This window comes from Gavia stellata, chromosome 2 (genome assembly GCF_030936135.1).
Source record: "Gavia stellata isolate bGavSte3 chromosome 2, bGavSte3.hap2, whole genome shotgun sequence".
In the NCBI taxonomy this organism is placed as follows: Eukaryota; Metazoa; Chordata; class Aves; order Gaviiformes; family Gaviidae; genus Gavia; species Gavia stellata.
This window is the reverse complement of record NC_082595.1, coordinates 98,883,167-99,171,524: the sequence shown is the minus strand read 5'-3', so window position 1 is coordinate 99,171,524 and position 288,358 is coordinate 98,883,167. Positions and strand designations below refer to the sequence as shown.

General features: G+C 38.4%; 1 protein-coding gene across 1 annotated transcript; it reads right to left on the bottom strand.

Annotated features, from left to right (window-relative positions):
• Positions 1 to 201,872: 201,872 nt before the first annotated feature.
• Positions 201,873 to 202,727, bottom strand: LRATD1 (LRAT domain containing 1). Its single transcript, XM_009816078.2, has one exon. It carries the CDS (start codon positions 202,725 to 202,727, stop codon positions 201,873 to 201,875), a length of 855 nt encoding a protein of 284 aa, XP_009814380.2.
• Positions 202,728 to 288,358: the final 85,631 nt, after the last annotated feature.

The following is a 288,358-nucleotide window of genomic DNA, read 5'->3' as shown; positions in this document are numbered from 1 at the left end:
ACGCTGGAGCAGGTGGATGCCCGAAGGAGGCTGTGATCCTGTGGGAAGCCCACGCTGGAGCAGGCTCCTGGCAGGACCTGTGGACCCATGGAGAGAGGAGCCCACGCTGGAGCAGGTTTGCTGGCAGGGCTTGTGACCCCGCAGGGGACCCACGCTGGAGCAGTCTGTTCCTGAAGGACTGCACCCTGTGGAAAGGACCCATGCTGGAGCAGTTCATGAAGAACTGTAGCCCGTGGGAAGGACTCACGTTGGAGAAGTTCATGGAGGACTGTCTCCCATGGGAGGGACCCCACGCTGGAGCAGGGGAAGAGTGTGAGGAGGAAGGATCAGCAGAAACAATGTGTGGTGAACTGACCGCAACCCCCATTCCCCGTCCCCCTGTGCCGCTCAGGGGAAAGAGGTAGAAAAAATCGGGAGTGAAGTTGAGCCCGGGAAGAAGGGAGGGGTGGGGGGAAGGTGTTGGTTTTTTAAGATTTGGTTTTACTTCTCATTATCCTACTCTGATTTTGATTGGTAATAAAATAAACTAATTTCCCCAAGTCAAGTCTGTTTTGCCCATGATGGTAGTTGGTGAGTGATCTCCCTATGTCCTTATCTCGACCTACGAGCCTTTTCCTCATATTTTCTCTCTCCTGTCCAGCTGAGGAAGGGGAGTGAGTGAGCGGCTGTGTGGTGATTAGTTCGGCTGGGCTTAAACCATGACAGTCATATATTATTATTTCAAAAAGAATTTAGTCATGGTTTGATTTAATAATAAAATAATTTTATGAAGCATTGTGTTTCTAGTTGCAGAATGATTTTCAGCCAGTTGGGATGCTCTAAGTATATTCTTTAAAGTTTATCATCGTGACTGATTGACAAACCTTACATCATGCACAGTTCTACTCCTTTTAATAGCAGTCTTTAAAATTCTAGGAATGAAGAAAAGAGTGTAACTGTTGAAGAACTATAAAAAGTACATTATTCAGAAAAAAAAATCATGTGTAAATATTTGAATAAACATAGAATAAAATAATCTGGGGAGCTTCAGCCAGATGGCCGCAAGCATGAGGACAGCAGAGCTATTTTACTTTTCTCCAGAACAAGGGAATATTTACTCTGTCACATCCATTACAATAATTTACATCCATTAGCATGAGACACTTAAAAAATTCAGACACTGCTGTCCATAGAATAATGCCCTTAGGAATACTTTTTAGGGATTAATATCCCCAAACTTTATTGTTTGTATGTCATGTTGGGAGTGAAAGGTTCTGGATATAAATAAAAAATATGTTTTATCACAGATTAATCACAGCTAAACTAATCAGGCCTTGGGAATAACAGTTCAGGCTTCTGAGTGGTGGTGTTTAATGTCTCATGAGAGTAAAATTTAAAAGACAACTTGAAACTTAGGAACATCCATTTTGAAGACTGCAGACCACTTGGAAAGAAACCAGAGAACAATATGAATATTCAAAGCTCTAGGAGACGTGACCTATTACAACTGTGTTACCTAGGGAAGACAGGCATGAATGAGTAATGGTAATGGGCTTCAAGTGCAGAAAAGTTGGCTGCAGACAGAAAGAGAATGAAGTGGTCTTCATAATTACCAAGCACAGTACAAGAAGTAATGAGATCATATTTCAACAAAGGAGAATTAGTTTAAAAAACCTTTCTAGTTGCAGAAATAGGCAAGCAGTAGAACAGACTCCTGGGGCAGATTGTAGGGTCCCCATCACTGGAAGGTGTTACGAACAGCCTAAGAAAACATATCACTATTTAGGTCACTACAGGTAATCTTCCAGGGCAGAAGGGAGGGAACTGATGTCATGCTGCCTGTTTTTCCTTGGTTCTATGATATAGTTCAGATATATATCAAGAGTCCGGATGGTGTTTAGAGCATTATTGTCTAGCAGACTGCAGCAGGAACAGGAAAGCAGCATATCCTGCATGAAACACCAATAGCAGTGTCCTCCACCCTTCCACCCTGTGAATATTTTGCCATGAACAAGAAGATAGTAAAGAAGACTCTCGGATTCTTTAAATTCTCAAGGACTGTCTCAGAACAAAACTTTGTGTTGTGAACTGATTTAAAAAGAGTGGATTCTGGCAACAATTGATGGCTGAAGAGGTAACACAGCAAAGGGTCTGTATAGCAGAAGAAGATAGGGTTCCTTTACAGTTGATATGTATAACCAGTTTGTCACTTTTCGCATACAAATAAGACAAACCATTACCCAGACTGAAAAAGCAACCCTCATGTAAAACTTGTCCCTGTGGGTTTTTAGCAAAGGTGGGGGAAATAGCCTGTGAATGTTTGTATTGAATTGGTCAAGTTCAGCTTTGTTGACTTTTTACACTAAATAGTAATCCATTTAAATTGGGTAACTTGGTTTCTTTATTCAGCTAATAAATATAACTTGACTGGAGACACCGGGCACAACCCATTCAAAATAACAACAACAATAAGAAATGAACTGGTTTAAAAATATGGAGCCTTATTCTCCAGTAACATGTGATAAAATCTTGCAGCCTACATCTGTAGATAATTGTTCAAGGAACGTGTGGATGAGGCATTGTGGGAGATGGTTTAATGGGCATGGTGGTGTTAGTTGATGGTTGGACTTGATGATCTTACAGGTCTTTTCCAACCTTAATGATTCTGTGATTCTGATAATCTCCTCAAACCTGCTCCTTTGTGGAAGGACTTACAAGCCTGGTAATATGATTTGAAAATCAGCTGTGTCAATTACCCAAGCTACATACACCTCTCAACAGATTTGGATGTGAGCTTTTATGACTGCTGGCTATCTCCAATGACAGAAAATGTATGTTGCCTTGTCTCTGGCAATCTACGAAATGGCTCTTGTTTTTTTAACTGCCAGTTTAGCGGTGACATTTGCTTTTCACTGCAAGTTACGAAAAATATTCTGAGTCTTTTTGTTGTAACTTGATAAAGATGTTCTATAAATAATGATAACCGTATACCACCTTCTGTGGAGATAAACTAATACTGAGGTCCTGTTTTACAATATATTTCTGAAAAACAGCAGGTTCTATTGGATAAAGAAATATTATTATAAGCCTCCACCATAAAAGAGAGGAGGTTCTTTGGAAAGAAAATGACTGTAGTGGTAATCTGTGTGCAAGAGAGTAGGGTACTGATTGATACTATATCCAGCATACTCCATGGTCAATATAAGGAAATAAAAAAGAAGTAGGAAAGAGAAAAAGAGACCAAAAAGTTGGATTACAACCAAGCTTTATTATATTGGCTGCAGAACAGAGAAATTAAGCTGCTATTAAAAAAAAAAAAAAAAAGCCCAGTGGCTTCTCTCTTCTCTTCAGGTAAAACATAACTTCATAGCTAATGTTTATAAATCGCTTACAGCGTGATGCAAAGTGTACAAAAGTTTCTGAAGCCTGACCATTCCTGCATGCCCAGGAGCACTGAAGTCTTTCAATATGTGAGAAATGCTCTATAGATCTGACGTAAATGAAAGGCTCGCAGTGTCCTGTTCACTGTCTTGGTTAAAACCTACTTTTCAGTGAAAAGGCTTTGGTGATTTGTCAAAAAAAGTGAAGCTTTCCATGGGAATACGCCAGTTTCCTTGAAACTTTCTCTGTGGATCCACACTCCTCAGTGGCAGAGTGAAGCCAGAGGAAAAGGAGCCGGGCAGAGGAACAGGCAGCCTTGCCCTGAGGGATCTGGAATGAGATTTAAATTTCTGGCCTGGATCACGGAGATTAGGGAACTGCATGTATGCCTTCCAGCTTCCTCAACCACTGACCTATCTGTCCACTTGGAAAGAGGATTTTTTCCTGCACTATTTTGTTTTGCTTTTAAAAATATATGTTTGTCTTAGTTTTTGGCATGGTTAGGCAGTGATGCAGGCTGAAGGTTTGCAAGTATTTGGATGTCTATTTGGATGCCTATTCAACATCATCCTTATAACCAAGCCTTTTTATCCCAGAATCATGTTTCTGTGGTAAAATTAAAACAGAATCAGGGCATGATATCAGTCGCTAAGAGCATGCATATTTAAATATGCATGCATGGAGGCACACACTCTTGAGCAAATTGAATTGCTCTCTGCAGTTCGAAACAGATGAATATATTCTTCTGTTTTTTAATTTCTTTCCAGGATTTGTGGAGAAATTTATAAAACAAGGCCTTTGGGAGAAGGATAATTACAGACTTGAAAGCTAAATAATTAGATGTTAACAACATCTTTTTTTTCTCAGACTCAGTCTCTTTCTAGAGGCTGTATTTATGGGTCCCAAAGTATCTCTCTTCTATTTAGTATGGGTTGTCTTGCATTTACTGCCTGAAGCAATCAGTAGCTGTTGGACACTGCTTGCCATTTCTTGTGAAGTCAGAAAACTGAAAAAAATTAGCTCAAAGTTTGACTTTTTTTATCCTGGACTACCTAGTCTGAAGAAATACATTGTTACAATACACAATCTGAACAAGACTTCAGAAATTGTTAAAATGAGACTTCTATGGGAAAACTCAGGTCACCTAAATTGAGGTTTGAGGTACATAAATTTCAGTGATCGGGTGGTCTGTTCTCAAGTGGCAATGCTTCTGAAGGCACTGAAAAGAGAGAAAGAGCTAACATATCATTGTGGAACCCAAGTTCCATCTTGCCGAGAAGTGTTTATTGTGACGTGCTGACTTTGCCAGGTAGTTAATAACGGATAGGATGTCTGAACACAGGTAAATACTGCAGTCGAAAGGTGAGTGAGTGGCAAAATCCAAATGAGCACCCAACATTTTAAATCTCAGGTGGAAAGAAGTGATTATTGTGAAACATTGAGTCGGACATGGCCTGGTGCCCACACATGGGATGAATCTAGGATGCTCCTCGATTGGTGTCCAGGCATGTTAATTTCCTTACTCCCATATACAGGTGAAAGGGAGCACTCGGCCTTCAGGAGTTTTCAGAGACATATAACTCCCTCCATAGACCATGCATGGGCCTCAAACTTGTATAGTCTAATTTGTACTTTGAGTGACAGGCACCTCATTTTTAATCAGGTTTAGAAGAAATTTGGGAGACTTCAGAGAAATTTGAGTGTTTCCCTTGCTTTCTTATTAGATATCAATAACTGGCTGATTTTCAAAAAAAGACGAATGTTGCACCACCATTCCCTTCCTCCCCACCATACCAGCATTATCTAAGTCTTTGGTGCTTTTAACTTTTGAGCTACTTATTGATATGAACTCAATATGAACTTCAAGTCACCAGCTTTCTGAAATCTTGGCTTGACTCAGCATAACACATTTTTCCTTCAAGCCATTAAGTAAGTACAGTTTAAACAGTGCTTGAATGCCCATGATGAGATTAACACAATGGTCTGATCATGCCAAATAGCAATTTTTGATAGAGATTTGTGAGTCCTTCACTATGATTTTGCTTCAGTAAAGAGGCAAGAGCTGGAAATTATTGTTACCCGAACACAGGGTAAAGAAAGCACCAGAGTCAGAAAAGCTTTTGCATACCTAAAGCAGGATTCAGGCATCTAAGTTCAACATGCCATTTTACCTGTTGCCTTACCTTGAAAAAGACTATTTCAGAAATTTACCTTTTTTATCCGACTCACTTCAACATACTCCTCTAAATGTACCTAGAGCTGTGCAAAATTTTACATGCTCCACCAGTTAAAGCTTAGTTTCCTGTAGCTCTCTCCTGTTTGATTTCTCCTGTGCATAATTAGATAACTTCTTTCACATTTCAGCCTTAGCCACAGGGAAGATGGAGACCAATAATTTGTATTTATCTTTTTTTAATCAGTTGCCCATTTTCAGGCAGTGGTTATGACTTAGGCCTCCAGGCATCTCTCTCAGGTTTGGCTAAAATTAGCTAGTAGGTTCAAAAATTACTATGGTTGGCTAGGAAAAAAGCCTGACAGAGGAGAAGGCAGGCAGACAGACAGACCACCACACCTGCAGATGGGCGTGGCAGCCACACAGTCCTTGTCAGCAGCCAACTAGAGGAATGAGTTATAGCTGAGGAGGTTCAATCTGATTTAATTGAATTAAACCCATTAATGACAGGTTTGCACTCTCTGTTCAGACAAATGAAAGTCATAACTATGGTTACAGTCATAGGGGGTTTTTTTGTGCTGGTTTTTTTGCTTTGCTTTTCTTTTTTGACTTTGGAAATGGGAGCTAAGAATTCCTAATTGTCCAGTTAACCATTCTGTGCCATGAAATATACTAATAATGTGTCCATGGGGAAAAAAAAAATCTATGAAAGAAAGAAATTTGTATGATCATGCTATTTCTGTTCACATTAGTGTGTACATAGATACTGTAGGAGGAATTCTAATGAAAAAGATGTCCAGCTTCTTTCAAAATTAAACAAGTGGGTCCTGGAAGTTGAGCTATTGTAGAAGGATGGACCACCATCTTAGGGTATGCACATAATGAAAAAGTCCTTCAGCAAATAGGCTTACAGTATGTTATTGATAAACATATGAGCATTGATAAACATATGAACTATAATAAAAGGTTACATGCTTTTGTTTCTATTTTTTTATACTGTTAATAAAATGACAATAATCTTTTTGCACAGTTCTAGTTCAATTAAATATTTTTTTCTATTTCCTCCTTAACAAAGATTTGAGCTAGAAAATAGCTAAAACCAATTCTAGCATTAATGTAGACCTTAGTTATCAGTATCAAGATCTCAAAATGTTCTCAAGAATGACAGTTCGCTTTTCAATCATTCTCAGTAGCAATTGGGTGGAATTATCATCCTTGAAAATTAAGTTGTCTTCCAAGGATCTCAACAGAAGTTATATACCCATTTTTGCATATGATGATACTTAAAAAAATATGCAAAGTGAAAAGGGTGAAAAGATTACAAAGGCAAAAATGACAAGAAGTTTAGAAAATGTGACTGCATAAGAAAGCAGTGAAGGACTGGCACTTGCTTAGTCTAGGAAAGAGAAGAGAAAGATGTATTAAATATCTTACATTAAAAGCTTTACTTCTTGTCTGTTGCAACAGAGCAATGAAGAAAGTTTAATTTGCCTCAGAGAAGATTTGGTCTGAATGCCGTGAAAAGCTTTCTCATTACACAGGTAGTGAAACATTAGAGCAGAGCAGGGAGACTATGCAATCCCTTCACTGGAAATTCTTACTACTAGGTGAACTAGTCTGTCTAGGTGAAGAAATGTTCCAACTATATTCAATCCTGCTTCAATGCAGATAACTGGGGTACATTGTCTCCTGCAGTTCCTCCCAGGTCTTCATTTTTATACTCTTGTGTATGATTCTTTATTCCCTATGACTTTTGCACTACATTCTCTTTGAACTTCAAAATATTATTTTACTCTTATTTCAAAAATAGTGTTTGTGAGAGGAGAGGTTCTTTTCCTAGGGAAGTTTTGGCCGTACAGAAATCACTCTTCTTTACTTGATTCTCCATTGTTTAATTTGACACTTATATTGCAATGTTAGCAGAACAAAATTGGTGATCAGAAAATTAACTTTACAGTTTTCAAACTGTTCTTCCATAGTTGCGGAATGGACAACAGACTTTTTTTCCTCCCAGCTCACTGGAGATGCAAGAAAAATATAGCACTGCAGCAAGAAGAAAAAATCTTTGCAAGTATTCCCAATCTTTCCCTGTTCTACTGCTTCTCAAGAAGGCCAGCTGAGTTAGAACAGTCTTGTGGTATGCTCAAAAGTGAGATTTGGGGAATATCCAACAATTAACATTTCCCACAGACCATAAGAGAAAGTGACAAAATGGTCTCAAGAATGATAGTAGAGCCACGAGCCGTTGCTGAAAAGCAGGTGGCCTAACTTCTTAAGATTTGGCTTGAAATTTGTTTGGCCTGGAGCCATTTAAGAAGTCAGATCACACCAGCAGCCTCAAGTTATGACATGTAAGCCTGATGCAGTTTCCTGTGCACATTCTTGAGGCTAAACCTGAAATATGAATATTTTGGTGGTTGCACATTAACAACAAAGGGTAAATGAGGTTAATGGACTAGGGTTAATTTAAATGAAAAATGTACTCATTTGCAACATTGTTTATAATTTTAGAACATTGTGAAGGGGCTTTACTATGAAAGAAAAACAGACAACCACATGACTTGTGGAGTGTTGTTATTATTTTAAAAGGTCTTATATCACCCACCATTGTTTCTTAAGCTATTTTCTTTATTTCACTATCCCCTTTCTTTGTACTTGAACCCTCTGGTTACAAATAGATTCTACTATCTTTTATGTGGGTGTGAATCTAAATTGTCACTGGAATCATTGTTTAAAAGCTTGGTCTACTAAATTTTGTAAGGCAATCAGTTAGGTTGTGGGGAGTTGCTGCTGCACCTGCAAATGGACGAGGTCTGTTACCTCTCCAGAGAAATTCAGCACATCGTAGAATGAGGTCTTTGTATGTGCACAAAATCTGACCTATTAAGGTTTAGATTTTGGGGTTTTTTTTTAGTCAAAAAATAGTGTGTGTATTTGACATATTATTAAAACCACAATTTAATTTTGATTTGTACAGCTGGGACAGCTATGATAGGATGACCTTCAAGAAACTGATTTATCCTATATGTAGTGAGTATATTTTATTTCTATTAAACTGAAACTATATGACAGATTATTATGTGCTGTGAAGTATTTCCTAGTGAGTGACTAGCTATGAGTTCTAGCCTCTGATTTCTATTCAGCAGCCCCAGTGGTTACAAGATAAATATTTTCAGATGGGAAGATCAGCAGACTTCAGATTTAAGCTCTGGAAAGGATAACTTCCTTTCCTGTGTTTTCTCCTTTTTATACTTCTTAAAGAAAATCTAGAAATGTGTTGGTAAAACTTTTGGGAGAGTCCTAATATAGCACAAATATGTAGCTAAAGCTGAAACAGGTTTTGACATTTACTACTTTTTTGTTGTTGTTTGGACTGATAAACCATGCACTCACAACTTTGTTTACTCATTCCATTTATAGATGGAATAAAGTATGTGATAGAAAACTTATATCTAGCCTCCTACATAAACAGAATCAAAAATAGTAAGTTTGAGTTGCTGAATCCCTATACTTAGTGGTCTGTTAGTGTCGTGGTTTAAGCCCAGCCGGACTAATCACCACATAGCTGCTCACTCACTCCCCTTCCTCAGCTGGACAGGAGAGAGAAAATATGAGGAAAAGGCTCGTAGGTCGAGATAAGGACATAGGGAGATCACTCACCAACTACCATCATGGGCAAAACAGACTTGACTTGGGGAAATTAGTTTAATTTATTACCAATCAAAACCAGAGTAGGATAATGAGACGTAAAACCAAATCTTAAAAAAAACCAACACCTTCCCCCCACCCCTCCCTTCTTCCCGGGCTCAACTTCACTCCCGATTTTCTACCTCTCCCCCCGAGCGGCACAGGGGGATGGGGAATGGGGGTTGCGGTCAGTTCATTACACGTTGTTTCTGCCGCTCCTTCCTCCTCACACTCTTCCCCTGCTCCAGCGTGGGGTCCCTCCCGTGGGAGACAGTTCTCCACGAACTTCTCCAACGTGGGTTCTTCCCACGGGCTGCAGTTCTTCATGAACTGCTCCAGCATGGGTCCGTTCCACGGGGTGCAGTCCTTCAGGAACAGACTGCTCCAGCGTGGGTCCCCCACAGGATTGCAAGTCCTGCCAGCAAACCTGCTCCAGCGTGGGCTCCTCTCTCCACGGGTCCACAGGTCCTGCCAGGAGCCTGCTCCAGCATGGGCTTCCCACAGGATCACAGCCTCCTTTGGGCATCCACCTGCTCCAGCGTGGGGTCCTCCACGGGCTACAGGTGGATATCTGCTCCACCGTGGACCTCCATGGGCTGCAGGGGGACAACCTGCTTCACCATGGTCTTCACCACGGGCTGCAGGGGAATCTCTGCTCCGGCGCCTGGAGCCTCTCCACCCCCTCCTTCTTCACTGACCTTGGTGTCTGCAGAGTTGTTTCTCTCACATATTCTCACTCCTCTCTTCTCCGGCTGCCGCTTCCCGGTTTTTCCCCCCTTCTTAAATATGTTATCACAGAGGCACTACCACTGTTGCTGATTAGCTCAGCCTTAGCCAGTGGCAGATCCGTCTTGAAGTCTGCTGGCATTGGCTCTATCAGACATAGGAGAAGCTTCTAGCAGCTTCTCACAGAAGCCACCCCTGTAGCCCCCCCTGCTACCAAAGCACTGCCACGCAAACCCAATACAGTTAGCCATACAAAATCCTTTAGGTTTTCAGACATTCTATCTCACCTGAAGGGCTTCTGATTAAGAATTAACACACTTCCTTGTTAATTGTTACATGCTTGATATGGAAATAGTTGTGATCTTTGGTATTAAATGAAGCTTTTTTTTAGAAGCAATTTTCAGTATATAACAGCAGTGTAAAAGGAACCAGAACAAAAGCATATTTACATTTGCGTGTAACTTTGGAAATAAAATATTTAAATAGTTGAATGCATTCATTATCCTCTATTCAAGTGCCATCCATCCTTAACAGTTGATGTTGTGACCATTTCATGTTTTTACTTGATCACCAAGGATTTGGGTAATCATCTCACTAATCTTAACATCTAAAACATAGAGTTAGTGTAACACACCTGACACATTTGTCAGACCTTTCTAGTCTGTGGAAGGAGATGAACACAGTCTCCATCTAGCACTGTGGAAGGATAGATACAAATCAAGTTTATTATTCTAGCATGAGTACTTAATGTATGTTGGATGAAATGACCCTTGGAAGTGTTCGTGTGTCCTAGATGATGACTTGAGAGAGAAGTGATAACTCCCAGTTTAGATAAATCTGACTTATGTTGCTAAATATTGTTTTATGTGTTCTTTATAAGTCTTTTGTCTCCTTCACACATTCCTTAAATGCTTTTGTATATAAACTCTTGGCAAAGTATTGACTCTTTAAGATTTCATGTCGATTACTCTCAATCTTAAAAGTTCATTTGCTTTCTCATTTTGTCCCTGCCTTGAAATTAGACAGGTTTCTCAAAGGACTTGCATAAGCAAATAACTTCCACCTCCTTTTCTAGAACGAAAGACGTCTATTAGAGAGAAAGACACAGCTATTAACCTGTCTTCCCTCTTTCTTCCAAACTTTCAGACAATTGGGAGACAAACAAGCTTCAGCAAATAATTTGGAGCTATAATATGCCTTCTCACGGAAGTCAGGCTGGGATAACTAAAATGACATTCCAAATAAATTGAAAATGCTTTCATGTATAATCAAAAGAAGAGCTTTTAAGTGGTGAGATAAAGAAAGTGGAAGGTTGGTATGCAATTGAGAGGATTCTTGGAGATTAGATACACTGCACATCAGAAATCTGCAAAATTCTAACACCAGTCTTTTTAGGCCTGTGGTGAATATGACATCTCCACGGATTCCTATTATTATTTCTAATCCCAGCTGATTTCACCTACAAATCGTATTTTAAGACAATATGATTTGATTGTATTTCACAGTTATATTGGTCTCATTTTACCAATATGTCTATAAATGCACAGGTGTAAAGCTCAGCCTAGAATGTTTCATTTCACTTAGTCCAAATATAATCCATTTAAAATACTTTATATTACATCTAATCGGAGAAGTCCCTACTGTCTGAGTTCAGGTAATATTAATTGCATGTTATGCAAAAGCAAATTATCTAAACTTGTCAACTCAGCAAAGATGTCTTCAAAAGGACTTGTATAAGCCCTTGTAACAGAAAATTCTACTCCAAGTTGCATTTACTTCATAGGTTTTGCTGCTTCCTTCAGGAATGTTCATCTTGTAATATTACTTTTGCAGCTTTGTTTATTTTTGCCAGATAAGGGAATTTCAGCCATCAAGCTTATCAACTGAGTGTTCAGTCACTGAATGAAACACTAAGCATCCCAAAAATTGTCCCAGAAAATATTCTAAGAGAAAGAAAATGGACTGCACAGGGCGTGTAGAAGGTTGACATCCCTTTGTCTTCATCTCACATTATTCAAATGTTTACACTTTCCATGCTGCTTTAAGCTGTATTCCTTCTACCTTCAAAAGTGCAGTGGTGACTGGGAGAGAAGCTCAATGGCTATGGCTATACCAATACAGTATTGGTATGCCAAATGATGCCAGGATCCAAGGCTGAACACTGGAGCTTGATGATCTATATTGTTAAATTGTTATGATGACTTGCTCTTGGCTTTTGTCAATCAAATTTTAGGTGTGGTTTTGAAGCCAGACTGGATGAGGGCACGTTGCCAACAGCAGCCTGCATGTAGTCACCCTCTTTTAATAGCCAGGCCAGGTATTGTCAGGGTATTCAGCTCCCTGAGCTGGAAGACAAGGATGGAGAGCAAAATGAACTTCCCATGATCCAGAAGGAAGCAGTTAACGACCTGCTACGCCACCTGGACACTCACAAGTCTATGGGGCCTGATGGCATCCACCCAAGGGTGCTGAGGGAGCTGGCGGAGGAGCTTGCCAAGGCACTCTCCATCATTTATCAACAGTCCTGGTTAACAGGGGAGGTCTCAGATGACTGGAGGCTTGCCAACGTGATGCCCATCTACAAGAAGGGCCGGAAGGAGGATCCAAGGACCTACAGGCCTGTCAGCCTGACCTCGGTGCCGGGGAAGATTATGGAGAGGCTCATCTTGAGGGCGCTCATAGGGCACGTGCAGGACAACCAAGGGATCAGGCCCAGCCAGCACGGGTTCATGAAAGGCAGGTCCTGCTTGACCAACCTGATCTCCTTCTATGACCAGGTGACCCGCCTAGTGGGTGGGGGAAAGGCTGTGGATGTTGTCTGCCTGGACTTTAGTAAAGCCTTCGACACTGTCTCCCACAGTATTCTCCTGGAGAAGGTGGCGACTCGTGGCTTAGACAGGTGCACTCTTCGCTGGGTAAAAAACTGGCTGGACGGCCAAGCCCAGAGAGTTGTGGTGAACGGAGTTAAATCCAGGTGGTGACCGGTCACAAGCGGAGTCCCCCAGGGCTCAGTTTTGGAGCTGGTCTTGTTTAATATATTTATTGGTGATCTGGATGAGGGGATTGAGTGCTCCCTCAGCAAGTTTGCAGATGACACCAAGTTGGGTGGGAGTGTTGGTCTGCTTGAGGGTCGGAAGGCTCTGCAGAGGGATCTGGACAGGCTGGATCGATGGGCCGAGGCCAATTGGATGAGGTTCAACAAGGCCAAGTGCCGGGTCCTGCACTTGGGTCACAACAACCCCAGGCAACGCTACAGGCTTGGGGACGAGTGGCTGGAAAGCTGCCCCGCAGAAAAGGACCTGGGGGTGCTGGTTGACAGCCAGCTGTAGATGAGCCGGCAGTGTGCCCAGGTGGCCAAGAAGGCCAACGCCATCCTGGCCTGTATCAGAAAGAGTGTGGCCAGCAGGAGTAGGGAGGTGATCGTGCCCCTGTACTCGGCTCTGGTGAGGCCGCACCTCAAATCCTGTGTTCAGTTTTGGGCACCTCACTACAAGAAGGACATTGAGGTGCTGGAGCGTGTCCAGAGAAGGGCGACGAATCTGGTGAGGGGTCTGGAGCACAAGTCTGATGAGGAGCAGCTGAGGGAGCCGGGGTTGTTCAGCCTGGAGAAGAGGAGGCTGAGGGGAGACCTTATCGCTCTCTACAACTACCTGAAAGGAGGTTGCAGAGAGGTGGGTGTTGGTCTCTTCTCCCAAGTGACTAGTGACAAGCTCTTTGCTGAGAGAATGGTGAAGCATTGGAACAGGCTGCCCAGGGAGGTGGTGGAGTCACCCTCCCTGGAGGTGTTCAAGGAATGTGTGGCCAGAGTTCAAGTGTCCTCTAATGTCAAGGCCAGGCTAAGGTCTGCATTCCCAGTGCGTCACACACACACACAATGATTTTCACAAATTCAGAGTCTTCTTTGATAGAAAAAAAAATACAGGCACAGGAATGTGCTATCATACATATTTGGTTATAAGGTATCCTAAAAATAGTTGCTGGTATAACAGGATATCTGCTATGAACAAAGAATCATACATTTAGTCAGTCCTTATTAATTTAGAAACTCTCAATTTCATTAAACAGGGACTATATCCCTGTAAGTCCTTTGACAAAGGAGTTCTCCAGAATCTGGAAGATTATTCAGTGTCAAATTAAGGAAATTTACAGCAGGGATGACTGACTAAAGATAGAAGTCTCTGAAAGCATTAGGAAAAGCAAAAGGAAGACTGTGAGAGAGTGTGGGTGGGAGAGCAAGTGCTTCACTTTCTCTTATGAATAAAGTGAGGACACTTGTACTTGTCCTTAAGTTTCGTGGTGAGTGGAGTCAAGGTCCCTCGTGTTGGGTTTGGACCTGTGTGCTTTCCTTCATTTCTTCTTTTCTTTCTCTCTCTGTTGTTCACTCCCCTTTTGCTATGTGCACACCTCATGTTTATTTGAAAGCGTTACACTGAGTCTTCCCGAGTCTTTTTAGACTTACTAGTGTTAACAAAAAAAGGGTTCTAAAGTTAAAAAACCCTGGGGCAGTGCTAGCAGTGAATAACAGATTGCTGTTAATCCTGGGAGTTGGGGATGGTAGATGGCTGCTTCTGGTACCCAAAGGGAGTTTCTAGGCAGCCATTACCTTGGAAATCCTACCCAGGGCAGGATCATAGAATCACAGAATCACTAAGGTTGGAAAAGACCTGTAAGATCATCAAGTCCAACCTAAAAAAAAAAAACAAACCCCCAAAAACCCCCACAAATCATCAAGAGCTACAGAGTCCTTCCTCTCTCTCTCTCCCTAGGTATGGGGGTGCATTCCCTTCCCATGCCTTTCAGAGGCACTGCAGTCCCTGAGCTTCAGCGTTGCATTGGTTCAGAAGGTTTTGAGATTAACTGCTAATCAAGCCCATTTACTCATCTTCATTGCAAACAGCTCCTGCCCAACTCACCCTTAGGCATGGTTGGGCCAACCTTGCTGTTTAACTCTTTCAGCTTTGGATCTGACCTTCTGCTTCAGCCAGCATGTCTGTGAATCAGTGGATTGCCTGGGATCTGGGAGCTCTCTGTTACAATGTACAAAACCTTTATGTCAATAAATACATGCTTTCTTCTTTCCTCCCTGATTATACTAAGGCCTAGCAAAAATTATCCTTTAGCCTTGTATTTCTTGAAAAGGAGGTTTTCATTTTTATTTTCTTTCTTTTTCTTTTTTTCCTCCTGCTGGTACTATATTATTAGTTTAGAAAATCTCAATATCCTAAATCTGGCATGAAGGCTCTCACTGTTACACTGTAATACTTCCAGGTTTATGAATGCAGCAGATGTTTCCTCATAGTCCCTCAAATCAGCCCAGAGTGGTGGAAATCCTTGTAGGTGGGTACACAAGAAATTGCCAAAGAAAATGCCATTTGCTGCATACTGACTTTCAGCTTGTGCCTTAGGAAGACGACCTTCACTGTTCCCTTTTTGCTCAGGTGAGGCACTTAAATTTTAGATACCTAAATTAGTTACTTTAGAATACAGTCTGAATAGTTATACATGATTTTTTCAGTCAGAACCTGTGTCATTAAGTTGTCCATTAATTTCTTATTTTCTAAATATTTAGGAATGTCTTGGTGGTTATTTCTGTATATGGATCCTAAAGAAGCTTTGATGGGATATGTTTTGCACTTTCTTTCTATGGGAATATTCAAGGGTGAAAGTGAGGTTTTGTGGAGTTTAAATTACTTCTAAGTTTAAGTACTGCTGTGAATCAAGATGTATGACTCTGCTTACTGTTGTATCTGTATGTACTTACAACAGCCAATTTCAAAAGACAGTTGCTATTTCCGTCTCCGGGTTTTAAATATTTTATTCTACTTTCATTTCTGGCAAGTGAAGTGGAATCCCAAAAAATGGTCAAGAAAATTTCTTAGGTTTTCTTTTTCTTAGTTGTTGTTAAGAGCATAAAGTTTCTGCAATGTCCAGAGAATAACAAAATTCAGATGCCCAGGATTTGGTTTCTAACTTTAATTTGGTACACTTTTGAAAGCATGTATTCTGACCTGAATAACATGGATCATAGAATTTAACAAGCAAGTGAGGTATTAAATCCATTGCTACTTCTTCTGGGCCTGCTACTTTTGTGATTCTGTACTTTTATCAACACAGAATGCCCAGCTTCAACACTATGATCGAGCAGATCACTTAAAGACACAGTTATTCTTTCTTTAAAGATTTCAGAACTATTTTTTTCAGAATGATACATACTGGATTTTTATAAAAATTTCAGTAATAGCCCTAAGTCCTATTTAATAAAATTAGGTGGCGAAGTAAAGAAGTCCCTTTAAGACTCTTTTTGCTGTTGATGATAATAATAAAAAACAGAATTAGAAATAAATTCTCAGCTGAGAAGAATACAGTTTTTCATTACCTGCGTTTATATCTCCCTGGCCTTTCAACCTAAATTTAGGTTGTTTATTCCCAGCATAGATTACATGCACCTTATTTTAAATGAGGCCATTCAGCTGAATGATACTACATTTTAATATCACAATAGATTCAAAAAATAAATGCTTGTGAAAGAAAAGGCAATTCATCCTGACAAAGAGTGGAACTCTCTGTAGTATACCTCTTCTCATCAATCATTAGCAAACAAATGCTCATATGCTTTGTTATGATTCTATCATGTCTGTGTTTCTAATTACTTATACAACCTAGATCTGGCTCTCCTTCAGATAGCTGAGATGTGGAAAGCATAACTCTGCGCTGGGAATTACACGTTGTTACCTCCATTGACAGTCAGTAGGGATTCTTAACTATGATAAATTCTGAAACAGGTATTTTACTGTTGGTTAAAGAAAAAAAGGCAGAAGCTATGAGATGTGGATATGAACTTTGATTATACTCAGCTAATTACACGTGGGATTGAGTTTTCAAAATCACACAGAGCTTATATTTTTAAAGATATCTTAGCTATCTATTTTTGGCACTGTACTATCTAATTGATGCAGGGGACTAACTGTTTTAGTGTACATTTTAATACACAGAGCTAATGAGTCCATCTTCCTGTGATTCCAGGATCTGTGAAAACTATTTGGCACTGAACGATACCATCTACATATACCATTAAGGACTTTGAAGAGATGCATGTCTGCAAAAGCCCCACTTATCTGTGGCTGGCTCAGTCTGAAGCTCTGTATTTCCATGGATTTCTGCTATCTTGCTGTGGTAGAGAATTGTTACCAACATATACTAAGTTTCTAAACATACCAGCAAATTAAAACTCACCATGTAATTATTGTCTTTTTTCCTCTATGTTGATTTCCACTTACGACCCGTTAGAAATGAATAACAGTTCATTCATATAGTTCATATCTATTAGAAAACTGGCAGTAAAATTATCATTTAAACGTAATAAAGCAAAGACTTTATTTGGAAGGTTGCAAATATTTTTGCTTCTCTCTTACACATGTAGGTGCATTCAGGGGGACACTTTCTCTGTCCTATATACACATAAAGTTATGACAGACCAGCTAATGCTCTTCTTCATGGACACTCTCTTGGCTTTGCGTCTTTCTGCAGTACCTCTTTCAATGCATTAAGATTTGTTTGCAAGTTTTTTTTCCTGTGATATCTTCTGGTTTTAGGATCATTGAGTTCGGAGAACAGATGTGAACCATATTCAAAATGATATTTGGAGTATCTTTTTTTTTTTTTCCCACTAAAATTCAACACAGAACAATTTTCCTTTGTGCCATACTGTCACTTATTCAGTCAGTTAAGTCAGCGTGAACACTGACTTTTCATACAGTATCTGTTGCTGATGCTTTACTTCTGTAACATAACAAAAGGATCTTCTTTAGCAGACTCATTATCCTCAGGATTGTTTAATGTGCATGCAGTTTGGATCTACCATTACAAAGGCATTCAAGCCTAAAAAGCGATTCCAGACTTAATGATATACAGCAAAAAACCCAACACTTTTTTGATCGCCTAGATTGAAATCTGGACAATGCTCTTTATGGAGCATACTTTATTTATTCTCTTGACTAATAAATTAATTAGGGTTTCATTATAAAATCATTCTTATGAATCATATTCATCTATAATGCCACTGCTCTCTGAAAGTCTGTGAAAATTAGTGCATATGGTATGTAAAAACAACTGACAATAGTACTTACGTTATCATCAAACCGCACTTAATCATAGCTCATAATGAATAGAATTTTAGTGTTCTATCACTTGTTAGCTGTTCTTTTTCTGAGTGGTGAGAAATGTTGGCTTTTCAAAAATTACTTTTTAATCCTACCTATATTATTTCTCTGACTTCACATTTAAAAAGAAGTCTGTTGTCTCCATTGCTCATGACGGTAAGGTATTATTAAAAGACTGTTTTGATGATGATCTCTGAGAAATAAATTGTGTTTCGGCCATGTCATAAGTGCAGCTGTTCACAACTTCACATTGCCATTACAATTAACAATCCCTCTGCCGTATGTAAAAGAAAGGTTCTCAAACATTACAATAACAAGTAATGAATCTCATAAGCTAGAGCTGCATGGACATGAAGACTGAATTGCATTTTAGGCCCTAAAATAAATCTCTCCATTATTAGAATGAGTCATCTTGGTGAATCAAAGTGGAGAACTATATTGTTACAACGCTAGTGTTGTATTTTGTTCTGTAACGATTAAAAAGGTCTTTCTCCGTTCTTGTTCATTTCTAGCACTTTACATAAATTTCAAGTTCATTTAACAAAGACTAAAAACTCCATGACTCTTGTTAATAGCCACTTTATTCTATAGTTAATAGAAGAGTGGCTCCTCCTCCAACTCTGCTCTGAAATGGCCTGAAGCACCGCTGTAACAACATGCATTTTTCTGCTCAGATGATAGATACAATATGAACCATCTGTGAAAAGTTTTTTTCTGGCTAGAAAGGTTCTGGTTTTGAGTGTGTTGTGATTTTACCCTAGAGGCTATTTGTATTATTTCAGCTTTAAGAATATCTATAGTCCTTTCTGAGGTGGGCTTTTTTCAGTGGTGCCCAGTGACAGGACCAGAGGCAACGGGCACAAAATGAAACACAGGGGGGTCTGTCTGAACATCAGGAAACACTTTTTCACTGTGAGGGTGACTAAGTGCTGCCACAGGTTGCCCAGGGAGGTTGTGGAATCTCCATCCTTGGAGATATTCAAAGGCCATCTGGACATGATCCTGGACATCTGGCTCTAAGTGGCCCTGCTTTAGCAGGGGTTTGGGCAAGATGACCTCCAAAGGTCCTTTCCAACCTCAGCCATTCTGTGATCCATAGGAATTAACGTGTTATGTAGTCTTCTAAGCGGTAAGACATTTTATAAACAATAATTTAATCCTAGCTCCTAATTTTTTTCTTTTTTCTTTAACATGCTTGCATAAATATTCATTATTCCTTACAAATTGGGGAAATTTGTAATTTGCTGAACATAATTCTCAGTTAATTTGGTATATGCCAGCTAACTGGTTTACAACATATAATATTGTCCCTCTCAGATTTCCGTGTTCAAAGATGAATGCTATCTTATTTATTTATAATAAATATTTATTTATAATAAATAAATAATGGCTTACCTCCTCTAAAACCATTTAGACTGTAGAATACCTGAAATTTTCAAGACCACAGTAATGAGTAATATTTTAAAACTAAGATGTACTGCTTCTGCTATTATCTTGATCTTCTGTCATTTTCACTCCTTTATCATTTGTTTTCTAGAGCCACAGTCTTGGACCAGGAAAGATCTGGGACAGATAGTATCCTATGTTATGCTAATACTTCATAATACAGAGTAATAATTTTTATAGTGTTTGGAAATTACTATCACAACTAGCAATTAATAATGTAATAATTAATATATATTTTATATAGTGAACTTATTTGTATTTTATTTAGAAGAAATCTCTCTAATCATTTCAACTTTGCAAAACTAAGTTATTCCTGACTTTGTTTTTAAAACCCATGTATATAGCAGTGTTCTGTGCTTTCTCAACTGCTACTTATGTAAGTGTTTTTATCCATAATGTTCCAGATGCTTAGGTGTGTCATAATGGTGATCATTATACTCTGAAGAAGACTTTTAAATAGTTTTCTGCTACCTTTCTAGCCTGTGACCTGATTGTTGCAGCAGCTTCTGAGCTGTTTAAATTTCTGCCTACAGAAGTATCAGTGTTTCTGTCCAGTTTCACATTATACTTACTCTCCATCATGACCCTGAGCACTACAGCAGAGCCAAGGATGGGTATCAATGTTAAGGCAAACCCCTAGAGATGTTTAGACCAATGATCAGTGTTACACAAAGACTGGAAAGGATGTGGCCCATGGCCTAGAACTTTACATTCTTTGAACATCTGTTTGGGATGGTCCCCTCTTGATATTGGGGACCTTTACCATTAAAAATTCATGCTGTAAAAGTGGCTTGCATGGCCTCAGGCAGAAACAAACCCACATTCTTTGTGAATTAGGTTTAGACTATTAGCATACTCTGGTAGTATCCAGGTAATCACTGTGAGGTAATGGAAAGTTTCTGTCCTAGGGGAACTTAAAAAAAAAAATCTCATTCCAATAGAACAGAGCAATATTGTGGATCAATGTATTTAGTTAAACTGTAGGTAGCCTAAGAGTTACTCAATATTTCTAAACAGTGAAAGAAAATACCAGGATGCTGATTACAAAGTGAAATTTATAGGTAGGAAAGTGAGTTTTCATCCTATAGAACTGGTAAAGTTAGATCCAAAAAACCAGTTTAATAGGTTTTATATTGAGTTTATTACCAGAAGATAACTTTGCAGTCATAATCCATGTTTGGTTTATTATGATTTTTGTTTCAGGGGTTTGTTTTGGGGGGGTGGTTTGGTTTTTTTTTTTTGTTGTTTCTTTGTTGATTGGGTTTTTTTCCTAAAAAGAAAGTGGTTTAACATATAATTTGCTGAGCATGAACATTTTCGATCCACGGAATAAAAACTGACGGTAGCTCAAACCTTCTGCATGTCAGTTAGCTCAGATCTGAATGATTAAGAGAATGACAGCATTGCTGTAAAATGAGTTTTTCTTTCATTAAGTGAATGCATTGTACTGTACACTGGAGTTTACATCCCTTTGGAAGAGTGAAGAATTCACTGTGTGAGAATAATTTTCAGCAAGATCCTACTTGGTGGTACTAAATGTGTTTTACTGCTGGACTATTGTGGATTTAATGGGCCTTTCTATCTGTTGGCAGGAGATATTAATACCATAATGATAATGGGATCTACTAACCCATATCTTTTTGTGGGAGGGATTGAACATAAGATTTTGGGGTTTTTTTCCAATTTTGCTGCATCCGAGTTACACTTACAAGAAATTTAAACACCTGAGACTGAACAATTCAACTCTATAGTACTTGCAGACTATTTATTTGGACAAAATTGGGATTTCCTAGAAAGTTTCATTACTGCAAAGGTTAGAGATTAAAATTTCTTAAGTATCTACTAATTCTACCTAAAGATATGGCAGTGGGAAAATAGGTTATATTTACAGTTAATGACTAATTACTTGCTTTACCCACTTCAACAGTTTGAAAGACTTGTAGGTATAAGACAAGAGTTCTTTTCTGATTCCTTGTCTACTTAGACCACTTCATACAGCCATTTCTGAATGAATTCATCAAATACAGTGCATAAAGGACATAGCAGATGGATTAACTAAGCAAGCTTTAATAATAATTGAAATTAAATGAATAATATTATGTCATTTAGATTAGATTTAGTCTGTATGAAATATTTCCTACTGATGAGGATTGCCAACTTGAGAGTATTATATATTCAGTGTAAATTAAAAATTGGCAGTAAAGGTTTATTGACAAAATAAATTCCAATTATCAAGTACTAATATCTTCCCCTAACTAGAAAAGGGTAAGGTTGTTAGAGATGAATTTTGAGAAGGTTTATACAAGGCTGTTATGCTTATTGTACATCATTTATCTTGTTTACAAGGCAGTTCATACAAAGGTAGCTAACAGAAAAGTTTGGTCATGCAACAGTCTATCTGAAATGAACATGTCCAATTATTACAGAAATGACCCGGCTTCAATATTTTTCTGTTTCCTTTCTCTTCAACATTCCTCATGAGGGCTCATTTTCTTCTGGTGGATCTCCCTTGAGTTACAGAATAATCAATACCTTATGGGAAGATGCGCTGGTTTTGGCTGGGGTAGAGTTAATTTTCTTCCTAGTAGTTCGTATGGGGTTGTGTTTTGGATTTGTGCTGAAAACAGTGTTGATAGACAGGGATGTTTTAGTTACTTTTGCAGTGCTTACACAGAGTCAAGGCCTTTTCTGCTTCTCACACCACCCCGCCAGTGAGTAGTCTGGGGGTGCACAAGAAGTTGGAAGGGGACACAGCCGAGACAGCTGACCCCAACTGACCAAAGGGATATTCCATACCATATGATGTCATGCTCGGTATATAAACTAGGGGGAAAGCTGGCCGGGGGACTGCTGCTTGGGCTGGGCATTGGTCGGACGGTGGTGAGCAATTGTGTTCATTTGCATCACTTGCCTTTCTTGTTTGTTGTTGTTGTTGTTGTTGTTATTTTCCTTTTAATTACAATTTTTATTATTATTATCATTATTATTATTATTTTATTTTATTTCATTTAACTTATTAAACTGTTCTTATCTCAATCCATGAGCCTTCTCACTTTTACTTTTCCGATTCTCTCCCCCATCCTGCTGGGGCGGGGGGTCAGTGAGTGAGCAGCTGTGTGGTGCTTAGTTGCCATCTGGGCTTAAAGCACAACAGAAGAATATCTGATTATTATTTTTCTTCCTTTTGTGGAAAGCTTACAAAGTTGAGATACTGTGAAAATGTGGTTTTGGTAAGGTATATGTGACTTTTCTCCTTTACTACCTCACCTTCCTTCCCAAGCATATTTTTCATCTAAGCCAGATTTTCCAGTCACAGCCTATTCAGCAAAAAAGAGAAAGAGTCCCATCTACAGCTGCAGCTCTCAAATATAGACCCCCAAGGTCTATAGGTAGCTGTCATGTTTGCTCCCATTACTAAACCAGGAAGAACCCTTCTTTTCAGATGGTAAGTAAAGAAAGCAGAAGAAAGTTCCAGAGGGCCTTCAAAATGAATGAAAACAAGCAAAGAAGATACAAGTTTTGGGTTTTTTTTTTAACCCTCTAACAGCATGAGGAGAAAAAGGCTAGGACTCAGTACACAGTACTGAGTTGAAGAATCAAACAAGTAGTTCCAAGGAAAACAGAGGGCTCAACCTCAGTTCTCAGTTAATCTCTGTCAGGCTTTAGTACCTACAAGTGCATGATGTCTTTGGGGGATCTTAGGAAAATGCCAGGTTAAGGATCAGGATGTCAGGATGAAGAAACTGCTTTTCCTTTTCCTCAGAAGTGTATGCAGCCCTATTCCCAGCTACAACCTCGTAGTGCTAAGTACCTTCCTGCTGCAGTTTGTTGTAGGGCTCCACAAACTTTAAGTCACTAGACTGATGTCAGGACTATATTCTTCTGGGGAAGCTGTTACTTATCTGAATTTCCATCCGTCAGTGCGATTCACTGATGGAACTCTCTTGCAACTCTGGAGGCTGCTATTGCTCATGCATGTGTTTATAGACTCCCAGGACTCCAGTTGGTTCAGGTGGGTCATACTGAGTTTCCCTATGTAGTTTCCCATGCAAATAATTTTTTATTGTAAGTATAAATTTTGTTCCCTGGTATGGAAGCATCATCTATTTTTTTTTTTTTTAATTTATTACAGGGTTTATTGTGGAAGTTGTATATAAAATTCCAAGAAAGCCAGGTTTAGTTCTCAATATTAGCTTAAATCAAGGATAGTTTACTTGTCCAGAATAAAATAAATGGGTGAAAAGTATGTCAGCTCATTTTCCACAGATGTAAATATGATAAATAATTTCCATATTTTAATTCTATAGGCAAAAATCTAAGGAACTTTCTGAAAAAAATTAATTAAGTCTGGTTTATAAATAACTACCATTCTCATCTTCATGAGACAGAAATTTAGGAAATCTTAGTCTGAGTTTCTGTCTTGTGTAATTCCTTGTGAGAATTACATAGTTCCAGTTTACTTAGACAAGCCACTTGGGCTGGATTAATTCTCCACATCTTTAGGCATCCAACTGAAACATCTCTCTCCATGGAAGGAGAAAAGAATGCAAAAGCATCTTCAATAAGTAATGAAAAACCCAGGGTACTCAGAGAAAGCATCTCAAGTTCAGTTAACACAGTACTCGCCTTGAGTACTGTGTGCAGTTCTGGGCCCCACAATTTCAGAAGGTCCTTGAATGCATCCAGAGGAGGGCAACAAAGCTGGTGAAAGGGCTGGAAGGAATGTCCTATGAGGAGTGGCTAAGGACTTTGGGCTTGCATTGTTTGGAGAAAAGGGGGCTGAGGGGCAACCTCATTGCTCTGTACAGCTTCCTGAGGAGGGGAAGTGGAGAGGGAGGTGCTGATCTCTTCTCCCTGGTATCCAGTGATAGGACACGTGGGAGTGGTTCAAAGCTGTACCAGGCAAGGTTCAGACTTGACATTAGGAAGCACTTCTTTACTGAGAGGGTGGTCAAACACCAGAACAGGCTTCCTAGAGAGGTGGTCAATGCCCCAAACCTGTCAGTGTTTAAGAGGCATTTGGACAATGCCCTTAATAATGTGCTTTAACTTTTGGTCAGCCCTGGAGGGGGCAGGCAGTTGGACTAGATGATCTGGACTGTAGGTCCCTTCTAACTGAAATATTCTATTCTATTCTATTCTATTCTATTCTATTCTATTAACTTGCATCTGAAATTTAAATATCTAAAGTAGGATTCTTTTCACCAGCGAAATGACAAAATAACTACTGGTTCAGGATGAATCATCCTCTAGAAGTCTGTTTGTCTCCACCAACTACAAAAAAAGGAAACAAAACCAAAAATCATGACTTAGAGTAAGTAAGTAACTTAACTTTTAAATAGATAAAGATTGACAAGATGGAGCCTCTCACTGGTGAACCAGCCTTAAATCAGTGCCTAAGCTATCTATACAGTCAGTGGAAATAAATAAGGCTATGCCTCCAAGAAAGATTCTCTCTCTCCAACTACTGATAGTAATAAAGAAATGATGCACTTATTTTATGTCGTGCCTAAAATGGAGTCTCAAGTAACATGTTTCTATAGGTAGACTAGATCCTTGCTCAGGAATCTCTTGTTAAGTGTTGGCATAATTGTGTTTTAGGTAGTATGATGGGATTAGTATTAGCAGGTTTCTTCAAATCTGTGAAATTTATGAGAGCCAGGAAGGAGGGAACACTGCTTGGAGTGTTATATATGAGAAAGAGTTCCTGATATAGAGCCATTGGGGTGGATTTCATCTCACCTAAACTCACATGTCTTCAGTGCAAATATCTCAATCAAGGTGAACCTAGATGTCTTCATAGTCAACAGAGAAAAATAAGCCCTAGAACGCTAATTTTTACACAGATAAAGTTAAAAGAGGTGAATGTCATCACTACACTTCACCTTTATTGTCAGTGGAGAAAGGGAGACACCCTAAGGAGATATACCTTATCTTAAAATATGTGTCTAAAATAATTGCACCTAATTACCTTTTATAGGTGGTCCTCTCTTCCTCTCTTCGTTGACTACATAAGTAATCCAAAGAATTCTTTTGGAGGTAAACTTTCAGACTCCTAGAGTTAAAAGAGATGTGTCCCACTGACTTAACAGGTTAACATTTATTGCACTGTAATAACTGATACTAGTCTCTACAAGGCACAGAATTCACTTATTCATAAAGTGCTGATTGCCACCAAGACCACTGTTTCTGGAACAATACCTTTCTTGCATCCTTTTATCAGTTACCTATCAGTCTGTTTATCAGACTGATTGCATCTCAGTAGATCCAGGGCTTGGACTTTTCCTTACAAATCAAACAAAACCAATACTTCCCCCAGAAAAAGCAATAAAACTATTTTGAACATCTGGCTAATTTACACTTTAAATGAGCACAATATTAAAGAAAATGCCTGGCTGATAAAAGGAAAACTCCTTTAGTCCTTCAGTTCAGCTTCTTTCAACTCTATCTCTGTAGCAGTACTCTGTCTGTGGGCGAAAGGATAATTCATGAGCCATACTGTTCAGACATTGTTGTCTTATTGATTTCACCAACTGTGCTGCCAAACATTTAAAATCTGTGTAAAGTGGAAATATAAAACATTCATTAAATAACAGTTCTCTTATCTAGGAGTATTCCACATTAAAATACAGTTTTACAATGATCTTTTCATGGAATTGACATACCATGTTATAATACTGTATGTAGCTGTTTATCCGACCCCAGAATGATGTGTGTGAAAGGTTTTAATATGATACAAGTGGTAAATATGACAAAGCAGTGAACTTTCTGAGGCCAGTAAATTGTTAGGAATAGCATTTTAAAGAACTCTGCCTGGGAGAGGTACCATTTGTTACTTCCTGGAGTTAATGATCTCATGTCACAGATAAACAAGTTTATAATCTGTTCCTATGACTCAAGAGAAATATCTAAGAAAATACAAATAAATCATGACCACTGTCAGGTCATTTGCTAGAGCATTCCTTGAGAGCTAAGTTTAAAACAATCTTAAGGCATTTTCTGCTACACTGCAAAGCGCTATCCCTTTTTGAGCATGCAATTCTAGTTTTTGTCTTTGTGACGCTGTTTTGATTCCTAACTGTACTTGGGTAACAATAGTGCCCTGACTCCTCCTAAAAGGAATTGCTTGCTTTATCAAAAGAATTCTTTCTAAGTAACTTCATTCGACTGCTTAATTGTACATTAAAATAAAAACCTCTCTTGTACATACTTTGTGGCTAATCTGCATCCATGAGCTTCTTAATACTTTCAGAAGTGTGTGACAGAGAAATAATAGTTGCTTTGAACAGCTTTGGGAATGTAGTCCTCAGTTCTGCCACCTTTCGCAACAGTAAGAATTCCTCCCAACAAACAAAGCCTATATATAAATAACCATACTATACCATGCTAATAGTATAAAAGCATGTATTATTACATAGATATATACATAGATATAAAGCATAGATGATTACAGGTTTCGGGCTAATATGTCAAAAAGGTTTGTAAGGCCAAGATAGTGGATTGTTTTATTACTGACTTTAATGGGAGCAGGAGTGCACCAGCCACTCATTCCTTACACAGAGTCAAATCACCTCAGTTTCTTTGGAAAAGAAAGAACTGAAGATAATCAGCACTTCGTACCAAGAGGTTTGCAGGAGTCTGTGTAAACACCATAGTTCAGAGAAGCACCTCAGTTCAAGGTAACACTTAAACACCTGTACCAGCTCAGGCACTGATGGGGCTTAAGCTTCTGTTTAATGCTTTGCTAAATGCAGATGTCTAAGTATAAATGGCTAAAGGCAAGTTCCGTAATAGATAGGGCTTGGTGACTGAACAGCTCAGTTCAGCTGCCAGTCTGGTTTCCAAAGACCTTCCTGCACAGTGCAAGTCAGGGTTGAAAACTCTTTCAGGCAGTGCATGAATAGATCAACTCCAATTTCCCTTTTGCTTGTTCGGTTTTATTTGGTGGAGAAATTGGGTGGCTACCATCAGACCAACAGCATGGATTAAGCAGTTGTATTTAAAATACAGTTGTTGTTGATGTTGCTAACCAGAAAGAGTGGATTGGAAGGATTAAGAGGGAACAAAGTGAAGGAAAAAAGGAGAGGAGCTGAAACATGGGAGTGGGTATTCAGTCTGGGCACATAGCCAAAATCTGGGCACCAAATTGTGTAACTACAGTTGTGACTGTCACTTAAAGGTATACCCCTACCATTACTGTTTTCCTGCTTATACCCTGGAGGATACAGTTTACCATAATTTCAGGTAAAGTTTACTGTTCTCTATACTAGCATTATAAAAACATTTAGACTTACCAAAATAAGTCATTATTTTTTTCCCCAAAAAGTAATTTTTATCCAGACAAAAATTAATAAATCCATGCTACTTTTAAGGCTCTTCTTTAAAAATAAAATTTCCTTCCTTGGCTACAATTTGCAATTCCTTCTTTTTACTTTTATTTCCGTCTTTTCTAAACAGTGGAAAAATGTGAGCACATAGCTCCAGTCATGATTGCCCTTCCACAATTTTTTTATTATTCTTTCATTATCAAATTTCATATTCCCTTAGTTTAAGTTACTATCTTTCACTGTCTGCAGCTGTTCTGTCTTCTGCTCCATAGCTGATATTATCAGCCAAATTAAAAACTGACGCACATCAGTCACTTGTTTAGTAGGTCATACCTATACTATTTTAAATTATGACTCCATTCTCACTTCTTAGTATCTGCTTCTACTTGCTTTGTTCTCTTTTGAACTTTTTAGTGAATAAACTTTTCCTATTGTTTTTGATTTATATTATAAGCTCTGAATTAGGTTGAGTTTTGACACCTATTTTATTTTATTCTCATATTTTTTTATTTTTTAGAAAGAAATTATTTTTCCTGTTGAATCCCCAGTTCTTTGACTTCTTGGTTTTCTGTTTATTCTCTGTATTATTTCTGGAATACTAGACAGACAGTCTGAAGTCCTTTTATGCAGTGTTTCCCCTTGTAATTGTAGAAGTTCCACAGCACTTTAAAGGAAGTTCCAAACTTTCACTGTGTTTTTGTCCTTTACTTTTCCATTACACTGAATTTAATAAATAGCTCAAAGTCATCCTTCTTGAAACAGAGTGCCTTAATTACAGACTATTTAATTTAAATTTGTGATTACTGCTTCCAAGGTTATTTTTTCCAACTAGCTTTTCTGAAATTTCTTTCCTTGTAACCAAAGCCAAGTCTAAGATAGCATTAACTCCTAGAATGTTAGGATGCAATTTATTTTAATTGTAGCAGCCATCTGAAATATCTACTTTACAATGCTATGGATTGTGTTCTAGAAATGACCATTATTCAACGGTGGCTGTCAAGGGAGTGTAGAATAACTAGCATAGATGTCGGCAATTTATGGTGTCATTTAGTCAAATGAGTCCTTCTCTTACTGCTTATCCCAAAATCCAGTGAACTTTGCTATCATCAGAAAGAATTCACCAATCGGTTCTCCTTTGTATTTTGCGTGTACAGCCTCACTTAATACGAGATCTCACAGCATCCTTTCTCACAAAGCACATAAAAAGGAATTCAATGTATAGTAATAGGCTTTCAAGTGTGATATGCACACACGCTTTCTTCCTAGGAGCCTTACTACGCAGTGCATCCTACTGAATATCTCAAAGAGTCAACAAAGCCCATGCTTAACTGCTGAGAGCGGTAGGCATCCAAAGAGGCTTCTAAGGCAAAGGGATTAGGACCTTGTCAGACTGTGTGCACAACAGAGATTGTTTATGTCTGTGGGAAGTGAGAATGGGCAGTGTCACAGAGAATGTTTGATTTGTATCATAAATGTGTCATGAGCATTTTTATCCAAAGAACTGCAGGCCTTTCTGTCTATTCTTTATGCAGGGTTCTTCAACAGTCCAAAGACACCCCTTCCTCCCTGTTCCCTTCAGAACTGTTTCAAATCCCACTCTGTCTGCTTCCTCAAGATTTGCAAAGACAAATTAAGTTTGATAGAAAAGATAAGATGCTGCTGCAGAAAAATAGCAAATAGTTTATACTTCAGGTTGTGTAGGGCTAAGTATGCTTTGGATTTATTTCTCACCTTGCAGACTCTACCAAAGAAAGTGGCTTTGGGTCAGGAAGGTAGAAGCATTGTGAAAAACATGCCTGCATTCTACATACAACAGAAATGCCAGAATAACTACGTGAAGACAAACAGTGCCCGGTGTCTGTATCTGCAGCTGTAAATGCTCTGGAAGAAAGAATCTGTCATAGCCAAGTTGAGGTAAGTGATGTTTTGAGGGGATGAATGCATAGAAGTTTCCAAGCATTTCTGTCACCTTGTGAGACAAAGATCTGTTTATGCTATTTTTTGTGTGCTTCACTCATAGATATCTATGGGCAACTTGGCACCGTAGGACAGAGTTCCCAGGTTGCTGTTAAATGAGCCTGAAATAGGAAGTCATTAGCTTGGGTGCAGAACTGTTATTTTTAATTCAGACTGTTTTTCAGACCTAAGCCACTGTCCATACAGTGCTTATCATTCTGTCTTAAACAGATCTTCTCTCATGCTCCCCTGCACAGTATACACACATCTGGTCTCATCCATACATGCTATAGGGAGACTGGGATCCAAGAGATACAAGGGTATGTATGACTAGACGACTTTCTTTTTTTAGTTCCTTCAAGCCTGAATTCAATCCAATGATAAATTCAAAGGAGAGGATAGGAGGGATTAGTAAAGGAGGAATAGAAGGTAGTACTTCTTGTGGAGAGTCATAGATAGAAATAGGTGGCCTTGATGAGGACACATAAGCACTCAGCAGATGTGAAATTGAGATGAAGACTTTGTACCCTAAAAAGGTGGGGAGGGATGAGAATGATTAAGGACTGGGATGGAGAGGGAGGAGAGGTAAAAAAGAGGCCTCCACATCCAAACTTCTGCAGAAAGACCTTATTGAGACCTTCCAGACCTATTCCTTTTCAAATGTACTCATCCAGTCAAGCATCTTAGTCTGCAGACTGTCTTATTCCACAGAATCACAGAATCACAGAATCGCTAAGGTTGGAAAAGACCTGTAAAATCATCAAGTTCAACCATAAAAAAAACCAAAAAACAAAAAACCAACCCACAAAACAAAAAAACCCAAAACCAAAAAAACCAAAAACAAACAAAAAAAATCAAAAAGAAAACAAAACAAAAAAACCAAACCCCACAACCACCCCACACACCACCAGATTCCTTGTCCTTATGCATTTAATGCCACTGAATATTAAATCAATAAAGCCCTTCTGAAGAGCCCTTTCAATAGCCTTCATACGTCCTCCACATCCTGGCATCTTACTTATCCTTTGTAGCTCAGTGCTATTGACCTTGCAGTCTTTTCATTCCCTTGACCCCAAATCAACATTGCTACAGCTGCAAAATTCAGCTGCTTTTTTGAGGAAACTCTAGGTTAGGCACAGTGGCAAGACATCTGTGAAGTTTGTGCTGTCTGAATCACATCTAAAATATTCTACAAATTCATAACAACTCCTCAGTCTCCCAAACAACTCAATCACCTCTGCCTTTCTTCCCAGATCAAAAGATTGAGATGAAAATATTTAAAAGAAATACATACCCTTTTTCTGCTTATAGAAACTGTATACCTCAAGAAGCTTTAAAAAAAGAGAATTTTTTTAACATCCAGAAAGTAACTAGAGGGAATTATTATTCTGGCTTTAAATGAGAGATTCATATTGCTCTCTGGTTTTCTTAGCTCTCTTACAATGGATAAAGACTCCATTTCCAAGCTCATTTTTCATATTAGAAACCTTGAACTTAAAAAAATCAGTGCAGTTTAAAATTCAAAGTATGCTTTAAATAAGGTTTTTCAAATAACTGTTAAAACCAGGTGTTTTCAAATGAATTCAAAATCAATCATTTGAATTTTCAAATCAAAATTTGAATTTTCCATTTTGGTGACATCGAATCTAAGGGCAAACATTGAAAGACTTGTTCCTACACAGTACACTGTATTCTACTTCAAAAATCATGTACAAAACCAGTCACTTTACTCTAATTATAGATCTTTTCAGATTCTCATCTTCATTTTTCATTCACGGTGACTATGTAAGAAACATTTTTGCAGGGCTGTTAGCTGAACATATATTGAGGTGAAAATAATTATTATAGTATCCTGTCATAGAATTGACAAGTCATTTTCACAAGAATGTCGTACATAAGCTACAGTGAAATATTTTGATTCAAATTAATTTCCAACTTGTATTTCAGGAAGCCTTACTGAAGTACATATTTTTCAAGGTACAAGAAACATAGAATGCATTTTTCATTATTTATCATCCTCTTGTATGTTTATTGCTTGAATAAATTAATATACAAAGTGAAAAGGAAAGATTACATACAATTTTACATGTAATGTTTCATTCCCTAAGTATTAGTTAAGTATGCACATGCCTTATCAATTAGTCTGAAAGCAGGAAACCTTAACTTGTTGGCATGTTCAATAGTGAAGCATGCTGTTCACTTCACAGAATCACAGAATCACAGAATCGCTAAGGTTGGAAAAGACCTGTAAGATCATCAAGTCCAACCATTACAAAAAAAACAACCAACCAACCAACCAACCAAACAAACAAAAAAACCCACACAACACCCACACACAAAAAAACACCCACACCACACAACACCATGCCCATCAAGTCACGTCCCACAATGCCACGTCCACATGGTCCTTGAATACCTCCAGGGAGGGTGACTCCACCACCTCCCTGGGCAGTCTATTCCAGTGTGTTACTTGTTAAACAGAGCTCACAGGATAGTCTGTTATTTTGCTTTGATTTTGTTAAATATATAGAAAATTTGCTTGTTTTCAGGATTCTTTTCTGGCGTAATAGTGGCTTAAGTTTCTGCTCTCTCCACTTCTGTCCCTTCCTTGTCCAGTTGCTGAGTGCCTCTGTGTATCATCACATCACTTCTGTCACAGAATCACAGAATCACTAAGGTTGGAAAAGACCTGTAAGATCATCAAGTCCAACCATCAACTAACACCACCATGCCCACTAAACCATGTCCCGCAATGCCTCGTCCACATGTTCCTTGAATGCCTCCAGTGATGGTGACTCCACCACCTCCCTGGGCAGCCTGTTCCAATGCTTCACCACTCTCTCAGTAAATAAATTTTTCTTAATATCCAGCCTAAACCTCCCCTGATGAAACTTGAGGCCATTTCCTCTTGTCCTGTCACTTGTCACTTGGGAGAAGAGACCAACACCCACCTCTCTGCAACCTCCTTTCAGGGGTCATAGGGAAATCAGTTCAGAGAAAGACTGCAACTTGCCTAAAGGTCCATTCAGCAAGAAAATCCACAATGAATCCTCCTGGCAGAACTAAGAGGTGTCATGGGGTGGATGATTACACACAGCGGCAGTGCCATTATAAAAATGTCTATGAACATATGAGATGTGTCTAGCAATGTCTGGCATTTCTGGAGGACATCAGGCCACAAGCTGAATTTCATATCTACCAGTCCCAGGCAGCCTGGATGCCATAGGAGGTCTCAAATAGTAAGAGACACCAATGAGTGGGCAGAGAATCTAAAACCTGCTGTGAGAACATAAAATTTTAGGATCAGAATTCAGTTTAAGAATACAAAATTTAAATGTACATCTGCAGCACGGGCCTCCACATACAAGGTAGCTGTCTTAGCTCCCATTTAGGCAATGCATGGTAGCTGTCTAGGCTCCTATGTAGCCACTGGAGGGCTAGTCAACAAGTAGAGTTGGACACCAATGTAGTTCACCCTAAGGTAGGCTCCTAGAGTTCACCTCATTTGCCTAAACATAGGTATCCAATGGATATAGATGCCTTAGGGTATATCTTCTGGCTGAAGTCAACTGAATCACATGTGCATGTATTGACTTTCTCTCCATTAAGTGCCCTAGAGTTTATACACCTAGTACCCATGTAGATACATACATGAAGATACATACATACATACTCAGTTCAGAAGTTTTGATCTCAGCCCTACTGTAGACATATTTAAGAATATTTAAGAAATCTACCCCTGGACTGTACATAATACTTTGATTTATGGAGTGAAGCCATCCTGAGAAATTCTCCAACTCCACACCACAATTCTCTACCTCCCCCGTTATGCTGAGGCAACTGTTTATGAGTCTATAGTAGAAAAAGATGACAACAATGGCCTAGATTAAAAATAGTCTTTTGTTTCAGAGGGCTACTTTTATTCTAGGTTGTTTTAGTTTTCTGGTTCACCATCACAGCCAGACAAACTTCTGCGTTAGCACAACTGAAGAGGTGGTAAATCACATCAGTGGTACAGGAATGATAAGACGGGGAAATGAAGGTGGTTGAAATTTTTCAAAGTTATTTTGCTGCTGAAGTCAGAATAACTATTCCTTCAGGAAGTGGAAGCTTTGTGTAAAAAAAGTGTTCCCACTTTGGTAAGCACATCCCAGGATACTTAAAAAATTTAAATCCTTGAAGAGAAAAGTAAGTGCTGGTGAAATGTTAACAATAGATTTCGTTTCAATTTCACTTTCACTTGTGCAGAACAGTTTTCTAGTACAATTGTATGCTGCAGATCTTACGTTGATATGACAGTTGGTATTCAGAGACCTACACACGCTCGAAGGCCCCCTCTTGGGGAGGGGGGTAGGAAAGGAATCTTTCAGGTGAGATCACAAATGACTAAATCAGTTTCAGGTAGTCTGAAACTGCTCTTGAAAGAGGGAGTTACCACTTCTTACCTCTTCCTTTACCCCAGTCTCACTTTCCTCCTACTTATTCTGGGGCTCATTTGAGCTCGTATGGAAATATTTAATTTTGTTTTTTTTTACTCCTCTTGGGTTTAGTAAGTGAATTTACATCACAGAGGTGCTGAGAAGCACCAGAGGAGTTTGAGGAGTTACACCACGTGGATCACAGTGAGAGGGGACAACGGAAAAATAAACCCTGTCTTTTGGTGGTAAAGGACAGTCAGTTTTACTTACCACATCCACAGCACTTGTGCAAGGCAGAGGCTGAGAACATGCAGCCAGGTAGAAGTGCATATGCATAAGCTGAAGTTTCCTGATCATTTCAGGCCAATATAACTGCAGGTCACTGCTGATGGGATGGCACTTTTCTTGCTCTTAACTGCAGCCGCACATTCACACCTTTAATATTGGTACTACATGGAGTACAGCTGAACTGAAACTGTGAAAAGGTTTCACCTGGAAAGGTATAATGTATTTTCCCAAAATATATTTTCATATGGAGGAGTTCACCGAACTGACTCATCACATGATTATATAAGCATAATGCTAGCACTTGGGAAGGGGTAAGGATATGTACTTGGTGGCAGAACATCAGACTGGATTGGTGTTTCTCATTCAGGAACACCGAGTTCCCAAGTGGGAAAAATTATTTAAGTTGCAAGTCCACGCTCATCATCTTGGCTTTTTACTTGTCTGACAGCACTTTGGGTCTGCTTTTCTACTCACTTTACTCGCTTTATAACATTTGCTCTCTGCCATGATTTCCTGTTCGGCCACTCAAAGCATGAGGCCCTATGACCATACATTACAAGAAGGTACCATGCCCTATGACTGCCCACAGCTGCTGCAGACATGGACATTCTCTCTCTGTTAGCCTTCATCTATTCCTGCTCACTCTATCTGTTCCTCCTCATCAAGTATTGAAGGAGATCTGTCACACAAGATGGATCTGGGTAAGTCTTTACTTTGGGAAGGTAGGGAAGGGAATTGTGTTTTCCTGGAGCAACCAGTAGGATGGGGAGACAGCACCTACTTACAACCTTCCTATGTTTCACCAAGGCAGTTGAGGGCTACATAAATACCAATTTCAGTAAATTCTACTAGTGAAAGCACAACTGATTTCCAGTGGAATAGATAGAACTTCAGCCACTTTAGTTAGTTTGTTACAACTAATGTTTTTCCTTTGCCAAGAGTGAGAATATGTACTTTGATAAAATAGTAGCTAATTCCATTAAGACTAAATATGAAGTAGCAGCTGAATCCGTTAAGACTACATCTTAATGTATACTTTCAACCCCAAGAAAAGAAAGAGAAAACAGAAAATCCTTTTTAAATCCTAGTCAACATGTCCTGTTGACGTCAGTAAAAACTGGATGGAGATCCGAATGATTCTGTTAAGCTTTCAAAGGAAAACTCTATTCTTAAATAATTTCTGGCAATCCGAATTGAGAGAAATATCTAAAGGAGAAAGTCCAGTTGTGTGAATTTTAGATTGTAACTTTAGAACAGTAGTGAGAAGTTGTTGAAGATGGCAAGATAGACATTGACTATGCTTTTCTGAAAACTTATCTTATTATTTATATCATATGGTTTTAACTCAATGTATGACCTGAATGTATGCAGTAAAAATAATTTGCATTTGTTTTAAAATTGTTACTTAGAAACTATTCTGAAAACAAGAAGCAGATGAAACTAAAACTATCATCTGATTAAAGTTATGTAGGTAGAATCCATAGAGTTGAGTCAACATTAATAGCTTTGAGGGCAAAAACTGCCCTTTGGATAAAAGATATAAAAACGCCTTCTAGAGAGATAAGGTGGGAAGGTTGCTAAGAGATGAATAAGCTACATGACTCTGCTATTCATGGAAATCCTGCATTCACCGCTACAACAAAAAGGCTTCTTTTGCCACGTTAATATTTCAACTACAGTACTGTTTATTTAAATTATGAACTAATGGCCTGCATAATTTCATTCATTAAAAACCCCTACATTTCTTTTACAGATTATGACACTGAAAAGGAACAGTTGTCAAGGCTCCAACACTGCAGACTTGGTTTGAAGTTCAGAGTTCTGGAGAATGATGAAGCTGAGGGCAATGCCTTAGACTTGGGTAACTAATTGTCTTTACCACAGTGGCCTTACTTCTCAGTCACAAAACCAAGGGGTAGCAAGCCAAAAATTTAGAATTATCTTTTATTCTATGTCTACTTTATTTTAAAAACTGTTTAAAGGAAGAAAACTTTATAGCCCATAATAGAAACTTACTTAACTAGGAAAAAGATAATTAAACATGTATTCGAAGTGAACTATCTAGTTTTAATCAAGATCTGTGTGCATTAAGTTAATGGTAAACTTAACACAGTACATGTATTAAAAGCCTATGGAAGAAGGATAAACCTTTCTGCTTGAGCATTGATTTCTTCATCTTGTTATGAAGATTAAAAATTAATATTTTTACTATTACTTTGAAGATATAGCACCAAAAGAGTTCCAGATTTTAGACTACTCAGAAAAATGCATTTCTTATGTAAATAGGTAGTATAGAAATAGCCATTTTATTTGGCTACAGTAATTTCTGTACTTGGTCTTGAATTCATAGAGCTATGCAAACACCCTCTAATGTCCAATCTACCGATACACAGTTTATTTTAACCACTGCTGCTTGATAAATGGGAGGTAAAACTTAGACCAGTACATTTCTCCATAATCTAAAATCCTGTCTGCTAGCTCTTATGTGCTGGACTATGTAACAGGCTCAAGCATATTAAAAGACATGGGCATATTCCCCAAATGTGGTAGCTGGAGAATAGGGCTTCAATTTCCTTTTAGTGTTGGACTGTCAAAGTGTTGCATTGCCTAAGTGCAGTACAGTTTTCTATCATCTCCCTGACACCAGAAGTCGTATGGGTCTTGGAGTGGGAGAGAGGTCATGTTATGGCCTAAAATGTAAGATGCCATCTCACATTTCAAAGAATGATCTGTGAGATACATAGACCACTTAAAGGCAGGGTGAAACTGCACCAAAAATAATATAGTTGCATTAAAAATAGTGGCTACAATGGAACTAAACCACTTATCCTGGTGAATCTGAATGATATCAGTGTCCCAGATGAATGCCTGGGGTATCTCCAGTGATATAGTTTTAATTGTATCAGTTTTAATTAAGTCTGGCACATGTGTGTTCAGATTCTGCTTAGCTGTTTTCCACTGTACTGATGCTGTGTTCCTGCAGGATGTTTCTGCAGGATGACCATGCATGCGCTGAACAGCGTATTATGACAGAGGTTGTCCTTTGACAGAGGTTGTCCTTTCTAATCATCGTTACTGAGACTTTCTACAAGCCTAGTGGCTTCATGACACGCTCCTGCCTTTGGCAAACTGTAGTGGATGGTTGAACTGCATGATTTGATTTCACAGGTGAATGTGTAAATACTGTCTATTGCATCCCGTAGGGAGGAAGGCTGCTGGTTTGCCTATCTTGGCTCCTGTGATCAGGGCCAGGGAAAGCCGTTGGGAGGGAGCCAGAAACTGTGCCTTCCTGACAAGTAACTGGACACACTAAGCTGGGAAATATGGGCAAGAAATAGGAGAAACACAGGAAACAGTGAACCATCAGCACTGCTAGAAACTGGGAGATACCTTGCTGAGGAAAAGTGCTGACATCCAGAAACAGAGCTACAGAATGTCTTAGAGTTGACTAAAACACAGAGAATTCGTAGGAAACTAACAAGAGTTTCTTGGGGTTTATATAAACCCAGGAAGCCACTGAAGTCTGCTAGAAAGGCAGACTTGTGGAGGATACCTCCTTTGAAAAGGTGCAGGTGGAAGGAGCAAGATCTTTGTTAATCCTTTGTTTAGGATTACCCCACAGTCGAACCTCATAGTCCCGTTTTCTCTACTTGAAGGGTTCGGCTGTTCCAGTGTGTGATCTGTGTTGCGACAAAATATTGTGCCTGGTGGTACAGACATATGGTATGTTGCTGAGATACAAAGCCTGCTGATGTACTCACTTTAAAGAAATATGGATGGTTTCCTAGCTCTGTCTGGTTTGGGGTCTTGGCATTCATTACTGTTCCCAAATTTCTGGTGTGGTTTGTAGAGTATGCATAGTGATATTTGATTCATTTAACGAAGGAATCCTTATTCAGGACATTGAGTAGGAAAGCTTTCTTCTGATTAAAGCAGCAACCTAAATCAGAAGAATGCATATAGCTAGCTTCTTTGTATTTGGGCAATCCCTGGTCATTACATTCCTGATTCATTTTGCTCCTGGTCCTTAATCTTTATATTTGCTTGTATTTTACGAAGAGGGAGTTTGTTCACATAACTACTTCCCCCCCAGCTATTTTTATAAGAAGTAAATTAATTTTAGTAAGTCTTTAGGTAGCTCTATAGATTCCAGCTGAACTGGAATTGTGCCTCTGTACCTTTTACTGTTGCTATTAGTGGTTATGTGGAAGCCTCAGTTTCTACTTCACTTTCCGGATCCTAGTGTGTTGTTTTACTGGAAGACATATTTCTTTCTAGTGATTTCACTTTCACACACAAAGTTCTAATTCCATATTGCCTTTTCTGAAAGAATTGCTCACAAATATTACCTTTTTGCCCTAAAAATATCTTATTTTGTATATTTTGCTTCATGTGAGAAACAACTTACATAGTATCTGCACCATTCTGAGCCAAAAAAGGGTCCTTAAGTATGTTAACTGCATCTCTACACCTAAGTGTTACTAATAGTCTCAAATTCCTGTCTTAACTTCGGTATTTCTCTATCAGAATTTTAAAAAAAAAATTATACGCATCAGATCAGTCTTACTTTCTGTTATTGATTTGCTGAACCCAAGGGGCTTGTTTCTCAGCTTTCACTTGTGCAAATTTTCAACCAGTAATAGCACATGTTTTAGGAAATTGCTTTCCAGCATGGCCTGAATCTGTTTCCTATTCCATGGGGTTTCTTAACAATCTTTTTATTATCTTAAAGGCATTTTACATCAATCTATTCAGCTTGAAGGTTTCTGGATTTGCATACATTTGGCTGAATTGTGGGCATTCCTCAAACACCACAGTGGGTTCTGTATGTGGTGATCATTCAATTCTATTCACTATGGCATGTTGGCTCTCTAATACCAGGATGATGTGAATAATAATTGTGTATTAAAAAAGCAATCTTTGCTGTTATATGCAAATGTATTCCTATTGGTGACCATGAGTTCCGTATATAATAGACATAAGATTATGTAACTTTTAGTTTTCTCAGTTTTATGGTCCTTTTTGACCAATATAGTACATTTTGAAAGTCCTTCTGCATTTTTCTGTATCAATATGTCTATTAAGTCTCTGAAGTGTGTCATTACCTTTGGTTCCACTATCCTCTGACTCCTAAGTGGTATACCATCAGTTACAGACAGTTCTGATCAGCTCTGTGGATAACACAGACATGGGTACTTGCCAATTTATTCCCAAGCTGCCTCCAAGCAATAGCTGTTAATGATTTTTTTTAATGTTTCACCTGTGTGAAACTGTACCTCTTAAAAACAAAGTGGAACATATTTTCAGGTTCACTCTTCTTATGTGATGTTTAAAGAGACAGTCTACAATCCACACTGTTCTAGTACAACATTTACAATCATCCTTGAGCTGTGTTTCTGTGTTTTTTTACTGCCTCTTCAGTGAACTCTGCACAATTTTCCTCTTCCCTGAAGACTCTGTACCATAGATGACAGGGATATGCTGGTGAACAATTTGCTCTGTGGTGTCTGAATGACAAGCTATAGGACTTACTACTGCAATTTGAGAAAATAGAGGACTACAGTCAAGAGTGAAATGGCCAAGATGCTTAGCTCTTAAAGACCTTCTTCTTTGGTAAGGCATATATGATTTTTGTAGTCTTTTTCTCTAAACTTTTCTGATGTTCAGGAAATTTTGCTAGTTCAAACAGACCACTGTCTTCCAAAGTCTGCGTTTGGTTTACTGTTACTTCTCTTACTTTTTTTCAATGGTTCCTAGGCACATCTCAGATTTCTAGCTCACAGTGAGGGAAATCCTGTGCTCTGATCTTGCAGAATCACAAAACAGAAGAGATGATGTCATAGCTCAGCACTGCGAGTGAATGAAATGCAGGCCTATGTATGGGGGAAACAATGTGATATACCAGCTGTCTGAAGTTCACTCTCCTTATGCAAGACTTGACAAATCTCTGTAGTTGTGCTCTGCAGCATTTTGATGCTCCAGCAAGGAAATCAACAGTGGCTGTCATTCTGAGAGGGGTGGGGGCGGAAACTTGGTCATTTGCAATTAGTTGCAGGTTCCTAAGGCTATGACAGAGCTGACTGGGAGAGTCCAGCATTATGTTTGCTATTTACATGCTTCAGTGTCCACAAGACATGGCAATTAAAGTGTTTTATTTCTTAGAGGTTCTGTAACTAATTTTGTACTGTTCCCTTCTATTGTCTTGTTTGTGGTATTAATGAAATTGCTAATGCAGACTTACTGTAATAACAGTCTTATGCTAAGTGCTAACATAAACACAAATTTACCTGAGTGATATGGTGTAATTATTTTCTTTGGTTATCTACAGGCTAATGTGTAAAGTAAATGGGAAGCTATTACTTCCTGCTTTGATGGAAAACATTTTAATTATTAAAAAAGTTTTGAAATTAGGAGCTGCATGTCATATTTTTAATGACTCCACCCTTGCAACTCACTCACCTTACGAATGGACCTCTTAGCAGGATGCTGTGTACCAATACGTTCTACATGTACTTCGTGAAATGCAGGCTGAATCTGGCTGCTTCTGCAAAGTATCAGCAGTTGAAAGCAGCATCAACAAATAGAGATTTTTTTTCTTTCCTATTATTATTTATCGGTTTTCTATTTTACAGTTGCTACTACTGTAGTAGTATTTAACAGCTAGGTCTATTTAACAGGTTTTTTTCCTTTTCTTTTCTTTGCTTCTGACAGTTTACTCTTCTGTTGCCATTTGAGTGATGTAACAGAAACTTAAAAAAGGAGGCAGTAGAGCACTCTAAAAGCTGTCAGATTTTAGATGATTGTCAAATTTCTTCTGGCAGATCATTCCACAGTTGAGCAAACTTGAGTATGAACACTTTATCTTTCCTATTTTGTTCATGATTAAAAAGGTTTATGCATAACTTTGAACGATGTCAGTAGTCCAATTGACTTTTGGGGACAGCAGACATGTCTCAGGTTATATGTGTTTAAATTCCCTCTCTGAATTGGAGCTTTGGTTCAATGTTTGGGCATCTGTTATATCCCAAAGGAAAAAAGTTCTCTTACTGTGTCATAGGAGTATGAGAGCGTGGTTGCTGAGATACCTGGATTTTCCAAACACAAATAGTTGAAAACCAGACTGAAGTCTTCAGGTGGTAATAGAAGAAGATTAAAAGGAGCAATGTTGTTATGGTTCATTGTGCTGAGAAGGGTGGTAATGTGCTCCACATTTGCTAAAGACTTTTCTTGAGATCCATCATTAGCTTCAGGCATAATGCGCTGAACAAAAATGCTGCTGAATGACAGCAGTTTTAACAGTATGACCTGACTTCTGCTTGTTTTGACAGATAAAGGTGTCTGTGTGCCACAGCTACTTTGTAAGGGAAGATGAGCCAGGAGACAAGAGCCATGGCGTGGCAGGCAGGGCAGGAGCCTCATGGTCACAGAGAGGGCACAGTCCCACAGTACCTGAACAAGAAAAGCAGAGTCCATCTGGTGAGAGTAACTGGGGTCATCCAAGAGCCCAGATCATTAGGCACATCCACAGTGACGAAGTGCAAGACAAGATCAAGCCGGGAAGTCAAGGCAGAGGGTTGAGGTCCAGTCCAGGTCAGTGAGGTACACAGCCAGGCATGGCCATGACAGCAGGAGCAAAGGCAAGGGCTGGAGCTTAAGTGCAGCTCCTGCTGCGGGAGAGAGGCCCTTGCTTGCCAGAGCATTTTCTCACACAGCTCTTTCTACACAGCTCTCTGATTCAAGGCTGCACAGCTGCAACATTGAGGCTGAGCCGGTGCCCAGGCAGTCAAACTCCTGGGTGCTCAGGGCCCAGGCATAGAGAACTGTAATGGAAAAGTTACTTAATGAGTATTCTAGTTAGGTGTCTGTTCTTCCTGGTATTTGTATAGTGTAATTTTAGTCTTGTTTGAATTCATATGGATAGTCTGTACACTTTTATTTCTAGGATGAGATTCAGGTTGCCTGTTAAGACAGTCAATAGTCACTTTGACAGGGCAATCTATATGTACTGAAATAGGGAGGCTTTTTGTCCAGTTGATAGTGAGAAATATGCTTTCCAAAGGTGATTTAGAAAGCTAGCATGCTGTACAGAAATATTGCTATAGCCAGCCATTACCTTTGGATGCAGGAATCTGTCAGAGATCTGGCTCCACTCTGAATAACAGGGCAAGTTAAATACTGCCATTCACTCAGGAGCCAAAGAGTAAAGGTCTCTTCTGGGAATAGGTATCAAATTAAGTTTGGTGCCTTTTTCTATGATAGCAGGTGCTGATGGTGTTATCTACCCTTTTGGACCTAGCCTGGTTGTTGGAGAGCTAGCCTGGGGGAACAGAGTTGTAGGCTGTCCTCACCTGGGAAATGCATCCAGGTGGAGACTGACCCCTGAGCTTTTATTTCTCGGGACCATGTTAGAACTATAGGGTCTTTTACTATAGCGCCTTTTACTATAGCTCTTCCTACTGAGTTGGCACAACTTTGCAACAAAGTCACTGTTTGCTTGCAGTGTATTTACATAGAACAGTTATTGAACAAATAAATAATACATCAGCAAAGAGTTTTACAGGGATGACTCAAAATCACAGGAGCCCTCTGCCAGTAATTAGTGGCATCAGCAACAATGGTTCAGCAAAAGAACCCTCCTGAAGGAGGGTTCAGCAAAAGAGCCTTTTTTTGAAGTGCATAAAACTGCAGCTTGAGCCCCCCCTTCCACTCCTTCCTCAAACTCATATCTATTCTCTTCCTTTTATCTCAGTATATCAGCATAAAGAGTCTTTAGTTGAAAGTGGTTCTTACCTTCTTGCAAGCCTTCAGGAGTCCTTGGAGATAAAGAACAACAAGTACTTGCTATTTGAAGGGAAAAGAAAAGCAGCCAAAGGGGAAAGGGAGTCAATATGTTCAATAATATGAACAAAACTCACTCAGGTTTTTGCTGAATGCTTTCATCATCACAGTTCTATCAATTGTCCATCTTGTTAAAAACAAGATTTGTTAGATACAGACGAGTCCTCACCTATCTAAAATCTCATTCCCAGATCACTCAGTATTTATGTCTGCATTGCTAGAGGCAATGTCCTCAAAATTACCCCCAGATACAAAGTGTCTTGCACTCAGGTTGCTCAGCACCAGCCCCTTCTAGGCAGAAAAGCCATGACTACTCAGCATGGAAGATAGATGACTATAGTTGCTATTTTGGGCTTCATGTGACAGTGGTTCTCAGAGAAAAAAAAAAAAAGGAAAAAGAGAAATAGGTTTCTCCAGTTCAGAGGAGTGAAATAACATGAGGCTGTGTCACAGTTCTCCAAGGTAGTACTTTTATACCACTTCTTGTTGAGTTCCCTGGAAAGGCATGACAAGTTTTTGGGGGTAAAGGTTGCGGTGCGGTGTGTTGTTGACAATGTAGAATGAGAACGTGCGTATCTTCTGCTCTTGTCAATGTCACCTTTAGGCAGTGGTGCATGGAGTAAGCTATTTCCAGTATTGTGGTTTCATCTGAGAGTAAATGAATATATTAGCAGTGAGAATATTCCAGGGACCAGGATTCAAGGGAAAACTGGGGATTTAAATAATTTGATTATATAGATGTACCCTGTCTAGGTACAAACAGCTAGGTCATGGCATGCTATCAGTTCTGTCAGCTATTGTCTTGGTTATGGTTCACAAAGTCCCTCTTGAGAGGTCACCAGAAAGCGGAGTTTGAACCATGCATTCAGCCTGTTCTAGGCTCACAAAATTACTTCAAAAAAGACTTCAAAAAAGACAGAAGCTTGAGGTGGGAAACCCAAAGCAAATACAAAACTATGATGAAGCTCCTTCTTCCTAGGAAAACAATTCCTAGTCCTCAGGAGAACTGTTTGTATTTTCTCGATTTCTGTTATATCTCAACTCCACACCCAGAGAAAATCTTTTATCACTTAATCCTGAGTCTATGTTGCATACTTGAAACTCTCTATGAATATAATTATATTAACAATTATGATATAAGCAAGATCAAGGAACAGGATTGCATATGGAACTTCGAACATCCAGCATCATAATTTGTGAAACTGGACCTGGTGAGAACTGACTTTTTCTTAATATTTCTAATAGATACTGAACTGGGAATGGCCAGTGCAACTCTTTTAGCTTTGAACTTGCATTATGTGCTGGTTGAAATACGCTGACTTCCGATACTAAAAAAAATGAATATTTAATAGTATCCTTCTGGAAGATTTATATTTGTAAATATTACACATGAGCAATATATTTAAATTACATGTTTCTTTTCTCTGAAAACTAATACAACATTTAAATAATAATAATGTCATTTCAAATTACTGTCTTGAGCAAATAAATAACCTGAAGGTTTAAATTGGATTTTGTATCTTCTTTCTTTTGGCTGTAATTCATGTCTTTTATTATTTCTGTTTATGGCTCTCATGGCTTTTTAAGATGCCTGTTCAAATACTAGGCTTTTCTGAGTACAGAACACTAAAATCTTTGTAGTATCAGTGTTACATAGTCTCAGAGCTAGTCATTTGGAAGCACTGTACCTCATAATGTGTTATGCTTTTAAGTTTCATAGATTTGTTGTTTCTTTTTGTTTCTCAGGGCTAATTTTGCATGACAGGAAGTGCTGGAATAAGTGGCCAAAATACAGCTTCATATGGCAATAAAAGTGTTCCTGCAAACCATTATGAACCATTCTGCCACACTAGCTCTCTTTTCCCTCTGTTGAACCTACTTCTAATTCAGTCACAGATGTTATGTTATCTTTCTGCTTTTCACAAATTATAATAAAAAACAAGGAGCTAAACTGTTGACTTATACTACTGCCAGTAGGACTGTGACATTACTTCCACAGGAGGAGGTAGTGATTACGAAGGGCTCCTGATGCTCCTCAGTGCTTTCAACAAAGGCAGACTACAATTATATTTTATTATGGAAAGGGATAGCTTAAATGTTATGGTTCATTTTCATGTTTCATATCACATTTTGTAAACAGTGGGGCTACATATTCTTTAACTGACCTAAACATCAGAAAGGTTTTGCTAGGAGTAAGTTAAATGTTTTGGAATAAGAAAGACACAGAACTCATACTGAACTTAAGGACTTACATCTCTTCTTCTTTTCAAGAAAAATGAGAAAATATGTGATTTTTAAAATTTGGTTTTAATATTAAGATTTTAACTTCTGGGATATAAGTAATGAACCTTACCAAGTGAATCTGGAAAAATAAACCTTTATTCCAAAAATATAGCACAAGCATTCAGACTGCAGCTACAGCTGCAATTGTTTCTTAGAGGTAGAGACTTGTAACTCCAAAGGGGTTTGGTGAGGCAGTCCCAGGTAGTATGCTTTGTTATGATTATTATTCAGAACTCTCTTTATGAAGTATTAGATCCATCTCCTGTTTTACCTTTGCTACAGGTTCACTGTGTTAAAGTCTCACCTACATTGTAACTGTTAATGAAATAGATCTAAAAGACTGTCTAGGTCTATGAAATCCTCAACTTCAGCATAGCTAGACTATAAAAAAGAAAAAGATGCAAAACTATTCTGAAAAGACAAGAGAGCATCAAGGAGTTAAGATCCAGTTTTGCTTCCACAAGTTTATGAACCTTCCATGTAAACACCAGCTTTAAGTTTCAAGCAGAACAAGGTAGCATTTTCATAGTCCTTAGAAATGGGAAGGTATCTCACTCAAGGAAAACATATTCTTAAGTACAGACTGTTGGAAGGACCTGGAATTCCCTAATAACTGGTGGAAGTTAAGTAAATATTAAAAAAAATATTTCAGATGTTTTTCATTGAATTCAGCTTTGTTTTTGTTATATCCATAAAGGATTAGTTGGCTCAATTTGCATGGAGTTTCTTCTGTTCCTTATATGTGTAGACAAAATCAAAGGGTTCCAGTGAGCAGGAATTATTTTTTTGCCTAGGAAAACTGAAAGCAGATTATTTGATAAAGCCAAGAAATATTGAAGTGGCATTTGTTGCATTAGAAGCTATGCATTTGCCAGTGTTGAAGTAGTATTACTGACAAACCTTGTTTTAAATGTGCCAATAATCAGCAGTTACTGGTATTCTAGTAGCAGTGCAAAAAAAAAAAAAAAAGTTAATATAAAGTGTGTTTCCCTAACTTTTGTTGCTATTACTTTAAATTCTGCTTTATAAGTCACTGAAAATTCAAAGGCACATAAACTGATAAAAGTCTGTTGTATGCATTTTGCTAAAGATTTGAGTTTCTTCTGTTGTCAGCGTACTCTTGTAAAACGAAGTTCTGAATCTGTTATAGGTATAGGAAAGGGATGTTCCTAGGTAGGTGCAGCTGTGAGGACCTATGGCTTTTAAATATGCCTAAAATTTTTTGCTTGCTAATGAAGTTTCTATCATGGACAAGTGCTATGACCAGCTTCTGATCACTTTAGTATCTCTAAAGTCACACTTTGGAACTCTTTGTTCAGACCCTGTGCTCCCCACCTCACCATGTCTTTGTGTGGAACCTATCAGTGTTTTTATATGTAAAGCAGAGGATTCATCTAAACAAATATGGACAACAAAAACTTTAAATTCAAATATTCATCTGACTCTCAATCAGAAATTTAAAATATGGTAAATGAACCCTGAATAAATGAGCTGCTTTCCACTGACTTTAAAAGGAATCTAGGCAATCAGTTCAAATTTAGACTTCTGTATAGTGGACAATGAAATTTAGTTGAAATGAATCTAATTAAAAGTGGTGCTACACAATTTTAAAACTTGTGTATTTTTAGAAGATCAGTCATCTCAGAAGAAGACAAAACAATGAATCCATCATGGGGAACAGTTCATATTTATTCCACAGTATATTCTATCTTGAATTTTGACTCAGAAATGGCAACAGTGCTTATAGATACTTAGTTCCCCCAGCACGTCGGAAAGCGGCACACCATACTTTGTGCTCCAGAGTTACTGATATTCACAGTGAAAGGATGAAGATTATGGGCCTTTAGGTGTTACACCAATGAGACGGTGAATATGTGGGTAGATAGATTCTTTTTCATCTCTTCTGTTACAAGTGTACCCTATGAAATTTGCAGCTTTCATATAACTTAAATACTAGAACAGGTAAAACAATCAGAAGACTTCTTTTTTATTAACTAGGAAAGAAACATTTCATATGTCAATGCCAATCTCAGAACTTGTACTGTTCATTCCACGCAAACCATAACAGCACATCAACAAGACGACTTACATTCCCAAATTGAAAGGTGATCTGTTAATTAGTATCAACTGAGCTGGGTGACTACCTCTCATTTCTTTTAGCCAAGGGCTATTGTTTCCTAATAAGAAGGTTGATTCTAGGTGCTCTAAATACAACTGATTAGTGGTTGAGGTATGGAGCAAACACTTTATGTTGTGGTAACTGAGATGAGTCTTAAATGGAAAGGTTATGATTCGGAAGTGCCTCATCCACGCAGTTCTGGATCTGAAGTGACAATGTTATGTGATTCATCTAGAGAAGCATTGTTACTTTCTCACATTTTTTCACATATAAAGTGAACTTGAGAACAAGGTATACTAATTATCCTTGGGCTATTCTGGGCTATCCTGATCAGCTAGAAGCAGTTTAGCTCTCAGTTTAAACTTTGTATTACAGTAAAGGAAAGTAGCAAATTCCATTTGGGTTACTTTAATTATTTCTACCTCTCCTTTTGGCACCTTCCATTGTCTCATCTATGACCACTGTGTTCACAACCTTTCTGTCATTCTTAAGTGTCCAAGATATTGACATACTAATCCAGTCATCAGAAAAGTTGACAATTTCTTTGTACATGAGTGAACTGTGCTTTGACACTATAATGTTAAGTGGATATGATCAGATCCTCTTTGTGAATGAACTGCAGGTTTCTTTAGCATGTTTTTAAATACCAGTCTCCCTGTTAAGCTACAGGACGTGGAGTATCATGGGGCTAGTGTTGAGATCTACATGACTCCTTCGTGTTTCAAGTATTCAAGATAAAAAATGCTGCCAATAATGATTTTCTTACGAGGGAAACTATGGTGATTCAAAATTTCATAAGCTGTGAAAACTTTCATGCAGTTGACCAAATGTTTCAAACTTCTCTGACTCAAACAAGACAGAGATTTCAGAAAACTACTACAGAGATTGTTTCTAATGATGTGCCCTTCTTCACTTGAGGGTATAAAATTTATCTTTATACTAAGTGTCTTGGACCTACCTGGAAAAAAAAAAGAAAAAAGCTTTAGTCATTTAGGACTTGGCATAATGGTGGATATGGCTGGCTTAAACACTTTGTTCTGTTTGATAGCCTGCCTGTGTGGACTTGAGCTACTCATTTAAGCCCAGATCATCAAATAAATGTATTTAGCTGTATAAACTCTGGTGCTTAAATACTATATGAAGTTTCATTTTTTATCTGTTTTACCTTATTTACTTGTCTCTTAAATGGTAGTGGAAGCACTTCCTCACTGCACAAGAGCTGCATTGGAACATACTGTGAAGCTCTTGTTTGCTGTTGCAGAGGGTGAACAGGTACTGTGAGTTGATAATGGAATGCAAGAGTTGTAACCAGGCAATTGATAGATGTTTTCTGGCCTAAGAAAGAACTTCTGTGTTCCTAAGGCAGAAATTGCCAATTTATCTAAGTCCAGTGGGCAGTGATCCATTTAAAAAACAAAATCCCTTTACAACTAGCAACCTCCTGAGAAGACTTAGAAAAGAGAACTTGGACTAAGTACCTTATCATCAGTGGCCTTTCCAGGGAAGCTGGGATACCTTGATAAAATCTTTTACTGCTCCAGCTTGCTCAAATCCTGTAAACATACAAATGGGACTTCCAAGGCTGTCAATCTGCTGTCTTCCCGAGCACTAAAATATCATAAAAAGAAGCAGGTGTTGCTGAGCAAGAGAAATAAAAGAAATTGCATGGTGAGCTTTGTTAGAGCAGTTAAAACCCCACAAACTCCATTCACAGAAGGTAAAAAGGAATGAAGAAAATAAGCCAGATACCAGAATAAAGCAATAATTGTAAAGTGAAATGAGAACACTAAATTCAGAAGGTGATAATAGTTTTTAGCTTTAAAAAAATAGAAAATGAATAGAAATAAATCTGTAATCAGCACAGAGGGAAGAAAGGAAATCAGACTCTGTAGAAGTATGATCAGCAAGTTTTTAGGAGCCTAATTAGGCATAATAATACTTGGCATTATACAGTGGGTGTTAAACAGTCCTTGCTTTTAAATATTCTAAGATGTGCTTTGAATCTGTCAGCAAGTTATCTCCCATATCTTTTTTTTTTCCTTGTGGTGGTAACTACAGACTTACATAGAGCTAATTAGAAATTGAAGTTGAATTTTTTGAATTTTAGGGGATTATTTTCCTTAAAAATGTCATAACTCCTGTTACACTTGGAAATGGACACTGAAGAGCAGAGAACAATGCTGTTCTGAGTTTAGTGAGCAAACTAATCTGTTATTTAGGTATATAGTTGCTGTTTTAAACATTAATTCATAGTCTGCTAAATTCTGTAGTTCTTCTACTTTGGAAAGGAACTGTAAAGATCTGCAAGAGTTTCTGACATTGATTAATTCCATTCTGAAAACAATTAATCAGGATATACAGCGTCTGCTTTTATTTCCACAGCAGAGGGAGAAAAAGCAGTAAGATATAGTGTGTCCATGCAAAACCAGCGAAAGAGTTAAACTGCCAAGTGGGTGATCATGAGAAATGGGAGCCAAATTTAGTGCAGCGTGTGTCGCATGTATAAACACCAAAAGGAAATTTTTAAAAGGAAAGCTGGCCAAATGAGAAAACTTGGCCATGTGAAATATGTATGTTACTGAAATATAGCTGAAAGAAAAGAATCAATGGTACATTGTGATCTAGCCATAAAGTATTCCTAAGAGAAAGGATGTGAGTAATAAAGATGGACATGTGGAACTAAACCTTCAGGAGAGCATAGAAAATGTAATAGATTTGTGCTGTTGACCTCATAATCAGAGCAAATGGAGAATAACGTGTTGGGAGACGTTTAAAAGAGTTAAACCTAATAGAGCAGTAATAATGAATGATTTCAATGGTACACACACAAATTGATCAAATATCACAATAAATGTTTGGAGAAGTAGTTTCCTAACGATTTTAAACAATTACCTTTTAGAACAATTATTTCTCATGTGTAGAAGGTAAGAAATGCCCCTCAGCCTGTTCTCTTGCCATTTACAGAAAATAATGGAAGGTTTTAATAATACTGACCATGACAGAAAAAAATAGAAAAAAAAAAGTTCTATCTGGAAAAAAAAGAGATAACAGAATGCAATCAAATGACATTCGTCTTCAGAAGATATGATTAAAACCCGGCCCTCAACACACATACTCCTCTATAAAAACAAAACCACAAAAACCACCTGGTCTCTTAGAATCTAAATGTTTCATGATAATGTGTTGTCTGTGAAAACTTCTGTATTCTGAGTTGTTGCCTCCCACAGTTGTTCAGCTTCCAGATACTATGACCCCTACTATAGCTTAGTAAGAGGACTAACTCTGTAGGTAGTTGCTCCCTCATGTAGCCTGATTTTCCAGGCAGTTGGTTCCCTTGTGGGCTGGGCAGCTGAAGAAGAAGAACCCTATTTCATTCTCTGAATATGGAGTTTTCCATAATTTGTCTTTCATTGAAAAATTTAAACTCCTCTATTTTTTGTCTCAGTTTAGCATATCAATGCTTTCCAAATACATAATAGAGCGGAATTTCACTCTTTGGGAAGCCCTGGTTAAAATGTCAGTATATGGAGGCTTTCTAAGCCCATCATTAAAAAGTCATGGAGACTCAGAAGCCACTAGATAAAAGAGAATAGAAAATTGATGTAATAAGCCCACAAATGTTTGAAAGTAAAATATACATTGAAAATTTGGAGTTGTGAAGGAATCTGATCTGCAAACAGTCAAAAAACATAATCTGAGGCTCATTTAATCTGTTTTATCTGATGAGCTCCACTGGGGTAGGGATTGGAATAGAAATTACTTTGCAGAAACTTGTTTGCATATCCTGAAACTCACCCTTTCTGAAATCTGGTCCAGTCTCAGAAATGATTCATAGCATTATATCCTTCTTAAACATGAATTAGGAATAACCTCAAGGGGTCAGTATACTTATTTCTATACCATATTTAGAAGCTGTGTAACAGCATGTCTAGACAGTTTTTCTATAATTCCCTTTTGTTCTTATGACAGTTGATACCAGGATCCTTCTAGGAAAGTCCATCTGGATATGCTAAATGCTTACAAAGCCAGATGGCATATGAGATAGAGTCACACGATGACTTAATATGACCAAATGCACAACTAATTGCAGCATGAATTAAGTTTTCTCTCCAAAATTGTATTGAGTCTTTCATAGAATCATAGAATTGTAGAATCATTTAGGTTGGAAAGGACCTTTAAGATCATCAAGTCCAACTGCTAACTTAACACTGCCAAGTCCACTACTAAACCATGTCCCTAAGCATCTCATCCACATGTCTTTTAAAAACCTCCAGGGATGGTGACTCAAACACCTCCCTCAGCAGCCTGTTCCAATGCCTGACAGCCCTTTCAGTGAAGAAGTTTTTTCTAATATCCAGCCTGATCCTCTCCTGGCACAACTTGAGGCCATTTCGTCTTGTCCCGCCGCTAGTCACTTGGGAGAAGAGACCAACACCAACCTCACCGCAACCCCCTTTCAGGTAGTTGTAGAGAGCGATGAGGCCTCCCCTCAGCCTCCTCTTCGCAGACTGAACAACCCCAGCTCCCTCAGCCGCTCCTCATCAGACTTGTGCTCCAGACCCCTCACCAGCTTCGTCGCCCTTCTCTGGACACGCTCCAGCACCTCAATGTCCTTCTTGTAGTGAGGGGCCCAAAACTGAACACAGTATTCGAGGTGCGGCCTCACCAGCGCCGAGTACAGGGGCACGATCACCTCCCTACTCCTGCTGGCCACACTCTTTCTGATACAGGCCAGGATGCCGTTGGCCTTCTTGGCCACCTGGGCACACTGCTGGCTCATCTTCAGCTGGCTGTCGACCAACACCCCCAGGTCCTTTTCTGTGGGACAGCTTTCCAGCCACTCGTCCCCAAGCCTGCAGTGTGGCATGGGGTTGTGGTGACCCAAGAGCAGGACCTGGCACTTGGCCTTGTTGAATCTCATACAGTGTTGAATCTCACTTTGTTTTAGTGTGAATATGCTTACAGTAAGTAGGACACAAAGTAAGTTTTCACATGAGAAAAGATCCAAGACAGTACTTAAAATGCCCAGTAGACATAGTCATTATCAATGCACAACTGCTGGGTTCCACACTTCAGCGCTTTTTTCGTGTGTCCTCTCAGCCCTAACACAATGCCATACTCAATGCTGAGCATTCAGTTCTCTTCCACAGAGATTCCACTGTATGCCAGGTGGCACAGGAAAGATATACACCAGTACATGGAAGACACATCTCAACCTGCTCAGAGATAAACTACTGCCTTTGAGGAAGGAGTAGCTGAACTCTGAAAGCTGTAGTAGCGAAACTGGAAGATCTCTGAGTAGCAGCAAGTTTGATCAAAGATACCTTCAAGGTATGACTAATCATTTCCACCTCTGATATAGCAGCCCCAGTGGTACAGAGAAGAAGGAATCTCTTATGACATCAACTCAGTTTGGATATGTTCATGATTGTTGGTCATGATTCACGGGGGTACTAGTCACAAAGGGAAGGAAAGGAGATGATTGATTCTGTTGGAAGAACTAAGGCAAATGAAGAAGCGTCCTGGCAGTGATCTCTGAAATGTTCCCAGGATCATACACAGGGCCACCATATAACATGGATAAATGTCAAATCACCTAGTGCTAGTCACTAGTGGTTTTTTTAAACAGATTGAGAATCAATACAAATAATAGTAAATGGATCATTAAAAAAAAAAAGAAGAAAAAAACCCAAACAAACCCACAGTTAAATGGTTAGCTAAATCCTAGAAAGAACAAAAAAAAAAAAAAATCCTTGCCATGATCTAACACTAAGGCAAAAGAGATTTTTAAAGCTAAAAAGCAATCTTAAGAAAGCTGAAGTTGTATTCAATAAGGAAAATTTAAAAAAACTAAAAAATTTAAATCTATCCGATTAAATGCAATAGAAGTCTTAGCAAGGCAGTCAAAACAGACATGTAGAAAACCATACAGAAGGCATAAAACTAATAATAATAAAAAAGATTTTTCAAACACATTGGGATTAGGCAAAGCCAGAGAGTCTTTAGGGCCAAAAAAGATTCATGTATAAAAAGGGTGTTTTGAAAAGATAAAGCCTTGGCAAAAAACCTAATTTTTACACCTGTGTTCAGCGGGGAGGAGAGGGGGAAGAGCATATGATGGAGCTTTTTTCATGCAAAGTGAATTTTGAGATTTGTGTAACGTGGAAGTTTCAGTAAAAGACGCTATACTACAAATGAAAACAACAAACAATAACAGCTTGAAAGATCCAAAGAGCTGTACTGGAACTAAAGTATGAACTAGATGAATTATTGATCATGGCTATGCATAAATTACTCTTGCTTAAGTTTACCTCAGTACCAGTGATTTAGAAGGTGGCAGATATGATGCCAATTTCCAAAAATGTTAGCAGAGAGAATTCAAACTACTGTAGACAGGGAAATCTGTATGAGATAAATTAGACAGAACACTGTTATGGGGCACATGGATAAAGGAAAAGAGTTAATACCAATTTTCTAACAGGAAGTCATCTATTATGAATCTATTGGACTTCTTTGAATGAATGAATAAGCATAACTAAGGGATACGCAGATTATATGCTCAGGTTTATAAAAGGCATCACCATTACCACAGTCTCTTGATAAGGTTGATGTAAGAAAAGTAAAATGGTCTTTCCATTGGTAATATAAGATAGGAAGCAAAATGTGGGTATATTCAGCCTCTACTGTGAAGGGAAGGCACTTCTGGCATTTTATGGGGATCTATGGTGTGTTGATAATATTAGCTGCCTGTAATCAATTATTCTGATTGTCAAGTTGTTTAGAAATGCAGAAGCTGACAGTGAAGAACTGGAGAAGAACCTCTTGACGCTGAGTGATAAAGTGTCAGATAAATGGGTCAGAAAGTGAGACATGGGGAAGCAACCTATCTTTATTTGCATAGAGGTGAGCTTTGAACTGACCATCCATTTTCAACTACTACAATAGAGGAATAAGATTCTGGTTTTGTAATAGTAAAATGCCAGCTCAATGCTCAGTAATTAAAAAAATATTACAAATTATTAAGAGAACAAAACAAGGAAGAAAACCAAAATATAATGCACTACTGGTGTACATCCTGAATGGTACATGCTGTTTGGGTCCTCTATGTCTAAAAGGTAGAACTGGAAAGTGTACAGAGAAGGTTGTCAAGGTGATCAAAAGTATGGTATGAATATTCCTTATGAAGGATTTCATGCAAGAAAAGAGAAGACTGGTTCTGGATGGATGTACTGCAGAAATCTATAGAATCAGGAGTGGCATGGAGAAAGTGAATAAGAAACAACAGTTATCTCATTGAAACAAACAAAAGAAGGAATTGCTTTGCGCAATTATGTAGTCAAGATGAGATGCTTGCCAGAGGATACTTTGGATGGTAAAAGCTAACCAAGAAGAGAAAAACATGGAATGATGTGTTATAAAAGTTGAAATTAGGTTTGGGAAGTTCATGAGCTGTTAACTGCTAGACTGGTTCCCTTTCATTGGCCTTGTCTCACTGAAGACTAGCCTAAAGGGGTCTTCGGTTTTTCTTCTATAAACTTTCTTATGCTCTCATATGTCCTACAGATGGTTGGTAGTTTCCTGGATGCTCTGAGTCAAGCCCAAAGAACTCTTTCCTTACCTGTAAGATTGAAACTGTAGTATATCAATGGTTGCACTCCATTGGGTAAAGGGGAATAGAGGACATTGTCTCTGTATAATAGCACCATCTAATTTAATGTTTTGTGTTCTTTGGATTCTAATTGTTCCAATTATGAAGTGTTAATTAAGGTTGTGGATGCAGGTTTACCTTCAGACTCAGCCTGCTAGCTTTTACCTGTGCCATGTGCTGTACATAGCAAACTTACTGACATGCACATGACTTATTCATGCTTATTCTTCTTGACATATTTCTCAGCTTCACCTAGAGGTTAAGACTAAAATCAAGAGAATCTTAAATGAGAGGTGCTTCTGAGAATAGATTTGTAGCATAGCTGGAGAGGGTCCATATAACCAAGAAATAAATTGAATTGTCCAGGTCACACCTATGTAGAGAAATACTTTTCTGTAAATAGTTTTAATTTATCTTAAAAAAAAAATTAATTAAGACCTATGCAGTAGACAGTTGTCCATTAGGAACTATTTCCTAGATTTTTGTAATTCAGGCATGACTTAATTGTCTTTAAGTTGCTTAAAAAACCAGAAGAAAATGAGAGTCTTTTCTTCTTCTTCTGTTGATTTGAAAACGTACAAAGAAGAAAAGCAGCAAAATACTTTGTGTAGGGATCTGAAATACTGGATAAATGTATTGCAGAAGGGTACTACTGAAAATGGTTTCTGTAAACATCAAGAAATAGCTCAGCCTATTGCCATAGTATTATATTTGCATTTTGAGACAGGAAAAAATAGTCGCAATCTATCCTTGCTGTTAACGGAATTATATTGTTGCAATTACTCCTCTTAAAAGAAAGACATTTTTCTTTAGAACTGTTTCCGTATCTAGATGACTTTCCTAGATGTTTTCCTTTACACATTTAAAATTTTGTAAAAATAATATCAGAATGATATTTTTAAACAATTCTACCATTCAAAATAAGTACACCATTTCAGAAGACAACAAATTTTCAAAGCCATATTTTTTCCAAGTGCAAAGCATACATTTCAGTGGACTGTTGAAAGATTCTATCATAATATGTGGTTTTCCATGTTTAACATTTAAAACCAAATTATGTTGAATAAACATTGAATCAATATCTCATCAACATGACAAAATGGTGATTCTAATCGGAAATAAGTGTCTTACAGAGCAACACAGAAAAGGTTAATCTTAAAAAAGAAAAGTAATTAGTAATTTGTGTTTAACTCTAAATGCTAGTTTCTTGTCCAATTAAGATTCATCTGCTCATTGCCTTTTTTGCACATATCAAACATGATGTTCAAACAAAAAAAATTTCAAAAGTCTTCATGCAGAGAGGAAATAACATTCTCATTAATGAGAATTGTGCATCATTCCTATTATTCTGACACAAAAAATATAGTAATCTAATGAGTTATCTGTGCTTGTTGTAAGCTGACTTGAAGATTAATCTTTGTTAACTACCTGTTTAATGTTACAGTTAATAATTAGTTGCCTTGTAGCCCTATATCATCCATCACTTTGCTGAACTGAATCAATTCTTTTTTAACTTGTAAGAGGTTGTTTGTCTTTGCTTAAGGCTACTTTGGACAAAAAGATATCTGAAAGGTTATAGAGTGCTGATTCTGTGAGAGTTTATTCTGCATGCAAACCACAAATTGTTTTTTGTAAGTGTCCATGTTTATTGCTTTCCACAATTCAAAAGAACCTTTTATGGCCATTTTCTTCAACATAAATGTTGACCACATAACTTTATATCATGTTGAGTCATAAATATTTTCATACATTCTTCAGTGGAAATGGGACTTTCCCACAATCCAAGGGGAAATGGTTAGTGACCTGCTACACCACTTACACACCCACAAGTCTATGGGACCGATGAGATCCACCCAAGAGTGCTGAGGGAGCTAGCAGAAATGCTCACCAAGCCACTTTCTATCATCTACCAGCAGTCCTGGCTAACCGGGGAGGTCCCAGAGGAGTGGAGGTTAGCAAATGTGATGCCCATCTACAAGAAGGGCCAGAAGGAGGATCTGGGGAAGTACAGGCCTGTCAGTATGACCTTGGTGCCAGGGAAAGTTATGGAGCAGACCATGTTGAGTGCCGTCATGTGGTATGTACAGAACAACCAGGCGATCAGGCCCAGTCAGCATGGGTTTATGAAAGGCAGGTCCTGCCTGACTAACCTGATCTCCTTCTATGACAAGGTGAAACGTTTAGTGGACAAGGGAAAGGCTGTGGATATTGTCTGCCTGGACTTTAGTAAAGCCTTTGACACTGTCTCCCACAATATTCTCCTGGAGAAACTGGCTGCTCGTGGCTTAGACAGGTGTACTCTTTGCTGGGTAAAAAACTGGCTGGACGGCCGAGCCCAGAGAGTCGTGGTGAATGGAGCGTAATCCACTTGGCAACCAGCTGCAAGCGGTGTCCCCTCCGCGGCTCAGTTTTGGGGTGGGTCTTGTTTAATATTGTTATCGATGATCTGGATGAGGGGATTGAGTGCACCCTCAGCAAGTTTGCAGACGACACCAAGTTGGGCAGGAGTCTTGATCTGCTTGAGGGTAGGAAGGCTCTGCAGAGGGATCTGGACAGGCTGCATCAATGGGCCAAGGCCAATTGTATGAGATTCAACAAGGCCAAGTGCCGGGTAATGCACTTGGGTCACAACAACCCCAGGCAACGCTACAGGCTTGGGGACGAGTGGCTGGAAAGCTGCCCCGCAGAAAAGGACCTGGGGGTGTTGGTTGACAGCCGGCTGAATATGAGCCAGCAGTGTGCCCAGGTGGCCAAGAAGGCCAACGGCATCCTGGCCTGTATCAGAAAGAGTGTGGCCAGCAGGAGTAGGGAGGTGATCGTGCCCCTGTACTTGGCACTGGTGAGGCCGCACCTCGAATACTGTGTTCAGTTTTGGGCCCCTCACTACAAGAAAGACATTGAGGTGCTGGAGCGTGTCCAGAGAAGGGCGACGAAGCTGGTGAGGGGTCTGGAGCACAAGTCTGATGAGGAGTGGCTGAGGGAACTGGGGTTGTTCAGTCTGGAGAAGAGGAGGCTCAGGGGAGACCTTATTGCTCCCTGCAACTACCTGAGAGCGGGTTGCAGAGAGGTGGGTGTTGGTCTCTTCTCCCAAGTGACTAGCGGCAGGATGAGAGGAAATGGCCTCAAGTTGTGCCAGGAGAAGTTCAGGCTGGATATTAGGAAAAATTTCTTCACTGAAAGGGTTGTCAGACACTGGAACAGGCTGCTGAGGGAGGTGTTTGAGTCACCATCCCTGGAGGTTTTTAAGACATGTGTGGATGAGGCGCTTGGGGACATGGTTTAGTGGTGGACTTAGCAGGTGTAAGTTTACAGTTGGACTTGATCTTAAAGGTGGTTTCCAACCTAAATGATTCCATGACTCTATGATTCTATGACTTAGATGAATTAGCATAATCTATTGTGCACTACAAATATTTTCTGAAATCTGTAAAGATTAAATTCTAATTGCTTTGATTTTGGCAGAGAATTTCCCCAACTTTTCCTGTTTTAGAGACTAATAACAATTTAGAAACAAAACATTTAATACCACTGGTCTTTAAGTATTAAATTTTGCTGCTGGTAGGACCTTGACTTGAAGAGGGCTATATGACTTTGGCTTTTCTGCCTAGAGCTGTATTCCAGTATGTGACATGTTGCTGATTTATAAATATTGTAAAAATAGTTTTTACATGAAAGAAATTTCTCTCAACAGCTGGTGATGAAGAGTGTGATCAGTAGACAATTTTTTTCCCAGTAAAGTAGAAATAATTGTATTAAAACTAAAAAAGTAAAATAATAAATACATAAATAAATACATTAAAATAATGCAAGGGTTATCCTTTATTTTCACCCAAATCAGCAAATTAAAATTTACAGTTCCCACTGTGATGATATCTTAATCCCCTGGCACATATGTTGCATTCTGTGTTGCAGCACATGATATTAGTTTTAATGCTTTAATATATTTATACAAAGGAGCTGAGTTAAAATTGCTTGGGGGACTGTAATTTTAAATATGTTGTCTTTTGTGTGCATAACACCACAGCCATAATGATCCATTAATGTATTTTTCCCCATTTAATTATGTAAAGAATTTATTATACACCTTCTGGTGCCCTGCATACTGCACTATAGAATGATTAGCTGGATATTCAGCTAGTGAGAAAGGTATAATTCAGGTGAAATCTTGAAGCTACAATCATTTGCAGCAGCTGATACTCTGTTCTGGTATGTTTAGCAAGGAAGGGATCCAGCACATTAACATCAAAACATTGCAAGCTCTTTACTTGCCTTGTAATAGATTTTCCCTGAAATTGGAATGTTAATTCTACTCTCTTGGGAATAAACAGCTGCCTGATCTGCTCCATTACATGTGTGTAAATCAGAAAGAACTCTCTGAAGTCAGTGAAGTTATTCAAGTATGAAAAGCAGTGTTATACCCTCATCAGGCCTGAAAGATATTCTGTAAGGTGACCTGAAATAAGGTTGTAGTGGGATAAAAGAAGTGCCTATAATCTACTTTTACTTGGTTTATCAGTAAAGAAAAATTTTAGACCAGAAGTCTTTACGTTCCCATCAGAGACATTCTTGGTGCAGTAAGAACTGACAAGGTGCATTTTTTGTTCTTCTTGACTTATAAATCAGAGGCTGATTAGAGGAACTTTGGAGGTGATGTGGAAGACAGACTTTTTAATGGTAAATATGTATTGAGCTATTTATTCTTTGGTTTAGTACCTTCTTTAACATACACCACCTACGCAATGTAAAAATGAATTAATGCCAGCTGAAATAAAATGCATCTCAGGATTTTCAGGTATAAAATGTTGCTGTTTGGTTTTCAAGATATTGCACTACAGGGCAATTTTGCAAAGTGGGAAGAATTGCTCCAGAAAGGCACTCTGATTTCTGCTTCTTTATTGCATATTGGTGGAGTCTTCACTGGCCTGGACCATAGGCAGAGATGGTGAGAGGGTGTTGCCAGTTGTGGGAAATTTGGCTAGCCAAATTTGTTATCGTCACTGCTGCTCTAGGAAAGGAAGCTATTAATTCACAATAGTGAAATGACCAGGTTGTGGGAATGGCTGTCAAGAGAATGAAAGGGGCATTTGGTAACCAAACATCCAGCTATACCTGTGAACCTGAGCCATTTCTCTGATCTCAAATGGTTTGTGCAGCAAACCGTGGTGAATGGTGTGAATGGTGTGCAGCAAACTGTGTGCCGCATCTGTGGTGAATGGAGTGAAATCCAGTTGGCGGATGGTCACAAGCGGAGTCCCCCAGGGCTCAGTTTTGGGAGCGGTCTTGTTTAATGTCTTTATTGATGATCTGGATGAGGGGATCGACTGCACCCTCAGCAAGTTTGCAGACGACACCAAGTTGGGCGGGAGTCTTGATCTGCTTGAGGGTCGGAAGGCTCTGCAGAGGGATCTGGACAGGCTGGATCAATGGGCTGAGGCCAACCGGATGAAGTTCAATAAGGCCAAGTGCCGGGTTCTACACTTTGGCCACAACAACCCCAGGCAACGCTACAGGCTTGGGGATGAGTGGCTGGAAAGCTGCCTCGCAGAAAAGGACCTGGGGGTGTTGATTGACAGCCGGCTGAATATGAGCCAGCAGTGTGCCCAGGTGGCCAAGAAGGCCAATGCCATCCTGGCCTGTATCAGAAAGAGTGTGGCCAGCAGGAGTAGGGAGGTGATCATGCCTCTGTACTCGGCTCTGGTGAGGCCGCACCTCGAATACTGTGTTCAGTTTTGGGCCCCTCACTACAAGAAAGACATTGAGGTGCTGGAGCGTGTCCAGAGAAGGGCGACGAAGCTGGTGAGGGGTCTGGAGCACAAGTCTTATGAGGAGCGGCTGAGGGAACTGGGGTTGTTTAGCCTGGAGAAGAGGAGGCTCAGGGGAGACCTTATCGCTCTCTACAACTACCTGAGAGGGGGTTGCAGAGAGGTGGGTGTTGGTCTCTTCTCCCAAGTGACTAGTGACAGGACAAGAGGAAATGGCCTCAAGTTGCGCCAGGGGAGGTTCAGGCTGGATATTAGGAAAAAGTTCTTTACTGAGAGAGTGGTGAAACACTGGAACAGGCTGCCCAGGGAGGTGGTAGAGTCACCCTCCCTGGAGGTATTCAAGGAGCGTGTGGATGTGGCATTGTGGGATGTAGCTTGATGGGCATGGTGCTGTGTGGTGTTGGGTGGGTTGGTTTTTGGTGTGTTGTGGTTTGTTGTTGGTTTTTTTTTTGGGTTTTTTTTTTTTTTTTTTAAGGTTGGACTTGATGATCTTACAGGTCTTTTCCAACCTTAGTGATTCTGTGATTCTGTGAAAGATAAAAAAAAAAGTTGACTTAATACCATTATTTAGATAATGTACCTTGAGTGCGTAATATTTTACCGAAGCCAGATTTTGCCCTTTACTTTATAATACATTTTTTTTTGCTTAACAAATAACTAATACTTTCTAGAATGTAAAGCTTTATTAAATTTAAAAAAAAATTTCAAACATTATGCTGTGTGTCTTTCTGATGAACCATAGTATCACACAATTACTACTTCAATATAAACCATAAATGATCATTGTCTGGTAAGGACAGAACATAACTCCATAATGCCATCAATCAGTAAGAAAACACCAGATTTAAAATTTTTCTTGCATAAAAGGTTTTACAGTCTTTAATAAAGGACAGATTGATTCTTTCCCTCTTACATAGTAATTCCTCACTGTTACTGGGAAGTCTGGCAAATGTTTTGTCCACAAGAAAGTCAGGTAATATCCAGTGATATCCAAGGTAGTGTTGCTTCATTTTACTCATACTGGAATCATATTTCTCACCAAGATTATTCTTTTAGGTTAACAGAAGTCTACATTTGAATGCATCAGTGTGTGTTAACTGAAAGATTATTTGATTTATAAGGGCAAATTTTTGTGTAAAAATACAGAAATTCCCCCCCCCCCCCAATGTTTTATGCATGATGTAAGTTTGATGGGATCATGTTCAGATTTAAAAATGCCCTTGAAAATGTTGACACTGACAAGATCCCCTTGATTCCCACTTTGGTGAATTTCTATTGATAATTTGCACAGGTAGTCAGCTACCATGTTTTCCATCTTTAAAAACCACAGAAATTATAGTAAATATTGTCACCTACTTCTCTAAGAATGGGTATGTGAGAATAGAAGTGATGTACCCAGATGATGCAACAAGGGCAGATTAGTCAGCGAGTGAGGTCAGCAGCGACTGAGTCTCTGTTCCATGACCACTCCAGCATCTGTGATGGCAGGAAGACAGTTTCAATGCCAGCATGAATTTTGGCTTGCAGGTACGATGTGTCTTTCATTAATTCCTATGCATGTTTATGCTTCTTGTACAGACAGGCTTCATCCATCAGAACTGTTTTCTCTTTAGAGACATATTAAAACGTACTGCTTTAAGTATCCCAGGGGAAATCTACACTCCTATATGCAAGGAAATCATGGCACTCCTGCCTTTTCCTCATATATGCTCTGTCTCTGCATATGGAGATGGGCAGCACAGCAAAGGCATGTTCCACAGCATAGCCTTCACAGAAAGCACCTGGTTTTCATCGGTCACATGAGCCTCTGAAAGTTACCACTACTGTAAAGCCCAATAGTTTCTATCTGAGAAAACTAAATTAATTCTAAGATGCTGTCAATAACTTAACTTTTCACCTGCTTACAACTTGCCAAGACTGGATGAGGAGGACACTGTGCAACTTGGCACTGCATGTTATTTCCAAATGAACAGACTTCACTGTAGTGACTTGAGATTAGGTGCATTTGCTTAAATTATCAATTTATCGATTATCAGTCAGAGAGATAAATGCCAGTTTCTCATTGAAAAGGGTAATAAGGCACAGTACCAAAAAGATTAGGAGAATATTTCACTTAACTGAAACCTTTGGCTATAATTTGGCCCCTCACATCTGAGATGAACTGAGAGATACAAAATTATTTACCTCCTGGAATGGAGAAGTGCAGCTGTCTCATGCTCTGTTATCAACAGTGAATATAATATTTGCATTATGGTATGAAATTTTGGTATGAAAATAAGGGAGGAATAGGCTCTTTATAGACTGGCTTAATTATGTGGCTGTTGACAATGATCTTCATAATTGTCTGACTACTGGGTTACCTCATTGTGGAGGTTCTTAATTAACAATGTAAGCATGGGAAACCAGGAGGGACTAAAAGTCACCAGCCACTTAGGTGTTTTGAGTAGAGATTGAGCACCTGGTCCATAAAATAGAATTGATTGTTTCAGTTCTCTAGATACTTTTTTGAGAGAGAAAAAAAGTTTCATTTTAACAGACTGTTAAAAATTTGTCATTCACTTAGATCTTGTCAGACTCTCTCCTCTACTCTGTAACCAAGTCATCAGGTGTGGGAATTATTCTGAAGTAATTTCATGCACTTAAAAATCAGTTTGAACCATTCAGTTCAGCCCCTTATATTACCATGGAGGTAATTCCGAAGGCAGTATGTTCCCCACCTATCTTTTTGTTTGATATTTAAACTCTATTTTTTATTTTTTTTTTATTTTTTTTTTTCTTTTCTTAAACTCTAGTGGCTAATCATTCCTTTGGATAAAGGGCTCTGTTTGTGAGTTAGTACATCTGTACCCACAAACAACTCTGCAATTTCCAGTAAGAAAATAAAATCAAAATTACCAAACTGGACTTTTTTTTTTATTTCAAAGGAAAATAAGAATAAGTTTTTTATTATTATTTATTTTGAGAGTCTGTGAATGTAGGAGCTACCTGACTCAAAGGATATTATTTTCTAAAAGCAACATTTTTTTGTAGTCTTATGAACAGAGTACTAATAAATAAAAACTTTCAACAAAACCGCACAGTGTAGTCATAAGCCAAGCTGGTACCTCTACAGAGCCTCGAGTGAACAGATTTGGGAAAGGGTAGGATTAGATGGGTTTCATTTGTGATAAACTATGTTTGAGATATGTGATAAACTATGTTTGCAAATAGCTTAATTTAGTTCTCTGTTCAGGATTATGTGACAAATCAGTGTGTGAGTAAGGAGTAGATAACAGGGTCCAGATTTTTTTATATATGTGACTTGTGGCTGCTTTATTATGTGAAGCTCAGGTTAGCAACTCTGTAGGGCTTGATATACACTGACTGAAATTCTTGGGCGATATCTTTGGGTGATATGAAATTCCTTATGTCTCCTGTTGTCCTGATGTTGGAAAAGCTAATCAGGGTTGTGGGTTGCCTGTGATACAACGATTATAAGAAGATTATTACTTTCCTTATTCCTTATTGCCTCTCTCTCTCTCTTTTTTCTTTTTTCTTATTTTCTTTTCACTGTGTAGTGAATAGGAACATTGGAGGCTTTTTTAGATTGTCATTTCTGTTTAAATTTTCCTCCCTTCCCCTCTGCACCCCCTCAGTGATTATAAACCCATTGCAACAACTGAACTGAGGTGCAATGGTGCAGCAGAGGTGTACGAGTACGTTTTGAGTGATAAGTGACTGCTGAAATGCCATTACAAACGAGCACTGCTATTATGCTTACTTCACTATGTCTTGAAATTTTTTTTTATTTTTTTTTATCTAATCACTCAGAATTCACCTACTTCAAAGGGGGAACATGTTGCATATTAAAAGATGCCTTTTTTCATTTCTCTTCTCACCTTTCATGCTCAGAATCTCATAAATTCATAAGCTGGAAGGGAGATAGGCTATGTGTTGTATTTGCTGTCCTTGAGCAGTCATGATTTCTGCTAAAAAAATCTGCTCTGATCTTTACACCAGCAAATGGACCGTGCAGTTTCTCAGTTTAATTAGATTAATTGGATGACATTTCATACCTGTTTAGGGCATTAGAAATCTCAGAACACTTTTTTGTTTGTTTGTTTCAAAATGAAATGATCTAATTTTACATCTATCTCCCTTCATTCCTTTTCTTCATTTCCCCTCTTTCATTACTATCTCCTCTCCTTGTATTCATTACTAACTTCATATCCCTGTTTTGTCTAGTATCCATCCTTTCACGACAACACTTCAACAGTTTAAATCCATTTATTTATCTTCCTTGAAGTTAATTTGTGTGTCCAGTTTCAAATGGATTGATTCCCTACAGTTTATATGCCTCACCTTTTAGATAGTTATTCATCGAAAAGACCAGTTGTTTGTATTTGACTTTTCACTGCCCAGGACACCATGCTTATCAATGTACTTACCAAACATCAAACAACGGTCCATGCAAACCTCATGAGGTCCATGAAAACCTCATGAAGTTCAACAAGGCCAAGTGCAAGGTCCTGCACCTGGGTTGGGGCAATCTCCAGTATCAATACAGATGGGGGGATGAATGGATTGAGAGCAGCCCTGTGGAGAAGGACTTGGGGATACTGGTGGATGAAAAATTGGATATGAGCTGGCAATGTGCGCTCGTAGCCCAGAAAACCAATCGTGTCCTGGGCTGCATCAAAAGAACTGTAGACAGCAGGATGAGGGAGGTGATTCTGCCCCTCTGCTCTGCTCTCGTGAGACCCCACCCAAAGTACTGCGTCTAGCTCTGGTATCCCCGGTACAAGAAAGACATGGACCTGTTGGAGTGAGTCCAGAGGAGGTCAACAAAAGTGGTCAGACAGCTGGAACTCCTCTCCTATGAGGAAAGGCTGAGAAAGTTGAGGTTGTTCAACCTGAAGAGGAGAATGCTCCAGGGAGACCTTATTGCAGCCTTTCAGTATATAAAGTGGGCTTATAAGAAAGACGGGGAGACACTTTTTACCAGGATCTGTAATGAAAGGACAAAGGGCAATGGTTTTAAACTGCAAGAGGGTAGATTTAGATTGGATATGAGGAAGAAATTTTTTACGATGAGAGTGGTGAGGCACTGGAACAGGTTGCCCAGAGAAGTTGTGGATGCCCCATCCCTAGAAGTGTTAGGCTGGACAGGGCTTTGAGCAGCCTGATCTAGTGAAGGATGTCTGCGCCCATGGCAGAGGTGTTGGAACTAGATGACCTTTAAAGGTCCCTTCCAACCCAAGAAATTCTATGATTCTATGGAGGCAACAAACTCAGAGCTACAGAAGACAACTGATACTTGAGGAATTTAGCGTGACATTCTAGATGTTTTAAGTATGTACCATTGTTTGGTATAAAGATATTTATTTTCTTTCCACTTGCTAATTTTTATTAATGATATTGTTGCAATATTTACATACCTGTTCTTTCAATATCTGTTTTTCCTTCCTACTGACTCAATTTCTCCCACTTTAGTGGTTTATACCATTGTTACTTCTTTTCTTCTTCTATGGTATGACCCAGTGCTGTACTTTGCTGTACAATCAGACAGAAATTCCAGCTTGCCTTTCATCTTTTACCATGTTCCTCTCCTGTCACTCTCACAGCTCAGCTGTCCAAGAGAATTATTCATAGAACACAAAAGTAAAAGGTGCAACTTGTCACATCTGTACGTTCTTAGTGCAACTATTATTGTGAATTATACAGTTACATAATCATTAATTACTCTTAAAAAAATCATAAAAGTCATATAGTTGATCCCCTGTATCCAGGCAGAATCAACCACAGCTAAGCTCTTCCTATCAGATGTTTCTCTAACCTACTTCAAAAAAAGAAAAAAAAGAAAAAACCCAAACCTTTTTAATGAAGATGTTGCTATCTGCTACATTGACAGTCTACTCCTTGCACAGGTATCATTACCCCTGAAATGGTTGCTCTAAATCCCTTTTATTGCAGTAAAGCTCATAATTTTGGGTGAAATCAGTGAAATAAACTACACATTTATGTGCATTTAACATGCATGGGTATTTGCACTATTTTGAGCCTTTCTAAAATCCAGACAGAATCACACAGTGTGTAACTTTCATCTGCAGGAAGATTTACAGTATTTTATTCATTTTATGAATAAAGGAACCAGCGATAGGATCGCCCTCAATTTCTGATCCACAACTTACTGGATATTACTGCTACCTTAGCATCTGAAGTTGTCTAATTCTTCCCTGTCGTGAGACCTCTGATTACTGTTAATTGTACCTTCCTAGACTGCACAAAATAGTTCCTCTCCATTTGTGACTCATCTTATAATTGTGGAAGTCTCCTAGCCAAAGTATACATATTTAGTCCCTTGATCTTAATTTCAGTTTCCTAAGCAATGTTGTTGATGTTCTCCAAGAACTTCTTCAGCTAACAGTAAGTGACAAAGTTCAGCCTCCAAAAATATTTGCAAGTTATTTTTTCCCAAAAATATTATACCATTCCAGATTAAGAATTTCAGAGACTAAGGGCTACTGATCAGCTGAAAAGATGGCTTGGAGGGTAATACTACAAAATTTCCAAAATTATGTGATATTCTTTTGCCCCAGCTGAAGGTTCTCTCTACCTCTCTAAAAAGGAAATATGTTTCAGTTTCATGGCTTACCACACTCCAGGTGTTGTTAATGTGTCTTGGATATTATTTGTATGACTTAGCAAGTAGAAAATGAAAAATGTTTGGGAAACACTAAATATTGTTGTCGCTACCAAGGTAAAACATCTTGAAGTCATCGTGGATCTCTTATGATTTTTAACCCCCCTTCTAAAAAATGAGAAGCTCAAAAGCACATTTCACATCCCCTTGAGTACCATTCATTTCTGTCAGTCTAAGCTTTTGCTAAAAATTTAGTTCATACTGTTACAGAGTTGAAAGAGTAGTTTTTTTTCCTAGTATTAGTTTTTGCCCAGAGGCTAAACAGATCCTGTGTGGATTTCAAAATGTTTCTCAGATCTGTGAGTTGACATTATTTTTAAAATCTTGTTTTTCTTTCTTTTGCTCTTTTCTTTCTTTTACAATCTTCTACATTATAGGCAGAGTTATTAAGTCTATCTATTATTAAGGTTGACTGACATTTTCTATTATAACACCTTGTTTTCAAAGGCCTGTAATTTTGACAAAACATAACCATAGGGACTAAAATTTTACTTGCCAAATGACTGCAAAAGGTTGATTTCCTGCTTTCTTGCTTCAACAAAATCAATTCTTCCATTTCTTAAAAATAGGACACAGAGAAATATTGTTTTCATATATTTTAAAAATTATTGCAAACATTTTTAAAGAAGGTCTAGCATCTTCTTTTGTAGAAAGAAGAAATTGAAATTTATTGAAGGAGTTACTTTTTTGTGGAAAAAAAAAAGTGATTTATAATTCTTATGAATATCCTTTAAGTGGGATCAAGTCTACAAAACCTGATGAAAAAGAGACAAATCTCTTCTCTTTTTGTGCTCAGTAACGATTTTTTTTTTTTTTTAAATTGTAGCTAAGTTGGCAACTCAGATCCACCTAAACTGAACCATCCAGTCAGAGTAAAGAAAATGTTGGAGCAGTGCACACTGTGAGTTGGATGAACACTCAGCTAACATAAGTACTCCATGCCTTTGCTAACCTCTGTTTCAGAGGTCCACTCATTAGATCACCTAACATTATGAGAGATTTTTTAAAAGCATGATTTCTGAAAATTCAGATCATTGACTAAAATGCTAATACAGAACCAGCTTTCTAAAAAAAAAATTACTTTTTTTCCCCCCTCTTTCTCCCCTCCCTTCAATGAGAGAGGAATTTTGCTGTCTGGGGACTCACAGTTTCTCAGAAAACTGTAAAGGAAAAATCATGTACCTTCTGCTTCAGCTAATTTTTTTTGGAAAGAGGTCTGTGAAGCTCCCCCTGCTCAGCGAATACCATCCACCTTCTACACTGGTTCCTGTGTTTGCTCCCACCCACCTTACAAGGAGTCCTAGAGCTCCCTGTTCCTCCACTGATCACAAATCAGAAAAGGAATCCAGCTCTAGGTTCTTGAAACCTGTTTTTTCTGTGTTACACGGGGGCTGGTTATGGAGAGAAAAGTAAAGCAGAGCGGTGAAATGAAGGTTTGTGGTGAGCTTTGTTTCTGTCCTATGAATCTTTGTTGATCTACAACTGAATGGAGAATGAGCAATAATGAGGTTTAGTGCAGTTCACTGGCAGTAAGAGAACTTCACCCTGAGATGGGAGATCAAACCAGGTAGCTACATCTACACTTTTAAAATAAACAGTCAGAGCATAGGCTTGAACATATTGTTTTATAATAGTCCTAGCTGATAAATTGTTAGCCTGTTCTCTAGTATGGGTTTTGAGTTAGCAAGCACTCCCTGGACAATTGCCAGGCATGGGGAATTACCATTGGCCACTGAACTTCCCTGTGTGCAATATGGATGTAACCACCCCATTTTAGCGACCAAGGGAGTTTAGCTATGTGGATGCAAGATGCACCATGTCATCTTGCCTAAGAACTAGAAAGTGTTTCCCAGACTGTATTATTTTCTAGTATAGATGTAGCCTTTATATCACACTTAACACAATGTCCTGATCAGAGAGAGTTTGGAAATATTTAATTTTTAATAAGATTTGAATGTGAAATAAGATTATAGCTTCCTACAATGTGAGAATACAGATGCCTGGTGTATGTGCCAAGTTCTCAAGGCTGAGGCTAGGGTGGGATATTAAGAACAGCCAGGCTTATAAACCACTGACAAAGATGAGCACAGCCTTGGCCAACATTGTAGAAAATGCTATATTCAATGACAAAGCCAATTCGAAAATTCCTGCCCTCCTTTCCTGTGCCACTTGTTCTGCCCCTATTCTTCAATTTAGTGTCCCCTCCACTGTACCTATAGAGCTGTCTGCGAATTCATGTTGTAAACTGTTTCATTGAGCCAATCTGGGTCAAATGTGAGAGGATTTAGTCTAGGGGATTATTTTCAACAGAGGTCCTTCTTTGCCACTCAGTTTTGGACAGATGATAGTGCTCAGCCCTGACTTTCAGTTGTATTAAACTTCCCTATGTTTTGAGTTAAATGAGGTATTCCTTTGCAATGCAGCATGACTATAGGTTACTGAGGAGTGTCATGGCAAAGTGACTGCATCTCAGTGGCAGATATGATTTGTGATGTCCTTGGGTATCTCAATGGTGAATATTAAATGTTAATAGGTGTTATTGACAAAGACAATGATGAGAATGTTCTCTTTTTCTAAAAAATGGTGAATTAAATTAAGACACTAAATCAAAGATAAAAACACTTGAAGATCAGCAGAGATTCAATTTATAATTAGTAGATGGATATTATTTCCATGATTATGGTCTATTCTCTTCTCTCCTTGAAGTTACGCTAAACTGACATGGAATTTAGAAGTCCAAAGATATAGACAGGGCACTTACAGGTATTTTAAAAGTTCTGCATCTTTGAAAAATAATTTAATATATGATACACTTGCATTGCACACTCCTACCACATAACAAATATGGGACAGTTTACAGCTCTTTCATGTGCAAATTACCTCAAATATATTATAGAGAAAGAACACGGGCTTGGGTCTTATCACAAACTAACAGAACAAGAAAATGGCAATCATAAATACTGAAGTCAAGTATTACTCTTCTAGTCCCCAAAGGGAGCTAGCAAATGATATATTAACCAGCCACCAGTGGAATATCCGATGTTGTTTTCAGCCAAACCAGCCAAACCCTATGCTGCACTATCTTTTAACACTTCCTAAACACATTGTCTATAGCGCTTTGCCCTATACAAGGAAATTCTCCAAACTGTGCTGGGCAAGAAATTTTTATGAGCAGCAGGACAGGATCAGCTTGCTCCTAGAAAGACATCAGCACAACATGGTGTGAACAGCAGGGGCCTGGAAATTCTTATTTACACAACTCTATCCATTCAGTCCTTTTGAGTAAATGGCGATTTGTTGTAAAAGCTTGTGTCACAGCCTCACCAAGTTCTCTGCTGTGTGTCAACTCATCTATGGAGCCAGAATAAAAGAATGCAAATATAATAACAATAATTATAAAATCTCTTAGAAATAAAATGTGGAATGGCTGTACTATGTAGACACAGATTACTGAAAAGGTCAGTGTAATTCACTACTTTCCTCTGGTGCAATGAATATACTCTGCATCCTATGAACTGACAAAGCAAACTACTGTTTCTTGAATAGATATCACAGTCTGAGAAACACAAATTATTCTGGCATTAGAATATTTTGGTTTTGTGACCCAAAAGTTACCCCTTGACATTTTTTGCCAGTGCTACATTTCAGCACTATGTTGTTTTTCTCTGTACACAGATCTATGACATGTAATGATGCTGTTGCAATTTCTACATTCTTTAAAAATATATTATTAGAAGAAATTATTAGATAAATGGCTTGAACATAAGGCAATATGACATACCACTTTTTTTTAGCTGAAATATGGTCCTAGTGCAATTAACCACCTCAGACACTATTTTGGTATATCATTCTAGTATTTTTCCAATCAAGAATTGCTGAAAAAACCCAACCAGATATCAAAATATTTTTTTGGGTAAACCACTTTACTCATCAGCTCTATCGTCTCTACTTCATAAAAGGAAATTTAGGTAAATAGTTGCCTCATAAAATGTTGTGCATAGAGTAATATTTTGGAAGAGACTTTTATGTAACAGTAAGTAAATGCAAACTTATCTCCTGACATTCACCAGATGATACATACTCTGGCAGTAAATCAGCTGTTCTGACACAATGTTTGTGATGACACAGAACTCAGACGTGTGGCAGTAACAGACAACACTACACTGAAGTTCAACATTTACTCAGCTGAAGAAAGAGAGCATAAACGATGAATAAAATATGCTTTTTTTTAATTCTCTATTTTTATAAATATCTTTCAAGGAATGTAATTTTTTTTTTCTTTCTCTTTTATGAGTGTTGCTTCACTTACACTTCCTGCTTGAACTAGTGGACATCGTAAGGTTAGCCCTGGACAAGTAACGTGCATCTTTCAACACAACTGGTCAAGAGTGCTGCCTCACACAATGGACTCAGCTGTATGGGAGGAATAGCATTAACCTGGTTTGCTGCCTCCTCTCAGGTATATCTCTGATGGGCAAGAGTTTCTCTTTTCAGGGAGCATTCCCTAGTGCTATTCTGCAAGAAACAATTCTTGTCAACTGCACTGAATGTGTGTGTCTAAAAAACCCAGAAGAGATTGTGTGGTTTTACACTCTGCTGCCAAATACCTGACCTGATGTTAACATATAGGAGATGTGAATACCCAGTGATCTCAGAGTCCATATAAGAGAATTGTAAGCCCCATTGGCAGAAAAAGAAAAATGCTCATCAAACTGCTGGCTTCACTGTTGTCTCTGAGTGCTTGTTTAAGAGAGGGCCAGCAAGCCTAGAAAGGTGATGAGGTCTGCAGATGTATTATTATTAATATCAGATTTTCAGAACAAAATGAAGGTGGTGCTTCCTTGCCATAGCCTTTCCACTGATGTTTTAGAAAACTGATACTGTAAGTTTTCTCAGTATAATCTGAAATACATTAAGGACATGTTAATTTTTGTATATCATGCTTTTGACATACATTTACCTCAATACCTGGTATAGTATTGCAAAGTTCAGTGTAAAACATAGTAAGGCAAAAGGTATAAATCTTCCAAGAACCAAAGGTAAATTATCCTCCTAATGGCAGGCAGTTTACTGTCTGTCTCCACCCTGAGGTGTGAAACTTCTTATTTCTCATTATAGATCCCATTCCATGTAGTAGCAGATGATCACAATCAAACCTGTCGAAACAGAGTCATACAGTATTACTGTGATACCTATATTCAGCCTCAGGATTGAAGAGGGTATTACTCTAGACAGAAGTAACATGCAGTCATACTCAAGGTTACTCAAGAAAAAGAAGTAATTGCTACACACTATGGAAAAAAACCCTATTTGTAACAAATCTGTGTATAAAATGAAATAATTCATTAAAACAGATGTATAGATATTGTCCAAAGTGGCTTCTTAAACTGGGGCCCTTCTATTTAAGAGACAGGCTTCTGTGATCTAGATTTAATTTCATAGACTCGCAGAATGGTTGAGGCTGGCAGGAACCTGTGGAGACTTGTCTACTCCAAATACCTGCTCAAAGCAGGGTCAGCCAGACCAGGTTGCTCAGGGCTGTGTCAAGTCAAATTTTTACTATCTCCAAGGACAGAGATTCCACAACTCCTCTGGGTAACCTGTTGCAGTGTTTGATCATCACAGTAAAAACTGGGTTTTTTTCCTCATACATTTAAATGGAATTTCGTGTATTTCTGCTTGTGTCCCTTGTCTCTTGTCCTTTCTTTGGGTGCTACTGAGAGGAGTCTGGCTCTGTCCTCTTTTCACCCTCCCTTCAGGTATTTATATACATTAATTATGTCCCCCCAGAGTCTTCTATTCTCCAGGCTAAACAGTCCTGGTTCACTCCACCTTTCCTCATATGTGAGGTGCTCCAGTCCCTTAATCAGCCTTGTGGCCCTTCTTTGAACTCTCTTCAGTATGTCTTGTACTGAGGAGCCTGGAACTGGACACAGTACTCCACGTGTGGCCTCACTAGTGCTGAGTAAAGGGGAAGAATCACCTCCCTTGACCTGCTGGCAATGTTTTTCCTCATGCAGTCCATGATGCTGTTGGCCTCCTTTGCTTCCAAGGTGCATTGCTGGCTCATGGTCAGCTGTTGGCAGCTTTCAAAGCCAAAACCAGTTAATTGTATGGAAGTGTTTGGAATTAAATATCTTCTGAATGAACCACTTGAACCTGGTTTTCCTTCATGTTTCCTTAGGCAGACATCCCAGATGTGTCCCAAATTAACAGTTATTTATAGAAGGTGTAGTGGCTTCACAAGGAGAATTTGAGATTTGTTCCAGAATACTATGTAGCTTATTAGTCTGTGATCTGGCATTAGGGCATACTGAATCATGTAAATTAGATATTAGAAAGCAAATTGCCTAAGTTAGAAATAAATTTGTTGACTTGTAATGCCATAAAAAATTATTGTCTCTTTTTTTCCTAATTGGAAGAGTTTGGTCTTCAAATATCTTTTTAATGAAGATGTATTCTGAAGCTGTGTTTTGATAAAGCCTGTCTCTTTGGGAGCTAAGGAGCTCAATGAAATTAAGAATTTGACAGTTACACACATGCATATAAAGAAGAAATAGGTGGCATAACTGTTTGCTGAAAACTAAATGTCTAGAGCTTTTAGAAATATGAAGGGTCAAAGAGCAACCATGGGAAAATTTGGTATCCTTTCACTACCTAAAACTGAGCCACTTTGTGGTAGCACTCTAAAACTGAACAAATAAAAAAAAGACCTGTAAAAAATAAGGATTATGTAAAAAATAAGGATTACGTAAAAAAACAATTTATTTGATCAAATTCTTTATGATTTAATTCTGCTGGTGGTGATTCCTTCCCTGTTGTTTGAACTAAAGTGTGTTTGTATTGATTCTAAGAGGAAACTGAGGTGTTCAAGCACAGGCAGGTGTGTGTTGGTGATTTATTTCATACTACCTCTGCTCTTTGGATTTGAAACAAGTAATAATGAACTCCTTCCAATTCCGTTGTAAACTTACGCCAGGGCTTTGCTGTTCTACAGCCCACTCGTCACGCATAATGATATGGGGTGATTATATGATATAGCTTGCTACCCATAAGGAGCAACAGGGACAATATTCACATTTTATTTTTGATTCTCAGGCTGAATTTAAATTGTATATAAGGAAAGTTCCTCCTGGTCTGATTCTTAATGAGCATAATAGTTTCTGGAATTCATGCCAAAGTACTTAAAGGTGGTAAATTTGATTACATTATAAATATCTTCCCAGCATGTTCATTGCCCCTGCTACTTAAATATGCTTCTATTTTCACAGAAAACAATGCTTGTGGTTAGCACTCTGCAGTACTCCTGAGTTGTGTTCCATCACTATCTTTCAGTGATGTGCTTGCGTAGCAGACAAAGTGGTGTTAAAAATTCAAATGAATAAGCCAAGGTTGATGATCTATAGTGTATGAAGTTGGGGTTTTTTTGCTACTTGGTATTGTGGCAGGGCTTTAAGAACAGAAGAGTAGGAAGGCATTTGTAGTCTTCACATTGCTAATACAGACATCCTTGGAAGGTGCTCTTCCTAAGCAAGACTCACTATGAAACAGCCCTGTGAATTCTTATGCTTCCTGTCTCTTAATTTGCCTATAGGGAAGCCATGTTCTGTCCATAATGTGCAGAGGTAAGTGGCAGGTTAGGGATGTTAGGTTCTGATACAACTTCTTCAGTCCATGTTCCTTGAATGCTGTTTTCCTTCCACCTAGGTCTGTCTGTGATACAACTTGGTATTTGAAAAGGGACAACTGGCCAGGGTTAAATTCTCTGTGTCTTTCTCCATTGTGTCCTCAGGAACTGTCTATATGTGTACCAAATTGCAAACCAAGCCTGCTCCCCCAGGCTTGTACAGTCTAAATCCTTCTCAAAATCTTTTGCTCACTTTGTCTTTCCAGTGATTCCTTGGCTAATTGACTCCATTTTACTAATCTTAATGTTAGTTTTAATCTAGATAGCTTCTCCCTTAGAGGAGATACTGAGTAATCCAAGCAGCAGCAGATGTTCTTCATCACTCAAGAGCTAGAAGGGACCTCAGTGTTTTTGGACTTTCATGCCACTCATTGGCAAGGGAGCGTAGGAGAGAAAGAGTATGACTGGAATCAAAGATGCTCCAGAAGTCTAGTAAATTATGAGTCAATTTGCCAAATGCTTTTTTTACTGGATTTACAGAAAAGTAGTGTTTTTAAGATGTGTATTATAAGCAGGCCCAGAATCATGCTCAAAATAATTCAGAGCTTTTTTGACCCTATGTTTCTTAAAGACCTTATGTTTCTATGAAAACCCTTATAGACTCTTTCCATTGCTTCCAGAAGGTTGTCTTTGTACCAATGCATGTGTAGCCTGAGTATTTGTAGTCTAGTTCAGGCACAAATGGATGGGCAAGTCTTGAAGAGAGTTGGCAGGGGGACTGTTAAAAACAGTCATGTCAAGAAAACATCCCCAATAAAGAAATATATTTTTATTCTGAGGCATTTTTTCAATCATTCTAGACATGCTTATTATTTGTCACAACATTTCAAGCTTGCTAAGAAGGGAGTAAAATTCACAGCAGTGCCAACACTCCTGTCTGTTTGACTAAGACTGATTTCTATTTCAGTTTCTGAATAGCATTTTCTTTAGCTGTCAGATAAAGGGTCAAACCTCGTGTGTGTGTCAGCTGCATGGAATGTGGTCCTCCATATTTTTATACAACGACTGTATGCATGTTACAGCTGGATGGAGCATGAGATGGAATTTGATCAAAACATTTTAGATACAAAGGGACACTACAAAAGACCTACTAAGTTGCAAAAGCAGTTGAAGGAGATTTCATGGGGACTTGACAGATTAAAAGCTGATGGCACTACTGTCACAGTCTCAGTGGAAACCCAGTTTGATCTCATTAAGAACAAAGAGCTAAGAACAGTAATGAAAACAAATTATTCAGAATGCAATGGAAACTATTATTTAGATGCCAGGGCTGCTCCTGTACGCACAGGCCACAGACAAACCCAGAACAGGAGAAAAAGCTATTATAATGTAAAGGATGAATGAGCTAATGTAACTCAGAGTTTAGCCTTTTTTTGAAGTGTTTAAGAAACAGATTTCTGCAGTAATTCTATATCTACAAGGGAATTTGTGTCATAATAAATTGTATCAAAATCATGAGAAATTGCAAGAAGAAAATCCCAGAAGACAAGATGGTTGAATTTAAAATCTTTTCAATTTTTAAAATATTTTCACTCCTGTTTGTCCAGCTCAGACTCAAAGTGAATGCATTTTTTAGCTTCTCTGTGTGGTGTAGGTGAGATGATAACTTCTTAATAAGCCAACTAATAAAAAACCCCACAAATATATGGCAAAAGAATACAATCTTTCAAATACTCATTCATGATGTAAGACTGTAAATCCTAACCACTTAATATGAAACCAACTCTGTAAGTCTGTGCTAAAGCTTTACATTTTAATTTGGTAAGTACCTTTTGATGTTTTAGGAAGAAAATTTTACTAACGAGTAATTAAAATTTCTGTGTTTGGGGGTTTTTTTTGTGTGTAATATACCTGTGTTTAGGTTTTTTTCCCCCTGAAAACATAGTTGTGATTATTAGGTTTTATTTAATTTTGAAATGAAATTTTATAGGACAAATGAGATTTTGCAGGACAAATTAAAAATCGGTATCTGCTAAACATTATTTGATATATGCGTCTCTAAAGATTGTGCCTAATTGTCTCATTTTGTCACTAAGAAAAAGAAACTGTAAAATGATCCCAAGTAAAAGAATTTCATGTAAAATTTTGAAATTGAAAGCTGAACTAGGTATCAAGGTGGCTTTTAGTGTTATTTTACTGCAAATTGTCCTCCTTTTGTGGTGCTTTAAGATGTCATGTGGTTTTCCACCATTACCTTATAAAGCTGTAATATAAGCTTTAAATAATAGCAATAGTAGGTTTTATTCTTTTCATAAAAGGAAATTTCTGATGTTCCTAGAGTGACTCATTAAGCCTCTTAACTGATCTTTTTATTTTCCATGAATTTTTAAAAAATGCTTCACAGCTATACAGCTCCTAATGCAATAAGATCATTGCCTCTCATCCCAATCAGTCCTGTCTTACTGTTGCTTTAATGCTCACCATCCAGCATGTGTTTCATTAGACTATAACTTCGTGAATAAGACCTTTTTTGTTCTTGTGTTTGTACTCTATGTACTGGGCACTCCTATTCTCCAAAGAAAAAATATGAGAAACCTATATTGATAGCTCTTCCTTGTGCAACTGATGGTGAGGCAGGCTTTTCCAGTCATACACCTCTTGACTTCTATGGCTCAATTTGTTTGCCTAAATAAAGGTGTGTAAGTGCCATCTGGGACCCTTAAGAGTATCTGTCTGGCATATTCCAATGGGTTTAGTAGTAATGGAAAAAGACCTAAGAAAGATCCATTGAGTGGACACGAAAAATACATTAAGGCATGTGAAACTGTAGTAGATGTCAACTTTTAGGCAACTGGACAGCATTAGGACTCTGAATTGCTAGTGTCTTAAACAGAACATGGTATTTTTCAACAGTGTGCCCAAGATAGCTGAATTGTTATATTCATTCCTCTAATTCTAATGTATTAAAATTATTTATAATTAGAATAAATGATAGATTTCTTTTTCCATCAATGGACATTGTGGACGAGGCATTGTGGGATATCGTTTAATGGGCATGGTGGTGTTTATTGGTTGATGGTTGGACTTGATGATCTTACAGGTCTTTTCCAACCTTAGTGATTCTGTGATTCTGTGGTTCTGTGACATCAGCTTCTGTGGTTCAAAGTGCCAGTCTCTATTGTTTCAGGGGTTACTATTTCACAGCTCCTGGGCTGTATATATCACATGGATATATACAGACAATGAAGGATGACATGTATTTTTTTTTACTCAAGCACTGAATTCATAGCAAGATGTCTGGGGAGTGTGCACCCAGGGAATGACCTGGACCTCTGAGGAAAAGGCTGCATGCTCTGAGAATCACAGTGGCCTTTGTATAAAGTCAAGTCTGTGCCATTACTCTCTGACTGTCAGACATTATACCACAACCAGTTTGATATTGCTTGTGAAATTTTAAGTTAAAAACTTCAATACTTACCTCTGTGGCCACAGACCAAAGTCTCAAAAGAAAGTGTCACCTTACTGGGAACCTAATACTTCTATTGGATGCAGATTCCCATCTGCACATTTGAGCCAAGTGAGAGATCTGATTTATTTATTTGTTTGCTTGTTTATTCATTAATTCATTTCTGTGACCTTTACGGAAGCCATCTTTCTGGTCCCAAGGAATTTTTAAACATATTTTTTAAATTTCAAAGAAAAATGAGAAAGCTGCTCTATAGTCTGCCACAAAAGTGTATTATATCATTACAACAGGGGTACATGATGTGTTCTGCAGAGCATGTCATGGTGGAGGCATGGTTGTCATGTATGCATGCAAAGTCTGATAGACCAGTGCTGAAAAACAGCACTTGTTAGAAGAAGATAAATTTCATATTACCCTCTCTACACTATCTGTAGAAGTTAGCCTCTAAAGTAATCTACTTCATCAGCTGCTCTTAAGGTTTCTTTTTGGAAGGAAATGGTGTCTCCCAAAAGAAACCTAGATATTGACTCATTGAGTGTAACTGTAAATAGATAGTGAACAGGGGGTGAAACTGTTAACAGGTCTATGTTTCTTAGCCTATGCAAACGAGCAACATCAGGTCCCCATTCAGGTGTTGTGACATTTAAAACTAGAGCGAGAAAAAGACTAGAAAAAAAGATATCTATAATAAGAACAATGACATAAAGTAGCACAAGATGAGCAAGTATCTGAAAATCTTTACTGAATGTCAAAGCTATTCAGTAGCATCACCTATAGGGCAAAAATACAAGAAGGCATGCTCTTTATCTCCGTGGCTAAAATTTCCATAATGCTCAGAAGACTTTAGGTCAATTCTAAAAATAAAATGTATCATCAGTAGTTAGCCAGGATTCAAGTTTAATTCAGTTCAAATAGCAGTTGCAGGGGTTGAAGAGATTGGATGGCTATGACCTCCCATGGATCAGAATCAGGACCACCGAAAGCATTGGTTGAGCTAGCGACAGCAGTGAGATGGGGTCAGCTCACTAAGAATCTTTAGTTCAAGTTATAAAGAAAAGTTTCAAAGTACCTCTTAGCAAGAATTGGCAAATCTTTTATACGCTGACCCCAGCAATATACACCAACATGTAAGACAATTATGCATTAATTAATCTCTGGTGGTATATTGTCAAGAATTAACAATGTGTGATAGCTACTGTACCATAAGCCACCTTGTTTTTAATGCTGTTGGTTAGTCTGATGTAATTGCTAGTCCTATCGTGTATTTTCTGAGTTATTGCTGCTGTATTGCAGAAATGTCGTTGTGGGTAGATATGAGAAGGGAGCTGAATTTACAGCATGTATTAAGGATTAGTACTCAGCTTTACAAGTTTCCCTTATTCTGCATTAGCAGTGATACATATGACTGTGTTGCTGTCATAATTTAAAAGTCCATTTTAAAGTAGTCTGCATTTTTTTTTATTTTCACTTACTTACTGAATGAAAATGTTAAGGGTCGCTAACCTGCTAGTTTGCCTCTTACTGCAACACAGTGGAATTTGCAATGCAAATATAACAGGCAATCATAAAACGGGAAAATCTTTGTGTTAAAGTGGAACATTGAAAAATGTCCATATCCTCCTTATGGACATATATTTTTTTAAACTTAGAATAAGTATGAAGATAGATTGAGAAATATTCATAGATTCTCACTGTCCATGAAGTTAAAAAGACACCAGCTCTTGTTAGATATCATTAGATACTGAATTTCTACTTAATTTTGGAGAATTTTTTCCTTTTTAAAATGCTTCAAGTTATATTTTTAATGAATGTGTTGTGTTTTTCTATTTGATAATCATAACAGAATATTAAAATGATTTATTGTATGAATAAACAACTTTACCACCAGGGTTTGGCATGCTTTTCAATGTTCTGTAGATAAGATTTACCCTTTTGGCATGTGGGAGTGACCCACTTTACATTGAAGGCCATTACTAGGAAAGATTCCACATGGAATTGGTGGAATTCCAGTCTCTCTTAGGACACCTTAAGTTCAAGGTTGAAGTTAAATGAGGGTACCAGCAGTCTGTGTCAGCTTCCTAGTCAGCAACACAAAATTGTGGATACAGACTTATTAGACCAAAGTTTGCTTCCAGCCTTCATGAGCCATACACTCATAATTTTGCAGTTGCAGTTTTGCAGACACAACTTACAGTACATGTGGGTACAATTTCCTGTCCTTCAGGTTTTTGAAAGTCTGCCTGCTCTTATACATTTATTTGTTAGGTCTCATCTAAAGGCAAAGTTTCAGAGCTTTAACCTGAGATGCTAACTCCCATGGATTTCAGTGATCCAGAATACATCACTTCCAGTTAAATTTATGGTTCCTAATTTTGACTAGATTACAAAAGGCATGGAGTGAGCTGAAAAAAATGCAATCCAAAATCAAATAGGATGAATGAAATAAATTACAAGAATATTGCTTTTAGGTCAGTTTAAGAGTCAAAGATCCTATAAACACTTAATCCTATGTTGAATTGACTTCCATATAATTGCTCATAAGCTTGAAGCTGAGCATCCCCTCAAGTGTCTTCAGAGTCAAGAACTAAGTGTTCTGAATCCAGCCCATAAAATCAAAGTCAAGGCTAGAGCCCAGAGCTTGAAAAGTTATCTCATCTAGCAGTAATAGAAATATATGTGCTTCATGCTTGTTTGTTTGCCTTCCTTATGTATGTGTGTATGAAGTTCTCCCTTGTTACTAATTATTTCACAGTATGAAGTGTTTTTAATTTGTCACAATAATAAAAAATATAAATCAGAAGTACTGCAGGCTGTGAAAAGGGTTTGGGGAGTGGGAAAAGTCAAGAAAAGAACAATCAATATTTCATCATCATATCTCCGGAGCATTCTAAAGCACCATTTACAAAATAGGAGACATTTTAAGACAGAAAAATGTTGCATATAAAGGGTATTAAAAAGTGAGCGTTTGCCAATTTTTATTAAGATAAAGCATAGCATATATTTTCTGCTAAGTAGCTGTATGTTTTAATAACTTATTACACCCTCAGCACGCAAAAATAGTGGCTACTTTTTCTATTTTTTTCCTTTGCATGGAGAAAAGAAACATGAAAAAAAAAATATCCCTGGAAGACTCAGTGGACTACGTGATATCAAATGGTGGTAGCACTTTGCTGCCCGTAGAAGTCAGGAGACAGAGCGTACAGATCTACTCATCCCAAAAAGCTTGACTGAACTGCCTTGGTTATTTTTCCAGAAGGAAAGCTGTAGTAAGTGGATGGCTCAATGTAGGGTGAAGCTGAGAAGATGATGGGTAGAGTAAGATGGACTGTGGTGCACTGATGCTACTATGACAAGTTTATTTTATACATAGCACATATGGATGGGTGCACATGCGCATTTTGGGTAACTGAAGCATGACTTCTGTATATTCATGGGTGGATGCTGTCAGTGCTGTCCTCTGTGTGGTTATAAGAGTGTGTGAATAATGCAGAAACACATGATCTCATTTTTTCTTGCATTTAACTAGCTAGCTGTAAATTGCTTCTTCATTAGGGGGATCTGTAGCTTACTAATTGTGGCATCTTCTGGCTACATTTTTCAAAGTAAAAATTGTGCCAGAGTCTGTTCTCTGCCTTTTATGCCAGCTAGCACAGTCTAGCCAAATCCATACTAATAAAATATTTTAGACCTCAGGACAGGGGAAGCACATCCAAACTGCTTATTGGGAATGGTATTTGTCCTATGCTAACTATTAAATCACGGCCAGAAATAGTTTGGGATATTTGGCCTTGCCTGCAATTCTAAAGACCTAAGAGTGCAGGTAATTATATTCCTGTTACCGCAAGTACATCTGTGCATTGCTTAATGTTTTGGTGCACATGCAACTGTAGAAGGTAATTCCTCTCATCAGTTTTAGGAGTGAGATTCAGCTGTAGATTAGAAAGTCTAAATTAAGGTGTTAGTGTATAAACATCTACATGAATGCTGGTTGTCTACACTCCAATTTTGGACAGGAAAAATCAAGTTGATAGAGTTATTGGAGCCTATTCATCTTTTGGTGAAGAGTCATTTGTAGTCATTGACCACAGACTGAGGGCAGTCAGTGCATTTTTTGAATCATCATAGTGTATATAAGACATCCACACAGGTTTGGCAAATATGAAAGGAGCCCATGGGATGCTCATGCCTTTCCAGAACAGCAGCTGGAGGCCAGATGGGATACAGTGGGGTATTCCAAACAGCACTAGATGCCTTTTTTAGGCAGCTGAATCTAGCTTGGTCACTTCCAGAATGCAGTTCATACAATCTGTTTTATATTCTTGTTTAAGGATGGGATAAATCAGCCTCTGGAAACTCTTAATTCTTTCCATAATTATAAAGGGAATCTGGCATGGTCTTACCATTACTACCTGCTGGGTGACTTCAGCTGAAAGAATCTACAAGTAGATAAGATCAAGTATCTGCCCATATATTTGAACCTCACTACTGCATTGAAAACAAGTATGCACTTTATTAATTTTGCTGGTAAGAAATGAAAGATTCTTTGTAATGATTCTGCTTTCATTCTAAGTAAAGGAGATAAGCTGTGATATGCAGGAGATGATGGAAAAACCAGACCTGGCCATGTACAAAGGTAAGAATTAATTTCTGACTTTTTTACAATAGGATCAGCTATACAGTGTTACTTGCAAAGATCTCCTATGTTACCATCTAAGGAAGATCTGAGCTTCTCTTATCACCATTTACGAGAACATGAAAGGAAGACTTCTGAGCAGTATGGGAATGACTGCCTAGCTGATTAAATTCTGTTCTCATTATGTCTTTTGGACAGATTCACTGCTGAATTCAAATTTTAGAGGGACTATTTGGATCCAAATGATATATTAGTGGGTTGGGTTTTTTTTTCCTGTTTCATTTGGCTTCTGTATTGCATATAGGTGTCAAGATGTTGACAGTGGTGGGGCTGCAGGGGCTACCCCATGCTAGATACAGCTGGTTCCATCTGATTCCAGCCAACTCTGCAATGGACCCACCATAGGACACAGCTGAACCCATCAGCAAAGCTGGTGGCACCTCTGTGAAAATGTATTTAAGAGGGAAAAAGTGACTGACAAGACAGAAGAGGAAGGAAACAAAAATAGTGGGAAACAGCAGAGGGAACACCCAAGTCAGAGGAGGAGGAGGAGTAGGAGGGGGAGGAGGTGGTTCATGGTGCTCCATGGAGCGGATATCCACTGCAGCCTATGGAGGAGCCATACCAAAGAAGATGAATATTTCCTGAAGGAACAGCAGCCTTTGGAGAACTCATGCTGAAGCAGAGGTTTTTTTGAACAGGACTGCAGCCCATGAGAAAGCCGGTGCTGAAGCAGGAGAAAGTGTGAAAGCAGTGTCAGAGAGGAACCATTATGTACTGACCTTAATCCCTCATCCCACTTCCCCCCTGCACAGCTCGGTGCAGCGGGTACAGGAGTTGGGAGTGAAAGAGTGAAGTTGAGCCTGGAAAAGGGGGAAGGGAAGGTGCTGTTTTAATGTTTGTATTTATTTATGTATGTATGTATTTTTTAATTGAGTATACAATAATTTTCTGTTTTGCCTGCAACAGTAATTGGTAAGCAATCTCCCTGTCTTTACCTCGCCCCATGAGCTTTCTCATCCTATTTTCTTCCCCTGCTCCTTTGAGGAGGAGGAGTGAGTGAGCATATGGTTGGACTTTTGGCTGTTTGCCAAGGCTAGACCACCGCCATTTCAAACACAGTTGAGGTTAGCATGGAATATAATGTAATACGTACCCTTTACTAATGATTTCTAAGAAAGCATCCCTGAAAACATTACATAGGTACTGAGTTTCTTCATGATATCATGACTAACTTTTTTAATGTACATTGATTACATTGCCTAAATTGGGGCTAAAGCACAGGAGCAGCCACTATAGGTTTGACCCACTTGTCCATACATAGGCATCTTACACCATATGAAGTACTCTGGGGGGCATCTGGTACTTCAGAAGGGCATCAGTTTCCTGCAGGTTTTATGTCTTGTCTGACAGTTGCATGCACACAGGTTTCATATCTCACAATATCGGAAATGACACCAGATGCTGACAACAGGTAAACTAAATATCTCTTTAGACTCTGCTAACTGAACTGACTACATTTCTTTGCACTAACCTAACAAAACTTCAAACAACTAAGCATGAACACTTGCATTTAGGTAACAATATAAAATTCAGTGTTACCCTCCCTATCCAATCCTTTGTGTTCTGGGGTTGTTTTTCTGTCTGCTTTTCTAATGAGGTTACTCATTGAAGATGTGAAAGATGAGGTCAGTACCTTCTTTAGCTTCACAGTTAAATTTTTCATCTCCAAATTCACAAGTGGTGTTTCCAATCTGAGTTCCATTTATTGAAACAACTGAGGAAATATAGTTACAATTTGGATGAATCTGTGTTGATTGTACATCCCAGAAAACTTATTTTCTACATTTAAATACATTCTGGCAAATTCACTCAGCCTTAGGAAGAATATTATGTACACGGATGCCCTTTGTAGTTTAAAAGTTTGGGAAATACGCTTTAAGTAAGTTAAAACTAATCATCTTTAATTTAGGCTAAAGGTCTTTTCAGCATGACTCATACCCTCATCATTATCTTACCCTTACAGCATTACTAAAATGCTAGTGTAATTAAGATGAGTATCTTACAAGATTTTTCCTGAGGAAATTTATTACAGAAAAAGAATACTTTCCCATTTTTGACAGCATGACACATAACTCCTTTATTTTCATAAAATTGACAATATATGACTCCACTACATGGTAAAGAAGTCTTCTATATGATTAATGTCTTTAAATACAATGCTAGTAATTGCAGAATACCAAATGGGTAAAACTACTGTACTACTGTATTATGAATAATGTGATTTCACAGTCAGAATTAAAATGCTTAATAGAGTTGCTCCAGTGTCAAGCTCTATTTTCAGTCATTTCAAGTATACATTTTTATCAAGGAATGTAAATTGAGCCAATATTTTAAAAGACATTAAAGGCAGATAGCAAGATAGAGAAGTAAGCATGCACACACACACATATTTAACAGTCTTTCCCCACAGTTTTACAGAAGTATTTAATATTGGTATCGAACACTAAGCAAATCAGGTAGATGTATGACGCCACACACCCCTGAGACCTTTCTTTAATTTAAACTACATTTAAAATAATAATAATAAAAAATCTTAATGTCCACAATCAGCTCAGGGGGAAAAGTAAGCATTTTCATCCAACTGCATAAAAAGTGCTTAGCTTCATTCTGTTAAACGAAGTTTTAAATCAACAATGGTGGTTAGCTGCATAATCAACTGTATGACCAGTTCATTTTATCAGCTCAAGGAGAGCAGAATTTTTAAATTAAGGACTTCACTGTTAGAAGTTTTGTGGCCATTTTGCACTTTGTCTACTTAGTAAAGGTAATTTTGTCTACCATCATAAAGAATGAGATACATGCATTTTTTCCTACACTCTCTGTCTCAATGTATACATGCAAACATCTCCATTACATACACAAACACAAAATCTGAGGTTTTCCTATGACCTCTGTTATTTTGTCAGTTTGTTTTGCAAACAGATATTGATGTAAGTGAATATGATTAGGTGATAAAAATGAAGAGTGACCGATGGTATTCCAGTGTAATAGTTAATCCCTTAAATTTCTATTGATGTTTGTGTTTTCATACCTATTCTACAATGCAGTGCACAAGGTGACAAAGCAGGAACTGCTAGAAAAATTAGAGAGGAAGAAATTAATAAAGCTAACAGTTCAGTAGAAATTTTGGTTTTGGAAATCCTCATGAGTTAGTATTAGAGATACTCCTGACACTGGCTTTTGACAAATTTGTATTAGAAACATAACACCTTGACATCAGCGGTCTAAAATACAGCAGCTAGTTTTGCTTCCCCAAATTTTATTTTCATATTACAAAACTTGATAGATAATTTTGTCTTACAAGTGGGATCTAGAACTTAGTACACAGCTATTCTTGTGACATTAAGCACTTTTTTGGCCTATCCTGACACAAATGCCAAAGCAAGGAAGAAAACTTAAAAGATGTGTCTGCCCTATAAAGACATATACAGTGTTTAGGTGGACTTTTAATTGCCTTTAAATAAGCTAACTTCAGTTCTTGAAATAACCTAGCAACAGGGAAAGGGATCGTTGTGGGTTTCTTCACTTCAGATTTGCTGTCCTGATTTCAAAGAGATCCCAAGGAATAAATACATGAGAATATTATATGAATGGACCAATTCAGGAATTCAAGGCTGGGTGTTTTTTTCCCCACATAGAAAAGCAGAAAAACAGTCTCTTAACAGTTTCCTTATAGAATATTGGAGGAGAAGGAATGCTCCTAACCCTAAAGATGTACCTGAAAAAAAGCCTTCCATTATCCCTTTCAAAATGTGATTGAAATACTGTACCAATATATCTGCATTGAAGACAAATAACAAAATGAAACTGAATATAGCAAATTTACCAACTTCACCATTTGGGGAGAGGACCTTGCTCTGTTCATCATTTCTTTATGCAGTCTTAACCTTATGAAAGTTTTAAATCATTTAGCTCAGCTGGTCAGTGTGATAGTAGATTATAGAGGCAGCACTTCAAAGCTTCAAGAGCATGATCCATTTTCACTTTCTTTTGAAGAGACACGTTAGAGTTATTCCAGCCAGTTCAAACGGCAAAGAAACTGAGAAATCAAAGTGGTAATAGAAAGTACAAACAAAGCCTAATGTCTGCTGGGCCTGATTCCCATACTTCAGCCCTTCCAAGCACAGAAGGTTGACACTTCTTGTCCTTTACATTTAAAGGCCAGTTTTTCCTCCCCTGTAGATAAGAGACAAAGGAGTCAGTAGCATATAAAGGTCTGCTCTTTCTTCTTCCCTGGGTTGCTCCTACCTTTGTCTTCTAATAGGTATCACTTACTTTCGTGTCCTCTATCACACTTTTTTTTTTTAAAAACCCTACATATATTATCTGAGGCCTTTTTCCAAAATAGACCCTGACCCTTCTGGCTGCTATTCCTTTTCTAATCGGGCTGCAGCCTTCTATGTCAGCTGCTGCTAATTGGTCCCTTAGTTACAGCTAGAGAAAATTGGTTTATATTGGCCTCTTTGAGCTGTGATAAGGTCATTACATCTTATCTTATTCACAGTACTGCTGAATACCGATCATGCTGAAGGATTCAGATCAGAGCTTTAAAAATTCTAATACATTTGTTATTAAAAAATAGTCCTCAGAGTGTTTCTCTGGATTTGAGTAAGGCTGCCAGTCTAAACTTGTATATTCTGCGGTGATTATAGGTGGAGATTGTGCGCAGAATTGTTCAAGTGTGTTCAGCAATCAAAGGATCTGCCGCTGTCTGACCTAGCAGAATGCAGTCAACTGGTTTCCCCATAGAAATATGTACAACCTTCACTGAAATCCTGCCAAATGAGGTAACATTCATCTTTATAGTGGGCTGTGACCATACCAAGTGAATACTTAAAGGTCACAGTCAAAGCTCTGAAAAAAGACACCGATAGATTATGATTCAGAGAGGTGACAGGACGTATTGTTTGTGGAAAAAAAAACTTGTGGCAACATGCCTGCTTCCCCAAGTCTGGAGCACAGCCAGTTATGTTGATATTATGACACAAATGAGTTTGTAAAGTATATTTAATGGTGTATCAACTTGTTTCATTTACCTGATAGCAGCTTTTTATCATTCTTAAGAGTCTGCAATTTATTCTGTTTGCTTTTCATTTTTCTGTGTAGTGCATAAGCATCCAAAATTTTTTGGCATGAATTTCAATGATGTTTACATTACTAGACCAGCAAATGTATGAAGATATTGCACTTTATGGGATCATTTTGATTTGTTGTTTGTTCAGCTTCTCTTTTTATCTGTGTCCAGCAATAGTGTTCTGTAATTGTCCCATTTATTTTGTTGAAATAGTAATCAACCATGCATCTGAAGTAATCAGCTTTAGGAAAACGAATATTTTTTGATGAGTTTCACCTATATACTTTCATTGCAACTTGCAAGGTGTGACTTTAATGATGTTTTGTGCATTTTTTGGCATACTTCCATTAAATTTTGTGAAGCCATTTTAAAACAGGAAATATTTTAGCAAAAAGAAGGATGGGAATTCAAAACAAGTGGGTGATTTTCTGAGCTCTCTTCCAGCTCTCTCTGGGCACATATATTTACACAGAGAACAATGCAAATATACCTTCTGATATCGAAGCAGTCTGTCCATGTTCAGCTCTCTGCATTGCACCTGAACTATTAAGGCCAGCAGTGAATTTGACTTCTGGATTCAGGTTGCCTCTTCTAGATTCAACCTGAGTACAGGCCATGGCTTCCAACTACTTTGGATTCTGTGTTTAGCTGGGGCAAAGTCACGCTGGACTCATGTGTCAGTACTTCTCATGCAACTTTAAACTCTCTGTATTCTTAACTTTTGAAATGTGGAGCAGAGGGAATGATGGTGGCTGGGGCGCCAGCTTCAGCATAGAGCTGGTCTAGCTCCTCTGCTGATGAGTTGTTGCAACCTCTTGTTGTAGCTTATGGCACGAGCATGTCCTCTCTCTCCCTCAAGAAGCACTGTTTTGCTCAACCCACAGTTGTTGAGAAAGGCTATGTCCAATATTACCTACCTCCTCTGATAAATCTACTCCTGCAATAGGCTTTGGCTCTAACTCTTAATCAAGCAGGGACTATATGGATGTAACATATATTGCTTGTACCATTCTGACAAACCTGCGAGACTGCAGAAGGACAAAGTAGAATAGCACAATATTACCTCATTTGGGTGAATTAATAGTTAACTGACTACTTTCAAAGGATATTTTAAAAAAGTAAAATAAATAGGTCATATCTTGTTTATTCTTAGTTTAAAAAATATATATATACACCTATTACTACTATTTTAATATAGCTTGACAGAACCCAATAGAATTTGGCATTATTTCTCAACTTTGTAGTAAAGCACAAGCATCCAAACAGTAGGGTAGCTGGATTATTAAAGGGAGAACTTTATAATGAGATTTCCCAGAGGAGAACTTCATGAAAAGCCATATTAGCTATTGAGGGGTACAACAAACTGTAATGAGATTTAAAGACTTGTCTACCTATTCTTTCACAGCTACAGAAAGATCATGTCCTTGGAGAATTTAGTACAAACCCAGGAATGGTACAACTAATTTAATAGTACAAGTGTATAAAAAGGGGTATTTGTACCCTCTGTTAAGATTAAGTTCCCTCCTATTTTTGAAGTATAAGGACTTTAGGATTCACTGCCATGTTATATATTAATATTTTATCCTTGCCTTGAGGATATTGATCTTAAATGTAAATTGCAGCATCTGCACTATTCAGAACCTAAGTTATCAACAAGTGAGATTGATCTGCACTTATTATAGAGGTTATTGTGAAGCTTACTTCAATTGATTCATTTTATTCAGCAAATGAGTTGGAAAAGGACAGAATTTTAGATTTTGTGACCTGAAACTATAAGTACTGAATTCTAAGCTCTCTATGGTTGATTGAAATATATTTTAAAGTGGATTTTATTTGTTTGGGTTTTGTCTGTCTGTTGTGCACAACTCCATTCTGTTAAATTACAAAACAATAATTACAGAGACCCTAAAGGAGAAGTTGGAGACATTAGTACAAGAACACTCTTTCAAGATGTCTTTAATTCAGTGTAGCAGAACAACATAGTCAATAGGCAAAGCAACCACCCTGAGCTGAAGTGAAAGCCGAGAACTCCCATGCAACAAATTAAATTAACCATTTAACACATAATGCAACAAACTTGAATAAAGATGGATCCAAAACACAAAAGAGATTGCAAACACACAGATTGTATCTGTACTATTGCTCTATTATGAATGGAATTAAAAAATACATTATGTTGAAAAGAGCTGCTACTGAAGAGACTGAAGTATTTAAGATGTTGATTCCATGTAACTTAAGGTGAGGAAAACGAAAGTTTAACAAGCAAAAAATGTTCCCAGAGAGAAAATGTTTCAACATTCATGCACACATCCTTTCATGCTCTTTGAACTGAATTTCAGAAGGGAAACAAGCTGTCCTATATCTTTAAAGCCACCTGGACAATTTAATTCACTGTCTTCAGTGCTGAGACATATTTAAATCAGTTTGTCTTTAACTTAGGGAAGGGTTGCAGGGTTCTTTTGTCCCCAACAGTACTATGATCTAGGTCATCCTAGGATGTGTCATCCCGGGGGTGTGAGCACAGCTGGGTGGAAGACAAACATTTTAGGATTGCAATGGATCTTGTGCTTGTGGGGTGGTCGTGTTAGGTGGAGACAAAGGAATTTGACTAAGAATTTCTTAACTGTAGATATAACTCAAATAGATACAATTAGCATTGAAATAACATGTAATTAGTTTTTTAGCATATATGGAATAATACAGTGACATTCTTTTTTTAGGTTGTTATTAATGGCTTAATTATTCTCCTATGTGATCTTAGCAATAATAAGGAATGATGTTTAGCCAAAGTCTCTAATAGCAGAAATGGAGAATATAATCAATTATTTATTTCAATATTTTTACCTTCAGGTTATGCATAGCGCTTTTTTTTTTTGTAGCAAGATCTCTATGTCTCCTAAAGTAATTAGTAGCGCATTACAAGATTTGACACTGTATTAGTTAAACATACTTATTTTTAGAATGCGAGAAGGAATTACAAATTTCTGTAGTTCAAAACACAAGCTGATTAATTTAAAATTATATCTAGCAAGAACAATGTCTTTCTCAAACCAGTCTTTTCTGTAGGTGGTGTTATGTAATTCGTGCCATATATTAGAGGATTAATTTGAAACATTTTTGCTCCCTGAGGTAAGCTCAGAAAATCATCTACTGATGACTTGTTTTGATGAAACAATTTTTCTAAGTTTGGTTCCTGAGTACGTTCTCACTTAATGCACTGCTGGAAAACGTAAAAAGAATTTTGAGAATATTTTCCTCAAGATGTTCTCTTACTTTTATTTTTCTTTTTTATTTCCCCAGTATGAATCATTGCAGACACGTTAATTTAATTTAAAATATATGAAAGGACAGAAATCTCAGTAGATTGATTAATCTTTCTTTTTTTTTTTCTTTTTTTTTTTTCCTATCTGGGTTTGGAAATAAGAACCATTTCTACCATTTTTCCATCATTTTATGCTGAAATCAAAGGAGATGAGCTGTTCATACAAGATCTTAATTGCAAACAAACTCAGAGCATAATATATGTCCATTTTGGATTAGTATTTGGCTCATAATTTTAATTTTGGGTGAAGTTCTTCCTGAATCTTACTCTTCTGTTTTGTCATACTTTTGGGAGATTCAGCAAACTACACTGATTTGCATAAGTTGAAGATCCAGTATTGAGGACGTTGACCCACAGATGCTATGTGCAGACAGGGAATACACTTAAGAAAAACTTGAAGAGGAAAATCACTTCTTTCAAAATGATGGTAAGAATGTAAACAAACAACTTGAATAGATCTTGAGTTAATGAAACCACTGATAAAGTAATTCCAGACCCTTGAAACTAGTTTTTCTCCCCACATGCATGTGAGAACAGGAAACTCAAGGAGGTAGTAGTGAAACACAGAGAGAGTAGATGGGAATTCAAAGTTTCTCCTTTTCTTTTGTCACCTGAGCTGCCTGGTTCTATTCTAGCTTGGGTATTTCTGCGTGGTGCAGCAATTTGTCTTTAAATAAACCCTTAAGTCACTTTGTGCCTGATATTTGATGCTCTTCTGTACAATTACATAGTTTTCAGAGAAGCCTATTGGATTTTTTCTTTATATCCTTGAAAGTAACTTTTATTGGGAAATGGAAATGCACAACCCAACTGATATTTTGATTGCCATGGTTTAAGAAGAATAAGAAACAGAGAGATCAAACCTTATAAAAAGTTTTAACTTGATTTTAATTTTTCTGATGGGTGAATATTGACTGACTGGTTAGGAGAACTCTCAGAATTTAAATAACTCATATATTCCTTACAAAATAATTAACTAAAATATATTTGGCATAAAAAAGATTGTCTTGAAATTTCTGATAAGAAAAACTGTCATCCTTCTAATCAACAGAATTATGTTAAAATCTAATATAACTCAATTTTTCAGAGCATCTTATAAAAATTCTACAAAAAATCTGCAAAGGATACTTTTAACTCAGTTTTGTGGTTATTGATTATATCTACAGGGTAGGAATTCTTTACCAGACTATAGGTGTCTACAGTGTAAATCTCTGTCTTTATGGTAGTTTCTTTAAACTATGTTTTCAATTTGGTGAAAGAATAAGGTATTTCTATTACATGGGCCACCTGTCCTGCTTTAAATACTGTGGACAAGCAGAGAGCAGCATCAGATAAGAAATTTCTTAAACTGCCTTTGCCAAAGGACACAATTTTGGGCAATTCCAGGTTGAGTAAGTCTGATAAAACATTCAGAAAATAGAGAGCACTTTGGGCCTTTAACACTGTCACAAAATACACACGAAATACTGGAAAGGCAACACAAATATTCACCTAAATTATACAGGACAAAATTTCGTTTGGCTTCATTTTTTGTGTCTGATCATCTTATGGAAATCAAATGGAAAGTCTCCCACTTACTTCACTGAATTTTAAACCCTAATGTGTTTCAAAAATCAAGCATGAAGTGTGCATGTGCAAATGTCCTTCTTTTTGTGCAAAACTGGCAACTAAAGAGATTTTTCATGAATACAATAAGAGAAGCAGCTGAAAAAGTTGGCACATAGCGCTTGGTTTGAGATTTTTTCTATACAGTTGACATGAAGTCACTTTTTCCTGATATTTGTATTCTGAGGAAAACAAAAAAAAAAAAAAAAGAAAAAAAAGGAAGATGTTATGAAGAAAAAAGCATTTAGAAGAAAATGAAAAATAGAAAAAACCCTACTTTTCTACAATGCTGTTCATTAATGTCAATATTGTCTTTGTTGAAAGGTCAGTTTTGGAAAATAAAATACTATGTTTTAAATAACTGTTTTTGGTTTTACTCTTACTGAACTGTGTTTGGCTATTATTTTGCTTCATTACTGGTCATTAAAAAGGAAAAGAAAACACTGACATTTATGTTTGCTGTCTTATTTGCACACTCTTATTGTTGGTTTTTTGTTTGCTCCAACTATTTTTCTGTTTTCTCATGCAAAGCTCATTTGTTTTAACTGCTGTGTAGATTACAGATTATTTAGGATAGAAACAGTGCCTTGTTGTACTGATTATGGCTGGTATAGAGTTAATTTTCTTCACAGTACCTTGTATGCTGCTATGTTTTCGATTTATGACCAAAACAGTGTTGATAACACACCTAAGTTTTAACTATTGCTGAACAGTGTTTACACAGCATGGAGGTGTTCTCTGTTTCTCACACCACCCCACCAGTGGGGAGACTGGGGGTGCACAAGAAGCTGTGAGGGGACACAGTTGGGACGGTTGACCCCAACTCACCAAAGGGATATTCCATACCATATGTTGTCAATGCTCAGCAATAGAAGCTGCAGGAAGAAGGATGAAGGGGGGGCGTTTGGAATTACGGCATTTGTCTTCCCAAGTAACCATTACTTATGATGGAGCCCTGCTTTCCTGGATATGTCTGAGCATCTGCGTGCTGATGGGAAGTAGAGGATGAATTCCTTATTTTGCTTTGCTTGTGCAGGTAGTTTTTTGCTTTACCTACTAAAATGCCTTTATCTCAACCCATGAGATTTCTCACTTTTACCCTTCCAATTCTCTCCCCATCCCACTGGAGGGAAGGTAGTGAGTGGCTGTGTGGGGCTGAGCTGCCTACTGGGGTTAACCCACAACACTTGTGTATTTTAATAGTCTTATCAGGTAGTTGAAACAATACACTTTGATTTGTCAACTAAATTAAAATTATTACTAATATCTCCAAGGGGAAGATACTGGCTCTGTGTGTACGTACGCTATCTTCTGGTAGGTACCTGTGTTTATTAACGCATTTCAAAGGATGTGATGAATTTTGGCTGTTTTACGCATTTATAGGTTGTAGATCCTGGAGAAAACTAGAATGATCATACTGTGATCCCTGTGAGGATCCCCTTGAGATCTCTTTTTTAGACAGGATTTACACACTGGCACAGTGATAATTTATAATGTTCAATGAAAATTGGGCAATCTTGGGCTTTTTTCCCAGGTGCTAAACAACTTCTTCTTGGTACTCCTGATAAGTCATGTACTTGAGAATAATTTTTACTTTTGACACCCTAGTTGCAACTTCTTTTGTGCTTTGGCCTACATACTTGGCCACACTGCCATATAAAGGGATAGTGTTCAGCTGACTATCACCGTCATTCTTGATTTTTTTCAGGATCATTTGTCAGTGCCACTGCATTTCCCACCCTGCAAATATTTTTAACCCAGATATCAATCTTCATTTTTGGCCATACCTTTGTACTTCAATATAATTTAGACGATTTCATAATTATAATTTCAGTGTACAAAAATATTATCATTAGTATATAAGTGTTTTGTATCTACTTATTTCATCATTTAATGATATGTTTTAGATACTGAAGGTCCATGCAAATAAGTCTACTATAAATAGATAAACTTCAAATATATAAGATGAACAAAAAGAGAGGTTGTCTAAAAATGTTACAATGCAAAAAATAGTGTTTCATATGACTTTTTTATTATCTTGTGAGAGACAATGTTAACTTTTATGGCTGTTTCAGTAATAGAACTAAAATTATTGGTAAAATTTCAACACTGGGAAAAAAATTACAAGTATTGTTATTTTATTGCCTAATGTTTGAATCTTGTAAATATTTAGACTCATTTATCCCTCGATACAGGATTACTCCTATGGATTGAAATCAAACTAAATATTGACAAACATAAACAGAAAGGAATTAGGGAGCATTAAGAATCGAAGCAATCTCTATCTGGAAGTCTGGCTTTTGTTTCAAATGCTTCTAACTCAACTTCTGCTGATTGCATATATATAAAGTAGGATACATACGAGAAATTCCTGCTACGGGTTTCTCAGTGTGGTGTAAAATGTGTTTAGAAAGAGTCTGATTCTCAGAACAACTCTCTAGTTTTCTAAAGTAATTGTTATAGAATTTAAAAACATTTCTATAGATCTAATTTGTTTCACTCCTACTAAATTATGAAGCATACAGAAAATTTGTCCAGTACAAGGAAAATGGCATAGATTGTTTACTTCCTGCAAAAGAGGTACAAATATAAGTTACATGAGCAATATGCAGTCAGTTCTGTAGCTCACTGAGAACTTTGCTTCCCTCTGTTTTATGAATGCGTAATTTGAAAAGGACAAATTACATTCTGAAAGCCTTACTCTGTTGAGATGATTACATATGCATAAACTCCATTACAGATGAAGGGATTGAATACAGAGGTGAGTAAGCAGGACAGTTTTCCAAATAACAGGTTTTGAATGGTCATATTTAAATTTACATAAGCTAGCTCTGAAAGTTGCCCAGTGTAGTGAGAAATTGGAGGGGCCCATAGCTGCTTCTGGCTGGCTACCTATTTCATTCTACTTATGCTACTCGTTTTTCAACACCAGCATAGAATATTCTCCATCTCATTTTCTTGAGAAGACAGAATAGAGGAATCCAACTTTTATCACAAATTCCTTCTACTGCCAGAAGAATTTCTGACATAACACATATTTTTTACCAGAATTTAACTCCTGAATTTCCTTAGTCTTCATGTGTTTCTTTTAACAATTCACTTGCAAGTCCAGATTTCAAAGAAACAAACTAAATACAAGAAATAGAGTTATAACTTCATTCGCAAGAGTACCCAGTTTATGATTGGGGATTGCCTTGGAAATAATGAAATGACAGTCCTAAACGAGTCTCATTTATCAGAGGTCTTAGAGAACAGGTTAGTTAAATATCTGTGAAGAACATTGTAAGCACAGCTGGTCTTGTCTTCAAGAAGATGAACTAGATAATCTCTTGAAATTCCTTCCAGAGCCACCCTCTGTGAACATTTCTTCTAATGTTACACTACCTCTAAATTTTTACCAGATCATCTTTAACTTACCTGCACCTAGGGGATACTGTAGGATAAATCTGCAGTGGTCCCAGAGTTGCTGTAAAAAAAAATGAATCATGTGAAAAAAGTTGAAAAGGTTTCTCTGTTATCCATGTCATGATGATGAATTTCAATCTTGTGCATAGATATCTTATAAAGGAAAAAAAGGGGGGGGGAAGAGAAAAAAAGGAAAGCAGATGCTTAGTGGGAAGTTCTATTGCAAATCTTGTAGATTTGGGGAAAATAATTGTTTCACTTTTTATTTAAGATGACTACTTGTTGCTTAGAAGTCAGAATGACTGTACATTGTGAATCTGATGTAGTTTAGTCCATGTATACAGGATTTAATTTACATACATTTATCCAATAAGGCATTTGGTGATCTCATTTGTCCATATTTCAAATACTAAGGCACTTCTTCACAACTGGAAGCGACTTTTAAGACCTTACCACCCTTTGCATAGATGATACTCCCTCTCAAATGCAAATGATCATAATTTCAACTGAAATGATGTAATTAATCATAGTTTCTTAAAGTATGGTAATATGAGTCATTTTCAACCATGCAAATTGAATAGGGTGCAATATTTTCCATATTGTAAATATTATTTTTGTAACAACAGTAATTGCCATTAGAAATCAGAGGCTACATCAGTTTTGATATTTTCCCAATAAAAGGACTCCTGCTGTTAATGTAATATTAAAAGACAAAGACAGCATTTATCTGAACCGAAGAGGTTCAAATGAAGTAGGTGAATCAGTTCTGTTTTCTGATTATAATAACACATTTGGGTAGTCCTTTTTAACGTTAATCAATGATTCACCTCCTTCCTATTTCCTACAAATGCTAAAAATGCAGATTTTTCTATACACCGGGGTTTCAAGTTTGCATTTAATTACAAAGGGAAAGCTGATTAAAGAGAAGAAAAAAACTCCCACATTATTTTTTTATATGTGTTTTTTGCAAATAATTTCTTCTGAGCTATGTACTGGTACTTATTTTAAACTTTTCTGGATAATTATCAGGTATTTATTAAAGTTTCATAAATGTTGAAAGATTGATGAATTTAAGATCAATGGTTATTTTTCCAAAACATATATTAGAACTATTTGATTGTCAATATTCTTTTCTCTGGGAAAACTGAATAATGAAACCTCACAGAAGAAGTAACACACTTAGAGAATATAGAAGAATGGGAAAGCAATATACGCCATAGAAATTATTATGGAATATATTTTATAAATTCTCCAAACTAACTGCAGTTGCAGGAAAAAGGATTCTAGAAAATTCCTTAGTGCTGGATGGCAAGCTTCTAGAGGGAATCCTACTGAAAATGAATGAAAACCTGCTAAACAGCAGGGGCTTGGTTCAGTTTTTAATTCAAGCATTGAGTGCCATTTGGTGTATTGTAGGATGTGCTTCCTGATATCCTGCTGTTGTTGAAAAGGTCAGGCGTCTCCCACTGCTTTTGTGTCATATTTGCCAGCCTCATATGGATTTTTTTGGGATCTCATGATATTGCAAAGGACCCACTGAATTGAGCGGTAGTTAGCTACATGCAAATGTTTACAGAAATGTTGGATAACTGAGGGTCCACGGTGGGCAATAGAGATCTAGAAGCTTAAAATCAGCTTAAAGTTGACATCTAACACACAGTTAATTGTCCCTACGTAGACATCTAGCACCATTTAAGGTAAAATATTTTATAGAGCTTTTAACTGCAGATCCACAAGGACTTATGTCTCCTATGACAGTTACATCGTATGTACTAGGTCTGTGCAAACCTCTTGCACACTCAAGGGTAACAGGTCTCTATGACTTAAATGACAATAGATACTTATTTGCTGGCAACTGAAAAAGCCCCTAATTTTCAATATTTTATTCCTAAATTGAATCCCAACTCTACCACATAAATACAGTCCAGTTTCAACTGAGATGAGGATCAGATTCAATTCCTCTAGTTCCTAAATCAATCTTTTTTGTCTTTTCTGCTATTGTAGGCCTGCTACATTTTTCACTTCTTCAACCCTCAGCCTTCCATCTCTGTTTTCCCAAGTTTGAAATCCCATTTTATTCAGAACACATTACCGCAGTATAAGATGTAGAAATACATTCTCTAAGTTCTCTGAAGTAGTAGTTTAGCTCTGTGCTTTCTAAGCTGTTTTCATAATGCCTCACCATTCTTAATAAAGTATTTTCTGGTCTCCAACTTTTGTTTAACCTTAAGTAATTGGATATTAACTTCACTTAATTAATTTCATTACTGACTATGGTTTCCAGTAACTTAGACCTAGAACATTATGTACCATACAGGTGAACTCAGATTTTGAAATAAGGTCATTTCTTTAAAATTAAAAATACGAAAAGGAAAAAATGGATTCTAAACTAATGAAGCTCAACTTGAAATGCATAGTCTGCTTTATTTTCCTCATTATATAGGAAAGGTAATTCAGAAGTCTTCCAGCTGACACTCTTCTAATGATAGTGAACCAGATTTTGCTATCCTTACTTGTACATGAGTAGAATTCTCTGCTATGAGTAGTCTCAACGATTTATGAAGATGGCCACCACTGGAAGTTCATGTGGATGACATAAGTGGCATACCTCAAATGTTTTCATATGGAAAGAGACAAATTGGTGGAAAATTAACATGTTAAGAATAGGGTGAATGCAGAAAAACTAAACTGAGATAAATAAAAGTTCCTGCATTTTTAGCCAAGTACATTAGCAAGTTGGAGTGTTTTTAGACAATTAGCTCTCTCTGGGATCATGCCTTGGCATTGTGGTGGCCAACACACGGTGTTGATTTAGAGTAGGGATGAAATCTCTGTGTTTGAACTACAAGAGGCAAAGGGCCAGGAGATATGACTTTCCTCTTCTGAGCTGAAATTATATATTGTTGGCAGAGTAAGCTTTGTTGTATATGGCAAAAACCAGAAAATTAACAAACCTACAAATAGTAGGTACAGTTATTCTATTAAGTAATTATTAATAATAGATCACTGAAGTGCATGAAAAGTATTTTGGGCATCCTGTTAGTTCCAAACCCCAATAACAGTTCTTTAATGTAAACACCTGTGAAATCAATTGTACATCTCTCTATAAACAGCATGAGGGCAAGAGAAAGCTATCTTGGAAAACAGGGCATTTTAGAAAGAGAATGTTGACTATATATTAATGATCTCATTTTGTTCTTTCAGATCATTCAAGGCAAAGTGATACTATTGTGAGACTTACAGGAAAGATATTTTTACTTAAAGGTGCCAAAAATGGTTTTGTAATTTAATTATTTGGTATTCAAGTCTACATTAGGCTGGATTTTTCTAGACATTTAAAAGAACTAAAGGGACAAAAAACTATTTTACAGATGCTTTCTTGAATAAGAGATGTATATCTCCTTGACAACCAGTGTTATCCAACAATTTATAGCAGCACATCAGAAAGCCACTTAATTTCCACACCAGTTAAAAATAAGACAGAGATTTTTCATTTTGCTAGCACTATCTTATAAATTGGAATGAATATTTTTAGTGACATACCAAGAAATACATGAAATAATATACTAATTTTCTTGTTTAATATTCTCAAATATATATTTATGTGTATATTTAGATCATATATATGTCACATGATCTATCTAATGCACAGTTTTTGTAATTTTTAAGGACAAAAAATGTTTGATGATGCAATTATTATAAATTAATTACTATAAACCAGGTGGAACTGCCAATGGGCTTCCACTAGTTTGATAAAGTTCTGTGAATGAAATGTGTACTAGGCTTTCTCTTGACAGTAACCCTCATGCATTCATTAAGAATTATATTGCAAGTTAAAGTATCATGGTAATGGGGACTTATCACAGAATCACAGAATCACAGAATGATAGGGGTTGGAAGGGACCTCTGGAGATCATCTAGTCCAACCCCCCCCGCCAGAGCAGGTTCACCTAGAGCACATTGCACAGGAATGTGTCCAGGCGACTTCTGAATATCTCCAGAGAAGACGACTCCACAACCTCTCTGGGCAGCTTGTTCCAGGGCTCTGCCACCCTCAAAGTAAAGAAGTTCGTCCTCATGTTTAGATGAAACTTCCTATCACCATGTTTGTGCCCGTTACCTCTTGTCCTGTCGCTGGGCACCACTGAAAAAAGACTGGCCCCATCCTCCTGGCACCCACCCCTTAAGGATTTATAAGCATTGATAAGATCCCCCCTCGGTCTTCTCTTCTCCAGACTAAAAAGACCCAAGTCCGTCAGCCTTTCCTCATAAGAAAGATGTTCCAGTCCCCTCATCATCTTTGTAGCCCTTTGCTGTACCCTTTTCAGCAGTTCCCTGTCCTTCTTGAACCGGGGAGCCCAGAACTGGACCCAGTACTCCAGATGCGGCCTCACCAGGGCAGAGTAGAAGGGCAGGATAACCTCCCTCGACCTGCTAGCCACACTCTTGTTGATGCACCCCAGGATGCCATTGGCCTTCTTGGCCCCAAGGGCACATTGCTGGCTCATGGTCATCCTGTTGTCCCCCAGGACCCCCAGGTCCCTTTCCACAGAGCTGCTCTCCAACAGGTCAGCCCCTAACCTGTACTGATGCATGGGGTTATTCCGCCCCAGGTGCAGTACCCTACACTTGCCATTGCTGAATTTCATCAGGTTCCTCTCTGCCCAACTCTCCAGCCTGTCCAGGTCACGCTGAATGGCAGTACAGCCTTCCGGTGTGTCCGCCACTCCCCCCAGTTTTGTGTCATCAGCAAACTTGCTGAGGGTACACTCTATCCCTTCATCCAGGTCATTGATGAATAGATTGAACAGGACTGGACCCAGTACTGACTCCTGGGAAACTCCACTTGTTACAGACCTCCAACTAGACTCTGTGCCACCAGTCACAACCCTCTGAGCTCTATCATTCAGCCAGTTTTCAATCCACCCCGCTGCCCATTCATCTAACCTACGTTTCCTAAGCTTGTCTATGAGGATGATGTGGGGACAGTGTCGAAAGCCTTGCTGAAGTCAAGGTAGACAACATCTACTGCCCTCCCCTCATCTATCTATCCAGTCGTGCCATCGTAGAAGGCTATCAGATTGGTCACACATGACTTCCACTTGGTGAATCCATGTTGACTACTTCTAATAACCTTGTTTTCCTCCAGATGCTTTGAGATGACGCCCAGAACGAGCTGTTCCATCATCTTTCCAGGGATGGAGGCAAGGCTGAGTGGCCTGTAGTTTCCTGGGTCTTCCTTCTTACCCTTTTTGAAGACTGGAGTGACAGTGGCTTTCCTGCAGCCCTCAGGCACCTCGCCTGTTCTCCAGGATCTTTCAAAGATGATGGAGAGTGGCCCAGCAATGACTTCTGCCAGCTCCCTCAGCACTCGCAGGTGCATCCCATCAGGACCCATGGACTTGTGGATGTCCAGTTTATTTAACTGGTCTCTAACTTGATCCTCCTCAACCAAGGGAAAGTCTTCCTTCTTCCAGACTTTCTCTGTTACCTCCAAAATCTGGGACTCCTGACATCTGGCCAGAGCAGTAAAGACTGAAGAGAAGGCGGCATTCAGTAACTCCTTATGCTATATTTCATAGAATCATAGAATCACAGAATGGTTTGGGTTGGAAGGGACCTTAAAGGTCATCAGTTCCCAACCTCCTGCCATGGGCAGGGACACCTTCCACTAGACCAGGTTGCTCAAAGCCCCGTCCAACCTGTCCTTGAACACTTCCAGGATTGGGGCATCCACAACTTCTCTGGGAAACCTGTTCCAGTGCCACACCACCCTCATGGTGAAGAATTTCTTCCTAACATCTAATCTAAATCTACCCTCTTTCAGTTTAAAGCCATTACCCCTTGTCCTATTACTACATTCCCTTGTAAAAAGTCCTTCTCCAACTTTCTTGTAGGCCCCTTTCAGGTACTGGAAGGCTGTTATAAGGTCTTGCCAGAGCCTTCTCTTCTCAAGCCAGAACAACCCCAACTCTCTCAGCTTGTCTTCATAGGAGAGGTGCTCCAGCTCTCTAATCATCTTTGTGGCCCTCCTCTGGACTTGTTTCAACATATCCTTCTTATTTTGGGGACCCCAGAGCTGGACGCAGTACTCCAGGTGGAGTCTTACCAGAGTGGAGTAGAGGGGCAGAATCACCTCCCTCGACCTGCTGACCACAGGATGCAGCTCAGGATACGGTTGGCTTTCTGGGCTGCAAGTGCACATTGCCGGGTCATGTTGAGCTTCTCATCAACCAACACCTCCAAGTCCTTCTCTTCAGGGCTGCTCTCAATCCATTCTCCACCCAGCCTATATTTGTCCTTGGGATTGCCCCGACCCATGTGCAGGACCTTGCACTTGCCCTTGTTGAAATTCATGAGATTCGCATGGGCCCACCTCTCGAGCCTGTCAGGGTCCCTCTGAATGGCATCCCTTCCCTCCAGCATGTCAGCTGCACCACACAGCTTGGTGTTGTCGGCAAACTTGCTGAGGGTGCACTCAATCCCACTGTCCATGTTGCTGACAAAGATGTTGAACAGCGCCGGTCCCAATACTGACCCCTGAGGAATGCCACTCATCACTGGTCTCCACTTGGACATCGAGCCATTGACTGCAGATCTTTGAGTGCGACCATCCAGCCAATTCCTTATCCACCAAGTGGTCCATCTGTCAAATCCATGTCTCTCCAATTTAGAGACAAGGATGTTGTGTGGGATAGTGTCATGTGCTTTGCACAAGTCCAGGTTGATGACATCAATTGCTCTTCCCATGTCCATCAACACTGTAACCCCATTGTAGAAGACCACCAAATTTGTCAGGCATGATTTGCCCTTAGTGAAGCCATGTTGGCTGTCACCAATCACCTCTTTGTTTTCCATGTGCCCTAGCATAGTTTCCAGGAGGATCTGCTCCATGATCTTGCTGGGCACAGAGGGGAGACTGACTGGCCTGTAGTTCCCCAGGTCTTCCTTTTCTCCCTGTTTAAAAATGGGCATTATGTTTCTCCTTTTCCAGTCAGTGGGAACTTCACTGGACTGCCATGACTTCTCAAATCCTGCTGGGGGTCTGTTATAGACCACCCGACCAGGGCGTAGAAGCTGATGAAGCGTTCTACAAGCGACTGGCAGAAGTCTCACAGTCGCAAGCCCTTGCTCTTGTGGGGGACTTCAACTTACCGGATGTCTGCTGGAAGTACAACACAGCTAAGAGGAAACAGTCCCGGAGGTTCCTCGAGTGTGTCGAAGATAACTTCCTGACGCAGCTGGTAAGCGAGCCTACAAGGGAAGGTGCCCTGCTTGACCTGCTGTTTACGAACAGAGAGGGTCTGGTGGGAGAAGTGAAGGTCGGAGGCCGTCTTGGGCTTAGCGACCATGAAATGATAGAGTTTTCAATTTTTAGCCAAGTAAGGAGGCGGGTGAGCAATACTGCTACCATGGACTTCCGGAGGGCAGACTTTGCCCTGTTCAGGACACTGGTCGGGAGGGTCCCTTGGGAGACGGTTCTGAAGGGCAAAGGGGCCCAGGAAGGCTGGACCTTCTTCAAGAAGGAAATCTTGAAGGCGCAGGAGCAGGCAGTGCCCATGTGCCGTAAGAAGAGCTGGCGGGGAAGACGGCCGGCCTGGCTGAACAAGGAGCTTATGCTGAGGCTCGGGGAAAAAAAGAGAACTTACCACCTCTGGAAGAAGGGGCAGGCAAGTGAAGAAGAATACAAGGACCTCGTTAGGTCATGCAGGGAGGGAATTAGGAAGGCGAAAGCCCAGCTAGAGCTCAACCTGGCCACGGTCGTGAGGGACAACAAAAAAAGCTTCTATAAATACATTAACAACAAAAAGGGGGCCAAGGAGGATCTCCATCCTCTACTGGATGCGGCGGGGAACATTGTCACGAAGGATGAGGAAAAGGCTGAGGTACTTAATGCCTTCTTTGCCTCAGTCTTTAACAGCCACACCAGGTATCCTCAGGGTATCCGTCTCCCTGAGCTGGAAGACAGGGATGGAGAGCAAAATAGGCTCCCCATGATCCAGGAGGAAGCAGTTAACGACCTGCTATGACACCTGGACACTCATAAGTCTATGGGGCCTGATGGCATCCACCCAAGGGTGCTGAGGGAGCTGGCGGAGGAGCTTGCCAAGCCGCTCTCCATCATTTATCAACAGTCCTGGTCAATGGGGGAGGTCCCGGATGACTGGAGGCTTGCCAACGTGACGCCCATCTACAAGAAGGGTCGGAAGGAGGATCCGGGGAACTACAGGCCTGTCAGCCTGACCTCGGTGCCGGGGAAGGTTATGGAGAGGCTCATCTTGAGGGCGCTCACGGGACACGTGCAGGACAACCAAGGGGTCAGGCCAAGCCAGCACGGGTTCATGAAAGGCAGGTCCTGCTTGACCAACCTGATCTCCTTCTATGACCAGGTGACCCGCCTAGTGGATGAGGGAAAGGCTGTTGGTGTTGTCTACCTGGTCTTCAGCAAAGCCTTTGACACTGTTCCCCACAGTATTCTCCTAGAGAAGCTGGCGGCCCGTGGTTTAGACAGGTACACTCTTCGCTGGGTAAAAAACTGGCTGGATGGCCGAGCCCAGAGAGTTGTGGTGAATGGGGTGAAATCCAGCTGGCGGCCGGTCACAAGCGGAGTCCCCCAGGGCTCAGTTTTGGGACCGGTCTTGTTTAATGTCTTCATTGATGATCTGGATGAGGGGATAGAGTGCTCCCTCAGCAAGTTTGCAGACGACACCAAGTTGGGAGGGAGTGTTGATCTGCTTGAGGGTAGGAAGGCTCTGCAGAGGGATCTGGACAGGCTGGATCAATGGGCCGAGGCCAACCGGATGAAGTTCAATAAGGCCAAGTGCCGGGTTCTACACTTCGGCCACAACAACCCCATGCAACGCTACAGGCTTGGGGATGAGTGGCTGGAAAGCTGTCCTGCAGAAAAGGACCTGGGGGTGTTGATTGACAGCCGGTTGAATATGAGCCAGCAGTGTGCCCAGGTGGCCAAGAAGGCCAACGGCATCCTGGCTTGTATCAGAAATGGTGTGGCCAGCAGGAGCAGGGAGGTGATCATGCCTCTGGTAAGGCCACACCTCGAATACTGTGTTCAGTTTTGGGCCCCTCACTACAAGAAAGACATTGAGGTGCTGGAGTGTGTCCAGAGAAGGGCCACGAAGCTGGTGAGGGGTCTGGAGCACAAGTCTTATGAGGAGCGGCTGAGGGAGCTGGGGTTGTTCAGTCTGGAGAAGAGGAGGCTGAGGGGAGACCTTATTGCTCTCTACAACTACCTGAAAGGGGGTTGCAGAGAGGTGGGTGTTGGTCTCTTCTCCCAAGTGACTAGTGACAGGACTAGAGGAAATGGCCTCAAGTTGCGCCAGGGGAGGTTCAGGCTGGATATTAGGAAAAAGTTCTTCACTGAGAGAGTAGTGAAACTTTGGAATAGGCTGCCCAGGGAGGTGGTAGAGTCACCCTCCCTGGAGATATTCAAGGAGCGTGTGGATGTGGCATTGTGGGATGTAGCTTGATGGACATGGTGCTGTGTGGTGTTGGGTGGGTTGTGGCTTGTTGTTGTGTGGTGGGTTTTTGGTGTGGGGTGTGTGTTGGTTTGGTTTTTTTTTTTTTTTTTTTTTTTTTTTTTCTCCAGGTTGGACTTGATGATCTTACAGGTCTTTTCCAACCGTAGTGATTCTGTGATTCTGTGATTCTATGATAGATAGTGGCTTAGCAACTTCATCCACCAGTTCCTAATTCTGTCTTTGTGACACTTCGGGGACAAACGTGGAAGGAATGGGTTAGTATCTGTGACATGCAAGGCAGCACCCATTTGTGCTGGCAGAGGCTTTGAGGGAGGGGGATGCTTTGGATCAGCATCAGCGCTCCACGGACTTTCTTTCTTCTATATCCCTGTGTCTCAATGTAGGTATATAGTAATATTGTTGAACTTGTTCCTCTTCTGTTTCTTTACCTTAAATTGCAGCCACATTGATGCACAATCTGCCTGAGATATGCTTTCTCTACCATTCTTGGGTCATTTTCAAAAATAAAGATGATTAAAAGAAATCCTAATGTAATCTTCTTTTTTTTCCATTGATGTTTTTAAAACTTATAAACATATATCAAGACACGTATTGGGGTATGACTGTATGTATGACTACAGAATTTAAATCAAGGGCATCACTGTGTAAGAGGTTCAAGATAAAACATTGTCATAAAAACCACCTCAAAGTGTCTAGGAAATAATGTCTCAGTAGCTGAAGATTAACCAGAAAGCTATTATCTTCCACATCCAGACATAGTTCATTTTATTTATTCTAGAAAGAAAAAAAATAAATCAGCTGAAACAGAAAACTTCTGCAGTGTAAAAATAGTATCATTTAGGCAAAAAGGATTTTAATTTTTTTTCAAGACAGTAAAAGGAGACTGACAAATTCTCTGATAGCCTATCAAAAAGAGATTATTATATAACCCATGACATAAACCTCCACCCCCTTTTCTCTATATTTTATGGTTTATTTCTATGCTTAAAATAGAATAGTGTTCTAGTTGAATTACAAGTGCTAGATCATGTTGAACATGTTCCATTAGAGGTTGGTTGAATCCAGATCTGTGTTTATATAAATTTACCTGAGGAAATAATAGTAATGAGACTTGATGCCTATAACAGTACTTTGAGGAAAACCAAAATGATCATGCAGCTAAAATGAGGCTTAAGCAGGATTTAGGTAAGTTAGATGAAGGAAATGATTTATCTCTCTCCTCCACTGCTGAACATGTTTAAGTACCTATTATGATCTGGATCATGCCCAGAATTAGCATTGCACTGGGTAAACTGACCATGTAAACACCTATCTCTTTCAGTTGTTTGGGTTATAGAATCCAAGCATCATCCTGACTAAGTCCATGAATATTCCTGTATCACAGCTTTCAAATGTAAAGATTTTAAACAGTCCATGAAAAAGAAACTAGATTTGCGGGACTCCATTACAGGTACCTTTAAATAATAAGCTGCAGCATCAAATTCCTCTATATTTGCTCTTATTCTGGTGTCAATCTTATATTCCTGAGTGCATGACAACTGAGATGCCTTTCTTTGGATATTTTGTTTCCCCTTAGGACATTCTCCCCAAAATTGGGAGCAACAGGTTCACATTGAAGAGTACTGAGAATTGCTTACCATTTATCCCAGTCTCAGTTTTCTTCGGGTTTTATATGCAATATAGGGTCTTTTTGGCTCATATATACTACAGAATCATTATTATTTTGATTATACTATAATTTCCACAATCCTGTTTGGCACTTTGTGCTTATATAGATATTTATTAAATATAAAAAGCCATATTTAAAGCTTTAGAGAGTTTGACTGTGCAATATAATGTTGTGAAATGTTATTGTGAAGGTTGCTTGCACTTTCGGACCTTTGTGTGCACATTAGAGCATAGCCCTCCTCCAGGGCTCAGTCTGCTCAGTCTCATTTATTGCACAGCTAATGAACAGATATTGATGTGGTCCCATGTTATCTTCACTACACTGAAGACAGAAGTGATAATATTCTCCACAGGTTTTCTGTAGCAGTCCTTGCTATAATTTGTAAGTGCTTCTCAAACTGATTTTTCTTTTTTTTCCCCCAGCAGCTTCGCAATATGAAGAATTGTTATTCTTATTTGACATATGGGGAATCTGGACACAGAGTTATGACAGACAGAAACATCCATTGGTTTTGGATGTCAATTTTGCATATCTAGATCTGATTTATGTCAGCATATGTTGCATCGTATAGCACTCTATTTAAATATAGCACAGCTCCTACAATTTCAATCGCAGCTGAAAATATTTTAAAGAAAAATCAAAGTCTTTAATTAAAAACACAGGAAATGAGGAACATACAATTAATGATCACTGTGAAATGTTTGAGTAGAGTGATTTTTCCATTACATAGCCAGAACTCAATTCCCCAAAGCGAGTCATCTTTGTTTTTTGTAAAACCATTGCTTTCCTTTCCCCAAGTGCTATACATTTCCAACTTCTCTAGTAAGTGGAAAAGGACTGTATGAGTAAGTTTCCCTTTCTGCATAGTTCTGCTTCATCTGCAGTCTAGATCTGTTCTTGTGAAATAGTGGGAAGAGCTGTTATATAATAACACGAAAATATTATTGTACATATAAAAAATTGGTGAAATGAATAAAAATGTCAGCATCTGGTGAAAGTAGCGTGGAAAATTTCCAGCTAAATAGTTCACATTGATAAAATTATTGTTGGGTTATGAAGTTCTCTCAATTGTCCCCTAGACTGTCAAGATGACAAATTTCTTGAAATCTGATGCTCAAAAATGGTATGAAGTATTCCAACTGAGGCATAACCAGTGCTGAGTAGAGTAGAGGTATTACTTCACATATTGTCCAGGCTTTAGTCTTCATGTGTGCAGGTATGTTGTCTTTCTTGCAACTGTATGACCTTGTTGGCTCATTCTCGCCTTGGGACCCCAGTGACTCCCATACCTTGTAATGTTGCTCCCTAATCACCAGCTTTGTGTTCTGCGTTTGTGCCCATAAGCTATATCTTGTACTTGTCTACTTGAATAGCACCCTATTTCTGTCTCAGTATGTCTTCAATTTGTCAAGATCAATCTGAACCCTAATTTTGACTTCAAACATACCTCTAAGTTGACATGAGGATTTAATTTTCTTTATTTTATCATCCATTTTATTAATTAAAATATTGAATAGTTCCATATCCAGGGCCTAGGACAGAACCCTCAAGAACTGTGTTCAGCAAGACTTTCCATTTTGATAGCCAGTCACTAATAACTACACTCAGAATGGTTTTTCAATAATTCTTCTAAAAATATGAGTGTTTCATCTCAGGTATATTTATTTGGTCAAGTTGCTTATGAGAAAGACATCTGAGACACTGCCAAGAAATCATACACCAGTCAAGATAAATGATATACACTCTTTCTTTCCCATGCTCACAAGACTAGCTACCATGTTGCAGAAGTAACTTAGATTGATTTGCAAGTTGTTCATGAAAGTCTATGTAGGCTATTACTCATCTCTGTGCTGTCTTGTAGGTAATTAGGAATAGTATGACTACCTTTTACAGTATTTTTCTGTAAGTAGAAGCCAACTGGTCTATAACAATCCTTTTCTCTTTTGATAGGCACCATGTTTGCTTTTTCCAGTCTTCCAGTGTATCAGATATCCTTTAGGAGTCCTCAAAGTTTGACAAACTCAAGTTTGTCAACAGATCCGACATTTTTTTTACCAGTTTTGTAACTACCCATATAAAAAGCTGAAAAAAGCTTTCTAAACTAAAAGAGCTTTCTAACTGTGCCTTTCTTTTACCAGGCTGAATTCATAGCCTTTTATCTGACTACCTTACTATTGAAATTAATGTTTTTATGGCTATAGGGTTATTGGCATTATTTGGCATGATTGGAGGTGAAGTCATAGGAACAGACTAAAAGAAAAAGAAAGGTGTTAAACACTTCAGTCTTTTAGAGACCAGATCCTTTTCTCTTCCTATTATTTAGAAATGTACTTGCAGAAAGATTTCTTGCTAGTGTCAACAATCCTTTCTACTTCCATGTCATTCTTATCTTGGTATTTCTGATTTTCTTATATACTTAAACAATTCTTCTGCACTTGTGTTGAATAAAATGGCCTTAATTTAAATTTCCTATGTAATCTTTTCTTCTTTTTGAATGTTAACCTTTTTCTGTACTTTCTGCCTTTCCTCTGCAATAAAGCAGTGAGTACTTGTGTCCTTTAAATTAAACTCCTGATTTCTCTTTATTTTTTGGCTGACTTTCAAGATTCTTTTTTAAACCTGCCTTTCTAAAATTTATTTTTGTTATTTTGTCTTTATTTTCCTCCCATTCTTAATGTCACGAATTCCCTTCATTTTATGATCTTTTTCATACAAATTCTGTTCTCATTGACATTGTGGACCAGTTCCTCTTGCTGGAAATGGCAATTGTCTCACATTTAGTTATTTCTCTATCTTCTGTATCAAAAAATTACCTGGAAGAAATTACTTGTTTGTAAGAAAGCAATCGGAAGGAGGGAATTGCTCATAACTCCTTTCTGTTTCTGTTCTTGCTCCCTTGGTCACTTTGAGTTTTCTCTGTTTAAAATGTTAATTATTCTAACTTTTTTTACTGGAATAAAACTTGGGCAAAGAGTGCATTTTAAAGGACTCTTTTGATAGTGAACCTAAGGAGGAGGTTGAGGCAAATCCAACTCAAAGCTCTGGCTAACTTGGGTCTCATCACAAGTTTTGTATTTCTCCATAATATGGCCTGAGATAAATTATAAAAGCACTTTGATATATAAGGCAACATTTCTTTTTCTTCTTCCCTGCAGGCAGACAATATGTTCAGTGTGTTTGCTATAGAGATGGAAGAATATCTAGGTTAATAGAAAAGCATATGGAGAGAAGTTTAATAGAAAAGCATATGGAGAGAAGATACATTTTGTAAGTAAAAAGTTAGCATCACACCAAGTAGACAGATGACTAAAAAGGAACTAGTTTATATTTAATAGCTGTCCCTTTCCTGGGACACTTCTGATTTCAAAAACTAGAAGGGATTTGGCTTCATTAAAAGCCAGAACTCTCTCCTGCCACTTTTTTTAGGTGTGGTTCCTAGAAGGCAGTAAGACATCCCCGAGTGATCTCCATTCCCATTCCATTGTCAGGAGGCATTTGGAACTTTGCAGGAAAAGGCTGATAATTAACAAACCAGACTTAATTTCACCTAACCAGTCATCTCTTGCCTTGTTCTGCAGATGTTTGGGTTTTGTCAGACTATGAATTCTTCAGAAGGGAGAATGTGACTTACTGCTTATGCCACTTCAGAGAATACACAAATTACATATATTTGTGACTATTATTTATTACCATAGAATATATTTAGAATCATAATTCCATGGCACTCATTTAACCTTACACATCTGTAAGGGAAATGTGTGATTTTATCTGGAAAATGATATTTGAGGTTGAATTTGAGACACTGTAGGAGGTGCTGGATACTTGTCTCCATGTAAATATTTTAAGCTGGATCTCCCACAGCCTAAGGTGGGCTCTAATGACAGAGCTATCATTGCAGAAGTCTTGAGAAAAGGGCTGTTTTCAGAAAGATTCCCACACAATCTTTTCTGGGGAAAAGTTTAGACAGTTGCAGTACCATGTATTATGTCACAGTTCAGGATATTTTACTCAAAAGCCTCTGATCTAAGAATAATAAATTACAGACCAGAACTTCTCATGGCTGATCTAGCTAGTTCTGCTAAGGCCAAAGCTTTACTACTGACTGTTGGGAGCATAATCTAGTCACGTTGGAAATATCTCGAAGTAATGGTAAGTAAAGTACTGGAAGGAATCTTTTCCTAGAGGTTAACCAGGAGATGGAAGGAGTATATATAATGGTGGCACAAATCAGAATGTGAAGTATCATTGAAGAAAATGTAAAATCAGAAGTCAAGAATAATGGAAAAAGGGAATTGACTTAGGCACCTAAATCAAAAATGGATATGCCTAAACCTCTGAGTTTCATCTGTTAACCTCTTAAACCTCAGTTACTATTAAATTAGCTAAAAAATAGAAAGATAAGTACCCTAAATACCAGGATAAAGAACTGTGTTATTCATGCATTTCTCCCTTAGGCTGACATTGATTAATTACCTGTATGAAGATTCAAGGGAAAGTTAGGTAGTATCTCCACACTGCATTGTTTACACGGTGGTTAGAGTTGTGGGGAGATGGCGGAGGCAAGATTTTAAATTGGATATTCCCAAGGCTGTGTGAGAGCTTTGACCTTTGAATTACTGTACTAAGTGTACAGAAGGAGGCTGATTTTTAAGATGCTCCTCAGATCTTCTTTGAAGATGGAAAATCTGCAGTGTAATTTAGATGCCTGATTTTCTCCTTGGATTTGGGATTTATTGGAAATAAGGCCAGTTAGACTGAGTGGGCATAGAAAATCCACATAAATTACTTTCAGGAATAGGAAAGCAGTGGGGTGGAAGGCAGCCACAGTGGGGATGAGCCAGAAGTGGTGCTTCTGCCCTCCTCATCGTCTGACCCACAATTCATACGCTGCACACAGCAGAGTTAAAAAGGCAGGGAGGTAAAGGCCTCCTGGTTCCCCTCTATGAATTTACTTCTGAAAAAGCTGATGGAGGTGCCTTTAAAAGGGAGGCATTTGCTGAAGGAGCAATGACTTTTGCAAGCCTGTGTAGTTTGCAGTGCAGGGTTTGGAAAGCCATAAAAGAAATAGAGCTACTCTAATGGAAAATGATAAAGAAATGGATTTCAGTTAGACTTGCACTTCAGAAAGAGAAAATTCTGGCTACTTCCCAGAATTTATGCTAGAGAGATTTCAAGCCAAAGAAATGTAAGAGGAAAAGGTAAATTTAAAAAAAGTAACGTGTACTCTGACCTCTAAAACGAACTTGCATTTTACAGCCCAAGGATTCCCCAGTTCATCTCTGTGTATTCCCATTTTCTCCTTATGTTTCTCCCTACTTTCTGTGTCTATAAAGAAGTAATTAGTTACTCATATCCTGCACCCTTTAAGTATATTAAAATCAGGGATTTTTTTGTGGAGTGTACTGTAATTATCATTGCTAATAGAGCTACAGCTTTAAATAAGGAATGTTTACTTAGACACATGAAGTATTCACTATGAAAGCAATTAAGGAGTTTGATGTTCACAGTTAAGTATTAATATTAATGTGTGAGAAACTGCATCCAAATCATTTAGAGGTGGTTAGGAAGGCCTCTGGGAGTGAGACAGCTATAGAAAGCAGTGACATGATTATAGCTGTATGGGAAAATAATGGAAACAGCTACTCTCTAAGCAGCCTCAACAGGGAAGGAGGATCCTCAAAACCTAAATGAATGTGACTATAAGTGGCAGCTTTTAAGTTTGATTTGCCTGCTATAAAACATTTTACATTAGTAAGTGTCTAGAGTCTTTGCACTCAAATGTATTTTTATCACTTGTCTCCAAATCCCTTTATGGATAGTACAATTAACAGCACAAGTGAAACAAAATTGCACGACAACAATTTGCAGACCATTATGATCTCAGAACTGGAACTGTAATTCTCATCTTCTGTTCCTGACACTGACCTACTGCCAGACCTATGGTGAACCATTTAACTATTTTCCCAGCTCTAAAATTGAGGGGAAAGTTCTAATGTGTCTCAAGGCGTATTTGGAGGGTTAATCAATAACACTTGTAAAGTTCTCCAAATGTTGTATCAATAAGATATAAACTTAATTTGCTAAAAATGTGTTTGGACTGACTAGCAATCTACAGACACTCCATCTACTATGCAGTCTAAGAGGATAAAAAAGAACCCAAAATAATAAAAAAAATTAGAATATAAAATGATGATCTCTGAAGGATGACAAGAAAAGAAATCAGCTTTCTTACAAGGCTCTGTGACAGTCCTCCCTTGTCCACTGCTTCAGGAGATTTGCTTTCAGATTAGTTTCTTCCTTTCTAGATGACTCCACAGGAGTGGTTTTGGCTTAAGAAGAGGGTAAATCTTTTCAGTGAACCTTTTTCAGTTCTGGTTGCCTTACTGGAACAGATTTGGCATTTTGACATTCAGCATGTATTTTATGCCTTTCTTTACTGTATGCATGTTGTCATGACTGTGTATGCAAAAAAGTACAAATGCATTGCTGAGGGATGTATGTAAGTCAGTGGTTGTGGGGGAAGAGAGTAATGAAGAGAAACATGACATTCCCATAGCAACAGTGGCAAAGCTCTTTATGCTGATGTTGAGTAGAAAATTACCAATGATTTAAAGGACAGCAGAAATAAGCTGTATGTGATTCCAAAAGAATTTCTTACCTTGCCAGAAACAAGTCAATTTAAGGTCAGTGTCAAACCCCAGTGGCTGAATAAAATTAATATAGAGATGAAGGAAGACATTTGCTACTTAAATCACTTAGGCAGAGTATATTGCCCTAAAAATTAAACCCCACAATTTATGCAAGTATTTCAGAATAACATTACCTGTCTCTTGTCATTCCACAAGTATGTTTTTTCTTTTTTTAAAGAAAATGCATGTCTTTCTGAACAGCCTTAATATCAAGCCTGAGATGTTACCTTTTTGGCTGTCTTAAAGATACATTAATATAATTTGGTAGTGTTTACTAAAATCAAGACTTATTCCCCAATGTGTTTTACATCTTGCATAGCATCCATCTATTAAATTTTACAGCTGGAGATGTTCATACTTTTATGAGACCAATATTTTTGTAGGTGTAGAAACAAACTTCTAGATGTCAAATGCAAAATAATGTTCCAGCTTGCCTTTCATGAAGATTTCTGCAAAACCTAAGTCATTTCATTGGCATCTGTATTCTATTTCTGATTAAAATTGCAGACAGATCAGTAATATTACTGGAGAACCTGCAAATGGCAGAAAAGCCTGCAAAAATCCAGTTTTAGTGTTTCTACCAAAATATTAGCTGTTATAATTTTCCAAACCAGTCATTTCATTCAGTGCACAAGTGTTAATTACATAATGTTGTATCACAACAAAAGCAAAGCAGCCATTTAGAAGTTTGTGCATGAAACTACTGTCCAACAAGCAAAATAATTTTATCTCCAGTTAACAGCAGTGTCACAAACAATATTGGAAAGAGGTGCTAACCGTTACCAACTCACAAAAATTTCAGTCTTTTGACAATGATGTGCAGCCTTTTATTTTCACAACCCTTTGCCAGCTACCCCTTATCCCATTGGTTAGGTTTTATTCTAAAAAGGAGATTCAAGGTAAAACATTTTGCAACTTAAAAAGTTTAAAAAAACCTACCACTTGGAGTGCTTCAGTGAGTATCACTTCATCATGCAAATACTAAATTACAGGGACGTAGTTATCAGTCCAGGTAGTTAAGCATCACCCACAGGCTGATGGTTTATTGGGAATGCATTTGATGTTGATTCTAACTATCCCGTTGCTTGTGTAAAAGTAAAAATTAAACAGATTTTCCTTCTCTAGAGTTGGTGGTTACTGACAAAATAATGCCAAAACAGGCATAAATTAGAAAGTTGATCCAAACCCATTAGGCCTAATTATAGTACATCTGTATTAGTTCTTTGACTATTGTGAGTACCAGTTCTTTAATAATTCCCATCATAATTCATGCATGGCAGGTCAGGTCCTGTGCTGCAGTCATAAATAATTCTTCGTATGAGTGTAATATTTATGGAGATATGTGTGAGATGCTTCTGTACAACTGACATACCTTATTAAATTAATTTCATATGGTTGGTTGTCGATATAGATTGTTTTATGGCCCTCCCTTTGGTCTTGGAAACCTTAAATTTCTTCCTTGTTATCATCTTTGCCATTTCATTTGTACAGAAATTTCCTGCCTTCTTTGCAATGTGATCCCAGCCCCTTGGGCAGGTGCTTACATTTCCTCAGTCTTTCCTTTACCTGTGTCTTAAGAAATTGTTGGAATCAGACCAAAATATATTTTACTTAATTGAATACTATACAATTTTTAGCAGAATGAATTATTCAGATATGTAGAATATTACCAAACACTTTTACTGTTTGGCAACCTGCAACCAGAAAGACTACAACCTCTCACGCTCTTCATCAACCCAGGAAATCCAAACCTACTGTTAGCTACCACTTCAGTATGTGTTGTAACAGTGTTGGTGCCATTTAAGTCAGTATCATATTTATCAGTTTCTGGAAAATTATCTAAATGATTGGACTGAAAACTGATATGGTATATGAGTGTTGACTGACTATTATGATAACTTTGAGAAATGTGAGATTAATTGAAGGGCTAGTTTCAAAGTACTCTAGTGCTTGAGTTTGCAGATTGCATGTGAAGTGGTGGCAAAAAATGTTCCTCCATTTACGGTGTAATGCTCTCATAGTCAAGTGGATAACTTTACAGGTAGGAGATAGAAATTAGGCATTTTTATCACAACATGGTATGAAACACTGAATCTCCAATCAAAATTGTATAGGTGAATTTCCTGTAGATTAATTCCACAGTCCTCATCACTTTCTAAATGTAAAAAAGAAATGTGACCTGTTAGTTTGCTCTATTAACACTCATGAAATTGATAAAAATCTGTGTAGTAAGCCACTGGAATTAAATGCTTAAAACAGTGGGTAGGAACTACAAGAAAACTTCCATACTTATTTCCTTCTGGATTTTGGTTAAACCAGAGAATGGTCAAACAATTTGTAAGTAAATATAAAATGCTCTAAAATGGAAATATCTGATATTTGAAGAAAAAAAGGACAGGAAATCTGGAGCAAGGCTAGTCACAGTATATTACATCTGTTCAAAAGGCTCTGTTGTTTGTTACATTATCTGCTCAACGTTCATTTTGCAATAAAATGCATTCTCAATAAAGCTATAGGTAAAATTATTAACAGTCTTTTCAGTGTTACAAGGATTATTCTTGGCTGAAAAGGGGATTACTTGTTAGTGGAATATTTTTCCCCAGTCTTTGTAGTGATGCTGGGTTTTCTACACCATACTGTGTTTTCCTGTCTCCTCACTGTATGGGATCTGTTCCTTTATGCTGAAGGATTAATAACTGTATTTTCAAGCTTTACTGTCTTTCTCTCGGTAGTCAAGAAAAGAAAAGGAAACCAGGGAACTTTGATCTTTGCTTTCCTCAGTGGAACAATGTGCAATTTACTGCCTTACCTTTGGTATTGTTTTCATTTACATTATACTTTTTAATTTACAGCAGGGCAAGCACAAATGAAATACAAGTTTCCGACTAACTTCCTGCACATGCTCTTGGAAGACTACAATGCTGCCTTTATGTGAAGAGGAAATCTTAAGCTTATCTCTTTTCAGCATTAATGACAGAACTTGCTGACCAATATATTAAAATTATGTACAAGAAAAACTGCTTCCTTGGCTGTTCATATTGAGTCAAACATATTCATTATGATTCTATATCTGAAAGTACAGATTGCAAAACGTGGGTTTTTTAAATCAAACAATGTACTAATATTTATAGAAAATGTATGTCTTTTGATATTTGGGAGTAATGATTTTTTGGAGTGAAGTTCTGTCTTCCCTGAAATCAACAGAAATTTTGTCCCTGACTAATAGGAACAGAATGTCATGGTCATGTCAGCCTCTGAGCCATCGGTTGATTTGTCCTGACACCTTGAAGAGTCACTTCCCTACGGACTAGTTTATGTTTCTGTAAAACGAGCTTGTGAAACGTTGCTTAGCTGCTTTTGCTGCAACATGGTGAGACATGGAGCTAACTGAATTGTAATTCACTTTAGCTTCTTCAATGATGGACACTGTTTTAGAACTCATTCATCAAGAATCATGTCCTATACATACAGGTTTGGCCAGACAGATGATTCAGGTTTCAGTTTTTAATAAGGTTTTGTGGGTTCCATCGCTTGCTAAGTTCCTAAATTTTGTACTTTAATAAGAGCATTTTTATAAGACTAGTTCTCAAAAAAACTTAAACGCTATGATATTTAGCACTACAGTGCTGCAACGTAGGTCCGCAGTGCTGGGAGAGGAAGACTTTGGCCCTTAGCTCCTGTATGTTTCGTGGAAGAAAGTTTCATTCATGTGTTGGTATTAGACAGTATACTAAATGCTTGTGTGCCTCAGTCAGGAAGAAACAAGAAAACAAGTCTTTCAAATGCTCTGCAATCTGACATACTAAATTCAAGGACTTTCAGCTGGATTTGCATTTGTTTACACAGTCACAGGACCATCTACCAGCCAACTAGACCAGTCCCTATGGAGTCATCTCAGGGAAAAAAGCTTTTCTGGAGAAAATGTCTGTACCCAGTGCGTTCTTACCAGAATTCAGCTGTGACTGAGTGCAGCACTTTGCTCTGTGATGGGGAGACCTTTGGTACCTCCAGCTTCAGAGCTGGTACCTAACCTCTGAGGTTGGAACCTACGGACTTTGCATTTTGGTATTACCCTTGTCTTCATTTTGTCTCAGACACCATCATCAAGTAGAAAGATGATGATGGTAGTGCTTTCTGGAGTTCAGTCACCCTAAGTGTTAGATTAGGGCTGCATGCCTAACACTGAAGCAACAGCCATGTTGTAATTTGCTTTTTTTCCACATGCATCTTCTGATGCTTCCAGGTGTGTATTAGCCCAGCTCCTAGGGCTGGTCACCCTCCTCCTCACCTTTGACTACTTTAGATCCATAAAGTAGGAGGTGCAAATCCTTTAACTGAAAGACTCAGAAATGATTCAAATTGGAGAAGATTACTCAGATATTTTGCTTCTGGAGTCAGGACTCTGGGGTTTGGGGAAAGGGGACACTGGGCTACTTTATTATAAACAGGCAGTGCTATCATCATCAAAAGTGTCTCTGACTGTCATTTTTTATGCTAAACTTCATAATGTTGAAGCCAGATATGTCGGTTAGATACTTCAAATACATGAGAAGAATTGTCTTCTGGAGAGGTACCACTACAATCACTATAAAGGGAGCTTAGGGTTACTGGCTTCAAAACTGGTAACTAAAATCTACATGTCTAAAGCTTGATGTGTTTTGCTTTTTGCTTTCTATTTTAAGACATGATGCATCACATGGGTGAACCTGGCCACAGAGGAGAATGCAAAGGAGATGGGTAATAATATGCTCAGGCACACCTAGCAGGAATGCTGTGCCAGCTCGTGGTCTGTACTGACAATCCTCAGCTCTGCAAGCTCCCAAATGTGAGAACTAAACATGATGTCTGCAAAGCCATCAGTCCTCTGATTTGACACCCTGCTTGTCCTAAAGATTCAGATGTGCCTGGAGGCCTCATAGCTGTATGCAAGTGAAAAGCATATTATCAGATCTGAACAGAAGAGGAAAAAAGGTAGAATTACATAGAGAAAATTAAAAACCCTCAAACATGAACGGAGAAGTTGAGGCTGATGACTAAAACGATACCCCAGGTTTGTAAATGATAGCAAATAAGTGTCTGAAAGCATACGGTCCCCGTAAACTTAGTGCTTCTCAGTCTGTAATCTGAACAAGCCCCAGGCTTATTGGCTTGGACAGACATTTGTTGCAGGACAGTCATTACAGTGTGTCTTTAATTCCCTGCACCTGATGCAATAGTTTCTTCAGTTATCATTGTGCATCATTCATCACTGCCCCAATGCCTCAAAAACATCACCGCGAGCAACAGAGAGATGAATGGTTTGAAAGCAAAAGGTTTCTGTGTACATTTTAATAACTGAAAGTTTTTCAGCTTTTTATTTGCATTCCGTTACACTTACCTTCATTTTGAGAAGGAGTATTACTGTAAATAATTATATTTTAAAAAAAGCAAAACAGGGCAAAACTTGAATATGAGTGTTCAATAACCAACTATCCCACTTCATGCCCGTGTTTGTACTAAAGATAACTGGATCAAAACTTCCACAAGTTGCATGCTCATGTACCTTCTTGAGAGATTATATTATTTTGCATACCTATACATGCATATAAAGACTGCATAAGACACTCTTCCTTGGAACCCTTCTTGGCTTGACTTTTATGATAGGCAAGTAAGTATATACTTTATAACATTAATAGTAATGATTTGTAATTCAGGAAAATGTCAAAAACTGCAGCAGAAATTAGGATCTTATTTTGCTAAATGCTGTGCAAAAATTATAAGAAAGCAGTTGCAGCAGAGAAGTTTATAAATTAACTCACTGCATGCAGATCTGTTATTCAGAGCTTATGAAATGATTTGTAAGATCAAACAAGGCAGATGTCCTGTTTGCAAATAGAACTTCAATTCTGTTAAATAAATAAGCAACCCCCAGTGGACACCTTTATCTTGTTTCAGTTTAGTTTATATTTGTCCCTGTGAACTTCGCAGTCCAGGTAGGACTTCCTCCCTCTTACTTGCTAAGCTGACCACAGCTGTCAGGAGGGAAACCTTCCCCACCACAGATAAATCTTGGTTAGACTCCGAGAAAGGCTACACTGAAGAACATGAGCGTGTTCCTACAGCCACATAAGAAGCACTCCAGCAAACCAGCATAATTATAAAACTTCATGAACTCCTAACTCAGGGACTTTCATTGACAGTATCTCCTACCACACATTTCTGTTAAAACACTGTTGGCCAAACTAAGGTTGGATTTCACAGGTGATATAAGTGTAGCTAACAAGTAGTCTCCTATTTGAGCGTGGGATGATGTCAATCTTAGCACAACCACATGGACCACGCAAGCATGTGTGGTGGATTTATTCAGCATTTACAATGCTCAACCATAAAAGGTGCCTTCTGAGCCCTGCCTTCATCCTGGCAGAGGATGGCTGACTCAATGATATTGTTTTGGGGATACATAGCCTACACAAACAATTAGCCATTTCTTGGCTGTGCACTGAATACTCCCTCTCTGTGGAGTCCACATCAGAACTCAGTTGGCTGTGGGTGTGTACCACAGCAGCAGGTTAGAGGGATAACTTTTGGGATAGTGGGTTGGGCCTGGAGAGCATCCTGCAACAAACTGCCCTGCAGCAAGCAGGATGAAGTTCTGGTTTGGCACTGATTTCATGCTGAGAATACATTTCTCTGTCCTCAGCCTAATTACTACTGAATGCAGCCAGCAGCCCTCTCAGCCCCCTTTGCTGCTTCTCCAGGCCAGGGGAAGAACCGTCTTGCTGAAACAGTGTCCTCTGCCTACTAGTTTACTTATTCATGCACGAGTCTGTAATCTTCCCTCTACCCAGCCTCTTTTGTTTGTGCATCTTTCACAGAGTACAAAAAGACTCTACAAGCAGGATTCATGTAACTTGCTAGCGCATGGCAAGCTTTTTCTGTTAATAACAGATAGCAAGGGTTGTTGTCTTACCAACCTAAGCATTAATATGTTCCCCATTCCCACTGAGCCACCTGATGAGTCCCTGTTAGCTGGCAAACATCAGTCAGTTAGAGTCAACCTCCATTATTCCTTGGGACGATCTCCTCCTTGAACTTGTTTTTTTTGATTCACTGTTCTTTTCTGTCCCAGTGTTTTATAACTTTTCATGAAAGTATTTTGAATCCTTGGGTTGATAACCATTAGTCTCTCAACAGTCTTTCTATGTTTTTACTTTTCTTACCTTGCACAGCTTTACCTTACATACTGCCTTACAGCTCAAGCAACCAATCTCTTTTTAAAATCGAGCCAATATCACACAGCTGTGATTCACAAAACTGAATCTTTGGCCACAGACAGCTGAACCCCAAGGCTGTGGGTTACCAGCCTATTCAGAAAGCCTCTATGCAGCAGTTTCTCTAGTATAGCCTTGACATTTTGAAGAGGGTGTTGTGCAGAGGAGTGTTTTGAAAAAATACATGTCACTACCAGAATTGCAGTTTGTGTGTGGAGAATCATTTATAGAGAAAGCAACACTGCAAAATGTACTTGCATCCCTGGTGCTTGGAGCATGGTACTGAACTTGTAGGTGTCTGATAATGAGGCATGGGGCCCAAGAGACAGAGAAGCATGTAAATCTGTGAGGGACTACTAGCTTCACAGGCTGCTAATCTGCCTGAGCTTTCCTTGATCTCCCCAAATCCCTTTCCCCTTTCTTGTTTTTTTTTTTAAGCAGTGAACTGGCTCATATTCCCAGGTCTGCTGAAGCCACCATTTCAGCTCCCTGGTCAGGATTGCCCTAGAATTAACAATTCCTCAACTGCTGAAATGGGCAAAGAAAGCTGGAGCTTCCAATTCATCTTGCACTTTTCATTGCCTTTCATAGGCATGACTACAGGATGGAAAGGGAAACGCTGCTGAGAAATACTATTTGTTGTCAGAGCAATTTACAGGTTGCATCCCTTTTGCTTGGCACTGATTGTTCAAAGGAACTGGCAATAACAGGACTTGTTCTCTCCAGGACCTTTGCATGAACACCTGAGCAGACTGCCCTTGTTCTAGTTTATAGGCTGATCTAGAAGACACAGTGATCTTTTGCACTTCTTTAGTGGAATTATCCTTTGGACAGAAATACTGGGGAGATTTTTGGGGGGATAATCATGGCCAGACGGAGGCAAAAAAACCACCTTTGTTGTTGGCTTTCACGGAGTCTCAGAGCCCAGCTGGCACCTTAGGCTCAGCTCCCCAGCATGTACTGTGAACTGGTGGGCCTTGAGCACTTCTAAATACCTATTTCTGGATGAATATTCTTGTTGATTCCAATCCTACAGGGGAGCTATTCCATATGAAGTGTAAATATAGGTCTAGAAACTGAAACGGTACCTGAAAATCCACCACTCTCTCCTGCTTTCTTCAGCCTTCCTCGTACCTTTGCTTTCTGTAAGAACAGATCCTGGACTTGTGGACTATAATGTAGCTGCAGAATGACCCAGAGCTGTCTAGCATTTTCCAGGAGATGGAGTTTACTTTTTTTTCTTTTTTCTTTCTTTGCATGGCTGCTAGATGACTAAATGATGTCAGATTCATGGAGGTAGTATTCATTACAGAGTAAGTAGATGAGCAGTGTATTGCTTGGACACATCTCGTGTGAAAGGAGGGAATGAGCCCTTAAGTAAGAGTTGTAATAGTAGCATTTATTTTTGTCTACTCTCTACTCTGTATGTTGCATGACTTCTATCCCAATTCTTTCTCCAAAACAAGTATCTGATCTCATACTCCCTCTGTTCTCTATTATGCCAAAAATACTACCAAAAAGAACTGCTTGAAAAGTTAAAATCATTTCTGTATGTCATAAAATTCCTAGCTCTCTGAAGGTTTCACCCTTTAATTAGCTTTAGAAGGTGATAACTTGGGTTTGGTTTTGAAATATTTTGCTTAAATGAATATCTTTTGTACTAGTTGCAAAAATGTGGTTTTCATGTTTAATTTTTTTTAACATCTGACCAAAACTGATTCATTAATATTATGACTAGAAAAAACTTTCCCACATTTTTTTGAGAATGTGGGAAAAAATGAGTCTAAATATAGTGACAATAAATCTTAATCTTGAGATGACAATGAGTTGGATTTTTCTGATTTATTTAGAATTCAGTCAGTCCTCACCTTTATATGGAATTACAGTTGTAAAGGACTTCTGGAAATCAAGCTCTGCTTTCTTGTTTAAAATGGGCTGTCTATTTACAGTTTTGACTTTTTGGTATGGGGTCTGTGTATTCCTCAACCCTGCTGAGCCTTAACTCTCCAGGGATATAACAAATAAAAGAGGAAGGTCTGGACAGATACATTTGCAAAACTGATCATTATCACTGTAATGATGGTAGGTTGAGCACTAGTAGAGAGGCTCTGTAATTTCCCAAACTGGGGAATAAAACGTTTCATAATCCATAGCTTTCAGATTATGTGATACATACGTAGGCTGTGCAGAATGCTACAGCTGTACTCTGGGCCTTCCTGGGAGTTTGTTATACATTTTTTGTGCCCTTTTTTTGTGTAATGGCACAATTCCACATTACTGCTCTGTCCACTTTAGGATGGTGGCAGACATTTCACAACCTGACAGAAGTTACTTCTCTCAGTTTCAAAATTCCTCTCCTTATGGGAGAGCTTTACTTCTCACTCTCTTACATTAACATCGGGAACATTGTAGTTTTATTGGTTCCTCTGTTTTCTAGTGTTCATTTTTTACGTAGGCTATTGCATATGAAGTGCAAAGATAAGTCTAGAAACTGAATGAGTTTTTCACAGTTCCACCAAATTTCAGCAGCTCATAGCTATTTAGCTTATTTATAACTGTCTGGTAGACTGTTTTATGTAACATTTAGTACAGGCTTTCACAGTTCCCAAGACAAATACTGCTGTTCATTGAAATGACCAGCAGAAGCACAGAGGCGCTTTAAACATATTCATATATTTACTACATTTTTTTATGAACTGGGGGTCCTTTCCAAATTGTTATTCATGTAAAAACCTTAATACAGTTCCTGAGCAGAACTTTTTGAAGGTCAGCTAACAAAAACTGAAGAACTAATAGGAAAGTTTCATTTTTGGGTCACTTGTAGCAAAGGAACTTTTAGAAGATGAGGTTGTCATCATATACTCAACCGTAAAACTAACTTTTTGCATGACTCTACTTTACCTTATGAAGAACAATTCTTAAGGATCCTCCAAAATCAGTTTTCCCTGATATTTCCTTGATAATTCTTTCCTATATTGCACTGCATGATATTTCATGAAAGATGACAGCCAGGAAACATTGTGATTTAGCTGCTGAGATAGGGGAAGGTCGTTGACTTAAAAATCAGCTTAAAGTTTAAAGTATGGGTACAGAACTAGTTACAATGTGTTAAAAAAGTCATGTTTAAAAAGAAAAAGAAAAACGATTTGGCCTGTAGGTTGAAATCTCACTGAGAAAAACAATAGAAATGGCTCCAAGATTATCAAAGAGATAGAATAGGTTATAGCAATGTGTCCTGTTGAAATCTTAGTTACTATCTATGCATTATTATAGGAAACAAACAAAGAGAAATCTTAATGTTAGTATACACAAACTGTAAACAAAAAAACCCAGCCCTCTGGCATCACTTAGATTTAGTGAGATAAGGTCAGGACTGGAAAATTAGTATAGAGCCTGATGAGGAAAGATGTCAAGAAGAAAGTCTTGTATATAAAGCCTTCTGAAGAGATGAGAGAGGAAGAATAGTGAGCTTTGGAGAGTGAAATACAAAAGGAAGGGAACTGAGGGATGTTGTGGGAGAAGTCTATCGTAGATCCTTGAACTAGTAGGTAGATTATGTTTTTCTTTAACACAGGTTATATATCAGAAGGTGGGATTGCTAATAAAAATAAACTTTCATTACTTGATTGCCTGTTGGAGAAACATTACACCAGATCATTTTTTTTTTAAAGAGACACTTCCAAAGTTCTTGTAAAGTGCAGAAGTAATAAAGAAAATGCCAAGTGTTGGTACTGAAGATTAGATATTTTAGATTTTATTCTAATTTGATTTTGACTAAGTCCCAATGACTGATTGAAAATTGGACATTGGGGAAGGCAGTTTATGTGAAAGGGACCATGTAATGATAGCATTCATGCTGCTAAAGAAAAGAAACAACAGCAGAATAATGGCAATAGATTTAAAAAAACCCAACAAAACAAAACAGACCTCAAACTCACGTTCTGTAGATCAGTCCTGACAAGAGAGAGTTCTCATCAGAAAAGGGAGTTTAGGACAGTTGGCAGTTTCTAAAAGAGACAGTATTAAAAAAATCTTCTGAATACATGGGCTATTAAACATAAAGGTGCAAATACAACCATCACCTCAAGAAGACTTTGTGCTGAACATTACTGAAACTGCAGATTAGGCATTATTTCCTAGTGCCTCTACAACTGCCTGTTATGAGATGAATCTTGCCTCTGAGCCAGTGTGACCATTCTTATGTTCTCATGATGATAGTGATTTACTTACCTCAAAGAAAGTGAAGAATGATGTAGACCATAATCTATCTGCCTAAGTACATAATCTAGGTATTGTACCATTTAAAAAGGGCACATGGCCAGCACAGAATGATTCAAATCAGCTGCCATTTTTTTCACTTGGTCATATGTCCCTGAATTCTATGATATTGCAAATACCATTTTTTTTGCCTGCACCTTGAACTTACCATGCAATCCATTAGGTCAGAAAGAAATTACTGTAATGGCCATCAAGCCTCTTTCTCTAACGGCAGGACTGGTTTTAATTCTTTTTACTCTTTCCATGGTAAGAAAAAAATACCTACAGACAAGAAAACCCCTAGAAGAGTTTTAGTTATCATTGTAATCTTCTTTTTAGCACTAATTTTAGTGCTACAATTTTCCTTTTATTTTATTTACAGCCAAACATTTCTGTGCTGTATTTGTCCTTTATTTCGTACTGTAGTCAATATGAATAATTGAGTCGTGCCCTCTTCGTATTAGTAAAATTGTTTGCAGAAAGCTATTGTGTCTTCTCTAGACATGTTTCTCTCGTAATAACCTCTCTGGTTCTCTCTATCTTTTTTTACCTCTCTCCCCCCAGCTTCAGCTCTGTGTATTTTCCATGGCATTTATTATTGTGCAGCTATGCTCTGAATTCTGTCTTTGTATCACTTTGTGTGAACTGCTGCAGAGGAGTTCAGGATTACTTAAATATATCCTAACACCTTGACAGCATGAATGTAGTTTTGATTGTTTTGGCAGCTCTCTTGAGATTAGTTTTGTTGTAGAAATAGGGTAATTTCCAAAATTAATATTGCTTTCTTTTTCCCACTAGGGTGGCTCTGTTGGCCTACTACTCCATAGTTCGGTATGATCTTGTAGTTTCCCTTTTCAAGATGTACATTTCAACAGCTCAGTACAACCGGCTGGCTGGTGAAAGCTTAATAGCCTAATTTCCAAGAGTACAAAATTGCAGCGTATCCTGAGATACTAAATTATCCACTGAGGCCAAAATCTGCCAGTGCATTGTTGTACCCAAAACATTCAATTTCATAGATGTTGCACCTGTTAGAAAATTACAGTGGCCTTTACTATGGGAAGGGAATCTTTAGGATTCAATGCCAAGTCACGAGGTGGTTGTTGAAATGAAGTGTTTAAAGACTTAGTAATTTTTCTAGCATGGTTTCTTCTGACTGTGGTTCTCACATAACAATCTGATTTGAAGAAACATCATTGACATTCCCTAAGTGAAGATGAAAAGATGCTCTACCAATTCTTTAACCCTTTTCATGAACCATTTTGAATAACCTTGAAAACCATCAACTTTCTATATGGACATATCAGAAAATAGAGCATTAATTAATACAAAATTAATATTCAGAAAGAAATAACATTCACAGCGTACTGAAGAAAAGTGTGAGGTGCTTTCACTTGTGGACTTAACATGCAATTCTCAGATTCTCCTTATTGACCATGAGGGCTGCTAGGAACGATATTGTTACTGGGTTTTGCATATCAGCACTTCAAAACATCAACATTAACTGTCTGATATGTGGTATGATGTCTTGATGCGCACCTCAAGCAGTTCTGTATGTGTATGTGTATGTGTATGTGTAACTACAGTTACACCAGTAGTAACCCAGGAGGTTTTGTGGCTGGCACAAGGAAGTATGCTTCTCCAGGAGGCAAAAGTAAGGTTAGGCTTCTGAACAGTGAGTGGGCAAAGAGCAAACAATGTTTATTTGAACATGTTAGTAAAAGCATGTCAGTAGGGAAAAAGAACAAACCAGATGCTGCACAAATGGAGGAAAGTCATGATCACCAGCTAGCTCTGCAATCAGTCGGAGTGGGAACCCCTGAGCGAGCAACCATTTATGTCTATTACCTGAATGTAAGCACAGCATGCAAGTAATTTGTTTTGTACTTAGGCTTTTAGACTGGAAAACCTCTATCCAATAACACTGCTACAGCATTTCTGTTAAATCGTGCAGCCTGAACGCCAGTCACTGAGTTGTGTGCAAATACTCTTTTGTATTTTTAGGTTCTTAATTCTAATACTCAGATGCAGACTTGCATGTATTTTCTTGTTAGTTACGAATACATTAAATCTGAGCATGCATTTTTTATTTTACTGGCATTTTTTTTCTGTGTGTGAAAATTTACTCTGAATACCTCAAAGACTTCTGCCAAAAATATATATGCTTCATTTTCGTAACCAAGCATATATATACACGGTAACTATATTTAATTATTTTTTTCCCCCAAGAAATTCTAGGGTATGCTTTTAAAGCAAATTGGTTATTTTTTAAATTATTATTATTATTCACAGGTAAATTTTGCTGCCATTTTGATATATGGATAGAGTGGAAGATGAACTGTTAGGGCAATGAGGAAATTTAATGTTCATATAAAATATTGCTTGCAATTTTTTCCTCATTCCTTTCTTCTTGTGGGTCAGGATGGGGAGGACCATCGCAGACAAAAGCTTAACATTTGGTACTGTCAATACAGGTCTAAGATTACTGCCAGTTAAACAGATTATCAGTATTACAAGTCCCTATCAGTGATGAGGGGGGTATGCTTTACAGTATGCTTTTCTAATATCACTTTGCCCTGAGACATAATTGCAATAGAAGTAGTCTACTCTATCCTTGATAAGTTAAAGCAGTGTAAGGTGCAGTCTGTGCTGCTTTTAGCGCTGGAGCTAGCTAGTTAATCATAGAAGGATCTTTTCTCCTAAAGGCTAATCATGCAAATAGGATGCAAAGGAGAGAACAGCAGTCCTACCGTATTATGCACAAAAAGTAAGCAGTTCTACTTGCCAAGGGCAGTGCTATCTACCTCTTACCAGTAGGCTGAGTTTGAAGGAAAATGCGCTATGAGATTACTAATTAATTATAGTTGCTATATGGTACTTAATTAAATTAATAACTTGACCAAAATCAGCAGTCTGGAAGACTACTAAAGCAATTAAAAAACAGCCCTATTTCCAGCCTTACGATTTTATTTCTTCAATTTGCTTTATCAAAGGACTCCTCTAACAGATTAAGTCTTGGTCTATCACTGACTCTACACAGGGATAACTTTTGATCCAAGTGCTCACAGTACACAGCTCACATGTATGTTAGAGGTTACTCTTGAAGCGTGAGAAAGGGAAGGAGGAGAAAAGGGCTTCTGCTATTTGTCTGGTAGGTGGTGGCTTTTCTTTCCTATACCCTTGGGGCTTAATCTTCACTTTTGATTCTTAAAAAAGAGTGGAGCTGGCCCATTGCAAAGCAATTATCCTTGATGCTCCCATTTCCTGCAGTTCCTTTCAAGGGAATGACATTGTACAGAACTATGAATCAAGTACCACTTACCTTGAAGCCAGACATTCATCTATTTAGATGAGTTAAAAATCAACATTTGAGAAAACTGGCCTAGCTGCAAATGGCAATAAAAACTAAACTCTCTTTTCAAAGCATTCAAAACTAACTGCAGTTAAGCAGACGGATGAACTGATGACCCATCAGTGAAATGTCAGGGATCAGGAACTGGGAAAAGCCATGTTATTTGATGGAGTTCACTCTTGAAGTGTGTGAAAGTCTGGAAGGGTCTTATTCTAACTGATATGTGTGCACAGACAAGCGGTCCTGCACCTCAGGGATTTTAAGCAATTTTTTTTATAGCTTGATAAGCCACTAGAATTTGAGTGCTGAAATCTATTACAACACAATTGTCCTGGCTGTTCTGGCTCCTTTACTGTTCTTCTGCTAGGGAGCTGAGGCACCTGCATGAAGCATTATATTACTCATTAGGATGTCTCTCTTCTTGAATAGATTTATTTCAACAAAAGCAACTCAAAATATTTAATATTCATGACGTTCCCATTTCAGGATCATATGGTAAATATTAGAGTGAGAGAATTTAAATTACCTGTATATATCCTCCCAAAAGACTCTGTAATTAAAAGAGGCATCAGACATTAATTACTTACAGTTTATTGTTAGCATTGTAACTACCTGTTTGTATATAGAATCCTTTCAAAGTGAAATATTCACATAAAGTTTTGAAAACAAATATGAAATTACCAAAGATTTATCCAGAGATCCATAAAGATAGAAGGGAGAAAGCAGGAGGCAGAAAATAAGGACTTTTTTTTTTATATTAATACAGTACAATTTTGTAAAAAAAAAAGGCGCTGACCTGGTTTATTAATATTTTTAAAAAAATGTATTTAAAGGAGGCAGAAAAGTAGACTCTGAAACGAACACATCATAAAAATGAGGAAATGGAGGAAGATGTAATTAACATTCCTTGATAATAAGCATCATGTACAATAACTGAAATGCATAGCATTTACACTGTAATGCCATTGTTTTTTCCTTCCTATGCTCTGCTGATACTCCTGTTATATTATCATAAAGTGCATTCAAGTAAAATTATTTAAGATTTTAAGCTCTAAGTGAAGGCAAGTTGCACCTCCTGATTAAAAACATACCACTTTTATTAATATGCTGTCTAAAAGTTATGAAAATGAGCTTATCATTAGATATTAACCAGATCCTTGTAATAATAAGAATAATATACTGGCCTCTGTAAAATCTTTTGTCCACAGATCACAGATGCAATCATCAGATGTCTAGATCTTGTCATTGTTAGTCTTGTGTGTACTTATAATTCACGTGGAATTTCAATACGCTGAGTTGAACTTCTTATCTGAATAAGTACAGTTCAAGGAATAACCTAGCTTGACTTAGACTTCCAAAATGCTTTTTTAGGTAACTGTGTAGTAGCAGAGCTTGGAGAGAGCCAAAAGTAGCTTTTTATCTGCTTGAACATATTTACAGTTTAGAAGAAGTAACATGGCTGGAAATAAAATACAGGGATTTTTTCTAGATTTCAGATTTTACCTGTTTTTTCAGGTATTCATGAAGACATTCAACTAGATTTTATAAATTACTTTTTTTTAAAAAAAAATATCAGTGAATCAACTACCTTTTTTATGTGTTTGAGGAAGGATGAAGCAACGTAGTCAGGCAGGCATATACTTGCAGAGTTTCTACAATGATGAAAGGAAGAGTCTTACACGACCATTTTCTGTAACTAATAGATTCTAATAACTAGAAGTTACCAAAACACTATGCCTATATCTATATTTTCCAATGGACTAATAGATCTGTTTAATGAAATATTCAATGACCTTAGGACAAGGGTCATGAAAGTTTATGCTGTGCTGGCTATAACCCCCAAATGTTCCAAACATACATACAAATGTTTACTACTGGTCACTAAAAAAATGCAACCTTCAGAGCTGCTTAAAAACTCTTTTAGGATATAACATGACTAAGATTTTGTGAAAGCCTGTTGCAGCTTCTCATAATCGCAAGCATAAGTGGCGACATCCTTTGACTGCACATAAGATCATAAGAAATCAAGCAGATGCACTGGCCCCTACTTCAGAACTGGGGATGCAGAATTAATTACTCTGGCATCCCCTGTGTGCGTGCATGTGTGTGTGCACCTTATTTTGTTATCATAAAAAGGGAAACACACAAATCTGTTGCTGTTTGGTCTTGTATCCTGTTCCTGTTTACTTATTCTATTGGTCATGTTTCATCTAGTACTCCACCCTTGAGCTTTTATTATAACTTGAATGCCAAACCACTCTTTTTGAGCTTGGGGTACACACAAACGTAACATAATACCATTTACTGCTTTAGTGTCTGCATAAATAATGGATTTCTTTTGAAGAGCTTGCAGAAATTTGGAGAAAAGTTCTCCCTCCTTTTAATGCATGCGAAGCCAAATGATGCCACAACACTTTTATAATACGGGAAGTAAGTGCAGCTGTATTTTCCAAGGGCTATTTACATGGCTAGAGTAGAGAAGTATGTGCACTGCTGTGAGAAACTTTCAAACTTGCAACATTAAAAACAAGATTACAGTTACCAATGAAAACAGCAGTTTTCCAGATTACAGGCACGTTGTCATAAAATTTATTTCTGTGACAGCAGCCATATAGCACAAGGAACTGATGTAAGAAGGAAATCAGATAATTGGTTCTATAACAGAACTGCTTTTCATAGACAGAAAGCATACATTTTTAAGTGAAAATGAGCATTATGTTGACCATGACCACATCAGCTGTCTGCAATGGTGTGGGAAAAACTTGTTCCAAGGATATAGAAAATATTTGTTCTGCCAAAAAAAAGATTAAAACAACTTTCAAAAATACAGCAATATAAAAAATTCTCTTTCCTTTTTATAGACTGGTACATAAGTTTATAAACCAAGAAATTCACGTGTGATTCACATCTTGTTCTGACGATTTATTATCACTGCTGAAGTGCAAGTGTTTCTGTTGCCTTTGACAACTGGGGATAAGGCGATAATAACGCTTATGAGACCAGAAAAAAAATTAGTTGTCAGCAAAAAGCCAGATATACTACTTCACTTTTTCTAGTTGATTCTCTTTGTGCTAAAAGCTCATTTGCACATGGCTCCTGGAACAATATCTTTCTAGTGTAAATAGCATGCAATAATGCTCCTGTTTCTTTCTACAGTAAGCATTCACTCTTTCATAACACAGTACATGCATTTTAACCCTCACAAGTCCATTGGGAAGATGGAAAGTTTCTAGAAACTATTTCAGTTTCCTAATTCATGTATATTCTTGCCTTACGCTGTATGTTTGTGTATAAATATACAGATATATAATTTCATATAGTTTATCATAACATATATAAAGCATAACAGTAGCATGTATAAGCATAGAAGTCCAATTATATTGATAGACACTAAAAAATAATTTTAAACATATCAATAAATAGGGAATAACTCTATAATCACAGCATTTTCTGAAGCTAGGGTAGATGTAATAGCTGAAGAAGATAGAGAGAATTCATTCTGTTGTCTTTGTGTATTTGAAGCACTTTACATCTGGCCAATATCACACTTTCCCTTGCATAGTCAGTTTTGATGAAATGTGCCCTGGTTAGACCTCCTGAATGCTATCTTCCCAGGAGTTCCTGCTTCAAGCATTTTATATGGCTCAATTTATGCAATTTCTGTGTGTTCAAGATTCAGGATATTTGATGTTCTTAAAGTCCTAGCTCCTGCAATCTTTTCCTCATATTCAAGTCTTCTTAAAATAAATACATATTTTAACCTTTCTGGCTCTTGCAGAAAGATTGAAAATATGAACATGAAAAAATTAAGTGGCCAATTAAAAAAGACACTGATCTTTGCTCTTCATTTTCAGGGCCCAAGTCAAAAATTTCATAGGCAATGCTTTCCCTGCTATTGCTGTGCACGTAAGGTAATAGCACTTGATTTTTGTGGAAGAAAACCCAATTCTTTTTCTTATGTGATAGATAATGCTTTTAGGGATATTTTTCATGTTTCTATTTCAGACGTGTCAGTAGAAGCATTTTAAGAAGTATTCAAGTAGACCAAATTATCCATATACTATCTAAAGTAAAATCAGTATTGTGGGAAAAGTGCTCAGTTTTTAAATCTGATGTGTAAGTAGAAGTGGTCATTAAAGCGATTTTTGTGTAACATTTTCATAACACTCTCATTCAGTATTTCTTCATAAAAGGACTTATCTGGAAAAGTTTTCTGTTATCAGGAAAAGTAACAAAAATGTTTACTAAATGCAGGTTAGGTTTTTGTGTTACATAGACTAACATGGTGATTTACATCATAAAAATGAAACTATAAAAATCTTGGTACGCATGTGTATTGAGAAAACAGCCCCTCTACACAGGTACTATGCCTTCTGAGCATTAAAACATGAATGATTAATTCAATACAAAAATTAATTAAGCAATTTGACATTTAAAATAATCCCCAGTTGTCATTGTCACTTCCAATGCATGTGTGTTAAAAATAAACAAATTACTAGCTTGTTAGATAAATTCACGGAAAATTTTAAAATTTCTTCTAAAAAGCCTTCTAATTGCTTTTGAGAATTTCCCTGTGTAGTTGAATACAGTCTGAATAATTCATGAAAAAACCCCCCAAATATTCCAAAGATAGTTCCAATTCGCACCCTGATACAGAAAATGTAGATGAAAAAACCCTGCAAATAATAATGTCTTTCAGTTCAAAAAAGTGAGTTACTCAAAATTTTCAAAACTGTGGTTTTTTAGTCTTGTCCATTTTTTAAAGTCAGATAAATAAACAGATAATTTTTAAAGAACTTACTTAGCTCTGTTAGCTACACAAGGAAGATGGGCTTTTATCTATCTCAGGAGTGCTGTTTCATCAAGCAGTTAAAATTACATGAGGTAAACTGAAATCAAGCATCAATCTTTTCCTAGAGAAAGTAAGTGATAAGAAGAGCAAGATAAACTTTTAATAGTTTCCAGATATTAAGATACAGATTTGAAAGCAATTGACATGAGCAACTGATGTCAGGTGTTTAGAAAATGTTGGGTCCCATTTAAGAAAAATTGACCTAAATTGAATTCTTACAGAAAAGTTAGCCAGATTTTCAAACCCGCAAATATGGCAAAACTGGTGGGAATTGCGGTGAGCTGAACCCTAGGGTACCATAGCCATGTCATGCAGGTGCAGGTGCTGAAACAGGAAGCATGATATGCCAACCTGTTTCCAAAGTATACCATGAAAATTCTCTTTTCCAACCAACTTCGTGTCTGCATCAGGGATGTGGATTCCCAGTTTATCTACCAGGGAATCAAACCTGCATGTGAATTTTTGGCACTGAGAGAACAGGTGGTATCTCTGGGAGTGCATATGCCATGTGTATGAGACCACACCATGTCTGACCCCACACATGCATATTAAGAATGAGAAGAGGTGGATACCTGTGAAGGCCTCTGGAGGAAAATCCTGTCTGCCAACTTCAGTGACAGAAATGAAGCAGACGGCATCTCTTCCCTGAGACCTTCATGGCATCTTACCTAATTCCATCAACAGTATATGAAATACTCTTAACCAGCTCTGACCAGAAGCCTAAAATTTAGGCACAGCTAATTCCTTGATTCAGGCTTCAACCCTTTCTCACTGAGAAAGCAAAGTTGTTGCATCTTTAACCTTCTTTTTAAGGCATTGCAGAGACAACCACCAAACCAGAAAATTTATGAATGAAGCATCTGCTCAAAAATGAATAGCAAGTTGTGTCTGTCACAACGGATGTCTTGTGTTAATTTTATTAATTGATTGAGGGTACATGTTTGTAGGCTTATGTGCCTTGTGTCGAGAAGAGCTGAATGAGGAAAAGGTGGACAGGAATTTATCTTTTCCAGTACAAACCTAACATGTCTTCCAGTGATAAGTGACTCTGTAACCTGGAAGTATACAAGGATATAATGAAAAGACCTGTGTCATAAAAAGTGCCATTATATGAACTAAAACTGAATTCTGACTTCTAAGATTCCTTGCTCAGACATGAAGATAAAAGTAAAATCCTCAGCTTTTCATAACAGATTGAGTTTCATCTTCTGGTTAATTTAGTGTCAAAGAAGCCCAATAAATTTTATGATGCTCTAATTAGCACTCTCACAAGCTGTTAACATTTTTACTTGCAGTCAAGTGGCATTCAGAGAAGTGTGGAATTCTTCTGCCTTTGAAAATATTAAGGGAATCAGTTCTTCTGAAATGGAGAAGTCCACCTTAAAAGCCTGTAAATACATCAATGGAAACTGGAATTGATTCTCAGCGAGGCACATGGGATGTCTACTGTTGAATGAATTCAATGAATAATACTCCCTAAAACTATAACATTCCTGTATATCTACTTCATATATAAACTGCTAGTTTATTTATATTAATGTTTGCAGTCATTAAAATTATAATGTCAATCACATTCAATTATAAATGAATGTAACTTAATTTCCTATGGGTTCATGTCTCTTAGTCGATTGACCTTTAAATCAAATGATGCTAATCTTTTCTGCTATCTGTGCCTGTATCTAAAAGCCTTTCTCATAGAGAATTTTGGAAGTAAGACAAAATGCCATATTTGATTTTCAATACTGTATTTTACAAACAGGATGAAGACTTATTGGGAGCAAACTTAGGAATTTTAAATCCTGATTTCTCTTTTACCCAGTTTACTGTTTTTAGGGGATGCTGTATTGGAGCCCTAGTCTTGATTGAAATTAGACAGCAGGTTCAAAAGTTGCCAGAGGGATGTACAGACATACACAAAGACCGTGTGATTACATACACCATTTTCATCAGAAACAAATGAAAAAAGATACACGAACTGTTCCTTTCAGTATTGTTCAAGCTGATGTGAGAATAACTGGGAATGAGATGATCTATTTTCAAGACGGTAACTTAGAGAGATTGCTAAAAGAGGACACACACACACACACACACACACAAAAGATTCTTCAGATTTGTTTAGAGGAGGAAAACTTTAGGAGGTCAGACCGAGGTAATAATATAGGTAACAGCAGCACCCGAACTACTCCAACTCTTTTCTTCCTCCAGCCTGCGATGCCTGCTAAAACCCACTTCCACCACTGCGTCATAGGCTTCCTGGCTTATCTAAACCCCTGACAGTAGCGAACTTTTAAAATAACTCTTGCTCAATGCTGTGTTCTAGAGGCAGAAGAGATGAGTAATGAGGCAGCATTTCCTTCTAGGTCTGACCTCCTCTCTTTTCTCCATACTGCAGCCACTCAATAGGCTCCCTCATATGGGCTGTTAACCACTAAGCACCTAAACTGGCTAATCATTAAGTTGAATATTTTAAGTTGAATAGCTGCCTAGGCTCCACTGACTAGACCTGCACTGACTATAATGGACATATAAACACCTGCTAAATATGTTGGCATCTACATGTGGAAAACTATATTTATGTGTTTTAACGAATGCCACCATTAGGGTTTGATTCAGTTCCCTAAACTCAGGTCATAGGGTAGAACACAGGAAAAAAATGTCTAATGACATTTGAGTTGGCCTAGGCTATCTGAGATATCTCCATTAAGTTGGTAGATCTGGTGCAGAATGAGATTTTTTCCCCTCTGGAAAGGCCACTGGAGGCTAGGAATGATACCTTATGATATATGATATGGCATTTCTGTTTAAGTAAAAAATTTCCCTCCCTCAGCTCATGTGAATGCCTGCCACTGTGCAAGTGCAGAAATAAACCTGGATACCTTACACAAAGCAGAAGCCCAGCTCTTGACTCTGACTCCGGTGTTGCTTCAGAGCTCTCACTGCACCACTGCTTAATGTTACCTTGCCCAGGGAGCGGGCTGTGATTTTTTGAAGGTGACAAAGTGTATAGTGGGCATCTATTAGTCCCGGATGAAGGTACTAGAGACTTGCTTGTGAAACATCTTGCCCTTCCCCTGCAATACCTGATTTGAACTAAGAACTTAAGCTTACATCTTTCTCCTCCACAAGTCTTCACACGGGTCTTAATTAGGTACCAGGCAAGAAGTTAGTTTTGTGCAATGATTTTTTTTTAGTCTTTTTTTCTATAGGCATTTCATTTTACATAAGCAAGTCAAAATTAACTACAGCAGAGACTTGAACTAAACTCTTCTGCTACCCAGCTTATTAGTCTTCCTCCTAGACTCTCTCAGTGAGGCTTTTTCTTATTTTGTTTTTATATAGAAAATGATTGTCCCATTTTAAATATTGAAGTCCAGTTGAGAGTCTGGATCAGTTCCATCTTTCCAAATAGATATATCTACAGTGCAGGCATTTACACATGAATAAATTATTCAAGGTTATCTTCGTAGTCAATGAGAAATAAATGACTGTGTGACAGTGTGAATAATTTTATTCTAAAACAATTTTTTCATATCAGTCTGATGAAGTGCCTTCTTCTCTCATTTACTCAACTATCTCAGTTGCAGCCAACTAAGTAGGTGAGATATGCCTCACTATGTGGAAATCCTAGGAGAAAGGCAGATCTTCCTTTAAGTTTATGAGGGCTAGGTCTTAATCCTCTAGCCTGTCTTCTCAGCACTTCCCTGAGCCAGAAGGGTTGATTAAGTGTGCAACATGGAACCCATAATTTCTTTTGTAAGAAAACCTTAAAATGAGATCAATTTTTCCCCTTAAGGTGCTTCTTTTAGAGGATCAGCTATCAAAGACTCTAGATTACATTTTCTTTGTATTTCACTCCTAAAGAAAATTTGTAGTGCTATAGTCATAGTGCAAATGGAACAATTTGTCATGTTGTGTAGCACTACTATTGTATTCAGTGGTGACACAGCTCCCCAACACTTCAAGGTTGATTGAAACTACATTGACATAAAAAAAGTCAAAGTTCAGGATCAGAAAACGGGTCATTGTAACCGAAACCTCCAGTGGTGAAATAACGAGAGAAAATTCTGCAAAAGTCCAGTGGGCTTCAGGAAAACTGTGATTACTTTCAAATTCAGGGTGAGGTGTAATTGGGAGGCAGTTGTTGTCCTGAGAACTTTTTTAAGGTGTGTGTGGTTTTACCTCACTGTTTCTAATATTTTGCACTTTAGTTGTAGTGTTCAGCAGAGAGCTTAAAATATCTTATTTCTTTGAAGCATGGTCCTTCTGACTCGGATGTAATCACATTTGCAGGCAGTAGGGGAAGCTAACACAGCTGCTGCTCTTGTTAAACTCATTCTGGACAAAAAGAAGAGGTTTTGGGTTTGTTTCTTGTTTCCAAAGTCTCAATGTTTGTAAGAATTCATGCCTTGCTATTACTATTTTAATGTAGTAGTGTTCAGCGTCTGAGGATGAAATATTTTGATATGATAAACCTCAGGTACTAAAGAATGCTAACATCAATTAATTAGGGATATAACTAGGATTGTGAATTTGATCAGTTTGACATTGATTTTAGCCAGCCATATGGATTTATATGGAGGGGAGGTTTTTTTCACAGTTCTAAGAAAAAAGTGAAAGAGAGAGGAAAAGATAAGTCAGTAGGACTTTAAATAGACTCTTTTCATCTGTTAAATACTCAGAGAGATTTGTTAATTAACAGTTACAGTCGGAATGTAGAATTCTGTGACTGTAATTAAACAAAAATAGTAGAAGAGCTGACGACCATGTCACTATGAACAAGGGGGAAAAAAACCAGCAATAGAAGGATGGCAGAAGAAAAACAAGCTGACATCTTTGACTACCTCCTCCATGTGGACCAGAAACAGGGCAATGAATGAACACACCATTCATCTCGGTAGCAGAAGACCTCCCAAGATGAGTGATTGAACAAAGCAAGCAGTACTGACAGAGGTGACAAAAATGGAATACATAGCTTTTGGGCTGAAAGCAACTTGGCTAAAGATTTTCAGAGACACAAGGGGCACACAGGCACGAAATAAACTGTAAACCTCCTCTGCACCTCAAATATCTTGTTAATGTGCTAATAGAGAAGGTACGCTGTTGTATGCACATACTTTTCTCTTTTTCATAGTTTCTACCAAAGACTGGGAGTCAGTGCACCCTCCAGTCCACACCCCAGGCCTCTGCTTATCAGCAGCAGGAAGGAAAAGCCTGTTTAATTTACTTACTCTAATAGCAGCAGCAGAAGGCAGCACTTACTGATATAGAATGAAGACAAGAAAACAGGATTAGTTTTGAGATCTGATATCTTTCAGCTCCCCAGGCCTGGTTTGAATTCTAAGAGCCATGACAGGTAATGAGATACCAGAACTTAAAACTACATTATCCTGATTTATCAGTTACTTTCCTCTCAGCACTTTGCTCTGCTTAAGGATCCCTGAAGCCACAGATTATTCCTGTATACACCAACAAAAAGCTTGGGATCACAGCTTCGCAGCACTGCATATCGGTTCCTTACTCTGGCAGTATCAGACTTAAAACTTTCTTTAGTTCTTCACACTTATAGCACATTGGTGGTTTTTTTCTTGCTACTATACTGTAAGCAGAAAACATGCTTCTGAATCCCGCCATAAGCAATAGCTTCTGAGTGCAGGGTTATACCATGAACCATGAGAAAGGGACAGATAAGAATGGGAGTCCAAAACTGCCCAACTGCTAGATAACCTTGCAGCTTTCATTAATGTCTCTGTTTCTATGATATACAAGAGACTCATATAGTCTCTGAATTTTTTTATGGAGGACCCCATTTCTCCCAACTGGCAATGCAAAAATCCTATGCAGACTGTTCCTGCTGTACGCATCCTGCAGATGCCTGGATCTATACAGTGAAAACACTTCCCCAAATGCCAGCAGATCATGCCTGAGGCTGGATAAGGACATATCTTTTACAAATTCACATTAGCAGTGACTTCATCATGGTAGAGCCTGAAAGAGGATTTTTAACTACCAGAGAAACGACAACTGCATACATCAAAATAGTTAGAAACCTGGAGGAAAAGAAAAATGCGAATTTTCTGTTGCCTTTGGTTGGTGCAAGTCTCTTAAAGTAAAAGGAACACTGGCTTCTTGATGTATGAAATAAATTTGTTTTCAAGGATTTAATACCTTGATCACTTCAATGACTTGATTCGACTCTAGCAAAAAGAAACTGAAGTGTGCTGAAGAAGGCATTAGGTATGTACACTCCCCTAATTCAAAGAGGAATCCTAATGGAAATTTGGGGATGTTGCAAAGAACTGCTGCCTACTTAAAAAAGCTCTGCTAGACATACAGTGTTCTCAGGACACTTTAGAGCATAATAAAAGTTGATGGGACATGCACAGCATATTGAATCATCTGTAAAGAAATACTAATAAGATTATTGTTTTCATTTCACTTTTCAGTGTAGGTGTTAACTTCTATGAGTGAATAGAGGCTGATCCCCATTTATATGAATTAGTTTTATGAGTTAAATGAAGCATCAAATTAACTTCCCTTGGAATTATTTAATATCTTACAACATAAATAAATAACTTGGAAAGAACACAAATGAAACTATTTGGATGACTGGAAAACTCATATGCCTTATTATGTATAATTTCTGAGGAAAAAGCCTAAAAACAATCTGTTATGAAGTTTTACATGTTTATTGACGTATCTCTTCTGCTCTGAGTTTTGTTGCCGTTATTGGATTGTATCTGTGTGTGCAATTACATTTGTTCGTACAGCTCGCAGATGGTAAGCAACAAGAAACTCTTCTCATAATAGCAAAAGGATGGGAAGAAGGCTGATTCTATGAATTATTATGTATTGCATCTTCCTGCCTTTCATTTCCAACTGGATTATGAGGCTGCTTCTACGCATAACATCAGTAACAAAGCTGAAGAATCAGTGTTTGGTCTTTGAGGGCTTCCTGACCTTATTTAGAAAGAAATCTTTTCTTTGTGGTGAACCTGCAATTTGCTAGGCCAAACTGAAGCTAGCATACATCACGTAGCTCATTACTGTCAAGTAGTTTTACAGGCTGAGGTTCCTTTAACTTGCAGTAGAGCAGAGATGATTTGGGGTCTTTTGTTCTTTATGTCTCTTTAAATAAAAGGCCTTTTTGAACCACTGCACTTCATCTTTTAACTATGAAGAAAATCACATTATGGATAGGCTAAGTAGAATCAGACCAGGGGAGATATTATTTCCTCCAAAAGTACCCCAATTACTGCCGTAGAAATCGTGGTGCATTTAAAAAATGTACTTTATTAATTGTCCTTTACTATGAGATGTAATCTATTCCTCCCACAAGGTACCAAGAGGCACCAGTAATTGAATCAATCAGGAGAAGCAAATGGGAAACTGCCATGGGCAACAAAATGAAGGGGTAACCACCACAAGCCAAAAGGGGAACTAGAAGTATTCAGGGGAACTAGAAGTATTCAGTAGATTTAGAATTAGAAAGATTAAGCAAAAAGGGGGTTTGATAACAGACGGGTGTTTCTGGGAATGGAGCCCTGTGAGATACGAGCCAGGCTGAGTGTGTGGAAAGAAAGCAGACACTTCAGCTTAAAAGTTCTCTTGCAGGGCATACACAGGGCTTTACAGCAGTTCATAAGCTTGTTCATTGTGACATTTGCTTACCGGAGTTCTAATTTTCTCCTTACACTGAGCTTATTTTCAGACAGCTGTCTTCCGTGTTTACTGCTTCTTACCCTTCTTGACCAACCTTTTTTAGGAGGGCTGATCGCAAAATTCAAGAGTTACCAATTAGCCACGTTAGGGAATGGGGTGAGATGGAATTTTAAGGGGAATGGAAAGAAACAGACACTTTTAGGGTCTACTGGTGTATGATTTGGTTTGCGTCATAAAGTGTCCGTTTTTCTGCGTTCACTGTTGGCCACATGCGGCTATCGTCATTTAGCCAGATGTATCCAAATCTTACTGTCATATGATGCTGGTAAATTCCTACTTAAGATCATAAGGGCTGTACAAGGAAAATGTGAGTCCTTTGCTGAATGGGGTAGGTATTTTGGTGACAGCAGACACAGATAAGGCCTTCTTAGCCTTAGTCTTCACTGCTTCAGTCTCCCAGGCCTCTGTGCTTGAAGGCATGGTTCAAGGAGGAAAAGAAGAGGATAAGGACTGAGGCAGGGATTATGTGAGAGATCTTGACCCATTCAAGTTCATAGAACTTGATGGGCTGCACCTGAGGGTGCTGACAGAACCAGCAATGTCCTTGCAAGGCCACTCTCTACCATCTTTCAAGGGTTGTGAAGACTAGGGGAGGACCCCAGTGACTGGAGAAACACAAATGACCTTCACAAAAGGTCAGAACACTGCAGACCTGAAAGTCTCAGTTCAGTCCCTCAGAAAATCATAGAGAAAATCCTCTTGGAAGCCATTTTTGGGCATATGATGGAGAAGAAGGTGACTGAGAACAGGCAGCATGGATTTCCCAAAGGTAAATCATGCTTGACCAACCTGATTGCTGTGAACAAGGGGAGAGCAAAATGGATAAAAATAAACCAGGCCAACATGGGACAATTATTCATGGTTTAAAGTTCTGATTGTATAAAACTCTATTCTCATCATTCTAGAAGTGTCATTAAATCCCACTGATTTGTGTAGCTTTAGAACTAATCTACCATTAAAGCTTCCTAAAAGTCTTCTCCTGTACGGTTCCAGCAAAGGAGATTAAACTCTGTGTTGCACTGTGTTGGTTCTCCGATGGGTACCATGGCAATGCATATTCACTTAAGCTGTTCCCCATAAACCATATACTCTATAGAAACCATGAAATATCAATGTGACGTTTATTAGGAAAAAAAATGTGTTCTTAAAGCTTCTGAGCTGGCACAGATGTGTAACTCTTCATCTTGTTGTATTGTAAAATATTCACTTTTAATACTTTATTATTTCCAGGGCTCATAGATTATAAGTGAAATTTTACACAGCCATACTGATATTAGTCACAAACATGACTCTCATTAAGATTTTTTTCTCCAGTTAATTATGTACTGAAACAGTTTGAAATTGTAAAAGCTTGAGACAAGGTCAATCTAATTTCTTAGTCATGTAGAAAATACTCATTTCTCATAAGGAGTTCTGGGTTTGAGATCTCAGAGTTTGCTCATTTAGCTAATTATGCCATTAATTTACATGCAACTGTTCCTCATCAAGGCCTGTCTGATGCTAGAATTTTTTTACTGATACTTCATGTATTACATTTAATCCTACTGAAGCTCTATTTAAAGTCAATATCATATTTTGGTAACACATGACAGGGCAAAAGATACATTTTGTAGCACTTGTTGAACCAAGTTCCATTCTGGGAGCTCACCTTAAATACTTCCTTTTCCTGGCATGTACTACAATAGGTTATTTATATTGTTAAGTACTACTGAAAGCACTCAGCTGGGATCTTTTTTGCATGCCTACTCAGAGGATTTGAGGAACTCTTTTATTCCTGTTGTGTCCATAAAAGAGATTTTTGAGAGAAGAGCTTAATAATATCTTTTCATTGTTACAGTATTAAAATGTGAGATTTAGTTTGGGTATCATGTTAAGACACTGGTGGAAACTTTCACTGTAACTGCTACCAGTGCACATTTTTTAAAACTTTCATTAAATATGGGGGGGATGAGGGGGAAAAGGAAAGAAAACAGGTTAAGTATTTGTAATTAAAAGAAGCGAGCAAAGGGGTTTTTTTGGAGGGGCTTTGTTAACTATCCATTATTCACTTTCCCTTTAGCAGGAAAAAGTGCTTCTTTTATCTGGTAGTTTTCATTTCATACTGACCCTCTTTTTCTTGGGATAAAGACAAAGCCGGGTTAGACAATCTCCATCTATTGTTGAACTTCCCTCTAAAAGAAGGCAAGATGATCTTAAATAAAATGTTAGGAAGAACAGTATCACTGACAGAAAACGGAAATGGTTTTCTTTCCTTTGAACCTTACTGATGGATATTACTGACACAGCATAAGGTCTTAGCAGCCTTAGGACTGCTAAGCCTTAGCCTTAGCAGTCTGAGGACTGAAGAACTTGTTCCAGTGTCAATCTATTTAAGTCATTGCTTTTTGTTTGCTCTTCTAGTCATACATTCCCAGCAGTAATAGAAGAAATAGAATTGATTTGGCAGTCTGAGCCAGGCTATTAGGCAGGAGTCAGAAAGGAAAAGAATAGGAAAAAAAGAGAACAAGCTGGGAGGAAAATGATGCATCAGGGAGGGGAAAACAGCAGAGCACTGAGCATCGTATCCTAAATGAAACTTAGGATTTAGCAAAAGCTATTTTCCACCCTCTGAAAAACACAATCTAGAACTAGAAAAGTGAGTAGAGAACTAATTCTTTTTTAAGAAGTCTTTTAATGATTAAACATTTAGTTTAGTTGCTATTTGGAGAACAAACCTCAAATCCCAAAATTCACTAGAAAAAAGGGAGTTTAACCCTGATTACAGGGCAGTTCACACATTTGCCACCTCAGTCCCATGGGCAGTGGTGGTGCCCCCTCCTGAAGCAGCCCAAATCTCAGGACTGGAGACAGAAAGGTCTGCAAGATCACACTTTTGAGGAGCTGTGAGGGAATCTGAGGCCTCTGGTTCCTTCCCAGCCAACCAGGCAGCCAGCCAAATGGAGATAAACTTAACAGCACCGCTCTTCCATCAGTCTCTTGGACAGGCTGCTGGGAAGAGAAGGGTGAATGAGATGAAGAAATCTGGGTAAGCCGGGTTCCATATGTTTTATGTGAGCACTGTTGGAACATGATCAAAATTAATCTATCTCTGCTCTTGATTTTGAAGGTAAAAAAAAAAAAAGGGTAGATATTTCATTGTTGATTTCAACAGGGATGTTGAAGCTGCCTAATATTAGAATACAGCACTAAACCAGGAGCCTGAGATACTGCAGCACAAAAGCAGCAGCGTCTCAGATCTCAAGTTGTCTTGTTCTTCAAGAGATTCACAAAAATGAGCATATCCAGCTTTTTATAACCAAACACGTTTACTGTTTATTGTTATTAATTATTCTTATTTTTTAAACTTCCAAAAGGTGTAGAAGCATATAGTGTTCCAAAATTCTAATTGCTCATTGTAATGTAGAGGAATAATTACTGAAATAAAAGACACTGAAATGACACTGGGAAGTCAGACATTCCTAAAAATATTCTCCATGTAACTAGTCCTTTAGCAATTATCACAAGCACCATCATGTGATGCTGCACATGGGCAGTGGATAACTGTGACAAGGTATTTCTGAAAGAATGAAACAGTCTTTCTGTGAGAAAGACTCAGCATGACCTGTGCATGAAAGTCAATTGACAGAATTGCTCCTAAAAAGGCCAGAGAGGAAGGACAATGCTGGTTGCTCAAAGCTCTGGAGGTTTAATCCTACATACCTCACGTAGTGGGATCTGCTCCAGGTGATCAGATTCACCTCCCGTCTTTAAACAGTTCATCTTTAAAAGTTTATCTTTACACTTAGTGCATATAAATGAGAAGCCTATATCTCCTTGATTCCTGCCATAGTCAAGAGAGAAATATATTACATCCAAAAAGGCAATTCAGGTCTTTGGTAAGATAATGCTTTCTGGAGATACTTCTTTACTGCACTGCCTGCAGAAGAAACCTGGAGCAATGGTGCTTCTGACAAAGGTGGCTTAATTAAATGATTAACCACAACTGGGATAAGCATGTGTCTGAGAATACGTGTCTGTAACCTGTGTATGAGTCTGAGCTGTCTGAAACAAAAATAAACCCACCCCCGCCATTGATATTTCCCACTGTACCCTTGTGTAAGAAGCTAGTCCATATGTAACTAACCTGCTTTTGGAGCGGGGAGCTAACATTCCCCAAGATGTTTCAATTGTAATGAGTTGGGTTAGTGAAAGCAGCCTTCATTAACTGTTTATCAGGTCTTTTTGATCCATATGTTAAAGAGCTATGAGGAGATATCTGAAGAGGAGTCAATATCTGGAGCAGCAGTCAACTCCTCATATCGAGAAGTTCAATACCTGTGGGAGAAGAGCAGTGCAGCCAGCTCAGTTATATCTCATATGGGTGCCAACTTAGTTCATCTTTAAAGATCTATAGAGATCCTATTTGCAGGTGAATGAGTGTGATTTTTTCATACTGATCACCTATATTTCTGAAAATGTTTAATGCAAAATTTTGATGTCATTCCCTAAATTTGATGGTTTTGAATAATGGAAGCCTAAGCAGAACTGAATGTCTGTCTTGACATTTTATGGAGCTAAGTTTGTGGAGCAATCAGTGGAAAACGGTAAAGATACAAAGCAGTTCCATGCTTGATCAGACAGAAATCTGCATTTTTTAAGCAGGCTTCTGTTCGGCACTAGGGAAGGAGATAAGGTGAGAGAGACATGATGCAGGGTAGTTTCTGAATCTCAGTAAGAAAGGCCCAACAACAAATGGCTTAATAAAATTGCTGTTTTAATAAGATAGACTAAAAAGAGGAATACAGATAGCAAGTAAAACTTCTGGCCCTTCAGACACTGGGCACCCTGCATTCATGCAGCATCAAATGGACCCCAGTTATTTTATATTAGCAAACTGTTCAGCTAAAAGAAAGTTTAATGACTGGTTGAATTGTTACCTCTGTCATAACACCCGCCAATGTGCGGCACAGCCCGGCACAGGGCACTCCAGCAGGTTCCCATACCACAGATACTCATGCTGACAAATGGACTTGTCAAGCTCTAAGAAGGTCCAATATAGCAGACTTGACCTGCTCAAAATCTTTAACTCCTCAAATACAATGTCTTCTGCAAGGCTCCCAATACAGCTTCTAACTTTATTTAGACAGAGTCATCGAGTCCTAAACAATTTTAAGAATTTCATGGTAAAGTAATTATGATCAGACAAATTCCATCCCACACAACCTCTGTGGTCATGAAGGCCTGGAACGCAGCAGAACCAATGTAAGCAACAGCAAGGTAGGGCACACAACATGGTGTCAATGATCCATAACCGCTATATATCATCAAAATGTAACATTTATTCTACTGCGTTAATGACAGGGGGAAAGCTATGGAACATGGATCTTCAACTGTATAGATCAGCTGACTGATCTCTACCATCCTTCAGAAGGAATGCACAAAATCCTGGGTAGCTGTGGCAACCTTGAAACTACCCAGGTCATGATTGGAGGAGTGGGAGCCTAAACGTCTTGAGTGCTTCCAGCAGAAGGAAGCATCAGCAGAGTAAGTGCTTGAGTGAAATGTGAAATCCACATTATCATTAATGGATTTAGTAGAAGATGTAAAAAAATGGCTTTGGAAACTAAAATATGGAATTTGCTCTTACAAATAACTCACAGTCTAAAAGCATTATGAGAATGAATGCTATGAAAGGCCACTACTTGTTTTCAGTTTGTACACTTAATTTACTTTCTACTTTGAAATCTCCTCTGTTCTTGGAAGTCCTGTGTCATAAAGGAGCAGAACCATCTTGTTGGAGCTCTCAGGAGTCTTTTTCCAGTAATCAAGGATTTTTTCTGATCTCCACTATCTTTGTGAGATGACAGAGGATAGTCTTATAATGACATTGATCTCACAACCCTTGGATGCATCCTGTCTGGTCTTATAGACTTGTTCTTGTGCTCAATTTAAGTAACTAGTCCTTAACTCAATCATCTTCTATCATGAGTAGTATCTTTGTCCCCTGAACTTTGCTAATAGTGAAGAAGGTCTGGCAGGCCAGGGAAAACTGAGGCAAAATACCTCTCAATGTTTTCTGTCCTTTGTCACTATGTTACCCGACCCACTCAGGAGCAAGCAACAAGTCAGCATTTTCCTTGATCATTTTGCTGCTGATATAACTGTGGGTAGCCTTCATGTTGCACTTGATAACCATCTCCAACTTTGACTGCAGCCCATCTTTGTTTTTCCTAATTCCATTCTTGTGTGTCCAGGTGATTCTCCTGGATAGCCCCTCCGCATTTTCACTTTCCATATACTTCTTGTTTCTATTTGAGCTCAGTCTACTTTCTACTCTACTTTCTGCAGTAAAAACTGACCATTCTTGTGCTATCAGGAGACTGCCCCTGAAGAACAACTGGTTCTCCTGGTCTCCCTCAGGGCAACCTTGCATGGGATCCTGTCCATTGGATCCCTGATGAAAAGAAAATCTGCTTTCCTGACGTTCAAGTTCTACAGCTTGCCTTCTTTCAGAATCTGGAACCTACAACTAACAGTCACTGCAACCAAAACTGTCATTGACAGTGGACTTAGCAGGGTTAGGTTTACAGTTGGACTTGACGATCGTAAAGGTCTTTTCTAACCTAAATGATTCTATGATGCTATGATTCTATGACTATCACACTCCAACCAGTTCTTTATCTGTGAGTTACAGCTCCAGCAGAGCACATCCCCTGGGGTCTGAAGCAGATGCCCACCATGATATCTCCCTTTCTGTCCTCTTTATCACCTTGAGCAGCCCTTTTCCCATTCCATAGCAGATCTCCATGTATTTAAACCATACCTTTTTTTAGAGAGCACAGCCATCTCCTTGACTTCCCTGCCTGTCTTTTTCTAAGATTCTGCATCCATGGGAACATTCTAGCCAAAAAACTATCCCACCACATCTGTATAATACCACTGAGTGTGTCTGTGACTGCACATGGGTTTCGAGTTCCTCTCATGTGTTTCCCAGGCTGCATTCATTTGTGTACAGACAGTTTGAATGGACCCCCTATTTCTTCACTTTCTCTAGGAAACTGTGAAAGCTGCCTCCTTTGCCATGCACCATCTGTGCTTCCCCCTTACTCCCTCTTTCTCTATTTTTCTTTGGGTTTTGGCCTCCATTCCCTGAAAAAACTAATTTAAAGCTTTTGTAAAGCCGGGGCACTTGCTGGAAAAGATGCTCCTGGCCCGCTTTGTGAGGTAAGTCATGTCTCTCACCAGCAGTTGGTCTCTGGACCATAGAAGCCAAAGGCTTGCTGGTGAAAGCAGCCATGTGTTCAGGTGTTGATTTCCAGTATCTATCTGCTCCTGCCCTAGTCAATCTGCTTGATTAGGAGAATGGGGAAGAACCACACCTGGTCTCTTGCTCCTTTCAACCTAGCCCCAGAGTCATACTGGATCCACTCAAGGTCTCCCTCAGCAGAATCATTGGTGCACCCACAGATGAACAACAAAAGGTAGTAAACTGAGGGTTGGAAGAGCCACAGCACTCTCCCCATAATGTTCTTGGTTGCAGACAAACAGCAAGCCCCTGGAAACAGCAAGTCTGATTTGCAGAGAACTGCCTCCATCATGTGCAGAATGGAGTACCACATCTCCATTATGTGGTGCGTTCTGGTGGTGGCTGTTAATCAATCACAGTGAGCTCAGATGCTTGTTCTCACCTTCTGTATGAGGCTTTGTGCCTATTCTCCAACTGAATGTCTGCAGGTGGAGAAGAAATATTCTTGTCTCTGGAAGTCACAAGTTTCTGCCCCCAATGTCAAAGCAGACCCTAACTTCACTCTGCTCAAGTGTTGTCTCAGGGCATCCCCATGTGCAATGTAGGATTCGCATACTTGCCCCTGCAGAATATTCACGAAGTTCTTCTGCACATCTTCCTCACTGATGCTCCCTTAGATATCATTTAACCAAGGAGCCAAACATGAGCTTGCTCACCTCCCGGTGAGACTTCCTGCTCACCAGCAGCTACTCACGTTGTCTCTGTCGTTGGCTGCTGTCCGTCACTTGTGAATGTGGGGTTCACCACACGCACTTTCTTTCCATATTGTGTTCCCCACAAGCATCAGAAGCCTTACATTAACTGGCTTCTTTTTAATGCTAGACACCAGAGCCAAAATGGTTGTTTTGGTGATACAAGATAATAATTTTCCAACTTATAGTCTCCAATACTATTTCATTCACACTCACTTACGTACTTATTCTGTAAATAGTTCATGTTACTACCACTTGCTTCGCTCTCAAAATCTAACTTAAATCACAGTCTGTGGAGAATGGATTACTTACTTGTTGAATAGAAATGAACTGATGTTTCTTTAGCATTGAATCATTATTGTTTAACGTTTAAAGCTCTGTTTCAGGAAATACACCCACTTATCCATATGAAAGTAATTTCAGGTGTGATCCAAATTCCACTGAAGCTGGCAAGACACTTTCTTGTTCTTACTAAGCAGAAAACATGGAATTTTCTGAGCAACTTATAGTTTCTTCCCTAACGAGAAAAAAAGGTTCCAAACATTTTCCCTATCATTTAATATACATGCGGATACAATGTCTCCATTATGAGTCTACCCTACACTTAATTTGCAACAAATATTCACCTCCAGTTTCATTAGGCAGTTGAAGTCATTCAGAAAACCTCAGAATCAACATAAAGATTTTAGTTTTGAAACAAGAAAAATATTTTTTTTCTGAAAGAGAATAGTATAAATTGAGTTACAGTAATTAAAACCATCAAACTATAGTATGAATTTCTATTTTCTAGTTTATATTGTCTAGTTTAAATATTGTCAAATTACTGACTACCGAATGGTAAAAAACCCAATAGCAATAAAAATTCAAGCAAGCAGAAAAACCCTGAAAACTGTCATTCCATAACCAGAACTAAAGACAGTCATCTATGTAGAAAAAATTGTAGGACTAGGACCACTGGTGTGCAAATAATGTTTTGCTTTCTTGACAGAATTAACAAATTTTGCACATTTAAAATTCAAACTGGTTATAACTGTAATTTTTTTTTTTTTATTGTCCAAACAGCCTTTCCCTCTAGGAATCCCTCCACTGCAAAACAAATAAAACCAAACCAAAACAAAACAAAGGAAAAAGCAATGAACAAAACCCAACAGCATTTAGGAAAAAAGAAACTTTAGTCTTCTTGGTATTTTTGTTCAACTCTAAAATAGAACTTTAGGCTTTTAAAGGAACTTCCCCCAAATCAACATGTTTCATTTGGAAATGGTAGGAGCAAAATACTTTGGTTTTCTCCAGTGCTTTTTTTCTCATTTTTCCTTATCAAAGCTGTCCTTTAGTTAGGTATGAATTTATGAAGCATTTTATTAAATAATAAAATTGTGTTGCTGGAAAATAATTTTTTTTTTTTAAATTGGCTTAATTTTCCTTATGGCAATGATGACATATAAATTATATCACTGATAGGCATTAAAAGACCCATCCTCCCAAGGAACCGAGGAAATAGTTTCCTTATTTTATTTTCCATTTTAATTTTACTTCACTATATTTATGATTTTCAGTGTAGAAGAAAGGAGAGGGGGTGCACGCATCTGTGCTTGTGTCTGTTTAGTCTGGATCCTGTCATACAGGTTTTATGTACCTGTAAGTAATCCAAGATGGGCTACTGCCACTGGCAATGCAAATAAAATCTGTGATCCAATATTCCAGTTAAAAGTAGTTATGAAATTAGTATAAACTGGAAAAGCTATTTTTATTTCTGATTATGCTTCTTTACAAACACAAAGACACACAGATGTTTTTAGAGGCATGTAGCTGATATAACTAAAAGTACTTTGCTTTTCATAAATTAACTTTTCTGACTATTCTTAAATATCATATAAAGGTGTTTTTGTTTGGTTTTTTTGGGGGTTTTGTTTGTTTGTTTGTTTTGTTTTCCCTGTAACTTTGAAAATCAATTCTCCAGAAAATATCTGAGGGAGGCATTCAGGTGTTTATAATGGCCAGGTGATTTAAACACATGTTTTTCACAACTTGCAAAGGTCTGGTTATAACATTAAAAATACCAGCCTACCTTGCATTTCAACACCTGCATCTATGCCTGGGGGCTGTGGTGGTCTGTGCATCTTAATAGCACTAAGAGTTGTGTTTGGGCTGCCTGCTATAAATTTGGTGCTGTAACTGTGGTGAGAGGTTCTAGTTGCCTTTTAGGTAGATCTCCCTGAGAATGGCTTCCTTTACACTCTGTGGAAAAAATTATGTTTAAATTGGGCAGACTGTTGATGATGAGGCATATCTATGGTAGTAAATTAAGCAGTGGTTGGCCTGCTCTTGGTCCTGAGGTCAACTGGCATGATCTGGCCCCTTCAGTATTTTCTCTGCTCTTACCCTCCAGACATGCTGCAAATTGGGAACTTTGCCTTCCCCATGCTAGACCCTGAACGGTGCCTGGGAGTAGTCTGGAAAAAAAAGTGCTAGTGGATATGGGCTGAGACCATGCCAAGTACACTTAGGAATGTTTATAAGTGTAGATGATAGCGTGCTGGAGCTCAGGAACATTCCCAGGCATGGTTTAATTTATGTAATACACACATAGCCATGTTTGATAAGTTAGGTGTCATGACTTCTCTTCAACGACTTTAAATGTCAGGCAGCATTAAATAGTAGGCAATCTAAATTGCCCATAACTCTTTGGCTTTAAGCACTATCATAGCTAAAATGCCTTCGTAGCCACTTGTACCAGATAGCATGAGTATATCCTTACGTGACTTCCTAGTGAGTGCCTGGGGAGTATGCATTTCCATACCGCACTTTGAGCACTCGGCAAATGACTGAAGGAGGTGGGGTGGGCCAGACGCTCACCTGCCTGAGAAAACTCACAAGGGCAAGATTCACTCTCCTTGTCAAGCAAGGAGCAGGTAAGGTCGATCCACACCTGTGGATCTCAGGATATCTGTCCACTACTCTCAGGGTCCCCTGAGCAGCTGTTTTCTCATACAGTGCCTCAGAGGAGTGGTAATGTCATACTCTCCAATATTATGAATGCAGGAGGGGAGCTACTCCTGGGCAGCTCAGGGTGACTCAGATTTTTATATGGAAGCCTATGTAAACAGAAAATCCACTATAAAGTGCAGCTTATCCACAGTTAAAAGGGATCTACTACAACTAAGAATGAGAACAGCAAAACTTTATTCCAAATATTGATGTCATTGTTCTATGCAGAGGGAGGGGTATTACAGTCTTGTTCAAAGAGAGGCTATCCTCTTTGAGCCCCAATCTTCCATCTTTTTTAATCCTTCACACTGGGTAGTAGAGGGTACCTTAAGCAGCCTCTTAATGCGCAGCTGACTGATTGCATGAGTGATCATTTAGCAAACAGGCAGTATATTCTTCCTGCTCTCCCAGAGAAAAGAAAATGAAAAACCCCAACCACCACCGCATTGGCTTTTTTGAAACAAAACAGCAGTGAAAAACATTGCCAGTAATTTAATTATCTTTTAGGCTGACAGCTTTAGCTGTATTTAAAAATTACCAACCGAGGGCTTTACATTAAGCCTGCCAAAAAAAGGAACAGCAACTAACAGATGTGCTCTACTCTTCTTGGGCTCATCACCAGTGAGGTGCAGCTGCTGCTTTGACTTTGTCTTTTGTGGCTTGCTTTGAAATGGTGTCCTTTTTTTATCACTATACACTAGTTTTATTGCCTTGCTTTTTTCTAAAACCTAACTTCTTTTTGACAACATCATGCTGATGAGCTGCAAGAAGGATGCTCTGTGAGTCTTGTGGTACGTTAAAATTGTGCTAGTGGTGCAGAGAACAGGTTTAGGCAATATCCATATGTCTACAGGATGCAGCAGAGTGATGCTCATTTTTAATTAATGGGACACTTCTCAATGAAAAGATGGCAGTTGTTTTATAACCAAGGCAGGAATATCAGCTGGAACACACTGAGTGTGTTTGTTCACCTTGGAAGAGAAATTAGGGTATTGCATTTGTTTTATTTAAACTGCGTTTAGCAGTATAAAGAGATGGCAACACTGGGAAAGTGATTTGGCTGGCAAAATTATTAAAGTGAACATTCCACACCTTGACATTATTCATATTTGAATAGAATGGATTAGACATAGAGAATTTTCACTGTTCTACCTCTTAGCACATCTGGTAATTACAGCAGCATAAAATACAGAAGTGAAGATGGAATAAAATCTCAACATTAAAACACTTCTTATTTTTTTCCAGGAACACAAAGGAGTGTGGAAACATGCTGGAGGACAACTACTTAGGGAATAAATAAGCTATTGGAGAAATTTTGCAAAGGACTCAACAGTTTCTTTTTTTCGTTCTGTGGAATTATTTTTTTTTTTTTTTTTTTAATGCTGTCAGAGATCCGTACACATAACAGCTTCAGACTAAGCAAAGTATTTTTATCTGGAAAGAAGAACATTTTGTGGGTAATGAAAGGAGTAATTACAATTAGCTGAGATGCTGACATCCAATGGGGTAGAATTGTTATTTCATTTTACATCCTTAGCAAAAATGTACTTACTTGAATCTTAGCCAGAAAATGTGAGTCTCATGCTGAGAACTAAGTGTGAGACTGAACATTGGCCACAGCTTAGAGTTAGGGAGTGGGTGGTAGGAATGAACAAGGAGAGTCCAAGGGAGCTAGGAGCAGGGAGGAAAGGGAAAAGAGTTGATACAAATACCTGTATCAACCTGTGAGCACATTCCTCCTCTCCTCTTCCACGCACACTGTCTGACCCTATCTGTGGTGCAGGACCAGTGCCAAGCCTCTGTTTTCCAGCCTTTTTTCCTACGTAGGAAGCTCCTAATAGGAGCTGGTCCTGAGTGGCAGACTACGGAAGGGGAAGAGGCAGGAGGAAAGCGGAATTAAAATAAGGGGCTGACAGCAGACAATCCGTCATCTTACCTCTTTTCCCACCGGCAGCATAACCATTTAGATACAGCTCAGCACTGTGTATTTTTGTTACAACGGCATCTTCCAGGTCACCCTTAGTTCCCTCTCGCTTGTATCCCAGTTACCATGCAGTTCTGCACACACAGGTGACTTATAACCCCAGAGTCTGCAAGACCTCAGGCTTGTCAGCCTCCGGTAAGCCAGAGGGGAGCAGGAAGGGAACCCTTCCATACTCTGTGCCCACACAGGAGAGAAATGCAAAGCCTATACTACTTATAGGCTATACTACTTAATTACTTTGTCAGTGGGACTGGGTTCTGAATATTGTAATGGAGTTTGGTATTTGGCATTGACCCAGGAAATAAACTATGAAAGATGAAAAAGACATATTAGATCATACAGTCTGTCCTCAGTGTTACTTCGTCTGTACTGATCGCTTCTGTCCTTATTCCAGTCCACTTGACAAAACCTGAATAACCCATCTTTCCAGTTCTGCCCCTCTAAGGTTAGTCCAAAGTCTTCATAGCTTTGAGAAGCTATCCATAAAATTTAAATTTTCTTTTGTTTCAACAAATAACTGGTCTTGATTACAGGTCATTATTTTCCTAAAGACTTTAAACACAATTATCACGGAAATAAGAGGCAACTGCAAATTTGAAAGCCAGGCACTGCAAATCCACGTTCATAAAAGTAGTTTCTCATGAACTGTGTTTCAATGGCAATATTCACTTCATTAAGAGATACAGCATGAGTATGAGATCTGAGTACTGCTGTGTTCAGTATTTAGATGGGCAGGAATCTAGTAGAGTACTTAGCCTTAAACAAAATGCAGAAGATGCCTTGATACAACACAGAAGAGTAAACTCCAGAAACACCCTATTGAACTTTGAGACACCTTGGGTGAATAACAGAAAATGCAGCTGGCAGGAGGGGGCGGGGAGGGAGGGGAAATGCCTAACTCTTGCTGCTTTTAGGCAAAAAGCCCCACAGCCTCCTCCTTTAGCTGTACCCTTTAAATGTGTGAACCTGCTGGTATGATTTCATATTAGGACCCAATTTCTCGTAGGTGTTTAACCTAGGACTAGGTGGAACCCATTTTAGATTGTCTCATACTGCTTTCTTCAATAGCTCCTAATGACTACCTACCCATAACCTCCTGCGGTACCTACTGTGAATTCCAGTTTCAGGTGTCTAATTCTCCATTCATCAGGCAGGAAATGTAGGCACTTGGCAATGGCTAATTCCAGGACTTCAGGAATCAGATAAATTTTCAGCATTGCAATATTGAGTGTTAGTACACTGACAATCCTCCTTAGATCACCAAGATTTGAATTTGTCTTATATAACTTCATTGAATTAAAGTTTTATTCTGCTGTGGATATAATTAATAGTGAAAACCCATCTTTTTCAGTCCTCTTGCATGATGGCAACACTTTTTGGAAGAGGGAAGTGCACAAGAACATCTACCATATATAGCTATCCATTTCTTATCTCATATTAAATACTACATCATTAATTAGCTAGTCTAAATGAAGACTGCTCACTAAATAATTTAGTCGACCTATTTGGTCACATTTTCTGCCTGTCGAAATACTACAAGCAGATTTCAGTTTCGCCATAAAGAATTCATGAATGGAATTAGATGTGTAACAGAGGTATACACCTATAAAATGTATGGATTCATCATAATTTATTTATTATAGCTACTCAGTACTTGGTCTTTGGTTTTTGAAACTTGACCTAGTGTGATTTTGACTGTACCTTGATATTTCACATAATGACTAAGTGAGGTTAAGATTTACAGCTTAATCCCTCAAAACAGTACATGCAAATTGTCATCTTCAAAAGAATATAGTTAATGGGAGAATTAGAGAAAGGGATGCCAAAAATTGAAGTCCTCTTCTGAAAATTAAAAATGAAAATAATCTGATTTTGCTTTTCTCTTTTTTTAATGAACAGGTCAACACTAGCGCTAAGTGCAAACATTTTCACTTGGTTATAACTCTCAGAGAACTGTTTTTTCTCTTTGGATGGAGTGTCGTAAAAACCATGGCAATTGTATTTTTGAATAGGTGTATAAAGTAGATCAGGAAAACGGTTTAAGAAGAAACTTATTGGACTTGTTTTATTGCTTCTGTGTCAGGACCTTGGTCAGAGTGTTTCCATCCAACATGTCATTCAGTGCCTTCTTTTAAAAATAGCATCTCTTCTAAGCTTACACAATTCAGTCTCGGGAAACATGTATGCCTCAAGAATGTGAATAGAGGCTAGAGAAAGGCAAGGATTTGAGCCTGTCTCAATTACTTGCTTTAAAATCCAGCTGTCTTATTTTGCAAAACATCTTACCAAAAAAGGTACAGTTATGAACAGTAAGAGATTTAAATGCAGTGAAAATAGATTAATGACAACCTATCCTAGTTTCTCAAATGTTTAACTTTTCCAATAATATCCTTTGGTTTGCAACTTGTGCTGTTTCCTCACATGTTCCTTCATACCTTTCCTAGCTTTCCTCCCCACCTGAGGCTCCAGTGAGACATAGGAGCTCTTTGTAAGTTCTTTCCAAGCCATGGCCCACCTGGTCACCCATGCCACCAGGAGGACGAAACTCCTGGGCTGGGTGTCCTGCCTTTGCTGCCTTGACTGCTGGCATCTCTGAGCAGAGCATCACTGCTGGGTGCCATCCACCCACTAGCCCGGCCCAGGGGAAAAAAGACAGCAATCAAGGCCATTTCTCCCTACCGCACACATGATCCTGGACCTCTCCGCATTTGCCTCCTAGCAATGCTACCACTAGCCTATTCTGGTCTCAATTGCCTTTGCCTGTTTAACCCTTAACTATTTTCATTACAAATCCAAAACATAGCACCATACAGGCTACTATGAAGAAAATTAACTCTGTCCCAGCCAAAAGCAGTACAGTCCTCTTCAGGTCTAACTAACATTTTGTCCTCTCCCAGCTTCCTGGGATCACCATGCACCTTCCAAAGCTCCACCCTGATTTTTAGTTTCTCACAGTCCTTTCTACCTCTCTTCATTTCTCCTGAAGACATATGTAAAGGAATTGGTATATAACCTCATGTGAACAGGGCCTGAAAAGGATCTACACCATTTTTCCTAACTAGTATTTACTATGCACTTGATATAAATCATCTTGGAGATGATTTTTCAATATAAAAAGAACCTGGATGAAGGAGAAAAAAAAGCAAGCATGAGGTGCACCTAACAGAAATACTTTACAAACCATGAAGTGGGATTTTTCTAATGGACTCATTCTACCTCATTTTAGGTAGCGCAACTGCAATGTGGTGTGTACTACAGATGGATAACATCACAACAGCAGTACGCTTTTATAACTGGAAAACAGGTGTCTGGGTTTATTTAACAATCTAGCTAGCATAAACCAGATTTCTATTTATTATTGGAATAGTTGGTGCGTATGATGTTGTTTCAAGGAAGCAGGGAAGCCAAATCTCTGTGAAGCATTTGCAGATTTAAGGTATTCCTGCAGATATTGTTTCATCTTCCAGAAATTTTTAAAAGTGCCATTTTCATCTCTTGTTACTATACAGCATCCATTCACTCCCTATAGTAATACTCTAAGCCTGTGACGGCTACATCTGTGAGATATGAACAGGATTTGCACCTTCGCATGTGTAATATGTGTATTGTGTATGTGTGAGAGAAAGAGGAAACACACTCTTTTTGTAAATATAATATGGAGCTACTTTTTGTTTGTGTACAAACCGTATTCTATACTCAGACAGCTAATTCTGCTCTCCAGGTAACCCTTTCATGATTATATGCTACACTGCTGTTAGACATGTAAACAGTTGTTTGTTGTGTCAGGATGACTAACTGCTGAGGCTTTACACGTATCTTGAAGAACCCTATTAGTCCATGTTGGGACTTGAACATGATGGAGATGATAAAGCTCAGGACACCCGCCACTGGTAATGTAAGCACTTGGAAATGTTATTCGCAGAAACAAGGGTTACATCTATAGAAATAAGCTGAACAGGAACAGGTACAGTTTTGCCGACTGGCCAGCAGCAGTCTGCAATGAATAATTGTTAGCATGTTCCCTGTTATGGCTTTGGCTCAGGCCAAAGAGCACTCTCCCAAGCAATGCCTAATTTAGGTTAGCAGTGTCCAGGCACGGCTCCAGTAGGCAATACAGATGAAGCTACTCTATTTTGGGCAGGGAGAAAAGAGAGTTCAATAGTTTGTGTGCAACTCAGGGCCAGAAAACCAGCCGAGGGTATAGATGGAGCCAAAGGCACCAGATATCTAAGCTCATTTGAGTGTTGGATTGGGTACCTGAATGGACAAAGGAGTGCCTCAGCTCTCCCGTAGCTCTAATCATAAGTGCCAAAGTAGGGAGAAAACATGATGATTACTGCTGACCTCACTGACATGCAGTCCTATGGAAAAAGGCAGAAAATACTCCGATGGCAGATTGCTGAAAACAGATACACTTAGACAAGATGTGAGGGTGTTTATAGCCACTGGAGAAAATCATTAAGAGAAATGGTAGGTTTTTCACTTTCTAATGTCTCTAGATTAAGACATTTATAGAAAATCTGTGTTAGGCAAAAATGAAGTATGGGGCTAGGAATAAAAAATAACTGGTTGAAAATGAAGGATCTGCAGTACATAGGGGCTAAGACTACAGGTCTGAATAGTCCTATAACTAAGCCTTATAAATATACCAGTTAAAAAACCCCCATTATTATTCTTAATTTACCCTGGGGGAAAATAAGCTGTGTTGAAGTTGCATATCTGGCATGACTCCTGGCAATGGCAGACTTTAAAGCAATGGGAAAGGGTCTCTGAAATGTAGTAGCAGGTGCCCTCTTCCAAAACTCATTGCCTGTCCTGCTTGAAAAGAGCTGCAGAGCACAAGCAACTTAGTGGTTAAAGGCATTTTGATTTATTACAATAAAAAAAGGGATTTTTCCCCACGCACTTCCTGAAGATTATAGACTGTGTTATTCCCTTTAGCAGTGCACAGGTTCATGAATTATTAATGAAGTTTTAGGTCCAAAATCACTGAGTAGTGGTATATTGCAAGTTTTACAGTGTGATCTGTTACCAGCAAATGTATCTTTTGGTGTTTCATTTGTTGAATATATTGTGCTGTGAACTGGAAAATCCTTCCGATTTTCCCCCCCTTCTAGAAATTACCAGTTCGGTGGGAGTGAGAACAAAATTTCACTGCATAAAATGGATATTGCTGTTAAGCACCTTGTTCCTTGTTTGTATGCTTGGTAGGTGAAGAGTGGGGGGGAGAGGATTTAGCTCTCATTTTCTGGCATTTTTCTTCTAGTAGTAAGGTATAATTTGCACAGCTTATCACTGCAGCTTTTTCAGCTGCTTTATTAATGGCCTTTTAAGGAAGCTAGCAATACTCATCTAAGTAGCTTTGTTTGGAAACCCTTGTCATGATTGAGTTTTAGACGCTGAAAGAAAAGGATAAGTCACAGCAAGCTTCTGGATGTGAGTGATCCTGCAGCAAAGATGAATGGAAGAGTACAGGGGTTAATAAAAATTAATTTTTTTTTTTTTTTGAGACTATACCCCTGCCTGTGAGTGTGAGAAGTTAAAGATATCATAGAATCATAGAATACTGGGTTGGAGGGGACCTCAAGAATCATCTGGTCCAACCTTTCTTGACAAAAGCATGGTCTAGGCAAGGTGGCCCAGCACCCTGTCCAGCTGAATCTTAAAAGTGTCCAATGTTGGGGAATCCACCACTTCCCTGGGGAAACTATTCCAATGGTTGATTGTTCTCATTGTGAAAAATTTTCCTCTTGTATCCAATGGGAATGTCCCCAGGAGTAACTTGTACCCATTACCCCTTGTCTTTTCCATGTGACCCCTTATAAAAAGGAAGTCTCCATCTTCTTTGTAGCCACCCTTTAAATACTGGAATATGGTGACAAGGTCTCCCCTAAGCCTTCTTTTCTCAAGGGTGAACAAACTCAGTTGTCTCAGCCTTTCCTCATATGTCAGGTTTCCCAGTTCTTTGATCATCTTTGTGGCCCTTCTCTGGGCTCTCTCCAGCCTGTCCACATCTTTTTTGCATAGTGGGCACCAAAACTGAACACAGCATTCCAGGTGTGGCCTGACAAGCGCCGAGTAGAGTGGGATAATGACTTCTTTATCTCAGCTGGTGATGCCCTTGTTGATGCAACCCAGCATCCTGTCAGCTTTCTTTGCCGCAACAGCAACTGTTCACTCATATTGAGCTTGTTGTCCACCAGGACCCCCACTGGCAAACTTCATCAGGTTACACTGATCATCCAGATCACTTATGAAGATATTAAACAGCATTGGGCCCAATATCAATCCCTGGGGGACCCCACATGTGACAGGTTGCCAGTTTGAAAAGGAGCTATTTACCACCACCCTCTGGGCGTGGCCCATCAGCCAGGTCCCCATCCACCGCACAGACCACTTGTCCAGACCATAACGCAGCAGTTTCTCCAGGAGGAGGCTGTGGGAAACTGTATCGAAAGCCTTGGAGAAATCCAGGTAGACAATGTCCACAGCTCACTCCACATCAACTGAGCAGGTTACTTTGTCATAGGAGATCAGGTTTGTCAAGCACGATTTGCCCTTGCTGAATCCGTGCTGGCTTTTCCCAGTCACGTGCTTCATTTGACTTGTGATAGCCCCCAGGAGGCTTTCCCAGGGACTGAAGTAAGACTGATGGGCCTATAATTGCCTGGATCCTCCTTTAAGCCCTTCAAGATGGGGGTGACATCAGCCTTCTTCCAGTTTTCTGGGACATCCCTCAATCTCCACAACTTCTCAAAGGTTATGGAGAGTGACCTCGCAATGACATCATCAGCTCTCTTAACACCCTCGGGTGGATATTGTCAGGGCCCGTTGATTTGTAGGGGTCAAGCTCCTGTAATAGCTCACATACCAACTCTTCCTTCACTGTTGGTGGGTCTGTATTTGCATCAACCTTCATTTTTGCTCCCAAGGCCTGAGGCCAAACAGTGCTGGTAAAGACAGTGGTGAAGAAAGTGTTGAGAACCTCTGCCTTTTCAGTGTTGTTGCTGACAAATTCACCTCTCCTTCTGTTTCTGCTTGTTGTTTACATACCTGAAGAATGCTTTCTTGTTGTTTTTGACATCTCTGGCCAATTTCAATTCGAGCTTTTGCTTTTCTAACTGCATCTCTGCACGGCCTGGCAATGCCCTTGTAGTTCTCAACAGGTATTCATCTGCTTTTCCATCTCTGGTACGCTTCTCTTTTGGTTTTGAGTAGATTCAGAAGTTTGCAGTTAAGCAAAGGGCGTCTCTTGCTCCACCTACTTCCCTTACCTTTAAAGGGGGTGAACTGGTTTTGTGCTTCCAGGAGACTGTTCTTTAAAAACTCCCAGCACTCACTAGCTCCTTTATCCTCCATGGAAGCTTCCCATGGAATCTCTCCCAACTGAGCTCTGAGTGAGCTGAAGTTTGCTTTTCTAAAATGACGTGGCCATCTTGTATTTAAGTTATTAGTGATGCGACATACACTCCTTGAGTGGTTTTATTCAATTGCCATAAACACCGTTGCAGAAGTCCATTAAAAAGATGCTGCTTAACTCACTAATTTTAAAATTGGAAAATGTGAGTATGTTTTCCCTCCCAATAATTTCAAAAGTCTGGAGCAAATACTGGAAACACTCAAAAGAAGGTAACAAAAATACCCTCCAGAGGAAATGTCAGGAAATCTGAGTATGAAGGTAAATGTGACATGCAGGTAATGAGAATATGTAAAAGAAGGGGGAAAAGTCAAGAAACAAACTATAATGTTATAAATATATCTGATTGAGACTGGCCTGAGTGCAAGTTCAAACAGAAATGAGCAGACTTGACTTCCTGCAGGTCCACAATTATGTTTCTTGGACACCTACTCAGCCTTATAATGACTGTAATAGTCTGCACAAGAGTTTGTTCTTTAAACAAGCAGTCAGACTAAAAGTCTGTACCACCTACATATAATTCTTAGTATCGACATTTTGTCCCTGACCAATAAGACAGATATTGTATCTCAACTTTCAGCAAGACAGTTAGTTTTCTCTGTGATTTTTCAATGTATTAGCTGCAGACTACCACAACTGTTACTAATTTTAAGTAACAATGACTGGAATAAGGGTATGAGAGCAATTCAGATGGGATGAGATGAAAGCGTCTTCAAAGTAATGATTTTCTTTGATTAGATTAAACAAAATATATTGCATTTAGTTTTGAACTATACCACTCATGGGTGAAGACTACGTACTTCTGCTTCAGCTCGTGTAACTGCTTGTGCTGCTGTGCTTTGCTTTTTGCAGACAGAAGAGATAAGAGGGCAGAAGGGGAGTTCATGAATGGCAACACAGCAAAGTCTGGTGTGAGAAGGATTTGAAAAATGTGTTTACTGCAAATTAAACCGATAAAATTGGCCAAGTTCAGGAGGTCATTAATGACTAAAGTACAGAAGTTGTTAATTAGAATCTTTAACTAAATTTATACGCAATAAGTGAATTCTGAACTAGAGAAATAGATTAAATAATGTTTATACAAAGCATGTATGGCATATCTTAGGAAGAAATGAATGTCTGTTTTCAACTTATTATTTCTACAGTGTTCTTCATCTTCTTAGCCCCATTACAACCCAAATGAAAACTACCTGGGAATATTTTACAAAAAAATCTGACAAAAAAACCCAACCAAAACCCACTTAATGAATATGAGACAAATTTCTTGAGTTTAATAACCAAAATTGCTAAACCAAAAGAGAAAATGGGAAAAGAGGAATCTCAAGCACTAATCTGATCGGTGTTTTAGATAGTTCCAATGGGAAAAAAAAGGTGGAGGGAAGAGAAAAAACCTGCTAAAATTGTAATTCAGGATGGTACATATAAAACCAGGAGCAGGACTGAATTTTTATATGTAACTTTAGACTTTAATGTTGCAAACTCCAGCACCCTGGCAGAGCAGGTATTCATGTGAGCAAACTCATTCTCATCAAATACCATAAATAATACAGGGGTTTTTTTGCAGGAATAGATACTTTCTGGGGAAAGGATATTCCCTAAAGCCCATGTAATGATGAATTAAAAGTTTTTCAAGAAAATCCTGATGTGCTTTCTAGATAATCTTTTCTTAGTAAGCAAAAAGCAATAGAAATTTTTTGATTAGTTAAAATTAAGGTATTTTAGGTTTGTAAAAACAGACTAAATTAATGCTTGTTTTGAATGTGATGGTCAAGCTAAACCAATGTGAGATGTCCTTCCAGCTTCACATTTGTGATTTGGAGATACCAAAATAGAATCAGTCTTCAGCCCAGTATAGGTGAATCCTTTTCCTGAAATCTTTCAGTGTCAGGTCGACGCAGAAGTTACAGCAAGCTGACTGACTGAAAAGATACGAAGCTATTCTGTAAGTACCCAGCCTTCAAGTGGTTTGGATCAGGCCCTGATGTCATTTAATGAAAAATATGTAGCACATTTCATGATGAGGTTTGCAAATGCTTGTTCTTCATTTAAAAAAAAAGAAAACCAAACTAAAACAAAACCTAAATCAGTGTCTGTCAGGAAAAGGTCATTCACAGATAACTGTTGAGACTTATTCTGTACAGAATACCATCTTTCAAACTGTGTGATTCTTGACTGTACACCTGTTCAAAAAAGGTCACTGTTATTTTCTTCTGTTGCCACAGTAATGGATAAATTGTATTTTCTTACTTTAATCTCCCCCCAAAACAATCACGTTATTTTACTGAAACTTCTCAAAAAAAACCTTTATACATTGGCAGACATCAAGGATGGAGAACACTAATATAAAGATTAAAAAAAACTCCGAAACATCCCAAAACAAACACATGTCTCAAAATGAGTGATTGTCATGGGTAGTTACTTTTTTTTTTTAAATACTCAATTGTGTTTTAACTAGGGCGTGAGGGCATGGCAATGTTAAGAAACTGTTGAACTATTCTATCATAAATCCTTCCTTAAATGAGGATGAGGAACCCCAGTTCTGCTTACAATGTTGTCACATATTTTCCCACACTGTCCATATAGATAAAAACATGATCTTTGCTTTTATGGATGGTCCATAGTTTCCCTTGATGCTTGAATATAGATACCAAAGCATACGTAGAAGTGCCCTGATTTGGAAAGACAGATATCGGCTTAATTTCTATGGCAATCCAGGTCCAAGAAGACAGTTGCCTAGGAAAGTCTAAACTTTTGTGGTCTTCATCATGATCATACAGGCTTGGGGATGAGTGGCTGGAAAGCTGCCCTGCAGAAAAGGACCTGGGGGTGTTGGTCGACAGCCGGCTGAATATGAGCCAGCAGTGTGCTCAGGTGGCCAAGAAGGCCAATGGCATCCTGGCTTGTATCAGAAATGGTGTGGCCAGCAGGAGCAGGGAGGTGATCGTGCCCCTGTACTCGGCTCTGGTGAGGCCGCACCTCAAATACTGTGTTCACTTTTGGGCCCCTCACTACAAGAAGGACATTGAGGTGCTGGAGCATGTCCAGAGAAGGGCAGCAAAGCTGGTGAGGGGTCTGGAGCACAAGTCTGATGAGGAGTGGTTGAGGGAACTGGGGTTGTTTAGCCTGGAGAAGAGGAGGCTGAGGGGAGACCTTATTGCTCTCTATAACTACCTGAAAGGAGGTTGCAGAGAGGTGGGTGTTGGTCTCTTCTCCCAAGTGACAAGTGACAGGACAAAAGGAAATGGCCGCAAGTTGCACGAGGGGAGATTTAGACGGGGTATTAGGAAAAACTTCTCCGCTGAAAGAGTTGTCAGACATTGTAACAGGCTGCCCAGGGAGGTGGTTGAGTCACCATCCCTGGAGGTATTTAAAAGACATGTGGATGAGGCGCTTAGGGACATGGTTTAGTGGTGGACTTGGCAGTGTTAGGTTTATCGTTGGACTTGATGAACTTAAAGGTCCTGTCCAACCTAAACGATTCTGTGATTCTATGACTCTATAAGAACCAATACAAGAGATGTGAGGCAAGCGATGGGTTACTTAAGAGCTTGTTATATCACATATTTAACGAAGAAGAAAGAGATATTTGAGCTGGAGGTAATTAAATCCACATCATTCAAAAAGAGTATGTTCTGAACCCAGAAGAGTTGTCTTAGTTCTAAGCTACTGGAGAGCCATCACATAATCATTTTCACAAGTGAAGTATACTTGAAGTTTATGTAGTTAAGTGCACAGGATATATGGAAGTCAGGACATAAAAAGGACTTGTAGTGATTAGGAAGCAATGATGGTGTTTGCAGTTACCTAGTTACTATTTTGATTACTATTCTTGCAACTGTTTTTGTTTACAGAATTACAGAATCACTATGGTTGGAAAAGACATGTAAGATCATCAAGTCCAACCATCAACCAACACCACCATGCCCACTAAACCATGTCCCACAATGCCACATCCACATGTTCCTTGAACACCTCCAGTGAGGGTGACTCCACCACTTCCCTGGGCAGCCTGTTCCAGTGTTTCACCACTCTCTCAGTAAAGAAATTTTTCATAATATCCAGTCTAAACCTCCCCTGGCACAACTTGAGGCCATTTCCTCTTGTCCTGTCACTTGTCACTTGGGAGAAGAGACCAACACCCACCTCTCTGAAACCTCCTTTCAGGTAACTGCAGAGAGCGATAAGGTCTTCCCTGAGCCTCCTCTTCTCCAGGCTAAACAACCCCAGTTCCCTCAGCCGCTCCTCATAAGACTTGTGCTCCAGACCCCTCACCAGCTTCGTCGCCCTTCTCTGGACACACTCCAGCACCTCAATGTCTTTCTTGTAGTGAGGGGCCCAAAACTGAACACAGTATTCGAGGTGCAGCCTCACCAGAGCCGAGTACAGAGGCATGATCACCTCCCTGCTCCTGCTGGCCACACTCTTTCTGATACAGGCCAGGATGCCGTTGGCCTTCTTGGCCACCTGGGCACACTGCTGGCTCATATTCAGCCGGCTGTCGATCAACACCCCCAGGTCCTTTTCTGCAGGGCAGCTTTCCAACCACTCTTCCCCAAGCCTGTAGCGTTGCCTGGGGTTGTTGTGACCCAAGTGCAGGACCCGGCACTTGGCCTTGTTGAACCTCATGCAATTGGCCTCGGCCCATCGATGCAGCCTGTCCAGATCCCTCTGCAGAGCCTTCCTACCCTCCAGCAGATCAACACTCCCGCCCAACTTGGTGTCACCTGCAAACTTGCTGAGGAAGCACTCAATCCCCTCATCTGGATCATTGATAAAGATGTTAAACAAGACCGACCCCAAAACTGAGCCCTGAGGGACTCCGCTTGTGACCGGCCGCCAACTGGATTTAACTCCATTCACCACAACTCTCTGGGCTCGGCCATCCAGCCAGTTTTTTACCCAGCAAAGAGTGCACCTGTCTAAGCCACAAGTATATACTTCTTTTCTTTTAATCCAGTAACAAAACAGTATAAAAGGCACATTCTAAGGACACACATTTTGTTGACACCCATTTTCTTTAAAGCATACCCCTTCCTTCTGTGAAAATCAGGTTTATGACACCTGGTCTCTTTCAGGAAGATTATGGATCTTGCAACCTTGTATCTGAGCTGCATATTGTTTAGTGAAGAGTATGACCTAGAAATATTAGAACATAAGGAGTAAAGTACTTTCTCAGTAAGCAGGAGCAATAAATTCAGCCTGCTTAGACTGACGATACTCTGAAATTATGGTTCTCTCATTCCTGGCAAGTATTGTGAATAGTAGGATACTGTAGAATAGTAAGACCACATTTTATACACATCATCTTCCTTTTATTAGAGCCAGCCTTATTCTATTAGGTGTTAATTCTAAGAAAAGGATCAGACAGCCTGGATGCAAAGCCTACATGGAGGATTCCTCCAGGAGGATATTTCCTCCTGATTTCTTATACACTTAGTAAAAAGAGGCAGAATTAAATTTATATTTCCCATTTTGTTTGCTCAGCTTTTTCTTCCCTTTATAATAAAATATTAAATCACCACTCAAAATGTAAATTCTGATTTACCCTCCTAGGAAGATTAAGAGAAGATTATATTTTATACAACTGGATTCTTCAGTTCTCAGGATGTGGAGTTCTCTTGTTCACATCTTCAGCACTGTGCTCTGTTTTAATAGTTTGGGAGTGTTTATGTGATTTCCTGGAGGAAATGAGTTAGATGCAAAGGCTGGATTTCATCACACCTCATTTCTGATGTGCAGCATGTAAACTTCCATGGCTGAACTAATCACGTTAAATCCACTTTATGATCAGTGGAAAGCAATAGTGATTTCTAGGACTTGATTCATCAGGCCCACTTTGTATGTCAACTTCAGAAAATACGGAACTGTACCTAAAATGGCCTATTTTTCTTCATTGACTATAAAGGGAGTCCAAGGTGACTCGGTCAGATCTTTAGTAGACATCTGTCATCATCTGTACTGCATGTAGACATGGATATTTGGGTAGATGAATCCTTTCCAACTTACCTTTGAAATTACAAATGCTATACTTGGGCAAGTGGCTAACACTGCACTCTTAATGCACATTTTTCATTCTCTTTGCATTACAATTTTAATGCATTTTCCTCTTAACTAAATTGGGTGTTCACAGTTCAACAAAAGGAATACTTTGCCTATCTAACTATTTAAAGAAGGTCAGATTACTCTGTATTCTAACAGGATAGTCAGGGATGTAGGATCTGGCCTAATCATTCAGTTTGGAATCATCAGAAGGTCATCTAATCCAGCCTTCTGCTCAAACCACTTCAACACTGATTTCAGACCAGGATGCTCAGGGCTTTATCCAGTCAGGTCTTCAAGACCTCTGAGAACAGAGAATCTGCAGACTCTTTGGATAACCTGTTCCACAGATTGACTATCCTCATGGGGAAAAGTTTTCACAGAACTACTATCTGGTCTGAAATCTACCCTTTTCTTTCTTACACGTTTTCTCTTAGGAAAAAATCTTTCAGCATATGCAGAACAAAAACACATTTCACAGTGTGATTATTTTAATGAAGCAGAGTTTCTGCTTTGTAGCCAGATTTACCTACAAATACTGCTACATAGCTTCCAGTAGTTTAGCTCCTCAAACCCTTCTATTTCCCAGATTGCCCGCCAAAGTGATATGGTGTATATAACACAGAACCAAAAATAATTCATATAATTTAACTGATGTTATTTTAGCTGAATTTGCGAATCAGCACAAATTAATTTACTGTGATTATTTCTAGTAAAGTAGATGAAATATATTAATCCTTTTTTCCCTAACACTTAATTTCCCTGAAGAGACCAGCTGGGACTGAGAAAACAATTTAACATATATAAAGGAATGTTCAAGATGACTATATTATTCGTTTCTCCTCCAACGGGCTAATGAACTGTTTCTGATGTAACCTTAAGACACTGGAGCTACATTTGAAAGCCTCAAAATCTTTGGCCTTCCTTTGGATATAGGGAATAAGGGACTTTGCTTCTTCTTCAGAGATTTGGTTCATGGATTTCTTGCAGTGCAAGACAGTGATCTGAACTCTGGTGAAAATGCACGTAGACTTCCTGCCAAAGCTTAATAAAGCATTGCTATCTGATGGTTCTACTATTTGTAAGCTCCTGGACTTGAGGGAGAAAGAGAAGGTCTGAGGGAAACCTGCATGAGAGGTGAAATTCTGTACTAATCATAAGTCCTACTATGCATACTGAGGAACTCTCCATAGAAATATAGCAGCATCCACTTTTTATCCAACAAAATGTAGAGCTACGTATACTGGCAAACCCATGGGTTTGAGATAAGCTACCAGGAAAGTTTTAACGAGTATCCTCAGACAGGTGTTTGGAGATTATGGCTGTGATTTGAATTTACAAGGTGGTCAATAGCTGCAACAATACAGTGGAAAGCTAAATGACCTAAATTAGAAACCTAACTTTTAAATTACTGAAGGTACCTGAGCAAACCATAGCTCTTTTCTACCCCTATAAACCTCTTCTGAGCCAAGGACTGCACTTGTTGTGGCCACCTTAAACCTATGAGTTCACTTATAAATGTTCTCATTGGCCATCTAGCTGCTGCCAAAGCAAACGCGAAGCGGCTGAGCTCTGCCTGAGCTGCCCTCAGAAGGCACAACCCACGCACTGTGAAAATCAATGAAATTACACCAAGGTGCAACAGGTAACAGGGATGAGTCAGTCGAGCAGTGCCCTGTTTCCTGAGAATGGCCTTACTTCTCCAGTAACTCAGAAAAGCTGCTTCAAGTTTTCAAAGCAGTGTAGGCAAAACTGAATTTTGCCACCTCAAGGATGAAGAGCTACCATAGGTAAAAGGAAGGGGCTGAAGTGGGATAAAACATCCTGGCAGTAGGCAGAGAGCTGCAAGGAAGGAAAACCCTAAAGATTCAGGTTGTTCTATCAGTAGCTGCTGCTACTGCTAGGTGGAAATGCTCTCTTTGATTACCTGTGCACTTTCTGATTTACCACACTTTTTGACTTCACCCTCAGCTGTGGGGATTCAGTGTTGTAAGGCATGGTTCATCACAGGTACCAGCTGGTTCGTCTCTAAGTATTTGATTGCTTGCATTGCTACTGCTTAATACCAAGTTTGATTCCCAGTATGATTGTATTGCCTTACAGAAGCTAAAGCTTTGTTCACTAAAATTGAGTTTTGCATGTCTGGAGGACAAAACAGATTAGAGAAGTCGCTGTGTGATTGCTATGGTTTTGCCCTTTGCTGCCAAATTTCACACTGCCGCTCTGTCACACTCCTTTTTAATTGAAACTAGATATAATTTTTAGAGGAAAGTATTTGTTTAATTGCAGGTTTTCAAGCTCTCCTTGGACTCTTTCTCTTTTTTTTTTTTTTGAGGTACAACCAGATGAACGGCATTGCTGTGATGACCCTGACGTTACACCATGCTCATCATGATACACTGTGTCAGCTTGAGTGGTACAATTAACGTGACGTGACCTTATGCCGTACTGAATGTCACAGCAACATTTTGTTTTGTCCCCTTCGTTCCAGGAATAACTGTCAGAAATCATTTTTTATTGTGTCAACTACTCAAACACTTATATCCACAATGCTATGTGTTATAAAACACCTTATCTTTAAAGAGTCTGGCAGTTAACCCCTGGAATACCTTCTCTAACCTTTAGATGACTGTATTTTATTTACCTCACTAAGTTACACAGTTCAGTGCCAGTAACAAGCTCTCCTGATTATCTGTACCACACACTAGGCTTCTATGTTTTGCTTTCATTTTTTTTTTCTGGCCAGTCCAGAAGATTTGGAATATTCTTTCTTAGCAGATCATGACTTCAGGATGCTTGTTCTCCAGATCAAGCTGATGTTTAAAAGCAAATTTCTTTTTCGGTATCCATATGATTACCTTTGTTTGGTATGTGGGAAACGGTTGTTGACAACCCTGCAGGGTCCTGAGTGGATAAGCAGAGCAGTGCCTGGACTCAAGAGCCATCCCTCAGATCTCCAAGAAGAATTTGAATGAAACACTGATCAAAGCTGTGTAGAAAAAAGCGTGCCATTTTAATTCAAATCTTTCATCGGAAGAGGGTTAGGTTTTTTTTGTCAGATATTAGTATAAATTATTATAGTCAATGAACCTTTGGTGGTTTGCAACCCCTGAACATCTGTTTTGGCTGAGCTCAGGCAAACTGCTCACATTAATATTAGCCAGCTGATGATTACCTTATATCTGTGCTACAAAGAATTTCTTTTCCGCCAACTGATGATACTTCAAGTACTTGCTGCAAATATTTGGCTTTCATCACTCCACTAAAATAATGGCCCCCACTGTAATAATATTACTATTTTGGGACCCAGTGAAACTCCCATTAGAGCTATTTATTGAATTAGAGGAGAACTGAAGCAATATTCTCATGGTGACCTTCTGCTCTGGAGTAGAGTAAGCTGATGTCTGTCAGCCTTCAATTCCTTTATTGCTAAGATACTCCTGTTGAGTTTACTCTAGTGTTGTTAGTATAAAGTAGCTCCCAGCTTATTCAGGAATTGGTCCTTCCAATGTATAAGGAATTTATCCCTTCACTGCATAAGTGAAATTGTCTAGATCTAAGAAAACTTAGGATCATATATTTTGTTCATTTTTGAACTAGGAATGAAAAGAATTCAGTTTTCCTTAATTAAAAAGATAAAAATTTCTGTTAACAAGTTCAGCTTTCATACAAAGAGACGTAAAGGGATTTCACCACGCTGCCCAACTTTGTAAACCTTGACTGATTTGCCTTAGTTAGGATGAGTCCTCCCAGGCTGTCTGTGCAGTTACAGGAGAAAGATGGACTCCTTCTTAAGCATGACTCCTTGTAAAAGATTACCTTCTGTGTTTTCCATCGGCCTTTGGATGAACCCCTCATTCTTTCTCCCTTGACTCTGCTAATACCCTGCAGAAAAAAATGAAACCGTAAGAAGTACTGAAGGCAACCTGATCCTTCCCCCATATACTCTCCAGCTCCTAGCAGTAGTGTTTCAGGTAGCTGCTGAACTTGAGTTTTAGTCTGGACCACTAATAGACTGAAATAATTCTATACATTGGTTTTGCTTTTTTTTTATTTTGGTAGTATTTTAGTGCTGGTCTATCGTTTAAGAAATATTGTATACAGGGTTCAGGATGCAGCTGCACACAGTGGAAATACCAAGTTTTCTATTTCGCTCTCAATTTTTTTGCTAATATTTTCTTAACCTTATATTTCTTTTTTGACTTTGGTTAAGCAGGTATTTCCTTAGAAATATCTACAATGACTCCAAAAATCTGTCCTCTAAGTGATAATGGCTCATTTGGAACCTATCATTTTATATACAGTTTTTCCCATGCTTATTACTTTGCATTTATCAACACTGAATCTTTTATGTATTTTATTATCCATTCACTTATGTAACTCTGTAATCAGCATTAGCATTGACTTTCTTGAATAACTGTGTATCATCAGCAAACTTTGTCACCTCACTGTTCATGTCCTTAACTGAATTATTTTCATTGATACATGAACTCATGTCCTAATTCCAGTAACCTTCTTCCTTTGTGATTATTGGTATTTTTTTTAGTCTTGAACTTATTTTCTTATTTTAATCAGTTACTAATCTAGAAGTGAAACTTGTTTCTTACCAATGATAATTCATTTTTCTAAGAGCCTTCTGACAATAATATTGTCAAAAGCTTGTAAGAGCCTTGAGTATGCAAGTCTGAATGGATGACCCATATTCATGTGCTATTTCACTTCCTCACAGAAATCTAATAGCTCTGTGAGGCACACCTTTCCTCTGTAAGAAAGATGTTTAATTATTGATATTGAACTCTGTATGTCATATTTATCCATGTGTCTCTTCATACTTGTTCAACTGTTTATCCCTGCGTCATCCCCCAAACCTTTTCTTAAAGGTCACTTTCTTATTCTATTACAAAATCCAGCTACCAACAAGTAACAGTTACCTATCATTGATAGTGCTTTATATGTATAAATATGAAGTATTTAATCATAATTAATTTAGAACTCTTGAGTGATTCCATGTGGTCCTTGAAATTTGTTTCTTTTCTTTTAATTAATTGATTCTGAATCCAGCTCTACTACTGAGATTTCACTTGCAGGCAGTTACTTGTTCCTGCCCCTGTATAAACAAACCCCAGTCTGTCAAATTCCCTTAGCTATTTGTAGTGTATACTGATCTAAAAATTTCTGTATATTTAATTTTACCAAAAGGTCTAGTGAATGCTTTTTCTATTCTTGATCCCCTATTTGTGCTACAGGCTCTATATCAGGATTCATATTTTTTGGAAATCTTTTATTATTAAATTCTAAGTCATTGGCAGGTTGCATCTCAAAATCTTTGTGCCTCTAACTTATTGTGATTTTGCACTTAGTTTTCCAAATGACACTTTTTTTTTTAATTTTAAAGAATATCAGACCCTAATTTAGGCATTTAGCTTCAGTGCCCTACATTGGACTGCATAACTGTCACCTGTAAGTAGTTAGTAGATAGGAGTAGTAGGAGTAGATCCAAGTGTTTGGATCACCCCAGCAGAAGTAACTTTCTGTTTGTTCCAGGTAATCAAGAATATTGTCTAGTGCATAAAGACTTATGCATTAGTATTATAAACACTAAATGTTGGATTCAGCTACAGTTGTATATGTTATTAATTTAATCAAAAGTACAGTTTCTGTGTATTTTTTGCACAATAAAATTGTATAAAAATACAGTTGTTGCTGAACTCAAACTCATCTAGTAAAAGCGGGAAGCAAACACTTTGAGATCTTTCAGTGATGTTTCATAACCTGTTTTTGAGGCCTCAGTGAACACAGCCTTGATCTATGGAATGTAATATTGACAGTGTCAAGTCAAATTTTTCAGACTATGGACTTAGAATAGAATAGACTATTTCAGTTGGAAGGGACATACAATGATCATCTAGTCCAACTGCCTGACCACTTCAGGGCTGGCCAAGTTAAAGCATGTTATTAAGGGCATTGTCCAAATGCCTCTTAAACACTGACAGGCTTGTGGCATTGACCCCTTCTCTAGGAAGCCTGTTCCAGTGTTCGACCACCCTTTCGGTAAAGAAATGCTTCCTAATGTCCAGTCTAAACCTTGCCTCGTGCAGCTTTGAACCATTCCCATGCGTCCTATCGCTGGATACCAGGGAGAAGAGATCAGCACCTCCCTCTCCACTGTGTTTACATCTTTGTTTAATAAGATAAGGAAAAGTAATTTGAAGAAAAATAGCTAAGAAAAAAAAAGTCTATACTAACTGAGCAAACATCAATCGAAAAGGAAAAGGGCATACTCCAACCTTCAAGCCATCGTATGTGTGAGTTATAATGCCTTTATAACCAAATATATGTACCTTCATGTGTACATAGCAGAGCACAATGGTTTCCAAAAGGATCTTTACAGTGCTGAATTTCTTCTTATTTAGGTTAGGAAATTTCAATGCTATCCAGTTGCAGAATGTTTTTTTTTCTTTAATTTAACTCCAAAACCAAGAACTACTATTATCCCCTCTCCCAACAACAACTCATTCTTTAAAAGGCCTTAAATAATCCTATTTCAAGTTTATACAAGTGTTTAAAATCAGAACATAATTTTGAGTATGGATGGCTAACATGTCTCAGCAAGTAAGGATGAGGCTGCTATCATTGTGCTGTAATTAACATATCTGATGTTTACTCAGGCAGTATAATTGTGATTTATTGTCTTGTTATTTCTGTCACGTCATCTCTTAAAAATGAAAATAAAGTAAGTGTTTGGTGCGAGAAGTTGGCAGTGAATGATCATAAACAGAATTACAATGCTCCCCAAAAACATTATCTTAACAAAAAATCAAACCTGTTACTGTACAGAATACAAACATGGCATTTTTCCAGATACCTGCAACCTACAGATTTAGGAGTGGCAGCTGTTAAACAAACAAGTAGCAAATGTGTGAAGTGTCATTTATCACTAATCGGAAGGCATTCACAGAGCAATGAATTTAAATTATTAGCAACCAGCTACAGCTGAACATTAAAAAAAAAAAAAGAGGGAGACAGAGACAGAGAGGGAGAGAAAGAATGAGAGGCAATAAGAGAGAATAAGGGACAGAACAATGTACTGCTTTCCAGGAGCAGTATATAACTATACCAAATGATAGACATGGGAACATTGTCTCCATTCATTTTCATTTCTTTTCTTTAGGAAAAAAGCATAGCTCGTTACCAGTGTTATCTTCCCCACTTGCAGCTGCCCTTTTGGTTTTTTTTGTATGTTGTCTCGCTCCCCTTCTTAGTGCTATGATTTGTAATCCTCCATTCAAGGACTGCCACAGACTGATGTTGGTCAGCTACACAGCAACCTGTTGCTTCTTGTCTGAAATGAGACTGTAAATTCCTCAGGATGCTTCCTCATGCTTCATATTTTGTGCCGGCACAGAATGGCCCTGTGCCATTTGTGAATACTAGTGTAATGGAGGCAATGAACACTAACATAGGTTTCATGTAGTTAGAAAGAGAATAATAAGGGAGGGATAAATCATCCTCTTCTTGAAGACTTCTCTCTATAGCTTGACAGTTAAGGCAGAAGAAATAGATTAATTCATACTTGCTGGAGCAGGCTCCTGATCCAGCTGACAGTAGAGGCACTGTGGATCAAGAGCATGATGACTCAAGCTTACAGGATCTGCTGTTTCTCAGAGTGGTGTCTACATGGAACATATATTTTATTTGCACTTCCCTGCAGTAGCTCATGCTGTTATTCTCTGTCAAGACAAACTAGTTACTTTCCTCTTCTTGCTTTCTATTAATAAATAGCCTCCAAATTTATTCTAAAAATAGACCTGTTCGGAAGATTCGTAATGTGAATAACCCTGAATTGCAGCTTTCAGAGAAAAAAAGAAAAAAAAATTCTTCCAGAAGATTCCTGTTATCTTTATATATTCTTTGTATATATTACTTTCATCCATCTCCAACAAAAAGTTAAGAGAAACATTCAAAACAGAATACAATTCATTCAGGTGGGTCCCAAGGGCCTTACATAAATAGTGGTCCTTTACTGTGCCATCTTGTCAGGAACAGATATTGACATTTCATTCCTCCTCTGATTCATTGGCAGAAGCAAAAACTAAATGCAAGGCCAAAAATCGTACGTTGTGTAATGTCTTACTCTATGGCTAACTTAATTAAAGTCAGTATGCCTACTGGTGGATGTGGTTTAGCTTTCCATCAGTGAGTGTAAAAATATCATCCTAAGAAAGAGGACTGTAATTTGTTGATTGTAAGATGTGAATTCTTCAAAACTCCTACTTGGGTTCTTTTTTCTTTCACAAAATGGGGTACATAGAGCCTCGTATAGTACTTTTGGGCAGAAAATTACCATAGAGCACATTAGCACAGGAGTTTTATCCTTCTATATCATTACTGAACTCAGTTTTGTGTTTGCAAGCTTTTGTGTGACAGCTGAAGTCTTGGTTAATATGACAGGGACTGAGCCAGGAATCTCAAGAGCTAAGAACATTAAATGGAACAGCTTGAGGAAAAAAAACAACTCTCAGTAGCTGGGAGCCGTTAACACTCGTATAATCTGTGAATAACTCACTAGTACGTGGCAGTTGCTCTTACTGCTCAGCTCTGATTTACTTTGCATAATTTCAAACTAAAATTTTTTGTTTATGTATTTACACTCAAATACCTTATTAATTTTTGCTGAGAGTTGAGTTCTTTGTAAATGGCAGACAAGCTTTTCAGATAAAAATGGCAGACACACCTAAATGCTTTTCTCTGATTTCCAGTAAGTCTTACTCCAAGGGTATGAGACACCTTTTAACTTCAGTTATGTAAAACAAAATCATAAAATCATAGAATCATTTAGCTTGGAAATGATCTTTAAGATCATCAAGTCCAAACGTTAACCTAACACTACCAAGTCCACTATTAAACCATGTCCCTAAGCGCCACATCCACACGTCTTTTAAATACCTTCAGGGATGGTGACTCAATCACTTCCCTGGGCAGCCTGTTCCAATGCCTGACAACCCTTTCAGTGAAGAAGTTTTTCCCAATATCCAATCTAAACCTCCCCTGGAGCAACTTGCAGCCATTTGCTCTTGTCCTATCACTTGTCACTTGGGAGAAGAGACCAACACCAACCTCTCTACAACCCCCTTTCAGGTAGTTGTAGAGAGCAATGAGGTCTCCCCTCAGCCTCCTCTTCTCCAGGCTAAACAACCCCAGTTCCCTCAGCCGCTCCTCATAAGACTTGTGCTCCAGACCCCTCAGCAGCTTCGTCGCCCTTCTCTGGACACGCTCCAGCACCTCAATGTCCTTCTTGTAGTGAGGGGCCCAAAACTGAACGCAGTATTCGAGGTGTGGCCTCACCAGTGCCGAGTACAGGGGCACGATCACCTCCCTGCTCCTGCTGGCCACACTCTTTCTGATACAGGCCAGGATGCCGTTGGCCTTCTTGGCCACCTGGGCACACTGCTGGCTCATCTTCAGCTGGCTGTCAATCAATACCTCCAGGTCCTTTTCTGCGGGGCAGCTTTCCAGCCGCTCGTCCCCAAGCCTGTAGCGTTGCATGGGGTAGTTGGGTCCTGCACTTGGGTCACGGCACTTGGCCTTGTTAAACCTCATACAATTGGCCTCGGCCCATCGATCCAGCCTGTCCAGATCCCTCTGCAGAGCCTTCATACCCTCGAGCAGATCAACACTCCCGCCCAACTTGGTGTCATCTGCAAACTTGCTGAGGATGCACTCGATCCCCTCGTCCAGATCATTGATAAAGATATTAAACAAGACCAGCCCCAATACTGAGCCCTGGGGAACACCGCTTGTGACCGGCCGCCAACTGGATTTAACTCCATTCACTAAAACCCTTTGGGCCTGGCCGTCCAGCCAGATTTTTACCCAGAGAAGAGTGAACCCATCCAAGCCATGAGCAGCCAGTTTCTTCAGCAGAATGCTGTGGGAAATGGTGTCAATGGCTTTACTAAAGTCTAGGTAGACAACATCCACAGCCTTTCCCTCATCCACCAAGAGGGTCGCCTTGTCATAGAAGGAGATCAGGTTGGTCAAGCAGGACCTGCCTTTCATAAACCTATGCTGACTGGGCCTGATCACCTGGTTGTCGTGTATGTGCCACGTGATGGCACTCATGATGATCTGCTCCATAACTTTCTCTGACACCGAGGTCAGGCCTGTAGTTCCTTGGATCATCCTTCCGGCCCTTCTTGAAGATGGGCGTCACATTTGCTAACCTCCATTCAACTGGGACCTCCCCTGTAAGCCAGGACTACTGGAAGATGATGGAAAGTGTTTTGGTGAGCACTTCCGCCAGCTCCCTCAGTACCCTTGGGTGGATCCCATCTGGTCCCATAGACTTGTGGGTGTCTAAGTATTGTAGCAGGTTGCTAACAATTTCCCCTTGGACTGTGGGGGCTTCATTCTGCTCCCCATCGCTATCTACCATCACAGGGGGCTGGGTACCTGGAGAACAACTGGTCTTACTATTAAAGACTGAGGCGAAGAAGGCATTAAGGAAACCTTTTCCTCATCCTCTGTCACTATGTTTCCCCCCGCATCCTGTAAAGGATGGAGATTCTCCTTAGCCCTCCTTTTGTTGCTAATGTATTTATAGAAACATTTTTTATTGTCTTTTGTGGCAGTAGCCAGATTAAGTTCTAGCTGGGCTTTGGCTCTTCTAATTTTCTCCCTGCATAACCTCACGACATCCTTGTAGTCTTCCTGAGTTGCGTGCTCTTTCTTCTAAAGGTCATAACTCTCTTTTTTTTCCTAAGTTCCAGCCAAAATGTCTAACTGAAAATAGTCAACTAAGCTACCTTTACAGCCAATGGAGAGAAACAAGGAAAACTGTTCATCTCACTATTTTATTTGCCTGTTCTAGTGGAATGGATAAATTCTAGAGGCACCAGTCCCTCTTTTGGGTGATGGTCTTTCCCACCTGCTATGAGTATCAGGTTCTGAAATGTGGGTGTTCAGTGCTGTTTGAGATACCATTTCTACTTGGCTTCCAGCCATCCCTCCGGAATGGAGTAGGTTTTTTGTATAGCTTTTGTGCTATGTCTGCCAACTCTGGGCTGATGCCTCAGATACCCTACAACATCTGAAACTGTAGTGCACCACTATATTTAGGTACCTGAATTATTCCCCTGACTATAGGCAATGAAGAGTGGTAAGAGAATTAGCTACACTTTAAATCCTAAGTTCATTGACATCACTAGCAAAACTGATTTAATTATAGTTGTGCAGGTGCAGACCATTACATCCCATGAGCCTCAGATTAACAAAAAATACACCTGAGTAGACATTCTGGGTAGATAGCAGACAGTATTTGCAAATAATTTTCATCTCCTTTGCTGGAAAATGGTAAGTATCAAAGATAGCTATGCATGATTATTTTTTGGTAGAAAAAAGGACTGCAAGTAAGTTTACCAGCTGGGCTTGAGCATTTTGTGTGTTAAATAACAAAAAAAAAAAAAAAAAGTCAAAACAGTTGGCTCAGAACATAAGTGAGTAGTAAATTGTGCGATTTTTAAGTTTGAAGTTTCACTGCTAGGAATAACTTTATTTCTAATCAATAGAACAAAACCACATAGTTTTAAAAAGAAATGTGCATGATTGCATTATACATTCACACAATCTATGCCTGCGCAGTTTTGTTATGGAAAGCTGTTTGCTTTGTCTATTAAGAAACTGTATAGTGCCTGATTCAAATGAAATGAATAGGAGTCTGACAAATAGTGGAGAGACTGAAATCTCAGAGCTGTCCTCTACTTTGAAGTTTAAGCCCCTTTAAGAAGAGATCATGTCTCCATACAGTTTTGGGATTTTTTTTACACTCCCCACAATATCATGCTGTTTACTACTCGATGCAAAAATACTTCAAAGCAAAAGAAAAATGTATGTATGTAATGTAAACATTATAGCAAAACCAAAAGAACTCATGTGTTTGTAAAAAGATTTATGAAAATGTTTTAGCTGCTTACAATGCTGCAGGTTTTCTGACAATTTTAAGAACAGGATCATAAGCCCTTCTGAGGCTAAAGACTGTCTTAAATGGCATCTTAGCTGAGTAACAACAATGGAACAAGACATAGTCATTTACACACTTCTAGTGTTAGATGAGAATCAGAAATAGATGGAATTCCTTTGAAAAATTGTTCTGTAAATACTAAGCATGTATAATTATAAACACCAGTTCTCCACAGTCTCAATAGATTTATCTCCCTTCTCCTAACAAAAATAAAAAAACAGAGAGCAGTTTACATCTAAGTTCAATTGGTTTCAGGAAAAAAATGGCTAGAGTAGTATGCCATTTCATTGAAAAAAAGAATCTGTGTATTCCAAAATTACAAAGGTTTAAAACATCCACCAGATTCTTATAGAAAAATAGCAGACTTGCAGGAAAGCCTTACAGCTTTCAAGCATTTAATTTAAACAGGCAGTGTGTCTGTTGCTTTGCCTGTCACTAGAAGCTGTTGTTTTTATGATGATACTTTCCATATTCGAACACTTTTAAAACATTGGATATTTATCTTTTCCCTTCCACTGAATTTTTATGGTTTTGTTATGTAAGTTACACAGAAGAGGACTCTTTCTGAATGTGCAGTAATGATACTAAATCTTCATAAATGCATAGAAGAAGCAGGACATCAATAAAAAGTACCTGAAGTGGAAAGAATTTTGACAATAAACAAATTTTTAAAAATTAAAAATAAACCAGCAGTCTCCAGTCAGACACTAACATGTATCATTGATCAGAAGTATAACTCTCCATGTAATTGTTTCCCTCTGAAATCCTGCAGGTGTAATTCAAGCCTGAAAGGAAAAACACACAGATGTCATTCCCTACTGGGCTACCTAGGCTCTTTCAAACACTTGGAGTGTTTAAACTGAGTCGTGTCTGATGAATTATTTTCTTGTGAGAAGCAGAAACCCTCTCGGCAACAGGGATGAAAACTCAGGTCTCTGAAAGCCATGGATCTTAGGAGCTTTTCATACTCATAGCCACTGTGTGGTGGACAGAGTAAACTACTTTCTGCAGGTCTAGATGTCTGTGGCTCTCACCCATCGGTCTGTCTTCTCCCTACAGGCTGAGAGGGATGGTGAAGGAAAGAGTGAAAATGGTGATGTTATGGTCATTGTTACCTTGCTGATCCTGTATGGATTTACACAATATCTAGATTTTCCAGTTCCTCCTCCAGTCCTGCAACTGATATTTAACACCTTCATAGGCCGAATACTAAAATTCTGCACCGAATACTATTTCTGCCTAATTCTTACCTCATGAATTAGAAACCCCTGGAAACTCCTCCCTTTCTGAGCTGTTTAGCCCTTTAAACACTTTGACAGCCGATCAAAGTTGATACCTGCCTGGAAAAGCAAGAACTGTGTAACTCCCAAAATGGGCAGTTGTCTGAGCATAGGTGGATGAACAAAGTATAAAGTGAGTCAATGTTCAATATTACAAACTTCCATAGCCTGGGATATTCTTTAACTTCGGTGAAAACAAAAGCTAATTCCTTTTCTGAAAGGAAAACATTTTACCTACACCAGATTCAATGGCTGGAGACAGGAATGTCACATTTTAGTGATGTTCAGCCTGTGTGTAAAGCAGCTCACATGCTCTCCTAATGGCTTTTTAGCCACTCTCCATGACAGCGTTGCTCCTACTAAAGCATAAAAGTCAGTTTTTGCATATAGTAGGCTGAGCTCTTTCAGTTCTCTAGCCATTAGTACTGCCATTAGTACTTTTGAAAAAACTTACTATGTAATTGTGGATACTGCTGATCACAACAAATCTCTAGAAAATGTAGCCCCACATCTATTTACTTCCCTAATGACTGAATTTCACATCATTCTTCTGCTGTCAATTTGCTCCTTAGAAAACCAGGATTTTTATTTATTTATTTAATAATTTTTGTGCGTGCTTAAGACAGCCTGACTCAATTGCCACTCAGTTTAGGGATGATTACACATTAGATGCTATAAATGGACACAAATAATTTATTTCCCTAAGAATCCAGAAGAAAAGGAAAAAGAATAACAAAGAGCAAGCTTTAGAAACATTTGTAAGCCACTTGTCTATCCGTACCAGCTGTTTGACACTAGCACTCTCCTCAAAATCATTTTTCGACTGAAATCACACAGCAATGCTGCTTCTGAAATGTTAATGTTTTCATGTCTCAGGCAAGACTAGATTATTCTCCACTGAAGTTTTTTAGCAGGCAGTTAGGTCCTTGCCAGCACCAACAACATTTTGGACCCCTACTGATGATAGAGTAAAAGAACTGCCTTCTCTCTTGCTTTCAGGGAATAAATGCTCCTTGTGACTCACACTGCCTTACTCCTCTTGAATGCAGCTGTCTTTTTCTCACCAGAGTTCAAGTAAATTTACAAGGGTGCTTTAGTGAGAGAAAACTGAAAAGGCTGCTTATTCTCCAAGCTCACTATGTTGGCTTTTTTCTGAGAAACACTCATTGTTCAGTAATGATATTCCCTGCCGAACTCACAAATTGAATCTGGGGGAGAGACAGGAAGGATGTTTTGAAGGTTAAATTAAATGACAAGTTTTGTCAGTGTGGTCCATAAAGATCATAATGTGTTATTTATTTAGGGCTTTTGCTGGGACTGGGATTGTACAATGTGGAGTGTCCTCTCTGGAATATTTGCAATATTTGTCCCATGTATTTGGAGCCTAACAACTCCAGAAATCTATCGTGGAGAGCCTATGGCTTTCTGGCGGTCCATTAGTGTAATGAAAAAGTGGTTATATACTTCTAATCTGGGCAAGATGGGTCATACCCATTTCTCACCACCCAGGCTTAACCAAGCAAGCAGGGACTCTTATCTTATCCTCTCTTTATTTGACGCCACACCTCTAGCACTGTCTGACAAAGAATGCTGAATTTAATTACAGCTGTGTGTCCATTCCTGGTATTGCTGAAGGTATACTGCATGGGTGTCTGGAGAGGTCTGGAGAGGTGACCATATGGATCCTCAGGGGAAGAGCAAAGACAAGATGACAGGAAAAGTAGGAAAGAACAAAACACTAACTCTATGTTACTTCCTTACCAGCACTGTTGGGTTTTTTTGGTAAGCACACACAAGCAGCACTGGTCAAGGTTGTGCTTTTTATGCTTTGGCAACATCCTGAATGCCCCATCGTGCCAGTCAGTATCATTTGTCACTGTTAGAGGAGCAATGAAGTAGCACCTTTGCTCCATCTTTCTTAGTAAACCTGCTTAACAATAGCTCAAAACGTATGCTACATTTTTCTCATAGCCAGCCTGTTCCCTCAGAGCACCAAAGGAAAACCCACCTCTATCTTTTAGGCATCGGGTGAGTATTTTGAAAGAGGAAAACAAAGCTCATTGGCTTGTGTGAACCTGTTGAAGCCCAAGATAGATCAAAAGAAGCAGCAAGCCAAACTTTTATGTGCACTCTTGGGAGGAAGGGAAATGTGGGAGGAAGTGACAGCAGACATTAAAATACTGTATGTAGTGTTTTGCAAATGAAAAATTAACATTTCAGATGGTTTTGCAGTAGACCTGGTTGAGTATTACATAGGTGATCACAGAAAAGATTTCAAATTAATGTGGCAAGTTTGCTATGCTCTTATTTATGAGTTGTAACTATTTTAATTTCTCTCTAACACTGAATTATTGCAGCCATTTTGGATTGAGGCCTAACAGCTTCTTTAAACCTTTAATAATTGAAAACCTGCAATTCATTTATTGCTTTCCTCTGAAAATGGAACTTCAAAATATTTTAAACTGATGTGGAAGAAAGAAAATCTTTATCTGGAGCTAGTTTGAAATTTCATCTGTATTTTGCCAAGTTCTTGAGTACAATGTTTTGTAACATGATCTGACAGTTGGACTCTGAGGATAAAGAAACAATTTGTATAGAGCAACTGTTTGTTACCTCTCCAAACCACTCCTTTTCCTACTGGCCCTAAATTTGTGTTAGATAATGTGAAAGGCCTGCCAGTATTCTTTATAATCTGCAGGAGAAAAATAAAACCAGGGAATAATCTTAATAATTATCTTAAGAATTTAAGAATTGCTTAAGAATTTGCTTTAAGCAAGCAAATTTACTTTTAAAGCAAGGAAGATGTTAAGATGCATTAAAAAAATATCATAGTGTACACAGGGAGATTTACAATGTCTTTATACAAAACCATGATGCAAATTAGTAAAGAATATTTGGAGCCTTGTCTCAGGTATCTAGCAGTCTCAAGAAAAGCATTACTAAAGTGGAAGGACTCAGAAGACAGTCACAAAAATGGGGCCTAGAAAAACTCATAATAAAAACACAGTATGTTTCCCTTTCTTAGTATGGTGAAAAAACTAAGGATAGAAAATCATTAGTAATATATCGAAAGTAGATTCGGAACTTCTGGCTGTATCATAGAACAAGAATTGATTTTACATGAGAAATAGAGGTAGGATATCAAAACACAGAAAATGCTGAGACAAGAACATAACTGAAAACAAAGAGGGATCGGACGTTTGTAAGTTCTCCAGACTGTTGAGAATTATAATCAATTATAATGAATGTTGTGGAAAGAATATTGTGCCTTTTTTAAAATTAGATTAGAAGGAGATAAATATCTACATATTCTCTTACAGCCTGTGGTGTTGGTCAGTGTAAAGGGATGGGTTAGTGAGTTAGAAAAACACATGGATTGATCTAGTAAGACAAAAATGTTTTCAAAATTAAATGCAAATAATATAAAATTTGTCTGTTAAGGTTTGAAATTGTAAACTCAATTTAGAAACTCATCAGTTCATTGATCAACGGGAGAGGAAGCCCAGTTTAGGGGATACAGTAGGACAAAACACAAAAACTAATAACCTAGGGAACAGCCTAGTGCTTTTTTGTTGATTTGCTTTGTGTACCTACAGAGGAAAACTGAAAAGATAAAATCTTGAGACTTTTATTTCCCTGCCCTGAACAGGATCTACCTTTCAGTTACATAGATACACAAAATTTAGATTAAGCCATTGGTGTCACCAAATCATGGATATTCTCTATGGTCAAGCTAAGACTCTAACTCTCCGTACTCTAAAGTGGCTAATATAGTCCTGCTCAAATTTTGAGCTGACATTAATGATAAAATGGCCTGAGTGAGTGCACTGTTTTATTTCTGCAGCAGAGAATAGGCTTTATCTGCCTTCTTATTTTATCCTAATGACCATTTCACCCACTGCTGCCTGATTCCCATCTGCTGTCAGCATCTGAGACAGCCCATGAGAGCTGAGGACAGGGTCAACAGGTGAGGCCTCCTGAGTAGAAAATTTATTCAAAATTCCTTTGTTTGGCCACTAGATGACTCTCTGATCTACTGAAATTTAGCAGGAAAAGCAGTAGAACCTGGGAACACAAAAATGGATGCCAGGGTTTTTGTTTGGTTTTGGGTTGTTTTTTCATTTGTTTTTGATATCAGTAGTTAGGTATGTTAAGACAGCGTGGGACAATCAACCCAGGAGTCAAGAAAAAGTTCAAGCTTACATATTTTTACAGCCGAACCCCTTTTTTGTTTGTTTGTTTGTTTGTTTTTTCCCTTCAAGAGTCTCACAAGACTTAAAAATAAGGAATCATACACACACAAAAAGGGAGAAATTAAGCAAGCTTGACAAACTTAACAGGCAAAAGTGAGACTCCTATATTGATATCATCACCTGAAAAATAGGTGATGCTAGGAAATGGTGTCTAATGGTCATTCCACTGATGTTCTTTGGTCCCCAAAGCTCCATATAGTTTCAATTAATTCCTTCAGCAATTTCAGTCTTTTCATGAGAATTGGTATTGTTATTTCTCCACTTTTACCACAAAAGCTTCAGGAAGTTGGTGTAGCATAAAAGTTACAGTTACTGTGCTTCCCACTTCTCTCCCTCCTGCCTCCCGCTTCCCCCCAGCAGAGAGATAGTATAGTTTCTAATAATAGGGACTTTAATGCAGGTGTATGGAAGCAAAAAATTCAGCTCTAATTCAGCGCTACACAACAGAGTGATGTCTTGATGAAGGTCATTCTGAATCATGAGTTGTAAGGCTGACTGCAAAGCTGACATCTGCACCATTTTAGAGCTTGAGAAACCTAGTAAGCTGACCAGGTAGATTATGCAGCCCTCGAAAGAGAACTAGTGGATGAGGACTTACAATAAATCACAAGATGCAGTCTGCTCTGATGTTTCCTGCTGAATCGAAAAGCAGACCATCTTCAGAATCTTAAGCAGACTGCTATGCTGTGAGTAGGAGGCTATTCACTGTTACCTATTAACCTGGATGGCAATAGGCAACTCAAAAAAACAAGTTTTGGTAGGAGTACTTCTATTTGTTTATGAAAAGTCCAGGAACTAGCACTCCTACAGCAGATGTTTATTCCTTTTTTGATGTTTACAATCCTTCCCAATGTAAGTTACTCTCATGTGGTATTAAAAAATCCAATATGACCTAAATCCAAATACATTTGCCTGGTTGCTGCTTATGTCTAATGGAGTAAATGCGACAAATTTGAAGATCACGTGAAATGAATACTTACCTAGCTTAGCTTTTGATAGTATGACCAGAATCACCAGTGAACCAAAACCATTATTTGTCCAGCTCTAGAGATGATCATATTTTCAGAAGAAATTATGAAAAGAGAATTATTTGATCAACAGAAGTTTAGTGTGATATCTGAAAGTATAAGAAAAAAGATTTACTTTTCTCTGTTAAAATGTTCTACTCCTCAAATGCAAGCAGGAAATAAAACTAATTATATCTACTCCTTACAAGTAAAAAAGTGTTTTCATCAAAGTGATGAGGATTTCAGAAGTATTTCAATCTCATATGCATCTTCAAAACTTATTCTAAAATGCACTCATAATGAATGAATGAATGAGTAACTAGTTCAATTTAATAAAACAAATGTTAACTATTACATCTTTCCAAGGATAGATATTATCACTTTTTATTTCAAGATGGGATTATTTCAATGTATTTGTAAATTCTTCTGGTAACAAATGAAAAAATGAGTAAAGGTCAATCCTTAGAGTAAGGACCTGGTGCCAATTATATTACTGTAAACGATATTTGAGTTTCAGTCCCTGCTTTATATCTGATCTACTTTTTATGCTTCATGAGGAATGACTTAAGCAGGGACCACAGAGTGGCATTGGAATTTCTCAGGCAGCCATTTTCACTAGAGAATTTTCAGTCAAGTGTGAAATTCACCAAGGGAGCATTTAAGATTTCTACATCTCATTTTTTATTCTGCTTATCCATCCTTTATTCATCTGTCTTTCAGGATAGGAAATGTCATTATTTGATGGTATTTGATGGAGTGATTTATGGAGTCTGATCAATCAGAGCTTATACCATCACAGCAATCTTGAAAAAGTACAGATGAGCAGTGAAATAAGGGTATAGAAGTGTTTCCTGTCATTGCCTTGCATTGTAAAATTTGTCAGCTAGGACCTAAAATTCAATACTTGGAAATCAAGAGATCCAGAAGAGAACCTGCATAAAGGTAGCTAGAATTTTTTATTACATAAATTCACCTTTGATACTAGAGAATTGTGCAACATTAGCACTTCAATGTCTTCCTCATTTTGAGTAGTTTCTTTCATACTCTCTGCCATGGCAGCTACAGACAGGCTATAGCCATGGAGAAATTGACTCTACAGAAAGCTTCAGAAGCAAGTCTGGCCCTCATTCAAAACACTTTGAAATGGATGAAAGGATATCTATTGACTTTGATGGACTTTGGCTTGAACTCTTCCAGCTTCTACAGGCAGTCTTGGGTTCTGATCATGGCTCCAGATGATGTTCATGTATTTTATTCAATTGCTGCTTATTTATATGTATTTAACAGCACTTGAAATAGGTCCAGGATACAGGACTTTTGCCTTCCAGGATGATGCTTTAACAGTGAATGCAAGAAAATGATTTTTTTTTTTTTTTCAATGCCTCTGAATTTTCTGTGATTTCCTGCAGAGTGACACAAATTTTGCATTAAGGGTATCTTCCATCACTCCAGAATTAGGCCAGGGGTGACTGGACAGGTGAGATAAGATGGAATGCTCATGGACAAAAGAAGAAAGTAATTACTGTCCACATCAAAATTACTTCTGTAACCATTCAGGCCTGGGTCAAAATTGCACATATCAAGTTGTAGCAGAAAACAGTCTTTGTTGCATTTCACTGTATTCCAAAGCTGCCTGACTGTGGGAAAAGGCAGGACTGCAAGCATTATAAAGAACTGTCAGACCAAGAGCAAGGTATCTGGGAAATAACAGCTTTTCTGAAAAAGCTTTTTAAAAAAGCCAAAGAGATGTGACGAAGTGTTTCTGTGATTTTAGAGAGTGAGGCTAAGTCTTTGAAAGTCTTTGAAAGTTTGTGGCCTTTATCTCTCCTTCTGTGGGTGGAAGGTACTGATCTAAGAACATGACAAGGGGGACAAATGGTCTACCACCTGCCGACTGAATCGAGCACTCACCCGCAGGTCACCGGTCTTGTCAAAGAGATTTGCATTGACAGAATATGAAATGGCATTACTATCAAAACATATAAGATTACCTTTCCTTTAAAGAAAAGCAACAGTTACACTAACTTCGAAGTTTGAAGACAGGAAGGCAATTAGTTCAAAAGTACTAGATACAAATGAGGAAATTAATTCAACGTTGCCACTAATAGAAACTGGCAGTTTCAAACCCTGAAAGATGGGCTTCTTATAACACTTCTCAATAACAAGTCCCCAGCTAGTGAACTGATTTTAGACCATAAGAATGGAATTACTTGAATAACCATGTCCAGTCCTCAAAAAAGCAAGTCTTTCTGCTATAGATAAATAGATTTCACAGAACGTTTACTCCATTTGCCACCATACCCTCACGAGCCACAAACTGTGTTCCAATAATCCACGTCACAGGAATAAAGCAGAGGAGATTGTGGGCATTGCACGAATTCTGTTAAATAAAACTTTGCAGATGATGTTACAAAGTGGACTACACTATATGCTACAGAAGAGCAAACTCCCTCCTCTGCTTGCAAAAGACTAAACATGAATCTAGTTAATGGAGAAGTCCTTGAACATATGTACAAAATAGAACAATTAAGCACTTGAGAAATTACAGTGCTATTAGGGTATCAAACTTGAGTCTTCTGCCTACCTTTAGCTCTGTCTTAACTTCAGCTTTCGTCAGCCTACATTAACTTAACATCAGGGCCTCAACTTTAGAATTTATTTTGAGATTTCTCAGAGCTCTGTTACAATCTCTTGCACAACTTTCAACTCTTTTTTTTCCATTGTTTTGAATAAAAGCTAAGCTGAGCTGTTCGTCTTAAAATGTTAACTAAATCACAAATTGTTACATTCACGTCTTAAACTTCATTCTCCTGAAATGCAGTCTACTGTCTTGCTGCTGTACTGACCATCGCTAACACTAACTAAATGAGTTTTGATGAAGACAAGTGAATATATCTCTGGCTGAAAGACATCCTGTCATCCATAGAAATACAGAGCAGAATAAGTGATAAAGCCTTTACTAGTATGGTTACCCAACTAATATCCTAGAGGATATATTACTGTATAAGGATTCATAATTTAATAGTGCTTATTTTTCTCACTAACACAAGGCATCCTTTTAAATGTAATCTATATTAGTTATCCATGTCTTTTCTGCCTGTCTGCAGGTATGCTACCTAGAACCATGGTAAGCCTCATGCCAACAAACAGCTGAGAATTTTCAGCAAATACAGAATGTATCTATTCTTTTTTTAACAGGATCTGCTATAACTATCATAAAACATGAAATCATAAATATGTGCTGATAATTTATTTTTGTTCAGACAAACTTGAAGATGTCATTAACAATATTTAGAACTGAGTGGTATGGAAAGCAGCTTTACATTAGAACACCTCTCACACTATTTCCCCTCATAAAAGTTAAAATCAGTTGCAGATCTCCTAAAATGAGCCATCAGATTAACATTTTCTAAGGTATCAGTGGTGGGTTCTCACACTGGAAATCTATTCCTCTGGCAAGCCACCAGAATTTAAATTTGCCAGGTTGTAGTGTAGTGTAAGGTTTACTTGTTCAATCAAGCATTCAATTAAGTAACATGTCAGTATGTTGGTCCTTTGTGAGACAAATAAAAGGCAGCTAAAGTGCATTGAGCCATCTGAATGGATAGTTGTGTAATTAATATTTGTTTTTAATTTATTGTAAGATGTCTGGATGTTTTGGCAATCAGTTCCTGGGAAATCCTTAAAATAATTGACTGAGTTCTGTAAAGTTACTAAAGGGCAGCAGGTTTTCCTCTGTGTGTGATTAGAATTGGGCAAATGATTCAGGAGGCCTTTTCAAAATCATTTTTTTAACCTTTTTTGATTAATACATTGTTTACAGTTATGACATAGTTTCTGTGTAATTGCTTATTTGTTAAATATTAGGGTTTATCAATTATTTACAGTCTAAGACTGTCATTGTTTTGGGATCACACAGCATTTGCCAACTCAGTAAACCAAGCTTTATTAGTCTGAGGTTTGACAAAGCAGTGGAGCTCTTCTTGGGATAGAAAGCATGTAATTTCAGGACATTTTTTTCCCAGTTAATCTCATTTCTGTAGCTACTCCAGCAGTAGCTCAATCCTAGTTGTGTAAGCACTAAACAGGGAGAAAGAAAGGCATTTGAAATGTGTGATTTTATCACATGTGTGTTGAGAGAGGATGAGTTGTCCTCTGAAAGCAAGGCTCTTTTTCTACTGCTAGATGAGTAACTTAGACTATACATACAACTTTTAGGTGAAAAAATTAGAGGGTGGGGGAATCAGAGCCTTTCGGTCTGTTTTTGTCCCACTTAACTACAGTATGTAAATTAAGAGCATTGCTACTCTACGCAACTCCTATAGCCAATGGAGATACAGGTATTTTCAGAGAATGGTGTAGCTTGGACATCCCATTCCTACTAACTAAGTACTGAAAAAGCCTAAGTCTATATCGATAATTGAAATCAGATGAATCAGATCTTTATGTAACAAAACGCTGCATTTCACCAGGGTCTCAGAGTAAATGTGATGCTTCTTAGCTAACCAAAAGAGATAAGAAGCTGGGCAGATTGGCTTTATTGCACATTTTATACTTACATTCCCTGAAGACACTGACATCATGGGAATTGCAAGGACATTTCATTGGCGACCATTTGTCAGGCTCATATGATACTACAGGCCCTAGTGGGAGGACCATTTTGTGCTCCACTGTGCCACCTCCAATACACTATTTTGTATGTCTAGTGAGTCCTAGAATTTGGGTTTTTTAATCTCCATTCCCTGTTGCATTTTGTCATTCAGTTATGCATTCCCCCCACTCATACATTGGCTGAAGGATCATTCCCATTCCTATCACCCTGGTTTATTTTTCCTCTGACTAAAGTTGCATTGATTTTTCTACTGCCTTCTTCCTGGCTAACAGTTAATGATCACACTCAATGTACAGATAAAAGAGGTGCCAGCATCCTTGTAGTGGTTAGCTGTGATTACACAGAGCCATTGTCACACATAAATACTCACAAACAAAAGTAATAACAGAGAACCCACAAGCATTCATGTACATAGAAACATTTATTTCAATGATAATGGAAACCTCACCAAGAACAGGTAGATTAGCTCATAAATCAGATTTAAGAAATAGCTTTTCAACCTCTATACCTTGCATTCAAGACATAGTGGGTTCATTTTTAAGATAAACTGCTTAGCAGCTACCTTTTTTACATGTAATACACCAGTGCTAACCAGTATGTTTAAAAATCCTGATATATTTAATGTTTAGTAGGATATGATATTGAATTCTATGTTTTGTAAGATTTACATTACAGCTATGAAAGCTTTTTAAAATATGTGAGTAATATTTTCCAAGCTCCACTTAAGCTGTCTTCAATGTTCAGTTTCTGACTAGGGTCTGCTTGGGGGCTTCATTTTCAGATGGCAGAAGATTGACATTGTTTGGAAAAAAAAACCAGTTTGGGAGATCTTCAGTGAAGTACTGGGAAGATGAGGCACTACAAATGACTAGCTGTATTTGCAAAACACTGACCATTATGAACAAAACTAGTACAAAACTAAGTGTTTCACGATTTTGAGCTATTCCATCTGAAACTAGTTCTTATAAGATTTGGAATGGTTAAAGAATATGACTTGAGTTTTCCTGCCAATGTGACAACTCTATTAAACTCCAAATGGTACATTTTCCTTTTCCTTAGCATTCTTTGTTTCAGTAAAGCACACCTGAATTTTGAAAAAAGGTCTATGGATCTTGCAATCTGAGCTGCTCCCTAAATACCAATACAAACCTTATTCCTGTTTCAAGGAAATAAGAAATATATGACAGGCCATAGCTGAACATGAAACAAATTCTTCTTCTGACATTTTATGTTCCTGCTTTATTTCCATTCATATTTTTTTGGACATTATTCTTAGGAAAGTCATTAAAACCTCAAAGGTATGTATGAGATTAAGGATTTCAGGAGAATGAAATTGAAGATAGGTTTTCAGTACTGATATCACTTGCAGTATGCAAACATTTGACATTCCTATTGCTTTTGGGGTACATTATCAGCAGTGAACTCAACTTTGGGTTCCTATGGATTAAGAAGAGTTGCTAGCATGCTGTGAAATGGAAAAGCAAAAGATTATCCTCTTTATTGAGCATATGTATGCAACCTTCTAGCACGCCAAAATTTAAAGGGTATCATTTCTATAATTGGTGCTCCTAGCACAGTGAAAGTTTTATCTGAATGTTTCTGAGTTTATCTGTATACAAAGAATAAATATAAAAGAACAGCCCAAGATTTCCGCTGAGCATGATGTTTTTTAGAACCTTTTTCTTCTGCCAATCTTGAAAGAGAGATAAAGAAGTAGGAGACTCTTTTACAGTCCTTAGCTAGAGCTAATGGGACCCAGGCAATATTACTGCCAGGATGAATCTGCATGTTAACTGACCCTTTGTGTAGGGGTCTAGCACTTGACACTCTTTTATATTGCCATAATTAAAATGAGTCGATGGGTCAATTAAAGTGAACTTTTCAATATTAATGACCTTTGATTACACCTAACGGAAGAATCAATGGTATAAAGTCAGCACAGGCTGAAATAGTAATCCAGAAAGCCTGTCAGGTAGGCAGATGTACCATGTAACGAGGTTTGAATTTAAAGCTAAAGTAGGGCTGTGTCATATTAGCACATAAACAGAGTTGTATCATGTAGTTCTATGATAAACATTAACAGGTCCTTGCATTCACCTAAGGTACCTCTGTTCAATGAAGTTGTAGCTTAACACACAATCTAAGTTTTTTAAAAGTAACTGTTGCTGATGCTCAGTCAGATGTTTTAATTACCAGCAATGTTATGGTGGTCCATGATTTGATATACTGGATCTATTTTCATCAGCAATAAACTTATTTATTTGTTTCAATAAAATTGTTTTACTAAAACTTTAGCAGGATAGGTGAGTGAATTCTTTTTCTTCCACAGCCTCTGGAAATGACAATATTCTCTGGGCAAGGATTCACTTCTGACAGTCTCTGTAACAATGATTTCTAGTTATGGGCTTGTTCATGGAAAAGGGCCTTATATCACCCACAGGTGGTTTGATGAGGAGGAAGATTTTTGGATAGGTAAAAAGATCCATAATGTGGTAAAAACTTCATGGGTGAGGACATGGAATAACTGGACTATTTTAGTTCTTGAAATGAAATTTCATCTGCCAAGCACTCAGAAGTCTAACTCTCAGCAATCCAGCCCACATGGAGCACTCACAGGTCTTGACAGAGCTGATTTGCACCCTGTATCCATTAGCTAGGATTTCTAAAAGCAGTCAATATTAGCCTAACTGTGACCCAAATAACTTTGGTGAAAGTTTAGCAGTGAGTTCAATGGGGAAAGAGTCAAGTCAATAGTAAGTACTTTTCAAAGTTCCACCATTTAGCTTTTGAAGTAAATGTATCAGTTGAAAGAAAGATAAGATGAGAAAAGTCAAGAAATATCAATGCCAGCCGCCTCTTTACTTAGGAACAACTATACAACAATAGTTGAGCATGTCTGAAAAACAGAACACAGCTAATTTCAGTGTTATGCTTCCAAAATATTACAGTAAGGGGAAAAACATTCAAATTATGAAAAAACCTTTGTGGCACTATCCATTAAAATATGCCAAAGAGAAAGATGGATGGATACTTCACTGCAGCATTCTTTTATTTATAAATGCACAAGTCAGTAGCAGCATAGTTCATTCTAAAAGGGTACTTCATTATTGCAAAAGGTAGTGCTCCTTGATATTTTTCCTCCAGTAAGTAGCAATATGTCAAACCCCACATATTTAACTCACTTCTCTTGATGTCAGAAGACCATGGCATACCCTAAAGAACAAACATTTGAATAATGTTAAAATCCTATCAGTGAAGTCTTGGGTATCCATCTGTTGCACAGATAGTACACATACTGAAATGACTGTCATTCATTACCAATGTTAACAAAATAGTCAAGACTTCTTGTGTGTGCGTATGCATAATATATACACACACAATATGCATATATATATTATATACAAATATACCTATTAGTTATATATCAATATGCATATAAATTTCTGCTTAAATATTTACAAACAATTAGTATATTTTTCAGGCTCAGTTTCTATATTGCTTTCAGCTGACTGAAAGGGCATATGGAAACAATAGGAACATATGCAAAAAAAGATCTGTTTTAAGACCAGATTGTGATATGTTTACTCATGTTGAATAACATGCAAGGAATATTCCTTCTGTGGCGTAAAGCACTCTGCCGTGAAGAACTGTCACAATGCAGCACTTTTTGTATTTACTTACACTGTTAGATATTTGCCGTTTATTTACCTGCAGCAGTGATAGTGTTGTGTCAGAACTAAATCTGGGGTTTAGTTGCTTAATTTATTTGAAATTCTACCACATGATAATTTTCTTGAATCAGGGCTATTCTTTTATTTACACAAACTGGGAACAAACTCTTACCTCTGCTATATAGGAATTACCAAGAAAGATTATTAAGGTCTCCCATTTATAGCATTATGCTGCTTAGTTTATGAGTTTAAAAATACAACTTTTCAAAGTAGATTGCCAATGCCACTCTATATCCAAACAGTGTTTAAACTGTGGAAAATTATTTGCTACTTAAGGCTGATGAGAGACTGCATATTTTACTCACCCTATTTTGCCTAGGCAGTAGCATGGATCTCCAAAGTGTGAATGGTTTTATGTATGAGGGGTGCATGGTTACTCACCCTCATGCACCTTGGAGAAGAGAAAGAAAGAATAGAATTTCAAGCTTAGCTCTGAACATCTTCCTTGAACAGCCTGAAGCTTAACTGCAAACTCTCCCACCTTTTTCTCTTGTACACACATTGATCCCAAATTCCACCTGAGTTCCTATGAAAATAACTGGAGATACTGGCACTTCAGAGGCTTAAGCCCATAAACTAAACTCCAATTTTCTATTTGCGCCCAACACAGCCACACAAGAGTGTTTAAAAAGCATTAACCGACTTTACCATGGAAAATGCCAGTTTGCATAGATGATTACTATATGTACAAGTAAGAATATGCAATTAAGGCCCTTCTGGTAGACATCACACACATGAGCCTTCAGTTGAATGCTACAGGAGGTTGATGCTGAGATCTTGATCCTGGCTAGTCCTACTTCTTGATTTTAGCCCAAAGTCAATGCCACATGAAGGGGATAGATCTTTTATTTTAAACATCCTGATTCTGCAAACACTTGAAGAGGCAAGCAGTTTTACATACATGGATCATCTGCAGAATCAGAAATGCCCCAAAGCCCCCCCCCCCCCCAAAATATAAAAAAAAAGGAGAAAAAGTGTGACCGCATAAAAGCATAATCTCAATCTGAATGGCCTCTGCTAATGGAAGTTCTGATTCCTCTAGACACATCCACCTGAATATATTTGCGCTTGATGCAAAATGCTTAGGATTAAGAAATGAAAGTGCATATTACTAGCTGCTCAATCATAAATCCTGTAAAACAAATTCTAGTTTATTTCTCAAAGGTAAATATGGTTAAAATAACAATTTCAATGGCATGGTGGAATTTCAATATACAAAAAAATAGAACTTCACAGGGGATTTGTATTATTTGGACAAGATAATACTATTTTGCAAAAGAGATAATGCAGAGTGCCACAGCACTGGTAGTTTGTATCTGTATAGATTATATCTATATAATCTGGAGTAAATTGACTGATACATCAAGTAACCGAAGATTCTTAGTTCATTGCCTTTTTCCAACCTAACATCTACACTGCCCTCTTTTTGATTTACAAGCAGTTCAGTAAAGCATCTTATTCCAGTATTCATTAATTTTCTTTACAATACAACTGTAAAAAAATCTGACGGATTAAACTAACACTGTGTCAGAGGATCCATGAGAGTAGGGCAGTTTTACATGTCAAATTTGAACTCAAAGTACAGAGAAGTTAAGTATTTCATAATAATAAAGTAAGCAAATAAATTCCAGACTTGCCATTGAAACATTGACACTCATGAACTAACAGCAGCACTTGATCACACTCTCGTCATATATTATTGTCCTTTAGACCCTAACTCTGCAGTGAAACTGCCCTCAGCATGGTAGCCCAATCACACCTCCTTACATATTTCTGGATTAATTCTTTGGGACTGGGACTTTCATCTTTCTCCTGGGTTATAAAGCAGAAAACACACTGTTTGCACATCATAAGCAGCCACACATACAACTTTTTAGTCACAGCCAAGTACAATTATGGACAGAACATTGTTAGCTACTCTAGTAGAAATCTTTCACAGAAAATAACTAAATTGTAAAACTAGCAGTAGCTATCTCAGCCCACTACTTCCTCCGCAGCTGCAGACAGAGGGTTGGGAACCAGCCAGGCTGAGGTACCTGATCCCACAAGATGCTGCGTGTCTCGAGTGAGATCCAGCATTCTCTCAACTCCAGCCAACGTTGTTTGGAGTTACAGATGTTCAACACATCACATAAACAGGTCTATAAACTCTGACAGATTTTTGCACATCACTTACCTGAATATGAAAGACACTAAAATGAAATGAGGCAGGATAATTAAGACTGTGCACACTCCAGCACAGACCAAAGGCCATTTATTGTCACACCCTGAAGGCTGTATCTTGTTACACCCTGCTTTTAATCTGAAATCCACATATGGATCAATAGCATATTGCCCTAAAAAATACGCTATGAGGGTTTTGTGGTTTTTTTTCATTTTATACAACCATAATGACTTGAGAGGGGAAAAAAATTCTACCAAATGAAAACAAAGTAACCTGGAAACATAAGATGAAGATGGGGACAAAATTTGACAGTGACAAAATGTTTTGCTACCCATATTTAGAGTCCTCTACCTATATGCACAGTCAATAACCAGTAAACATTTTGGTCATGACAGTAAAACATTTCACAAAGGCTTTCTATGTTTCAAGAGGACATGAATTGAATTTTTAATAAAATGTTAGCTTCAAAGCAATTAAAAAGATTGCATTTTGAAAAGACAAAGAAAATCATACCCAAGCAAAAGAGATTCTATAGAACTGCTACCCAAATAGCTAATAAAAAGCTTGAAATGTGACACAAAAGAAAGATGTGCAAAGTATCCTAACATTGCAGTCATATTACAAGTCAGTACTTCAAGAGCAATGAATGAGATATAAATATTTACCCTAGGTAGCTAGATTGAAGAATGTAAACAGATTCCACAGATATAATATAATTTGTCAATATCTTTACTGCTGGAAATGGAAATGTTAACTCAGGCAGGTCACTGATCCTGAAAGATGAGTATAATCAATTACATTTTTTACCTGTCAGTCATTCACATCATTGCCTTCCTCACAGCTGACTGCTCCCCTGCCTTCCACTTCTTGTTTCAAGGCACTGAACAACTTTTTATATCCACTTTTCACTCAGTGTTTTTCACCGTTTCCCTACTGCCATCTCAGATTAACACTGCTTGTTTCAGAACTAGTCTGTTTTCTTCCCTTATTTTCACAGTATTACCTGTTTCCACTGTCTCCCATCTCAGAAAGGTGGCCCTTCTGGTCTCTGAAATGCCATCTTAAATCTCACTTCCTCTCAAGGTCCACAAATTTTAACCACCTCCTAAAAATAAAATCTGATCCAAAGCTTACTGAAGTCAGTGAAAGCCTTTCCATTACCTTCAACGGACTATGAATCAGGACCAGAATGCTGTCAGTAACTCTGCACTGAAATCTAGTGAAAGAAAAAAACAAAAGCATCTGTATGGGTATCTTTATTGTTAGTAATAGACTGCTACTTGAACATGGCCATGGCAATACTAGGATATCCTAGGTTAATACCACCTGTGAATATTTCCGATACATTTTCTCCAGTCCTTATGCAAAGGATTAAGGCCTTAATTTTGTTGTTACCTTTATCTGTACAAATTTGGAGCTATGCCAAAGACTTGTGACAGAGCTTGAATAAATAAGCATAGACTAGTTCCTATCACTTCCTTTATTTACTACAAAATACCATTCTACATCTAGCTAGGTAAAACAATAAGAATTGATCTGTTTATGAACCGGTTTAGTAAATCATTGCAAAAAACCCCGGAGTTAAAATGGCTGTTTAGATAGATTGATGGAGTATTTGAAAAGCACAGTGAAAAGTTTAAAGCCAGCATGTTTTAAATTCTCACTAGTAAGGACGTGCAATGCTGTTCTTGCAAGGATCCTCTCTCTAATCCTATATTAGTCACCTAAGAGCAATTTGAAGAGAAAGCATTTCAGAAATCAAAAATAACAATGTGACTCTACTTCATTCTTCCTGTCTTCATAAACATTCTGTTATTTATTCCCTTTTCATGTTTTCTCTCTGCATCTTCTAACCTCAGTTCTCCAAGGCATATTTTTTATAAGGGGAAATTAAAATAAACTACTTTTGCCCAGCCTTCCTTTTCCTACCACTTAAGTTTTAATTTTTTGTAAGTGCCTTGGGTGTAAAGCCAGTGCCTTTCTGCAATCCCACACTGCTCCCACAAAGTGATACAGGGAAATCAGTTCTAACAGACAATATGGGAGATCTAGTGCAGTATAATAATTAAGATACACAAATGCTATGTAGAGGACTCTGTTCACTTTATGGAAAAAAGCTATCATTATCAGACAGCAACTACTGCCAATATGAAGCTAAAATATTGCACATTTATTAAAAGGTATGTTGTGATTTGAGGCTATTTCAGCAGTAATTTGACAGTAATGACAATTCACTTTTTTCACATCTTTACCCTATATTGTATTAACCGAGGTACTTTAGGGGAGGGGATAAAAGTAACACTGCCTATTACCACACAACTTTGCCAATGGTATCAGCAAACACAAAGCCAGTTAGATGACCTTCACTGAAGGGGTGCAGTTTTGGGATTTTTTTGGTTTTTTTTTTTTTTTTAAAGAAAGACATTTATGCTCACACTTTTATTATTATGAAGTACACTCCACCCTCACAGCTTCAGCTATGGGAGGCAAACACTTTGTAGAAATGAAATTACTGTTGCAACAAGGTTGCTTATGACATTGTTTAATACAAAAAGGAGCCAGGACACAGTACATTGATAGGGGGTGGAGTGTATTGTATATACAGAAGAGGGGTATTACTTCTGTTCTGCCATCTGACATTGATGTGGGAAGAGGGGACAAAACAAATGCATTTTCTTTCCAGTACTGAAACATGCAAAGACAAAATGCTTATTACAAGTTGTATGCAGCTCAGAATAATAATTAAAAAAAAGAATAGACAGGTCTAGAAATGCCCCAGTATACTTCATTTGTTTAGAATTTTTTTTTAATATATATTTAATACTCCAATCCTAAACTTCAAAACTTAGAATTAAGCAATGAGTGAATAGGATCTGAAATACAGACAAGGCATTGCTTACATCACATTAAAAGGCATCTTTCAAATGCAGCTGTGGATTTCTAAACTAGACTAAAGAGGATTTTTAGTTGCTTGGAATTTGAAATGCAAGATGAACTTGGCCACATTACATCTATTTTCTTTAAGTGGAATTGTAAATATGCAATAAATTGCCGTTTCAAAAAGGCAACATGCAGAATTCAAACCTATTTGTTTCTTGCAGGATTCTGTTGACCTGTGCATGAAGATGTATTGAAGCAGTGGTGCAGTGAGAATCACTACAGTGATACAAATCCACAGCTCAAGCATGAGATCCTAGAGGCTAGATCTCTGAGGAGCAACACTTAGTATACTGTTCTCAAAAATACACGACTTCCTTTAACCAATTAATTTAATTTCAGGAAAACAGCTGCTCACCAACTTTTTTTCCAAAAGAAAAAAAGGCAGGGAGGGTGGGAGGAGGAAAGAGGTGGAAAGAGCTTGTGAATTATGACGACATTTAGCAGAGAGCTGCACAAAGAAAGCAAAGATGACAAATATTTTAAATGATAGATTTCAACCAGAAATGTGAAAGCATTTTCCCCTGTTAATATCTTGCCAGAGTTGGCTGGGACAAAATTTGGGTTGCAGCTACAGGCTGAAGCAACAGTGTTAAAAACAAAACAAACAGGCATTTACCCCCCCCAACCCCTCCTTCCCCTCCCAGTTAGCAAAGTATGACTGCTGCTTTTGGTTGGCTGCAAGGCAAACGTTAGCTAGAAACTCATTTAGCTAGATCCTCATCCACGGCCCCAGATGTTTAAAACTTATCATGGATTAAAGCCATGAAATAAAAATTAAAAAAATTTCAATTTGAAATTTTATTGGCGTGTTGCTAGAATGGTCAACATCGATGGACAGGAGAGACTTTGTCCACATACTCTGAGAACAGCCTTCCTGCACCTCCCCCCTCTTTTGGTCCTCTCTCTTGCTCTTTCAGCATTAATGCTATCAAAAGCCAAACAAAATACTGGCTATGGGTGTAAAGAATGCTGGTTTTTCTGAATGTTGCCATGGATCCTGCTTCCAGTCGCGTCCCACGGAAAGAGGGTGCAGCCTCCTGTCTCTGTGGCAAGCTGGTCTCCCCGGGCAGGGCAGAAGGAAGATAACCGTGTACCCCTGCTACCCCCTATTCTTTCCCATCCACTATAGCCAGGTCTTTGATCACCCTCAGTTTGCCACTGGCATCGATCCTGCGCTTCTCGCGTATTAGATCCTCCAGGCTGTGGAACCTCACCGTGTGCACCTTGTTCTCCGCCAAGTGGATCTTGAGATAGTATTGCTGCTGGTGCTGGGTGCCGGCAGCAGCCTGCAGCTCCCCCCCGGCTTTGAACTCCCTTTTCCCGAAGCGGCACCAGGCGGCGAAGCTCTCGGAGTTAGTCCAGCAGATCTCGTCGCTTTTTAAGCCCAGGTGCCCGCAGGCGTTTTGCACCACCAGCTCAGCCACCAGCGGGCGAAAGCGATACCAGCTATTCACCACCCGGCCCACGTTGCCCGCGGCCGCCTCGTACAAGCTGTCCTGCCGGATCTGCCCCTGGTGCAGGTGGATAATCTGCCCGCTGCCCACGTACACTGCCCAGTGCGGCGGCGGGTGCTCCGACGGCCCCAGGTAGAGCAGCTCCAGCAGGTCCCCCGGCTTGCAGAGGGCAGGCAGGGCTGACACCGAGTAGACGCTGAGGTCCCCAGCCTGGGGGCCGCTGCTGACCTTGGAGAAGATGCATTCCTGGCCGCGGAAAGCGGAGAACTGGGTCTCGTTCAGCACCAGCTGGTGGTGGAGGTGGTGGGTGGGCGTCTCCTGGCCAGGGCTGCCGGAGCCCTTCACGCTGTACTTGTCTGGCTGGCCTCGCTCGTCCAGGTCCTCCTCCTCATCCGAAAAGAAGTAAGCCACCCCGACGCGCAGCTCGTCTTTCTCGATCCCCGAGGGGTCCCCGGTCGGCAGCTCGCTGTAATTCAGGTGGGTGATGCGATCCAGTTGATTTCCCATCAATGACAGGGCAAGGCGAGGGCAGGAATCGCCGGATCTGAAGGAAGGGTGGGGTGGGCAGGAAGAGAGAGAACGAGAGAAGAGAAGGCGAGTGCAAACAGAGGGAAGGAAAGAAAGAAAGCAAGAAAAAAAATCAAGGCACGTACAAAAGATTTCAGCGATTCCGCCCTAAGCCCCCATCCCTCCCCCACTCCCTCCCTCCCCTCCGTGCAAGGGAGAAACTCCTAGTGCGGATCCTTCCTCCTGCCCTCGGGGTGCGGGGCAGGGCAGAGCAGAGCCCCGTCTCCCCGGGCCGCGCCGTGCGGGACTGCCGAGCCCCACGGTCCCGGAGCGCCCGGCTCCCATGGCCGCGGGAGAAGACGGCTCCCCGCCGCCTGCCAGCTCTGCGCGCAGGGACGGAGTTGCCCCGGGATCCCCCGCTGCCCGCTCTGCAAGGGGAGAGGTCTCCCGGGGCGCGGGGAGGGGCTGGCCCGGAGGGTCCCGAGCCCTTCCCTCCCCCTGCGCGCAGCCGAGCCGAGCCGCGCTGGGCAGCGCTGCGTGCGGGAAGGCGGCTGGAGGAGCACACGGCCTCGGAGCTGGCACCCCCGCCTGCCCGATCCCCGCAGCCCGGCCGGGACCCCGCAAAGAACAGGCGACCAGCTTCCCCCCACCCAAGGGGTCCCTCTCGCCCCCCCCCTCCGTACCCGTGGTCGCTCAGCGCCAGAACCCCCCCCAAACTCCTTTAAAGTCGTCCTGTCCCCATGGGCGCCGCAGAGGAGGTGAGCTCCGTCCTCCCCGCTGCGCGCCCGGCTCCTCCGCCCGCACCGCCCCGCTCCGCTGTGGGCTGCCCGGCCCCTCCGGCGAGCCTAAGTACCGGCGGCGCCGCTCCCGAGCCCGCCCCGGCCCCGCTCATTGGCCGCGCCGCGCTGCGCCCGGCGGCGGCGGCGGCAGCAGCGGGGCTCCGCGGCGTCACTACCCGGCCGGGCCCCGCCGCCGCCGCCGCCGCCGCCGCCGCCGCCGCCGCCGCCGCCGCCGCCGCCGCCGCCGCCGCCGCGCAGGGCCCCGCTGGTCCCGGGCGCCCCCGGCCGGCCCCGGGGCTGCGGCACGCCGGCGGCTCGGTGTGGGGAGGCGGGGCTTCCCTGGGGGAAGGGATCGTGCCCGCCGCGGTATGCCACTGCCAAGCGACCCCTGCACCGAAAAGAAAGAAAAAGGCGGGGGGGAGAAGTCACTTCCGTCAAAAAATCGGGCCCAGGCTTCAGCTGGAGGGTTGCACGTGTCCAAGAGTTGCTCCGTCCCTCGAGGCTGAAGTGGGACGCCCCTCACCTAACTTTGGTAACCCCAGGGTGTACCTGTGCAGTCCAAGCTGATCCGCTGGGCTTCCCTAGAGTCAGGAGAGACAGGCACTTCCAGAGGGCTGTTCCTCCCGCCTGTTGCACGACTTACTTTAGGAAGGGATGAACTGCCCTGAGGAGGTGCCTGTCTCTTGCCATCGCCTGGATGGGACATTGGAATGTTAGATGGTTGACTCTAGGTGAGATGACTTCCTTGTCTTCCACATCTGGCTGAAGCAAAGGTCGTGCGCTGTCCTCGGGTGTGACTAGAAGATGGGCTAAGACTTGTCTTAAGTAAAAAATGAGACTGCCTGACTGTAGCAGTCCAGTCCTCCCTAAAATGTATGAAATCTAAGATCTGTCATCTATAGTAGTTGATACCAATACACATTTTTACACCTAATTTTGCACATTATGGAAATGAAACTCAGAAATTATTAGTTCATTTGACCACCATTTCCCTGTGAGGCAGTGTCAATGATGGGATTGTAACCTTGTTCTTCTGAGTTCCTAGTCTTGTGCTCTAATGATGCGAACTTCTGAGAAGTGAGTATTTAAATATTTTAAGACAGTTCATGAAAAAATGTAATGACATTCTTTGGTTCATATGTGAATCATATTAAAGTACCGTTTTTACCTAGAAGTAAATTTACTACTTTCTTCACAGCGGAAATAGTTTTGTCATCTAGACGTAAGTATTTCTGCTTTCAGTGTTTGTGGATAATATCTCTTTTCACTGTTGGCTTTTTTCTAGTCTTCAGGTTTAATTAACTGAGAACAATAATGCCATCACTTTATTCTCATGACAGAGACACATACATCCTTAAAAAAAATAGTGAATTTCAGTTTCTCGGGGTACAAGTTGTAAACCTAAGTTCATATGGGTCAAATACTGAGTTTCTTAGATAAACCTGTTTACTTTGAATGACCTTTTTCTTTTTCCATTCAAATATTTATATGGCTGTCTTTCTAGAACAGCATTTTTTTGTTCTCATTTTTTTAACGTATGCAAAGGCATCACATCATAAATGGAAGAGAAAAAAGGGTGTGTTTAGTGATATGACATTCTAAGACTGACATCAGTTATTTTTCACTGCAGGAATTATATTAATCTGTTGATGGTTACAGACTTCCCATGTCTCATAAACCCAGGGGCTACAGCCTGAGACTCATAGGACTTAAGCTGATTTACAGCAGTTAAGGATGGAGCATTCAGGGTCTGTGGAACTAGAAAGTGAATTTGAAAAAGAATTTATATTAAAAAAGGGTTCTATTCTAATATATGCATTTAAAAGTTTCACAGGACTAAGCATAACAGATGGATGCTATTAATCTCTGGAATTGTGTAAATGCTTTTCTAATGATTGTCAGAAATTATATGTTCTTTTATGGCATGACCTTCACCAACTGCAACATTTTAAGTTCAGCTATGAAAACACTCTAATAGGTTTATAGTTAAGGCTGTAAAACAGTGTTTAAATATTTTGATTTTTTTGTTGTAACTGCTAATGTGCTTCATTGTTAAAGCTAGTCCAAGTTGAAGGCCACTTTCCATAGGCCTTCGTGAACAGTTTCTGTTTTCTAAACACTTTACATTTTTCCTGTTTAAAGTCTGCATCTTTTTAGGTTGCACGCGCACAGTTCACACTTCCCACATTTGCCAATCATCAAGGCTACGTGGAGTAATTTTTAGATAGTTCTAAACAAACAAAACATTATTTCATCCTTTCCATGCCAAAGAGTGGAGAACAGACCGCTTCAGTAAACTGCAGGTGAGGAAGGAAGGAGTCTGGGTCTAAGGAAAGCTCTACACTTCTAACTAGGTGGAATACCTCCTGCCAAATTTTAACTGTATTCTTGTGTCTCTCATGCTTTTGCAAGTCTGTTCAATGAGGGTATTCTGTCTCTTGCTGAAGCACTTATAATCCCTTACAATCCACATCTCTCCATGACCTCTATTCAACACACCTTCAACACCCGTTTTCTCATTTAATTTCAGTTCTTTTAGCTGCACAGTCTGTCTTATCAGTGCTTCATGCTCTACCTTCATCCCTCATGAAGGACTTTTTCCCTTAGTTTCTCTTCAATCCCAATTTCAAATTATGAAAAATGTCAAGAAGTTGCCTCAAAAACCCCAATAAACAAACAAAAGAAAAAAACGCCAAACTTACAAGCATAGTTATATAAAACTGTGATTAAAGGCTGCTATAGAAAAATCATAGAAATTATGTAAACCAACTGCTTGAAATAAACCTCTCAGTTTGAAGGCTTCTGTTGATGTTAGAGGATGTTACAAAAGCAGTACACAGTGTCCACAGAACTGTATTGCCATGGACTACTCGAGATGTTTGTTTTGTCTGAGCTATTTTGATTAATACGTTTGTCATGTCCTTTAGATGTTTTACTTCTGGGAGCTCATGGAGGCAAGGCAGTGAGTGCAGGCTTGGCTGCTCTCAGACCATGGCACTGGCAGTGCAGTGTCACTCTGTTCACACTCCCATTGACCGGCTTCAGCCTCATTAACCAGGTTCGTAATCTCTCCTTGCACCAGGACATGGGAATTTGCCAAGTTACAAATCCTAGTCCATTGTTGCTAACCCTAACAATTTTTTCCTCATTGCGAGCATAGGGAAGAAACCTGGTTAACATCATCATCTCTGGTTTTGTCCTGGTCTACTCCAAGGGAGTGGACTTACATTTTTCCATTGCAATTTTTTCCTTTTGTGCCTTTTTTCATCCTTGGCATTTTGTCACTGTTGCATTTATGTTTAATTTAATACAGTGAAAACTCTTAAAATATGTAACAAAATAGATACCCAGTAGCTTATTTTTTAAACCTTATTTTTTAAATGTTCTTATCATCTTGCCTTGAGCTGAGCTTTGGAGCCTTGGACCCCCGTTGCGAAAAGTGGAGCTGAAACCTCCGTTGATTTGAATGAGTGGAGAATATTCATGCAGAAAAATTTAGGAACGCATGTTTCAATAAACAACCAGAGATAAAAAAAGTGATGATAAGGGTGGGAACTTTCCCATGTATTATAAACTTTCCCTTGATTGTAGAAATCTGTCCATTACAATTCTGTTAACGCTGAATCTCAGATGCCCAGTAAATCACCTCTATTTCAGATTGCAATCTGGTCTGCCCAGAGGCACCTAGACAGAAAGGGTACCAGGAAGGATCTTCTTCACCTGAAATTCTCTAAAGTGGTATACTCCATGTGTACTTCTGTGCTTATATCTTCATGGCAGTCTCAGTGTACCTAAGGCCTTGGAGACATAAGGTGTTAGTCCTTTGAGAAACCTGTGACCTGGACCACAACTGATGGTAGAGTAGCTCACTTTGCATATGTATTGTCCACATACCAAAGTAAGGCCATAATGCCCAGATCCGGGATATTCTGGGTAAATGCATGCCCTGCCAACCCTATAGCAGCAGGCATGCTGCATAACTAAGCACAGTTTCTACATCTAACTAGTCTGGGAGAATCCTGAGACTCTGATCCTTGAGCTTTGGACATCTGTCATTTTTATCTAGTGATGGTGAAACAGAAAATGTGAAAACTCGCTCAAGAAGATAATTGTGGCCACAGTTTTGCCCTTTGCCTCTTTTCTGCTCGTCTCCTGGCTTCTGGTGGCTTCATGGTTCTTGTATTCATAGGGTCACTTGTAAGTAAAATTGGCGAGGGGCTGTTCTCCGGCCCCGAGGTATGGTATAACGGTATAATTGTCCAGCTGAACTCTCTAAACTCCAAAACTGGGTGGCTGCATCCAAGCAGCTTATTAGGAGTTATTTCTAAACCATTTTAATCCCTAGCCTGTATGGAAGAATAGTAGCTGTCCTGTGCCAAAACTTCTCAAAAGGCCATGCTACTAATTTAATATTATGAATAATACTATGCCAGTCCTTGGACCTGCGACCTGGCCCTGTGTGGTCAACCATTAGACTTAACTCAGCTCCTGAAGGAGAGGTGAAGCATGACCAAGTGTATTTTTTGTCAGATAACACTTGTAAAGACTCCAAACTTAATTTCTGCTTCCTGATTAAGGGATACAACCAAAAAGATATTGTAGTAGGAAAGATTTTGAGGAGAGGTGGGAAGAAACTACCTTCCTTTTAAACATATTTATCTTTGACAGACTCTTATGTAGACAGGATCTCAAACAGGAAGCTTCATCACTTTTCAGCTCTCAGGGAGCAGCAGGGCAGGGTGCTAGGCAGGGGCAGGGTGTGGGGAGCTGGGGGTGCCCTCACCCCCATGTGCAGCCCACCAGTGCCCTGGTGAAGGGAGCAGAGCAGGGGTGGGGGACTGGGGCCAGCTGAGGCCCAGCCAGGAGGTCACGGCAGCCACGCAAGGCCATCCCAACGCAGGCAAACCAGCAGCCTAGCCTAGGCATGGGCCAGGGCTTCAATGTAGCTCCCAAGTCAGGGGCTGAAGCCCCATCTGAGCCTCCTCAAAGCTCTTCATCATTAACTTTGCTTTTCTCCCAGACATCTGATCCGAGGTTCATCTTTTAGACTGGATATTAGGAAAAATTTCTTTACTGAGAGAGTGGTGAAACACTGGAACAGGCTGCCCAGGGAAGTGGTGGGGTCACCATCACTGGAGGTGTTCAAAAAACATGTAGATGTGGCACTGTGGGACATGGTTTAGTGGGCATGGTGGTGTTGGGTCGATGGTTGGACTTGATGATCTTACAGGTCTTTTCCAACCTTAATGTTTCTGTGATTCTGTGATTTATCAGAGCTGATCTTGAACACAGGCAGCAAACCCTGAAGAAGCAAGGGAAGAGCTTGTAGATCTTGCTAGTGCACTCGGGACCCTGACAGTAGCATCATATTCATTCACTGGAGTATGAAAGAAAAATGGACTAGATTTTCATTTAGATGTCTGTCTCTCTATGCTAAAAGGAAACTGAATGCATAGGCTTTTTTTTTTTTTTTTTGAAGGGGGGAGTTTAATCTTAAATTACCTACTATGATATGCAAAGAAGCCTTCCCCAGAATTACAAAATATGCTTTATGAACTTTTGAAGAATTGGGTGTTGATGAGCATAAAGTTAGATCAATTAACAGTGAATCTTATTTCTTGATCCTTGTATTTCTAGGATTATCTCCTTCTCGATGTTACTTTGAACATTCCAAAATGCTCTGACATGCCACCATTTTTGTATAGAGACAGAAGAAACAAAACAACACCACCACCACCACCACTCTCTAAGTAGACTTGACCATAGTCAAATAGGGAAAATTTACTTATTCATAGCAGAATATTTACACTTATGCAGGCTGTTGTTTGGGTCAGGAATATAGTCTAAAAGTTCATACTATTTACATAAATTTCATTTTACTTTTTATCTCTGTTAGGAAATATAGCCTAGCCTTCTGGTGAGCCTAACCAAGTGATTGTAGCCACAGAATCTGTTTTTCAGTGGCTGTGTGTTTGAAAGCTTTTGGTAAAGTAAGCCTGATCTTAAATTTGTTAAATCACTCATATATTGGTCCAAGCAGTTTCAATATAATAAGAGAATTTTTATTCAGGGTCTGGTTGTTTTTTTTTTTTTTTCCCCAGTAAAGATGCAGTTTCACATTATATTTAATCATGAATAAGAGGGTTCCAATTGATAGCGAACTTTAACCCCAACTACCTACTCCTTCAACTTCTTTTACAGCTGATCTTGTGATCATGTAGTTACAGGGTGAGTTTAAATTCACAACACCACTGTAACAAGATGTTGAATATGTGCTAGTTGAAAAATGTATTTTTTAAAGGTGCTGGCACTCCATAGCTGGTACTCTGAAACTGAAACAGTCATGAGTATTGGTCCCTTCTGAATATATGGTTTTGACATGGCTTTAATAAAGGTGGTTACATTGTTCCTTCTGTAAAAGGAGGATGCTAATGGCAGCCTAGTAGGAAAATTCCCATTTTCTCCTCTAGCTCTAGCTACAAAAAAATCTAAAATAAAAATGACATCATAACTTTTGTACAGGAAAAAATATCTCCAGAAACTACTGCAGCTTCAGAAAATAAGCTGACAGAAAAAAAAAAAAAAGAAAAAAAAGAAGAAAAGTATTTGTAATTGTCTTCTAATGCAATTTTATTAGGTGGACTACTGTCACGAGGCAAATCAACTTTTTGATGTCTTTCTTCAGCTGACATTTTACAACTGCAGGCCATACTTTCCAAATCAGTTTTGTAGATTGGAAATATCTGGTGTCAGATTTTAGAAATATCTGACCATAAGGAGTAAAGTAGTGGTTCTTCACAAAAATGACATTTTCAGCGTATGACTCTCCACTAATGCTGTGTTAACTCTGTCCCTAAATGACCTAATGAGAAATACATAATAAATATGTATCTAAGTGCACATTAGTTACTTAATTATTATTAACTTATTAAGCTGTTTTCCAAGTTCCTGAAAGAGAAAAGGCAGAATGGTTTCTCCAGTATGACATGAAGTTTTCTTGCATTTCCCCTTTAAAACTAGAGAGATTGTCCACAATACATATTTTTTTTTTAATTGAAAAGCTGTTGGCAAGCTAAAATTTGCCTGCACATATTATGACAGGGTTATTTGCTTGGCCCTTTCCTTTCTCATATGTGCTTTGGGATCCTTTATTAAGTCATTGTTCTGTAACTGCATTCTATTATAATTCTGCTCATTTTTAATAATATGTATGGTATTTCTGCTGCCCTGAAGGACTCCCAGGAAAATTAAATGTTTAAATAAAATGAGCACCCAATGCTTCTTTCTATTAGGCTAGTTAATATTTTATAAAATATTTTTATCTGTGAGGCTTTCAATACCTCAACTCCAAAATGACTTTCTAAATATTATAAGCAATAACAAATACCCCTTGACTGAATAGCAAAGAAGAAATTCAATCTGTGTGACAGTCGCTATTCATAAATTGTTCGAGCTTCACTCTCATGGTTTATGATGTTAGCCGAACCCTTTTGACTGAGTTACAGAACTAGATTCAGTAGGGGAATCATACCTTGCTATATATAGATAACTTTTGGAGTTAGCCTCTATTTTCCTTTCTCAAATACAGAGCCCAATCCTGGAGACCTAAGTCATTCAAAATTCATATCAATTTTACTGCCAGGCCAGCATCATCCTTCCTATAATACAGAAAGGCTGTCAGCAGACACATGCACACAATTTCCTTTGAAGCCAATGAGACCTCTGTGTGCATTCAAAGAAAGAATACAGCCTTAGATGTTTAGAAATGACAAATGCATACCATTAGAATTCATTCAGTTTGCTAAGGTATGTTAGTATTGAATAAAATCATTGAGACTGCACTGTGATCCCTTTAAAAATGAGTCTCTGCTCAACAAATATTAATTCGAGTAGTCCCACTTTGTAAATTTAATACTATTTTGAGTAAAAATTTCTAAACAACTTTTTCCCAGCCTCTAAACTCAACCTTGGGTCTCAAATACAACTAGAGTCTATTAATGTATACCATTATTCCAGCTAAAAGTCTAGCTGACCTAACTCTGGCTGACCTAGACTAGCAGGTTAACCCTGTTATCGTCATAGGTTTTATTTGTGAACATGTCCATACAAACCTATTGTTCACAAAAGCTTTTTTGGAGATGTAGTGTGCTAAACTTTAACCAACTAGTTTATGTATAATGCATAAATGAGTGTAGATTATAGCTCATTTTACTTACCTGTGTTCTTCCTTCAATAATACAAAAGTAAAAAGTCATGCAAAAGTTATGTTTATCCCCAAGTTTAGAAGATGCAGCATGAGTTGCATATACTCAGGATAAGTTCATAAGGTAAAACAGTACTTTACCTTAACTTTCTCCTCCCTCTAAAAAAAGAGGGGGAGGAGAAATTAATGTGATTTTGGTAGAAAAAAAAATTCCTGAAAAGGAGAGAAAAAAAAAATCTGATTTGAGACAAGACTGGGTTTGTACCTGTTTGTTTTAGTCTCAGCTGTGCTGGAAAGTCTCATACTGACCCTGGTCATGTCACTGAGAGCTAGGCTGGTGTCATCAGTTATTATTTAAAGTGAAAGAACTAGAAGCACTTTTCTGTTTTAAAACATAGGCATGTTACTCATCTTAGGTTCAGTTCCCTATGTAGCCACAGTGGTTTAAATCTCTCATTCAGTTTAAGTGTACCTACTAGTTAGACACACTACAGGCTATCTGGCTATTCTCCAGTCATCATGTTGTAACCTTGCCCTTGTTAAGAAAATAATTCAAGGAAACACGAACAAAACTTTTAACTAAGTGATTAGAGTACTCACCTAAAGGCAAAGAAACTTGGCTTGCTATTTCTGTTCCCATAGTTCAAAGACTATTTAATGTAAAAATGGAAATAGCCTTGAGATGAGAATGTTCCTGCAAAAATAGGTGCTTCATTCTTTCCTACGAAGCAGAAAAAAAACCCTGGATCCTACTTCCCTGATAACTAGTTTCTGACTTGACCGCTGATTACAAAATGTGTGGTCAAGCACATCACCATTTGTGGCTGAAATGTCTTTAAAACCCCATGATTTTGTGTTGTGCTCAGGCATGCGGTGGGTGGTTGGAGTTGCAGAGCACAGGAAAGAGCCCCAGGGAAGACCCCCAGGGATTTAGCATGAGTTCACAGTGGGCCACTGTTGATAGGTGCTGTGTTGCTGACACTCAGGGAACTTCAGGCATGCCTATAATGAGAAACGCTAACCTCTTGTAAACTCAAATCTGCAGTCTGTCTTGGGTTTAAGTGCCTCCAACTTTAGGCAGCAGCTGTTGCTTTGCTTTTCAGATTGCAGTTTTCTACCTAAACATCTCCATTTTCTCAAAATTCTGCTTTAGATGTTTAAATCCATTATTGGCTTTATCCCTTAATCTCTGTATTGCGTACCTTCCCCTATGTAAATGGAAATATTCATACTTCTTTCACTTCCCTTTACCTTCTGTGTTGCCTGATAGCAGTTATATAGGACAAGGGCTGTCTATTTGTTCACAGTAATTCTCACAAGTCTGTTTCTTTTGGGGACTGTTCAGACCTTTAGTGGGATACAAATTTGTACTAGAAGAGTTAGGTATGAGGTGCTAAGTAATATAGTGAACATAGCTGTTCCTTACTAGGAAAAAAATAAAAATCTGTGCCAATGTGAGATGGTAATTTAGGACATGAAAGACATTAGTGCTACAACGTCAGTGCTGGTCTGGGGAGACAATGTAACGCTGTTAATGAAACATGATGTTAATATATCTCTGCAGGGGACATGTTAAGTGAAATGCAATAAACATGGGATATGGAGGTACTGTCAAAGAGAAATGAATTTAAATAATATAAATGCATGCTCATTTCATTTCACTTACCTGTTCCCTAGACCATCACTGATGTTTCACATACAGTGCTGTAAGAATGATATTATTTTGGATGTCATCAAGTTTGTGGGGTAATAATCCACAATATGGATGAAATTCCGGGTGTGAAAGCATGGCCCATACAGGCCCTGTGTTGTGTTTGCAGAGTATGAGAGAATTGCTAATGATAAAAGGCCTTTGAAGACTTTCATCCCTGGGATAAGCTTGTCAAGATTGTTGTTCTGTGACGATTTCATAGGGAGATATTCACCTCAGGCTGAGATGGTAACCCCATATCCAGAATATGATGAAATTCACAATAATAGAGCCCTGATAGGGGCAGCGATTCTTTTAGCTCAGTTAAAAAAAGCTGCTTATGAGTTGTGCTGCATTCAAAACTTTACCAGACATTGAAAAAAACACCCTAAACAAAAATTTAACCTATGAAAAAAAGTAAATTTCTATTAAGTCAAATGTTTTTGACCTGAAGAGTGGGGTTTTTTTAAACATGCACTTTTTTACTTGAAAAAGAGATAGATAATTAAATATGAAGCATAAGTAGGTGGACAGTGAAATTTTCTTTTGAAAGATGAGGGTCTTATTGTCCCTTAATTAGAAAGACCAAATGCTAATGTCAAAACAAAATATTCAGAATCTTCAAAATTACTGAATATTTTTGGGCTGAAAGGTTTTGCTGAATTTAACTTGGACTTGAAAAATATTTTTGATGACTGAGTAATATATTTCTTGGTACACAGAGTATTTGCCAAAAAAAATAAAATTTAGCTGTTTCAATAAACCGTCCTGACAGCAGCATGTGAGCTGGGCTTATGACTACAGTCGTATGTGATACGGACACATGAAATGCTTTTCCAAGACCAGAAACAGATGATTCTTTGCAGCCCCAGAGACATCTGTACAGGAGAACTGGACTTTGATAGCCTCTCCTCACCAAATGTGATTAAGCCTTATTATGTGGCTAGTTGAGGATTACAGAAATAAATGAAGCTAATAAAGAGGAAAGAGTCTGCAAAGAACCAGCTGTAGTAAATTAAACTGAAAATGGTGTAAGTCACATATGTTCATCTCAGCTTTAACTGGGCTCATGATTCTTAGTGAATCATTTATCTGACACATTGTTTCTTTTCTTTTCCCTTTTTTCTTTTTTTTTCTTCTGTTCACAAATATCTTATGAAAAAATAACTGTTTCATCAAATGTATTGATTGGGCAAAATTATTTTGTTGAATAATTTCCATGAACAGAAATTGCTTGTTTTCATATCAGATTTCTTGATTATCACTTTTGCTCATGAGCAGAAGCTTGTAAAAAATAGTTACGGTATGAAAATATTTGGGACTCACAATTCAAACGCCTCTCTTAAGTCCTCTGTGTAAATGAAAGAGTGGGAATTTCCATGGTTCCAGGATAAAGTCCCATCAGTACAAGATAGCTAGAAGAAAAATAAACCCAAACAAATCCAAAGGTGAAATAAAACACTATATTTTTTAAAAGAAAATTGTTAACCCTTAGAAAAAAATAAAGAGAGTAATGCAGTGCTTGTAATATCTAATGTTAAAAACTGAGTGTATTTTATGCAACAGTCAAATAAAGGCATTGGTTTCCATATAATCAAAGGAAAAATAAAAATAAACACTTTCATAGATTCATTATCTAATCTGCCCCCTTCCTCAACAATATCTCTGTGAGTAATGGTAGCTCACGTACATTATTTTGAAGGTCTCTACAGTTCCAGAGTCCATAATATTCCAGAAGATCTATTTCAGTGCTTCACTATTCTTACCATTGTATTACTATTTTCTAATATTCTAATCTTAATTTCAAACTTTGCAGCAGTTTAAACCTATGATTTCTTGTTCTATCTCTTAGGTCATAGAGAATAATTTATTCCTTCTCTCCTACCTGCAGCCTTTCATATACTTGAAGAAATTCCCCTTTTAGTCTTCTCTTGTTTTTATGTTAAAGAATCATAATTCGTTCAGGTTTTTTTCTCCCAGTTATGTTTTCTAGAATCCCAGATGTTCTTACTATTCTACCAAGCTCCCTTCAATTTTGCATCTTTCACAAACTGTGGTGCCCAAAACTGGAAAAAGAAACCCAGCTGAGGCTTTAACAGAGCAGAATAGAACAGAAGAATTGTTTACAGCCTGTCCATCTATTTATACCTTTTGGTATGGTCTATGCCTTTTTGCAACAGAGTGGCATTGTTGATTCACATTTAGATTGTCATCCAGCTACACCTTTTTCTGTGAAACCATTACGTTGCCAGGTTATTTCCCACATCCCTGTTTCTGACCTTAAAATTTTGGAATCTGTGAGTCTTGTAAATTGCTACAACTTACTTACTGCCCTGGTGATTATATTCACAAATTCTTTTGTCTTAGCAGAACTCCGTATCAATAAATCTCCTGTTGACAGAACAGTCCACCTGTATAAATTGAAAGACCCTGAAGAGAAGTCAAACTCCACATAGAGAGTTTGAATAAGATTTAAGTAGTAGATGGACCTCTATGGAGGAAAAATTTACTTGCTGTAGCTGATGTCCAGTAGTTAGAATTCATTGAATCTTTCTCCAGGTAAAATTCATTTGTGGAAATGGAGTGAAAAATGAGTTGTGAACATAATCAGTGTAAAAGCTTTTAAGAATGGAATATTATTAATGGAAATTATTAGTAATGGTGCCCAGCTGTATTCTTATTCCTAGGCAATTCAGATTTCCTGAAGTACACTACTTGGAAGGACTAAGGTTTAGCAGCAGGGTTTTTTTCTGTCCCAGACTCATAGAAGTAGTAGTTGGAAGGGATATCTGGAAGTCCATCTAATGCACCTCCTGCTCAAAGTGAGGCTAATATCAGTCCTGGATCTACATCAGCTGTGGCTTTTTCCAACCGTGTCTTAGAAAGGGTAGAGATTTCACCACTTTGCAGACTGCTCCAGTGCTGTGCTATCTGTAGAGTGAGAAAGTTTTTTGTAATGTCCAATTTGAATTTCTCAAGCGGCAACTTGTTGCATCTGCTTCTTGTTAAATTGTCTGCCACTACAAAGAAGAGTTTGTAGGCTGCTTTTGGATTGTCCCTTAGCCTCCTCTTTGCCAGACTAACCACTTACAGGTCCCTTCATTTCTTGTAGGCCACGTGCTCTAGACTCCTGAACAGCTTGTTTGTTTTCTGATGGGCCTTTTGCAGTTCCCTGACACTCATTTTGAGCTGTAGAGCTCAAAACTGGACATGGTACTCCAGTTGCAGTCTTGTCAATGCTGTGTAGAGTGACATGCTAAGTTCTGGCCTCACTTCTACTAGCGTGGCCCAATATGCATTTTATCTTATTCATGTTGGCAGTGAACTTCTGTTCATACTCAGCTTGATACCCACTGTAACCCCCATGTCCTTTTAGGGAGGTGCCACTCAGCCAGTACTGCTGCATGAGGTTATTCTACCTCACATGCAGAACTTAGCACTTCTTGAGCTCCACAAAGCTTCTGTTGGCCGAGGCTTCAGTTTTCTCAAGGCCCCTAGAGCTGAATCTGTATCATCTGGTGTGTCAAATGCTTCAGAAAATTTCCTGGGGGAGCATTCTGCCTCATCATCCAGGAGAAGATATTGAACTGCATTGTCACTGCTTTCAAACCCTAGAGTACTTGTTTCATTACCAACCTTTAGACCTGAAGCCATTAAATACTGCCTTGGAGCCCAGTGGTGCAGCCAGTTTTCGGTCTAGTTAAAATGCTATTTATCCCACCACACTTCCTCAGCCTCCAAACAAGAATGTGGTGGAAGGTATTGCCAAATGCCTTAGTAGAGTGAAAGTTACAGGAACTGTTACACCTTATCTTCCCAATCAGTCATTTTGTCATGGAAGGCAATCAGGTTAGTCAGGTGTGATTTGCCTTTGTAAATCTGTGCTGACTGTTCTGGATTGCCTTCTTGTCCTTTGCATGCTCATAAATGGATGCTAGGAGGATATACATCCTCCATTCCACCAGGGACTTTCTTAAGTATGTGCCTGATCTGTCATTGCCATGATTTTTAATAGTTAGTAAACAGCTTTATAATTACATCGGCCAACACTTCTACAGCCTTGGGTATCTTTTCAGGCTCTATAAATTGAATAATCCAGTTTTTCTAAGTAATTCCTTGACTATTGCAATCCAATCATTCTTCTTTCCAAATCATACTGGTATGAGCTGAGAGCTGGGAGCAGGCTTGCATGGTAAGGGTAAGGCAAAACCAAAGTATTTCAGTTTTCCTTGTGATTCGTTGCCAGGTTATCATCCCCATCCATCAGCATTCGTTCATTTGGTTGCTGACTTAATTTGTCTCACTCTCTCACCAAAATAGATACCTAGGTCATCATCAAGCACGTTGAATGCTGCAGTACTACTTACATACCTTTGTAGTAATGTGGCATCTCCTTACCAGCAATGGTCGCACCATCCCCTCAAAATGACCCTGCCATTGTGTTATTCTGTGGGAAAGACCTAATATCAATAAGCTTCATGATACTCAGCATTCCAGAAATAAAGAAGGGGGGTGGTATTTCAGATTAGGTGGCTAAGTTTAGTGGATACTTTTGACACTGATCTCTCTGAGCCTCTTTTTGCCAGCAGTATATTCATTAACCACACAGGAGATTCTGGTTCCTCGCCTTCTAGTTTGGTGTCTGGTTAACATCATCCCGGTCCAGCCATGGGCAAGCTACAGAAAATGTGCAGACCTGTGATGTGCAGGAACCATGAGGGACAAAGTGTGCTCATTCATTCAGTTGGGATGACACTTCCATGGTCAAGCGATGCGCAACATCCTCAGTCACTCTGAGGCCTAGAACATGCAATTCTGTGCACAGCACTGAGAACTGTGTTAGGTCAAAACAAGTTCTAGCAAGATTTTCCAGAGTATGCAGACAAGAGTTTATAATTTTCTTTTCAAGTGTTTAGGACTGGTCAAATTTCTGTATATTTTTTAAAAGGTGGTAAAAAGCACCCTGGCTGCAATTGTCATGTCTGGGCTTCAAAGCATGGTTCGGCTTTATAAAATGAAGTAACTAACACTTTTTAATGTTAATTTTCCCCTAATTCAATTCCCCTAAAAGGTTGAGTTGTTTGATTGAATCTTGCCCACCAAAGAAACAGCCTCAGGCAGGCATCTGTCATAGAAAATTTCAGCCCCAATCATTAATATTTTGCAAAATTATAAGCTATGAAAACAGGGATCTGTAATATGAAGTGTCAGGGAGCCTCAGTAGTACGTTATGTTACTACCTTCCTGCACCAGTAAGTCACTGGTATGTGATTGGATATTTAATGAACTTCTCGAATGATACATTTCTTTTTTGTTCATAAATGGGTGCAATAATTTGGTTCAAAAGGGCTTTGGATTTGTGTAGCTTTTTGTTACAACACCTAGGCACAAAAGATCTGTAATAAAAGTGAAATGGCAGTCTGAATTCAGAATGCCCATACTCTTGTGTTTTGATGTTTTGGCTTTCATGCTATTTTTATGTTGTTTCTTTCATCTTTAATTTTACCAAGAGATTCATATTAGATGCATTATTAATCCCTGTAACACTGCCTTCCCTTTTTCTGCACAGTATGAGAGATTTCTGGCTTCAATAGAAATAATAATGTGTGAGATTATTTTCTACATTTAATATGTGAATAAACAAATAAACAATGTGGATTTTCTAAAATCTCCATGCATTGTAATTTTCTTCCAAAAATTTCACTGATGCATTAGGACTGAGAGGCATGAGCAATCACCAAAAGCTTTTAAGCAATGGTTTTGGTTGTGTACTTTATAACCTGAGAATTCTCAGCATGCAGTACATTATAACACATACTGCACTGGAAAATAAACAGAAAAGTGAAGTATAGTAACTGGACTTTCCATAGGGGTTTGACATAGATTAAATGAAACACAATTCCAACATGCTGATGAACTGCAGAAGAGGCAATTAAATGTCTCACTGATGATGGTTAATGGGACCAATTAGAGAATGTGTTTTGAAATGTGACTGGTACACTTATGATGCCTGTGACTGGGAGGGAGAGGCAGGAGGAAGGGGAATAAGGGATTGTGAATGGCTAGTGGAAAGACTGCTAGTTTGGGAGCTGGGTTTTTTTTGGCTGTTGGGTAAAGGGGAAGCTGATTACAAATACTGTTCCACTTTGAATTAAAATGTGTATCATATTCTTTTGATGGTTTTATTTATTCTGTAGACAGTATCATAGCTGCACAAACTGGTCAAAGAAAAAGGAGCAGCATGTAGTAGTGAAAGTCTGGCCATAGTATTTCTACATAAGTACAATAAAAAGAAAACTCATAGGGCTTCTACAGTGTTGATCACAGTTAGCAGAATCATCTGATGGACATCAGGCTTCCATTCAAACCGGAGAGCAATAACAATAATCCAATTAAATAGAAAATTAATACTGAAGGAGTATTTTGGGCCCCAACCATCAGGTTGGCAAAAGGTAAAGTGTTTCTATATAAGGTAATGTAACGCCTTTATAGCTGACCTCTTTTCTTCTATTAGAAACAATGATCATTGCAAGGGTTAATGTTTCCTAAAATGTGTAAGCAATTTGATACCTAAGTCTCATTTGCAACAGTGCTGCAGGACTTCTCCCACTGGCCTTCCACAGAGACAGAGATGTGATGCTGCTGTAGGTGTAAAGGCAATACAGTTGCTCCTGTATGAGTCAGTCCCAAAGCTGGAAGTACTGGGAGGTGTGGTGGAGCCTCTGTGAACAACCCCTTTCCACACAACCCAATTAGGATCTGGAAGCAGAATTGCCATGTCCTCAAAGCACTCTGCCCACACCAACAATAACAGCCCCTCTAAGGTTCTGGGTACGTTTTTCTGGTTACCAACATTCAGTTCAGATCTCTCTCCTATTTGTGTTCATAGCTAAAAAAGAGAAAGGCCTATGTTAGCAACATAGTCCCTCTCTTCTCAGTGTGGCTCATATTCTAAGGTCTGTGAAGTCAGCTGGGGTGGGCCCATGTGCCCAGACTGCCCTCCAGAGAGCAGTCACTGGTGCTTCAGAGCACAGCACAGAACTCTAAAGTGTGTTCCATGTTCCAAAAATACCATCAAAACTAACTTAAATTATACTCCTAGTGAACATGTGTGTTCATCCAAAGGCACAAGAATTGTTGGGTTTTCTTTGGCAATCGATGCAAAGACATACAGAAATAAAATGGTGCAGTATGTTTCATTTGCTGTTTACATGTAATATATCACCACAGATATTCGACTAGGCTTTTTTCCAGAAAAAGTGCTGGGATGATTTGAACCACTCATGAAAGTGGTAATTCTTCTGCAGTTTGATTAGAAACTGGCTAATAGCATTGTAATCCGAGAAGAGGGAATAAATGATAATTTTTAAATAACATAGCTTAAGCAACAGAGTTTCAAACAACTCAGAGATAAGCATTGAAGTGTGTAGATTCTTATTTCAGTCACCAGTTATTTTAATTCCAGCTTAAATTCAAAGAAATCAGAAGAATTATTCCAATTTATAATAAGGCAGTTGTACTGGGTCTAGCTAGGATAGAGTTAATTTTCTTCATAGAAGCTCATATTAGAGCTTTTAGACTTGTGGCCAAACCAGTACGGATAACACAATAATCTTCTAGCTTTTTCTGAACAGTGTTTGCACAGCACCAAGGGCTTCTCTCGTTCTCAGTCTGCCCAGCCCCAGAGAAGAGACTGGGTGATGCGCAATAGGTTGGGAGGGAACACAACTGGGCAGATGACCCCAACTAACCAAAGAGATATTTCTTACCATATAAGGAATACATCACATTCAGCAATAGGAGGCAAAAGAGGGGGTTTTAGGGAGGTTAGCCACCTTTTGCTCCGGAACTGACTGGGCATTGGTCTACCCGTGGGAGGTGGTGAGTGATTGCCTTTGCAACACATGAGTTTTTTATTTTCTTCTCTCTTCTTCCACTTATTCTTCACCTATTAAACTTTTTTTTTTCCTTGACTCCCAAGTTCTCTTGCTTTTATTCTTCCTTTCCTCATTCCCCATCCCACTGGGAGCTGGGGAAATGATCAAGCGGCTGTGTGGTGCTTAGCTGCCCACCAGGGTTAACCCACAACAGGCAGTACAGAAAGACTGTGGCAGACCTGCCTTGTTATGAACTTGTTTCATGGAACAGTACTAAATGAGTATTAAAATGTCCACGTTCTGCTTTGGAAAGATAAAACTTACATTACAAGGCAACGGAGATCAGTGCTGATGGTTTCAGTGGAGCCACTTCTGACCTAAGCTGTTCTACCTGAGATGAGATTATTGTCTATTAAGGTTTCATTTAGAGTTATTCTCATTGTAATCCTCAGTGAAAAAATATTTTACAACAGAAAACAAATGTAATTGGGTGTAATTCATGATTCATGGAACAACACCTGCTGTTCCAAGTCAGGACTGAAAAATACTAAGAGACATATTAACATAACGTGAGACAAATCCTGAAATGGTGTAAATGACTGTAGCGCCATTGTTTTCAGTGTGTGTACATGCATTCAGAGTTGTTTATGTGTATTCAGACTGGAATTCAGCAGAGTTATTATGAGAGTTTTAATAAGAAATATAAGTACGAGGCAGCTGGAGCTAGTGCATTCTGCTGTTCTTGCTTTTGTTGTTGTAGCTGGTATTTCTCGTACAATAAACAAGCACTGCTAGAAATACCCTTTTCTTAAAATTTTAATAGAATTTAATCCATAAATACTTCTCTAAATACCTCTGTTTTACTAATCATAATGGAATATATTCACTGCAAGAGTCATAAAATAGATGAGGCAGTGAAAATGTTTAGGGAAACTTAGAACTAATAATGATAATGATGCTACTAGAACAGTTGGAGCACAGCACACAAAGACACAGCAAGATGTTATAGTAAGCTCCATGCACTCTGCAGAATCAGTGGTAATCCAGGATTGTATAACTGGTATTACAGGCTGCACTGGAGTTGGTGTCTACCTCTGGGATTGGTTTGTGTTAGCAGAGCCAAAAATAACATAAATGTTCGTTTGATGTTTGGAGTACTTCCTCTCTCTCAGCATTCATTCTCTTTTCTGTCTCTTTACAGTGCTTAGACTGAAGCTTTTTATTTTATCATGTTCTTCTTCCTTGGTCTTTATCTTCAGTTTGTGAAAGAAAGAAGGTTCATTTTTTTCTATTCCGTTTGGAGGTGCAATACTCAGCAGACCAGCAGTGTTGTACTGAGTATATCACCCAAAGCTGCACAGCTCTGCTGCTGACTCACCTGGCTGTTAGGTGTTAGGTGTTTTACAGAAAGGCACACTTAATATGCTGACCTCTTTTGGCAGACAACCCAGAAATATAAACAAATTTAAGTTTTTGAGTTCATGAGAACTGAAGAACACAGAAAAATCCAAATGGCATGAAAGAAACAAAACTGGCATTCAAGAGTATACATTTTTAATTCATAGTGGGTCATTTTGGATGACTGTTTGTGTGTATGTTGCATGCATGAGTGTGCATGTCCATGTGCATGTGTGTTAGGAGCCCAGTGGAATTGCCACCAATTCAGGACACATTTTATCTTGGAATACCTCTAGAAGAAGAATTTACAAGCCAAGCTTTGCTGGAATTTATTGATAATAACAACATTAATAAAATTATCAGCAAGATCAGTTATGCTGCAATATGGAAGATGGGTGAATAACCTAAATAGAGTAAATAATAAATAGCATAACTTCATTAAAAACACAGAACTACGAAGGAGGTGTTTGCAGTGAATTAGGCGTGTCCCTAGCCCAGGGTGGATATCTTCCAAAATCACCATACCTAATCTGCCCCAAGTATCCATATTTACTTTAAGCTCAAAGATGTTTGTGCAACCACTGTGAAGGCTTTGTTTCGCTATGTAGAAATTAATCCTAGATTTGATATTGTGTAATTAACTAATGGTGACCTATACCTCAGAAGATTATCAATGCTGATATTGTCATAAATAACCGATAACCTGAAAAATAATACAGTAGAAAGTTAATCAGTGCACAGCACTATGTGCCTCAGGAAGAAAAGAATGTGTTTCAAAGACCCTGTTTTCCTAACCCTGATTAATGATTCCCTTTGAGCTTAATAACTGTTCAAAACTGGGATCAAAAATTGTATCCTTGCTAATGTCTTGAAGTTATTGAGTTATTGTGTAGAGTATTGTAACTACTCTAAAGTAATGATTGGCCATGGGCTTGCTGTTTTTTGGGGTTTTTTTTTTGGTCTCACTGGTATTTTTCATCCATGCAATATGACAAAATGCTTTGGAGAACTAAACTAATCAATTACAGCATTTAATATAACAGTGATTCAAAGAATTTGAGAGATTCTGGCAAGGGAGACAATGTACATGTTTAGAAGAGAACTGGAAATAAATGAAAAGTCAGTGAAGACGAGGGATGCAGAGAAATGCAAATCTAAGTAATAATGCAAAATAAAGCGAGACATGAAAACACACGCAGACAAGCAAAACCTAACTAGAGAATACCACATTTTCCAGGCTGCAGTGGTAGTATTTTGTATTTCCTTTTCTTCCACTCTCAGAAGTGACTATATTTAATGCAAGTTTCTGTTTTCATTATTTAAAATACATAAAACTATCAGGTTTCATTTTGAGTTGAATGGAAGTATCCATTCTTTTGCTGCCTAGGGCCCTCTTCTGCTCCTATTGCAATCATGGATAAAATTCTCAAATAACAAATCTTGGTCTGGGATTGGGACTTGGAAAAAGAGTACTACAAAAGGTAAAATGAATATCATTCAAGAATTAATATTTTTAGCACTTATTCATCTATAATGGGAAAGGGGAGAAAGGCTTCAGTGTAAGAAGAGAAAATTAACCAAACAAAAAGCAATTTATCTTGTGTTTCTTACGAAACTTTTCCCCCTTCCTCCTTAAAAAAAACTCCAAAGACTGGAACTTACTTTGGCTTTGACTGTGAATGAGTCTAAAAGCACATTTGTTTTTGTGGAATAGAAAGTACTTAACCTCTCCAGCTGTGTTATTAAACAGACTAGAGCCTGTGCTGGGCTCAGCGGGCAAGTAGCATAGCACAGGTGTGTATGCATATATGTGTGTATATATATATATTTATGTATGTATATGTGTATAAACATACACCTATGTGTATGTATGTATGCTTATGTATATATGAGTGTGCATATATCTATATCTATGATGATACCATCTCCCTGTCCAAGCAGGATGGCTCTCGCCTGCTGGGAAAAATCCCTTGCCTGATCTACTGTCCCTCCTAAATGTGTCCAGGGTTGCCTAGGGGCATGCAAGGTGGCAGAGACCACAGTTGTACTAGTGAGAGTGCTGACAATTAATATGGATTATGAGAATCGAGTACCCGTCTCTGTCCTCCCTCTTTTTTATCCAGTCATATAAGCATAGTCCTTGAGGTCATCTTTCTGCTGCACAGGAAAGTGGTGAGTCAGAGAGGCTTTCCCAGCTGCTAACCAGCAGGCTGGAAGACTACACTGTGGAGAAAAGACAGTAACTGCCTCGGAAAAGGGGACTAAACAGCAGAGGAAGATCTGAGAGACAATGTTCAAGACATCCCTTAGTCAGCTTTCTGTCTGGTGGCTTAACAGGGGTCAGTGGAGCATATCTTAAAGTAATTTACAGGGACATCTTGAAGATGTTCTGGAAAGCCATGATCCAGCACGCTATCACATATGCCAGCTAGACATTCACCAAGTGAAAGATAATGGCAGCTATGGGTACAGCCTCTGCAGCACCAGTACCACAGCTTGCGCAGGTTGCGGAGGCTATGTATACCCTTATGATGGTGTGAAGAGGAGGACGAAGGGAGGAAGGGAGAGGTGGTAATCAGACACTTTGGGAGGCACAGATGTAATTTCAGCAAGAAAAAAACCTTAGCTTTGCTGTACACAATGCTGTTGTACATTCTGATTATATCTGTGAATAGGATTTTTTTTGCTTAGTAGTTGAACTGAAAAATTGGTCCGAGAAATAGTTTAGTGTTGTCCTGTCATTTAAGGGTTATTACGATGGTTTTTGCTCTTCATTAATTGTGTCAGACTCAACATGATTTTAAAATGAAAAAATAAAGCATTCAGCATAATAAGCTTTTTATCAAAACTCTTTCATTAAAGAGTAACTTTTTATTCTGAAGTTTTAAATTTCTCAGGTGAAATTATTTTCTGTAATTTAACTAAATTGATAAATACTTTCCTTTCTTTTAAAACTACAACTTCTGAAATATTTTGTAAGAACAAAAATCATGTATTTGGACTTAAGGAAGATTATGAAATGCCAGCGAAGCCTAACAGAGTTACATGGCTTGTAGGAACTCAAAGTAATAGATATAATGTGAAAGCTATTACCAAAGTTAATTTATTCTGGTACATTAAAAATAGACTATTGTACAGATTTCAAATATCGTTCCACTTCCTACCCTGTGCATTGTGTGGCTACTGAACCCTTCTACATGTAGATGCAGAAGACTGGCTGCTTGCAGTTTTACTTCTGCTGTGTCTTGAAGTAAGGAATTAGTTTGAGCTCAGGCTTACAAGGGCTAAAATTTGTTCTTTCAGGCAACTTGTGAAAGTGGTGTATTATTCCTGGCAGGCAATCCAAACACGTCAACACAGCCAGAGTGTCCTGTAATCAATTTTGTATTTTACATTTTCATGCAACTCTCCTGTGAGGACCTCCTCAGATGGCATGGTTAGATCTGTAACACGTAACTAGTATTTGTATAATAACCTGTAGCTATTATTTGAATAATACGTAACTAGTATTTGAATAATATGAATATTGGCTATTTCTATAAACAATAAAAAAGTGTTTTCTGGTAGATCAAGAGAAATTTTATTTAAAATATTTTGCTCATGATAATAGAAGGAGATTTGTAAGATGATCCCCCCCCCCCCAGTATCCAGTTTGCAAAACAGTTTCTGTCCCAGAGAAAGTATAATATATGATTTGTCCAATAAGTGGAAAGATTAAATTTTTTTATTTTCCTTAGATATGTGATAAAAGAGGGTGAAAATTCTGAAAAGCCCAAGGAGAAAAAGAATATTTTTTCTTAACTTGCATTCCATTCTATATTCTAAAAGGCTCCTGGGTCCCTTTATATTAATCCACTTACAGTAAATTTTTCCTCTTCTCACTCTTTGATACCACATGTGTAAGCAGAACATATGCATGCAAAAGTTGACAGTAGTGGTTTATGAATTCTTTCATGCAGGCAGAATGTTCACAGCAATTAAAGATAATTCAGCACTCAAATATGAACAAAGGAAATGTTAATATGTCTGTCAAAAACTTAGCTCAAAGATATAAAAAGGAAAAAAATGAAATAATGAAGTAATTTCCAACAACTTTTAAAATATACTACAAAATTTGTACTAGCAGTGCCAGACAATGCATGTCAACTTTCCTTTTTGAACCTTTCTTTCATGGTTTTTACTTGGTTGTGAAAATTCACTGGAGCTGGATATTTGGCTTTGAAGAGCTTAATTGGGAAAAGATATTGCTTGTTGCTGGATAAATTTTCAGAAACCGCCCCCACACTACTGAGATCAACATTTCTTTCTACAGCCACAAAGTGTTGAAAAATATTGAATTTTTGGGTTTTGTATGGCTCACTTAGATACATGGAGAAGTGCAGGGTTTTTTTTCCTATTTTCTTTCAGTACTAATGCAGCTATTGATACATTTTAAAAGTCATAATTTTTCACTTGTTAATACATATGTAAATCAAACAGGAGGGTTGCACAGCTCAAAACTGAGTGTAACAGCCATGCCTTGCACTGTGAACACCAAGTAGTCATGAAAGTGTGATCTCTACCTGAAGTAATGCAAGATGGCTAAAATGAGTGTAATGGCTCTTCTGTTCCCCTGTTTTTCCAGAATAAGACATGGAGTTCAGAAATATTTTATATTGTAACATGCCACCAAAAAAAGTTGATGTGAAAACCCCCCAAATAATGCACAAGGACTATATAACAAAGAAAATGGGCAACAAGGTCAGCAAACTAAGCCTCGTTCACTGGAGGTGAATCTCATTATCACCTAATGTTAGATGTTTACAGAAACACCTACATTTCAGGAGGTAGCCTTAGCCTTGTGGTGTAGCCTATGGGGAGAAACAGACACTGAAAATACACAGTTTCTGATGTCTGTTTTATAAATCTACACTAGGAAATGATGGCACCTAGAAATACCTATTTCTCTTCACTATTAGGGGAGTCTAGTTCAACACCAACACCTACTCTGTAAATGCCTGTGGTTACTCAGATGTATTTGACTTAGATTCACTCCTAGGTGGGATTTTCATGTTCCTGGATAACTTTCTGCAGTTGTCTTAAGTTATAAGGATCTGAACCAGAGAACATCAAGGTAGCTTCCAAGATTTATGGAGGCTCATTTAAGGTTAGAAGCTAAGTTAGATCAGGAACTGTGTGGTCATTGTGTATTACTTTAGCTATATTTCCTACTCTCAAATCAAAAAGTTTACTGGGAAGTATGAAAAGTGTGTATTTTCTTATTACTTCAGTGACATATACACCTTGTTTGAAAATTTCCCTAATCCTGAGCCTACTGTCCACAGCCTTGCAGGCACACATTGAGCTGACCTCCAGAAAGTCAGCTCCAACAGCAGGTCCTTCTCATCTTTCAGTGTGAAGGAAATGCCCAGGATGTTCCTAACCCTGCAGTTTCTGACTGCAGAGGGCCTGAGGCAATAGGTAGCAAGGAGGCAGACCCACTCTCGGCTGATCTGTACAAGCCTGCTGTCGTGGTTTAAGCCCAGTTGGCAACTAAGCACCACACAGCCGCTCACTCACTCCCCCCAGGTGGGATGGGGGAGAGAACCAGAAGAGTAAAAGTGAGAAAACTCGTGGGTTGAGATAAAGACAGTTTAATAGGTAGAGCAAAAAACACCGTGCGGAGAAGCAAAGCAAAAGAAGGAATTCATTCACCACTTCCCGTCGGCAGGCAGGTGTTCAGCTATCTGCAGGGAAGCAGGGCTCTATCACGCGTAGCGGTTGCTCGGGAAGACAAACACCATTACTCCGAATGTCCCCACCTTCCTTCTTCCTCCCCCGGCTTTATATACTGAGCATGATGTCATATGGTATGGAATATCCCTTTGGTCAGTTGTGGTCAGCTGTCCCGGCTGTGTCCCCTCCCAACTTCCCGTGCACCCCCAGCCCACTCACCGGTGGGGTGGGGTGAGGAGCAGAAAAGGCCTTGGTGCTGTGTGAGCCCTGCTCAGCAGTAACTAAAACATTCCTGCTTTATCAACATTGTTTCCAGCCCAAATCCGAAACACAGCCCCATACAATCCAAAACACAGCCCCATACTAGCTGCTATGAAGAAAGTTAACCCCATCCCAGCCAAAAACAGCACACCTGCCACTGGTTTAGTCCTTCCAGCTTGGGAAGTTCAAGGTACCTGCACGGTTCCCCTTCTCTGAAGTGCATCAAGTTCCTTCTGGGTCAGTCACATTTGGACATAGTGGTCTGTAGCATGTATGCGTTCCCCGATGTTATTTATGCCACTAAGTGAAGAATTATATACAGGTAGGCTTCTAAGTTTTTTGTTTTGTTTTGTTTTTGCATAGTGTTTTTCCTCTCTCTCCCTCTCCCCACCAAGAGAACAGAGTTTCAGATATTTCCTTTGAAGAGCTCAAATCATTATGCTCTCTAAATTTGTTCTTATGCCATGATTAGCAGAAGCTAATTTGCTCATTGGGTTTTCATTTCTTGCTTGGGCATGCCTGGTGCTTTCGTGTTTTCCCAGGCGCAGTTATGCAATATTGCAAAGGCAGATTAGTGATGGACAAGGGCATGGTTACTCGATGTTAAGCAACAGCTAACTGTATGTTATTTGTCAAGATTCCTGTTAAGACATGTAGCTCAGCTTTCATTTTGAAAAGATATGGACACATTTGGTAGTGATAGCATAGGTTACCGTCAATCCACATTTTTGAATGAAAAAAATGTATTATTCAAAACCTCACTTCAGTGAATAGGTTTGATTTTTATTGTTTTCACTGAAATTGAATGGAGCCCAAGCTCCCTACAAACTTGATTTTACTGTATTTCTAGTCACTTTAAGTAACAAAATAAAACTGCAGATGAAAACTACTCCAGATTTTTCCTACACCTAAATGACCTGAGACATTCTTAGTATCACCAAAATTATAGTCTTCCCTTTTTTGTTGATTTTAAATCTTATTTTAAAAACACACAGGGAATTTAGAAAAAAACACCACCACCCCCAAACCCCCCCCCCCAGGATTTTATCCTGCGAAATGAATCTCAAAGTAAGCTCACTTAAATCACAGGTTTCTCCTGAGGTTAATGAGAACTGAAGGTGTTTTGAGTATTAGATGCACAATAGCATTAATGAGAAAACTAGTAGCTGTCATGTTAACTACCTGTTTTGGGTGAAGACCAAGAAATTAGCATAGAAAATTTACCTAACTCTGGCATGTTAACCAAAGACTTTAAATCAACTTTTCACTTTTACGGTTTTTCCTTGGCCTTTGTTTTGACCGAGTATATTCTAGAATGGAACCTTCTAAGATTTCTTATGGTTCCTACAATCTTGAAACTTCACTTGATTTTTGAATGAGGATGATAGATCAAAATGATACGGTTGCAGCAGTTACAGGTGCCCAAACAACTGAGTAAATACATTGGCACAGACAACGTTTCTGTAGTGCAAGCCCCAACAGGAATGTACTACTGACTCAGATGAAAGGCAACATGTTCACTGCTATGTTTGGAGCACTGTGGAGGCAATGCACCTTAGCAGATAAACATGATTCACAAGCAAAGAGCCATTAATCCCTGGAAGCTCCACCGGCTGTGGAAGCCCCAGAAGGGATCTGTCAGGTCACCCAAACTCTCCAAGCTGGGTGTCAGCTGGGAAGGGTAAACTATGATCTTGTACCACATGTAATTAGTGGGTCTAAAGCATAGAACCTCTGAGTGATAAAGATGAGTGATACGCAGATTTTCCAGCTGGGCAAGCGGCATTCCCTATGTTTAGTGGGGAAGGAGGCCTTCTTACTCCCCTACAAGATCAGATCAGCTATGCAGTGCCTACAAAATGAGTGTGATACGCAAAGAAGAGGGACTTCAGAAAGGTGATAACTAGGAATGCTTTTGTTCATGAAGCCCACAGACTGGTTCCCAAAAGTACTTTGTCCATTGACGGATCACTGGAAAGCAGCTGCTGGGGGCCCACTACAGGGCTGCTGGTGAGAGGGAGGCGAGTGAAACAGCTTCAATTGGTTTTTTTACTTTGTTGGGTCTCGGGTATTTCCTATCACTCCTCCTGTGGAAATGAACTTTAAGGGCACCTTTACATTGTCAGAAACAGTGTTTAGAGGAGAAGGAAGAACAGGTGCCCTAACTCATACATGTGCTTCTTCTTGAGCACCTCTAAGTAAATGGCGGTTCCCGGAGGCCTTTTTTCCCATTTCTCTTTCCCTGTGTTTGGCAACACAGACTCTATCTGACTGTCTTATGCTGACATCAGTGAGAGTCTCATGTTGCATTAGAATATGTTTTTACTGTCTGTTCAGGAATGGAAAGGCAATCTGACATGACGAGTTTGATCACATGGTCAATTTGTGTCGTAATTTACATATAGAAATGCAATATTATTGCCATACTATCATGTCAATAAAGTTGTATACTTTAATTAAGACTTTGCAAGTTCCAATGTACCACAGAGAACAAAATCAGAAATGTGATTTGTTCCCAAAATGAGCTAAAGACCTCACAGAGGCTATATGTCTTTTCATCCACGTGTGTGCATGTCTTCTATGTCTGCTTACTCATTAATTCACACAGGACAATAACTTGGACTGGAAGCTGAACTGTAACATTCAGAAATAACCTATATGAGTGTAGAGACAGCATTGTAGTTTAGGAAGGATGCATACAAAATGGGCATCCTGTGCTTCCTGAGTACACCTGACATTCTGAAATGCCCCTACGGTCTATGGTCTGCATATCATGTAAGAGCTCAGAAGTATCTAATCCTTTCTCTTCCCTGTCTACCATGAGCTTTCAGCCTGTACCAGGTCATGTTTTTTTTCTGCTACATAGACAAAACTTTGGATTATAAATTTTACTGGTTAAAAATAATAAAAAAAAAAGAAAAAAACCAAATGATACTATGCTAGGATTACAAAGTAGTTGCCTCAACTGGTCCATTCTGAAATAGTGACAGCATCAGACTGTGAGATAATATAAATTACTCAATCTGTTGTCATAAGCATATACATTACAAAGTATAAAGGTAGATAAATAATAATTTTTTATAGCTTCCAAAATTTATATTCCTATATGAAAAAAAATCTTACAATGTCTAAAGAAGTAAATAGTTCAGACAAAGCAAAAACACAGTAAGTATACACCTTAATACACCAAAGTGCAAAATTCATAATTCTTTGAGAATTAAGAGGTCTCAGAGGCCTTTCCGTTTGTCCTTGACTTTGGGCAGGTAATTGGGTCACAACTGTAGGGTTGGGCAATTACTCCACCAAATCCAGGCTGCTATCAGAGGAGTTGCTTAGCAGAAAAGCTGACAGAAGCCCAATTCACACCATCCTCCAGGTCTGCACCAGTGTAGCTAACTCAAACCACTGGAATTCAGATGAAGCGATTCATAGGTAAATGAGTTTCAAATGGTTATGAGGAAAAGGAGAAATCTATAGCACTGAAAGATTATTGCAGCTGTGAAAAATGTACCATCTGATAGATTTATTTTTTTTAAATATAAGCCCATATCTGCTGAGAGAACTAATGCATTTCCATGTTTGACACCCCATGAAAATGTTCTATTATGCTTCAAATTAAGAGCAGGAAATTGTACATTTAGATGTTCCTAACAGCCACTGAAAACCTTTGGACTGTTAATTTTTTCATCAGGAAATATGGACAGTAGGAAGCTGAGCTCCTCATTAAATTCTGCTAGCTAATTCATGATACATCATTAAAAATTTAAAATCCACCCTTTTTCTCAAGTACTTTTCCTTGTATTAATTATCTAATCACAACAGACTTAGTTGATTAATAGTCCTTGTAAAATGTGGTTCCAGCTTGTTGGAAAGGTCCATCTGGTTAGAAAATTTGTCCTTATTATGGGAATTGTAGTGAGAAGGTCTATTTCTATTAAATGCTAGTAGAGTATTTAAAACAGGGGGTATACAGAGTTGTGGAGAATGACAAGAAAACCATGAAGAAAATGAGAAGATCTTTCCACTTTATTTGCATGCACCACGTCTCTGAGACTCCTTGTACAGTATATATCACAGAATAAATGTCTTGAATGAAATAAGTTTTAATTCTCTGTCAGAATTATCACATTTTAAAAACTAGTGTGCCAGATGTTCCTATATGGTCTTTTGATGCTTCTGTTAGTCTGATGGTATGCTCTGCAAAATGTACACAGCTAGAAACATGTGGTTAATTTAATTTAATTAAAAGACTACATAATAATGTTGTATGATAGATCGTGAGAAATTCTGAGTTTAAGTCTGACTCATGAGACCAACGTATTCAGTAATCATTGAGTTAAATAACTGTTTCAGAAACTAAACAAACAAACAAACATTTTTAATAGTACTGATATTCCTGAGCTAGATATAGATTATACGTGTATAAAACTTTATATATTTATTTGTATCATATGTTTGGATATGTGCAGTCATGTTTCCATAGATATGATTCATGTAGCACCATTATAATCTGTTTCTTATGAGACAGAAGACTTCAAGCAGTATGAAGACTTCAAGCAGAATGAAGACTTCAAGCTTCATGATTTTCAAGAAGGTAAATTCAGAGTACAAGTCTTCCTCTTTGAACCAATGTAAAATGGAATCAAGTGACGTTCATGAAGATTTCCAAAACCATGGTTAACATTGAAAAAAACAAAAACAAAAGCAAAAAATATATATAAATATCACTTCAGTGCAGATGTTAGACAAATACTACCAACCCAAATGTACCTTTACAAGTGTCCCCTTTTCTAAAAAAACCCACATAGGATTGATTTAAAAATTATGAAAACAATAATACCCCCCCCCGTCCCTCCATTGGTAAACCCAGTTTTTTTTTTTTTCCACTGGTTTACAAACTCTTGTTTGTCAATGTGAGGGAGAGAAACTTACTTTAACAATTAAAAGCTGATTTGATTCCAGCAGCTGTGGCTTGATTTAAGATAGCATACATTGTGAGATTCACAGTAAAACCACTGGAGCTAGCAGTGCTATAGAGACATGTACAGACAACGCCAAACTATATCAGAAGTGAAGGTTCATTAAATTAACAGTGTAACTTCATTGCTTACTCTCAAAAAGCACTTTGTTTTCCATCCATACACAAAACACAATGAACAGAAATTGACGCAGTATCCTTCCAATTTGAGAGCAATTCATCATCATCCTAAATTCCTAACACTTTGTCAGAGTTTAAAATTAATTTTAAAATATCTGATTCTTTCACAAAGTAAGAATATGCTGATTTGAGATAACATTTCCTTAAAAAACATTAGAAAAATCTCTCCTGATCAACACAGAGAGGACACTGAGGTGATTTCTGAGATGCCCAGATGAGACACTCTTGATGCTGCGCACAGCTTCATGGAAAAAAGCCTATACAGTAGCCCAGAATATCAATTGTTCATTTCATTTATTTCTTCCTATTGGGTATATGTGGAGTGGCATCCTAATTGAGTGTTAATGAGGAATTAATTAGAATTAAGTACTTCAATAGCAGTTGGTGATTATTAGCTTTTTTAGAATGGGGCAATTTAATTCTGAAGCAGTTCCCTCACATTTTCAAAACGGATATAAAACAAATAGAAGGGCCATTAGTTCTCCCTTGTCCCCTCAAGCCTTGAATTTGCATTCCTTCATGCAGTGATTTTTTAGGGTGATTTTTAATGACAGCACTAGAAACCTGCCTCTCCTGCCTATCCAAAGGAAAAGGACTGTCCAAGTTTTCAGTACGCCTTTTATATGTAGCTTCCACCACCATGTTTCATCCCTGCTGTGAAGAAGCCATTTCTAACAGAGCAAAGGTGTTGTTCAGTGTCCATGCTCACTCAATTCTCAACCTGTCTGCTTAGTTGACAAGCCTTGCATCCAGGGTACAGATACATAGGAAATCTAGCATCTTATAGGAGATGGAGTTTGAAAACAAACTGATTTCCCATAGGTCAGAAGACACCCGCCAGGTGCTAATGACTTAAGGTCACTGTGGAGCTAATCTAGATGTGACCCAGAGATCACAGCTGAGAGATTTTGTATTCCTTCAGCCTAATGAAGATCAGACTTTCTGTCAGTAGCATCTCTATATATTTTCAGATGTCAGTGAGACTGGCTATTTTAATTTATTCTCTATCAATCCGATACGAGAAAATAAGCAGGAACACCTTCTTAAAGAATTAATTTCTTCATGTTCTGGCAAATACAAGAAAAAGTAACAATGTATAACTCAAAAGCAGCAGAAATTACAAAACAGGGAAACTTCCACATTGTCACTTTTTTTTTTTAAATGGCTAACATTTCTCTTGGAAAGTTTGCAGCTGCATACAAAGGCTGATACTTTTCTTTCTTCAAACTATTTTATGACTATTACTGTTAGGGAAGGGAGAACACAATGACTCTCTGACATGAAAACAAGATGAGGTAAAAATAAGATACTCTTGTTCTGTATTTCTTTTCTAGTTGCTCTGTTTTCCTAGTGATGATGCTGCCTGAGCTTTCCATGGCAAGCCAGAGCTATAGAAGTGTGTCACAGGATTTAAAACCTGCACACTGCTCTGGGTGATACTGGTGGGGAGACCACAGCCCTCTTTAGAACTGCTGCTAAATCTGCATCTGCATATGTAAATGGCAACTTAAAAAATCAGCATTTTCAAGTCAGCCAAGTTGAAAACTTAACTCTGAAAGGTAATTTGAGTTTTACTAATTTCATATTACTAAGAAGTGGAAAAAAAATCTGTAACAATATTTAAAATAGTAAAATGGAGTATGCATGTACGTATAAGTAGGTTTGCTTGACCTCGCTCTCAAGCAAACAAGATGAACATGTAATGCACATACAATGAAAGGAAGATAGGTCAACATGGGCTTATGAAAGATGAGATGACAAGCATGATTAATAAAAGCAACAAGAATTAAAAAATGTGCTTATAATTTTGTGAGGTATTCACCTTGGTCAGGTACTGCACTCTAACACAAAATTAACATGGTCTTCACAATGTTAAAATCTGACTAACTAAGCACTCCAGCTTTGAGCTGGACTAGACAATCTCCAGAGCTCTCTCCCAACCTCAGCTATTCTTTGTGACTTTGTGATTCTGCAGTAAAAGGGAAAATTTAATCTTTATCTTGGACACAAGAATGACTAGCTAGCATGGAGCTGAGTATCGGTCTACTCATTCTGAAGTATTGAAGATAGAGACCAATCCAGGAAGGTCCTTATAAAAGTATCTCCTCCTTTTTTTTAACCTAGGCATTGCTACTAGTGTAACATGCTTTTCAAGCTTAACACAGAAGACCCAGTGACGTCATGTTATTTCTTGTATCCACACGGCCATGCTGTCTTCATTCAGTGCTGCAAACATTTCTTAATTCATAAAGAGACCTTTTAAATTTTAAGTAACTTGCATATTATTAAAAGCTAGCAAAATGAGTGGCAATTACCATGCAGATTGACAGACATTAGTAGGAGACTTGTCTCCTACTCCTGCTGAAACACACTAATCACGCACATAAGACGTATACATTTATTTGCATATATATAAAAATATGTATATATACATATATGTAAAATTTTTACTGATGGATAGTCTATATAGACAACTGGAAAATATTTAGTTCTAATTAATGATCTTGCTGAAATAGAAAAGATCTGTGTGTGTGTATAAAAGATCCTCCAGCTCAGAATGTCTCAACTAGAGGAGTACCATCTTTACAAGGTTATCTTCACTAATCAGATTAACAGTGAAATTATTATTGAGTTAAGAGGATTTTTGGAAATTCTTAACCCAAGCAGAAACTGAAGTCAGAGAACACCGCAGTATTTTTAATTAATGGAGGAAGGAAAAAAAAAAAAGTAAAAGACAATCTGGAATGACGGCACTCAATCATGCAGTTGTCTGAATAAGGCTCCATGAACCTGATCTCAGAGACACAGCATTAACTATTTTAAATAATGAACAATGTCAATATGAGACCAACAAGCAATCTTGTAAGCAGCCAAAATAACAAAGAAATGATGAGCCTTTTATGGACAAACTATCAAAGCAATATTAATCTGAAACCAGAGAAAATGAAGGAAGTCTTGCTGAAAACCCATTTTACAAGGAAGAATAAATAATAGCATCTCATGATCATGTGAGGATATGTTCCTGTGGCAAGGACATCAGTAGGAAAGAAAGGGCAAGTCCCATAGTTGCCTGAAATAAATTTTAACTACACCTGATGCATGGCTGAATCAGTATCACATAGTGATTATAGCCACGAAGGAAGAGAGATCACCCTTGTTTGAAGACCTACCTAAGCAAAGGTGTGGTTTTCAAGCACTGAAATGTAAGGCATCACTAAGAAACATTTGTCCCATGTTGAGACAGCCATTGGAGAGCCCACTGAGTAATACAAACTTATTACTATAAGACAGTATCTTACTTTGAGGTATTAAAAATAAAAATGATTTACATGAGAACGTAAGAACAGCAGTGTGGGGTCAGACTCAGTATCTACCAATATCCTGTCTTTGAGAGTAGCCAGAAGCAGATGCTTAGTAAAAGATTATAAGAATAGAGCGAACACACAGTAATGCTTTCCTGTAATACCCTCTCACCTTCCAGAATTCTGTACTTCAGCCACTTTCTGAGGCCTAAATTTCAACTTTATGATTATAGCAATGTGAAATATTCAGAAACACTCACGACACTGATGTATACAGATATACATGAATGTATATGTATACATAAGTACGTGAACAATTATGTGTACATGTAGGTATATACACATGCATATACAGGCAGTTTTATATTACTATCTGTACATATATATATCTAGCATAGATCCACTTACATTTTTCCCCTTTTTTCAAAAATTTGATGTTACTTTAATAAATATTAAGAATGTTCTGTTGTGCAAAATGCATATCATACAGTGGATCATCAGGCTAATTTACTTCAATATATTAGCTTGCTCTTGCCTTCCCCCCTCCTTTTGTGTTCATGAGAATATCTTTGACTTAAGAATGTTATAATGTCTTCAGTTTGCAATAAGCTTTTTGCTGAGGGGATCTTACAGGTGGTTAAAGCCCAGTAAGTGGGATATAAGTATGACCTGGACTTAGCTCTTCGTGTTTTCAGTGGTTGGTTTTGTAAATTTTATTTTTTGCATTCATTTTATATTTCATTTTTTTCATGGGAGAAAAAAAAAGTCAGATTTTGAAGTTATTAACTTTAATTATCTGGAGAATAAGAACAAATATGTTAAATTTGTAAATGAGAGGTTTATCTAAAATGAACTTTCATGTTTATCAAAAATGAATCATGCAGTCATAAACCATCTCCATGCCAAATATTCGTAACTACAAGGGTCAGCCTTGGCTATGCATGTGGTATATGTGTGGGAGTGCATACAAAAGCAGTGCTTTATAAAGCTACAAAACTGAAGCAAGTATAAAATCATTCACAATGCTAATAGCTATACAATCAGAAAAAAGGATTTTCACTGAAATCCATTCTTTAGTCTTATAACCCCCATGTCAACAAAACTAAGCATTTCACATTTGAGAGAATACAGTCTGACATATTTAAATCAGTACATAATGTTCTTGACAAATTACTATTCAAAATCAACTATGCCTTTCTTTTGAGTGGTTTCTGTTAGTTTATCAATAGACCTTCCATTGACTTCACGGCTCAATGGCTGACACAGTTCAATCTATGTCGACAGGCCTCTTACAGTAAGATTTTCCAACAACACTTGGAGAACAATTTGTGGAAAACAAACTAGTTACTGCATGTTTTTCATTTATAATGAAAGGTATTTGTCCTAATCCAGCCAGTGCCTAAGGGATGGCAGATGACGGCATCAATACCAAAGCAGATGCCAGGCTCTCCTAGCAGACCTCAGAAGAAGAAAATTCAGTATTTTTAATAAGAGCTCGATATATCTATGAGACTTCATTGGCAATGCTTTGCTGTTGGGATAGACTTAGTAATATCTGCAGCTAAATGAAGCAAAAATATAAACAAAAAAATGATACCTGCTAACCTGGCCACATAAGAGGCTTTTTGACGTCATTCTTTAGTAGAGCCAGAAAATGAACAATTCTTTTAAAAATTAATTTCTCTCTTCCATTTCAGAGAGAGATGGTTTTCTGAGTCCGTCCTGACACTAGAAGAGTTGTTGGCCTATGTAGTTGGACAAACACACTAAGAAGTTGATACATGTTGCATTTCACTTCTAAGTTCCCAGCACTGAACTCTGCACAGAGAATGGATGGTCTGTAAGAAAGGTAGCCCTTCCTGTAAGAATGGTAGCCCCTGTAAGAAAGGTAGAGTAATGGGGGGGGGGGGGTGGGGGGGGGGGGTGGTGTGAAAAAAATTAAAGTAAATATTTTTGTAGAGATTTTCAAGTTTTGAAAAATTTCAGTTCATGCCTTGGGCTCTTTTTGTAGAAAAGCTACGCAGCTCAATAAACAACTGTCTACTCAAACTATCACATGTGAGAACATACTGCTTTTTTTAACTACAGCACAGATTGTGTGTGGGAAAACTCCTACAGATTAAAGAAATAAAGGAAAGGTGGAGCATAACTTCATCCCCTGACACTGTTGACACTTGTAATGACCATCTTGCTGGAATTCCACTACATGGCGTCTAAATAATTTCAGAGTAGAAATGCATTTATTCTAATATACTTCCATTTTGTGTTTTAACTTACAATGTGGTCTTGTTTTTCTCAGCCACAGATGACTAGGGCCTTTTTTTATGAGCATATCAACTACACAAAGGAGTTGAAATGTCCCAAGGAATTCAGAATGAATGTTTACTTACACTGATTTGTATTACATAAAGTGTATGGCTGGTATCTACAAAACACAAAAAAATCCTTCAGGAATAGGAAAGAGCTCAATCCCAATTATTTATTTATTTCTTCCTTCACTGTGATAAAATTTGTATTTATTTGTATGTAAACATGTGCACAGACACACTGGTGTAGAAGTTCCAAAAGTGCATTAACAACTTGGGAGTACGTAACTTTCAATTTTGCCCAGATTAGTGGTGCTAAGTGTGGTGTTTTCTGAAACCTTAATTTACATTTTCTTCCCTCTTACAATGTTGGGCCAGCCTCGTACCACCTCTATAAGCATCTCTCTTCTTTCACTCATGTCTCTTCCACCTGATTAATACAGCATACAGTGCACCTCATATATTCCTTATCTTAGTGTATTTAATACCTATGAATGAATTTGTTTCAGCACTGCAGCATGCCAAATATGAGCTCGCAGACATATCAGTTTTAAATGAGCACTTCCTCAGCATTTTCACAGTGTCATAAACAGTGGGTGGAAGGCAGATTTCCAGAAGATTCTTGACATCTGAGAATCATTTTCTACAGCATGGAGCCGGGAGGGTTTAATTCATAAAGACACTCTGCTCTATGGAGCAATCACTCCCAGGGGCTGAATTTGCAGCGAGCAGTTTCCCTTTTCAAGTTATCTTGTTGCCACAGGGGAACACCAGCAGCAGTGCACACACAGTGGTGTAAGGAGGGGAAAACTGCACCCTCTCTCCTCTGACAGCTATCCTGCTCCTCCAGGTACACCAGCCTTTCTAAAATTCAGATTATAACTGCTCTTCTAATACGCTTTAATGCCTTCTTTTTAAATTTTCTTACAGAATACCTCGAATTTCCCAATTTCCTTTCCAGTTAATAAAATCTCCCCCATGACTTTTCTCTGTCTCACTTCCTGACCCAGGCAGCAAGTCAAGGCCCGTTTGTAACCGCAGCTGAGTTTCTGGCTGTTAACTTCCTTAACCCCAGGTGCAAGAAATAAGAAATTAAATACTATCTATTTTACACTACAACCCCATGAGCTGGGGGAAAGTCAAAACAGAATTATTGAGAAGGCTGACAGGAAGCACAAAGGAGTTGTAAATATCAAAATACCTCTTTAAGTACGTTGTTTGGACCTTTTTGTGGTTCAGTCATCTGTTATTTTGGCTACATTTCATAATCTTGCTCATTATTTATCAAACTCCATTTTGGCTATTAGTAAGGGTTTCTAATTGCAAACAAATGTAGTGTGTCCTGAACGTTGACCAAATTGTTACATTTGCGAAACCCACTCAAGGTCCAGACAATAATGTAGCCTACTTGCTGTTAATCAGTGCTAAACCCTGTAGGCACCTTCATCAATTGAGTAGCTTTTACTTAGCTTAAAAATCCTTTTACCTAGTATTTCCTTTTAGTTCCCACTACTCTCCACAAGGAGTGGTTGTGTATTTAAATATGTACAGAGATCTCTGATATAGAGAGGAAAGAAGACAAAATGGGATGGGAGATCTGCCTCCAGAGCATTTTCAGCAGTTTCTCTCTCCATCCATTAAGTATATGGTAGGGAGACTGGATCATCAAATACAACTCACCTTCAAGACAGGCACTTAGGAGTTTTGTAAGACTGCATGCTGGGTCAGGTGTCTGAATTACCTAGGCTGAATTCTACCCAAAGTCAAGTCTGCTTTTGAGTGTAGAAGATTTTACTATAAATAGGTTTCTATTACCTGTGGTATTTCCTTTTACTTCTCTCATCCTTGAAAATGTGTTTATTTGCTGTTGTTTTCATTTGCTGTGACAATCAACAGTATTTTAACATGTATTTGAAATATTTCTCCTTAATGGTCCCAAACTCTGGAGGTAACAGTGCTGTTAAGTGCTGAAAATTCCTCCTTTTTATTAAAGTTCTCTAGAGTTAGATAATTCCTATGATCCTCCTGCCTAAAACTGCTCTGGAACAGGTACCTGATGAATTTCAAACAACGAAAAGGCCAACACCTTAGCTAAGCTCTTGGTCTATCTCATGTTTAAAATTCATGAACTCACTTTGCACATTTGCTTAGCTTCCTGATTTAAGATCGGGGGAAAAAAGAAGCAAGATTGAAAACTCCATGTTCATATGTTATAAGACTCTAAGATAAATGACAATGAAAAATAAAGCACAGAAGAATGTCTTTTCTACTGATTACTGTGATTTTGTAACCCAAATTCTAGGTGAAAAAAAATATTTTCTTTCATTATGAAATTATGCACTGGTTAAAATACTTTCATCTAAATATACTTAAGAAGGTACAATATTTAATTACACTTATTATTTCAATCACCATTAACCAAGCAATCAGATGTGTTTGTTTTAACTAGATGCAAAGGAACTGTTGTTTGTATCCTTAGTTTGTACTGATGATTGCTCTGTCTCAGTAAGTATCACTCCATACCAAATGGCTACATCTAATATACCAAAATACCAAATGCAGTTCTAACACTTAAAAATTAAATTAAACTGAATTTCAATATTGCTAAATGTGGGACTCAGTTTTAGTTGCTGGTAATTTTGCCAAGTTTGAATCATTTGGGCTAAAATCATCTACAGGTGTTTGTAGCAGCCTGGTTTTTTTCACTAGGAAAAGAAAGAGAATTTTCTTTTTTTTTTTTTCTTTTCTTTTTTTCCTTTTTTCCCCCCCTTTTTTTCTTTTTTTGTCTTCTTTTTTTTTTTTTTTTTTTTTTTTTTAAACCAGAGTAGTTCGCTCAGGAGAGCTGCCCATAAAGCACTTAAAGAAATGGCAGTGCTATCTTAATTTGTCTTCCTAGTGCCTAGGCTTTTTGATATAGTTACATAATTACATACTATTTTTTTCCACTGAGCATTGCTTCATTCAGGGTAGAGGAAGGACGCACCTCAGGGAATAGATTGGGACTGTGCAGTTACAAAAAGCCCTCCTTGTCATTGTCATAGGCCCTCCAGAGTCATTTGCTGCAGAAGACGTCAGGTGTACAGTGAGTGAGGCAGGAGGCCATGAGATGGGGTGAGAAGGTCTTGGGAGGAAAGTAGCAAAATGATGCAGCAGACTTGAAATATCCTGCTTCTCAGAGCTAAATAGTTAAGTCAAAATGTCATATTAGCACAACCGTGCTGCTTCTTGTATTCAAATCGTTCATTCCTGGCCCAGATATCTCTTACAGATCTGAAACATACCATGTAGACACACATAATTGTGTGATCCTTATTTTCTAACTGCCTGCATTGAGGCTCTAGGGTCTGATTTGCAGAAATTGTGTACACTCACAGCTGCCACTGCTGTGTGTGGGATGCTGCTTTGAACATCTAATCTGCTGTGTAATTCTTAGTACTCCACAAAATCGGGTTCTGTGTATCCCTGATTGAATGAGAAAATTAGTGGGCACTTTGGGTGTTTGTATCTGTGTGCCTCAGTTCAATCTGTAAAATGGGGATGATAATTTCATCAGATGGTTGTGAAAGTAAAGTCGTTAGTCTAAGTAGAGCACTCAGATACTACACTGATGAGTACCAGAAGAAAAACCATGGGAAATGATTAACTCTGTATTCAGAGCAGGGCTTAAATAATGTGCAGTAAGTAATGCGTTGAACCACTCATTGAGCGTAAGTGAGAAAACAGCCATTGAATAGTTGCTCATTACATGGACAGTTGCCATTCTCTGCACTGACAGCAACAGTACAGAAAAAAATACTGCGTGAACCTGTAATTAAAGACTGCATCAAATTCTGAATACAAAAAAGGCGTCTCGCTATATTTTCTTTGAAAACTGTAATATTGACATTCCCTCACTTCTGAGTGCTTCATTCTGCACTCTTCCTCTTTCTGTTTCTTTTTCTATGTTAAAAATTTGGGCAACAATAACTGCTGTGACTTTTTGGCTGAATTTTATTTCTCCATAAGCAGCTGGAAAATAACATTTTAAATTACTTATGTAATGTTTACCTTGTCTCTGAACTTCTTTGTTTTAACTTGGAAGAGTGATATGAGCAAATGGTGGACAAAATCTGTTTCTGATTCATCAAGCTCTGTGCCCATTTTTTCATAATCCATTTATCATGAAAGTTGGATTTCATTTCCTGTGGTCCTGATTTTGCTTGTGTAATCCAGTGTAGGCTTTCTATCCATCTCTTTCCCGAGAGTAAAACAGAATTTGAGGAAAAAGACTGTGACTGTCAATATGCAGTACGGACATCTTAGTGAACATACCTATTCATACCTATTCATACCAAATATAATTCTGTTTTTCACTCTGAAGTTTATTTAAGCATTTTTGATATAACATTCAGGAATATAATCAACAAATCTCTATAGAAACATTTTGTTGGTATAGTTACAACAGTTATAACCAACTGTTCTCAGGGAAATGAGAGGTGAGACCATAAACTACCCTTTTGACAGCGACATGCCACTGCAAATGTGGCATACCTCAGTCAACAGGAATAGAAGGGATGCACCTTACAAATCACTGACAAGAACCTCTTAAAATACAGCGATGCTTTTTTCCTAAGTTGTTGCCATTTTCTTTCATTCTGTCACATGTGATAGCATAAAATGATACCTTTCACATTGATTTATTCCCAACAGACAGCTTTTCTAAATTCAGCAAGGCATTAAACAATGTAAATAAGAAAAGCTTTTGCCTCAAACTTCACAGAATTAGCAACAAATGTTCATGATCTCATGCAATTTCTTTCCAACTCTGAATAAGCTGAAATGTATGTGATATCACCTATAAGTAGCCAGGATGGGATTAATTTTATCGAAGTTTAGAAATCTGCTATGTATACACTGACATCTCTGACAACCAACTTCATCTCCCTTCACAGTCAATGAAAGCAATTTTAGAACCCAATCTATCTAGCACGTTAGGATGTCTATTTCCAGATGAGATAGACGACACCCAGAAATGCTTATTTCTTGGCTCACTCTGAGAAACTCAGGGAATCTAGACAGCTAATTCAGAGAGGAAAATGTACATTTGGTCATAATGTCCCAATTCATTATTAAATCGATAGCTATGGACACTCTAATATGATCTGTGTGTTAGAGCTATTAGCAAATTAAACTGCTGATCTGCATGGGCAGTGGGATGCTCACATCCAGACTGCCTAATTATTTGAACAGTCCCTAGCATGGATAGGGCTGGGGCTACCTGGCATTTGCCCAAGCAGTCCTTTGGTACAAAGTGAGAGTCAGCACATGGCCTGGCCTAAAGATGAGAGAGCAAGTCCAACATTATTTAGTTTACAAGTACAGATGTGGTTTATATATACTGTAGTCCAGTAAGTGAAAGGCATCCATTCTGCACTTGAAAGGGACTTGGTTAGCTGGAGCCAAATAGAAACATGGTAATAACAAATGCACAGTACTAAATCTCTGGAGTTATAAACAAATTTTAGTCTTCTAGTAGCAGTCATACTGTCTTTCTTTTCTTAAGTAGGATTTGAGTCTTTAAACATATTTTTAATGAGCTCTGCTCTTGCAAGTAAATGTTTATGGTTAGGCATACTAAGTAAATTTCTATGAGGTCAGGATGTCATCTGTTATATCAATAAGACTGATATATGGCTTTGTGTGTGGCAGATATTACTTAGATAGGTACATGTCCTAATTTCTTTTTCTTTTATTTCTATGTGTGTGTTAATCTGAGATTAGCAGTAAATGCACCAGAAAAGTAAATCTCCCTCTAACGCAATTAAGTCTCAGGTAAGTGGAGATACAGCCAGGGAATGTGTTTGGTACATTTCAAAATACCAAAATAAAAAGAGATCAAGGTAAAGAAAATGAGTGTAGTGCATGCTAGAATTTGTAATATTTCAGCTATTCGAACAGTAACATCCTAAATCTCATCTCATGTATATTCTGTGAACACCATTAAGAATCCAGACACTATTGATAATGGTGTCTCAGGCATTTCAGACTCTGAAATATGCATACTAAATTTAGAATGGGCAGGTAATGGTAAAACCCAGTAGCTATATATACTTTCTTATGTACAGCAATATATACTGACATATCTGATCCATGGGAAAAGATGAAAAAGAAGGTAGAAGGTCACATTAAGTGAGACAAAGACAAATCAGCCAGTCAAAGGCCAAGTTTTTGAATTAAAGGGTAATAATATAGGCAGGCAGAAAGTGGATTAAAAAAGAGTGATGATAATAGAGACAGTAGGGAAATGTACTGTAATTCTGAGTTCTGCAGCTACGAAGATTAAAATGCAAAGGTGGTAACAGTAAGCAGTTTCCATTCAATGCTTTATATTCTTCTTTTCTAGGTGGGCACTACTATTTATCACCTATTTGCAGTTTCATATTCTTTTCCCTTTCTGTCTGTCAAATCCCTCCCCCTCCCCTTTCTTAAGTTCAACTTGCATCTTCACTTCTTATCATATTGTCCCCTTTCTTCTGGATCATTTGCCTGCTTTCAATTCATGTAAACTGACTCTCTCAGGCCTCTGCTTGGTGTTTTTCAGTTTCATGTACATTACTGATATGACTTTAACTGAGGATAATTATATTAAAAATAAGGACAATTCATCAGGAAATTTTGGCTGTTCACTTCTACAGGCTTCGTTTCCAAAGGAACTTTTGTTCCCTGCCTTCCTGTGTCATTAGCTTAACCCTTAACACTACTGATGAGGGTTTCTCCAAAGGAATCAGAATGGAATTGCTTCTGGAAGCCTGAGATGTGTTGAAGACTGATCCAAACCCTTGCTCCAAAAAGGACGGACTTTAAGGTTAGAATAGGTTGTTTAGGGCCTTGTTTTAAATATTGCCAAAGATGGATGTTCTGCCTTTCTGGGCAGCCTATTTTAGTGTTTGACCCCTTCAACCTGGCAAGGCTGAGAGCAGATTTTGCCAGTAAAGACCAAGGCAAAGAAGGCATCAGATACCTGGGTCTCTTCCTTTTCTTTTGGATATAAATTATACAAGATTCATATGATACATAAGTAAGGTTTCATCTTTTAACTCATTATGAAACCAAGTGAGAAGAGAAAAGTCCAGTTGCTTTGTTATTTCATTTGACCTCAAAATCTTAATGATCGCATAGGGCTAAAAGTGAATAATTTGGGAAGCTAATACCAGCTATTGTTCACCATCATGTGGACTAGCTCATCACTTAAGAGAATTGGATTGTAACAGATTCTGAAACTGATTACATTTTCTAAATTCATGTTGTGATAACTTTCCCAGAAACCACCTTGCCTCCTGCAAAGATATGACAGAATTTGTACTCAATTTACACATGGTAATACTGACACATCTGAGATTTTCATAATATAATTATCAGTGGCCTAAGCCTGTAACTATAGAAGGAGATAAAACATGGGAAGTTGAAACATGAATCAAAATTCTCTTTATTGAAATCACAGAATCACAGAATTATTAAGGTTAGAAAAGACCTATAAGATCATCAGGTCCAACTACCAACCCCACACCACCATGTCCACTAAACCATGTCCACAATGCCACGTCCACACGTTCCTTGAACACCTCCAGTGATGGTGACTCCACCACTTCCCTGGGCAGCTTCTTCCAATGCTTCACAACTCACTCAGTAAAGAAATATTTCCTAATATCCAGCCTAAACCTCCCCTAGTGCAACTTGAGGCCATTTCCTCTTGTCCTATCACTTGTCACTTGGGAGAAGAGACCAACACCCACCTTGCGACAACCCCCTTTCAGGTAACTGTAGAGAGCGATAAGGTCTCCCCTCAGCCTCCTCTTCTCCAGACTAAACAACCCCAGTTCCCTCAGCTGCTCCTCATCAGACTTGTGCTCCAGACCCCTCACCAGCTTCGTTGCCCTTCTCTGGACACACTCCAGCACCTCAATGTCCTTCTTGTAGTGAGGTGCCCAAAACTGAACACAGGATTTGAGGTGCGGCCTCACCAGAGCCGAGTACAGGGGCACGATCACCTCCCTACTCCTGCTGGCCACACTATTTCTGATCCAGGCCAGGATGCCGTTGGCCTTCTTGGCCACCTGGGCACACTGCTGGCTCATATTCAGCCGGCTGTTGAACAGCACCATCAGGTCCTTTTTTGCAGGGCAGCTTTCCAGCCACTCTTCCCCAAGCCTGTAGCGTTGCATGGGGTTGTTGTGACCCAAGTGCAGGACCCGGCACTTGGCCTTGTTGAACCTCACACAATTGGCCTCGGCCCATCGATCCAGCCTGTCCAGATCCCTCTGCAGAGCCTTCCTATCCTCAAGAGATCAGCTCTCTTAGGTCTTCAGAAAGGGGCAACATTTGATAAGGCAACATTCTTCTCCTTTATTTTGTTTTGAATTTTACTTAACTTATGCAAAAAATGACCTTAGTTTTAAGATTTAGATCAGCTATTACAAATGCAAATTTCAGCCCTGGAAAGTAACAAAGGAGAAATTTGTCTAAGTTTTCACGTGGTGTATGCAATACATACTTCAGTATTTTTAGTACATTTTAAGTAGGGGTGCAAAGCATTTTGCCAACAGACTGCCAATACTTATAGCAAGTTAGGTCTTTCACTAAGAAGATATTCCAAAAATAGGCAGAGAGAGAAACATAAGTGTTAATAAGTATTGTTCTATGTATTAGAGGCAGCATTTGCTTGCACTTAGAGCATATGATTGTGAGTTAATTGATCCATAATTTTGTTTCTGACATGAAAATTTACTCTGTACAAGAAATTATATTATATAGTCCTCAATCTTAGATCAAAAAAACCCAAAACACAAAAACTTCCAGAAAATGAAATGGGACAGAAATGAAGACAAAACTGGGCAAAATACCAATCAATTAGTGAAACTATCAAGGGTAAACCAGCCAAATTAAATTCTACCTATTAGATACCTGCCATACCGTATACTAAGTACTCAAAATTTGAGGTCTATTAAAGGAAAGGTAATTTCTGTAATTTTAACAGCAGAAAGCTTTCAGTTAACCTACATCTTAAAAGTACTGACTATATAAAACTTTCAAACTTATAATGTTTGTGAAATATATTAAATCAATACCATTCATTCAGAAAAAAGCTTAAATGTACAATCATACAAAGGTGAAACATGTTGATGTCACCATTATTCTGTGATAACTCAGTTCTTAATACATTCATTTGTGAACTGCCTACTGAATAGAAACAATGCTTCATAATAGCAAAACCCATTTTCAGATCAAGTGAAGAAAAGACAATTTATGTGTCACCTCTACCCCACTGCCTGGCATTGTCATTAAAGAAACACTCTCAATCAATATTGCTCATTTGTGAATTAAGTATTTGAATATATAAAAAGCATTAACATTTGTCAAACTCTACCCCTTTCAGTATATTTGGGGGTCTGACATTGTTCTCATGTATTCAAAAACCTTGTAAAAACTTATGGATTAAAAGTATTTCTCTGCCTTCTCAGACTATCAATTCCAAGTCATAGTAATACAAAGACCTTGGATACTACAGGAGGCTTTGCTTCATGGACTAAAGCTAGTCACAGATTAATTGCAGATTCAATGTATTTATTGAGTGACTCATACACAAAATTCACAACAGCTAGATTGTGCTGTGTAGCCATGGGAGGGCTGATCTTGGTGCTATTTAGGTGAGGTCTAAAGGGAGTCTGAAGGCCTCTTGGACTCCTGGATGCAGTGCTGAAAGCCCATGGGGAGAATTTATTTGAAATATGTGCTATTTGCAAGGCTGGCAATTCAGCAGCTTAAAATATAATAAAACTGATGTATGAGGGACTACTGCAAGTCCAGGGTTTTCATGGGGACAAAACAGTCAGTCCTTCTAATTGTGACACTGCAGATGGTGTAATTCTGACGTTATCCTATTCTAACTCTCTTAAAACTTTCCAGCATGCATTTATGTGAGGGTAGGTCTGCAATTTAGCTCATATATTTAACTACAATTATCCATCATCATTATTTAGACAAGGAAGAGAAGTACTGTACACTACCTATAAATACCTTGGAGAGGGTTTTATTTGTTTATTTGTTTGTTTGTTTTTGTTTTGCAGTGTAGTTTTGGTTTGTTGTTGGGTTTTTTTCCCAACCAGCTGACTACATACAGGGCTAAATTTGTAGGTATTCATTTTCTGGCTGCAAGACCAATACTTGTTGAACCAATGCTACTAAACCCTCTTAAGATCAACAATGCAGGATGGCTGCATTCAGTCTGGGTGTTTGCTGGTAGTCAAAGCAATTGGAAAATGCCCCTGACCCAAGATAAATTTCAGATTACTTGAAGGACTTGTTTGGGAGAGTGCTAGATGGCCCAGGCCAAAAACTTATCAGGAAACATGATAAAATTTTAACAGTAGACAACTAAGTTCCAGTGACCTGGAATTGACTAGCATAAACCCAAGGCTGCAGGGTGGCAAAGGATGCAAAGGTACAACCATTCCCAATACAGCTCAGTGACTTCAAATACATGTGTTAAAAGATGAAGCACATTAATAATATTTTTAGTAATGAAGAATAATCTTAGACCCACTTTCCCAGCCCACAAACCCTAATGAAGATCAGGAATGTCTAACATCTGAAAATACAAGTTGGGCAAATCAAATCTGTATGTTACAATAGAAGCATTTCATAATACTAGGGATGTGCTGAGAAATTTTAGGTGTTGTTTTTTCTTTTTTAAAGAAATTACACAGTTCAGATAGAAATTATTTATATAAGACTTAGTAGCTGAAATTCTATGCCCTGTGTTATAAAGTAGGGTACAATAATCACAGCAATTCCTTCTTCTATTGTCAATTAAAACTATTCTTAAATAAAAGTACTAAAAATAAGGCATAATATAAAATTTATTTCTAACTTTATTTAAGTTAATTTTAATGGAATTCTGGGATTTCTTTTGAAAAAAGCAATCCTGAAGAGTCCTGCTTTAAGTAGCTGCAAAAATCATTAGAGGTAATATTAGATAAAAACTATATAATAATCCAAGACATCTTCTTCCTGATAGAGTACTATATGCCTCTACAACACTTTTAAGTATTTCATCAGAAGTGGCCAACATCACCCTTAGAAGTTCTTCCCTTTACTATGTTTCAACAAATGAGTCATGCCATGTGCGATATCTTCTATCAGAAGGGAACTCCAGCTATGGACCTCCTGTCTATATCTAGCATAAACACCTAACTCATGTAGTCTGTGTGCCAGTGGACTGTTTTGTGCTGTTTGTAGAATGTCTCTTTCATCAGGTATTCATTGAACCACCTATGAGGCTAATTTTAGATATCATGAAATCTAAATTGGAAGCACCTAAGGGACCTACCTGGGTCTTGTTTCTATTCTCTGAAATAAATATTTAAATCTTCCAAACATCTCTATAAGAATACAAAGAATTAGAAACACAGCTTAATTTCAATACATAAATACTATCATAATTCTATCTCAAACATTATTTTCTCTCCTCTACAAGCCTTTATAATCTGAGTTTGAATCATGACTTTAATAGGGATATTTTGCAAAGCAGTTTATCATATTTACTCTGGAAGAAAATACAAGTTAATATACTGATTTTAAAAGCTCTAGTTTCCTCCTTGTGTCACCTTCACTGATGACTGCAAAGGCTCAGCAGTTCCCATATTTTTCAGTTGTCAACTCAGTTCTGGTTGTGTGATCTCCATCACTCTTTCCCTCACCAACCCCACAGACTGTCTTGTCTCCTTGGTAATCCCACGCAGAGTCTTAGACTACTTTGTTACTGGAAGATGCTTTCACCCTCAGGATTAATTCATGTGTTCCAGATCTGTTCCAGAGTAGTTTATGTGTATACTGCTAAAGTTGATTGTCTGGTACAGTGGATCACTGCGTATGGATTACTGTGTAACATTTAGATTCATAGAATAATTTAGGCTGGAAGTCACCTCTGGAGATTGTTTGGTTTTATCCCTCCTCAAAGTAGTGCCAAGCTAGATTAGATTACACAGGGCCTTGCCCACTCAATTTTCAATGGTACCCAAGGATGGAGAGTTCACAGCCTCCCTGGGCAACCTGTTGCAATGTTTGCCTACCCTTGTGGTGAAAAATAAATCCTAATGCCTAATTGGAATTTCTCCTATTGCACTTTTGACAGATGCCACTCATTCTTTCTCTGTCCTCCTCCAAGAAGAGTCTGGCTCCATCTACTGCATATCTTCCAACATCTATAATATCTCCTCTCAGCTATCTCTTCTTCAGGCTAGGCAAACCTACCTCTCTTACCTTCTCCTTGTACATTATGTGCTCATGTCCCCTGACAATCTTGATGGCTCTCCCCTGAACCTGCTTCTGAGTTTTTCTTTATTGTATTGGGACATAACTAGACACAGTATCCAAATACCGTCCCACAAGTGTGAATAGAAGGGAAAAATCAACATCAACCTGCTGGTTGCATGTCTGCTAACATGGTCCTGTATGCAGTTTGCCATCTTTGCTGCAAGGGATCACTGTTAGTTCTAGTTCATCTTCTTCAGCATGACTCATCGGTTCTTTTCTGCAAAGCTGAACCAGCTTTTTGACCTGTTGACCAGCAACCCCTGCTGTTCCATGGGTTTATTTCATCACAGGTACAGGACTCTACATTTGCCTTTGCTGAGCTTCATGAGATTCCTGACAGTCCATTTTTGCAGTCTGTCAAGGTGTCTGAATGGCAGTCCACCCAACAATGTATTGATCACTTTCCACATCAGTTTTGTGTCCTCTGCAACCTGGGTCATTCATGAAGTTATTAAACAGTATCAGCCCTAGCATTGCCCTTAAGGAATCCCATTGGTAATCAGATGCAAGTTAGACTTTTTCCTGATGGTCACAACACTTTGAGCCCTGTGATCACCCAGTTTTCAGCCCACTTTGTATGTCACCCATCCAGTCCAGTTCTCTTCAGTTTGGCTACAAGGATACTATGGTCAAAAGTATGCTCATGGATGCTCTGACTGTGTCAAAAGCATTGCTAAAGTCAAAGTAAACAATATCCACTGGACTTCCCTCACTGATGGAGACAATCACCTTAACACAGAAGGTCTCCTTTGGGCCATATGTTGTATCTCTTGGTGTGTGAGGAACAATTATTAGCTTATGCATTTTCTTAATTTCAGAATGTCTGAAATCCTGTGAAGGCTGTTTTTATAGTCTGGAACCAAGATCAGCTGATGCATGCTCTAGGGAGGCACAAAGGTGTACATGATCATTTGAAGGTGCAGAAGTCACTGAAATAGTAAGAGAGGTAATCAATTTACCAATTTGGAATGGCCCTGGGGTGAATTATCCTCTGAAGCACACCTAAGTTTCATCTCAGGAAGGACTAGTTGGTTCACTCCAGAAGAGAGTCTGAGAGTGAATAGACAATTAAGAGAATGGGTTTCCAAGAAGAAACCAGGGGACTAAGTTCTTTGACAGTGTAAATGTACTTTTAGCTACAAAAACTGAACTCCTTATCACCTTGTTATCTGAGATTTCCTCTGCCAGGATTACTGTCAGAGGTGAGCGGAGGGGAAAGCACAGGGATGCCTAGCACAGCACTCAAAACTTTTCAATATAAAAAGAGAGTCTAGAACATGTATTTTCAGGCATGTTGCATGTCTCTTTGTGGTACAGCGTGGTGTCAGAACCAAAGTTCCTTTCTTTAGAGCTAAACAAGAAGGGTTTCAGACTTCTTTAAGCTATAACATGGAAAAAGCTGGAAACCACTGATCTAGAGGAAGACGAACTCAAAAGAATTAGAATCTGACTTAAGGATTATAAAGTTTACATCAAGGGACCTTTTTAATAGTGTGATTATTAATGGTTTGATCCAAAATAATTCTGCAAAAAATATAAAGATGGACAAGAAACATGAAATCTACAGAGTAGAGCAAGTGGAAAATCAAGTGTGAAATTAGCAATTTTTTGAGTTACATGGGGAGTCCAGGGCTTTATTGTTAGACATGGTGTGACTGGAACTGAGTTGCTGAGCCTATGCTATCTAAACAATGGCAATTTATCATGTTGGAGTAACAAGATCTTTAACCCAGATTTGAAAAATGTGAAAAATTATGATTTAATTGAACAGAGCTAGACAAGGCATGACCAACAAACGGCTTAGACCTGTGAAATGGGAATTTTACTAGGAATGGAGATAAAATGGAATGTCTCATTTCCTAAGCAGCCCATGGATTTCTCTCCTGCCATGTCTGTACAAAACAAAGGGGACAGGGCTGCAGAATAATGCAAGGACAGTTAAGAAGACAGGTTTATTCCTGTTGCTCAGGTTTACTCTGTCATGTTGTGACAGTATTAACTTATAAGCAGCGAGACTGGGTGATATCATATCTGAATGGAAGGTGTTGAATTAAGAAGTGCTTGTTAATATATATCATATATATCATCACTGAACCAGGAGATACATATAATTTGTGGTAAATTTATTATACTTACTTTGCCTTCAGATTGTATTTTCTGCAGACACATTTCCAGCTGAGGAAAGACTACTACCTGAATTACGGGAAAAACACAAAAAGTATGGAAAGAAAAAATTATCTTTAATTAATTACTGTTAAGTAACATTATGTGCCTTTTCAGATTTTTTTTTGTCATTGCTGTTGTCATGCTCTACAATGGGAAGAGCATATTCAGAGAGATTGTGACTTTGATTCGCTCATTACAGAGGCATACACTGAACAATCTTAACTTTTTTCTTGTTTTGCTTATAAATCCAGAAGCTAATGTATCAGAACAACTCACGTGACACCTTTATTAACGGTATGAACCTGATTAAATTTAGAAGCAAATACATAGTGATAAGAAGCAACTACAGGTCCTCAAGTCTACAATGTTTCTGACTCCAGCTGTGCCAGAGTTGTAACCATACAGTTGGTATAAACTAGCTATCAAATAAAGGACAGTTGAAGTATAGAAGAAACAGTGGGTTTTTTTGTGGCACTGCAATTTTTGTCTCCTAATTGTTCTTTTCTTGAATGTGCGAAGTGCTTATTCACCTGGGGTGGGAGTCGCAGGATTGCACCTTCTATACTGTACTTTGGATGGTTAGTTTATAGGACCAAAGAACAGCTAACAACTGAACAATGACACCACATAGCAAGAGCACCTGAAAATACAGTTGTATACTTTTTAAGCAGTAGGATCAATACAGGCTTCTGAGAGCATATCATGCCAGTATGCAGCACCCATCATCCTCTCCCTTTAGATTACGAGGTTATCAATGAAGCTGTCAGTCACAACAGCGCAGTTCATTTGCAGGAGCCAAAGCTGCATCACCAAACTGTCCACAAATCTGGGAAACTGCCAGGGGAGAAAGGAAAGTAACTGTGAGTCTAAATGCCACTAGGCTAAAGTGGGAGACCTAGATCCACGCTTATGGGTATCTCTGCCAGACTTCCTATGTTCCCCAGAGAAAGCAGTTTTTGCTCAGTTTCCCTTCAATAAAAAATGGGGATAATATTGTTGCTGAAGACAAGAGATTTTAGCTGAGTATCAAATGCATAGACATTACAGTGATGGGAAATGTCACAGATAAAGTCTTTGATGGAGTTTTCTCTCCAGTATGAAAAGAAAAATAAACCAAACAAACCCCACCTGTTTCCATCTCAAAAAATGTGCCCTCCCCTCCACCCAAAGTCAATGCAGACTGAAGATAGATATGCCCAAATAGGTATACTTCAGAATTTTGTTACATCCTCAGATATCTCCGTGATGAAATCCATTACAAAATCCATTTGAAAAGAGAAATGTAAAATATACATCATATGCACTACTGCCTTGATAAGTGATTTCCAGTTGTACTGAACTTTTCAAGTTGTTTTCAAGCACCAAGCTTCATTTGAGAGGCTGGTGATTAATAAAGAAGGCTTTGTAATTTAGCACTGCTATACTGTTAGTTTCTGAAAAGGCCTGATGAGGACTCCGATATTGTTTGAAGGCTGGACATTTAGTTACATCATTAACTAAATTGTAAATGATAGTAAACTGTAAGAAAAAGGTGTTATAGCCATGCTTGAAAACGCTAGTTTTCCCTTTCTCATAAGCTGTGACTGTTTTGGTCCTCACAATCTGTGACTGTTGACAACATAGGAGTACATTCTGCATTTACGCCTTTGACTATGAAGCTTTATTTTCTGGTGGAAATCAACGGTTTTTGCTTTATAACACAGAAAGCATTTGTGGTAGTTTAAGCATGTAATTTCTGTTAATGTTAAGGGGAACTGCATGTCTAATCTACCATGCACAGCCCTAAAAAGTTACTTCAGTACATCTTTTTTCCAGAAGTGCCATTTTGTGATATTGCTTGTCACAGTGAGTTGATACGCAATTTTACTTTTTTTTTTTGTTACAAGCAAGAGCCATTGACATTTCTCTACCTATTTCATGTCATCATTATAAATAGTTGCATTTATAACTATTACATGAACATGCTATTTATACAAGAGAAGATGGGGAATCAAAGCCAATGTTTTCATGTGAAGGATGCAAAACCAGAAGCACATTTTCTCTTAAACAGATGGGATCAAACAGTGTAGGTTAATGTGTATTTTGGGTAATGTCTGTCCTTATTCTACCCTCTGGAACCTGCTTGTAGCTGATTTCAACAACATGAAGTGCATTTTGAGGGCACCTGGAAAGTAAACAGACAGCCTTATAGAAGCCAGATATTCCTTGTTTCAGGTTATCAGGGATCCATGAATTCTTCATTTTCAAAGTCCGTAGTTAAAATTTTCTGCTCTTCCATTTGCACCATGTCCTTTCACTACAGTTTTACTGGTAAGTCACCAATTTAAAGATAGCTTGGGCTGTTCCTAACAGATAGTTCTTTCAATCTGATGGAGAAATGAAATTATTTTCCAGACTGACTTCAGTTCCCAGGAAATGAGGTGCAGTTGCCAAAGAATATGCTCAGTAAAAATCACCAGAATTGACACCATGGTATATTGGCAATCTTCCTTAAAGAGGCCAAGCATTATCTGATCTGAGTCACATTCTCACTCTGAAAAGTATTACTCTAGAAAATAATATTATGTACTATGGGATACTTTTAAAGTTCTCCTTCATTCCTCCCCCCCCCAATTTATTAATCCCTATTAAAAATTCATTCTAATACATGTTGAATAATTATTCTTTCAGAAAGAACTAGCACTTACATTTCAGATGCAAGTGTAGCCATTATAAAGGCAAGAAACTGTTTTATATTCAAAAGATATTTGCAGTTACATACACAGCTTAATCTAATTTAGGTAGCTAAGCATTAGCTGTTACAGTTCAAACTAATTACCTTAGGCTGCTAAATATGTGTGTTGAATCATCCTTGGGAATTACCTATTTCTCTCCACTGACCAAAATAAATTTTTAGGTGCCCAAATTAGATGAGATAAATACTATGCAGTTTGTTTAAACTGTAAAGTACTGATAGTCATAGGTCAGTTCCCCTGTGTCCCAAAACACTGGTGCATAAGACAACTCTGGTGCTGATACCATTTAGATAATTTGCATGCACTGACATGACATGACTGTGCAGAGTGTTAATGCATTCTGCCTCTCAGGTGGCTTACTAGCCTGTAGGCATATTCCTGCACTTCTAACACATTTACTTTGGGACCAGAACTGGTTTGCACTATCCTGGTTTGGATTGTAGATAGAGTTAGTTGTATTGAAAAAGCTGTATAATTTGATCCCATCTGGGCAGGGAACTAGGTGTAAAGGCAGCTCCATTTGAACATACAGACAGATAAAAAACTATCCAGCCTTTATTTGACTGCATATGAGGACTTGTGGGAGCCCATTTAAGACTACATTCAGTGTACACATTACAATTTTCCTTTACTGTTTGGATCCAGATCATTCTTTCAAGGATTTCAGTGGAAGCTTTCTATATTGATGAAAGCATATTCTTGCCCATGTCAGGAGAGAGCTTGTCAGGAGATTAGGGATTAGGTTCTTGTATATCCATCTTGAAAATAACTTTTGCAGCGAAGCATTTCAAATTGATTTGGCTGTTTCACTATTCCCCTGTTTTTATATACTAACATTTGCCAGCAATGAAAATAATCTTATTTATTGTTTTTGACTATGCTTCTTTTTCTCCTGGACATAAAATATAGTGTGTTTATTTTGTTTTGTTTTAAAAATCCCCCCAAATCCCCAAAACACAGAAGAGGAAGATCAGACTAATGAAAATACAGTTTTCCCCTTACCTGTCTTCAAAGTATCATCCAGCCCAACAGCTGCACCTTCTCTCATCTGTGTTGAAAGCATGGAGATTATCATGCTGGTCTGACTATGTAGAGTATTACTAGTAGAAAAGCATTTGGGGATCCTCTATTTACTCTACAGATCTGGTCTCCTAACAAGAAAAAATTCCAATCAGTGGGAGTGTTCTTTTATACAATGAATTATTTGAAGAACTCTTAGGCACACTAACATCTTTCCTCACTACCCTGAACTCTTCATTTTCCTCCTTTGTCCTAAACAGGACTTCTGACTGTGTCTCAATGCCCCCTTAACCATCCAAATCTCAAATACCTATCTTAGCTCCTCAGTCCTAAAGTCTGTTCCATCTTCATTGCTCCCTTAGATTTTCAGGATCTCTCCTATCTTATCAGCTCCTGTTTTTCCTCTGTTCCCAAAGATGCTCCTCAATTTCAGGTCCCCCAAAGAACCATTGGCCTCTCACTACAGTCTTTTAACCTTGACTTCATCTGTTACTGAATACTGTTCACGTGCAGGCTGAGCTTTTCTGTTCTTCCCTTACAGCCAAACAGGAGAGAAGAAAGCAAATAAGCAAAAGTAATGGCTCAGCAGAATAAACATTTTCCTTTTCCATAAGAGGCAGCTCCCATCCTTTCTCCCTCCTTCACCTCTACACTGTAGTTTGGTTTCCTTTCTTTGCTTTGCTCAACAGATGATTACAGCATCATTAGCCATATGGGCTACAATAGCATTATCTACAGATCTTATCCAGGGTAGAATTACAGTAATATTCCTGTTATGTGCGCACTAGAACTCAGTTGCTTATGCTCCTTATTTGATCGTTGCAATAGTCCTTAGTCTATTTTTCACCTTGGCAGACTAACAATCTCCAAATTGTTTCCCAGGTGTAATTCAGGGGTTTAGCATAGGCTAAGTACACAGTTTGAATGCATCCTGATTGCTAGGGAAGATGCTAAGAGACTTTCACAGAATGGATATGACCAAGTCGTGCCAGTTGGTTTGGGGACCAGAGAGGAGGCCCTAGCATTATTTTCTTTACTATTACAGATATATTCAAAATTTTTCACCTTCCCTGTTCCAGTTCTTTTCTAAAATTAGTGATATATTTGCAGCTACATATTGAATGCCCAAATGCTCTGTGGATGTATACCAATATACCGATGTCCAGGGGAGTTCCATCAGTGTCAAAGTTGTGTTATAGGATTGTATGTAGAGTTGTTCAACATTCAGTATTTTTCTGAAGCCTGGGTTCCTGTGACTGTGTGAGAATCTCAGTTCTCATTAATGAATTAATAAGTTGCCAGAAAAACTTGAAAATATGTCTCTTGAGATCTTAGCCTTAGAAACACAGAGTACAGAATATACAAATAAGAAACAAGATAACATTTCTAATAAGAAAAAAAAGCATTTCACACATTATTTTAAGTTTTTCATTACTTTAAAAAGAAAAAGTAGATTTTTGTACCAGCACGATTTACTAGGGTTATCCAATATATTTTAACTTGCCATTCAAACACATGTCCAAAACATTGCTGACTCATCTGACATATATGTATGCTTGTTCTTCTGGAGTTAAGATTGGATTGTTTTCTGTTACAACTCTACAGTACTTCAGCTGCCTAAAACAGTAATTTGACCCACCTGCTTAATTGTGTTCATCCTAAAACTATTTGTTCTGCTAAATAATCCCACGTTACCCACTGTTTTCGGCAACAGAGCTTTGGAATAGAAAACTTTTTTGTGCAGTGTGTTTGATATTTACTCAGTTGCACTTTTTTATAGGCACATTTTGGTGTGACTTTCAGAAGATAAGCTGACTTTTTTTTTTTTCCTTCTGTCAAGTGGCATTTTTTTCAGGGCCAATGACTGGCATTTCTGAGCTGAGGTTTTTGACTTCTCTTTAGCATGATTTCAGGCATGAGCAGTTTGTACATTGCAGGCTTAGTGCCCTCCTCTTTCCTCTCATTTTTGTTCAATGATCACCCACATTAGCAGCTTCTCAGGTTCCCATCTGGTGTGAAACATCTAGGTCTTCCCAGCAACAAGCCTGGGTTAAGTCAAAAGAAGCTTGCTTCAGGCAGGATCCAGTCCACATCTGCCAGGGTAGATGGCCTACAGCAGCGTTCTCTCATTCTGTTAGGATAGTCCCACAGTATGATACCAGCAGATCTTGTGCCTTCACTAGCATCCAAGGCATGCATCAAATATCCTCACTTGGCAAGCTGTAGAAACATTATTATGATGGATTACAAGCAATCTCCAGAATTTGGTGTAGTGACTTGTGTTCTTGTTTGGGCCTTGTGTGGTCAAAAGATCCATAAATAATATTGTCTCAAAAGTTTGCAGAGGAGAGAGATAGAGAATATTAAATATTTGTTATATATATGGGAAGACACAGGTCTTCATGGAGTTGTGTGTGTAAGGCGAAGGGGAGCCATAGTTCTGTTGTGGGCAAGACTCCTCTAAGTATATATGTGGAAATAGCTTAGCAAGTTGGTACTGCCCCTTCTGACTGCAATCCTGAGCAGTGCAGATTTAATTTAATACATTTAAGTTAGCAAATCCAGGATACAAGTTTCTGCAGTGGTGTTCCTCTGTGTGTACATTCACACTACAGTGAGCTGCTTCAGCTGTTTTTATATGAACCCAGAGAACTGCCATGACATGCTTCCCAGCCCTACCTACATAGAAATAGTTATGAGGGGCGAGGAAAGTGTGAACAAAGCAGCTGCAGTAGTACTCCCTTCCAAATAATTTCTTCTTCAGATGAGGCAATTAGTGTGGCATACAAAAGCTGCATGGCAAATAGGAATTACTCTCTACACCTGAAACCATGTGAGTTTCTGGATTCATCTGCTACTTTGAACACACGGCAAAGACACAGCAGGGAAGTAACAAAACGTGCCCATTACACAGTAGACATGCACAGCTTGCTGCTGCCTTAGCTCCCTTTTCCTGGAGTGTCACAGGCTGCTGCAGATCACTAAAGCCTTAGGTAAAGGCATAACTCCTAGTCTAGAGGACCAGAAGTGGGAAGACCATAATTTCTGGAGTTTCTCTCCAAAATCCTTCTTAGGATTCAAGCGTTCAAGCATAAAGCTAGTCTGAATATCCTTATGCAGAACTCGAAACTTCTATACTGGGATGCAACAGACCATGATGATCCTGGCAATATTCTCACTGGTGGTGCCTTGCTAGTCCTGTTTTCTGACTGTCAGTCTCATGTCAGTTTTCACATTCAGTAGTTCAGCTATGGCCTTGCAAGAATGCAGAGAATTTTTTCATTTGGATTCATTTTTGCTTTTTTAAGGCTGCATCTGTTTCCTTACTATTGAGGTCCAGCTGTATGAACTAGGATAGTGTACTGTAAGCACTGATGTCTTTTAATGGTGATGTACACTAAAAAGGGAGAAAATAGTTGTCTGTTTCCACTATAATAACTTCAAAATGTTTAAACCCAGGCTCATGTTCTTGCTGGTGTCCGTAGTTCACCTGTGCTGGTTTAGGAGAGTGTGAAACATAATTGAATGCTGGCTTTTGTAATCTATATGATCACAGAAACCATGTTCCAGAGCTTGTGTGACACAGACATCCTATGAATTTTTCCTCTTTGGGTGAGATTCCCTGTGATGTTAAAGATTTGGCTGATACAGATGTTGTTGGGATCTGCAAAATCATCTGTAACTAGCATGCCCATAGTGTATTTGCCTGCTCAAATTGCCTTACTGACTGGTAGCAGTCTTGGTTTGTGATAATGCATAACGTGATGACCAAAAGGAAGGACATTATCTATATGTGAATGGGTCTGCAGAAGGTGAGAACTGACTGAAAGACAGGCACCTATTGTGCCTAGTTCTAGTCCACAGATGCATACAAATAAGGTGTTTTTCTTCCCGTACCCAAGCCTCCTTTCCAAGTTGGGGAGAGTGTTTTGGCACATGGATATGAACCAGACCAGTGAAATAGGATTTGTGGGGCAAAGGCTTGAGGAACTCCATGTGGGCCAGCAGCACTGGTTATCCACATGTGGTCACTCTGCAAGACAGAGCATGGTTTGGAAGGGGAGAACTGTGAGCCAGTCCACAGTGACTACTATAGGGGAGAGTACCATATTGAAATACCCTGTAAGAAACAGAAAAGCCAAGTGGAAATATGTGCATATCCAATATTTCTTTCACAATATAATATGAAATTCATGCAGTAGTACATACAGTAAAAATTCAGGGACATAAATCCAAAATCTCCTTATGGCAATGGAGACCATTAACGGTAACAGCAATAGTTCTCAAATTTATGATTAAGATCACAATTATCCAATTTAACCACCTATAGTATTATGAACAGGTATTTCTTTGTAAGTAAGCCAACTGAAATCAATGGGAATTCTTTTAGTGTAAGATACTGCTTGTTTGTAATACTGAAACAGACAAGGAAAGATAAATATACAGTAAACTTGACTTGAATATACAGTAGTAAGAAAAGCTTTTAATTGATGAGATCAAACTCTTAAAAGAAGTATGTAATTGCTGAGCAGTTTATTATTGAAATTCCAGAATGATTTTTCTGGTGTTTCTGTTTTGCCTGTTTTTCACTCAGTTATGAATTTGTTTTTCAATTCTGGACAGAATAATTGTTTTAACTGTGTGTTAACACAATCAATTTCCTTTTTAGTCTACCCTACCCAGTACTGTTGCAAAATAATCAATATTAACAAACAGAGTGAAATAGAGAAATCCCAGTCTAACTAAAAAAAACCCCACCCCCAAAATCAAAGAAATGCATCAGTCAACCATCTGGTATAAGGATATTGAAAGTGTGGCTTAAACTGTGGCATAACTAAAGCTCACAATCTAGGGACAGCAAGGGTCCAGTTATGTTCTTTAACATGGTCCCTGTTGTGCCTAGAGATTTGAAGTCAGGTCTTTAATTTTTATTTTTCGTGTTTTCATGGGTTTGAATACAGTTCTTTTAATGCAGTTTTTGTCTATAATGTATATTGTTAAGAAATTGCATCTTTTTGTGTTTTGGTAAGGAAAGAGTACAATTAAGTGATTTTTCATGAAAATTAAGTATTAGTTACTTCAATTTAAACTCCTCCATTGTAAAAAGAGATGAGGATCTAAAATCTGAAATACAAGAGTAACACCATGTGATAGTCGTATTGTCTGTGAAATTAATCAATAGAGAAATATGCGCTGAACAGAAATGTTTGATTTGCTTATGAGCTTTCTGTAGAACACAAGCCAAATTCTAATATGTTCTCTGAGACTGAGTAGTGGGCTTTTTCACCAAAGGTGAAAGATAATACTTAGGAGATATCGCACAATTTAATACACTCTGAATACTGAAAGTCGGTCTGTATTGACACATTGTTATCTCTGTTGTTTTCCTTTTAAATTACAATGCTTTCTTAGCTACTTCATGCATGCTGTTTCTCCATGTAGCTGCTGCATAAAATTCTGCTCTTATCAAAGTTATAACTAAAATTCCCAAAATCTTTAATAAGGTTGGGATTTTACTCTGGGAATTGTGAATTCTTGGTATTAATCCATTAGGATTTTTTTTAAATTAAAATTGTTGGTACTAATCTATTTGGATTTTTTATTGAAATGTATGAAAGTGTTGAAATAAAAAATAACATTTCCCTGTTTTGTACATTAGTTACATATCTGTATGTATTTTTCCACTGTGTTAGAAGACTGTTGTGCAATCAGTTTTACACAAAACTTGCCCTCCAGGTCAAAGTGGAATTCCACTTCTGACCTGACCAGGAATGAGCCAATATGGACAGATAAACACACAAAAGCAGAAGACAAGATATAGCAGCTTTAGAAGGAGCTATACAGGTACAATACCTTCCCTCACAAGTAGAATATATTCCAAAAGGATGCAAAGATAGAACTTTCTCATAAATATCAAAAGGTTAGTGTTTTCAAGATGGCATGTTACAGTTACAGTGAAAGTCAACTTTGTTTAATGTTTTTCTGTTGGACACACAGACACATGCGTGCCTACACACACACAAATACACGCATACATGTATACACAGAAATACCATGAAAGATATCAGTTTCCAATGCAAAAAAAATTACCAGTGGCATAGTTTGGGAAAAAATGTTTACATTGTTTAAATTATTTTTGCCATTATGAATTACATTGATAAGAATGACTGTTTCTATAAGTAGCTATAGAAATAAAACAAAATTGCTAAGAGGCACTTCAGAATTCCGTAAAAATTGTTTGTTTCCCTTTAAGTTGGATGCGTAATACTCATAGCTTTCAGTCACCTCACCTGTAAATATAAATGTAAATTGCACCAGATCCAATGTTAAATTGTCATATAAATATGTAGGAAATACTGAACATCTGCATGCCTTTGAGGTATGTGTATGAGGGATAGAGAGCACTATGAACTTCAAGTATCTAACAGGAGGTAAATGTCATGTCTTGGCTCTGTTTCCTTTATGGGAAACAGAAACTCCTAGCCTAGTTATCTCTAAGGATAACTCTTAAGATGATGTATAAAATGATGAGAAGAGGGCTAAGATATTGTCTAAGATGAGTAGGGGGAAATGACCTCTGGAGCTGCCTCAGTCTAACATGGCCTCAATAACCTTCCTAGTTCTTACTATGCAAAGATTTGAAACAAATAACTTACGTGATTATTTAGTCAGGAAAGTTAATTTTTAGATTACTAGTTTTCATCCTATCTGTCTCAGCTTCTTTTGCAAAATATCTTGAGATTATATACATATATGATGTATCTGACAGGGACTGATTCAAGCATCAACACAACCGTTTTCAAAGCAATCTTACACTTCTCCATAGATAGCAATGTAGAGAAATTGTGATCAGATTAAGCACCTAGTGTTGAATCTTCTCAACTTGCATTCATTCCCCTTACACAATATACCCCATTTTCCTGGGATATTGCATTCTCTAAATGAATCTTATGCTACTGACTGAGATGTCTCAGACAATCAAGATGGAAGGATGATTTCCCGTGCTTTCCTGAGTGGTTCTAGAAAATAAGTTTTCTGCTCCCTGTTTAGCAGAGCTGAAAGGGATTCATCATGGTAACACTCACAGTGAGAAATGGGTCAGATGCATCCTGAGTGCAACACCATTGACTTCACTGCCACTGATTTTCTTATAAAGGAATAATGCTGTTCAGATAGGGGAAGCTTGGGAAGAGCCTGGAACAATGTGGATGGTAATATAACTGATAAATAATTAATGATAATTGTACAATAATCTGATGCATTTACAAAAGTCTCATAGAAACACAGATTTGCTTTTACAAAACCCAGAGCACCTCAACTCAGAAACATTTGTGGGTGCCTAAGAGAAGAATTTAAACCATCAATATAAGACTGTCTCACCAGACGGTTTAGAGAACCTTCTTCCTCTGAAATGGAAAGAGTTAGGCCTAGGGAAATATATCAGAACCATCTTAGAATAGCTACTGTTGGCATCTAACACAGCTGGAAATAACTTATGGTTTCCAGACAGCAGTATAGAGCTAAGTTTGTATGAACTAACTTTGCTCTTCACAGCAGAGAAGCTGATTTTCCAAGCCAAGAGGAGTTCCATATTGCCAAGGCCAGACTACTTCCAGTACCTGACCTGGTTCCTTTGAAGCAAGCTCTAGTCTCATGAGGGAGATTCCTGGGAGAACTGATCTGTGGCCAAGCGAGAGAATCCAGTGACATATTTGTTAACTACAAAAATATGGATCAGAAGTATTTCCTTCTGTTGCTAAACAGTGCCTTCAGTCAGAAGTGCAGAGATCTATTGGGAAAATATAAAACCCTTTGGCTGTGTCACCATAACAGCTTAGCTTGTGCTCTCAGACTCCAGAAAATGTGATTCATGCTTCCTTGTGTCCATACATAAAAGACCATTCAGGCCTATGTCTGGTGCTTGATATCTGGTCTTCAGGGAAAACGGGGCTAGTACTTAGATTAAACTTCTGGCATTCCACCTAGCATGGAATTTAACATGGAGTTTAATCCCAAACAGGAGCAAATCTTGCTTTGTTCACATGAAAGCCAGTCACATAGTCAATACCTTTGTTTTTCTTAAAGACAGCAAGTCAAACTGCTTGAAAATAACCTTCTCATCACCCATCCTTCCCCCGATTCCAGAAATAACCCAGTAGTGAATGAAAGTTCTTGAAAGCAGTATAATTTCACACCAACTGAATCTCTATTTTCTGACAATGTTGCATGATAATTTTTTAATAACTTGCTACTTTCAAATACTTTGTATATATTTGTGTGAGTTTGATCTCTTCTACTTCTAAAAGGCTGTCAAGGAGACCTGACAGTGATCTAATGTAGAGTTAGAAAGAGGAGAAGTGAATTGTTAACTGTACAATATCCTTTGTTGTCTGGCTGGGCTGAGCACTCTGTAATATATAAGATTTTGTGATGCTTGAAGAAGAACCCTACCAGGTGCTCAATGTGCCATTTTACTCTTTGAAGAGATAGGTAGGGCAATCAGCAACTGCCGATTCCTTGTAATCCTGAAACACGGAAAGAAGCTACTAAAATTGTAGATGTCTTATAAAAGAACTAGACTTCAGCTTTTAAAACGTCTGGGAGAATTAGACGCATATAACTGTTTATGACTAACTACAACACCTTTAACTGCAAGCTGTAACCCCGAAGACATTAACAGGTATTTTGCCAATGGCTTTCTTGAAAAAAATGTTAAAATTGGAGAGAAATGGAAGAGAAAGGGGGAAAAGAGAGGAAATTTCTGTTTTGTCTAGCAAAAAGAAAAAAAAAAAGACAAGCAACAATATGGGAATTATATGAAGTTTAGAGAGCTATCAATGAAAAGTAGTAATGACACATAGACAGACCTACCAAACTACCAAAAACCTCGCTCTGAGAAATTGCATATGCTAGAAGATTCCCTGTTCAATGCTTGCCTGTCAGACATCACTTTTAACATATGCTACCTGAAATCACAAAATAAAGTTTCTTTGTACAATATTAGGGTGACTATAGGTCCTGGCTTTGCAATAAGCAGTATATGCAGTGAAAAGATCTGCCTACTGTTATGTAAGTAACTTTATTGTCCCTTTTGTGTTGCCTGGGCTGTCAGACAAAATCTCTTGCCTTCAATTAGAATCTTCTACATCGTATTAAGCTTTGTGCAAAAACTTTCAACAGTAAGATTTTTTTACCCCCCCAACACAAGTTTTGTTTGACAGAAACCGTTGGTGACCTTGCATTGAATTCATTGTATCGTTAGATCCTCTGATATATAAGAAAAGAAAATGATGCAACAACCCAGAGAAAAATAATCTTTCCTACCATAACCATAACATTTGCTCTAACACATTCTAATGGAAAAATCTCTTTTCAATTCAGTTTTCTTCAATTCACTTGAATTTTATTTATTTGAAAAATATAAATTCCATAAACAAAATGTTTATTTGTAGTTCAAATGATACTTTTATTACATTTTAAGCACTGTTTTTACTATTCAGTAAGTTTTCAAGAACTACCGTAGTTTGGCCATTCTAGTACCCTACCTCAAGTCTTTCAGCTACTTTCTTCACCCCACTAACCAAACTACTTCTATAACTTGCTACAATTCACCCACTTCACTCTAGCCCTAAATAACTACAGAAGGCTGAGTCAGCACCTAGCTTTATTTGTCTGCTGATGCGAGCTCATTAGACTTATCATGTGCTCCCCCATATCTACTAGCTTTGGGTTTTGTTGCCTCTTTTGAAATAAGTTGGAGTTTTGCCATTGGCTTACATTTTAAGGGTCTTCAGCTGGTGAGCTATGAGCACAGTGAACTAGGGTTTTCTGAAGTAGCAACATTGCAAATATTTCTGTGTTACAACCACTGCTGTCCCATTATCAATTTTTATTTTTGCATATGGGTTTGTATCTTTCTCTCCAGGAGATGAGAACAGCCACAGTCTCCACTGGAGCAGCTGTAGTCTACACTGCTGCTGCTTCTCTGTCTGACAAGTTCAAAATGTCAAATACAAATTGAGAACGGTGTCACAACATAGCACAGTAGAGTTTTTCTATAAGAGATGGTTGAAATTGCATGCCCTGGTGTGTGGTCTGAGGGCACATGGGAGTGTCTCAGGGTGAAAAGCCTCTGTGATATTATAGGGGGACTATATAGGGTACAGAATGCTAAGTGGCACGAGCTAAACTGTACCGGCATACCTACTTGTGTTTAAGTACCATGGACAACTGCAGGGAGCCTATGCTTGAGCCTGTGCCCAGGACTTGGCTTATATACTAGCATAACTACACACCATAAGCTACATGATTCCTATTATTATGAGCTGAGGATCACTGGATCAAAAACATTTCACATGGATCAGGGCAAAAAGAACAACTTCTTCTTTGAATAAATTGATTTTTTCAAGACTTTTTCTTCTTAAGGAATGTTGCTTACTCTGCCGTCCCCCTCTGGCCTGTCACTACTACTATAGGTCCTGGAGAAGTTTCTCTCCATTTACACGAACCATGAAAAAAGGTAGGCAGATTTAATTTTAGATAAAGATGAATTTTAATGATGCCTGTGTTTTCTACAAATTTCAACTGTAAAATCTATGCTTCTTTTTAGTATCGCAAAATATCTCATTTGTTGTATTGACCCACAAAACTAAATGTTGTGATGCATAAACCTGGCTTTCAGTGTCATGCTTTATGTCAGCCAAGCTGTTTTGGTAGAAGAGAGATAAATGTTTCCTGACCTCTTTTACAGTTTCTACTAGCTTGTTTTTACCTCTACATGTAAACCAGGAGTCAACTAAATGATCTTGCTATGACGGTCTTGCAACTTGTTAAGAAAACAAAGGAGATTTTGAAGATTTCCATATTACTCTATGCTATCATATTAGATGTGCAAAATAGGTCTAAATAATTGTTCCACAGTATTTTAATATTAATTTTTTAGTTTATTTATGTGTTTATACATTTATTCTAACTCTTGCTAAGGGTTTTTTTTTGTTTGCTTCTATGGAAATAATTTTGCTCAGACTCAGGCTTTCATTAGCAACACAGGATTCTAGTTTTCCTCTTCTTACAATTTTTTGTCAATAAGTTCAGAAGAGACCAATGAATGGAATGATTGCTTGGCTGATTGTTGCACTGCAGCTCACGTACACTGAAGCGTGAATAATTTAAACTGTGCTGGCTTGTCAGTATTGGATTTGTATGTGGTGTGAGGAGAGCACAGAGGGAGGCGTCAGATAAATCATACAGCAGAAAAAAAGCAAAAAAAAAAAATTCCCCCAAAAGTGTGGATCAAGGGTGAAGAGAAAAGAAGGGTTCTATTGTACATGCAGCATGGAGACAGAGGGGAGGGTATATCGTATCGTTCTTGTCAAGGAACTGTTATGGGTACTTAGTAACTTTAAAACAAATTGCATCAGCCTACAGCATTGTTCAGATCTTCTGGGAGGAAAACATTTTCTGAATTCAGTGGGAGTGAAACCATTTTGAAAGATGTCTTTCAAAAAGTCATTACTTTCTTTTCTTTTGAAATCATTACTTTATATAGTAACAGTTTAATAGGACATGGTAACAGAAAGAAAAAAAATCCAGCTCAGCATTAGGAAAATAACACACTCAAGGTTAAATGTCACTAATCTGCCAGTTGTTATCATTAAAGATTGGGGAGAAAAAGGATTCTGTTATGTGCCCGTTTCTAACCTTCTCCATTTCAAAAGATGCTGTGAAATCTTCACCTTGCAGAAGAATCAAGTGGAGCAAAATGATTTTTGTGTAAGCATTTTACTGTTATTGTTTATTATTTATACTCTGGGGAATCCATAAATAGGGTTGGTCCACAGAGCCAGACAGCAGTCCTCTGCTTCCCATGATGGGCAGCTGCTCCTGCATGAAAGCATATTGACTGAAACCGATGTGCACATTTTACTACCAGCCTAAGTGATCAGTAGTGTCCCACAGAATCATTCCAAGGGTTTCTCTCTGTGCTGCAGGTAGCACAACTGAAAATAAAACCAAAAAAAAGCAGTTTTAAGTAGCCCATCAAGTTTTTTGGCCCTTACACTTTACCTTACTTACCCATATATTCATTTATTTCTCTTTGTTTTGTCAAAACCTGACGTGTCCTTTACTGTGCCTCAGACTTAAAATAGAGACAGCAACCCTGTCCTCACTATGTTCTATCACAAGGTTTCAGTAATTTCCAGTCCTCTTTATCTCAGAGCATCTGATTAACCTCAGTGAGGGGTCAAACCAGATTTGCACGTTTGGCTATGGACTGAACAGGATATCTTTACAGAAATAAAATACTATGACATGCAAAATGTCAGGTCCCTCTAGCAATCACTGATGATTAAATGCTGTTTTTTCCCCAGTGGAAGCTACATTGCTATGCTGTTGCACAGCTGACAAAAAACTATCTGGGTATTGAAAAAAAAAAAGTTAAAGAAAAAACCTATCTATTTATTAATGTCCAATATTAATCTCTGCTTACTTATAATAAAAATGTGTTGCTTAAATAAGCATACATGAGGAGGATTGGTTTAGAATTTTAGAAGTCCCAAAGTGTTACCAAAACTTGAAAAGACACCAGGGGAGAACAATTAAGCAGCTTACATTTTTCAATGAGTACTGCAAAATAATGGCCCCAATAGCCCCTTATTTCAAAGATACAAGAAGCATGTCATGGGGTAATAGTTAAATAAGTCTTTTCAGAGAAATTTCCCCTTTTGTCATCTCATATCATACCAGATATATTTGTGAAGAAGGGTCATTTCTTATTGCCTCCAATTCATACCAATTCAGTTCTCAGCATTTTTAGACATTACCTAAGAATTGCCCTTAAAATCAAGGTCCCACTGTACCAGGAATACACTTTAAATGTTTTCTTTTCTTCTCTCAGTTCTGAAAAGTAGAGGAAAAAGGGGCTATTAATATTTATTCATAGCTATATTTATATGAAACTGAGCATTGCCTGAGTTTTTTTCCAGTTCTGAGTCCAGCTGGCAGAATTTGAGTCATCCATACTATGAAATTATTTTAGCCTGCATCCAGCATGTTTCCACTAACTTCTGAACCATGCCTGGAAATTTTTTTAAGAAGCAACTGGCCCAGGCCAAAATGTATACCAAGGACTTCTCTGAAAATTTACCCTTACAGGCATTTAAGTTTCATTCCACTAACCTGTTTACAGCCCAACAATGTTTAATACACTGGTAACCCATAAGTCCAGTGCATAGAATTGTGCATAAGACTGATACTTTAGGTACTGTAGAGATAGAGAGACTTCCCTGATTCAGGTTGTAACAGTCACTAATATTAATTTTGTTTATATCAAAGAACAACATTATAATACAAAATTTGATTTAAAAATATTTTTAAAAAAGAGTTCCACTTCCCCAAACCCTTATGGAACCAAAGAGAAACCTGACCATTTAGGTGACCATTTTGGAAAAAAATTCCTCTTAATTTTAGTAGGACTAAATAGTCCCCATTTCTTCACATTTTTGGTGGTCATCTTCTGCAAACAGGAGGAGCTGGAAGCCATTGTGCAGCAGGATAGCTATGACGTAGTCGCCATCACAGAAACATGGTGGGACAACTCGCATGACTGGAGTGCTTCAATGGATGGCTATAAGTTCTTCAGGAGGGATAGGCAAGGAAGGAGAGGCTGTGGGGTGGCTCTGCATGTTAGGGAGAGTTTTGATTGTATAGAGGTCAACAGTTGTGACGACAAGGTTGAATGCTTACAGGTAAGGATGAGGGGGAAGGCTAACAAGGCGGATATCCTGCTGGGTGTCTGTTATAGACCACCCAACCAGGACGAAGAAGCCAACGAAGCGTTCTACAAGCAACTGGCAGAAGTCTCACAGTCGCAAGCCCTTGTTCTTGTGAGGGACTTCAACTTACCGGACGTCTGCTGGAAATATAACACAGCTGAGAGGAAACAGCCCTGCAGGTTCCTGGAGTGTGTGGAAGGAAGACAACTTCCTGACACAGCTGGTAAGGGACCCTACCCGGGGAGGTGCCCTGCTTGACCTGCTGTTTACAAACAGAGAGGGTCTGGTGGGAGAAGTGAAGGTCAGAGACTGTCTTGGGCTTAGTGGCCATGAAATGATAGAATTCTCAATTCTTGGCCTAGTAAGGAGGGGGGTCAGCAAAACCACTACCATGGACTTCCGGAAGGCAGACTTCAGCCTGTTCAGGACACTGGTTGAGAGGGTCCCTTGGGAGACGGTTCTGAAGGGCAAAGGGGTCCAGCAAGGCTGGACATTCTTCAAGGAAATCTTAAAGGCACAGCAGCAGGCAGTCCCCATGTGCCGTAAGAAGAGCCAGCGGGGAAGACGACCGGCCTGGCTGAACAGGGAGCTTTTGCTGGGATTCAGGAAAAGAAAGAGAGTTTATCATCTCTGGAAGAAGGGGCAGGCAACGGAAGAAGAATACAAGGACCTCGTTAGGTCATGCAGAGAGGGAATTAGGAAGGCAAAAGCCCAGCTAGAGCTCAATCTGACCATGGTCATAAGGGATAACAAAAAATGTTTCTATAAATACATTAACAACAAAAAGAGAGCCAAGGAGAATCTCCATCCTTTACTATATTCAGGGAGGAACATTGTCACGAAGGATGAGGAAAAGGCTGAGGTACTTAATGCCTTCTTTGCCTCAGTCTTTAACAGCCAAAACAGGTATCCTCAGGGTATTCAGCTCCCTGAGCTGGAAGATAAGGATGGAGAGCAAAATGAACTCCCCATGATCCAGGAGGAAGCAGTTAACGACCTGCTATGCCACCTGGACACTCACAAGTCTATGGGGCCTGATGGCATCCACCCAAGGGTGCTGAGGGAGCTGGCGGAGGAGCTTGCCAAGGCACTCTCCATCATTTATCAACAGTCCTGGTTAACAGGGGATGTCCCAGATGCCTGGAGGCTTGCCAACATGACGCCCATCTACAAGAAGGCCCGAAAGGAGGATCCGGGGAACTACAGGCCTGTCAGCCTGACCTCGGTGCTGGGGAAGATTATGGAGAGGTTCATCTTGAGGGCACTCACAGGGCATGTGCAGGACAACCAAGGGATCAGGCCCAGCCAGCATGGATTCATGAAGGGCAGGTCCTGCTTGACCAACCTGATCTCCTATGACCAGGTGACCTGCCTAGTGGGTGAGGGAAAGGCTGTGGATGTTGTCTGCCTGGACTTTAGTAAAGCCTTTGACACTGTCTCCCACAGTATTCTCCTGTAGAAGCTGTCGACTCGTGGCTTAGACAGGTGCACTCTTCGCTGTGTTAAAAACTGGCTGGACGGCCGAGCCCAGAGAGTTGTGGTGAATGGAGTGAAATCCAGTTGGTGGCCGGTCACAAGTGGAGTCCCCCAGGGCTGTTTGGAGACCGGTCTTGTTTAACATCTTTATCGCTGATCTGGATGAGGGGATTGAGTGCTCCCTCAGCAAGTTTGCAGATGACACCAAGTTGGGTGGGAGTGTTGATCTGCTCGAGGGTCGGAAGGCTCTGCAGAGGGATCTGGACAGGCTGGATCGATGGGCTGAGGCCAACTGCATGAGGTTCAACAAGGCCAAGTGCCAGGTCCTGCACTTGGTCACAACAACCCCATGCAACACTACAGGCTTGGGGACGAGTGGCTGGAAAGCTCCCCCGCAGAAAAGGACCTGGGGGTGTGGTAAGATCATCAAGTCCAGCCATCAACGCAACACCACCATGCCCACTAAACCATGTCCCACAATGCCACGTCCACACGTTCCTTGAACACCTCCAGGGATGGTGACTCCACCACTTCCCTGGGCAGCCTGTTACAATGTCTGACAACTCTCTCAGTAAAGAAATTTTTCCTAATATCCAGTCTAAACCTCCCCTGGTGCAACTTGAGGTCATTTCCTCTTGTCCTGTCGCTAGTCACATGGGAGAAGAGACCAACACCCACCTCTCTGCAACCTCCTTTCAAGTAACTGTAGAGAGTGATAAGGTCTCCCCTCAGCCTCCTCTTCTCCAGGCTGAACAACCCCAGCTCCCTCAGCCGCTCCTCATAAGACTTGTGCTCCAGACCCCTCACCAGCTTCGTCGCCCTTCTCTGGACACGCTCCAGCACCTCAATGTCCTTCTTGTAGTGAGGTGCCCAAAACTGAACACAGTATTCGAGGTGCGGCCTCACCAGCGCCGAGTACAGGGGCATGATCACCTCCCTACTCCTGCTGGCCACACTCTTTCTGATACAGGCCAGGATGCCGTTGGCCTTCTTGGCCACCTGGGCACACTGCTGGCTGTCAACCAACACCCCCAGGTCCTTTTCTGCCAGGCAGCTTTTTAGTTTTAAAAGTTTAAATCTCATGGTTTAGAATCTTAATATGCTAAGCCGTACAAATGCAGTTAGACCAATTAAAAACCTTACCTCTGCTTTGTAGTTAAAACATGAATGTTAAAATAGGTATTTTATAAATATAATTTTTATAGGTTAAAAAAGATTCTATGGTCTTAACAGCTTACATCCCAGTCTTACAATTTTTATTTTTTCTGTAATCCAACATTGCTTTGATGTTGTAGGCAAATTTCTTTGCAGGCTTAAGTTTTGCTTCCAAACATACCTGGATGATATTATTTACATGGGATAATTTTTTTCACAGTAGATGAGAGGGTGAAGCTTGCACAAAGTGAATACAGAAGAAATTGGTTTCTCTTCTGTCCTTAGATTCAGCACTTACTTACAGGGTTTAGTTACATTATCAGACTGTATCTGAGTTTAACATCCTCTTAATTGTCTGGCTCCTTTCTTCTTCATTTCATACACTATTAAAATCTTGCTGCATTTATTATTAAGAATTATGTGTGTTACATTAGCATAAAGTAAGAAAGAAAAGAAATATTATTTTATTTTTTGTGCCCAGGCGAGTCAGGCTATCAGACAGATTGGAGATGGGATACCAGAAAAAACATACACCTTAACTAAAACTGAAAAACAATCATTAACAACTAATTTTTCTCTGCTGTTCTCTGATGCAGTGTTTCATAATTTTGGTGCATGCTTTTAGCAAAGTCATGCATTCAATACCTGTACTCAGACCTTGAGTGTCTTTCCATTGATCCCTCTGAGCTTTGGTTTATAATATAGTTAAACTAGTTATAGTTTGGATTAACTTTCTGGTTCAGGGGTATCAATTGGTGTGGTTTCGACACAGTGAGGTTAGGAAGGGATTGCACCACTACTGTGTTAGATAGTCCCCATTACTCTTCCGAAATAAGCGGAATACCATGTACTTACATCAGAGGATATATGATATTTAGACTGGTTTTTCTTGTGTAGTCTTTACATCTGCATTGTCTATGGACTCAGTTCTTCCATGAAGTCCACAGTGGCAGAAGAGAGGAGGAGAAGAAATAAGAAAAATCTGTCCCCTGGAATTGCTCGGTTTGGAAAGAGAAGAGTGGCTATTTTGCATTAAGTATGACTAATAAGTCAAAGCCAGCATTTCCTCAGCTTATACTGCACCCATTTTACTGTACTGACCATTCCTAAACCCAGCTTTTCCAGTACAGCAAAAATTATTTCCTACTGGGGTAAAAAAAAAAAAAAAAAGGTAAAGAGAAAAAAGGCTCACGTTCACTGTATTCAGTCATTCTATTATTCTATTAGACATGTGAGGTGGTATTGATTAGGGATTTGTGAGTGCAGCTATAGTTCACAAAGCTGGGACATAAGTATACATGCTTAAATCTTCAGGCAACAAGTTGATCATTTATACTGGTTTTCCTTTTTTTCTTCTTTTTTTTTTTTATATCTTTTCCTTGTGGCTTAAAATAAAACTCAGTTTCTTCCTTCTCTGAACTTTCTAACTCGAGGGATTTTAAAAACACTATGTACTTGAAATCCATTTTAAGACTAAACAGGTGTGGAGGCAGGCGAAAAAAAGTGCCAGTTTTCATCCTGTCTTGCCTGGGATGTCAATAATAGTTTAATAGCAGAGGTAGGATGGAAGCTGTGTGGGCTTTCTACCAACAGTACTTAGGCCTCGTCAGTGAACTGATCTTGACATCTATGATTCCAGAAATAGGTGAATAAGCTTACTTTAAACTCACCATACAGAAAAGTGGGATCCCCCCCCCCAGTTTACTTGCATTGTTATGTTTATTTGTCTGTCTCAAAATATCTCTACTTCTTAAATAGCCAGTTATCCACCCTGCAATTAAGATTTTAAAATATGTACTTTTAATAAATTGTTTAAAGGTTAATATGATTTTACCATACTTAACTTCTCTTTTCATATGGAAAACGTTTTGGTCTGTTACTAACATGCTAATTTAACAATTGCCATTCAACTTTCAGAATGCTTATTTTTTTGACATGCATGACCATAGCTTAGAGGCAATTGAACATTTTCACTTGTAACTGAACGATACGTTTTACTTGCAAGTTTCATGTAACTTTAATCAAATCAACACCAGTTAAAAATTTTGCTCTGCCAAAGACAATGTAGGTTTCTGATCACAGACCTGAGGACCGCATCTGTAAAACACTTTTTGGTGATTGTATAAAACTGCCAATATCAGAGACTATAATAATGGGTTGGGAGGCCTTAGTGTTTAAAAGTATCTGAATTACTCAAAATATAATCTGTATAAAAGGCACCTGATGGATAGTCTTTGTCACCTTCTTCCCTTTGGATGTCTGAAAAAATAACCCATCGTGAAGGCTCTTGCTCTCTTTTAACTGAGCTGGGTGAAGGTGGGAGTTGGACAATTTCTCATCCAATATTAACTGATTGTTTTTATCACCTAGGCTTTCTTTAAAAAACAGCTACCAGTATATTATAAAAACGTGTAGCCTGAGCATTAGCAACTGCTTTAGTGTTAAATTTCTTATTGAAGATGCAGAAGTATGAATTATCAATAAAGAGAAACTGGTTTACTGTGGCCTCCTGCCTTTTTACATAGAATAGACTCATAGAATCATAGAATCATTTAGGTTGGAGAAAACCTTTAAGGTCGAGTCCAACATATTGATACTTGAGAATGCGTAATTGTGAAATACATCGAGTAAAGATTTTGTTTTCTTAACTTTGAAACCGGCAAGGGCCGGTTTATTTTTTAAAACCAGAAGTATCTGGAGGCTGAAGATCATATGCATATCTATGGACTATGTAATCACACTGCCAAAAAAATGAGTGTAAAACAACAAAGAGCCTGGGTGTGTGTTTAAGGCTAAGCATATGTAGACATGCTTTCCCAAACCAGAAATGTCACCCTTTATTCAGTTTAAGTAGAAGAAACGTTTATTACAACAGCACAAGGTAAACACTTACAGAGTGGATAAATACAGTGAGGCATTTGCAGTGAAGTTGTATGACCATTGACTAACTATTAGGAAGCACAACGTGTTATCTAATACAGAGGAAAATAAATAATTCTACCTAATAGTTTACATATGGTTATGATCATTGCATATATGTGATCAGGATTTTATCACTGCTCATATTTGATTCTAAAACAAATGCACATTTAGAGTTAAACAGAAGTATTAATGGAGTGGAATAAAAGATGAAAAAAATGACTTGTTTTACTAGTCTTTACCTTCATGTAATCTAATACTTCTCATTTACGTGTTTCCGTGATACCCATATGCCATGTTTACCTTGTGCGATCTGACTGAGCAATACTTTCTGATTAATCTTCACTTTCAAAGATATGATTCAGGGTGGACATGCAAGGACACTCCAATTTTATAGTAGTAAAGCAAAAAAACTTGGAAACTGCATTTTTATTTCTGTTTGCCCCCATTTAATTTTGTACTAAATACTAATTCTAGTATTGTGCTGAGATATTTGAGGTCAGTATTGTTTATTTCCATGCTGAGCGAACACACATCAGGGTTTTTATTATGCAGCTGTAAAAAATGTTATAGATAATCCCTATTAATTTAATACAAAATTCTTTCGCATTTTTGTCGGTACCTCACTGGGTTCCTGGAATATCAAAGTGCAGTATAAAAACTCCTTTACCGATGATTTTTAAAGAGCATGGAAAAGAAAAACTTCAGCTTATTAAGAGACATTAAGGAACAAGTATATGGAGTTGAAAGGGACCCTATGAGGTGACTGAGGCCATCTCTGTGCTCTGACATACGTGTGCCAAAAAATACCTCTTAGCTGTCTGCCTACCATCTTATGTGGACCTCAGTGAAAAGATTCCCCATCTTCCCTAGTCCATACTTCTATTTCCTGCAGATCTTAGTATGATTCTTTTTTTGCTTATAACTAAGCTACTCATTATTTTCTTGCTATGAAGGTAATGACTGTTTCATGCCTTACTTCCAGGGGATGTGGAAAACAATCACTATTACCTCATTTTATGAACTGAAGGAAGAGGCAGGAAGAGTTCAATACATGCATTTATGAAGATATTGACACATACAGCCCCAGTTGACTTTAATTCCCTGACGTTATACCTGAACTTAGGTACCAAATAAAATATGCTGAAATACCTGCATCAGTCTCTAGTCCCTTTACTGTGTCCGCAGTTAGTAACCCACTTAAAGTTTAGCTGTTTTGGTAGGAACAACAGCAAGTAAACACTTTGGTTTAAAATAAACAAAGGAAAATATCTTTTTACATGATAAATATTTTTATACTCAAACTCACTGTTGGAATGCTGTAGATACCAGAAGTGTAATTGAATTTTAAAAAGTGATTAAGCCAATTTATGGTACTAAAGTTCTCAAGGGTTATTAAATTTATTCTCTACCTAAACTGCAATTTGTCAGAAATTGGGTACTTTGGGTGTATCACCCTATATTTGCCATCTTCTTCTGATACCGGCCACTGCCAAAAACAGTCAGGACTATATAAATTTGTCTGATCAAGCATATGTGTTCTTACATCGTTATGTACATTTTTATCTCTAAAATGACTACATTTAAATATGCTTTCTGTACTGTGTTACATGACATTTTTTTCTGAGAGCTAAGATATTTGTTCTAAAAATAACTAAACTAATGAGGTACTTGCTTGTTTAAAGAGTTTGAGTGCTTTATATAAATGCAAATTATATATATACACACACACATATATATATGTGGAGAAGGATATATATTGATATCAATATTGATAGATCTATAAAACACTCCTTCCAAACAAATTTTGTAATCAAATGAGTTATAGCAGTTATAAAATATTCTCACTGAGTCATAGAAATAAATAATGCTATCCATCCAAATTGTTTACTGACACCATATTCAATGCTTCTGGTTTGAGTTTTTACAGTGAATAGCTTTGGATCAAATAGCAATTTTATTCAGCCTGCATTTTAGTTATCAGCCAAAAAAACAAGAGACAATCCTTCTTAAACATTGTAGGTATAAATTATGTATGCCTTTTGTATATGTGTGAACTTATGAAGGGTATAAATAAATACGTATCTGGGTGGATCTTCCAGTCCTTTCCTGGATGCCAAGGAAAAGTCTGGCTATTGCTATGCACACTAAATCTGAGACTGTTATTTCTCCTCATGATATTTCAGCTTTAAATGTACGGATATTCTCACTAAAAAACAAGACACACTTAATGTAACAGTTTGACCCAAAGGCAATTTAGTGAGAACTTCTGTAGAAATATGTACCAGCTATAAATTATTTCAAAAGCAATTTATAAAAGTGACAAGAGAATACACATATGTAGATTCTCCAGCTGTTTGTTAATCTTTGCTGAAAAATAAGAAGTTAAAGTAATTCTTTAATCCAGAATTCTTCATTCAAACATTCTAAAAATAGTTTCTATAGCACACTATAGGGTCAAGATAGACACAGAAAATTATGGCTTATATTTTTCTGATGACTAAAAATTTTAAATTTTTCATTTGAAGAATTAAACTGAGTTTTCGTTTTTATTTGCCTAGCTTTCTGACATTCTCTCAGAGCTATGTCTTTTTGCAAGTCTTGAAGGTCTGCAATCTGGATTACTTTTGGGTCATATACCATATCAGAACATGGTCTTTCAGGGCTTTTATTTCTCTGAATCACAATTTTCAAAGCTTGTCCAGAGTCCTGGATTAACTACCTGCATGTTATCTGAACAGGAACACTTTCATTGTCTCAATATGTGCCTTATCTATTCAGCTCATCATAGAAATGATGTTGACTTTGAGCTTATTGAGAACCAAACCAATTGTACAAGCCTTTACAGATCTAAGTTTACTTTATAATTAGGATTAACTGAAATTAATTACAGAGCCTGGAAAAGACAACAGAAATTGCCAGCTAAACACAAGCCTGTAAAAATAAATAGTCCCTTAAAATAGATCCTTCTCAATCACAATCCTTAAAAAGATATTTAAAAGAAACCTTTTTTTTTTTTTTTCCAGGACCAGTTTCATTTTTTTAAATCATACCTTGGGAAAAAAAACCTTCTACAGTAAGAAGTGTTTCCTCTGTCTCCATCTTTCAATCTAAATAACAGTTTTAGAAGGAAATTATCTTAGAGGCTTTCTTTAAAGAAGAACTACAATAGAGGTGGGCATCTGGGCTTTCTCCAAGAACCAGGAAGAATGTGAATCTGAAGACCATCACCATGTAATTCCTCCTGTACTGGCAATGACAAAAGATGCTTAGTTCAACTTCAGCTGTGCATGTGTCTGAAGTGAGCTATATGGAACATACATCATGTTTTACCTTCCAGCCTGGGGAAGGAGATGTTTCTTCCCAGCTGGACAGACCACAATCATATTGCTCAGGCTTCCCATTAGGTTGAATTTAAAATGTTGCCTTAACCATAAACATTCATGATTATATCCAGATCATTTTTGTTAATGATCTTGTTTGGTCATTTCTGTAGAAGAGGAACAAATATTACTGAAGAGAAAACATGTTATATAATATATTTTTATTTAAACAATTCTTTTCAATAATTTGTAACAGGTATTTATTCAGTTATTTTAAATGCCTTATTTCCACATCCATTTTTGTACTAGCTATTTTTAACTCACACATATATAAAGAAGATGTTAGATCTACAAAAACTACATAGGTACCTGCTTCTATATGCAAAACAACTTCTGTCCAGATGAAAAATCTAAATCCAGATAACATTCACAGTCACAGCTGACTATGACTGTTTCTTCTGTTGTTACAGGATTTAAGCATAAGCTAAATTTGCAACTCTGTTAATCTTAAAGACCTGTCATTTTCCCTAGTAATGTTCCATTATTTGAAATAAATATTTTAGAAATGTACCAATTCCATTAACCTAGCCCAAAAAGTTCATGTGGTCAGATTTTGTCCAGAATGAAGAAGAACAACCCTAAGCAGAAGAAGTAGAGAACTGAAACTAGGTCCATTTGGCCATAATTGTATGGACAGTATTTCAGAAAACATAGTCTTCCTTCTTTTTGCATTAAAAAAGAAAATAAAATTAATGAAGGTTAGAAAAACAATTCCTGTTCAGATTTTCACTGTCCCTTCCTTTTCCATCCCATTTCTCAAAGAGAACCATGTAGCTGTATATTCTATTCATAAATAGAAGTGAGATTTTTTTCTTTTAAAAGAAAAAGTGAATGAAGACATGAAGTTCAAGTCGTGAAAGAGGAGAATCATGTAATGGCAGCCATGTACAAACAGGCTGGTTCTTCTTTGAATGGCAGGAGTTTCAAAGTGTGAAAAAGTTTTCTTTGATTCAGTCATTTAATATAGGTGCCACAGGACAGGACAACTTACTTCTGTGTGCGCTGTAGTGAGTTCTCAGCTTTATTACTACAGCAGATTAACTTGTCTAGTTTTACCCATTTTTATCTCCGTATAAAAAGCCTTAGATGCTGGAGACAAAGCATGCTCTCTGATAGAAAAGAGTGGTATTTCTGAGATGTAACCATGCCCAGACTAACTCCATCAAAAACTAGTGAACTGTAGGTGCTTTCGTAAGAGGAGCAAAGCGTGAGGTGAACATTCACCCTATGCAACTTTCCTGTTGAACAAACCCTGCACTTTAGGAACTTGTATGAAATGTTGCTTTCTAACTACAGGCCACTAAAAATAATTGATGCCCACAGAAGAAATTGAGTTTGTGGTTCCAGCTTATGTAATTTGTGATTCTTGCTCTACAAAACCGTTTTGTGTGACATAAGGTCACCCAAGAAATCAGCTTTGGCTAATAAATAATTTTATGCTTTGGTGTAAATTTTAAAATATGAGTAAATACTTAACTTCCAGGTTTCTAAAAGCAGCTGAGAGAAAATATATGACAGTGCTGCTAGGACCACAGTTACAAAGAACATAAGAAATATTTCTGTGAGAAGAACGCATGATTTTATAGGTATTACAGAAACAATGTATTTTTTACAAGAACATTAGTATTGTATATTTTGTATGGATATGAAAGGGAAACTTAAAAAGAACTAGCCTGCAGTCTATACCAGTACATATATAATCAGATACATCTGTATAAGGAACACAACACTGGATACTGCAGCTTTTTGGACAAGGTTGAGAGAAATGAAAAGCCCCAAGCTATGAAGTTATAGAAAAAAGGGAAAAAAATGCCAAACCCACAAAAAAACCCCACCCCAAACCACTGGTAATATGTAAAATACTTCAAATGTTTAAACGTCACAAAATCAGCTACCGTTCCTGGGAGAGTTTAATTACTCAGTTTTATGCTAGAGAAGCTTTAACAAAAAAAGAGGCAGCTATGTATGGGGGAGGGGGGTAGCAACAATTCTAATTTTATGCTTTAAGTAGTGGAAAAAGATGAGTGGAGATAGATTTGGATTAATTTATAAGTAGTAGCAAGAGCTATGGACTACAGATTCTTGGGAATTTTGTGATTATTCTCAATGGTTAGAAATAAGTATACTGAGTTAGAAGTTAGGCAGCAGGAATTAGGACATGGATGTATAGCAGTACAAAAGAAAAGCAAAATCTCAAACCTAATACATTTGTTAATTTTTTCTAGTTGGAGGAAGAAGCTTTAGGCAGTGAGCAGTTCACTTTTGAAGGTAACCTGTCCTCTTCCCCTGCACAAGAGTATGGAGCAGGACAGGATTAATGTGGGAAAGACAGGAAGATCAGAAGATCGGATGCTTCTTGATTATTCGTCTCTCTACCCAGCTTTTAAGAAAATAAATAATTGGAAATGAAAAGCTTCAGAGAATGTACAGAGAATGTGTGGGATGGGAGGCTGTGAGCCCAAATCCATGAAGCATTATGAGGTAAATATTAGACAGTCACTGTAGTTGATGTGGTGTTTTCAATACTTTCATTGAATTGTGTATACACTTCCATTATGTTAGACGTTACAAATGGCCCAAGTCCCATGAGCAGAGATGTTAAGGAATAAATAGATAAATTCAGAGTGGGCAATATCACAATGAAGACAGCAAAGTAAAGCAATCCATTAAGAATATTCAACAGAGGAAGAATGTGTGAGAACTAGAGAAAGGGTTAATCAAAAAATTGAAATATAGCAGTGAGTCATATACAGTATAGTATAGAATAGTATTGAAAAAGGAAGAGATCCCAATAGACCATCAAGGCAGCAATCAAAGCACATGGTAACAGATACAGAAAGCAAACAAAAGCATTAGGAAAACCATAGAGTTTCATACTGACTTAATGCATTGTTGGCATTAAGCTGCTAAAACCAGCGAGTAATAGAGTTGAAAATATATTTAAATAAATTATCAGGACTGATGGAAACAACCGTGTACTGTGTTATTCCATGGTTAAATGACTGTGGTAAAACTAAATAATACAAGAGGGGCACTGGTTCTGAACCACTGGCATTAATCTTTGAAGTGAGAAGTAAGATGGTAAACAGAACAGTGTAAGAAAAGTAGTGGCACTTCCTAGTGACTTTTAGGAGTAAAATTATAGATAGTGTTTTCTGTTTATGAATAGCCATGGAAAAACAGAAACTTGTTTGTTCAGAATAAAGCTTTCGTTTCACTAGTCGTTTTCTGCCTTGTTACATCTGTAAAGGTTTCTTTGCAAGTTCCACACAAACCGTCATATGCAAACACATGCACTATCAGAAAGAATAGCATCAATTACCTTTAATGTTAATTTATAAGAAAGATAATTTACATTCCTTATTTCTATTGTAAAGTATTCATACTCTCCTGCTACTCAGGAAACTCAGGCAACTAAACCCAGGAGTTATTCAAGAAAAGAACTATAATATGGGTGCAATAAGAACCTATACATATTTTGAGCATTATTAGCAAATTAAATTGCTCTTGTCAGCTGTTTTACAGGCTCATGATCCAATTCTGGTATTGACTGCATCTAAAGCTCCTATTAAAATACTATAGGTACTTCCAAAGTAAGATTCAGTTTCTTAGTTGACATATGACTTTCAGTAACTGCAATTGACAAAGTCCTGTAAGCCTTTCTATTCCTTTGTGCTGGAAAATCTATAGACAGGTTGAAATTATATTGTCTTGGCATCTGAAAGATAGTTTGTTTAAAGAGAAGACCACAATTATAGAGATAGTGTTAGGACTCAGTACTGTCCTACCCCCCTCTGATGGATGCATCAGAAATTACTGAGCACTGATGCAAGCAAGTGCTGGCAAATTTTATATCTGGTAGGGTGACAAAGCACTGTGTAGGTTAGCCTTTAACGTCCAGCTGTATTATTTTGAGCAGTGATGTCAGCAGATCACACAAGTTAAACAACCTTGCCATTGCCTGAGAAGTTCCTCATGGAGGAGAGCTGCTTGCGATTTCTTTTTTTGGTTAATTTTTTTCAGACTATTTTCTCAGTATTTCTGGGGATTATTTGATTGCCTCAGTTCTGTTCAAGTGCAATACTTCTTTTGGTATCTGTCAAGGGGTAATTGTGCCTCTCTTGTTATTAACATTATTTTTGGACAGGCATGTAATGGTGCCAGAAATCAAGTTTCGGACTCTTAAATATATTCAAGAAACTGGAAAAAGGAAAACAAAAAGTATGTAGATATGTAGATCATGTTTGCAAGTGTTTTTTTATGCTTTTCAGTGGCAAGGATAACCATTTTCAGGAGAAACAAACATCTCTGTGCACAAGATTGAATTTAGATGGATCTTATGTAAAAACCCAGTGGGTGGATGCCACGGAGAATGATTACCTAATTTTGGAGCTCTGTCCTAGCAGAGAACTCTCTCTACAGGAAGAGCAGAAAAGGATCTTTGTGGCTAGCAGATAAGACTTTCCAGTGTGTTTCTCCAACAAAATGTTACTGTCTTCAGTGACTTTAAATGAGAATGAACATATGAACATTTGTAGGTCCTAGTAAGCTATAACCTGTTGCTGTTACTGCACTTTGAATCTTCTGTGAATATGCTCAATATAGAAAGAATATGTTATAAACTTAAAAAAAAAAAATCCAGAGAGAAGGATTAAAGGCTGTGACATATGTGAAGAGATTAAGACAATTTAATACATTATGCTACTGCTTGAGGTAAGACTATAAAGAATGATACGACTACTTACAAATACCTCAGAGGTAAAGCGTGAGAGTTACAGGGGTTGTTACAACTTTATTTACTGTAGTGCCTCTTCTACCATCAACACAGACTGTTAACTCTCTGAGGAATATAAATTGAGCACAATGAGGCCTACTACATAAAGACATTTCAGAAAAAAATCTAGAAATTGAAGACACTGTACAGGAATATTTAGGTTATATTTTAGGAAATAACTTGAAAGAGTAAGGTTTTTAGTGTTTCATCTTGCACCATTAATATCTTTGGGGATTTAAAAAGAGACTTGAATAAAAAATTAAGATAGAGCCCTTCAGGCAATAGTATGAGCAAACCAAGGAAGTAGTTAATAGGTGAAATTCACTTCCATCAAAGATATTTTTAAAGAGCTGTGTGTGAGAGAATATCAGAGAGAGGATTATAATGGGAAAACCTGTTTTTTTCTGTAGAGGTCTTTACTAACTGACCTCAGAGGCTTCCAAACGGACTTTCATCTAATATTTTAGAAGTGTCAAATGAGGGTATTCTGGAGAGTGAGCAGATCAGTTACTCATTATATGCTATACATTATGTATACTGCAAGATGCTGATGCTGTCTCCTGTCAGATATGCCACAAGTGAAGGAGGTTTCTTTTCATAACATGATAGTAAGTAAGTGCGGACCAAGAATAAAGCTATTGATATATTAAATTCCACATGGTTGCAAAATGGCTTTTTTCTGTAAATCTTGCTGTGCAACAGACCATTTTCCTGTAGGCATTTTCACAACCTTAGGTGTTTCCGCACCATTATAGAACAATAAAGCTGCTGCATAAGGGTACAGTATCAAGACACTAGTGAAAATATACACAATTTCAATGGGCTATTTTCCATGTGACAGTTATTTCATTTGAAAGATTTACCTATTTTGCATTCTAAACTGTTCTCAATGTCATAATTTCAGAGCACAACCTATAATTTTATTGAAATAGCGCTAGCTCTAAGACTTATGGTAGAAAACTGGTTTGAATTACAGCTGAACTACAGCAAGACTCAGTTTTCCAGTCATACTAAACACTGACCCTTCTTCTGATTCAGTGCAAGTTTTGGGTGGCATAGGATGTATTGGTAGTTTCTAACATAATGCACAGCTGAGCTGTGGAAATCATTGTCTCTGGGTGCTGTGGTTGCTAAAAGCTTACACATTTCCTAGGGAGATTGGAAAAATTAAGGGAATAGAAATCTACTGTGGGTTATTAAATACTGACAAACCACTCCTGGTAGAGGAAACTCTCATGCCACACATGATTCAAGGCTAACATAGTACTCAGTAGAAGTGTCCTTGCCTTCTTCTTACGCTTATCTCTAGGCATTCATTTTGGTCATTGTCTGAGAAAAGATTTCATGTTGGATGCAGTGAGTATGGCTGCTGTCATGAGTGAAGAACTTTCATCAATAAAAGCTACTCACTTTACTGTTTGTGTATGCCTGCACTTCATGGATAATTATCTGTCTGTTGCTATGTGTCATTCTGTTTCAAACCTTACTTTGTATTGTGATGTCTGAGAGCTCTTTTGTTAACAAGTGGAAGACTGATTTTATAGTATATGCACAAACAGAATCTGATGGATGACCCATTTGGCAGGGTCAGGTGTTGAAATGCACTGAATATTTTCCTTCTGTGACAAAAATAATTGTGTGATCAACTCTTATTTTTATCTGTATACAATTTTTATGTACTCTCAAATGCTTCTGTCACAGAATCTGTACTGTAATTTTTTCTGTGCCCATTACTATCATAAAAAGAGTGTTACATATGCTTTTCTTTGGATTCTTTGCAGGACAATAGTTAGCATTCATGAAAAGGTTAGTGTCAGGAAATCTAGTCAGGTGCTAGTCAGATTAGATAAAACAATGTATGTGCTTTCTGAAAGTTCCAGAAGATAAACCAGAAAGAAACAATGCTGAAAAATAATCCCCTGACCACAGTCCATGAGCAGATTGCATATAATTAGACTACATTGTAAATAGTGGTATAAGAAAAGGCAACTGCTTCATCAGTGTTTTTCAACAGAAACAATTTGGCTGCCAACTGACCAGTGTTATCCCTCAGACATACCACATTATTTAACATTTCTCTGGGAAGAACATATCCTCTTATTGACCTTCATGCAGTTATATGTCCGTTAGTGAGTTCCTTAGGGCTCTGTCAAGATGCATACATTGCTTCTGCATTTGAAATTAAATAAAAAATTACCATTTTATTTTTTATATTATTTCTTAATTCTTAGACATCTTTATGCATTTTTTTCTTTCAAACACCTTCAGAATGAAGTCCATTTCAAAGCAAACCTTTGTTCTGTTCACTCTTCCTCAAAATTGCATAACCATTCTTAAAATTATTTGAAATCATCTAAGACCAAATTTGAAAAGAGATTCCTATAAATAGTTCCTTTGTCTGCAAACTAAAGCACTCTAAAGCTGGTACTACAGTGGAAAAGCTCTCAGAGTGAAGCCTAGTTCTACTATTCTTACACTGAGCAGCACCTTATTCTGTGAGCAAATCCATACTATTTCTTTGCACCTTTGTGTCCTCTGTTTTATCCTTATTAAATTGACCAAAATCAGTCCACAGTGATGAAAGCATTTTCTCAGAGCAAGGTTTGTTGTACGTTCTTCACTAGAGATAATTTTAATTGACCTGCAAAACGGAAAGGAATTAGAATATGTTTAGTAGCTTATGTCATATATTTAAATATAACTTGCCTGTATAAAGTTATAACGCTTAAATTACATAGAACCACAGAATCATAAGATGAGGAAAGACCTGTAGTATATTAGCTAGTCCATCTTTAGGCCGAAGTATCATATGCTTTATGTATTTCATTATTAATAGAAATTTGATTAGAATTTTCTTTAAGATGCCTGTTTTCTAGGGCTCCCATAATCTCCTAAAGCAATCTACCACCACTCTTACCAGTAAAAGTATTTTCCCCCTATATGAATTATTCTTCCATATATTAGTTTAAGTCAGTTCCTTCTTGTCCAAACTACAAAGAACACAAGGGTCTGAGAATACACTTTGAAACACTTATAACGTACCTGAGGACTATTACATCCCCCCTTTGCATCCTCCCTTACGTGACTTCTCTTTAAATTAAAAAAATGCAAAGCTTTCAGTCTTCCTTATAACTCATGTTCTCCAGACCTCTGATCTTTCTTCTGGAGTCTATTCTATTAATCCTAAC

Coding starts and splice junctions, on each gene's coding strand:
- LRATD1 (XM_009816078.2), bottom strand. CDS start 202,727: ATGGGAAATCAACTGGATCGCATCACCCACCTGAATTACAGCGAGCTG.